This window comes from Clupea harengus, chromosome 4 (assembly GCF_900700415.2).
Source record: "Clupea harengus chromosome 4, Ch_v2.0.2, whole genome shotgun sequence".
Classification (NCBI taxonomy): domain Eukaryota; kingdom Metazoa; phylum Chordata; class Actinopteri; order Clupeiformes; family Clupeidae; genus Clupea; species Clupea harengus.
The window spans coordinates 18,907,205-19,131,577 of record NC_045155.1 but is presented as its reverse complement, the minus strand read 5'-3'; the positions used below and the strand labels follow the sequence as shown (position 1 = coordinate 19,131,577).

At 42.9% G+C, this 224,373-nt stretch overlaps 1 protein-coding gene across 4 annotated transcripts; it reads left to right on the top strand.

Moving 5' to 3' along the window:
• Positions 1 to 11,539: 11,539 nt before the first annotated feature.
• Positions 11,540 to 191,723, top strand: LOC105894203 (metabotropic glutamate receptor 4). 4 transcript variants are annotated; one of them, XM_031566581.2, is made up of 12 exons: positions 13,372 to 14,780; positions 58,482 to 59,603; positions 119,540 to 119,756; positions 147,836 to 147,971; positions 151,634 to 151,788; positions 152,006 to 152,146; positions 171,622 to 171,822; positions 180,269 to 180,405; positions 180,853 to 181,791; positions 187,094 to 187,340; positions 188,936 to 188,985; positions 190,945 to 191,723. In XM_031566581.2, exons 2-11 carry the CDS (start codon positions 59,040 to 59,042, stop codon positions 188,971 to 188,973), a joined length of 2,775 nt encoding a protein of 924 aa, XP_031422441.1. In that variant the 5' UTR covers positions 13,372 to 14,780; positions 58,482 to 59,039; the 3' UTR covers positions 188,974 to 188,985; positions 190,945 to 191,723. The 4 variants fall into 4 exon arrangements, with proteins under 4 accessions (XP_031422440.1, XP_031422441.1, XP_012676137.1 ...); XM_031566580.2 differs by lacking the exons at positions 13,372 to 14,780; positions 188,936 to 188,985 and adding an exon at positions 11,540 to 11,786; XM_012820683.3 differs by lacking the exon at positions 188,936 to 188,985.
• The last annotated feature ends 32,650 nt before the right edge of the window (positions 191,724 to 224,373 follow it).

Below are 224,373 nucleotides of genomic sequence, written 5' to 3'. Positions count from 1 at the left end.
GATGAAGTTGACTTTGAGAGCAGTAAGGTTAGCTGAGTCTGTGGGTGTAGGGAGATATATGAGTCACTGTGGTGTGGGTATGCCAGTTCAGTGTGATTAATGAATGATATGCATGTGTTGTGTGTGTGGGTGTTTGGGTGTTGTATGACTGTGGAAGAGATGGCTTGCACAGGTCGCATGAGTGATTGAGTTCTGATCACCGATTGTGGGTCAGTTGATGGGCAGGAACTTGTTGCGATTGGATAGCAGTGATGAGGATGTGCTGATGTGCTGCTGGTGGGATGGGAGTGGTTGTGTATTCCTGACACAGACAACGGGCCACTGATGGCTGCCATATTTTCAGTGAAGAAGACGCCCTCATCATCACTCGAGATAGATGTTGGACAGTGGCGGAAGGAGAGTGTGTTGAAGTGGCTGTTGAAAGTGGATAGTAATTGTCCGCATGTGTGCGGAGGCACTGATTTTGTCATGATAACAGTTGTGATGTGGAAGCAAAATATCATAGAAGAATATGGTACTCACGCTGGTCAGTGGGGTCTTTGGACTGCCTGCACTCTGCTCTGGTGTTCTCAGAGAGCGGGCTATTGACAAGCTAGAGGGTTAGAGGCAACAGTAGTGCAAGCCTGGGGGGTCAGAGGTCACTGGCTATTAAGACAAGGTCAGCATGGAGCAGCCGGGGTCTGAGGCATCATTAGCTCCCAATGAGGAGAATGAGCTGTGAGGGGGAAGAGCAGTGAGAGGGAGGAGAAGAGCAAATGTGGCAGATGTTAAGTGCAAAAGCACGGAGCAGACAGAATGTAAATCCAGGGTGTGTGTGTGTGTGTTTACTGTTTTTTTTTTTCAACTTGATTTTGCATGCAGCCTCTACTGCTTAGCATTCAGTGGGATTCACACGTTTTGCCTCTGCATGGTGTGTGTGTGTGTGTGTGTGTGTGTGTCTGTGTGTACTGTATGTGCATGTGTAAGTGTATGTGTGTGTGTGTGCATGTGTGTGTGTGTGAGTGTGTGTTTGCGTCTGTGTCTGTGCGAGGTGGGCTTTTTTGCTTCCCATTCCTGCTCCCATGGTAGTTGGTGAGGACGGTCACACAGCATGCGTGAGGAGTGCTGTGGCCGGGAGGCGTCACAGGAGAAGCACTGAATCTGAGTTTCTGGGTTGGGGTTTGTTTTCTGTGTGTGCAGAAGACAGCAAAAACTGAAGTGAACAAACGCACTGGTGAGCCCATTTCCACGCTGTTTGTGCGAATGGCCACTGTCCATGGCAGCGAGAGCAGTAGGAGCCGTCTGGACGTTTGAGGCGTTATGATGTTTCCCTCCAACAGTATAAAGACAGCTGCAGACTGACAGACTACTGTGAGCGAGGAGGGTTTCGCCATCGAATGATAAGCCAAAGAGAGGGACTGACTTGTACAAGTCACAGACTGAAAAACAGGACTGTCAGTAGCACAACAAAACATGTCCTTAAATAGGCAGCATTGGCACAAGCAGATTCAGTCTCCGACCGATCTGATTTAGCTATGGACCATACATAACCTTTTGGGTAATTTTCCGTGTGTCTGACAAGAAGCCATTCACCCAACCCAGTGACCGACAATCTTTTTGATTTTAAACCACATCAATCAAAAGCTTTTGCCCTGAGCCCTCCACATACGGAAGGGAAATACCAGGCTTTTTCCTCGTTCAAAAGCCTTGCGGTGTCCTTTTATGCACTTGCGATGCCATGATATTTCCTTATGAGATGTGACCCCAATTATGCATGTGTTGTTATGCACAGTGGTATCAGCATTTGTTGTGCAGGCGAATAATACCGCACATCACTCAGTGCTGTACTCAGCTTAACCACATACAGAGAATTCGGGGGTTTGGTCTTTTAACATGTCTGAAAAACAGTGAAAGCTGTAAATTGTGTCATGCCATGCAAGCCATTTCCCGAGCAAGGTGCAAATGTAATGTAATGTAATGTAATCAGATCCCATTTGAAATGAAGCACCCTGCAAGGCCCACTGAAGAGGGTGACGGAGCATTGCCACAACCACGAGAGCATAAATCACAAGAGCATCTGGGACACGGAGAAGATTCTGGAAGGATTGCATGGCAGGGTGGTCTTGTCTTGCTCTGGTGGTTAAATATGGTGATGGCTTTGCCAAGGTCACATGCCTCTTTTACACCTGACATTTGGAGGAGCCATCCCCTGTGCAAGGAGACATTTACCAGCCAGGCAAACTTCAGTTGTGGATTCGTATCTGGTGTTATAACATATAGGCGGCAGCACCACACACATTCGCTGTTATCTGCAGAAACATCTGATTATGCATTCTGTAGCGAATGGTTGGGTATAGACTTCAGACTCATTCACATTACTTAATGTGACACAATATTTCAGACAGAGCCAAAACCTGTTTCATTCCTTCATGATCCTCTCCAATGTGACCAGGCAATTATCAGGGACTGTTAAAACTATAACATCTGGCAAAAGAGGCTTGCACATGCAGAATCGGTGCTCAAAGAGCGAGAGAGAGAGAGGGAGAGTTAAAAACACTTTGTGCATCAATCTGTTAAAACCTTGCTAAAATGAGGAATTAATGAGAATTCTGCCCATTTTCACCTTCCTATGGATTTGGCACTTCACAGACCACAGATTTGATCACACAAGAGGCAAACACCGGTCCCAGAAATAGCTCTATCAGGTAACTGTCTCGCACAAATTTGACAAAAACATCTGCTGTGTTAAAATACAAAAGAAATTAGGTGTAACAATGACGTCTGTTGGAAGCACCATCCTTGAATTCAATCTGCCCATTATTCAAATTAGCCAGAATTGTAATGTAAGTACTCAGTCAAATATTATTATATTATGTCATACTATACTGTACTATACTATATTATATTATGTTAAGTAAAATAACAAATAAACTTGGATAATTACAATTAGAGAATGAGTTGGATATAACCTAGTTGGGTATTAGAGGTTTGAATATGGGAGTGCCCCATATTTCAGTGGTTTACTGCAGTCTGTCATTCATAAAACATGACTTAAACATGCTATGTGCTCTTTCATCTCACTAATTTCTCACTCCTTCCCCTCCATTACCGCGATGGCTGGTGCTGGGAGCGTAATTGAAAACTCGAGAGACCCTGGATGGTCTATTGAATTTGCAGCTGAGGGGTCTTCGTCTGGACCTGTTCTTATTGAATTGGCTAGCTTGAGGACCAGCAGGAGGGTCCTGGGTATTAGAGCTCATTGACTGTGGAATTGGGTGCAGAGTTCATTTTATTAAAAAACATTTGCCTTCATTTTTCCCTGTCACCGTGCCAAACGTGGAATGGATTAAAGAGAAGGTTGAGTGGGCTTCTGTTCTTGCATGTCCACATTAATGGATATCTGAGATCCTCTGGATCCTTGTGGGTTTCTGGTCCAATTTCTAAAACTATTAATATTGAATGCTTTTAGGTTTGCTGTTTTCTCCAAGTCCTCCTTGCCATTTCGGTAATCAAGATATTAGTGTAATTATTGCATTTCTGGAAATATGGACAGAGGGTCTCAGTTACTGCCACTCTACATTATATTAATGGTTGACACACACACACACACACACACACACACACACACACACACACACACACACACACACACAAACACCGGCCCATCATGAAAATGCAAAGGCTCACGTACATTTAGGAAAAAATACATGGCCTCAAATGGGTATAAAATGTAAATTGGAGGATCACTGGTTGCCTCCTCTTGGCCCATCAATTCAGGAGTGGGCTTCTGGGATCCGTGCCACCTGCATGCACTGAGAAATGCACTTGATGTTGCTAATAGTGGGGCTCTCAGACTCTCCCTCCACGGGACTGGCACAGCCATGGCCCAGTGACCAGGGCTCAATCCTGGCTCAGTGGAAGCAAGCTATTGAAACGGTGTAATCATGTCCATAGGCCCTGTCAGGGCTTCTGGGCTCTTCAGGCTCCCCTCTCTCTCTCTCTCTCTCTCTCTCTCTCTCTCTGTGAGTGTGTGTGAGGGAGGAGGGAGGGAGAGGCAGTATGCCACTGGGTGGAACCCACACATAGACTGAGTCAGAGTTAATTAAGTAGATATGCCAAATTAGGGAGATCATTTCCATTTCATTTTGGTACATTTCAAAGGACTTTGTTGGCTTGGATTTGTAAGGAAAGCAGACAGAGAGAGAGACAGAGAGAGAGAGAGAGAGAGAGGGAGACAGAGAGAGAGAGGGAGAAAGAGAGAAAGGGGAAGTTGCCAGTCAGTGGCAAGAAAAGTGAGAAGGATCACCTAACCTAAAATACATTTCTTTACAAATGCAGACATACGCGGTAACATGGACATGAAGTATGTTTAATCGTGGTAAGGCTCTGTCATTGATGTTCAAATCAGAAAAAGAAGGGCTTCACAACATGCTGTATTTGTTTGCTTTTGAAAATATGTTTTTACTTGTGAAAGTATCATGGCATTGAGTTATATCTTCCCACTGTTTTCACATGCCTTTTGTGTCCTTCCTTTCATTTTAGGAGATTAAATACTGGTATAGTATGTTAATCTGCAACACTTGAAATCAGGCTACGCCATAAATAGAGCACATACGTATTCCCAACACGCGGCAGTAATGTACTTTTTTTTCTTGTTGAAAAAGATATTACATATCATGAACCAAAATTAGCACAACAGACTATGATGTGGATAGAATTTCATTTATCTCTACCAAGCCATTAAAAAAAGTTGTTAATCTAGAGTGCTAACAAAATGTCAACTATTAAATAAGCTCTTTGGAAAAACTATGCTCCCAAAGCAGGCGCGCTCGCGAGACAGATAATGGTGAAAGCACCACTCTGCTGCCATTTTTCCAAATACAGTTCATTAAGGCTAAAAACCTGTCCATGCCTCTTTTGATGGTTGGCCTATTTTCCACATGTTAGGAGCCCAGAGGGAGTCTGAAAGAGATGATGCCTCTCTGGCAGGGACCCTCATGCTACAGGCTCTATGTGTACTCTCAGTGAAAAACACTGCATTCAGAAGGCATATCTGAAGACTATGAGGCCTTTATAATTTTTCGCTTCTTGTTCTCAAAATAAGTCAGTAGTTGATGTCCTGATCCATTCAAGAAAGAAAGAAGCTGATTTTTTTTTGTACACCTGCAAAGTGTTGGCTGAGGCTGTGCTGGCACATGTCTGGATAAAGACAAAGGCTTTGTAAAGGAAAGGAACGCTACCCTACCCAGTGTAAAGCCGTTTACCAGATGCAGCTACTCAAGAGGCAGGGGTGTTTCTTCACAATCTTGAGAGGCTTGTGCCGCACTGTTAATTCAACTCACCGCACACACCTGGTACTTGCACCAGAAATGAACACCTGTCTTTTCTGTGGATCACAACATGGACAGCAGGACCTGTCACAACAGATCACGTTCTACCCCTATATCTCTTTTAGGCTGACTACTGATGTACGTACATATTTGCCTATATGGCCAAGGTGAAGTCTGCTGGGGTAAAATAGGCATACTTCTCCAAAATGCGACATATTATTTGGGTTCTCACCATTTTCACTAAGGAATGCAGACAACCGACAACCCCTCTGTTCTCCCATGATTTTGGCTAGAAAAGATTGCCTCTCTTTTGGATCTGCCATGTCCCCCCTTCGTGTGGATTAAGGGAATCCATCTAAACTACACAAAATATCATCCATCGCCTCATTTATAACAGAAGACATTTTCTGGTCTCAATCTTCTAAACTAAAATTGGTTATTGACAATATTAGATGAATGAATTGCAAGCATGGAGAAATGAATGCAACACAGTAGGGGACTTGTAGTGGAACTGGGATGAACTTGCCAGGGAAGATATTTCTCAGGAGCCAGAAAGTGACACATAATCGAATGGAAGACATACGTAACTACACCTAAGTTAATTATATCAAATACACCCGAGTCAATGTTTATACGTCTCACATCTCACTGTGACGCCAGCCGGTCTATCTTGGCGTTCTTGCTAAACTGTACCATATATTGGATGCTGTTGCATTTATCCCTGTATTTGTGAGAAAAGGTTTTGTAGGAAATGCTCAAAATTGCTTTACCTAAGGTGCATATACTGAGACGTGAATTGGTTGAACAACTAGGAATACCTACACTTGTGAATGCCTTCACCCTTGGAACGAGCTGAGTTCCTTGATATTCCCGTGAACAGAGCCCTGGAAGCTGTGAGGTGTGCGTGTGGCATGGGGAACACACATGGGCAACACTGCGCTTAACAACTCAGAAGTTTCCTCCCACACCTTCCTGTGAACACGCCAGTAATCGCCACGGTTTGGCATCTGCTGTGGCAACACCTGTGTTTTCCGTAATGTCTGGCGGGTGAGAGCCAGCGTTTGTTTGTGGGGCTGGCGGTAAGTGCATCAAGCCGTGGAAGTCACGTTTGTGTCGTGACAGTGCGACCATCTGTTTCCCCTTATACAATGACACTTAATACCACTATTCACAGCTATGATCCTGTAAGAAGCATAACAAACCCCTTCATATCCTGAGAGAAGCATTGTATGATTGTGTATTTTTCCTGCAGCACAAATGGTAGGACATGCATACAACCATTATGTCATGGATATAATCAGAGAACATACTGTATATACTGGTAGAACGTGTGCTTGTGCAGTGAGTCACTTTGGATAATAACATCTTCCAAATGAATGAATGTGATTGGGCCTGTGATATGTCATAAATGGTATCAGCACAAGATAAAAACATGACCTTTTTTATCTGCACCATAGACAGTGGAAGAGAAATGCTGACACAATATACTCTAAAATACTTTGCGAGTGTTCACTGTCAGCTTAAACCTAACTTTAAAGAAGAACCTGACACATGGTTTAGACAGTGAAGCTTGCACCTACTGGTTTTTGTGCCTAGGTAAATTCACAGCAGAAAACCCATTTTCCCCCAACTGCTTTGGTCTTTGCTGACAGTGCCACGCTGTTTCGTGAAGCCAACACAATTCTAAAGGACGATGACTAGAGACTTAACAGGGAACACATTTTAAGTCTTTTTGAACAAACCATGAAATTTACTTGCAAGCGGATGTCAGTAAACACTACATGGGTATGGAATATTTACACCAGTGGTGGGAGCCAGTCATATTTTTTGCACTAGCCATGTGTTTATTTGTATAACACTGTTACTGTGGTGGTTATTGGAGCACCTGGGCTGCACCTGCATTCACTATGTCCATTGCTTGATGATAAACATTTGACTGCAATCAGTTAGTGCCAATCTGTTTCAATTGCCCCAAGTGAGTAGGGAGCAAAACAATTGATCATTTTCCAACCTGAAATATCCATTTCTCATACACACAGGGGGGAGTAAGTTACATCTGTATGAATTATTAATTTGCCCAGTGTGCAGGTCAATTCAATTATTAAAATGTGGTTTGTAAAAGAAAACCTTGGCCAGTTACGCTTGGAACGGACAGTGCCACATTGGTGGCCAGTGTCTAGTCTAAATGGCCCTTCAGTCAATCACTGTCCTCTCCCAACAGTGACTTTACTTGTTTGGGTCTGGATATTCTGTTATGCACTAGTAAATTAAGGACGAAGAATCTGATGAACAATATAATTTGTTACCAATCTGATAGATGAAACTATTCTTTAGAGGTGCATCCTATCCTGCAGACTTACATGTTGATTTGTTTTCATTTGTTTCTGTATCAACATTGTTTCAGTGTCATAGCGATACTTGTGAAGTAACTACAAAAAACATTGCCAACATCAAAAAACTAATTTCACGCATTTTCTGAGCAAACAATTAGCAATGACAAAATATTATTCCATAAAGGATCAGATTCAGTTAGGACACGGTTGTCTTAGTGGCAATGATGTTGTTAAGATACGCACTGCTAATGTTGATTGGAGGAACTCACCAGACAGCACAAGTGTACAGATGACCCTTTAACACAATCAAGTCATTTCATTCTTTACTGCACTTCTTGGTTTAATAGTCAGACTGCAGACATGTGAAGCTATTCTTTTAATGGTACAAAAATGAAATGTGAAGGCGAACTCCACAGAGATGCCGGGTGATTGTGCAGATCGGCTCCTGGAGGGAGGCCTCTGAAGAGCCATTTAATATGCCGTCTGGGCTCCCAGAATAAACAACATCAGTCATTCTCCATCCCCTGCCCCATCTCCCTAGGCATTTGGCAAGCATATTGATATAAGGTTTGCCCTTCACACTATGACAATTAAACACCCTCCCAGCAAGTTACCAGATTATCATTAATCACTTGTAAGTGAGCATTCGTTTTTTTTTTCTTCAAACTCAGAAATGGATGTCTCAAAGTTTCAAAGCCAACGCAAACAGCGGTGTCCAAGTCAACAATGACTGATGTCAGAAAACTGGTGAAGGTGCAACTGAATGATAAATTCTTCTGTCGCTTTAGATCCAACCAGCCGCCATGGGTGTGATGGCTGGTGCCTGGGTATTTGCAGCCAATTTGGTTTCTGTCTGTTTAGTCAGTTTTCCTGTCGCAGCATACTCTCCTTACCCTCCTCCTGGTGACCACCCATTGCCTCCAGACCAGAGATTCCACTGTGATTTATTCCATGTCATGGTTATGTAGTATACATGAAATGTCTATGTGATGTGTGCCAGTGGACCAGAAATATGTCATTATTAGAATGATATTTCATCTGCAATTACGGGTCTCTTTTTCAACATATAGACGCGACTAGAATATTGCCAGTGGCAGAGATACATTTTTATCTCAGCATCAAGTAACTCTCTCGTTAAACTCTCTGGGCCCTAATTTCATTGGCCAAGGACAACTGGCAACGAGCAAAGCAACAAGCAAAGAGCAAAGTCTGCTGTGCATGAACTAAAGCTTATTTAATAACTTGGCAAAATCATTTAGCTAATTCAATACCATGAGCAAGATTCTAAGTGCAATGGGTCAGTGCAATTCTTTCACAAGCCACACGATGGCTTTAGTCCATGCACGCCAGACATGCACGTTGCTGTATTTGTTGCCTATCAATGAAACTAGGGCCTATTGTGCATCCCCATCCTTTGGGATGGTGCAGATGGCTTCAACAACTGCCATGTCATTGCTTTGATAACAAGCTTGTTTGGTTGTAGGTCTGGGATGTCACTAGATATTTATGGTTTGGGGGGCTAATTCATCAACGGTGGGGTCTAACCCTCACCCCCAAGGAAAAGCTAATCATATTCATCATCTATTTTGGAGTAAAAAGCATTGCATATACAACTGGTCAAGCAAACAGCTACTTGGCCATGTTGGTGCACAGTAGATCTCAGCAATATTTGTAGTGAGCACGGATCTACTGACATAAATGCTATTCATCATCTTACAACAGGTGCTTTCTTAAATTGTTTTATCATGCAAATATGGGCCTATTTATGTTCTTCTTATTCGTATGCTTTTCTTTAGCCATAACCTAAAAAAGAACAACCACAAATGGTTGGAAACACTGAACATATCACCACAATATTTATTTTTTGGCAGGCATTTTACTTCAAGTACTTCATCTAATATTTCAACTGATGTTAAAAGGTTGTGATGACACAGAGGGTTGCAATTTGGTGATACTATCAGTTGTGAGCAGAGTAAACTATAGTGGCAGGAGCTCCCACTCATTACAGAGCATGTGCCGGCGCTGATTGTTGGGTATGAGTGAGCTTGCAGTTTGACAAGTGCTTTAGAAGGGTAACAGAGGATAAGACTTAAGATGAACCGTAGGCACTTAGCTTTTAAAACTCAGTGTTACTGCAACAAAGGGAAAAGTGAAAATAAAACTGAACTCTTTCCAAAATTCTCTGGGAGAAATCATGCTATTGCACCCCTAAGGTAGTGTTTCCATGCTGTTTCATATATCAGGACTGATGAATCACTGCTATTCAGCTGTCATGTCAAATGTACTTCAAGCTGATGAACTAGCTGTAGTGTTTAACCCACCTTCTCTCTGTTCACCAATAAGCAGTTGATGTGGTGTTCTTATCATGACCCATTCAACGTGTTTTGAGTTTGTCGTAGTACAGTTACAAAACTTTGACACATCTACTCATGAGGGAAAACTGAATGCTCACCAATAAGTGACTAATGACATTGGTAACTTGCTGGAAGGGTGTGTCATTGTCATGTGTCAAAATCCTGGATGGACTGGTAAGTGGTCCCAAGCTTAGATACAAAAAATAGCACATTTTCAACCCAAGAATGTCTATCAGATGTTTATGTTGACAGTTGATAATTACCTTTGAAAAAGTTAAACATAGATATAAAATTGTCATGATGATAATGGAGTTCACATTTAGATGAAACAAGGTCCTTGCGCACTGAAGTACTGCTTCTAATTGCTTCAAGGATCCTGAATAAGTATGCTAATCTGCCATCTCAGTGTCTTTTCACTGCTTCCGATGCGCACACATCTCCTCAGAGTTAATCATTTTCAAAATAAATGTTTCAACTGAGTGTTGAACGAAAACCTCAGGGATATAGACCATTCACATGTGACACCACAATACACACAGCAACATCTCATTAAATGCTTTATATATCCTATCCATTCTCATGGCAGATGAACATAATACTCTCACATTAACACTGGGAACCATTCAAACTGGTCATGCCTGGCCTGCCCGGGAGATACAGGGCCATTTGGAAGCCGGATTGCTGACAATGACTAGGTTCAGGCTCCTCTTTTTCAAACGCACTGTCATGAGGAGAATTGAGCTCCACATTATCCCCTTGTTCAGACACCTCATCCTGTCGAGCCAGTGTCTTGGAAAATGAGCTGCAAGGCCCTCGGAGGATGGCATCATTTTCTATATTTGATGGACCTTCCTGACATTGTGTGGGTGATTTTGGTAGAGGGTAGGCACCCACCGTCCAGGACTTAAAAAGGGTGATGTATGGCTCACTTTTGAGCCACCCTCAAAATACACAGTGCTGGAAAATAGATAGATAGTTAAGTCATTTTCCTGAGTCATTCTTCCACTTACTCACAGAGTTGGATATGGTGAATATAGCTTATGTTTTGGAGAAAGACAGAAAGGTCAGCAGGGTGGTTGGAACTGTCTTTGTGTGTGTGTGTGTGTCTGTCTGTGTGTGTGTGTGTGTGTGTGTGTGTGTGTGTGTGTGTGTGTTTGTGTGTGTGTGTGTGTGCGCGCGTGTGTGAGTGTGAATATACATGTAGGGGTACCCAATAGCACCACGGAACTTGGATATAAGTCCAGCCTATCAGTGACTGGAGAGTTGGTGCGCTGGCGAATGGAGAGAGTGGAGGGGGCGGGACAAGCGGCAGACGGAGAAGGACGAGACAGAAGATGGCGGCGCCCAGACAGCTCCCACGTTAGGACAAGAAGTTTAGTACGGTGTAGCGTGAGGCGGAATGTCCTCACTAGTTAGTTAAGTGTTGTAAATAGTTAGAAAACTTTATTAGCTCGTCGCCGAAGCTGAAGGATTCACCACGCCAGCGGCCCGGACAGCCAACCGTTTCGCCACTCTAGCCTTTGATGTGGCTGCAGCTAGCTTGCCCTCTCTCCCTCCCTCTCCCACGCCACTGACAGGTGGTGTGTGTGGTCGTGAGTATAACCCTGCCACATGTGACTCCACAACTGTGAAAGAGCAGCAAAGTAGCGTGGACTGCAATCTCCATTTTTCTGAAACGTTTAAGGACCGTGACACGAACATTTTGAATTGAACTGAACATTGAACTCAATGAGTGAAACGGCGAACTGTGTGCGAGCATCGAACTGCCTGAGAAAAACACTGAACTAACGGTGAAAGATGGTTATTGTTGAAACCACCTGTTGTTATGTGTCTGGTAATTGAATGCCTTTGTATATGAGTAATAGGTTATAGTGGTAAGGTTGATTTGAATTTATTGCATTCATTCAAATGTGTTTTCAGTGGATTCTGATATAAGTGAATGTTGGTAAGGGGCTTATGGGCTGTGTTATGACTGTCTTATAATTTCTCTGAGTGGGAAACTGTTACTCTGGTTAACGTGATTCTTTTTCAGTTAGGTAAAGAACACACAATAATACATTAAATATAACTTTTTCTGAATTACGTGTTATGGTTAGTTCCACCTGTTACATACACACACAGACCTTTAAGCTGATGAGACCTCACTCAATCCAGAAAATGATTCTTGAGAGATAACCTAACCCTGGGCAGGACTGTGTTGCTGGGGAGGAGTGGAGAGGAGAGGCGTGCTGGGATGTTCTCATTAAGGAGTGCATGCAGAGATGTGTTCTGTGAGAGTAAATAAGAGACAGATGTGAAGCGGGTGGGGATGAAATCCCATTTGTGAGAGAAAGCGACCATTGAAATGTTTCATATCACCCTGGTGCTCCTGGGTCGAAATGACCATAATGTCATGAATGTTATATGAAAACAGATGTTGTTTTCTTTTCCTATTTAACTCACAAATGAGCAAACCCAAAGAGTTACATGGTGAAACGTTCCACTTTACGATTTGTAATGGGTGCTTTTGGCTTGAACACAACACAAATGTTTGAAGTTGAAGTCATTTGAGTGTTCCTACTGATTAGGTATCAGGCAGCTTCCCACTAAGTACACGTGCGAATGTACTACAAAACAAGGCTTTAAAGAACCCCTACTCTCATTATATCTACAGTGATAACGACACATATCGCACACAAAAAAAACCCGAACATGCATGTACTCAAGTGCATTAGGGCACTAGTGGGCGCCTCAGACCATTGGAACCACACAAGCGTCGGTGATGCCGATGGTGCTTGAATGTGGGGGAAGGGACGGACGAGCGCTCTCATCAGTGCGCGCTCGCGGAATGCTTCAGGCAGCAGGACCACTCACTGTAGGGGTCCTGGAGTGGAGTGTGTTGTATGGTTCACCAAAATGTAAACGAATGTGAACATTTGTTTGAAATTCACTAGTAATGTGTTTCATACCAGCCCTCCAAGATGATGAACTACATTTCATGTGTCACGGTCCCCTTCTTGTACACTGTCTTGCGTGATGCTGGAATTAAGGGTTAGTCGAATCCATCCTGGTAGCTGTAGGCAGTTCAGCTGCAACTGCAATTTATTGTGGCATTGGCTATGCACTTTTAAGCAATCTTCAGAAGTTTGATGTGTATGCTGAGAATGGTGGCTCAAGCACCAACATTTTATGATTCAAGAAAACTCATCAGTTTATGTTAGTCCAGCGCACACAGTTGGTTTGCCTACGTCAATTACCTTCAGCTAGGGTTAGATATGGTACCCATTAGTCACGGTGAAGGTGAGGGTTATAGTAAAATGGGAAGAAAGTGGTCTAAATGATGTTAAAGGAAAAAGCAGACGGAACAAAGGCTCAATTAGTTGAAATTGTGGTAATGTTGCTTTCATGTAAGCAGGAGGCTACCACACCTGTTTAGCAGAACGTCTTTAGTTATTATCTTGGTGTTACAAAGTACGCTACATCCTAGTGCAAGCGCAGTGTTCCATTGTGTTTCATTAAGACCTAAAGGCTAAATGGAATTAATCTTCCTGGCTTTCTTCGTACTTTATTGATTTCGTACTGTTAGATCAATGGAGACAACATTAGACGCAGCAGAGCTTTTTTATTCAAGTGTCGTTATATGATTTTGTTCGGAGCTCTTGGGGCTGAAATGGCCCCGCGGCATCTCACATAAACCGCACCTGCATCACGTACGGTAATATTCTATTGGAGGTGGAGATTAACATTTGCAGTTACACAGCTATCATTCCATTGAACACTGGGACTCACTGCAAAACATGTTGATTAATCTGGCCGAAATGTATTAAGATACAGTTATCAATATTGTAAGTTTTAATTGATCTTGAAACTCAGTCCTGTAGTTCTCAGCATCGCTACTTCCAAAACGCAGAACACCATTTTGGAAACAATAGCTGTTCATAAAAAGGTTTTGCATCGGTATTAGATCGGCCTCTTTAATTCCTATAGACTTGGTGGTCACAGTTTTCGAGGACCAGTCAACATCTCAAAGGGGAAACATTCGGCTCAGGTTCAAACGCAATTCCAAAAGTGGTCGCAACCAGTACGACTTCCCAATTTGCCGTAAAAACACTAACATAATTGTGATCTGATTCGAAAGACGACGAAAATTAAATGTAATTCGCTTTTTGTTATAGCTGAATTAATTTCGTCTAAGAAAGGTAAGCTATCAATATTCTGAGCCTTCTGCTTTGCTGTGGAGCAGCCCCCTTCTTGGTCTGGGGAGTGCGCTATAAGAGTGCGCTATGCTAATAACAACTGGTCTCTGACAGTCAGTGTTTCACCATAAACACGGGGTCTTCCTATAGCATTTCTATCGGAACGCCGTAAAAGACTAATTTCCTGCGCTCTGACAGGGGGGTTTGGGGTGGTCGCGAAAAGTGAACGACAACCTCTCTAGAGTTCACTCACTCAAAGACCGCGGTTCATGAAGAGGAGTGGACGAGTTTTCTCACAACTGGATTTTGCATCAGTGATTGGAAATACAACTTGGTTAGAAAATATGGAAGTACAGTCATGTTTCCTCCGTCGCCAGAACGACCGGACCTTAATATTTGAATTTTAACATTATTTATTGTTCGGCTGGGGTTCAAACCCAACCCAGACCCGAGAGCATCAGTGATCAGAGAAGCAAGCAACACAGCCAACCTGTTTACAGACGGACAGACAAGTTCAGATTTTCACTTTAATGTGCAGACCTTCTTAACATCAGAGTGGAGCAGTTACTTTTTCTTTCATTGAAAAGTCGTATGCAGGCTCATTCAAAGGTATGCAAACACGTCTTCGTCTCGGTTTTTTCTTTGCCGGGAGATCACGCTACAATAATTGTGTAATTTAGCGATGTGTGGTGTCTGTCTGTGGCAATGTGGTTTTAGAACAAACATGTTTTATTTTTCTGGGACACGTGAGAATTATTCTATAGTAAAACTGTTGCTTTTACAACATTCTGCATGTGCATGAAACGTAGCGATAGTGTCAGCACATGCAGCATATGCCAGTAGGCAAGACAGGTGTTGATTTTGTCAGTCTTGGTCGTACTTTACTCCATAATGTTTGTTCATGCGGTGAGGACATGGAACAGTATTCACTGTAAAACCTAGGCTAGGTAGTCTACATGAGGGGAGTCATCGTAGTAATACAAGTAAGCTTGTGTAAGGTATAGGTACAGCCTCACAAAATTATCCTGGTCATGAGAATCAATTGGACTCTTTGTGCGAGTCGGGATTGATAGAGGCTGTTTTCTAATCGACAATACAGTCGTATTGAGGTTTTGGTAATTGTAATAACACAGTAAATGACCCAAAACGATTTACAGCTGATTTGAAAATAATGTTGCCAAATTCACGATATTTGATTGATTCTTTGGTTTGATGAATACACTGCTGTGTCCTTTCCTAGCTCTCCACGAAAATATAAATGTTGAATGAAGATGAAATGTTAAATAAGAACGGTCCTTTTTCTATTCCTCATTCCCTCTACAGTTATAGTAATTGTATAATACTCTTAACTACACAGAGTGGTGACATTTTATCTACTTTAAGTGTACCTACAATATGCCTAGGGGATTCAATGACTGCTAAGGGTTCCCTCAAAGGGGTTTTGGTGAATTAAATGATAATCTACATTTGAAAAAATGAAGGCTATCTTTATACACCCAGTTTTTTTTGTGCTTATTTTATTATTAATCACGTTATATAACCCCACTTGAGGAGAGGTGAATGTGATGTGATGACTTAAGACAGAGATCTGCTTTTGCTTGAAATTCCAAACACAATCTGGCCTTAATGGGTTTGAATGTGAAGGACTCAGAGATTGCGTGCTGGTAAGGAGGGCTGTTAACCTGTTAGCATCACCTGAAGAACAGGGTGCATCTGTGACGTATAGCTGACTGCAAACGCATTTACTGATTCAGAGGAGAAAATGAGTCCTCTATACAACAGATTAAACCACCACAGGGAATGAATGTATTCACATTCAATGTTGAACTCAGTGACAATTCAGATAAGAACATAGAGCTCATCTACGCACAGTCACACAGGCACACACACACACACACACTCACACACACACACACACGCCTTGATATAGGTACAGTGGTGAACAGATGAGGAAAGCACCTGAATGCCAACATATGGTTGGGATAGACACATTTTGGATGTGTTGTGAGAACCCTTTTTACTGGCTATGCAACAACACTCTCAAACCCATGCTACAGATGCAGTCATTGGAGCCTCCTTCGATTGGATTACTACATGACGGTGGTTGTAAGGTTGACTCCTGAGTGCAGCGCATACACTCTGATAGCAGAGATTTGTTTTAAGCCTTTATGCTTTTATGGATACACTCTCTTCTGTTCATACGTTTGAAGACAGCATCTCTTAATTCTGTCGTATCGCAGTCTGACTCAGCACCTTACGGAGGGAAGGCTGCCTGATATCCCACCCTGGTCCTTGGATGTTATTCTCAGCACAGCTGTTTTGTCTCTAAGTTGATTAAGCATCTGTTAGCGCAAGAGCTTATCTCACCACAGCCCCATTCCTCACCATATTTGCTGTAATGTAGCATTAATCATCTCCAAAAATGCCCAAACTAAGCAGCATATGTGCATGCGTGCTCTCCTCACGCTTCAAACTGTACAGGTCCCTGAAGGACATGCATCTTGAGTGTGCCGCTGCTGCTGTGAGAGGACTCTGCTTAATTCCTTTTGGCTGTTGTGGGGAAAGAGTCTGCCCTGCACTGAAGGCAGTCAGTGGCAGCCCATGCAGAGCTGTGTGTGCATGCTATCCGAGTCGTGCGTTTTGTACGGGGAAGCCGGTGTTTAAATCAAACTGCAGGAGACAAGGGTGAGCTACACCTTTTCTCTTCCCACCCCCAGCTCACTCACCATGACAGAGGCTGATTCTTTTGTTTGGTGTAGGAGGGAGACGGATGACATTTTGCGATCCGCATCTCGCCCCGTTCAAAGCACCTTCTAAACAAAATGAACAAAAGCATTCTGCATATCCCCCCCCCCCCCGACACACACACACATACACACACACACATATACATACATAGAGTGCTGTGCATGTCGCCTGCTACAGCGAAGGTCTGTCGTAGCTTGAGGCATTCGTGCAACATCAGGAATTGGGTAAATCCATTTATCTTTTCAACATGAAAGGGCAATGTGGATTTTCTTTTAAGTTGGAAGTTTACTTTCATAAACACAGACTCTCTCCTCAGTCTTCAGGTCAGAGTAAACATGCATGCGACATATTGGGTTGACAGATCGGGCAGAAATCCCTTCGGGCTTCACTTTTGAGGAGTTTCAGGAGGACGGGAATGGGGGGGGGGGGGGGGAGGAGGACTTTTCCCCTCTGCCCATCCTTCACTGGCCCCCGTCGCAGTTCACCTCTCGCATCCATCCTTCTGGCCAGAGCCATCTGCTCAGCCAGGGGTGAGAGCATACAGCTTTACCGTAGTCCATCACAGCTTGCCAAGCTCTCCCTCAAAGGCCCGACAAACAACCCCTAAACAAGATAAGAGAGCCCTGGGTGTAACCCCAGATTTATTTCAAGCAAAGCCGATTTGTTGTGATGCATAACACTTGCTCTGTGAAGGCAGATAGCAGCAGTGGCAGCAGTGGCAGTAGCAGCCTTCTCCTTCATCCATAGCATCTTTGCATATTGGTACTGCCTCCTGTTTCTGGCTGCGTTACGCCTCAGTGGAGGCCACTGATTTATAAGTTCATATAAGTCAGATCAGTGTGGTTTAGGACAGGACGTATGGGATAGCTGCATGGGATGTATTGGATTGGTGCAGTGCATTGTGTCCCTGTTGGGCTGAGCCGTGGCTCAGAATAAATAGCTGTGAAGGAAATGTGAAAACAAAGAGTGGGAAGTGTATCAGGTCCCGCGAGTATGAGAACATGGAGCGTAAAGTGGAGAGTGTGTTGTTCTTGTTTCTCGCTGTTGTTGTTGTTGCCGCTGCATTTGAGGTGTGTAATCGCACGAGAGCTGAAGTCTGTCCACTGTATCAGGCCACTTCATTAGGGGCCCGTTGACACTGAGCGGAGATGACATCTGCTCGCAACGCGGTTAATTTACGAGATTTACGATGCGCACACAAAACAATGGCCCGAGTGATCTGTCCATCCGCTTGTTTGTTCGTTAGTCCATTCGTTCGTTTGAACCGCAGTTTCTCTTGGATCTTGGCTGCCGCTACCTCCTTGCACGCGCACCGGGGCACCTGTCAATAAATGTGACGCGTGTGCGTTATTATTCTGGGATGCGTCGTAACGCCGCTCCGACAAAGCCTGCTTCCGAGTGCGGTGCTCATACCCGAGCACATTCCCCACTCACGCTTCACTCAACTGCACAAATGCAAGTGTCCATAAAAACAAGATTAGGCCCCATATCCATAAAAAAGCCAGAAGATACTCTGCCTCCAACAGGCTAAGAGGAAATGGTCTGGGGTGGGGGTGGGGTGGCTAGGTAACTGAGCACTTACTCATCCACAAACCACAGGAACGGATGAGAGAAACACGGGGCGTGCTGAACTTCAACCTCATGTTTTAATGGTTTGAGCTGCAGTAGTATCAGGTGATTTCTCATAAGCAGAATGTGATGTAATGACATTAGAGGCTCAGGCTTCTCTGTCTCTGGTGAGGGGCTGCAGCGATTAAGACCTCGTCAGCTTTCAGCAGGATTGTTACAGATGTGCAGCTGCCAGACCATGCCCTACCACAGAGTCTGCTCAGTTCTTTCGGCCCTTAACATATGCTCATAGACATTTGGGCACTAAAAGATACACGCATTGCATCAGATAAGCAAAACCTCCTTGGATGTCATTCCCCATATTTTTCTAACATAAAGCCCTGTAAAATAATGAAATGATGTACTCTGGATCTCGGATGTTCAGTTGTGTTGTTCTTGTCTCTGAACAGCACATACTTTACTGAGGAAGCACATGTGTAATGCAAATTTCAGCCAGTTTCAGCCAGTTGATAGAACAGCTTGTTTGCCAACCGGCACACAGAAAAATCAACACCTGCAATCTCTGACGTAGCGCATGTCTGTGGTGACAAGGTAGAGACATTTTCTGTCCTTCAGGCGACTCCAATACACAACAGCCTCTAGCCTGCTTCAGATAGAGAGAAAGAAAGAGAGAAAAATCGCCTTGCTGTCTTGCCTGTCAGAAATCAGATTTGCTTCCATATATCACGGCCATGACAGCAACTAATACTGTTCCAAAATGGATGAAATGAGCTGTGGATAATTTATTTTGTTTATGGGAGTGATTTACTCTGCACTTAAACACCCAGGAAAAACATAAGGCCTCATTTCGGACTCCGCTCTGTCAAAGGGGGTAATTTTCCATACAGTTGTTATTTCACTTCCAATCCTGGTTTGAAGTCGTTGCGGTAGACGTATGGGATGTGGTCTTTATTGTTTTGTCCCCCCCCCCCCCCCCAAAAAAAGAAAGAGCAAGCCTCCATTAAAGACTTACTTGTGTGCACCGACAACTTAAATGCTTATAGATCCGCCGTGCCGATCTGTTTCTCCATTAGCGGCTGCAAGCCCTATATAGAGATGGATGCTGGAGGCAATCCCGTGTAGGATTCTCTGACAGGGTTGCCTGGTAATGATTTATTGCATCACTATGCTTGCCTTGTCCCTGTCCCTGTCTATGAGCTGAACTGAGTGTGAACAATGCAAGTAGAGACGTTGTGCTAAAAAATGCCGTCATTGTTCTATATACAGATACTACAGCCCGTAGACCACCCCACTTTGTGATCAGCTGTGTGTGGAGCCTGTTAAAATCCTGAGACGACGACAGCAGGCACTTGGAGAGTGGAAGTGTGTGTGTGTGTGTGCGTTACCTCCTCACTCTGCAGTTATGAAGCTGATGTGTGTCTCACCAACTTCTGAGACTATGGCCCAAGTCCAGATTTCTCGTGACTCTCTCCTGTGAGATACTGTTCATGTCAGTGTTTCTACCTTATTTCATACATTTTTGAATATAGAAAAATTGTATTTGGAAAAATTGTTGGAGAAGAAGGAAAAGGGGCGAAGAAGCCTTCACACCCACCCCAGTGCTTTTAAGTGTGCAGAATCTCTCCTTAAAGCTTCATGCATCTGTGTCAAGCGTTTGTCAATGACTGTGAGTGCATTTGCAGGAGAACCCGAGGGGCGAAATGAGAGTACGGGGGGATAAAGTCTCTACTCTAAACCCTTTAGTCGAGGCTCTGTCATAATTTGTGAGGGTGTTGGGCGTTTGGGCCTCCCTAATGGTGTTTGCCGCCATGTATGGTGTTTATCTCTGAAAGCTCATTACACTGAAGTGTATGCCTCTCCTCAATTTCTCTCTCGTTCTCTCTCTCGTTCTCTCTCTGTCTCTCTGTCTTACTTTCTCTTTCCTTCTGTGCCTCTTCCTCTCTCTCTCTGTCTCTCTCGCTTCAATGTCTGTTTCTTTCTCTCTCTCACACACACACAGTCCCTCTTTCTTCCTCTCCTTCTCTGTTTCTCTCCCGTGCGTTCCCTTTCTCACTCTGACTTGATTGCTGTCTGCGCCTCTGTGTTCTCTCTCTCTCTCTCTCCCTCTTGCTCTCTCTCTGTCTGCCTCCTAGGTAAGAAGACATAATTATTTACACCATTTTAAACTCGCAATTAATAACGCATGGGACACAGGAGATGAGCAGTAGATGTTGTGCTGGGGAAGGTCCTTCTCCCCATGTGGAGAGGCAAACTGCAAAAGATGCTGCAGAGGAGGCCTAGGACTGAGTATAAGCATCTGACTGCCTCAACCCTCCACCCAGTCCATCAATAACCTTTTACAGTAGCACTGATTATTTTCAATCATGTTAGAATCATTGGAAGGGATCACGCTAACGCTAGGGAAGTTGTTTGCTAGGTAATGCAGGACAGGCCCTCTAGGATCTATTTCTAGTGAATGCACAGATGGGTGATGAATCTGTGAATGCTCAGTTTATTGTGTTTAATTCACCCCTTTGGCTAAAACACTCCTGTTTGTATGTATGTATATCTGGCATGTATGGCATTGTTGGTTCATGTGGATTCAATGTTTTGTCGGAACAAAATTGGTCCTTACATAGGCCACAAGGAAGCCACAAGATGAGAGGTTGAGTGTGTGTGTGTGTGTGTGTGTGTGTGTGTGTGTGTGTGTGTGTGTGTGTGTGTGTGTGCTGTACATTGCAAACATGTCAGAAGCTCACATATGCCTCGTGCAGCATGTGGTAGGGTGGAGGGGAGGAGGGGAATATTGCCTGGAGGAGTCCATAGGAGATTATGACTATAGCATGAGCTCCAGACTGGCGCTCTATTCCTGCAGTGTATGCACTCTTCTGGCTCCCTCTCCTCAGTGTGACGATCAGAGTGTCCTGGCACTAGCAGGTCGAAGGCTTTGGCATGGTAATGAAATTCTTTGTCTCTGCCGTCTCAGTGTATTTTTTTTGGTGTGATTTATTAAATCCCAGAGATGTTAAAGGCATACATCACATGTCAGTGGCTGCTGCAAGCCCACAGCATTGTGTCAGAGGTGATGTAGGAAACTGGACAGAAACAATAAGGGGTTGGAGGGGGGGGGGGGGGGGCAGTGAGTGTGAATGAGGGGGGGATGGAGAAGGGGTTTATTGCTTCACCGAGCTAACAGGAAAATCTACTACAACTATTACAGCTGAAAGAAGTGTATCCTGTTTATTGTCAAGAAAGAAGGTATACGCTTCCATTTATATAAATGACAAAGATCTAATGTGTAAATGAGTTGAAGGAGGTTCACAGTAAGCATTGAGAGTACCTTTGTGGTAGCACTTCTTATAAGTACTTCTTCATAATTCACAATAAGCATATCTGTAAGGGGGTCCACTCTGACGTGTGATGTATTTGGTTAGGCCTTCACTGGAGGTACGACAGTGAACATTTTAACTTCATAAAATACATGTATATGTCAGTGTTACTGGAAAGAGAACTAACACAGCAACAAAAAAAAAATGACCTCTCTAGTGCCATTATTAAAGAAACTACCGCTAATTAACTATAGGGATTAACAAGCCTGTTTTATAATGGATGTGAATGGGAGCAAGCGCAACCCATTTTGGGGCTTTTTTGACTACCGTAGATAAGCTTGCCAACTTAACATTTTCACAAATAACTTGCGCCTTCTCCCATGGCTTCTCCTCTGTCTAATGGCATTTGTTCTTATAGTTATGGTTAGAAAATATAAAAAAATTATATTCAGGTATTTCCAGAACATTTTCACAAGCTTGTCTGATATTCCAAGATGAGGCTTTAGACCAAACCCAATTACCAATATAGCCCAAAACTGTTAGCAGCTCCACATCAAAAGCGTGCATTGGGAGAAATACTGGCTATTACGAGAATGGCCAATTTTTTTTTAAAAAGAGGTCTCAGGTCATACCCATGCAATGTGGTTGCCGCTGAGCATCTTCACTAGTGTACCTTGAAATGGCCAGAGGAAATGCATGGTTTATATGTTGCTAGTTGGGTTGTTTTTGCATAGACTACCCTAGTTTTACTAAAGAAACAGCCTACACCCAAACAGGATTATTGTCAAAGCTATGGCACTACGAGGCAAGATGCATCTTTTCAATTATTTATTGGTCAACAGCAGTGAAACGTATGTGAACTGCCCCAGCGAAGTGAACTACTTACCCCGTTGACAGGGTGCTAGCATAGCATCAGCGTCACGTTACATAAACCAGAGTGAGATGACAAACTTAGGCCTGCAGTATGAGCTGAGAAGGCCTTGTTTGATTTCTGACAGATTACAACTGCCTCATAGAAGTAGAACAATTTGATTGGCTGATATTTGTCTGACAATTAAAATGAGATTGTCTATTAGATTGTCTGTCATTTACACTACTGTGGACACAGTCAAGGCTTTGGAGGGCCAAGCCCAGACTCAAGCTTTACAGAAAATGAAACATTCTCTCCTGTCCTCACGCTCTGTAATCGTGAACTTCAACGTAAGGAGAGAAGGAAGCAATTGGGAAAACAGGCAGACAAAGATAGATAATTAACAGTAAACTAAAATAATATTAATGAATGCATTACTGATTCTTCATTTAGCAGGCCCGGAAGGTCCACAATTGATTTGGATACAAGTAGGCCTGGTATCTCATACCACATGACAGGCCTCAGATGATCATCTTTATCAGAGCTTACTGTATTGTCATAAAGCAATATGGAGCATTGCATGCATTTCATTCCAAAAGAACTACCGGTATGCTACTTATCCTGTTTTACTGTAGGGAGCATGAGGCGCACAGCATCTGTCTCTGTCACACTGGGCTGAAAGACCTCGGTGCCACATCATGGCCGCCATCCACCCAACATGCACCCAGTTTTACAGCAGCCACAGAGATCTCACTCTGAAAGCTGTTTTCAGTCTCAGCATCTATTCATTTCCACCCGGAGAATGCATCTTTTCTTCCTTCCAATTCTGAGGGACATTTTATATATATATATATATATATATATATATATATATATATATATATATGTGTGTGTGTGTGTGTGTGTGTGTGTGTGTGTGTGTGTGTGTGAGTGGACAGAGAGGATCACAGCAAAAGGTAGCGGAGAGGACATTTTACCTCAGTGTGTGAGAGAGTGCTTGCTTTGAGCCAGTGCCATTGGGACTGGAAAAAAATCCATGTGCTCTGTGCGCACTTGAGAGCTTCTAATACATATAATCATGTCTTAATGGAAGCCCCCTTCCTCCATATCATTTCTATTCCAAACAAATATCTGCCTGGAATATCAAGGATAGTTAAGGAAGAATCACTCCTTTTTTACGTGAACGACTTGGGAATTGTATACGGCGGAGGCCCATTATGGCAGGCCACTTGAATGGAGGCCACATGTGAGAGTCACTGGGTTGAACACACATATGTCACAGAGTCTGGAGCTTCCTTCCAGAGAGTGAGTGTGAGAGGGAGGGAGACGGAGAGAGAGAGAGAGAGAGAGAGCAGCGAAGCTCTCACATAGTGCACTATATAAAGCATCAGCTAATTAAAACAGTGTGAATCTGTGAAGTTCTGAACAGCATCACAGATGTGACCGTCTCCAGATTGTAATTGCCCAACTGAGGAGAAAGACGAGGGGGCGAAAAGAAAAGTTCAGAGGAAAATTGTACTCCAATATAAAAAAGGATGAAAGTATATAGTATCAGACTTTCTTCCTCTTTACCTGTAGTCCTAAAGAACACACAGTTCTTCAGTTATTGTGTACACATGTTATGTATTATGCTAACTTAATCGTATCTATGGTGACCCTGAGCTCCGATATACTCTGAGCTAATATTCAGCAGTGTCGGAAAACATATCCATGTTCATTTTCATAATCCAGTTAGGCAATCAAATTAACACGAACAATCTATTGTCAGACAGTGTGGAGACTCTCCACTCTTTTGTGATGCTTAATTACGTTATGAAAGGCTGTTTTTGTCGGAGATGTTTTGGTTTGTTTGAGAAGAAGCTTTTCCTCTGAATTGTGCAAGAGGCGGTAAAAAAAAACGCGCTAATCTGTGGCATTTGCAGGAACATGGATGTCCCCTGGTAATGATCACTTTCAGCTGGAGAAAACAAATTACCCTGTTGAGCGTCTTCAGCAGAGTCAATATTTAAAGGAGACACGCTTTCGCTCCACTCCCTCCATTTTGAGAAGGAGAAAACATTGCGAGAGAGAGGGGCCTCGCAGGCCTGCTGAGGAGCAAACACACATGTCAGATCAATCGAGATTAAAATTTTACACTACGCCAGGCCATGTTGTGTCCCACCTGGGATATTTTCAACTCAACACCACTGAGTTATTCATGAATAAATCTTGCGCTTGTGTGGCGTAATGTACTGTTGATGGTTGCTCTGCACAGTCTCCCGCCAGCTTGCAGTTTGTTTAAAGGACACCTGGCTTTGTGTCTTCACTGAATAAACAAACATTTTAATGATTACAGACACATGCGCCTGCAGTTTTGAATTCGTCCTCTGGAAAAGTAAAGCCTCTGTGGTAAAGGCATTAGCAAATGAAAACAGCAGTGATTAGACTATCAAACACAAATGGGAATATGTTTGATATGAGCACAAGAACAGAGGATCTGGATGGAGAGAGGGGGGATGAAGACTGAGATGGATCTGCAATACCTTGGACTGCTTCTGCCATTGGCTCTCTGCCAACAGTGGTGAACCTTGCAGATGAGGTTGATTACTCAGCCAGCTGACCATGGAATAGGTGCCTAAAACCATCACTATTTCATTTTTATCTTATATAGCGCTTTTCTAAGTACTCAAAGTCGCTTTTTACAGAGTCCAGTAATCATTTAGACACAGTCATACCGGTGGTGGTAAGCTACATCTGTAACACTGACAGAAGCGTGGCTACCAATCAGCGCCTACGGCCCCTCCGACCACCACCAACATTTATTCATATTCATACGATGCATGTCTTTATGACTGAGTGATCTTGAGACCATCATTTTGAACACATACAGACATGCTCTCTCTCTCTCTCTCTCTCTCTCTCTCTCTCTCTCTCTCTCTCTCTCTCTCTTATAGTGGTTGCAGCACAACAACAATTTTAGGAATTGCAGCCTGAATCCTTTTTAAAGTTAAACTTTTTATCTGTCTAGAAAGGTTTCCTTTCATCAATTCAGGACCAATAGGAGAGGCCCAAATTAACGGCTTCACTGCTCACAGCATCTCTGAGTATAACCTGGAGACATTTTTTTGGAAACGCTTTTGTATTATCACTTTTGTTTAAAGACACTAAAACTGCACAATGAAAACTGTGGAGTTGAATTCAGGGACCTAATGCAGTTTTCTTTCTCTGCTGTTTGTACATTTTGTTTGTTTATTAAATATATATGGTAATAAATGCACAATTTATGGCTTTTCAAGAAGATACTGTAAAATGATCAAGTGTGAACTGACTCTCCCATTTCTCACACATCTTCTGAGATGTTCTGCGTTGAGCCCTCTCTTCTCTCATTTACATGCCCAAAGTAGAATCCTAAGCTTCAGCGATGACAAGCAAAGACACCTACGCCTTTTTTCTATGAATGTAACCTGTCACCACTTCAGCGACATTCTAGTGGCTTTTAAAGAGCAGAGAAGCTGTATGTAAGCCCTACCTTACCCAGATGCGGTGACTGAAATGGCTCTGATGGATTTTCGGGGCTAAGCACTGAGCCTACACACCCAGGCTTAAGATTACATTACCTTCCAAATGTACTAAATGACTCTCAATACTTTAATTGCATTACCATGTCTGGCAAGTCTCACTTTCTGTTAATTTGATCGTGATGCTCTTTGTTTTAGCTACAGAATTGAACTTCGACCGGGGAACCCAAACGGTGTTGATTGTACCGCATTAAAATGTTATGAGTGCTGAAACGAAGAGCATTCATCTGGTTTGGGACACCTCTGACGATTTGGGTTGAATTCGAACAGATAAAGGAGCAGCTAAGCGAAATCAAACAGTAGAAATAGTGATGCATTCAATGACGATGCTCTACCTTTCCCCTGTAAGAACGATCTGGATGAATCTAGTGCTGTGCTGGAAAAGACTGTTGGAGTGCATGCTCACTGTAGAGCTGTGATGTCTGCTTACTGCTACCAAGCAGTCAGCTATAATGAGCATTGCTCTTTTTTTGAACATCTGGTCACTTCTCAGATGTATAGCCACAAAACATTATGAGAGCATTTGTTTAGCCATAGAATATGATCTGTACGTACTGTAATTTAACCAGAACATGAAGAAAGTCGTCATTCAAACAGGCCCATAGTGGCTTCTCATATATCTTTATGAAGTTAGAGGCTTAATGGTCATCAGTGATAGGTCAATACGTATGATATACCTTGTACAATCAGAGTTAATGCACAGCTTGCACGTGGTGTTTGATACATAATACTTGGTTAAGTCTTAATAATATTTAATAATTTCCTGAGAGAATTCTTCACATTGGTGAAACATAGTGTTTTCTTATTGTCTGACAGATGTCCAGTAGTGCACAGAGAAATGATTTAGTACCATATGCAATGCAAAGAAGCAATTGTCAGAAATTGCAGGTGCATGATTTACAGAGCAATATGCTATTTTGATAATAATAATAAAACTTTATTTATATAGCACCTTTCATGCAAAAGAATGCAGCTCACCATTACGCTTTATGGTGGCACCACTATTGTGTTGCCCTTCCTCATTCTGCTCTCATAGTAAACTTTAATTTCTCTACCATTGTTGCCCTGCCACCAAGCCTTTCTCCGAATTGTGTTTGAAATTAACTTTTTCCTTTTTCTCCCAGTGAAGACTATGCCTTTCAACTTGTTCTGAGGTATACAGTCTTTTCACAAAATATCCAGTAAAATGTGAAATAGACCCTCGTTTGCTCTCCTTGGGCTGGGCTAAACTGAGCAGAGCCTCTCAGGATGTGTGTGTGTGTGGTCGTGAGCAAGGCTCTTTAAATCACAGTGCAAATGAATTTTTCCCAACATTTTTTTTCTTCTCTTTCCTCTTTTTACACTGTGGAATACATCTAATCACCTTGATAGGCTGGCACTACAAATGAGATTATGAGGCTGTCTGTGGATCCGTCTTCATTATACTCTCATTTGAAGAGGCTTTCCATTAGAATCCCCATCAAAATGAGGTGATGGGCTCGCAGGAAATTACTCGTGTCACAAGACAAAGAGGCAGTGGCCATGCAGCTCGGCTAAGCACAGAGCTCAGTGCATCTTGACAAAAACCTTAATCAATGAGAGCGACTTAGGTCGTCGGAAACTAGCTATCTCCAGCGCTGCCCGCATTAGTGATGCCACCATTATCGCCACTCTCTTGACACTTTCTTTCTGAAGTTCTGGAGCATGTTTGTAGGTCGTGGTGCTTGTGTGGAGATACAGGTTGCGGCTCTCTGTTATCAGTCTTGTTTAGACAGTGAGAGCATATTTGGAGTGCAAGTCTCTGGGAGGGAGGCCCGTTTTTCCAGAATTATAATTATAATTGCATTCTGGGGAGACAGAGGTTGGCGAATGACAAATGGGTTCATTTTTGCTTCAGGTGGAGATTCTAGGTGGTACAGCAATGATTCACAACACATTTATTCTGATGTTTTTTTCTTTTCTTTTTTCTCCCCCCCCCCCCGCTTCCCATCTGTTGATACTATTTTTAACAGGCAACCTGGCTCACTCACCTCAACTCTTTAAAAGTAATTTATAAAATTCTTTGTGAGCTCTCAGGCTAATTTACAGCTGGGCGGTTATCTGGTCCCCTCTCTCCTATGGGCAAATTCCGAGGTGCAATCAATTTGAATTAGTCATCCTTCATAATATTGGAGGCAAAAGCCCCTGGTCTGTTAGGAACACTGCCCATGCAATATGTTTTGCTTTTTGAATGCACTGGTTCATGACCGTCGCTAGAGACAGAAAAATGAACAAAGCTGGTGGAGTCTTTTGTTTTCCAAAGGCCAGCTGTGCTACTGAATGTGCATACGATTAAACGGATGTGTTGTATCATGTATGATATTCACTAAGACTTTATATAGCAATCTTTTACCAGCTATTTTTATTCTCTTTGAAGAATGAGAACATGACATTTGAAAGAAAAGTGTGGACTGGTTAATGCAGCTCCTCTGTGTGTATTTCTTAACACTTTAATGTGCAGAACCATTCATATATTATGAGCTGGACCACACTGGAGGAAGGGGGGGCAGGGGGACATCATCACATGTTTTCATATGTGAAATGAACCAAAACAGTTGTGCCAGCAGGTCTTTACAGGCTAATGTCAAAATCCTTCCAAACATCTAGTGTCTTTTTCATCCCCCACTTATTTCATTTTTTTCTCACAAATGTTGCCACCCTGCATCTGCTGGAAGACTCAAACTTTAGATTTGTTACTCTCTCTGGGCCACAGATCTGAATTAACCCTCATTAAAAAAATATGAACCTTGTTTGACACGAGAGAGCAAGCCATTTTTTCCGTACCCGTCGCTAACCAAAACAGCAGGTGGTGCATGCTGAGTGGCAGAGAGCAGCATCTCTGAGCGGCTAGCCTCATGGTCGCAGGCAAACACTGAGGCCAGCTGTTGATCCGTACCAGACTGGTGCCACTCTAAGTGCCAGGGTTATCCGCGGATACCATTGTGCCCCTGCCGAGTTCTGCGGCTCTTGCTTTCTGCACTTCCCAATAGGGGCATGAGCACGTAATTAACTTGATTAATTGCTTTGGCCTTCAGTCGGGGGCTGAGGTAATTAATAAATGAGTAGCTAAATATTTCTTGATATCAAAGGGACAGGCTGCTCATTGTTCAAACTGGCATCTTGTGTGGTAGATCGTAGTGTTTGTGTCAAGGTCGGCCTCTGGTAGAGACAGCCTGCTCACTCGGGACGCCTTATCTCCTCGTGCTGCGATACTTCAGTGACTAAACCTGCGAGGGCAGTCACCAGAGCTTCCTCTGTGAGATAGCAATCACACTGGTCACTGGAAGTGAGGAAAAACAGAATCAATCTCAGCTGATTGATGATAGGGGCCTCGAATGGCCTAAGCCATGACATGAGCTAACACGCGATAATTGCATCCCGCTGCTCCCGTCTCTTTTTTTTTCATACCTCAAGACGACTGATAACGTGTTAATAGATGGACAAAGACAAAGGTGTTGTGTGGCAGCTTTCTCCTGTCAGCAAAGCGGGCTGTATTTAAAAAACAAATCCAACATGATGTTAATTATATATTTTAGAACTGTCTAATCCGTGGCACATCAGAGAAACTCTAAAAAAGAACGACACACTCAGAGTGAAGAGTGTGAAAGAGAAGAGGTCTGACGTCAGTGTAAACTTCCAGAAAGTAATTTTTTTTCAACAACCACTCGTGGGCTGAATTATTGATCACGTTGGAAACAAGAACTATCACACCGACCATGGTTTAGTCGATTTTTTGGATTCAGACGTGACAAGGGTGGGATTGCTCATAAATAACATGCTGGGCGCCAGTAACAGTAGGAATATATGTCTGTTAAAGAAAATAATCAAAGGGAGGACTTATAAATGGATCTGGTCAGAAGGTGATTCCGGTGATTTCTTTAAGTACGTCAGTAACCGAGCAAAGTGAGGAATCGGAATACAATAACAGATAAACGTCTATGCGTTTGGTTGGTGTCAGACTTGTTTAGTTTCACAATTTCAAAAATATCCGATCAGAGATCTATGTATGTCCAAACTTAGATCTAGTCCTCAAAGCTGGCTGGCACAGTGACATCTAATGGTATGGTCAGTCAGGATAGTGGATTATTTGAATAGTGAGTAGTGGTCAGTGAATAATTTAGCTAATTTGGCTGCGGCAATCAGGCATGTTGTTAAATAGGCCTCTCAGTGACAATGCAATTAATGTCACATTTTTCCATTGGTATGTCGTTCCAATCATCATTTTCATGTTGTCACTTTTAGAAAACCACATAGACGAACACTCTCATATTCAGTGTTTAGTCATTTGTGGTGTCAACGATGATCTCACAACGAGAGGGTCCCACCACTGCCCCCTAAAGTTCGCTGAAGCCTAACTCTGTACCGTGTGCTCCGTGGTCCATGATGTTGGTGGTGATTCAGTGAAGCCTAACTCTGGTCCCATTCACCCCACTCCCCACCCTCCTCTCCCCCATAGCCCGAGGTTCACCCATTTTAAGTGTTTGCTCCCTGCATCTGGGAAGAGCGGGATGGTAGTAGGTCTCGGAGGGCAGAGATATATCCTTTGAAGCTCCGAGGGGCGTGCATAGTTCACCCAAGTGGCTGTTTAATGGATTGGGTCTTGCTTTTTTTCTTCCCCGTACACGCCACTGGGAGTGAGGCATTTGCTTTGGTGGGATGAAGAGTCACAAAAGTACCCAAGATCACTCACACATTTCGGAAGACTCCTCCAGGAATGAACTCTTTCTGTCTTTTTTGTCTTAATGGGAGGCCAAGAAGTTTCACATTGTACAAACAACTGCATAAAAATGCATACTGATTCAGCTGTGCTTTTACAGAATAATATCCGAAGCTGTCCAATCCATTAAATCTGGGTGGAGGCCATGAGAAGGAGATCATTTAGAGTGACCTGTGCTACCATTAGCTTCAGTCTATCTGTGGCCTTTTTTGCAGTTTAATAGACCGAAAGCTGTAATCCGCCATAACAGTGAAGCTCATTTGAACCTGTTGTGTGTGTGTGTGTGTGTGTCAGAGATGGGGATTCTGTGACTTGGACTCGAGTCACACTTAAGTCGAGCACACAGTGACTTGAGACTCGGACTCATGAAAAATCCTTATTTTGATTTTATTTATTTATGGTGCATTGACAATGTCTGACGAGCTGGACGTCATTCCCTCACTTATTATCACCCATAACCTTACGCATCTGGTGTGGGCGGCCACAAATGACAGTAAAATGCAGCGACTACACCATGGCAAGTACACCTGCAGCTGCTGTCCCATTTGTCATAACCTTTGGCTATAATAACATCACACATAGCCTAAACAAACGAATTGCAAAATGTAAGGTCTGCGGTATCAACATAAAGGATGCTGGATCGTCCAAATCAAACTTTAGCAGGCAATGTTAACTCCCATGGATGGTTAGCAAACATGTTTAGCTATCTAACATAAGCTATCTCAAGTTAGCTTGCTACTGGCTGTGTAGAGAGGGTAGGTTAACTTGATTAGATTGACATTTGCTTGGCTGTCACACTTGTTCAGCAACAGAAAAGTGAGCCCTTGGTAGCCTCTTTCTCAGTAGCTTTGGTACATCTCTCAAATCACCCTTAACCTTTTTAAAGCCATAAGTGCATTTCTCGAAACAATTCGTATAAACAGTATGACACAATGGATTATCTGCAAAGGCCTGTGACTCTCTCAAAATGCTTAGTTTATGCCTAAAAAAAGTAAATAACCACATCAATGAATATGCCAGGAATATGTCCTGGAAGTCTCTTTCACTCACAATAATGTATCACCATAGGCCAGATATCACCAGCTAACTGAATATTATTTTACACTCATGTTTTCCCTTTCAACAAATGTAATCAACCCTCATCAATCCATATCATTTTAGCTTTGAACCTATTTGCATGTCATGATTTGTCATGTAATGATTTACACAAAGAATATATACCTAGATGTTTTTGGGGGTAAGACTTAACAGCAGATGATTGTACCATAACATTTTGCATGAATGTGCAAAAGCATTTCCAAACATTTTCAAAAGTTGTTATGATGCTGTTATGATGTGCACAAGTGGATAGGTGAACAGTTTTGAGAATTTTAATCCTTATCTGAGAAATGTACCAAAGCAACTGAGAAAATATTCTGAATACTTGGTGTAGATACTGTACATGAGTGATGATTAAACAGTAGCTACATGCTTTGAATCCTTAGATATAGCTATGCAGACTGGATGGCATGCAGCACATTATAACCAAGAGACGTGAGACTTGACTTGGACTTGTGACCAAAAGACGTGAGACTTGACTTGGACTTGTGACCAAAGACTTGAGACTTGATTTGGACTCAAACTTAAAGACTTGAGACATGACTTGAAGTTACAAAAAAATACTTGCGATCATCTCTGGTATGTACTACTCTTTATGTGTGTATGCACTGGTGTATGTGTGTGTGTGTGTGTGTGTGTGTGTGTGCGTGCGTGTGTGAGCGACTGAAGAGGCACATCTGGCAAGACCAGTCCTATTAGCTTTTAACAGCTAAAAGGTCACTGGACGGACAGGCTGCTAAATTGAATTCAGCAGAAAAACACCACGCCTTCAGGCAATTAGCAGTGTGTGATTCCTTAACATTTCACTGGTAGACAAAAATGCCTCAGACTGTAAGGTGTTCTGGCGGGATCGGGACTAATGATTCACTCCCGTCTGTGTGCTAACAATCCCTCTCTCACTCTATTTTCTTTTAATTTCTGTGGCTCTACATTTCTCTCTTTATCAATCTCTCTCTCTGCCTCTCTCTCTAACACAAACACACACACACAGTCAAACAAATAGTAGAACAGACTATGCTGACAGAGACGTCTGTGTACAGTATGTGCTCATGGAGATAAACTAAGCTAAACTCCCTATTTTCCGTCCTTTGAGGCTTCAGCATTCATTTTTATTTAGTGCTACACCTGCTTAAGATATTCAGTGGTAATTCATTTGGAAGATTTTAGTGAATAGAAACATAAGAGATTTAATATAAGAATAGCCCAAAGTAACAGACTAATTCTAATTCACAGTGGCATTGAACGAACATCCAAAGCCACGTCAGCACTTGATCAAACATGTCTAGCCTTCGCACTCCAAGCCTTATGCGTCAGCTCAAAACCTCTTGTGACTTTTCTTGTGGCATCAATTTACACCTGATATGATTGACAGTGAGGAGAAGTGTCCTTCTTTTGCACCCCAACATCAGAGTTGCTTTAGGGTTATGTTTTTCCTTACTGCCCCCCCTCAAGAAATGTCATAATTAACACACGCACTCCGCCTCAGCCAGCCACTTCCAAAGGTCATAGCATGACTAGTGTTGGGGCACATGGTCATGTCTGACAAATACAATTCATTTTCTTATGCATGCTGTGCCTTTTTTATTTTTTATTTGTTTCCTTTGCTGAACCAGGACAAAAATGAGATGAGAGTTAGTGAGATTAAAAATCTCTCTTGTAGGAGGGCTCTGGCTTTTACGTACTGCACTTAAGCGTCCACAGACGGAGGTCCCAGGAAACAGGGGGAACAGGAGAACAGAGTCCTGTGATGGAGAGAGAAACAGATGTGGAGAGCCAGCGCTCGGTCTTAAGTGGTACGGAAGGGTGCTTCATGTGGAGAGAAGCTGAGCGATTGACATATCGAAACGTGAAGGACGTGCAAAATTTATGCGGACAGTCATCAATTAAAAATGACCAGTCAACCTTATTCAAATTGTCCACAATGGCATTATCTCCAAGAATAGCCCTACCAATTTGAACATTCATATGTATTATTAACCATAATAAAACATGTTATTTTTCAGAGTTGGGTTGAAGGAGTGGTGTTGGTGCTCACTGGCTTGTAGACCATCATCCTGATCATGTCAGCATAAATCATATAACCTCGATAGTCAACTTAGAAAGGCCAATGCCTGGTGAATGTTCACAGCGTGTGCTCGCACACAGCGTAAAATATATAAACAGATAAAAATCAGGTGGGAACGATGCAGCTCTCGCCATGTCCAATCTGAGTAAGAGGGACTCATGGACCCCTGGCTTCTCCCACTCCCAGCCAGCTGATGTGTTGAAATTGCTGCTGTGATATTTCAGCAGGAGCCTCTTATTTTAAGTGCAGGGCAATGAGTTATTCAAATTTTGTCGTAGTCAGGGCCTCTCTTCCCAGAGCATCTCTGGCCATCTGGCGCGGTTGCCATGATGAAAGATGGTTACACCTTTGCCAGTAGAGATACAGCAAATAGGCAAAATCTGCTTTTCCTTCTGCATGTTTAGGAGTGCCATGATATGAATGATTTGAATGAAAAGAACGCCACGATTTCATTTGGGCGTGTTATATTAGCCTATATTATCTATAAGCACATGTATTTATATATGTCTGGCTATATTTGTTACTTGTTTGCATTTGTTTACATGGCACAACAGACATAAGCTTGTGCAGAGCAATAATATGAACTTCATTCTGTTAATCTATTATTGTGTTATATGTTGTAACTCTGAATCTAGTAATCCTTATCATGAAGTTAAGTGGCGTGGTGCCTAATCATGATCTGCATCAGGAGGCTCCTGCATAAAATGTGGTTTTAATTGCTCCTGTTGCAAAATGATAATTGTAACATGCTGCACTTTGATTTTGAAGACCCCAGATTCTTCTGACTATACTCAGTATCCTTTTCAATTGGATATAAGTTTTTAACAGTTATCTGAAGTATAGAAAAATGAACTGATGAAAGTTCCTGTCCACTATTCTCATAGATGGATGAACAATTTTTTGTCTCCTTTGTCGAGTATTGATGAGTTTCAAAGCCAAATAGCAGATAAGCGATTCTGCTGATGGAGGGTGAACTGGAGGATGTTAGTTGTCTTTCTCAGGCTGACAGCATTCTTCAGCACAGATACTAAAATCCCATAGGTCTACATGCATGCCGTAGAAGAACACTGACAATTGGAGGTAATTTATTTAATTATTACCATTGTCTTCTGGATGTCAAATGATATCTAGGCTGAGGGAAATAACCACACAAATCCAATCAATCGTATCCAGTCAACTAATCTTTCAGTCCCATTGTCTCTGAATTAGATTTTGAAGAGACAGAGCAAAGAATTAATCTCAATGATGTGGGTGCAGTTTTATCTCCTAATTAAAATCACCAAACAGACCTTTTGATTACACCCAAAGTCTTCCTGGATTCCCTGTGCTTATTACTTTAGTAGTTTTTGGCATATTTTAATTTGAGATGTTGTGATCTCCAATAAAGTGAACTGAGCACTTCAAATGAAGCGATGGGAGCCTGGGGATTTGAAGATAAGATGGCGGGAACATTCTTTCATGTACAGTATTACAAGTCAAATAAGTTTGTACTCAGTAATTACCTTGAGTCCAAAGAACTTGTTTGTGTCTCTGCTGCAGTGTCTTATACATTATTGGTTTTAAGGCCAAGGTCAAACTCTTCAATACTCTTTTGAGGAAGGTTTGCACTATTTTATCTGGAATTCAACATTTATGTTAAACAACGATAAAAGAAGAACTTACACAAGGGGTGTAACCCCTGTTTTGAAGGGTTAGGGAGAACAAACCCTGTAATGATGAGAGCTGATGATGGTGCAAGTGGTTATGCTTCATGCAACAATCAGGGTCGCTCTTGCAGAAGTGTCATGTTAATTACCACTTTTGTGATGGTATTCTGAAAGGATAATTGCAATGGGTTAAAGCAATTGTTGTTTCAGGAATTCATTTGCTGGAGAAAAAAGGCTGAGATGTGTTATGTATAGATTGATGGTTAACTGAGATTGCCGTTGTGCAAATTATGTGCAAAATCCCCGTGGCCCTTTTGTCTGCACTGAAATAATTACATAACTATTTTTCATTACTCTGTATGAATATTAATACATGAATAACAGATGCAAAGAGCTTAGAAAACTTGTTATAGTTGTGGGAATGTGGTATAATTATATTATGTTATATATTGCACGTTTTTACAAGTTTTATTTTACTTTAGTTTCGCAAGGCTAGACCCTTCAGGATGTGAGCACACATCTGAAAATACTTTGCTGATTTGTATTGTGGAGAAATTCGCCACTGACAAGGCTAAGCCCACAGAATGTCCTTCTAAAACCTGCCCCAGAGGAAAAGATCCTTGCCTTCCTGAGGTACTGGATTGATTGAGTGCATCTTTGTCCTCACCCATGGCTGTCCAAAGCACCAAAGGTTGTCTCTAGATATTTGATGTCTAGCTTTGTAAGATGGCTGTAACATGTATTCTGTAATTAGATGAAGCATATCTGGTGAGGCAATTATAACTTAAATATCCTTGACAACGCTGTACCGTATTCATGTAGCATGTATGACATGGTAATATCTCTGTATTAGAAATAAAAGCCTTGTGCAAATTATGACATATCTGCACCACCCACAAGTAGAGCAAGCCTACTGTTAGGATTAGTTCCGAGTCAAAGAGCCACATTATCTACAATGAAGTTATTGAAGGAGACAAGTCCAAGTATCCAGAGAATACGTTAAAACTGTGCTAGAAGCAGTCCATGCCTGCAGTATTCTTAGCATGGAAGCTATTAATGGTTTTGTCATCCGCGACAGACTAATCGTTTAAGGTGACTATAACAGCAATGTCAGCAGTTCTTGCTAACTTCTGCAAGGCTTAACCATGGTAGCATGGTGCTCACATGCAAACTAACTGACAGGCAGGGATGCTCGTCTCTTCGTTAGTCTCCTAATAGGCGCCCTGTTGAATTCTTTTCAGTCACTCATTACAGTGCCCAGGAGAGCCTTAGAACCGTGTCTTATCTCCTCAATGTCTATTTCGGTGATAACCATACTGTTAGCAATTGGTGTGAAACCTACACTTTTTTTACTGGGATTTGTAAAGTGTATTATTGTAGAACTGCTTTGGAGTGCATTACTGTAAATCACAATTGCATTATGGGAAACTTTACATAATCTAAATAGTAGTCTTACTGTAGAAATGATGTCCTGCGTAGTACTGTGTACCCCACCATTGCACTGTGGGAGAATACAACCTTTTACTGTGAAAAGCTTGCTCTAGGGGTTCAGGCCACTGTAAAGGACAAGTTTTTATTATTATACTTTATATTAATTAATGCAATTCATTTGAATTGAAATTGAAAAACAGAAAATGAGAAAAAATAAGTCAGAACCTTTTCATTTCTCTGCTTTGACCCATGACCCATGTGCAAAGGTATAAGTAGCATAGCACTCAAAAATGTGACCATATAAACTGCTGCACAGTGATGAAGCTGTATGTCTGATTACGGTGCAGAACAGGTGTTTTGCCACATGTCTTTAGATAAGCTCATGTAGGCACAGCACATGAAGAGATGAAGCTGCTCAGTTGCTGGTGCTTTCATCCCAGAGAAGCTACAGTGCTTACATTTTGGTTTATGAACTTAGCAGTCTATTTTAAGTAGCATTCAACATCTCTCAGGAATCCAACCCATGATCTTGGTGCTGTCAATGTGTGGCTTCATCAACTACCTGTTCAGCTACAGAATGACTAGCTGATCGTAATATATTCTCCTGAATTTGAAATACAAAACAAGTTAAACAGTAGATCACTTCAAAACAACATTACAATAATTAACTGTCGAATATTTGTACAGTAAGATACTGCTGTTTGCTTTTTACAATAGGCTTATTCCTAATGTACAATCAAAAACAGTAAAGTACTGAAAAAAATACTACATACTTACTGTTGAATTTCTTCTGGTATTTTACTGGAGATGATGTAAAACTTTTTTTTACAGCAGGCTTCTTGTTACTGTGAATGCTATGCCAATAAAATACTAGAAAAGACAATAGCTACCAGTAACTCACTGTAGTTTTTAACAGGACATCTTTAACAGTGTATTAGAACATGAAAACAGCTAGCTGAAGGAGTCTTAAAAAGTATTACCTACAGCAGCTTGAAATGTGTTTCTGTTAAACCATTTTAAAGAGACTTTGGGATCTAAAGTATTAGCATTTTGACATCATGCAGTGTGTGATGAATTCCAGAAGGAGTGGGCAAACCTACTGCTGTTTACAATCATTTACATGCTGTGTGGGAATGTGCAACATGCATACCTAAAGCTAGCCCTGAGCCATACACCAGCACATGAGATAGTGCAGCAAATCACGGTGAAGACACCTACAGTCTGGAACATAGAGTGAACTAAAATGGCTTTGTTGTCTGAAAGGAGTATGTTATTCCAGATGGCCATAAAAAAATGAACTCTTTGTTAACCATGGGTGCAGCCTTGAGATTGTTGTTCTGAGATGAAATGGGTGTTTTGGTCAAGCACTGTAATTGCCCCCAGACTGCTATAATCCCCATCACACAGCCATGTCTCCGCTGTGATAATGAGCAAGTGTACCTTTCCTTCCTGTACTATTATTGCACTGGGTTCATCTAAGAGTTATAACACCGCATGGTTTTTCTTTTTCTTCTGTTTTGGTCAAATACTTAACGAAACAGACTGCCTTGTTTCTGTCTTGATGGAATACATTTGCATTTAAATGCAGGCCCAGGGGTTATTAGGAGGCCTACTTGATCACCGTTGCGACACCTACTTTTTCCTGAGCAGAAGTGGGTCAAATGGCCCAGGATAAAGTGCCTGACATTAGGTGTGTGTGTGTGTGTGTGTGTGCGTGTGTGTGTGTGTGTGTGTGTGTGTGTCTGTGTCTGAAGGGGCGGTGGATGCCGTTTGCAAAGGGATAATTTAAGAACCAATCAAACAGATACGCAATTAGCATTCATCTTGCTGCCACGTGTGGCAACTACTAATTTAGCTTAGCAGGTACTGGCCACCACTCCTGCTCTCCTGCTCTCCTGAGGATAGAGGCGCTGTGGCTCTCCTGCCAGAAATGCCCACGCTGAACAGAAAACCTGGGCTCATTAACAGTGCTCCTCTCACGTGTATCAATAATGCAGCACCCATGTGAAGAAGCAGCCACACTGGTCCACTTGCACCGTCCCCTTTAATGCAGCATTAATCATAAAGGTCAAGGGTCAAACAGGGAAGGGCAACATGGGGTCAGGTGTGCACAGCTACCTATAATCAGGTGCTAGGAGGGTGGAGGCAGGGGTTTTAAAGTAATCCCCGCTGAAATGACGTCACTGATCTTCGGCTTTCTTGGTCAGAAGAGTGGAGAATGCCTTTCTCTCCATGTTCGGTGGTTCACTCATCGATCGCACAAATGCTCCACAGGTGTTAAGACGACACTTGCGTGAACTTCAGAAGTCTTACAATTGTGGCTTACATTGTAATCTCTTGTGACACATTCAGTTTAAAGGGATTGTTCGTCGATGCTATTGGCCGGCTCAAACCAAACCTTTCATTAATTAACGAATTAAGTGGCCTGGCTCTGTCCACTTAATGCCTTTACCGCTCGCTCTGAAGTGTGTCCCTTTTTGTACAACAGTGCACATGCACTGCCGTTTCCACCAGATGCGTTCACCATCAAAATAGGGCCCATAGTCCGTTATTTATCAGTTTCAACAGTTTTCAACTTTATCAACACATTTAGATTGAATCTAAACTGAAGCAAAAGTCATAATGGGTCTGTGTTGTATCTGTAACAGTGGCTGACAGGGTTGATGAGAGTGCCCAGGGAGGTCTATGTAGCCACAAGCTTCACTCATTGCACCCCAAGGCTATAACTGCAGACAAACAGATGCCCATAATCATTCACTATGAAAAGCTACATCCAGTGTTTCATTCATTTCACGAGTCTACTAGCCTCAATCTTAAACAGACTGAAGGGGTCAAGAATGTCATCAGCTTTGGTTGCGCTTCCTGGATATCCAGAGCAAATGAAGCTCTGATTGGGCCTAATCTGTTCCAGAATGTTCTGGGTGTACAGGGCTTTTGTTCAGGATTCATCTTCTACCCCTAGAGGAGTGGGAAGGACGATGCAAAACGAAAGGAAATCTCTTTGTCTTTCTCAAACTTGGTGTGAGAAATCACGTTTACACGTTTGTGCGGTAGCCAACGGCTTTGCATACATCAAGGGAAGGTGAAATCAGATTACATTATGTAGTGGCTACAGGAGTGTTTGGTTATGCTCGCTTTTCTGTCACTGTTTGGATGTTCGGGCATAGGTGTCGAAGCATTTCATTAAAACGGTTATAAAAAGAGATGTGTTGATAATTGCCTAGACAAGGCGAAAGAAGAGGCAAAGGTCAGGTAGAAGACAGCATATGCAGGCTCCTCTCCTGTGGAAGGAATAACATTCATGTTTTATTTCCATACATGATGCATTGTGGGTGTTGGCTTGCTAGTTAGAAGGCATTCCTGTTACTTTTCTCACTCCCTGTCTTTCCATCTCTCTCTCTCTGCCTGTTTTCTCTTTCGCTCTCCCCCATCGTTCTCTCTGTCTGTCTTGTTATGCTTATTTTCGCTCTCTCTCTCTCTCTCTCTCTCTCTCCCTTCTTCTCCATCTTTCTCCCTCTGTCTGTCTTTCTGTCTTCATCCCTCCCCTTGACTTCTTCCTGAGCTTAAATCGATGCCTTGGCCCTTTCATCCTCCCCACGGAGCCACTCACCGGGAGCAGAGTCCATCAGGCTCCATGGGGCTGACATTTCCCCCTCCAGCTCACTGACCAAAGGAAGAGCCCCAGTCCCACGCTACCCCCAGGGGGGGATAATCTTGGGGTAAAAACCCTGAAATCCTATGATTCATGATATGCGACTCTAGACATGCACTGTGCATGGCCTGAGCAGTGGAAGAGAGAGAGAGAGAGAGTGGGAAAAATAGATTGCTGTGAAAGTTTGTGCTGTAACCTGCTGGTGGGGATATACAAGAGCATTTGTCCTACCTTGCAGTTGGCATGCAGAGCTTTTCTAGTGGTGGAGGTAGTGCAACGGAAGGGTTTGTTTGTGGTGAGGCTTGGAGAGTGTGGCATTCAAAAGGCATTGAGACCCCAAACTGAAGGTCTCCCACTGTTAATTGGTTTGCTCTTTGTGAGAACTGTTTGTAAGGTTGGCTCGGGGCCAGGGTTGGATTTTTCATTGAGACAGGCTCAGCGTCTCTACTTAAGACCACTTACATGTTCTGAGCTGTGTCTTTTTTGGTTGTTGTTGTTGCGGGAAGCTTTCGAAGACCAATCGTTTTTTTGTTCACCTCATCGTCTTGGCAGTGTGAGGAAAGAAATGCATAACTGCTGCTCCCCCCCCCCCCCCCCCCAAAGAAAAAGAAAAACTGAAAAGTTTTACCCTAACCCTAACCCGAGGCACTCACAGAGAAATAAAACTCCACGACAGACACAGCTGACAAGCAGAGTTACCGTTGTTAATGCAAGTCTGACAACATCAATATGAGATGAGGCCCTCAAGTTCACACAGACAATTGCAGGGACTTGAAGTGAGTGCCTTGGTGAAGCAAGGCTCCCGCTGAAAACACAATGAAGAGGCAGGAAAGGGCGACAGGTCACTGTCGAGTGTGTTTGTTTTGCGCCCAAAACCATCACCTTCCAATTTTCCCCATGAAGTGGTCCATTTACCCATGGGCATTGTCTCATTTCTGCACGCTGGCACCAATACTGAAACACTGTGTCGTTTGCTCACAAAAAATGGCCCAGACATAGTTGATTGTGTGCTAGGCTTGATCTGTTAAGACATGCAGTGTCAGACTGATTAGGATTTGTTTAATCATTCACTCTGGACTCACCAAAGGGGGTGGGGGGGGTGGTCTAAAAACGTACATGCCAAGCACTGATTCTGGAACAGTGGGCAGCTGACTCAGTTCTAGATCAGTTGTAGCAATTGTACTAACTGTGTGGGTAAAAGTTAATGACCTCCCCTCTCCTAGAACTTTAACAGTCTCCTGGCAAGAAGTCGGGGCCACTTTATCTCCAGAGTGAGCTGTCAGTTTGTGATGAATGCTGGCTGGAAAAGCGTGTATCAAAATCTTGCATACATTATTAGCTGCAGTTTCCCCGGCTGTATATTACACCGCTTTTTACACCGCCACCTACAATGTTATGGAGCAATTACCCCGACTTCAGGGGGAGTCATGTGACAAGCGTGTACAATTGCTATAATGCAGCAAATCCAGTCCCAGTTCGACTTCTTCATAACAAATGATATATAAGAAAGCCTTGTAACAGACAGGAATATGGTGGCAGACACACCTGAAAATGTTTTGATAAGACAGCGGTGGTCACCACTTTCTCGGCCATCTTTTCCAGATGGACATCTCGGGGCGGTGTCCTGTGAACGCCTGAGCTGTTTGTCCATGCTTGAGTGATTCATCCCATTGATTGCCTCAGATAAGACCTCGCTTGATAAATACTTGTGCAGACCAGAAGTAAAATGTCAAAGCAGATCAATAGCCGTGCCTGGGAGGGCTGGGGGACTGACTCTCAGCTGGCTGCTTTACATCTCAACTGCAATCGACCCGCCACGGTCCTCCAATTACAGAATGATTTTGTCACTTACCTTAATATGCCGTCATTCCAGAGACAATCCAGGGTAATCCTATTTGGTTTGCCTCTAAGAAGTACAAATAAACAAACACGGCTTTCTTCAACTTTTTTTTCTCTCTGCGTCCTCTCTCTGAGCTTTTCAGAAACAGGTGCAGGACCCACCGTTCTGCTCCGGCAGCTAATTAATGCAAGATAATTCCTACTTTGGGGGCACGGTCGGCCCCAAATCAGACTTGCTAACTGGTGATCACAGAGCCGAGTGGCCCATTCATGGTTTGCCTGGTCTCGTTTGATCATCTCTTCAGCAAGACATACGGGAAGAGAGCAATTACAGAGTCTCAGGCCCTACGTTTAAGAACCTGATGCCTAAATTAAACGGGCCGTTCTTCAAACCCCCCCCCCCCACTACAAAGTCAGACAGAAAAACTACAGAGCAAACCTGGAGATGCTGCAGAGAGGGGGATAAAAAGAGAGGCAGAGACAGAGCGAGAGAAGGAGAATGAAAGTCTATTGGTGGTACTTTGGTGTGCAGTCCAAATGTAATGGTAAACATAAGCAATGTGAGTAATTGTAATGTCTAATATCTAATGTCAGTTTAATAGTTGGGGTGGGAGAAGAGGCAAAAAGACTAAGAACTCCTAAATATCAAGTGGCAGGATGGCCAGTCCAGATATTACACTAACCCACCCCTATCCCTTCCTAAGCACCTACACACACAGACCCAGACACACACACAGACACAGACACAGACACAGACACACACATAGTCACACAGACACAGACCCAGACCCAGACACAGGCACACACACACACACACACACACACAGAGAGACACACACACAGACACACACACTGACACATTTCATGAAGACAGAAAGACTTGTCAGAAAATCAAAATGGTGTGAAGATTAGCTCGAAGGTCAGACATCAAGCCTCCTGCCATGACCCAGAGAGACTAAAAGCCTTTAGTGGAATCAAGCCTCGGAGGGCTCTGGGCATAAAACCCTTTTTACGGTTGTTTCTCGATACATACCAGGGGCATTTTAAAAGTGATTCCTTTACTTTAGAACTTGAGCACCCGTGCTTTTGTCAGTGTGTGAGATCTGGAGAGAGAAGGAAGGTGCTGACAGTACACACATACATTGTGAGTGCAACGCCTTTAAATATAGGGACTGCTGAAGGAGAGCGAGAGACTTCCCTCAACACGTTTTATAAATGGTTTGGATGTGCGACCCCCACAAAGCATTAACATGCGCTAGATGTCGAAAACTCTTCATTACTCTCCGCTGAAGGTCGTCAGCACAGTGGCATAGGGGCGGATAAGGTGATACGTTATGAGTGATTATTTATGACTGCTTGTCCATTACAGCCTGAACCAACACCCATTAGCGAGGTGTTGGAGCTCGACTCGGAGTCCAATTCTGACACGAAAATCTAACTGATTATGTGGCAGCTCCCTCCTGAAAACAATGTAATGATGTGTTTCATGGAGTTATTACAATCATCATTAGAAGTGATCCAGAGCTATTTGTTCAAAGTTCGTGTATCATTTCGCTCGTCCTTAGGGAGAGAGACAGAAAACTGTAAATTCTAAGCCTCTGCGTAGTGGCATCTCAGAGGTGCTTTGGAAACCTCTCTGCTTGTGTTTACTAGGCGATATGTATTAATGTACTGTCCTACGTGTTCCATTACCAGCATAGGGCTTCTAAACGTTAAACGTCTCTGCTGGAGAAGGGGCCAGGGCAGAGGTGTGTGCCATGAAGCACTGGGTGCCATTTTACCTCCAGATCACAGAAACAGCTCGAGGCTAACCTTCAGGTCAGTGGCACAGACTGACAAGCCAGCCGTGACGGCCAAATGACATGAGAGTGTGTGTGTGTGTTTGTGTATGTGTGTGTATGTGTGTGTGTGTGTTTGTGCGCACGTGTGTGTGTGTGTGTGTGTCTCTCAGTGTGTGTGTGTGTGTGTGTGTGTGTGTGTGTGTGTGTGTGTGTGTGTGTGAACCTGGCAATCATTCTGTCACTCTGTGGTTTGTGGTCTTCAAATTCCCTTGCTTCAAGCATTGATCCATAAGACTGGAACAATACTTCTCAATATCATAGTTTTAATGTTGGAAGAGGCTATCTCATTGTGTGATAGATCTTGAAAATCAATCCCCCCAGGTTTCATCATCTGAAGACTTTGAGTTACAAGATCATTTACTTGCCATTTCTTCAGTGACAGAATCACACTTGTTTTCATGTGACCTCTTAACCTCAAAAGACTCCAAAGAACAACAACACAGTATGAATAAGAAAAATGTCTACTCGGTATATTGTGTGATGTTTTACAGTAAAGTGTCCGGTTGTTACCATAAACTGCGGTTTGCATATAAATCCACTTTGCAAATTGTTAATAAATAGGATTTAAGTTTTATGGGAAATTTGCCTTGGCAATCTCAGAACAAGCCAATGATGTTGAATAGGGAAAGGTAGAGAATGCACTTTTACTGAATAGATTTTGTATTTTACTCAATATGTTCCAAGGTAAATATAAAAGTCATTTATTTAAAATCATTCAAACAGTTCAAGTAGCTATACCAAGCCATACCAAGATTATTTGTCATTGGAAGCCTTCTCCCCTAATAATCTCATCCTTGGCAGGAGCCTCAGTGTCCTAGAATACTGTGGATGGTTGATTAAGTCCAAGAATCAACAAAAGCTTGTTTTACATTCTTAGAAATCAGGTCTTTTTTCATTTTTTCCCCCGGGAGCTGATCACCACAGAATGGGTATCAACAGAAGAGCATATTTGAATCCTTGCCACCAACCACTGGTACAGATTAAAGCCTGAATGCAGTGTTAATGAGACCCGTTTGTGTTTTGCATGGCCCTCTCCTCCTCCTACTCTCCCTCTCTCTATCCCTCACTTTCTCCATCCCTCCATCGTCCCCTCTCCCTCTCTTGCTCTCTGCAGGTCACGCTTCATCAGGGCATTTCAGTCTCACTCGCCCAGTCGCACTTTACAGAAAATCTCACAGGCTGTTGCTGAGCAAAATCACACTCCACAGAGTCTTCAGATTGCAGCTTACAGTCTGTGTCGTGGCAGCGAAGGCGGCGAGGGCTCACTTTGAAGCTGAACGCTGATGGCTGTTCTAAGACGCAAAGAGACAGAGAGAGAGAGAGATAGAGAGAGAGAGAGGGAAGGAGAGAGAGAGAGAGGGCAGATGACAGATCCAAATATTGGCTGTATAAATGAGCTAGATATTCTCTGGGGGCTGATCCTCCACTCTCAACACTTTTAGTAGCGACGATGGTTAGAGAGCGACACATGCACATGAGATAACAGAGAAAAAAGGAAGGAGCATATAAAACAATGTGACAGGAGGATGTAGTGCATGTTGGATGTGAACTCCCCTTTTGTCTTTATCTTTTTCTTTCACTCCACAGCTGTCGCTGAAAAACCGCTGGTACTGACTCAAACTTGCAAAGGAACACGCAGACTGACATCTCTTAGTGTCAACGAACACATCCCCCCGCAAGAAGTGCAGCCGCACTAATTCGCTGCTACCATGCGGCTGCAACGCACGAAGTAGCTGTCATATCTCATAAGCCCCGAAAAAGAGGAGAGGAAGTAGACAGCTCTCCAAATAGGTGAATAATGCAGATAAGGGTTTCATAACTGAAGAATAATTTAAACATATCTGATCGTTTCCAAGATTCTTCAGTTTTCCATGTTTGATCTGCGGGGGCCAGCGCTGTACTGTAACCCCTCCCCCCCCTACTGTTGAACAGCTGAGGGGAGACGTATGATATAAATGTATCGCAGACAAATGGGAAGACTCCCTTGGCAAAGCACTCTCCTGTGATCACTCAGGCATGCATCTAAGCTAAAAACCCTGTACGGCCGAATTGCAAAAAGCGCGTCTGATACAATATTCATGACCTCAGTTTTTTCAGGACCATAAATAAAACCGCTGCTATATTTGGAGTTCTGGTACCGTGCAATCCCCAAGCCCCCCTGGATTCCACACAACACCATAAAATCCCATCCTCCATCTGCCTCCCCTCTCCCCGGGACGTGTGTAATGGTACATGTGGGGTGGAACCTCCTCCTGCAACAGCCCCCCCCCCACCCCTCCGGTGAGGCAGCGGCGCGTCCCCGGGCTGTTGATGTCACCTGGGAGCTGTGCCATCTTTTGAGATGAGCACTCAGAGATGTCAGGCAGCCCAGAGAGCCCACATCTGCATTACCTGCTGTTTATCAGAACAAAAACCAAAGAAGAAGATGTGGTTACACGTTCATAGAGAAATGAAAGAACCTATTTTTTTCCTTTTTGTGTGGAACACACATGTGTTGTCGTACAGGCTTACTGCTGCCTGCTCCAGATGTGACAACTGACTCCATCTTTGTAGAATGTGGAAGCAGCAGCAGCAGAGGGGCACCTTTCGCTCAGACTCAAAGCCTCTCTGTCTCTGATGGCATGGCCAAGTGTTTGCCTGCTATCACACAATCTTGGACAATTACGTCTACGTAGTAGATACGACAGTGCACACTGACGCACTTCTCGCTTTTTTTCTCTCACTTTCATTCAGTGTCTCTCTTTCTTTCTCCTTTTCTCCCTCTCTCCCTCCCTCTCTCCCTCTCTCTGTCTTTCTTGTTCTCTCCATCCGCTCCCAGGGCACTCTATGACGCCAGTGTATTGATCTGCAGGAGAGCTTGTGTGCCAGCAGGAACAGCAGTGTCTGTCTGGAGTATCAATTAGAATAATACTCCCCCTCGCCAGGAGCGCACACTCACAGAGCTGGCAGCCTCTCTCTCTCCCAGTGGAGAGCCACGCCGAGGTGTTTAGTGTCTGGAGTCGGCTCCGGTGGCAAGCGGCTACCTCTGTCCAACGCGTCGTCTCATCTCAAGCAACAGTGTTGGAAGGGAGAGAGAGAGACAGAGAGAGAGAGAGAGAGAGAGAGAGAGAGAGATAGAGAGACAGAGAGAGAGAAAACATGTCTCCTGGTTGCGTGCATCCATTGTGTTTCCAGTGTAATATTGTGAACAGTGAGAACATGCAACATATTGACGTGGAGTAACACGGGAAGCGAGCCGCTGCAAAATCATCAGAAATGTGTGATTCTATTGCTTTGGTCAGGTGTAATGTGAGCATATCTGCCATTAAGCACTGGCTGGGAATAAGCTGCTGCAGTGGTGTGCTGCATCTCAATCACGTGACACCAGCATCAGTGGTACATCATCATATATTTGAGTGCTTACTATAACACAATGTGCTCACCCTTCCGACAACCCAGTTGATTAAGGGCTGTGTGTGTGTGTGTGTGTGTGTGTGTGTGTGTGTGTGTGTGTGTGTGTCTGTGTTGTTGCTGTAAAGTGCTGTTGTGCGATAGGAAAATTTTTCTCGAGTCAGTGCAAAGTAGAACATGTACAAAATGCTTGGTTGCCAGCTCTCTATCTCTTTCTTTCTCTTTCCCTCATCCTCTGTGCCCCCATTCCCTCTTTCTATCCTCCTCACCCTCAAAGACATGGCAATAACAACAAAAAAGCTGCACAACAGCAACTGCAAGCACTGCTGAAACAGCTGAGATTTTAGTGAGTTTCACAAACATTGCCAACAAGTAATATATTCTGCCCTAAATAATTCAGAACATGCTGGGGAAAAGTCGGGGAATTGAACAGTTATTAAAATCCCAGTGAATGAGTGTTGCATACTCAGATCCGATTTAGAAAAGGTCTCTAATTAAGGCCTGACACAGGGTGCTCATCAAGTCCTGCATGGCATTAGTCTAGGAATAATGCATGTAGAACTTTGAGACACAATTCAGTGCCACTGTTTAGAGCCGTAGAGGAATGGAAAGTAGCACAGAGTTAGTGTTAGTGCAGACAGTTTTTAAAGCAAGGCGTGTTGTTCACTTAACTGTACACAGGAAAGTAGAAAAGAAACATCCAGATTGTGCAAAAGAAACTCAACATATCTCTTAGAATAGGACGAATGGGAACGTTTATATTTGTGTTCCAAGTTGCTGTGAATGTGGCCAACATCACAGAGCACGATATGGGGGCATGGGTAAATGCATGTAGATATAAAATATGTATTATGTTGACACACACACACACATACACATACACATACACATACACACACACATACACACACACACACACACATATACACACACATACACGTACACATACGCATACACACACGCCATGACCATGGCTTCTTTCCTCTGTGATGCAGCTCCATATGGTAGAAGGAGGAACCTGCAGAAGCCCATTTCATCATTCGCCTCATTAGCCCAAGGAAGCACACAGGACTTTGTTTGTTAATGAAAATTGCAGTTTTACATGAACAAACTACTAATGAGTGAATCAGCATTCTCTTTGCCCCTCACTCCTCTTTCCTAGTGTTTTCTTTTTTTTGTTTCTCATGGCTTTTTTCTCTCTCTCTCTCCCGCTCCCTCAGTCTCTAGGATGCAGAAAAGAGTGATGATACTCGAGGCCTGAGGGGTAGTGGAGGTTTTAGATGGAGTATGTGAAGTACTATGCTCCCGATGACTGGTGAAGTGCTTTTGTAAATGGCCAGATAAATGGAAGGAGCTTTATAGGCCATGAAACAATATCAGACCTCCAGCGACCCGCCAACACTCACTCTCCCTTGGGTTTTCCTGATGAATTCTGGTCCCGGTCGGGACTTGAGTGCTGTTCAGGGCAGTGGGAGCACATATGAGTCATCTGGCCATCAATCCGCACACAGGGTCAGTGAGTGAAAGAAAAGAGCGAGCAGGCAGGTGCGCCAACAGCGTTTACTCCCGGTGCCATCATTTAATAGATTCACACTGTGGGTCCTTACGCACATCAAAAAAGGGCATTGTGTAAAGCTATTTGGATTACTAGAGCACATTCATTTGGTTAGTTCATAACATGAGCACAGATGTAGGTGCCTTCGAGTGCGGACTTTCACCTCATTTAGGTGTGTCTGATCAAAAAGGTAGGTGTTTCATGTTACTTGTTTTGAGGAAGGCGTTCTGCCACTTCCTTCTTTGAAATGTAAACTGCGTCTTGGTTTTCATTGTTGAGCAGGCACATCTAATCTAATCTCTACACAGTTTGACAGCATTACATTGACCACTGCCTTACTAAGTTGTTTCTCATGGCCTCTCTCTCTCCTGTCTTCTGAGTTCTGAGTCTTCTGTGGTGAGTTCTGACTCTGTCTGGGACAGTATCGCCATTAAGCTGCGAGTATTTAGTTATTTAGCAATGGCCCCTGGTCATAAGCTAAGTAGGTCTAACTTTAAGACAGTAGCTGTACCTGGTCATTAAACCAAAAGAAGTGTAACATGTAGGCCTATCAGAGGCATTAAGTGTAATTGCTTGTAGGTCATTGCAAGGGTGTCATATGGTTTCTTCAACCATTAGGTTTTCCAAAAGGTTACAGTAGTTTCTGTATAATTAGCTACCTACCTTTTGAGGTGAAACTTTAGTCGAGGTTTGTTGACTTATTTTTCTTTAATGGTTGTCAAAGGGTAATTGTGTTGAGAGTCTTTTAGGTAGGCACAAAAAGGCATCAGGGAGACAAAAACTCCATAGTTTGTAATTTATTTGCCCTCCACCAGGTGCATAATCAAAGAAGATGAAAAAATAAACAAAAAGACTAATATAAATTGAAACAAAAGATATTTACAAACAACCGTATATGTACAGTCAATAGTATAGTGTAGTACAAATGTCCCTAAATTGAGACAGCACAAATATAACAACCTCACACTTCTGAGGAGGATAGAGAAGAACATCAGCTCACCAAACAAACTCTCACCGAACTACAACTATGCCAACCCTTTTATCAGGTAGCTGAACTCTCCCTAATTGGCCCATACCACCACAGCACAGGGGTGAAATCAAAGAAATACACATTACACAAAGTTAAAATGGTACCAATAATAATTAAAACAGGCCTTCAAAACAATGATAACAACAGTTATAAGTCACATTCACCTTTGAAAACCTTACAACATAATGAACTGAATTCGCGAGGGTGAAACCATGTTCCTCGCGAACCTGCCCAAACCATAAAGTCATCTCGGAACCCGCGCGCACTTCCTAAGACAAGAAAATATCCAATGGCGGCAAGAACTCATTCAGCTTTGTTTGTTAAACATGCTATGGTACAGTGTCATTCTTTTTCATATGCTACGTATATGTAAAGACAACTAAATAACAGTGATTTGACGGAACAATATTTGTACAATAAAGCGGAGATTTTGATCAACGGTAGATGAATGAACGTGAATTGAAATGTTTGGCATGGTGTTAGCGATAACTGTGCACCCCTGTGCTTCCACACACAAGCCAGCCAAGATAAACCAGTTCAGAGAGTTATTTGGGGATGTACAATAAGAAATGTAGAGGTCTCCGTTGGTGGTTTAAAGTATAACGAAAGTCCATTGCGTCCGCCATTAGAATGCGCCTAGGAAACGCCTAGGAACCCATGTTCATTTTTTAAATTTTTTTATGTAAATTGTTATTTTGTCATTTACTACCTGGTAAGCACAGTGCCGTTCTCCATAGCACCTGCTTACTGAGGCATGCTGTTTAGCTGCCGTTAAAAAGGTTACAGTTGTCATGTTTTCACATCTATAAATACTTGGACCTGGACACTCTAGTAAGTTCTGGTGGTGGATCAGATCCAGTCTAAGAACTGATGCTGTCTGTGCCTTTATACTTGTGAAGACCTGTTGGTGCAGCCACCCTCTAGATTAGAATGACAACCTGGGAAAGGTACAGTGGCAGTAATAGCTTGGATGATATATATTGGCCTTGTGACATGGACATTAAAACTCTCACCACAGACTTAAAGGCCAACCAAGTGGATTAATATTACCAAAGTGATTTGCTACTCAGTGAACTTCCAACCCCAACTGTGTTCCAACTTCCAACCAGCACTGACTTGTGGTACAAAAACGGACTTATCATGCAACACAAGAATGTAGGCAACATTATGAACTCACTATTGTTTGCAGAATGTCTTTTGGCTTTTCTGGCAGTCTACCCCTCCACCCCCAAACCCCAAAACAAAAGAGAGAGAAGACTTCAGTGTGAGGTCCTTCAGATCCAGCCTCTCCCTCCTCACTCTTTCATCTATAATAGATGATCTATTAGGTAACAGGCATCAGGCTGCGACTGCCAACTGCCAACCGCCTTCACGCTCTCTCATGTGCCCCAGGGGAAGGATGAGCGTTAAGTCTCTGGATCTGTTGGGACTCACTTTGACTGGGGACTTCAGCCTTTAACATGCTCTCTCTCTCCCTCTCTCTTAAGTGTAATGATGGCCTTTAAGAGAGCTCTCAGAGGATGTCAATATAGTAGTAAATGACCACAACATGGAACAGGAGATGAAGAATCTCTGTAAAAATGGCCAGTTGAGTCATTTAAACATACAATTGAACCAACCTGTTTGCGACACAAGAGACCAGTGTCTGGTTATTACCTGTTCAGAAATATTACTCTGAATAAGATTCGTGCCTCTTCTGTCACCCGGGCAGAAAATCAATACTAACTATGCTAGCTAGTTTCAACACCTGCAATAAAAGTCCCTGCCACAGAAGCTTCGTTCAGTCAGGGTAGAGGAGTTTTTTTTTGCGTTCCCATGGTTACCCGAGGCTCTGGCATTGATTTCTAGAAACGTGTGTGTGCATGTGCGTGCGCGTGAGAGAGAGCACACTATACGTGTGAGTGTGAAAGCACCTATCTGTATTTAAGATGGCAGCATGGGATGGAAAGAAGTCATTGTTCAAGAAACTGGAGTGAAAAAAAACAACAATTGTGTGATGGCATGAGAAGGATATACACTGCAGACGTATGTGTGATGGCATGAGAAGGATATACACTGCAGACGTATGTGGGATGGCATGAGAAGGATATACACCGCAGACGTATGTGTGATGGGGGGGGGGGGGGGGGGGGGGGGGGGTGAATTTGCATTCACACCAGAACACATAAGTTCAGTCCCCCCAATGAGATCCTTTCCTCTGTTTGTGTGTTGAGTGTAAAGCTGATGAGGCATAGAGGCCATATACCCGGCGTCCTGTCAGATTATAATATCACTGTCAGATGCATGGCTGCTCGGCGCTAGATTGAGGTGTGGGGGGAGGGAGGGGTCACATGTCATTAGGTGCTAGTCTCTGTATCCATTCATTTGAGTACAGCTGGAATTAGGCTGTCTCTCTCTTTCGTTTCCAAACTGCAGTTGCGAGGTGAAGGGCCATTTACTGCTGATGCAGTGGGCTCCCTTCTGCCTGTGTGTTCATTGTCAGGTAGCACGGTGGGTTGTTTTATCGGTTAAGAACAATAACATGTTGCCCCCTGTGCTGCCAGTTATCCTATAATCGAGACACAGAGCGTGAGTGTCTGAACAGTCGTGCTGGTGGAAGAGGACCCTGTGTAATAGAGATCACAGAGATGCTTGCTCGTGCATTTGAATTTATATCTTCATTTTGATTATTTTTTTCCCCCAAGGATAGACGAACCTCCGTGCAGTTATTTACATTTGAATTATTTAGGCTCTTGTACTCCCACATTCAAACTCTTTATACGTTAATATGTCTATGAAACATCAAGCTCTCTGAGGCAAGACTGCAGGTTCATCTGCAAAATAATAGCTCCTATCTCCTCTGTATGTTCTATGACAGAGAATCAGAGCTGAGACTAGATGCTGACCTTTTCCTTGAACATTACAAGATAATTACAAGTCCTATTGTTTGAGCTAAGGAGAAAAAAAATTCTCCCGGGACTGAGAATGTATGTGTGTATTATGTTTGCTCAACTGTCCTTCTCAGCCTGGGGCAGGAGGTTGTGGTTTGGCCTCAAAACCATCTCCTCTCTCAGTGTATATTGGGCCTCCATCTACCTTCAGCAGACACTATTTGTTTACGCCCTCCTTCTGGGGTTTGCGCCGCAAACATCTGGTGAAGTTGTCACCGCGCGTCGCATGCTGTGAAGCCGAAGTCTTTCAGCACGGAGCGTGACTAAAGCACATGGCTGTTGACATTGGCTGGGTGGGCGTCTGTGTGCTGGAGTGGGGGATTATTGGCGGAGGGAGGAGATGGGGGGGGGGGGGGGGGCACACTTGTCTGTGAAGACAAACACACACACACTCGCACAGACAGGCTGGATGTCCATCCAATAAAGTCTCACTTGCACTGACAAGTCGCGAATTTTCGTCTTCACCATGGCTAGTTCGCTATACATCACCCTGGCAGCAGCTAGCATCTATCAGTCTTGACGCATCATTCTGATGTGCATCTGCCACTTTCCCCCTACTTCACAAGGGAAGTCTTTTGAGAAAAGGAACAATTAATTTCCCCCTCGCCACCCACCCGGAAACAACAGCATCAGTGTTGTTCCTCTCCTGCCTTTCATGTCTATAATGAACGCTCGAGTGTTCGAGCTCGGGATTTTGAATTAACTGCAGATAACGCGGCACTGCCTGCTGCATCCTACCCATGTTACGACACACAGATAATAATCTCATAAAACTGTATCTGAGAAGGTGATTATCACGAGCCGGGGCGCCAAACAAAGACGGTCTAAAAATTAATACTCTATTTAAGGCCACCCAGATTGCTGTGGCTGAGGCTGTGAAGGCAGAAAATAGCACCGGAAATTCAATCAGGCTCATTATATTGGGTAGCAAAATGTTTACTGTGCGCTTCATACGTGCAGGGAGGAGGAGGAGGAGGAGGAGGAGGAGGATTACTTAGATACTTAGATGATGTTTATGGGACAAACGGACCTAGCTGGTTAGAGTCTACTGAGCCATGCGCATCCTCTGTGGATCCCTGGGCATCTGTCTCTTCGTTTTGGGTCCCATTTTACTCAAACAGGCAAGCCAGATGCACACACACACACAAACACACACACACACACACACACACACACACTCTCACTCACTCACTCACACACACACACACACACACACACACACAAACACTCTCTCACTCACTCTCTCTCTCTCTCTCTCTCTCTCTCTCACACACACACACACACACACACACCCTCCTCCTCCCCTCCTCTTTTCCTCTTCCACATAGGCACTGTGAAGGGTCCCAATTATCAGGCCTCCCCTCAAATGAGATATAGCTATTCAGCTGGGAAGTCTTCATCTATTATAGATGCTGTGTTTTAGGAGGACGATCTGAGCGTAGTGATATACATTTTGCCCTTCTCCCGATCCCAAAAGGGGGTAGGGGGAAGAGAGCCAGCACAAAGCAAGGGCCTCTGTAAAGTTAGTGGAGCACACTGGCCCTGTCTTTATTATTTGATTTGATTTCCAAAATATAAAAAAAGCCGCTGCTGCTGCTTGGCTGAGGATGTCCGCTCGAGTCTATTTAAATGCTGCCGTCGCAACTCACGCTGAGCGCGTGTCATAGCGGCCCACCGGACGAGCCGGGACGGCCAATTATCCACCTCAGTGCCTGCGCACCGCACAAAAATCAATGTCTGCGGAGGAATATTGTCAAAATATTAATGCAGAGGTCAGAAGTCCCTGGTGATGAGCTGGTGGACAGTTGATAGAAGAGACTGGACTTAGTTTTAGATGTTGAGATGAAGTGGCACTGACTATTGATTGATTCCTACTCGGGTGTTTTACACTTTTAAAACGTATGTTTTTATTTGAGTGTTTATTTCAGGGTGATATTTATTTTAGTACCGTCTTGGTTTGGCTGTTACTTGGCTCTAAATAAATCAGGAAATAAATCCTTTATGTGAGTCTGATGGCTAGCTCTGTGTAGCTCCATAAATGTAGAACCATGCTTGGCAGCAAGGATGGTGAGGCTTTGCCACATCCCCAAAACAATGTCTTTATCAACATTACAGTACAACATAAGATCATCCTATTACTGTTTTGCTGGTCACTGCTGTCATTGTGTACATCTCCATGTTCCTAACCAACGTATTCTCTCTATTTAACTGGGGTTTTGAACCTCTCCTATGGATACAGTAGACCCCCCCACAGCATTCATTCTACCCACAGGCGTGAGGGAATATAAAGCTCTAGTTAGGAGATACACTGTAAAAGGCCTCATCAACTTCCCATCAGCACACCTCCAAGCCTCCAGAGTGCTGCTTCCCCGTGACACGCGGCATGTACAGCCAGACGGGGCTTTGATGGCACTCCATCTCTTATTTAATATACCGGGTGCATCAATCTCCTGGGCATGGGAATAGACTGGGCTAGAGGGACGACGCTTGAAAGGCACAACGCTCCGATTTACAGCCACCAGGTGGGTGATTTTGAGAAGAGAGAGAGAGATGGAGAGAGAGAGAGAGAGTGTAGAAAAGGAGGATATAATCAGACTCGGATTTACTGGGTGGTATAACATGAGCTCTTGCCAAAGTGTACCTAGCCAGGTCCTGTACTTGGTTGAATTCAGAAATCCACAACTTTAACCCAATACTGTAGTTATAGCTTTACTAATACAGTGGACCATGTTGATATTGGAAGGAGGGTTTCTGGTCTAGGGACATCCTTCATCATACATTTATGGCACCTGTTTCCAGATTGACAGGTATGGTCATTGTGCTTCGTGGGAGTCAAACTCATGACCTTGGTGTCACCGAAACCTTGAGCTACTATTTGAGCTCTGGAGTACATACTGATAGACACATCAGCATTGACAGTGTATGGACTGAGACTAGAGCTTTTAATCCAAGTCAGAATAATTCACGTTTTGATACACAGATGATCAGCACTGTAGCACTCTTTCCATTTATTTTAAGTGATATTTTGTAATTCTTGCTGTAAAAAAAGCCCCCTTGAGGACCTCCACTTGAGGGGCGTGGGATGCAAATGAGAGGAAGCCTATGGATTCCTGCCAAGTAGCACTGAATCATTGATTCTGGGAGCCTGAACCATAATTCATCTCTGCAACACAATCACGAGAGGGCTTTTTTAATGTGGTGAACATAACTATTCTATGTGATTTCTTTGGAATCGGTTCACTTGATTGTGACTTTTTACAGTTTTTCCTGCTATTCTCTGAAACAATTTTCTCAAAACAACACTCACGTCAGTACAAACCCCTAACTACCAGGTCACAATCAAACTTTGCCCTCAGATGACGCACACAAGCAGTGAAAAACACACACTGTGTTACTGTGTCTTACACACACGCGCAGTGACAAACACACACTGTTTTGTGTTACTGTGTCTTACACACTACCGGGATTCTTTTAAAACACTTCTACCAAAAGGTTTGTCTCCCCTGGTAATTTCAAGGCAATCTACATTATTTTGACATACAGATCCCCCTTACAGAAACACAAACAATACTATAAAAAACTTAATGCAGCAATGCACCAAATTGACAGTAGAATAAAAATACACCATAGTATACACATATAAATGAAAGTACTCCGCATCATTCCCAATGCTATTACTACTCTCTGGTCTGCATCAGAACCACAGGATGGAGCTCCTCTCCGGACTGATTCAGAAAAACAACATGTTTGCCCTTGCCAAATACCTTGGAAAATACGTCCCGGTGCGCATACAGCTTACAGTACAATACACATATTGCAGTCACAGCAATGTAAATCACGTTGAAAATGGATGCAGTTTGTGAAATGGTCTTACTGTGTTTGGCTGCACTCATTGTCCAGCGTCATCATAGTCATCCCACATATGAGCACATGATGGATGATGATGAGGAATTTCATCTGAAGCTCCTTGTCTTTGATATTGTGGTCATTCTCTACCTTGTTCTTGTCATTGTCCTCTTTATTCTTGGCCTCTTGCACCACCCCTCTGGTGTCTTGCAATTTCTACATTGTAGGATCCATTGTTCCAAATTATTATGTCCCTTATTTATTGATTCGGCAATTCTGATTGATGTGTTAATAATTTTGTGGCATAGTGTTTCCACCATAAAAAAAGTGTTGTCATTGAGTTCAGATGGTGATGCCTTTAGTTTATTGTATTGATTGCATGTGTAGAGCATAACACATTGAAAAATGTTTGAACAGTGTTTGCAACTAGGTGAAAAGTGCATATCTTTAACAGGGACGTGCACAAGAGGGGGCTAAGGTTGCCCGGGCAACTGCCCGTTTGCCCTACTCGACTGAAGTTGCCCCTCCGAAGGAACATTTGTATTTATTTAAATAGTATAAAAAAATCGCAGAATATATGATTTTACAGTTTCAGGTGATTTGGCAGAATACGCGTGCAGGGGGAGGGGGCGTGGCGGTGGCGGTTAGGGATCGACTCTGACAATTTCACAGTTTGACAATCAAGTGATATAGGCAGAATATGCGCGCGTGGCGGCGACGGTTACAAAAATGAATGTGTTGCCCTTTCTCTCCAGGGCAGAGCAAAGGCCCTTCAAAATTCCTGTGCACGTCCCTGATATTTAGAGAACTGAGGCAGAGCTATAGGTTTTCTTGCCGAAGGAACAGGTGATAGTGCGTCAGCAATCAGGAAACACTGTATATGCATGTGATACCATGAGTGCAGCTTTAAATACAAAACGGGGAGAACAGTGGTTGTTCTTGCCAACTGTGGGTTGTTTATGAAAAGTGTCTCTGACATTCATTAGATTGGAAATCACTGTGTAGGAGTTAAGGGCTGTTCAAACTACATCCAGGCATTTCATGAAATCACAAGGGGATGTGCAACAGAGGATCCAAAGTGAATAAAAGATAGGGAAAAAAAGGAACATCATCATTCAGGCCATCTGTCAGAGCTGCAAAAAAAAAGATGGTATATATGTTCTTCTGACACATCTTCTCACTGTGCCCTTTATTCACTCTATCTCTCATTTATCTTGCAGGATTGTATTTGTACAGAGGCCTGTTGAGGACATGCCAGTGAAACTCAGAGTGGATTGATTAAAAAAAATCAGATTGAAAAAAAAACCCCCAGCAGCTCCCTTTTGCCCCCGTAGGGTAAGAACCGAGAGAAGAGTCCTCTCCCTGAGGAGGAAGGAAAAGAAGCTTACTCTCCACCTTTCTTCCTGATGCCTTCTGAGGGACTTCTCTATGGACAGGCTCACTCCTTGTGTCAGTCTGCTTAGCTCTCGGAGAAACCTCCCTTCACCCCCGGCCAAGAGAGAGAGCCAGATAGTGAGTGAAACACTCCAGTCAAAGAAGTAAAAAATTTCAAAGGAGATATCCCTGAAGTAATTAGTATTTTCTGTCGTGCTGCCAAAGCCACTGAGAGATACGAGAGCAGATTTTTGAAGATTTTTTGAGTTTTGCTCCAGAAGGGATATCGCAGTTAACCTATAACACTTCTCAGGGTTGTGTTTTTTCCAAATTTTTTTCCCTCTGGTTTTCATTTTGACTTCGAGGCAAACAGGCGTGTTTTTGATGAGAGTCTAGCCTTCACCATGTCTGTGCCTGGGGGCCGTTTGATAGACTTCATTACCTGGCGCCGGCGAGGCAGCAGCAGCGGCGGCTCTTGTCGGCTGCTGATTGTGGCGGCCTGGGTACTCCTACTCCTCGTGGCGGTCAGTCGGGCGGCAAAGCCCCGGGCGCCGGGCCACACGCACCTCAACTCCATCCGCATTGACGGCGACATCTCCTTGGGCGGCCTGTTCCCGGTGCACGCCCGTGGCCATGACGGCAAGGCCTGCGGTGAGCTGAAGAAGGAGAAGGGCATCCACCGGCTGGAGGCTATGCTCTTTGCGCTGGACCGCATCAACAACGACAACGAGCTGCTGCCCAACATCACGCTGGGTGCGCGCATCTTGGACACGTGCTCGCGCGACACCCACGCCCTGGAGCAGTCTCTCACCTTCGTGCAGGCCCTCATCGAGAAGGACAGCACAGATGTCAAGTGCCTGAGCGGCGGGCCGCCCATCATTACCAAGCCAGAGCGCGTGGTGGGCGTCATCGGAGCCTCGTCCAGCTCCGTGTCCATCATGGTGGCCAACATCCTGCGTCTCTTTAAGGTAGGCCGCCTCTATGCTTGTCTTTCCAATCAAGCCTTCGTGCGTCAAGTGTCATGTGTGCGAATCCTTGTGAGTGAATATTAGTGTGAAACTTTTTCTTGCTTTACATTTGTTGTGTCATGTTTGTTTGCCTATTTTGTCTGCACTCCGAGTGCTTTTCCCACTCTCAGTGATAGTAAATATCTCAGTGCTGGGACTAAATTACTTTCTGTGCTCGGGGTGACACTTGCACACCATCTCAATATGATTATTATCAGTAGAGGTGCCTTCAGTGGCAAAACATTTCAGCATTAATGCAAACATTACACTCCATGGGATTGCAGTATTGGCAGGTCGAAACTAATGTGATTGTTGGAATATTTATGAAGTGAAACGCAGCTCAACTGTGGTAAATTGCAAAAGAGCACTGTGTTTTCAGTGCCCCAAGATTCATGACTCATGTACTGACTCATTGAAGGATTAGTCAGAAGTTCAAGAGGAACACAAGGTGATTTTTAACAACTGTCTCGACTGAAGTGACAGGACTTAGGCTGAACAAGTCAGACTGTGTGGCACTGTGTGAAAGGCTGATCTTTCCCCCCACCAAAGCCGCTCCAAAATACCCGAGGTTAGGACTTAAAACTTTTGAGAGCCCTCCATCTGTCTCCACTGGTGGAATCCATCTTTAAATAACCCGACTGAGAGAATCCTCTCTGCCATATTTTCTTGCCTGTCCGTGGAGAGGTGTCTCATCGTGTCAGCCTTTCAGACTAATGACGTTCATTAGGGACAGGGCCTTTCTGATGTCTCATGTAATTAAATAGAGGAAATCATGCATGTGACCTTACTGGGAAGCCCCGATGAGTTGTTTGAGTTATTACATTTCAGAAATGAAAAATCTGAATTGTTTTAAGGATGCCGGCTTGCACAAAAGGCACAAAGAATGCACAGTACTTGTACCTCTGAAAATGAATAAGTTCCATGATGAATATAGTCGAATATGTCGAAATTGGCTCAAAGCTTTTCTGTTTAAAATGTATTCATTCTTTATAAAAAATTATTTTGAGAAAAACCATCAGTAGTCTGTAAATATACACACAGAAATATTTATGTCAAAAAAGTCAAATAAAACCAATATTAGTTCTTGATTTACTGTGACATTGACAGTCATTTAGTCATTTGTATATAAACGTTTAAGTATGTATTGGCTTTTTCCAGGCAATACTTCTCATTTGGAACACTCCATTCAGTTGTAATTCTCCAAGGCACAAAGCACCATCTTTGTAACCCCATTCAGTCGGGCGAGGGTCTGCCATTAAAGCAAGTTTCCAACTAGGGAGCTACTGTGTACCCCACCACAGCACCCGCTGCCCTAAGACTAATATGCTGTGATCAGGACCTTTTAAGCCCTTCTCAAACTCCATTCAAATTCAAAAAGCCAAGGAGTACAGACGCTCTGAATGCTTTGAAGGTGCAATGGCAGTCTGAGGAAACTACAAATGGGTCTCCTGCAGCTGCGGGTCCTGCTGTGTCACGTGGCGGGGAAGCTTTGAAGATGTTCAGAGATTCTGTTCCCCACTACAAGCGCCTTACTGTGAGATTGCCCGATCGCCCTCCTCGTTAGGGGCATGCAGAGTTCCCTTTTTGATTTTCGCTCAAATGGCGTCCTTCCCCTGGATGGTCCAGTATATTCTAATGATCACCGGAAACCCATTGTACTCTTGCTCATCCCCAGTGGAGTGATTTGCCATACTATGAAGAGAACGGGGAGGTCAGGTCAACATGTAAGTGCAGTATGTAATAGGGTTTAGGAACTGCAGCCGTAAGGGCTCGTATGTTGGATAATGTTCTGTTGCTTTAGAGAGGGTCAAGCATAAGCAGGAAGAGATGCTGGCTCTGATGCACACCGTTTCTTTTGATAAGCTTCTGGCTGGTTTAGTTACCTACCTATTTTTCAGTGCTAGCTTGTCTAAAAAAAAATTATACACATGGTGTTCCACTTTCTCTGTCTTTGTTTGTGAAGTTACAGTGTGTATGCATTCAGTATATATATATATATATATATATATATATGCAGGAAATATACCATGATATATGGTATATGGAATCGAAAAGAAAAGAAACTCACATTTGGTACCTATGGAGACTGTCACGTATTGTAACATGGCTGTTATCACAATCATTTTTATGACAGTGCAGCGTAGTTGAAGGGAAAGCTATTTCGAGGAGTTCTCCACCAACAGTTCCATTCTGAATAATGTATGTTGGGTCTTAAACAATGCATAATGCATGATGCGTCCTAATGCACAGCAGAGGGCAATCAGTAATACACATTGTGAAAAGGAATCACAAAAAATGAGCACAGTACTTTATAGTCGCATCACACACTGATAGGGTACTTTTTGATTATCTGCCTTTAATAAGCTGTCCATAGAGAATGCGTATTAACATCTTACCTACATAGGAGAGAAGTGCACAGAGCAGAAACTGATGTCATGGTGTAATGAGAAACTAATATGCATTAAATCTCTCAAAATAGCTATGCAGGAGAGTGACTGTGTACCCCACCACAGCACCCGCTGCCCCAAGACCAATATGCTGTGATAAAAACCTTTTAAGCCCTTCTCAAACACCATTCAAATTCAAAAAGCCAAGGAGTACAGACGCTCTGAATGCTTTGAAGGTGCAATGGCAGTCTGAGGTAACTACAAATGGGTCTCCTGCAGCTGCGGGTCACGTCACGTCACGTGGCGGGGAAACTCATATGCATTATATCTCTCAGAATAGCTATACTGATATCACTGATAACAGTCGATTTAGGAGTTCAGAACCTACGGTTAACAAGCTCGGGACCTATATAAGGTCTTTTGCTCTGCTATCTGTTCAGGGTGTTTACTGATGGGAGGCAGTTATTTATCACTTCCAGACAGACAGGATCATATCCCAAATGGTTTCGATTAATATTTGACTCCAGAAATGGCATATCAGCTCAGGGAACCGACTTGAACTCCTCCACCCCTTCCTTCCCTCCCACTCCTTTTGTCTCAGCTGTTTCTTCTCTCCCCCTCTTCCTCCAGTTGTCTGTCTGCCTGTAGAGAGACGTTCTCATCAACCGGCGCCACAACATTCCCTAAACAAGAGGCACACGCAAGCAGCCCGAAAAAGGCTAATTACGCCGGGGCTGGCTAGGACACGGTGCTTCTGCGATGGTGTTTAATCGCTCCCTTACGAGGATCAGGTTTTTAATTAAAGCGCTAGTGCTTTAGCGGCATGGCTGCTTTATTGGCAGCGCTCAATTTTTTGGGTTGCCCCTCGCTGCCTTTCCCATTCACCAGTGAGTTCAGCTCATAGGGTTTAGCTGCCATGGCGGTTGGATCTTGCCCATCAGCACACGTGAAATGTCACAGACAGATTAAGCGTTGAATGGTTGGGGAGCCGCGACTTACAGACTGGATGGAGGTGGTTCATAACTTCAGGAAGCTCAGAAGAAGTCCTCTGTAGATTGAATAATTCAGGAGTCCTGCCTACAAAATGTTCACTGTAATTTTATTATGTTTTGGACCATCCGCCTAAACAGGGATTAATATAGTCTTGGTATTTTGAAAATAGACGACTACGCTGAAACTTTAAATTGAAGAGAGGTCGTGCACCAGCTTTAATCCCTTTTTTGGGGGGAAAGACGCCCGTGGAGTTTACTGATTGCTCGTGAAATTCCTTTTTCAGTTGAGTTAAAAATGTATATTTCTTTCGCCTGCTTAAAATTGGCTGTGCCTCTTAAACTGTATCTGCGCTCCGGTATGGCGGTAATCTTTCTGAAAGAGATGGGAGTTTCCTACTCTGTTACACGGCCACAGTCATCACAGACCAATCCCTCCTTGGTAGCATACTTCAAATGAAATTCCAGGTAGTCTGACCTGCAGGCATTTTTCTGATAAGATTTAGGATAATCTGTATTTCACCTGCTCAGAGTGTCTTCAGGTTTAATCTGTAACCCATATCCTGGATATTGAGTGCAAGATAGAAAAAAGGGAAGCAAATATCCACAGGGGATCAGACTGAGATAAAATCCATTCTTCCTTTATCAGAATTGAATTACACAGATGGTCATCTGTGCATTGCTTAAAAACTTGTGCCTCCTCGATTTGCTCCCCGGCCTGCTTCATGAAGGCTTTGGTGAATTACCATTCGACAACTAGACCTCGAAGGTCTGCCCTGTCACCTTCACGGTTCCTCTACAGCGTGCCACTGTTGTAATTGAGGGGAGAGGCCCCAGTTTAGGATCGATTCCGAGCGACCCGCCTTTTGCCCTCGCCTCAGAGTAATTAGTCACAGTCACATAGCAGGCAGCCTTCACAAGCTGTAAATATGGGGACTCCAGACCTACCTCTCTTCAGTTTTACATATCTGTATTCATTCATGTTCGCTTTGGGCCTTGTCCATTGATTTACTAAGCATGCACTGAATGCATTGAGAAAATGGGGAGCCAAATGGAGTTAGATTTTTTTTTATCAAATGACATGAAAACATGAAAAGGTACATTAGGATAAAAACAGCTAATGGAGAAGGTCGATGGCTCTGGTTTTTGAGTGACTTTGATGCTTTGATGAAGATTTAGTATCATTGGGAAATGTAATGCATCCTTAGCACTTCACACAGCCGAGAAAGACTGAGAGGAATAAGAAGTTAAAGAAACTTGGAGGGTAGAGAAAAACCACACAACCTTCTAAACTTCTTCCATTTCAGTTTGACCCCCTGATTGATGAAAATGGCTCAAATTCTCACACACTAGTCATCATTTCATCATGTTTCACCACAGCCTGTTCTGTTCATATCGCCTTCGTGATGATATTTTTTACTTGTAGTGTTTCCTAGATTTCTATTAAGTGGAGCACACTCTCACTGTTCTACCTCAAGAACTGTGCGGTAATAAAAGCACATCAACATTGTTCTCATATGTGCTCTCAGACCACAATGAAACAATGAAAAACAAATACTTACACAGTATGTTCGTATTTGTAATTGTTTGTATTTATAGTTTATATTTATAGTTACTGTCTACCGACAGCCAATTGTCTCCTGCTAACGGTCTGCAGCACAACAGAGAGTGTGTTTGGTTCTGTTTATCATGACCTTCAGTAATTCCCAGTAGCCTGTACCGTGCTCTTCGCAGTACCTTCTCCTCTGCCTCCCTTCAGCCAATTCCCTGATTACAACCCTCCAGCAATTCTCTCCCTATTTTTTCTCTGAAAACAGATCGGTTTCTTATAGTTCTGCTGACTTCCACCTTAATGCAGCAATCTTGAGAGTTCAAGACCTGCTTCTCCAAACAGGCAGAGGAAAATTGTGAGAGAAAATTCATAGTCATTCAATATAATGACAATTGCAGCACCATGGCACTTTTGAAAAACAGAGACAGTATAGTTACGTGGAGGGAGAGTTTACACTATTTTAATGTTTACTCACCATTTCTTCTCTCCAAGTGTGTTGGACTATCATGTTCATTTGTCAAACTGCAAATAAAGGCAGTGCATTGCAGTGCTTTCCCACAATGCTGAATACGGGAATATGAGCCAAATTCATTTCGGGGAAATAGCTCTGACTGGCTCTGCAGGTTTGCAGGAACGATTGGCATGATTAAATTTGCATTGTCAGACATTTCCCCACAAGCATGGTGGGGGTAGTAGAGAGTAAATTGAATTCAGAGTTCAAGTGGTGCAGATTCCTTTAGCATTGTGATAGCCATACGTCTGTGCTTTCATAAAAATATTGTTCTCTATAAGGTCCTCTCACTCTTATCCCATGGAAAGAGCTGAAAGGAATCCAATATTATCTTAAGTAATTCTCTTCTTGTGTAAAGATTAGTGTTCTCACAGCTCTGAAGTGAAATCCTTACTTCAGCACTTTTCTGGGGATTATCCATGAACAAATATTTGGCCCCAGTGGGTCTACTTGAAATGCATCTCTTAAAATTAGATTTTGTTCTTAGTTCTGTTTATAATATTGCTGGTCCCGTCTGATGTTTAACTTTGCATCCTGCATGTTAATTCTAAAATTGTCAAACGGCACCTTAACAACTCAAACGAAAACTGTGGAGATGGAGAGAATAGACATCCGTTTCTGTTTGTTGTGTAGAGGTTCATTCCAATCAGGAGAATCTGGCTCTGACTTGAAAAGCCAACACATCCAACACATCCTCTTTGTTGTCATGTAGGTCTTTGAACCCACAACTTGAGTTATATTTGATGCCGGTCTGTGGTAAAGCACTGACAAAAAGAATGGCTCTTTCATTTATTATTCTTTAACATATGTATATATATATATATACTGTCACCGTCTCTGGTGTTTAACAACACAGTTTACATTTTTTTGTTCCTGCTTAGTAAACCGTGGGAGTTGTCCCTGACAGCTGTAGACAACAGATGTACCGTAGTCTGAACCTTTTAGAATGAGTCCTAGCACCAAAGGTAATTGGCATGGTCTTTGAACCCTCTTTGATAAAACACTCAGTATCCATTATGAAGATGGCAGGTGGTAACCCCATGAAGGGAAAAGAACCAGTTGAAACCAGGTAAGCAGAATCACTAAAGCATTGTGAAATGTGTGAGATTTCTGATATTGAATGTATGTTAAGTGAAACTAAAACAACTTTGTGGTAAAACATTCTATATTTATTCATCATATATTGAAATAAACAAATAATTACTCTTCCCTTCTCATCCATTTACCCCTCTCCTTGGCCAACCTCAGGCAGGAGCCAAGCGCCCATTTCCTTGGCCTGGTTCTGTTCAAAATGTCTTCCTGCTAAAAGCAAGAAGTTCCTTGTCACTGCTGCTGTGGGCTAGCTTCAGGGCCCTGAAGCTTGAGTTTCTGGAAAGTGACATGTGAAAATGCCCATTGTTGCCACGTGAGTGAATATAATTCAACTAAATTGAGTTGACAGAGCCCTGGTCTTCCATCAGTACTGCATCATTGTCACGGTATTGTTAAAAGATGCAAAGGTTTTTGTCAGTGTAAAACTGGCAACATATTGGGAGAGACATTCTGGGAACATAGACCACTTTTTTTTGTAGAATGATTACGTTACAAGGCTGCAGACGAGGGGTCCATATTCCAAAAAGGACACTGAGAACTAATATTTTATGACTTCATATTGATACATGCTGTGGGCCCATCTGCTATCAGTATCTCATCATCATACACTCTCTCAACAAGGCCCAGCACTGTTGCTTAATAAAGGCATACAAATCAATTTAGCAAACAAAATATAAGAAAATATTTAATTATTTGTATTTGAAGATAAGGCTGCTTAGAAATGGGAATAGTAACTGGATGTTGTAATTTGGGCTAAATTAGTATACACCACTCCATCTTGACTCGCATAGTGCTCTGTTGTTTTGTTCCACAGTACACCAAAATCTCAGAGATGATTACATTTGACTCCACTGAGGCAGGAAAGTTTTCGTTTTCTTGGCGTTGACTTTCCCTATTGTGTGTTTCTGTCTGGAAATAGTCAGTGAAGCTGTCCCACCAGTGCGTTCCCCAAATCCCACAAAATCGAGGTGTTCCAAATATCACTGCCACCGTGCCCCATAAATCTTTTAACAGTCACATCACAGTGGAGAGATCCTTTCGCAGAGCGCTTTGTCAGTTCCGCCAGGAAGGAGCGGGAGATTACAGCCCTCAAACTCCTTTGCAAACTCCACATATTTTTTCCCCTTTATCAGCCGTCAGAATGCATATTTAACATTTTCTCTGACAGAGGAAAATGACAGCCAGACAGGAATTTATGAAGTTGATGTGTTTGATCTAGAATAATCTATGCAGCCAGGGCAAGTATTGATGGGTAGCTGAATTGTGATCAATGATAAGTGACAGATGGTATATAACTGTGCATTGGGTGCCTGCAGTTGGATTTCTCCAAAGTGCAAAGTCAGTATATATGGCATAGATTACTAAATGAAGGTATAGGCCTATATGAGGAGATCCCAGTTTCGGGTCAGATTCTAAGGCATGTGAATGAAGTCACTTCCTATATACAGTAGATGCTGTTTGATGACCTCAAATGAAGAATCCAACTGTCATATTACTGAGCTTGAGATTAATAGCTTAGTTGATCCAATGTACAGAGTCCTCCTTCAGTTGTGGCTTTATTCTTAGATCCCATAAACACAGACTATGCCAACACCACTGTGCTGGGAAATGGGAAATGTTTTTCTTATTATCAGTCTGGTTGCAATGTGTTTTTTCCGTGCATTATGTGTCATGGTTGCTTTGATGTTCCCCTCCAACAAGACACCTTTAACTCTTCCTCCTCTGAAAATAAACTAGTTGCATGATTGTCTCTAATGTTAATGCACATCCCAAACATTTCCAAGAGACACCTGGTAAAACAAATCCTGTCTGCTGAAAGGAAATCAGTGGATGCTGCCATGGTCACCTCATTGTCCTGAGGTGGCTCACCCTTGGGCCTGGTCTCTGCACTCCCCCTGCTTCTCCCCGTCTCAATGTAATGCATCGCGACCCTGATCTGGTGGCCCTAGTAATCCGTCCTTCTTGACACGGGAGTCGTGACTAACCAACCGCAGTCTCCCCCGTCAGACGGTTAGCACTTCTCTGCCCCTGGCGGGCTCTTAAGATGGGGAGCGGCTCCACTCAAGCGTTGAGGTGATGCGCATGTCCTCGTCCTGAGCTGTGAAGCTGTAAACCGGTTCATCCTGGGCCAGCTCTCTCTCCCTCCAACCCTCCCACCTCCCCACCCACACACACCCCCCCCCCCTCTGGAGTGTAAACACAGGGCCACCTCAAGGGTAATCGATTTCAGCATACTTTATTATTCATCCCGCTGCCCTAAACCCCCCCCCCCCCCCCCCCCCGACTCCCAGGTACTCCAATGTACTCCAGGAGATGTCTGTAAGTACAGGTGGTGGTGGGAGAGGTAGTGGCAGTGGTGGTGGGGGGGGCTTTAAATGCAGTGTACTCGACTGCTACCCGCCAGAGATGGCAGTTTGGGGTTATCCGCAAGGACACTGTCGATCCTTCGGGCAAGCAGCTTTTAGTGAGCTGATGTTGGCAGTCCAGCGTGCTGCCCTGAGGGGCCTCTTCCTCCCTAACACACACACACACATCGTCTTCTTCCTCCCTAACACACACACACATCCTCTGCACAGCGAGAGAACATGCTGCAAGATCTTTGATGCACGCAGTAACAGCTGTAGATGGGTAGACGTGCCGAACACAAACAGTAACACAGAATGGGGTCAGCCTGTCTGCTACAACAGAGCTGAAATGGACTCCATTGCTGAAACCCATCTTGTCAATAGCTAACCGTTTTTAAGCATGCTTAAGCAGGCTGTGGCTTGTTAGCTGCTGGGCTGACGATAGATTTACACCCAGGTTGGCTTTTTTTAATTAGTCCGTAAAGCCTGCTGCACTCTGGATCAAGCCCAAAGCTTCCAGTGACCTCTGCCAGGATTTGGCTGTAAATCTACTCGCAGGGATCACAGAGTCAAGAGCATTGCTGACACCTTTGGGGGAAGGGGGTGTTGCATTTAATCCATGATTTACAAAGTCAAAGGCAATTTCAATGACACATTTAATAGGTGCATCTCTTTTGTAGTGAAGTTAGGGGAAGTTGGATAGTTTAAAATAGATCTTGACAAAAGATGTACCTTCAGTTCGACTTCCAGGTTCAGACATTCAGGCACAGGTTTCAGCAGACAAGTCAGTGAAATGTGGTAAAATGTATGCATCCCTCATTACAGGGAATCAAAACGTATTTGTGGTTCAATATGTAGTAGAATACAGTGCACACAACTCTGAGGTTCAGACGAAATGGGTGTGATTGACAGAGACAACTACTAGAGCCCAAAGACACTGTAGGTATTGTGAATACGTTTCCTTATGTTTCAATAGTTTCTTTTTTATCACTAGTTTTAGCTTCCCTTGGTCCGAAGGGAAATGTTGCCCTTATGACAACTAATCACTCTCCTTGCCGCATCTTAAAATGTGGGGTTTTGGGTACAAGGGTTAGCATTTTGGGATGTTCCTGAGTTTTCACTTTGGTACAGCAGCATATATCTATATATTTAGAAGTGTTAGCTTGCCTGCTGTCTGTCTGTCTGTCTGTCTGTTTGTGACTAATGCATTTTGGGACCCAATGCCTTGTTGATCACCCCCTGACTTAATCTGAATGAGCATGTCTTGTTAATTTAATGAGGCCCTGACAGAGGGCTGTTCACTTACTGCATAATGCAGCGCATCTGGAAAGTTAGAGGTGATGGGTATGAAGTGCTGACAAATGAAACAAGTGGCAACACACAGCACAAAGCCCTGCTGTCAAACTGTGTGCCACTGAGAGCGGTGGAGAGTGTGGAGGGAGTCGCTCCAAGTGAGCGCCACAGCAGGCCCTTGCAGACTGAGGAGAATATTCTGTAGTGTTGGTATTCTGAGAATATTTCAATAAGTTAATCAAAGCTCATTTTTCCCAAGAATGTTATATACACTTGTTACTGTATGAAAGAGTGTTAAAAACAGAAGGATGATGACTCATTCAGGAAAAGAACCTTTTTTTTTACTGGAAGGTCATAGACATAGTATTTTAAACGTTGCTTTTTGCTCACACAAAGAAATTACCAATGGCCTATTCAAAGATTTTGCATTGTTATACAGCACATTAGTTCTCTTAATGATCTGCAAATAGATATGCCGTTGAAAGAACAACGATAAGCCGCCCGGAGCTCATTGTGCTCAGGAAGTCCAGGGACCTGTGCTACTTAACCAAGTCACAACCTTTTTACCTTGACGGGTCAGCCGCTCTCCAGCGAGCACTATCTCTTAACGAGACAGATCTTAACAGCCACTCAACCCCACCGTTTGAGAACATTAGTCCGGGTCCCTTCTAAAACCAATTACAATCACCATTTGACTGTGTACAGGACGCCGGCGCTATTGACTCAGCGAATGCATTACCTGCCCCGGTACTGTTCTCACAGTTAATCAATTACCACGTCGCGATGGAAGAATCAGATGTTGACACCGATGCCTTCCGTGCCTCAGGCTACCGGGGGAGGGAGGAAAAAAAGAGAGAGAGAGAGAGAAAAAAAAGAGAAATGAATAAAACAAACACGGGGGGGAAAGTGTCTCTCCGTGTTCGCTGAGTGCTCGGGCTCTGACACATTATCATGGAGTTCAGAACGGGGGCCAGATCATTGGGAGGGGCGAGGGGGTGTCTGGTAACTAGGATCTGTGAGAAACACTGATGTGGAATATGATTACCGCTTCCCTGGGCCAAGGACGTGCTTCTAATTGGGTGGATGCTCTTACATGCTGTAAGGTGATGGAAGCACTATGTTACATTGATTGGAGGAGATGAATGTTAATATTCCCCTAGATGAACACAAATAGATACAGTTAGAACTTGAGCAACAAGAATGCTATGAGTACGCTATGCTATTAAGTAATATAGTTTTCAATTCATAGTAGCTAAATCATAGTAAACGCACACAATTCTAAATAATTAGCATCTTCAAGTTAGCAAGTTGCATGCAGGTTCAATAGCTAACTTGTTCTGGAATGCACTTTTATCATATAATTTCCCATAATTTGACAGTTGTTTTGTCATTACATCTTACTTCGGTGGTACGGCCATGACACAAACATAATGTGAAAAATATCCTGTATGAAGATTTGCTGTGAAGCAGCATTCCTTCGAGCTAACACGGGGTTCCAGCTGAGCATTGCAATGTTGTGATTTGACGATAGATTCAGTAATAACATGTCAGACAGTAGATCCCCATAAAAGGGCATTCAAGCATATTTCAGAACCCTGTTGTCAGTGCAATGAAAACATGTTTCACAGTCATAAACAAGATGCTTTTATGTGAAAACTATGTGCTGAGAACATATTACAGTAAATCCATGAGAAATAGATATTTCCCTTCCCTTCATGGGCTCCCCTCTGATTTCACCAGTTGTTTGTAGATGCTGATTTCACAGCGATAGTGCAGCTCGATACTGAAAGTGGAAAAAAAAACCATGTTATTTCGACAAGCAACAAGTTTTAAAACGGGATACACTGTGTCCCCCCGGAAGGGAGACACTTTTACAGGATGTGCTGGAGAAGGAGATATGATGATCGTTTGATTTTCCAGAGCCGCGGTTGCGCAGCTATGAATCAGTACAATTTCCCTGCTGCATTCCGACAGAGGAGCAGACTGGAAAGTTCCACCATCAGCACAGGTGGAAGTGGCTTAGATGTGTAAAAAAGGCAGAGGTGTCTGTGTTCATCAGTGTCAAGGAGGCGGAGAGGAGAAGGAGGAGAGAGGGAGAGAGGGAGAGAGGAGCATACTGGGCCAATTTGCCTGCCTGGCTTTGAAATGCCAGCAGGCTCAGAGTTGTGTAATTGTAAGAGTGAAGTCTGGGGGAACACTTCACAGACCTCTCTCTCTCTCTCTCTCACACTACCCCACCTTCACTTACTAACTCTCACTCTCTCTTCCACTCTCTCTCTCTCTCTCTCTCTCGCTATCTTTCTCCTTTAACTCTCTCAATCTCTTCTCTCTCTCTCACTCACTCACTTTCTCTCTCTCTCTCTTTCTCTTATCCTTTCACCCTGGAGCCTGCTGTTGCTGGCATCTCAAAGCAACTCATGGCTCTTTCTGCAAGTTAAGCTGAAAAGACCCAATGAAATATTTAAAGTACCTACCACAGGGTATTTCTGAGGCAGGCCAGGTTTCTTCTTTTTTTTTTTTGCGCCAACCACAGGCCTAATGTTTGGGCTGGCATGAGTCAGGCTGTAGCATGTCCAGGTGCAAAGAGGCATAAATGCGTTTGGATGTCACATGTCAGACTGGGAAGATGAAAGTCATGCTTGCTGCCCTGGATGAGCTGTTTGTTATCTGAGTCGTGACACAGAGTTTTTCTGTCACTTGTCTCTGTATAGCATTACTTTTTAATGTTGCTGTTTATTTCACTAATTTATAGTTGACTGTTTATTTATAAGCCACAAAGGTCACATTATAGCTTCGCCGTAAAAGTTCTTCATTAGAGTTTGTCATCTACAATGTATATATGTCGTGCTACATATACCGTTTACTGGGTACTTGGTAAAGAAGATTTCACATCTAATTTCTGTCACTTGACATAATTGTGACACAGTTAGTAATATTTGTGTGACTCCATGACATATTTTAGGTTGAATGGTCCTGAGTGTTCCTCTTAACTGGAACCACTCAGCCAGCACCCAGCGCCCACTCTCTGCTGGTGCGGATCATCGCACAATGTCAGATTTAACAACAGATAGGGAGCACGACCACACAAAGCCACTGTTTCCAATGGATTTCGCAAATTCAGACATTGCCGTAAACATGCATTCCCTTGCTTCTCCCGGCGCATGGCCACACTGGCGCATTGTCTGTGTGAAATTAGATTTTCTGCAGTTATCGTGGCTGCGCTGTCCATGTCAAAAACAACAGGTTATTATAGGTGGGAGGAAATGTGCCGAGATTCATTATTACCTTTCACTGGTGGAAACTGATGTGTTGATAGCCAGGCGAGAAGACCTCCAAATCAAAAGTGGGCTGAAGAGCAACAGACTAATGAAACCATTTATCACTTAACTCAAAAAGCAACACAGCTCAGAAAGACAGGCTTTTTGATGGAATCACAACAGCTGCATCCTTTTTATTATTCCATCATTTCAGCATTTGGTTTCAATTCATTTTAATTTGAAATAATCACTTGGGTTAATGTCTTTGATAGAGACACTCCTAGCAGTAAATAGGATTTGTATATCAAATATCCTGGCATGTTGCATTATGTCTCCTTTATAAGCAGTTTTATTGGATAAACAAATGCAGTACAATACGATACAGTAGGAATACAAATTTCTTTGGAATGTTTGCCATGTTTGATGCTGATGCTACCCCATGGTGACATCCTGATCGACTTCCCAGGATTCATTTTGCAACAATTGCTTGCTGACTGCACCTAATCTTTTGCGTATGATGCAGTGTGCAAATTAAGCAAGTAAGGTAGATAAGGTCCGTAAAAGTTGAAATGATACTTATCCTGTGTAAATGCTTATGTCTGTAATAGTTGTAAAAGTAATTTATAAGAATACATTCATCCATTGAACATTTGTAGCTCCTAACACAGTATGCAGAGTCGACTCTGAACAGCTCTATGTAGAGCTCTTGTTAAGGACCAAGTGGTGCCAGTGCTTCTAAAGGTATGTATCTGTATTTCAGAAGAGGGATGTGTTCAAAGCAAAACCAGCGAGCCGAATCATACCTTAAACAAAGTCTTAATACATGTCCAATGGACTATAAAGGCAAAACATAAAGGCCAACCTGCATTTCCTGTCTACAAATGTGATAATCTCTTTGGGGCGGGCTAGGACTATTTCACGGCAGGGCCAGCCTAAGTACCCAGATCAATAGCACCATCAAAGGCTTTTAAGGCAAAGCAGCTGAATGGGCAGGAAACAGCACTGAATAATATAATGTCTCCTTTACACCAACTCTGTCGCACAGAGAGAGAGTGTACCACACCAAGGAACAACAGAATAGTCGCACTCTATTTAGTCTCACTAAGTGAGTCTGAATAGCTAGTCCACTTTCTTGGCAAAACTTTCAAATGTATTTTTCATTGGATAATTACATGCATTTAATGGAATAATAACTTCCATTTGGATTTCGCCATGTTGTAATGTAAGGTCAGCACGCTGTCCATGTGAGTCATGTTAATAAATGCACGTGAGAGTTCAGGAGGGAAAAGGGTCAGTTTGGGAGCTGTGGACCGACGGTGACTCATGGTTAGTCTCTGAGCCTGACGCCTGGCTGACCGCTGACTGACAGAGATGATTGTGTGGCGCGGGCAGCAATCAGGTGTATGCCAGTCACACGCAGCTCAAATGAATAGGGGTAATTTGTGAACACTGCAAGACCCTCATTTTTGCACAAGCAGCGGCCTGCTTATTTCAAAGCATCGAGTTTTCACATACATCCTGCCTTTCTTGCTCGCCATTCTTTCTCTGATGGTACTGTGCACACTGCTCCTGTGACAGGACTGGAGTCTTCATTCCGTGGTCTTGACACCTTGAACGCTCAGGCACTGAAAGCTTTCATGGCACGGGCATAGTATTTCACCAAAACCAAGAGGGTATGTTTGAGTTAAAGGAACAGTAATATAATAAAGTGGACTACATTTTTCAAAGCCATCCTTTGATCTGCACGCATACTGTACTGCGGAAATACGCACATTATTGTCAAACTATGGTATATATAATATATACTATGGTATATATAATGGTATAGATTGAATATTCACTTTAATGTTCCACATTGTAGGACATTTGGCTCGGCCTTCAACCTATGCTGCATCCATAAGGAAAAACATACCACATATATAAAAGACTATGCAAGACAGCGGCAGGGAACAGGAAATATATCTAAGAACATAATAATTGAAACATACAGTAAAACAAACCAACAGACAGAGACAGAGAAAAACATACACTGATCTTAAACAGGTAAAAACTTTTGAGGAAAAAGTACAGAGAGGCTAGAACTAGAAAATGCTCAATCATCAATAAATAAGTAAAAATGAAGCACTGTTGGTTTCCATGTCGGTCCCATCCCTTTTTCATCTGTTGATTTAAATTTAAGTTACATTTCTTTAGTGAAATAGGGATAAAAGAGTTTTTAAATCCATTCAAACGACTGTGTGGTATTTTAAATCTTCTCTCTGACGACAGTAGCTGGTAGTCAAGTACGTAGCACATGAGATGAGTCAGTTAATATCTTAGCACAACCCGTTCATCGGTAGACTGCAGGGATGGATGCCATCTTACTCCTATTGTCTTCCATGCAGTCTGCGTGACTCGGACTAGTTTTGACTTCAATCGTGCAGAGAGATTACCTAATAAGGCTCTCCAAGACCGCCAGATAAAAGACTATCATACACTTCTGATCGACACCATGAGCTCTGAGGTGCTTAAAGAAGAACAGATGTTTTAGTAGTCTGCAGCAGAGACTACGCCAGGTCAGTGTCAATAATAATACCAAGGGATTTGTACGACGAGACCTGTGAAATGGTTTCATCATGCTCTGTCTTTTTAACATTGAGCACCAGGTAGTTATTATCACACCATGCTACAAATCTTTGTATTGGAAAAATAATACTGAAATGTCGCTGTAATTCTTCACTAAAGCTACGATGACGGTATGATCTGAGACTTTAATGATGTAGTCATTAGGGTTGCAGTAAAAGGTGTCCAAGGTTCGGGGTCAGAATACCATTATCACTATGAGTGGTACCATCTAATGGGTGGACATTCAGCTCCTTAACTAATAGATGTGGCTGTACAGTGCTGAACTCAAATCAACAAATAAAAGACTTACATAGGAAGCAGGATCCTCCAAGTGTTTAGATATAAAATGTACCATGGCTGTGACAGCCTCGTCTGTACCTCTATTACACCTTTAAGCAAACTGAAAAGGATCTTGTGAACAGTTCTATTTTCTATTAGGTTCAGTACTTCTATTTTCAAAAGGTTCAATACTTCTATTTTCAATAGGTTGATAATGATTTTCTTAAAACAGCAGAAGTCAAAGCAACTGGTCAATAGTCATTATTCTCCACACAGCATGCTTTTTTTTGTGTTGGGTAGTGGGGATTCAGCCTTAGATGTGTACACGTCTTTAATGTTGGCATAACATTTATCAAGAATTCTGTTTCACAGTTTTACATTACACATATTCCTTGAATCCAGATTGCGCGACTTCAAGCTTGCAATAGTTCAAATCCCCAACACTAAAACAGTGCACTTCTGGAGTGGGTGGCCACTGTCTGGGCACAGTCCACAGTTAAGGTGGCTACCTTTGCAGCGTTTCAACTAGGTGGGATTTAAACAGAACATAAGAAAATATCCAGAATTCATGGGGGAGATAAAAGGGTCTGAGACTAAGACATCTCAGTGTCAGGGTTACAGATGGACTCCCTCTGTAAAATAGTAGTACCACTTTTGGTTAGCAAATACAGAGAGAGAGAGAGAGAGAGAGAGAGAGAGAGAGAGAGAGAGAGAGAGAGAGAGAGAGAGAGAGAGAGAGAGAGAGAGAGAGAAGCCCTCCAGGGCAATTAGCCAGGATTCAGTGAAAATAAGCATGCACGAATCTCAATACTCATGTTGGTGATGACTTCCACTTCACTCTGGTGATGACTTCCAGTTCTTCCGCTTTTCTCTTCAGGGAACGGGCATTGCAGAGAGTCATGAACGGTAGAGGTGGCCTGTTTGCGCTTCAACGGAGTCGCTGTCTCACCCTTCCATGCTTTTCTTTTTTCCGTGGTTGTACCTGTAGTCGTACCTGTAGTCGTACCTGTGGTCGTACCTGTGGTCATACCTGTGGACGTACCTGTAGTCGTACCTGAGGTCTGAGCCCACAGTTCTCTTGGTAGTTGGGGAGCAGATGAGCGGTTGGGGCGGAGCAGGAGGAGTTGGTCTCGGGTGTAGTGTAGAAGCGCCCAAGAGGCTGGAGTCGAGTGGCACTGTGTTCCCAGACGATTCAACTCAGAAGCTGTACTTCCAAATAGAACCTCATCACGTCCTCAATCGATTAAACACGTCGAGTAGAAAGTGCACTACATTTAGCACAAACAAAACACTAATGGCATGGCAGCCCGGGAGCAGTGCCACCGTGTGAATGAGGTATATTTACACTGCAAGTAGAGTCTTGATGTTTTACATTGGTGAAATGAGTGTTATGAATAATGTTATAAGCACATCTCACTGTGAGACTTTTTACTCTAATTATGATCATTCATAGAGACATTCATCATTCATGTAGTCAAATATTGCAACACAAAGTAAATTACCATTACTACGTGCCTTAAATCATAACTGTTCTACTATGAATGCACTGTAGTCTTCTTCTTAGAAATGCCTCAGGCCTCCAAATGTGTTTTGCATCATTGTCTTATTCTTATCAGTTTGAAAAGTTTACACATTAGTACTCCCTCTTCTGCCACCTTATCTGGGTTGATTGAACCTCAGTCTGAGCTAAGATGACATAGTGCTATGCCCCACAGTGTGTTCTCCATTACCGCTGTCTTTTCCGCTCCCTCAGGGACACAGAGTGCTGAGAGAATCAGTTGAAATGGTTAACACGAGCTGAAAGAAGCTTAATGTAATTAGTTTTTACACTTTCTGCTTGTCATAACAATTCATCGTCCCATTTTTGCCTAGAACTGGCATTTTCCTTTAAAATTTCACCGTTTCACCGTCATCATTTGCTTTCTTCATTTTAGTCATTGTGTATAGTCACTCTTGACTGCTTAGAAAACGGATGGAATAAACAGCTTGGGAGAATGAGTGAACCTCGTATTGTATTCATTCTAGGCTAACTGACAAGATGTAAAAACTCTGAGAAATAAGGAGCTAGTACAGGAAGAAATGGGTGAGGTTTGAAATGACTTCTGTTACTTGGGTCAACTCAAAATCAGGAAAAGCTGCGGCATAGTGCCCTTAAATGGAATGAAAGAGGTTAAAACACATATTAATTAGCTTGTCCACTGCTTCAATGCTGCTGATGCCAAAGATCAGTTTCAAGAACAGGAAATTGGGAAGAGGATGACAATGATAAAGCTTGCACATACAAACAACCAAGAAACGAGACAAAAACGAACGAGAGAAAATCCGAGAATGTGGGCTGGGAGTGTTTGGACCCTTCCCTGTATGTGTGTGTTTATCAGCTCTGCACAGATCCTGTTCTGTCCATTCCTGCATGCTGCTGGAAGTAATGGATTAGACCAGCAGAATCAGCAGTGTCATGGCTGAGGAGGTGCTGTGATATTTTCAGGGTCTCTTTGTCCCCTTCCGCAAGCTGTATGATTCTCATGCCCGGCTCCAGCGTCTCCCGTATCCCCGGTGAGCGTGATGGTCAGTTGAAGCTGAATAGCATGTGGGCAGTGGAGCTTTACAAGCCAGTGTAATTGATATTGTGGGCAGAAGAGAGAAAGTGTAGGTTATATCATACTGGATGGAATTTATAGTAACTGTGTAGGACTAATTTGAAATGGAAAACCTACAAGGAAAATAAGATATGTTAGAAGAGAAACGTACCATATGTCATTACTTAAACAATCCTTATTACAGTAGGATAAATAAAAGAAAGGGTTGCTTTCATTGCATTCGAGTGTAGTAAATAAATCAAGTTTCAATAAATGTTCTGCGCAGATGTAACACTGCTGGTGCCTTTGGCCTTCAGGAGCTGAGTGTTTATTTCTCTCAAGTCAAGCGTGGAACCAATCTACGCCATGCCTGCAAATCTAATTTAACTACACTTACGTGGCACGCACATTCTGCCTATGGACTCTATACTGTGTGGCCAAGCAATAGGCCACTTAACCCGCTTTGTGTTTGTCCTGCAGGCAGGTTTGCTCTCTTTGTCTTGCCTGGTAGAGACGTGTGCAGCTCAGTGAACACCTTTACTTTGCTCACTTTTGCCACGGCAGAGTGAACTATCTGTCGTGTACCGAAGGCTCTGACAGGCTAGCTACGGAGGCCAGTTCCAACTCATCACCCAGCGAGCAGGGTCAGCGTTCGGTACCGGGACACGCATTGTTTGGCGTGTCTCAGAGTGTGAAACGTTTTTAGATGTGTTTGCGATTGACCCGGTTTGTTCGCTTCTCCTGCCGAAGATTCTGCGTGCGGCGGAGATAACGCTGTCAAAATGAGTGGAATGCGCCTCGAAGAAGCTCCTCCATAAAAATGTATGAACTCCTGGGCGGAGATCCTGCTTCGGGGGGCCACCTACCCCCCCCATCCCTACCACCCCTCCCCTCCCCTCCCCTCCACCCCCCTTCCTCCTGGATCCTTAACGGGAGTTTCATGACATGTGGTGAGCAGGGAGATATAAACAGAAGCTCTTCCCTTCATGAATATTGATCTGATGTAGCTGGATGGGGGGTGGGGTGTATGGGGGTTTCTGCCGCTGCTGAGAGGCAGGAGGGGGTGTTCTCACGCTCTGTGCAGGGAGGAGACTGCGCTTCCTCCACTCGCTTGTACGATACCAGAGTGGCTTCCTGATCGTGTTGTAGCTCTCTCGCTGCTGCTGAGGCTCCCTGTTAAACAGGCCATTTTGAATTCAAATGCGATTTACGCAAGCATCAAAACAAATGAGCACTGCATTTGCAGATGTGCAATGCCCAAGGTGTCTTCACATATTGAAGTCACTGCACTGTGATGTGTTTCCCCAAGCAAGTGTGGCACATCCACACATGTTTACTCATCTGAGCCCAACTCTTCACTCATGGTAGAGCACACTAAAATGTCCTATAATAAATCATAGATTCTTGTACAGCTTTGATACATATAAGGGAAGAGACTGGGTTGAAACTGCAATACTGCAATTCTTCTCTGGCATGTAGGAACTGACATTTTTTTGAGCATTATTATTATGTTTCAAGAACTGTGGGTAGTTTTTTTTACCCTTTCTTTCTTTCTTTCTTTCTTTCTTTCTTTCTTCTGTATTAAACACTGTAACTGTCAGTGAACACTCATCTCCTCCTGCTGAGTATTTTATCTGACAGCAAATGAGCAACTTGTAGCCCCTGTAGTTCCACAGAGAAGGTTCCTTTCCCATGGCAGCTGTGGATAATTTGTCTTTTATCATTAATTGTTATTTTGCAAGGGGATGTAAGGGATTGGGGGCATTCATGTTTGAGTAGTTTATTCACACATGGTTACCATAATGATGTTCAAATGTTATAACTATATAACTATCATTTTTTATCCATTGGCATTATTACAGTTATTGTTTTGTCAGTCGCTTTGGACAAAGGCTAAATACTGTAACTAACAACAACTATAATTTCACCAGTGTAAGCATTCAGACCGGTTACAGTCAAGGCAGGGCAAGTCACTCCAGCAGTTTCCAGCAATATTCTCAACCGGCTGAACCTCGGCTTCACAGCAGGATGCACTGCCATATGTTCTTTTTGTTGACTGTGTAGCGCACAGCAATACCACCAGAAGCAGAGTGGAAAAAAATGTTATTATTATTCATTACTTTGTGACAAATCCCTTCTTCATGTATGCTTCCCTGGTTAGAGGAACAATGACTGACATTGTGTGTCCAGGTTACGGGGGGGAAAGTGACCTGATTAATCCTCGCGTGCTCGTGATATAACTGCGGCAGAGTGTGCCGAGGCGTTCTGTGCCTCAGGATTCAACGTAAACACTGTTATCGTCGCAGGCTTAAGGTTTATTATTGAGACATTGAGGGGATTTTCCACCTTGCTTCGTGACTTAAGCTGGAGATAACCAAATCAGCCGCAGTTCACTCGTCTGTTTTTGCAGTCAATCAGGTACCATATGGTTGCTCTGACTCCCTGGCTGGAAGGAAGCAGTTAGCCGCCTCTCGTCATCTCAAGCGTTTAGACATGAATGGACTAGGAAGCAAATCCACACACCATTGTTAAACTTGGAGTGTTTTTTTCTTTACATTCTTTTTGCAGGAAGAACGACCACATACATTCCATTCTGGGCACACATTTGCATACATCTGTGAACAGGTCCTGCTTCTTCGACAGACTTTGGGGATTTTATTTAGACAATGTTTGGACCTTTTGGTTGAAAACATATTTCACTTCTTTTTCTGTTTTCGTTTCACTGCTTAAATGCAACCTCAACCAAATGAATGCACTTCTACCCTAAACAATGTCTGTCTCCCTCTCTTTTTCTGACTGTTCCTGGCAGTGCTATTGTGCTGACAGCTGTTAACACGAGGCACATCACAGTCTCTTGTTCTCTCAGCATTTCCAAAAACATTGGCAGCAGCAGGGACCACTATCCCCCAAATGCACAACCGTGATGTCACAACAAGCCCTGCTAAATTTAAACGATAGTCACCTTTTGGCCAGCCTGCCCTTTCCCTCGACTTCCTTAAGTACCAGCAAAGCCCAGAGATATTCCTTTTAGTGAGTCTGCAGGGAGAGAGAGAGAGCTAAGGGCTGGCTGTAAAAGAATTGGAAGTGCTTTTAGCATGTTAATTAGCATGACTGCTGAATAATGTGCCTTTTTTTCTTCTCTGGCATGTAGTAATGACAACCATGGCAAAAAGCACACTTTTTTATGTTTCAAGAACTGTGGGTAGTTCAGGTATAGACCTTTGAGATTGTTAGTTCTTTTTTACCCTTTCTTTCTTCTGTATTAAACACTGTAACTGTCAGTGAACACTCATCTCCTCCTGCTGAGTATTGTATCTGACAGCAAATTAGCAACTTGTAGCCCCTGTAGTTCCACAGAGAAGGTTCCTTTCCCATGGCAGCTGTGGATCATTTGCCCAGAGGGGCCCTTCTCACACCTGTGCTTGGGGCTGATACTGATCGTTTCTGCCTTGATGTTGTGTCAGCTTTTAGGCCGTCCATAAATACATGAGCCCGAAATGGATGCAGATGGAGGGTTTTGATTAGTCTGGAAAGGATCCCGGATCTTGATGACACATTGTCATGGAGGTGTTTACCCAGTCCCAAGAAGCACACTCTATTTACGGCCCGAGCTGAGAATTTTCTGGAAAGGCTTTATCCCACCCCCAAAGAAGTTAATGGATTCAAAGCTCGCCGGTGCTTACTGGACAGAAATACAGCTTTTGAAGTGTAAAATCCAGCCACATTCACTGGGGATGAAGGAAACTTTCCACTGAACCCCACCCCCCACTTCTCTTGTTTTGCTTTCCGCACAAAACAGTGCTGGATTTTTCAAAACAAGGTCAGAAGCACACAATGTTGTCAGGTCGCCCCAAATATCCTCTTAAGCATGGCGAAAAGTAATCACATAACTTCCTCTATAATCCTGGGCAATTCCAAGCGTGTAAGTCACTGCACAGGCTAGTGAGGGGTTGAATTGGTTGCCCCTCACAATGGATTAAGTGTCCTCAGGTATGTCAAATTAATTTAATTTAATGATGACTAAAACGCGTGTTGTATATTCGTAGATGTTGTTCCAAGATCTACTTCAGGTCAGGGTTGGGGGTCAGGATTGGATTTCGGGTTATAAGCATGTCATAGTTTGTTATGAGGTATGTTCATGAGAAGCAGATAGTATATTTATATCTGTTCACATATGGTAACACTTAATGATTTTCTGTTATCTGTAGGGGCGACAGTGGTACAGTAGGTAGAGAAGTCGTTTAGTAATCAGCAGGTTGCTAGTTCGATTCCCTGTCGAAGCGTCCTTGAGCAAGACACTGAACCCCTAATTGCTCCTGATGTGCAGTGTGCCATCAGTGTAAATGTAAAATGTGTATACATTGTAAGTCGCACATATGTAAGTCGCTTTGGATAAAAGCGTCTGCTAAATGACTAAATGACTAAATGTAAATGTAAATGTCTCTTAATGCCAAACAGCTGCATTCCTCCCCTGCCATTCTAGTCAATTTTAACACATTCTGATAACACTTTACTTGAGCCCTGGATCATAAGACTGGCCCACCCATATCCTTATCCTGTTATGGCATATGGCCTGCCCTGTCATTGGTCATCATGGCAGTTGATGTCCAGTCATTTTAACAATGTCATGTTACCATCGTCCGTCATTGTCATGACAGCTCTCAGAATCTTAGATGTCATAACAGGCTTATGCTATTGTAACATCATATCGTCAGGACGATTACCATGGTAACATGATGCTGTTACATCACTGGACATTGGACTCTCAAAATCAAAGATCTGTCATCTTTGAAAGGATATGATATCCGCCATGACATGTTAATGACATGGTTATGTTAGCTTTATGACGCAGTGTTTACGTGTTCCCAATTTTCTTGGATATGAAATACTGTGTGCACCCACGCATATGGACCCATGCCTACTCAAAATTTTACCAGTAAAAGAGGCAGGCCTTGTTGTCTGTCCATTAGTGTCTTTTCCATGGCTTATTGTTCGACTTGCTGCTTTCATTTCTGCTCACCGTGTCATTTGAATGGACAATGCCCAAGTAGATCCTCTGCCCGGTGCAAGACGAGGAAGAGGAGCATATTCACGGAGGCCCCTTGACATCCAGCCAGCCTATGTTTTATTCAAGTTTAGAAAAGCTATTTTATTATTCCAGAAAAGGCCAGCACAAATTGTCGTAGTTCTTTTTATGAGGGTAATTATTGCTAATTACAGTGTGCAGGAAGGAAATTTTTAGAGGGTTGAGGAAGCACTTAGATGATAATTGGCACTGCATTATTGTATGTTCTTTTCAGTTCAGTTGTTCAGTTCTCCTTCAGGCTATTTTGACAAGGCAGTCATTTGTCCACCAGCCTGACGGATAAAAAGCCTCTATTTATGAAGAGGCAGCGAGGTGGGGAGGGAGGGGGTTTGGGACGGAGGGATTCTAGGGGTGTGGGGGTGTGGAGGGAGGAAAGAAGGTCCCAGGCAGGAGATGCGGCACCAATACCTGCAGGTTGCTGAGGTCAAAGGCTTGATTTATGTCTCTTATGAAAGTTTGTTGAAAAATACCCTCTTTTTTTATACGTAAATTTCAACATAAGGAAATGGTTCTCAAGCACTAATGGGAAGTTCTCCTTTATTTATGAATGATGAATGTATTTTTTATTACCCATGAGTTGCAGTTTGTAGAAGACTATTATCATATTTCCAGTCTTATCTTTAGGAAATTGGTGGGTCCACATTTCAGAATAGAGAGCCAATGCTCTAATGACATATTCATTTATTGCTGACATATCATATATATAGGCTAATGTTTACTTTAGACTGAGGACCCTGTTTGGCTTGTGGGTGTAAAAGAAGACTGCAGGTCATTGTATGAGCCTCTGAGCTTTTCAGAGCAATTACTAGTTATAGCAGCAATCCTTTAAGTGCTGTTCCATTGGAAGTTACATATTTAGACATTTATGATGGTACACTTTAATCCATACAGTGTATCCTTGGTGACCAGTATATTTATCATCAAGGATAAAACAACAATAAATGATAAATGAAAAGAAATATTTGTAGTACATTAATATATAGTGACTTTAGCTGGCAGTGTTGTATCATACATCATATAGAGTAGATCTATATGAGTAGTTCTGAGAGAGAGAGCAATAGAGCCACATGAACACTGTATTGTCAAACACAGATCAGCTACTGGAAATAAGCCTCTTGCCATGCCTCATGCAATGGACCTAGACTGCCCTTCAGTTCAGATGAAGTGGCACTCTGTAGACAGCAAGCTGCACAGTACAGCTTGTTCATATTTGTCATTCTCCTATTCATTATCACAAAATAATTATCATCGATTTCCAGGGGCAACTAAACATGATAACAGTTGCTTTATGCTCTACTAAACAAATTAGCACCCTCTGTGAGGCCCCCATACCCTGCTTAGACAGAGGCAAGAGACAAAGCTGACTGTCTGCGGCCCTAATTTCTGAGCCATGTGATGTCACGTAGCCAATACTGGAGGACGCCAGGCTGATTTATGGTCTGAGAGCTATGGTGTTTACGGAAGTGTGTCGCGTGCGTCTTCCAACGCCATAAACATGAAGGGCAGGCCGTGGAAAAGTCCAAATGGATGGCTGACACACATCTTGTTTGGTGCCCAATGGAGCAGAAAAGGAGAGGAAAGATGAATGGGGTGCTGATGCTGGTATTTGTCAGCTGCGGGAGCCTCCGTGCTGATGACGTTTTTACAGGGCGGGGGGGGGGGGGCTAATAACTCCTGGGGTTCTATCAGGGTTTAGTGCTGGCCTCCTGCAGCACAAGATGACTTTTGAAGTGTTGTAATTACAGAGTTAACACTTTTGGGAGAGAATAAATGCTTTGGAATAGTTACCTCATTTAGTTTGATCTACCTGTCAATCCATCTATTTATTTGAGTGTAGCGCCCCATTATTTTCCTTTGTGTGTCTTGATGCTCACTAAGCTGTGCTTATTTCACAACAGTGATTTTCTGAGTTTTCTCTCATATGTAATTAGTTTTACCTCATTTCAGGTATTTTGTCTGCGATCAATTTCTATGAAGCCACCAGCTGAGATGGTTAAGGATGGATTAAACACAGATGTAGACAAATTACACCAGACTGAAACAAGTCTGAGGTAGGGTGCATCTCCAACATCTGCTTAGGACTGGAAGGAGGCCATTAATTACCATACGTCCTCCCTGTCATTGGAGAAGTTATGAAAATGCATGTGTGAAACCAGCATCTGGCCCTCTTGGAGGGGAACAATACTGACACTGTATGCCAACCGATTCGTCAAGAAATTTCCATAAGCTAATGTTTCTGTTTACATCTCTGATGAGGTTGTTGAGATACGTGGTGAATGTAAACAGTGCTAAATTGTGATTCTGATTGCACGCCCAGGCATGAATACCGGAGAGGGGATAATGCAGTCCTTCTCCTTCAGCTGAAATGTCAGCCATGCCCAGAGTTGTCTTGACCACTTCCTCTCCGCATCGGGACATTATGCGGTAGCAGCAAGGACAGTAAATCACTAAATCAATTAATCAGAAACTAGTATGAAGTTATGGATGAGAAATTCTAATCTAAACCCAATATGAGAGGAAAAATAAAGCTCAAAGGAGTTTGCAGGGATTAACAGAGTAACGTTTCAAAAAGCTTGTCTTGCACTGATGCGAGATGCGCATGATGTGAAAAAAAAGAAAAAAAGAACGCAAGCAGTGACAAATATGAAAATGATGTGTTTCACCCCCATTCCTTTGAAGTCATTTGAAGAGAAACGACGCTTTGAATGTAAACACAGGAGATTTTCCAAACCCAAGCCCAAGCCTGCGTGGTGTTGTACAATAAACATACTCACAAATGTCTACATTGTCTCCAATGCAAGCTATTTTTGCGGTGAGGGTATTCCAAGCAGATGGGTGTTAAATCTTTAAGTAATTATGTTCAGTCTGTGCATTGAATTATGAACACAGGAAACGTAATGTTGTAAGCTGAATGTTGCTTTCCAGGCTTGCACTGTAAATGCAATATCACACTAGAGGAAGTGGTTTTATGCTGAATATCAGCATGACTGATTTGGTCTCAGGCACAGGGCTGAGTGCTGAGGACAGTCACAACCACAGCCACTGCTTCTTCTCCTGACGATGATTTGACACCCTGGACCAACCGCTGTATAATCCACTACTCTGAACTTCTGGAAATGTTCGCACATCACTTATGAGAGATGAATTACGTCATTATACAGAAATAAGTCCATTCTGCATTTCATTTAGCCGTGTTTGTGTACTATAAAGAGTTGGTTTCATTTTGTTTATTTTTGTTTATTTTGTTGCCAGGCTACCTCAATAAACAACAGATAAAAGTATGGCCATAACTTTTTTGTTCCCAGCTCCAGGGATTTTCTCCTTCTAAAAAGAAGTGTGTTTGCCGTATTTAAAAACAGAATAGGCTGATGTGTTCAGCAACCTCGCCTAAGTCCATCAGGATTACAGAACTTCAGATAACAGCGGTGTGTCGTGCCACCAGAGTGAGAATGATGCCTCGGGCTGGCAGGCGTGCAGCAGGGCTTTAAATCACGCCAGGAAGCTAAGGGGCCTAAATCATCGTCGCAGTCCCGTGGCAGAAGGCAGGGGAGCAATCCCAGTGCCACTTCGGAAGGGGGTTTGCGGGCTCTCAAACGCTCAGTAGTCTGTCTGGGAGGTCCCATTAGCTCTGTTACTCTGTTGGATCCCAGGGCCCGGTCTGACACTGCCAGCCTCTCGACCCTCTGCACTACCCCACCCCCCACCCTCACACACCCCAAGGCCCTGGGGTTGTCAGGGAGACAGTCAGTGTGTTATCACTCCACCGCATGACGGCTGTGGGGAATGGGATGGGGGGGCTTGGAGGGGGGGTGTTTGTTGTGGGGAGTTGGGAAGGAGGTGAGACCGCTGAGAGATGGCTGGTCTACTGCCCCCGTGGCTTTAGTGCCGTCTCAACAGGGTGTAAAGAGACCGGAGGGAATGCCTCAGGCCCAAACAGATCAGTCACTCTCACTGCGGATGCAGTCTCTGCTCTCCAGCCGCCTCGTTCGTTTGCTTACAGGCCCGCTGTAATTAATGATGGCGTAATGACTGCTCTGGTGACTTATATGCTGCCAGTGCACTCATGTTGTGTGTCATTAATGGGAGAAATTGAGATTTATTTCTCTTGTGAGGCCGGTGCCATAAACTAGTTTGCAACTGCTGAGCCAGGAAACGCCATAATCGCGTGTCCTTAAGAGCTCACAGTAATACACTCGTTTAACAGGCCTTACCAAAGACAAGAATAAGGGTCGCTTGATTCCAGTTCGCTAATGGCAAAAAAAACGTGGGAGATTATTATGTATTTCCTCTGTCATCATGTAAAAAGTTCATCCAGCAGGGTTGTTGAACAACAAGATCTAGTGGGGCAAATGTAGCATAAATTAATTAGAGGATGAGAGGAAGGGGGAGACTTCATACAGCATGGAGTCAGGGAACTTCTAATAACTTCCCATGTTATTCTCCATATCTTAGCTGATAATGTATTCAGCTATTTAAGGAAACCAAAAATACCATCTTAATGATGGTTAGATTTTTACCCGTCTATTGTGGCTTGTTAGCATAGCGTAGCGAAAGCGCTGAGGACCACAGAACAAGGCAGCTGCAAAGCAGGTCGGATCAATCAGATATTGTACTTTTGGCTGACATACAAAGCTCTGCCTTTTTGCAGAGAGCTCGACTGATCCTAACACTTATTTCTGAAATACAGAGCACAGGAGCACGCAGTCTGCCGGCTGTTTCAAAGGCCCCTAATGAAAAGTTTACAGCCCTGTTGTTTATGTACCCCTAATCCTCCTCACATATGCTGATTTATTCGGCTGACATCAAACCAACAAAACCATCAATGTCAGAATGTATCCCTGCTCTGAGTTTGTGTTAGATTTCTTTGAAGAAGTTCTCACAGCCTGTATCGCTCAAGGCAAACACATTGGCAGGTAATAAAACACAATTTCCATCCAACAAAAATACTTTTAGAATAATTATTAAACTCAATAATAATTCATAAACTCATGACAGACTGACATTGTTTGAAATATAGACATTCTATTCCATCGTAAGCTTGACATGATTGACAGCTCATATTATTTGCCAATGCTGTCACTGGGTGCCATCCAGCATAGTGGTCCAGCACTTCCAAATGGGAACATTGGATTGAAAAGTCTTCACACGGCCATGTGTTCTGGACTGCCAGTATAATTCCTGCCCAACAGCAAGCCGGGGCTATAATTAACAATGGCGGGCTACATGCTGCCAGATAGATCTTGTCATGAAACAGGTCTGTGTAATCACACTCAGACTAATGGCCATCATTTCAGTGTGCTGGGTCAATCTTTGGAGCAGCCTTCACATTGATTAATCTTTATATTTTATTCTGCTTATTAATGAATGTGTACTGTTGCATGTTTATATGGTATCTATTTGTGATGCACTAAGATGTACTTGGTTCATTGTAGACTTCCAGAAATAGACATATACAGATTATGACAATGACCAATGCAATGGTAATGACAACAAATGACCAATTTGAATCATGAACCATTTAAATCATGTTGAATCAACAGTTGTGCAGAAAGTATATTAGTGTAGAATATTTGTACTAAATCAGACATGCAAGTGGCATGGTAGGTAAAAGCCAACAGCATTTGGAAATGGCCCTGCATATCATATTATGCCGTTGTCATGTAGAGTATGACAGTATGACAAAGCAGACTGTGTAAGCGCACATCAGATGTATTCATATGCCTCATGTTTCAGCCTGGTTCTTTAGGGTAATTTATCACCATCACAGAGCGATGACATTGTCAGGCCCACTTTTCCTTCTGATATTAAACATAATGTCATGATCGTGCAGTTGAAATGACCTTTAAGATGACACCCTAATCTATTTAGATAACAATATTGTGCCTAAAATGTGTAGCTGATGCATCACCCGAATGACATCTTCATCCCCTTGCTGCTGAGGTAGAGTAGAGTGGAGGAAGGTTAGTGCAACAAGAAACCAAATGAGGAAATGTTCCATTGTGTGTTAATGTCTCAATGTCTTGTTTGAAATGATGATTATAATCTACTTATTATTTTCAAATGAAATCCAACTCACCAATTCACGGAGCAGACAGTAACTGAAAGCCAAAAGGAGTGAACGTTTCACATTTGGTTGGACTGACACCCCCAGATAGGGTGAGAGGGAGTGATTGTGATAACCTCTGGAAAACGTCTTGTTTTATGATGTGACCTTGATGTCAAGGCAACTCCAGAACATCTTGCTTTATGATAGAAGAGAGAAAGTGTGGGTGGGACTCGAGCGACTCTCAGGAGCATGTCAGGCTTGATACCCTTCAGCCACCTTGTCTCAGACACCCCTATCTCTCTCTTTCTCAAGATCATTTTTTTCCCCCCTCGATTCAAGATGTGACAGAACTGGTCTTTTCTGGCCCTCATAAAAGCCAGATCCGGAGCGGAGGGAAGACAAATAGCAAAAGCAAACAGAGCTGGAAATACCTTCTCTGTTTCTCCCTGCATGGCAGAGCTAAGATTGACAGATTGAGAGTACACATGCTACGGCGGGTGATGCAATCAAAGGAAAGGCTCCTTCCTTGTCACACAGAGGCTCAAGAGAGCCATGTCAAATAATGTTGTAAACAGTGTGACAGGGGACAAAGTTCATGTTTTCCTTTTCTTTGCCTTTTTCGTCCATCGGTAATTTCTCTCTCCCTTTTTTTTCTCTTTCTCTCTCTCTTTTTCTCTCTCACTCTCTCTTTCTCTTTCTCTCTCTCTGTGCTCATATCGACATCCGACAACCAAAATGAGTGGCGCTTGGTATTTCCCTGCCATTTGTCAGTTGTTTCTCTGGCACATTTAGAGCCTGATGTGTTGTCAGTGCCTGACAAAGTATTGGATTTTTCCCACAAAAAATCATCATGGGTCATATATATGAGCCAGAGGGCCGGCTAACATCAGGACAATTCATGATTTAATGTGTGGCTTTGCATATTTTGTCCATCTATCTCAGCTTCAGACCTGAAACTGTGAGAGCTGCAATGTCCATTGAAATACTTGGAGAAGTTTGGGTAAGATGTGCAAAACCTTTTGGCCACCTTAAAAGTGTAGAGGCGTTGAAGTAGAAATACAAGCCGGTGATAAATAGCCTGTGGGAGTGGATATATTTGGGGAGGGAAAATCTAATTTGTTCCATACTGCTGTACCTGTGGGGAGCACTAAATCTGATCACACATAAACGCAATCAAACAAGTCATAGCTCTTTTTGGCTTCTTTGAAAGATGGCTGCCGCCATGTTGTCACGTCAAAGGAATAAATCTTTTGCGAAATCATTGGTCTTTCTGTGCAACTGTAATCTTGGCCCCTTTTCACTCTCTTGGAGCCTTGGCTTTGTTCCTGTTCCGTTAAGCAAAGCTGGCTGAATAATCAAATGAAAACTCACATTATCATCCTAACCTTTGTGTGTCAATTATTGTTGAACTTACACAATGAGAGTGGCAGGTAATACAATGCATACAATCCCAGCCAAGGATTACTTAGTATATATTAACAAGCACTGGCAAGAGATGCATGTCTTTGTCTGTCTGTCTGTGTGTACCTTTTTCTGTCTAGTATGCAAACGTAAGCCTTTTATCACTGATGTCTCTCCAGAAGTAGCAAGTAGTTCTGATGAAATATTTTGCACAAGAGTGAAGGTGTTGTGTGGGTGTCCAGGAACATTGCTCAGTCTTTGCATTCGGTGCCAGATAACCCTCTGCTTAGTGGCCACTATCTGAGGGTTTGGCAATTATAGCAATTATGTCAACACCACAATAAGACAATCCAATCCAAACTGTTGTTAAAAACAGACTGGCATAGCTCATTAGTCCACAGAAAGCCTTACTGGACTGGCTAATGGTCTGGTCATTTCCTTGGACTAAACCACCAACAGCCCACCAAAGAGCAAGCTGACCATTGAATAACATGTCCCAGTCCCATGCTCCATTCTTATCCCTCCTTGCTTTTGTCGCTTGTCCTTCTAATATCTATCTGTCAGTGCTCACACACACTATAGTTACAATGCAAGGTTTCATCAAGAAGCCTCGGGAAGAAAAACACTTTTTAAAACCTTGACTTGAGAGTCCAGTGTGGGTGGACCAGAGCAGCTCTGTGTTGAATGGACATTGCTTCTAAGTACCCCAGCTATGGCCTTGGGCTTTTGAGGTGATGTACACACATGGGATTGAACTATTGATCACTGTGGAATCAGTCATTAAATTTTCTTGTCACATTTATTTCTAATGGATATGAAATCAACATGGCAGCCTCTAATTTGATAACTTCCAGAGGTGCATTAATTGTAGATGAACTGCCTCGATATTAGTGCTAATTCCCACCTCTTTCCAGATCTGGTAATAGCTCCATGCCTGACGCCATGCTTTAGGCCCCAATTTCATAGGGCAACAGGCACCGTGAACTGACTTTGCGCATCAGTAACCGCAGAGTGAGAATAGGTAGGGATACCGATATTTGCTCATTTCTTTCACACAAAGCCGGGCGCAGTCAAGCATAAATGGGTTGAGTAATTAGTAAATGTGGTAAAAGTCATTCTTTATGAGACAATCACAATGATTGGACCATACCATATCAACATTCACACAGAGCTCAGTAATCTTTCTTCTAGTGCAAACTACACATTTCCAGTTGTGAATGGAGCGGATTACACCAGAGGAGGCGGATGTTCTTGTGTGAGTGGTCTGACATGACATGAAATAATTTAGAAGGTTCACGGATAAAGGTGTTGCTTTGAAGGAACCCATTTATACATGGAACTCCCTCGCCTGTGCACGGACACACTCCAGTATTGCACCAACCGACCGCATTGCGCTTAGAATCTTGCTCGCGTCATGAAATAAGTTAAAAGATCTGTCAGCTTCATTGCCCATCGATGAAATGTGGGCGCTTTGTGTACAAATGTGATTGTTATTTCTAGGCCTGTAACAGTCCAGTTCAAAATGTGGCAAGATGTAGAGGTGATGCAATGCCGCATAAGTCAGCCATGGGTGATTGTTGTATAGTACCCCACTCCTATGTGCTGGGCAGCCATGTGAGTTGTGTAGTTCCCCACTCCTATGTGCTGGGCAGCCATGTGAGTTGTGTAGTTCCCCACTCCTATGTGCTGGTCAGCCATGTGAGTTGTGTAGTTCCCCACTCCTATGTGCTGGTCAGCCATGTGAGTTGTGTAGTACCCCACTCCTATGTGCTGGGCAGCCATGGGTGTTTTGGACTGATGTCATTATCTTACATGCGCTCATTAGAAATAGCCCGTAGTCAGAAAGACACAGGGAGATAATGACTGTTTTTCAGTAATGATCAAAATTTATTCTTTTTTTTGCTTGTCATTTTAAAGCTAAATACTGACTGAAAAATAATAACGTCATTATAATACCAAATAATTACTTTTACAAGTACAATTTTGTACATACAGTATCACTAGATAGCCTTGGTGAAACTTCAATTCAGCCTCCGTAAATATTTATTCTTCTGTCAGATATCACAATGTGTGTATGTAGGTATCATTTATCCAAATAAACAGAACCCAACCTACATAAAGTAAATCTGTAAAATAATATAAAAAAGAGGCAATTTTCTACTATTTAAAACAATATGGCAAAAATCAGGCCCTAATTTAATAGATGCGCACCTCTGGTTCTTATGCGCAACACAGAAGGGCATCACGTAAATACATTGGGATTACTAGAGCACATTCATTTGGTAAGTTCATAACATGCGCACTTCAAGGGCGGACTTTCACTTTATTTGGGTGTGTTCGATCAAAAAGGTAGGCGTTTCATGTTAGTTGTTTTGAGGAAGGCGTTCTGCCACTTCCCTCTTTGAAATGTAAACTGCATCTTGGTTGTCAACGTTGAGCAGGCACATCTAATCTAATCTAATCTCTCCACAGTTTGACAGCATAACATTGACCACTGACTTACTAAACGAGTTGACTCATCATTCACCTCAACAAATAGCTGTCACCAAATGGCTATGTAGACTATGCACCCAGGCAAAACTAGCTGTATGCTGCACAGACAGTGAATATAATAATCCAGTATCATTCATCAGGGCCTTCGGTAATGTGCAAAAAAAAAAGCATAGTACATAGTAACAGCAAAGTACACGCATTGTTCTCCCATTTACCGTTCTAAAATAGCCTTATGTCTCCGACGTAACACCGACAACTGAAACTGACTTAAGTTAACGATTCATTGCGAGTCTATCCGTGTTCAGTAATGTTGCATGAATTAGTAGCACCAACCATATAAAGTTGTTTTTTTTTAATGGAAAATACAAATAGAGTTGTTGTAATAGTGGTAGTGTCATGTGGGAATCAATCACCATCATCATATTGGTAGACCCATAGTAATAATAATTCAATGTATACATAATGTAGAAGCATAGAAAGCCTAGTCAGATGCTTAGTATACATTTCCTTTAAGTCATCTCATAGTCACCTGTTATTCGCCTTTATGTCCGCTATAAAACGTTATTGCAAATTTAGAATGCAACCAAATTGTTACATAAAGATGGTAAATGATATATTTCCTTCCCTGTCATTCACTTTTCCCTGTCACACACCTCCTACCTCTGTCTTATGGCTTGCTGGTCACCAGGTTTGCGTAGAACTTGGAAGCACAAAAAGGGAATTTATCGACATCGAAACAACTCACCTTATAGTTTCCAAGGTTTCCTAATTTGAATCTTAGATTGGTTTAATCGTAGTTTCGGATTATTCACTTCGTTCTGGATATGGAATATTACCTGTGTTTCATGGATGTCTTTGCTGTTTCCTGAAAAGGAAGAGTCACCACACTTAAAGAATTGTCATTGTGTGTTCATTGTGTGTTGCTGGGACTGTTTTGCCATTAAACTGTGAGTATTTCATCATTTTGTGAGAAAAGAATACAATCTGTATATTTTTGGTGAATATAGTGCATATACCACATGTTCTCCACTGCATTAACTGGACTTTCTCCCCAAAAGATTACATAAATAATTTCTCTAATATATTAATGCTTTCACGTGTGATTATTAGGCTCATAGGCCTATATGTTAAATAAGGTGAAGACCACGCCAATGACTAACACACACATTGTTGGTTTGATCTGTGCTGGGCTTCTATCAACTCCACACAACATTTTTACTTTTACATATTTTCATAAAATGCACCGATGTCTGTTGGACTTGAAGAAAACAAATAATAAGTGGCCTGTCATCACAGTGCATGTCAGAATTCCTGTTGGTATGATTGGCTCAAAAGAAACAAATTCAACGACACAGCCGCTATTTCACCTGTACCACAAAGGCTTTGCACTACTCCAGCAACCTATGAATGCATAGATGCAAATAACAATTCTTCTTGACTCCTCCCTCTGATGTTGCACCATTTGCTCATTTTATCATGATGTCACAGGCGTAACTCACAGCTCGTTGCTCTTTCAAAATAGGGCCCATCATGTCATTTTGAATGACCTTGTCAGTGTACAAGAATGACAGAACTAGCCCAACTTCAATCTGCCCCCTACAATGTAAGATCCTCCTATCTTTATTAATAGCTTTAAAGCTTTTTAATTGGAGCTTGGAGCTCTGTTGGTGAAAAAGCAATAAGTGAAAGTCGATCCAGCCATTAAAAACCCCTTTCCAAAGGAAACTACTTTTGTATGAGTTACCCTTCAGGGAATCCATCTGAATAATGTATGAATCTGCTATACCATCAGATGGCATCAAAACTCATTTATACAAGTCATACTGGTCCTTAGCATGTATTGATATTTCAACAACTCGCTCTATCTCTCATGCGTTTAAATTAGCATCTGTTCATGTTTGTGTGTGTGTGTGTGTGCGTGTGTGTGCGTGTATGTGTGTGTGTGTGTGTGTGTGTGTGTGTGTGTGTGTGTGTGTGTGTGTGTGTGTGCATATGCATACATTTGTCTGCCGTGAATCACTTTCCATGGCTTTTTAATTTATTTCCCCATGTGTTAGCTTTTTCAGATTTTCTCAACTAATGAAATGAAGCAGCAAGTGTTATCAGACTTACTTGTTTTTGTCTCACAAGATGTTCTGCGGCGATACAAGGATTATGCTGTCTGGCATTTTCTTTGTGGTGTTCAAATCCACAATATTAGATTTTCTTCAAAAGGTATCACAGATATTGCAGATTTACTCCAAATGCCACTGTCCGTAAGTCTACGAGACTGATCTGCCTTAGGGTGACAATTAAAGACAGATGAAGGAGGAGAGACGTTTTCCAGATTGTTGATAATGCCACTACAAAGAAGACTTTTTGTGTGCAAAATGCAGAATAAATGGATTACTTCACAGTGGTCTAACAGCAGATATTATATTGATGCCAGTTTTCTTTTGATTGAGCGAATTGGTTTGGTAAACAAAGTGAGCGTGCGCCACTGGGTGTGATAGAGGCTTCATCCATTGGAGAAATACAAGAGGGGCATTGACTGATGAATAGATCTCTATCCTCCCTGGTGAGAAAACAAAGGTTACCACAGGGTCATGAGTAAATTAGCTCTCCCCTGGTCCTTGTTAAGGTTTCCAAGCCTTCCATATCAACCAGTTCACTCTTTCTAGGTACTCCCATTCCCCCAGACCATCCCCTTTTCATTACTTGAGTTTACTTGTGTCAGTCTCGTTTGGACTTACAATATTGTTGGGAGGGACAGTTGTTGGGGACATGTGTCAGAGATGGTGAAATCAGAGGTTGTTTTGAGGAATTCAAGTACTGTGCTGCTGTGATTTTGCTCATGGTAGGGCACCAGAGGATTTATTGGATTGGATTTTGTGCTGATGGGTCATATGAATAAGTGCAGGATAGTTGGAAGATCAATTGTGTTATTATATTAAAGGAGGAGATTTGGAAAGTCATATTACATTAATCTAAATTGATCTTTTGCTCATTTTCTTGTCTTTCTTACAGATTGAAATGTTTTTTTTTTTGCAATCAGTCCTGGAGTTCTGTCAAAAACAGAATGTGACCTGATTGCTTAATGTTTTTATTTGATCTTGAAAGTCAGACTAATGGCTGTATATATGCCATCAAAGCCCCAAATGTGTATGGGGTATGTGTATAGGGCTTATTCTATACTTATTGTGTTGGATGACAGAGGTGTGATGCAGCCAATTTTTGGAGCATATTTCCTTGCTAGTGTGCAATTCAGTATTGCATAATTTCAAGTTAACAAAATGACTCAAAGTCAAACCATGCTGTCACTTAACCACTGTGCCATTGCATGTCTGCCTTTCATGTGTCTCCCACACCTACCTCTCTCAAACGACTCAGGCTTTTCTTAATGCCTACAATTACTCACCCACCCTGCAGTTTGTTTGGAAAGGTACACAGTGACTGCGTTTGCGGCTAATTGTGCACTTATCACAATCATAACACATTGATGGTTGGATTCTTTGAGACAATTAGCCTTGAAACCATAGCCTCTAATCTGCTCAACTCTTAAGTGACTGATGCAAAGCTGTCTTGTTAACTCCAAGACTTTAAGGTGGGGAACGTGTCAATACTTAAGCCTCATTACATTGGGAATTCGGAGAAAGATGTGAGACATGCTCTGGCACAATGTTGCTTTGAGATGTTGTTTTTGAATTCCGCACATAATGGTTTGGCTTCTGTTGCCACGTGTGATTGGCTGAGGCAGTGACTGCATGAATTCATATTTAATGGCCAGCTAAATCAGACTACCCATAGCGCATTGCCCTCACTTCTCCTGCCAACATTTATGATGTCATCACTTGGTAGAACCTCAATGCCTGTTGTGTTCTCTGGCTAATCCTTTTCTTCGGTGCATCAATGCAGAACAAGAAGTTCCCCTTTTGTTCTGATCCGACCTCGGACTTGATAAGAAGCGCAGATCTCTTCTCCATACGTGGCTATTGTCGGTCCGCTCAGAACTCACAGAACATTTTGGTCCCCCTTTTAAAATTATTAATCCGCATCTCGAATGTTTTCCCGTGACTCTCTCGTCTCGGTGGTAGGAGGACTAAATCCTTTCATGTTTGTTTACCCTGTTTTGAAAATGTTCCCTATTCTTTTGGCTTTTGCTGCAGTGCAGCCCACGTAAGCAGGTTTCCCCAACACAGGAGCCTCAGGAACGGTACAGAGAGAAAGCGATAGAAAGAGACAGGGAGAGAGGGAGAGAGGGAGAGAGAGAGACATCCTGCATTTGGAACAAGATGAAAGATCTTTGATTGTGGCTCATCACAAAGGCTCACTTATCTTTCATCCTGCACAAGGACAGCTCCCATTTAGACTTTCAGACTCATTTCACTTGTGTTTTAGCATTACAAAGCACAGTTATTTATGAAATCCTTCTGAAGGACACAGTAGGAGCCATTCCAGAGTGCAGGTAATGGGAGTGGTGCAGGTGTGTGCACGTTATGAGGGGGCGGTGGGTGTGTATGGGAGGGTAGATTAGGACATTGAGTGTGCTTGTGTGTGTATATCTGTGTATGTGGGTTTCTGCATGCTTGTGTGTGTGTGTGGGCATGTGTGTGTGTTTGAATGTGCTTGTGCTTGTGTCCGTGTGTCCGTGTGTCCATGTGTCCGTGTGTGTGTGTGTGTGTGTATGTGTGTGTGTGTGTGTGTGTGTGTGTGTGTGTGTGTGTGTTGGCAGGGGGGGGAGCTGGGGGAATTGGGGGTTGGGGAGCACATTGGTCCATATCGCCTGTTTAGAAGCTTCAGAGGTTCAACGGTCTCTTGAAAATGGCCTACAGCACAACTTCCATCCCCCCTTTGTTAATATATAATGAATATGTAAAAACAGTGATTCTGCCCATTCCCCTGCATGATAGATCATGTTTACTGATGGTCGATTACCATATGTGAGGGTTCAATTGTAGCCTGCAGCATAGTCAGACTTTACAAATAGAAGCAAAACATGTATGAAAGTTCACTGAGAGGTGAAGTGATGTGATGACATGGCACATGACACAGTAGAAAAGGGCTGAATAATGTGTTTAGGGTGTGTTTTACGTCGTTGCTCATATGCAACCAAGACTAAGCAAAGGGACTCTTCATTTCTAGAGCCATTTTTTTTTTTTTGGGAAATCATGCAGTTTTTTAAATTCACTTTAAAATGGCGGGTTCACTATGTTATGCATCCCAGCTCTTCCATCTCTGTGCTGTCCGCACTACGTTTTCTAACAGGACATTCTGTCTCTTTAATAAAGCATTACATTTTTGCCATGTTGCAGTCAAACAAAAAACTTCTCAGTGAAATCAATTTCTAACTTTTTCTACTGACCCAACGCACAGTAGTCCTCCATTAGAAGTGTCCCGGGGGCAGCGGTGAGCTGTAATCCAGGAATCGGGGGCGGGGGGTTGAGTCCAGCCTTCTGGCTGCATGTCAGAGTGGTCTTAAGAGAGATACTGATCCCCCTGCTGCCCCTAATGGGCTGGGCCCTTGCCTTGTAAGGCAGTCTCAACTGTTGTTGAATAGATTTTAGGGCAGAATTGAAGAGTGCAATCTGTGCTGAATTCCTGAGTGCTATTTAGATGCAATCCATTGCATTATCCGGTTTCTGACTCTTTTAAAGTTAGAAAAGGTTTCATTGTTGTTTTGTTACTTTTAGAAATACTACTGCTTGGTAAGACATTATTTTTCACAGAATTGGCTGGTTTACCAAAAGGGGAATTACGCTGATATTATTCAGGTGTCTGATGTCAGATAATTTCTTACAGTTTCTCAATGGGATACATTATGGTTCACTAATTCGCCCATCTGGGTGACAGATTCAGCAAGCAAATAGGCATGCTTGGCTTGGTAACTGTCCATGGTCCTGAAATGCCAAGACTAAATGAAACACCTCTAATGAACGACTAGGAGAATGGAATGGGGAGGAGGTGGCATCTTGATCTAGCAGGAGATGAGAGACCAGTTTCAATCTCCTTGAGTGCAATAATGAGATGAGTGACAACTGTCAATCAACCTAAGAAGTCCTCCCAAAGTTTGTTGATAAAACATAATTTGAAGCCTCATTTGAAATGTCTGTTAGGTGTAATTGTCAGATAAGTTGAACCATTTAATGTAAATGGTGTCGTTCAGTAGACTACTGATTTAGTTCTATGTTCTGTACCATGATACCTCTCAGTTGTATTGCATCTTCAGTTCATCTGACCATGCCGATTATGGATTTATCCCTGATAATCATGCATGGCAAGCATGAAAGGACTCTTGCCACAATATTAATACTTACACAGGGTCATCAAAATATGAATGGACCTCTGGCTGTGACATACCCAATTATTAGCACTTAGTTCCAGCCACACTGTCTTATTAGTGGGAGACGGTTTTAGTCTCCTGACATCCATTCTTGTGTCATTCCACACATACTACCTGCATTTTGTCTTTGTAGTAAGACGCCTCTTGAGAGGAATTAACAGACTTATGCTGAAATAAAAACTTTAGGACACTGGAGATCTTGTGTTATGGCATCACAAAACAGAGTGATATTTTCAGTAACACACATCCTTAGATGTTGTTGTTTTTTATATTTGTGTTCAACAAAAAAACAGTTCCAGTGCAAACTTGAAAGTTTCTGTGTTTTATGATACTAAACCATGAAAGCATAGTCTCAGGAAAGGCTAGAGTGTTCTATCCCGAACCTCAAATGAGTATTTGCCTTGTCGTCACTGAAGAGCTACAACACAAACTTACCACCCATTAAAGATTCACTGTTCAGCAATTTTGTTCACAATTTCCTATCTTGAAGAATATTTTGTAGAATACCTTTTTTCATTCAAATAATTAATTCCGTGGAGATGGTACTCAGTAGGACCTTAAAACTTGTAAATGCCCCACATTAAACCTTATTCCATGGAGTGAGCAGCGTTTCTTTAATAGCTCTCTGGAATGAGGAGGCCAATATTAGATCTGTCAGGTGCAGCTTAAATATTAGTGTTTCACCGTCCTCTGTATTATCTCTACCAAGAGGTCAGCTCCCAAATACATCAATTTTATGCGATCACTCTAAAGTATTGATGATGTACCTTGTTTAGTCACTTATCAATAAAACAAGGCTATGACTTTGAGCTGATTGATTTTACTTTTAAGCAAAGGTTAGGTTTAATCTCTCACTGAGCTCAACTTTCTTGCTGGCTTTGATCTGGGCAGATGCGAGCAGATGGGAACAGTGATTAAGGTCTTCAGGTGGAATACTTCTCGTCTGGTGTCAAAAGGGCAGTCCCACAACAGAGCGATTGGGCCAGCAAGAAGCACAGTGTAGAGTTTATTATAAGGCTTGTGTCCTGCAAAACGTGGTAGATATTAATTGAAGGTGTGGAATGACGAAAGAGAGCCATATTAGTCTTCCTTAATGCACCGCAGGAATCTCAGACACAAACCTTTTTTATCTAGAGCAGCCATAATGGTTACTTAAACCCAGACCAACAAATCCCAGAATCAGCAGAAGAAAATACAGCATTTCCTCAGCAAGCTAAGCCCTCCATTAAGGATGAAGACAGGAGGTCCATTAAATATAAACCATTTTTCATGTCAGTGAATAAAACAGCAAATCTGTGCTCTCCAGTTTCTGGAGTTTCAGTGTATCTGCAGGTAAAATATCCAGCCCAAAACTCCTCCTTCTCTTTGCTTTCAAATAGATCATTACCTGAACATGCGCGTATAATTCTTGTTTGTTGACCTATGATGACATACTTTTGATATAGCATTAGCTGAAGAAAGCTAGATAGGCCATTGCATTGTTACCTGATGGGGTTGTCGTCTTATTGTTGTTGGATAAGCATTTCCCCCCATAGCCAGATGGTTAATTGGACTAAACATGCTGAGACTCATTCAGATGAATGGCCCCACTTGTGTTAATAGATAATAAAGCTGTCAGATGAGGAATAGTATGCCGTAGTCACACCTAACGCTTGAAAACACATTCAGCGTGAAGCAAAAGGAGCAAGTCAAGCACTGCATATGTTTTTAGGAAACACAGTTAGTTTGACACGGGCAAGATAAGATATCCTACTTCTCAAGGAAATACTCTTACTTATCGTAGGAACTCATAAAGTTGGGACAATGTGTATTTACATTTACATTACATTTAGTCATTTAGCAGACGCTTTTGTCCAAAGCGACGTACAAGGGAGAGAATATTCAAGCTACGAGCAATAGTACGAGCAATAGTATGCACAGGCATACTGCTAAAAGAACAATACATCAGCCTTCATGTACTTTCACTGTAAACCGTTGCAATAATTGAGCGTGGAATGACTTCCACATTTCTTTCTGTAACATTGCAATGTTGGCCGTTGGTCATTTTCTGCTCTGCATGCAAAGCACATCCAATGTCAGTGTGGTGCCTCAGTCTAGTGATGTTTAATGCAGCATTAGACCACATCTTAGTATTTAAATAGTGGATTGCTTATTATAATTGTTCATCTCACAAACATGTCGTCATAATCATAAAAGGCTTATTATTCAACACTACAGTTGCAGCATGTTTTTATGAAATGTAGTTGCACAAAGGGTTACAAGACACAGGACATTTGTCAACATTTAAAAGTCACTAAAATAAGGTACAGCTAGTCATCCAATGCACACTGCATAATAAGCATCATATTTAGCTTCATTCATGGACTAGTCACTGGTAGTAATACGTTTGTAATATCCATCTGTAAATCTCATACTCCAGCACTTCGCTGATATCTATATACAGTACATTATCTGAGATGTCATGTGGACAATAAAAAGTGAAGTGTTTTCAATGTCACAGAAAGACTGAGAGTAAAACAGTACCGAGTCCCATAACTCAGGTGGAGTAATATGATTCATACACACTATAGCTACAGAGATATAAAAAATAACTGTTTCTCTAACCTTGGCATCTATGCTCTTGGTCAGGGTCAAACAGCCTGTTTTTGTCTATGCATCATAAGCAGTCCTGTCTTTAACTATTCAGCAGGAAACACATTTCCAACAGAGGGAAACCAATGCAGAGCCATGCAGGGGGTCACATTAATTTATGCAGACGCTGAGTGATCACAGAACAATTATGGCATTAGTGTAAGTAATGATTAGTGGAAATTGGGAACTGGAGTAGCAGTGCACCTTAAGGTTGAATCTTTTCAGTGCTTTCAAAGGAGAATTAAAAGATTAAGTAAGCCAGTTGGTTGAATATGGTTGCAGGTGCACTGGTGATGTGCAGCATGTTTGCTCTTAGAGCCCATTTCCATATATTCTTATATACAACAACCAACTTGTGAGGGAAATTATAAAACTGTAAAGATGACATTTTAGAAAATATGTTATGAAATGCATTAAACAACCTTTGCGGCTGTACAGCAGCACAGGGATACCTTAGTGTCGGGTGCAAATAGAGTTTTACAATATGTCTGGCTAGTTTTCAATCACCAAACGTCCGCGTAACTCACCCACTCTCCATCATCCCACGGCTCTATTTATGTCTCTCCCCTCACGGCCTCCCGTCTCTCTGGGGGGGTAATTAATTTGCCTGACGGTCAGTGATTTCCCCATAAAAGCACTTCCAAAAACAGCAGTCTTGGTTGGTGTTGTGATGCCAGATCTGGTCCTCAGAATGTGCCGTACATGCTAATTCCCCACAGTTCATTCCAGTTAGCTGACCACCTGGTCCTGCCCCCACTGTCTGCCACTAAGCTAGAACAGACTGTTCTATCAGGTCATCTGTATTAATGCAAACCTCAGTACAGCCAGTGGATACGGAAGGCTTCCACTCAATGATACATACACACATACATACATACACACACACATACACACATACACACATACATACATACACACACACACACACACACACACACACACATACATACATACATACATACATACATACATACATACACACACATACACACATACATACATACATACATACACACACACACACATACACACACACACACACACACATACACACACACATACACACATGTGGGATGTAGCCTGGTAGAATGGGGTTGCAGGCAGGAACACACGACGCAGGAGACAGTGGCTTCCATAAAAATAGCTATATTTATTTACAACAGGGTTTTTGTAAAACCCCAAAACATACAAACACAAACTGAACACACTAAAGCCTATACTAGACAAGGTACACCTCTGAGCATTCAGGTTTCGTCTAGTACCTTGTCCAAGCTCCATCCAGCATGTTCAGTCTGTCCTTCCCCTCCATGAAACAATGAGGTGCACCTTAAGTAAGGCCACCTGGGTCCAATTAAAAGGTAATTGGACCCCTCCAAAGGGGTGGGGGAATCCAGACCCAACCATTTAGGTAGGGGAGTCCAGTCCTTCTTCCCTCCTGGACCACAGTGAGAAGGGGGAGGACAAATGGTGTCAGAAGTGGGATGCCCTGCTGTGAGGTCATCGGAAGCGCATCCGTGAACATTGTGTGAGGGACCCCCAGGAATGTTCACCCCGTGTGAAGGACCCCATGGTTGGGTGAAGCACTGTGTGAAGGACCCCATGGTTGGGTGAAGCACTTGCGTGTGGGGTGCTCTGGATGGGAGAAGCATGATTAGTGTATGCGTGAGGGATGTCTGTGTACGTGAAGCGCATGGGTGCGCTTCCCAAAGGTGAGGGCAGTGTGACAATGTGATCGTCCCTACGGTTGAATATGCTCTCTGGCTGCCATGCCATTGAGCCGGGCTCTTTGGTGTGGCGGTCAGAGAGCATGTTTGGCACCCTTTAGACCCGGGTTCGAGTCCGGGTGGGGTGACCACGCTCTCTCCTTCGCTACAAACGCTACACACACACATACATACATACACACACACATACATACATACAGACCCAGAACTAAGCAAAAAATGTTTATTGTTATTAATAAAATATTATATTAATATAAATTACACATTACACAAAAACTTCCACATTTACTAGTCTTAGTGTTGGTCCTATTTGGGGTTTGGGCAAAGTGTTTCTTATGTTCTGAGATGAAGGACACTTTTTGAACAAGCCCAGAGTAAGGCCTATGTTTCCTCATGTATTGCCAGTGCAGTGCTGTTTGTGGTCAGCTTTCCTGTTGCAGCATTTATCATTATTTGAACCTTGACCCCTAAGGGACTACAGTCTCATATCGGTCCATAGAGTTCAAGGCAGTCTCAGAGAATATTGCCAAGTCCACAAGCACCCAGTTTTTTACATTTCTGTTTACTTCTTTAGTAGATGCTTTCATAGAAGTTGACTTACACCACAGGAAAATACATACATTTTTTATGAGTGTAAGTAGCCCATGGGAATAAAAGGCGTGACCTTGGCATTGCTAGCACCTTCCAGCAGCCGCTGAGCTTAAGAAACGCTTTCTTTATTATTAGTTATTATTATTCATCTTGAAATTCATAGGAGAATGATTTACCTTTACTCTTGAGCAAGAATGACCAGTTGGCAGACAATACTTTATGAACAGAGAGAGATAATCCAGAATGTATTAAGAGTTATAAATACCTTTGTCATCAAGGGGACTGCTTCCCTGTCAATAGTGTTGCCAGCTGATATTTTATGTAGTCTTAGTCTTAGTGTCAAATGTCCTTGTTAAGTATTTTAACCACATACTTGCCTTGCAAACACCAACCAGACTATTAGCATGGCTTTGAGACTGTCACACAAACAAAAGCATGTACTGAAAACGATCTGCATAACTTGGGTTTAAAGGTACAGTGTGTAGGATTTAGTGGCATCTAGTGGTGAGGTTTAGCCTGGATGCCAGACGAACTTAGCCCCGCCCACAACATTTTAGGTTGGGAAGTTCGGTCTGGTGTCGCTCCGTTGGGGAGAAACAAATAAAAATCTGTGAGGAGATAGATAGACCAATCAAATTGTCAGGGCGGGCTTTATACGATGATGGACAGATGATCAACCGTAACGTAATCAACCACGTCACCAAAGAGCTTTTGGGGTGAATTTGTTTTCAACAAACATGGCTGCCGTTGGAGAGCTGAAATGTGGAGATTCGAGTCTGTTTTAGAAGACATTGACAGCACATTCATTTTGAAAGAGGAACAGAGAAACGCGATCAAGGCATTTGTCGATCGAAAAGATGTTTTTTGCCGTCCTTCCTACGGGATCCGGTAAAAGTTTAATGTATCAGCTGGCCCCATCGTCTACGTTATGGTCATACTACGTTGCTCTGATTGGTTCTAGATATATCCAATTGAGCGAAGAGGCATTTTTTTTCCTGGTTCGGTTGAAACACGCCCCATAATCACAGCCCAACGGAGCGGTATCAGACTCATATTCTGACTAGAATTATGAGTATGACATCGTCAGGCTAGGTGAGGTTGCTAAAATGTCACAAAACCGCAAAGGGCCCTCTCTAGAAACATCCTCTTTTGTAGAAACATGGCGGACTCCGGAAGGAGACCCGCTCCCTATGTAAACATGAGGGACTCATTCTAAGCTAACGAAAACACAATGATTCATAGTATCAGGTGGTTATACACTAATGAAAGCATAATTATGAAAACTATATTCCATTTCTGCTAATACATCCCCCTAAATACTGTACCTTTAAGCAAAAGCTGGGACTCTACTCCTCTCTCAGTCGAAAAACCATCTAATGTAAGCAATGCCCTATTGTTGAGAGATGCTAGCCCATCTAACGTTATGTCTATATAATCCTACTACCTTTGCCGCTCATTTTTTTAGCTCCTTCACAATAATTAGCTTAGTGAGTTCATTTTGGCTATAAAACACAGCATACATAACAAAAGTTGAGATTTTGGTAAGATTTTTGTTTTTTTAAACTACATTTTGTTCTCGTCTCGTCACAGTCAGTGTTTATTGATGTTGGTGCTGTCTCGACTTAATGAAAAAGATTCTCAATTAACATATTTCATCATTCAGGTTTTGGTCAACTTTTAATACATCAGTAGAGAGAAAGACGGTGAAAGTGTAATCACAGTCAGAAACATGTTCACCTCACAACTCTCTAAACCATTGACAAACACTCTCTTGTAGGCTCTCGAACTGGGTGCATTCAGCACATCGCTACTGAGCATGAATGAAAATGTTCCTATTTAGTTAACACTTTGAAGGGAAAGACTCATTGTATTGTGTTAATGTCCCAGTCACATTCACAGTCAGTGAAAGCTGCTTGATGTGCTATGAAGTCTTGCAAGGCTTTTCAGGTTCCTAGCCAGTGTCCTTACCTAGCATGCATTTTACTCACACATTTAAGGCACATTTGGAACTCAAACTCGTAAAGCTGTTTTATCAAGTAACCAGAGAACTGTTGTCCATGACCATTCAGCATGTCCCAAAGGTACAACAACGTATGCAGTAAAGCTAAGCTTCAGCAGTTGAATAACATGAAGTGAAGTGAAATGCCTCTTTCCATTACTCTGTGCTTTGAGACCAAGGTCTAGAAGAAGACATAGACACACCATCATGCATCCAGTCACACAAGCCTGCCGGCTTGGATCAGCGATTGAGTTTAATTATTTGTATCTTTTTAATTACATTTGCCAATGCGTGTGAGCTCTACTACTACTACTACTACTACTACTACTACTACTACTACTACTACTACTACTACTTCTACTACTACTACTACTACTACTACTACTACTACTTCTACTACTACTACTACTACTACTACTACTTCAGATTAATAACCTCTCTCTTAACATCAGCAAAACAAAAGAGATGATTGTGGACTATAGGAGACGGCAGGAGGAAGAGCATGCACCCCTATACATCAACAGATCCGTAGTGGAAAAGGTCAGTTGCTTCAGGTTCCTCGGGGTGAACATCAGCAGTGATCTCACCTGGTCTGTTCACACGGACAAGGTGGTGAAAGCGGCCCGGAAACGCCTCTTCTTCCTGAGGAGACTGAAGAAGTTTGGTATGGAATCAGTCATCCTCACTAACTTTTACAGGTGTACTATAGAGAGCATCCTGACTGGTTGCATCACAGTATGGTACGGGAGCTGCACAGCCAAGGACCGTAAGGTCTTACGTAGTGTGGTCAGGTCTGCGGAATTCATCATAGGCAGGGAGCTCCCAGCCCTGCAGGACATCTTCCACACACGATGCATCAGAAAAGCTGGCAGGATCCTTAAAGACTGCTACCATCCATCCTTTAGACTTTTTTCCCCTTTGCCTTCTGGTAGGCGTTACCGAAGTATTGGATCTCGCACCCGTAGATTGGAGAGCAGTTTCTTTGCAAGGGCCATCAGGCTTTTAAATGGACAGTGATACAGTCTCGCCACTTTACACTTTACATGTTACAGTTTTGTACTGTTTGCACTATCAGTAATAACGGTGGCTAACGGTGGCTTGTCCTAAGAATTTCAGTGCCCAGTCTGACTCTGTTTTTCTGTGCATCTGACAAATAAATACTTGAACTTCTACTACTACTACTTAGCCTGACGATGTCATACTCATAATTCTAGTCAGAATATGAGTCTGATACCGCTCCAGTGGGCTGTGATTATGGGGCGTGTTTCAACCGAACCAGGAAAAAAAATGCCTCTTCGCTCAATTGGATACATCCAGAACCAATCAGAGCAACGTAGTATGACCATAACGTAGACCATGGGGCCAGCTGATACATTAAACTTTTACCGGATCCCGTAGGAAGGACGGCAAAAACATCTTTTCGATCGACAAATGCCTTGATCGCGTTTCTCTGTTCCTCTTTCAAAATGAATGTGCTGTCAATGTCTTCTAAAACAGACTCGAATCACCACATTTCAGCTCTCCAACGGCAGCCATGTTTGTTGAAAACGAATTCACCCCAAAAGCTCTTTGGTGACGTGGTTGATTACGTTACGGTTGATCATCTGTCCATCATCGTATAAAGCCCGCCTTGACAATTTCATTGGTACGGCAATGTCTGTACCGCAGATAATTTCTCCTCAATGGAGTAATGCCAGACCGAACTTCCCAACCAAAAAATGTGTGGGCGGGGCTAAGTTCGGTCTGGTATCCAGGCTAACTACTACTACTACTTCTACTACTATTACTACTGCTACTACTACTACTACTACTGCTGCTGTTGCTACTACTACTACTACTACTGCTGCTGCTACTACTACTACTACTATAAACTCTATACTACTATTACTACTTCTACTACTATCACTACTACTACTACCATAAACTCTACTACTACTACTACTACTATAAACTCTACTACTACTACTACTATAAACTCTACTACTTGTACTACTACTACTACTATAAACTCTACTACTACTATAAATTCTACTGCTACCACTACAAATATAAACTCTACTACTACTACTTCTACTATAAACTCTACTACTACTATTACTACTATAAACTCTACTACTACTACTACTATTACTACTACTCGCTCTGGACAAAAATCAAATCTGCTCAGTACCATAACTGTATAACTGTAACTATCACCTAGAAATGAATGGTGAGACCCTGCTCTACCTTATTCAAACGGCACCCCGTTTAACCATCCTCAGCTACATTCTGGTCATACCCAAAGCCCTCTCATTGCATTAAAGTTTTGGAAGTGCCTGAAATCCATCAAGTTCGGAATTCATTACCTTTGCCTTGCTGTTTAATAAGAATTACCTTGAAGCAGGTGGCGGCACAACATGCATCTCCAACCATCCCCTGTAATTGCTACTCTCTTGTCATGGCCCCCTTCTGCTTGATAATTATGAGAATGTTTTCGGAACAATGATTACATTTTTCACAATAGGCCGTGAAGAAAGTTTGAGGTCTGCATTTTATTCCCATTTTGCTTATATGGATAATTCTTTCTGAAACCATAGTTACAACGAGGGATGAAGCCATTTACATATACATTGTCCTCAGATCAAAGTGTCGACTTGGAATAAACAGAAGTGTGGATGTCTGTCTGTAAGCCTAGTTGTGATACGCTTATGTGCAAACACTGGCTCGTGGTTATTAGACAGACACTGTAATGTTTATCAATGTCAGAGTCTGTAGCCGCAGGGGAGAAGTCGGCAGTGTTGACTGGATATGACCGCCGCTGTAATTTCTTTTTCTTGGCCCCCGCACAAGCATCTAACACTGTGCCGAGTGCTTACCAATGATAAAGATGGCCGCTGCCACTCTGAGAACAAATGAGTCAAGTCTTTTATTAGCACTACCAGATGCTTGCGCAGAATGCTGTCGCTTGCAGTATGCAGGCCTGTGATATTAAAGCAAGCCCTTGTTCCATGATAATTATGCTATTATATGCAAGGTGATACTCACTGAACAAAAAGTAACAGCACATTAGTACTTTTACTAGGATTAGAGTTGGATATAATTACAATATATTAAGGCCTGTGTAAAAGGTCTTCCTGTAAACTAAGCGAGATATGCACAGTCATGTGTTTTGTGCATGTAGATTACTATCAAAGAGAGGAAGATTTTACAGATTGTAGAAGTGGTCATATGTTTCTATTTATCTGTTTGTCTTTGTCAGTGTGGTTTTAAACCCTTTTGCTTTGGCTTGGAAAATGTCGCTGATATTTCCATCTGTTGTAATGACCTCTAGTTATTAAACTAATGATGCAAGGTGAGAAGGGAAGTGTTATCATGCAATGCTTGCTATAACAGTTCAATGCCCCAAACAAACAAGACATCCATAGATTTCTAATAGATGGGAACCCATCTTTGACCGGTGCTGGGAGAAATAATTGGATTTGAATGTTGATAGCTGAAGAGATTACTGATAGATTGATTCAACTAAACACCATCTGACCATGGTAAGGTGTGCCCCACTATTTGATCTCAAAGGTTGAACTTTCTGGTATGCCATGTAAGAAGAGCTTGTAGTAAATAGTGTGTTGGTTACTGAGGTAAAATATTAAAGCACATTGTTCTCCTCTTTGCCTTACTCTCCCAAGAAGCGTAACTAATATGCTAATTTTCACACTTTGCTAATTGTCCTCTTCTGATATTGTTTCATTTATGGCATCATCTGTCAACATTATGATACCAGGCAGCATTACAGTTAGGGGCACTTCACGTGTACACGATTCATTCATACTTTAACTTCCTCAAAGTCAAAGCGATGAGTCCTGTCTCATTTCCAGTCAAGCCCCAAGCATATTTCATCTCGCCTGTGTTTCGTGCTTTCACTTTGCATCCCACCTTCTCGCCTTTCAGCACATGACTCACACACACGTCCTTCTTGTCACCCTTCCCATTACAACACCCTGGCTGTACACGCGCCAGTCAGGACCTTGGGGCAGGCGCCGTGGCATGAAAAACAAACCCCTCCACTTGAAGCTTTTCAAGCCATAAATTCCCAGCATAGAGACACGCACAGTACATTCAAATGCAAGTCCATGTGAGATCCACACAATATGGATGCAGGAAATCATTAGAAAACCTCAGAAGTTTCATTCTGTTTTTGGTGCTTTTTTTGTTTAACAGAAAGAATGACTGCATATTTTTGTAAAAGACCACCAAGACCTAATTTGTAAACACAGTTTTTGTCGCCATTTGCATAAAAAACTTTTTTCTGTAGTGGCCAAATACGGTATTTAATATTCTGTTTCTAGAGACTGCAATGTTCAGCTTTTCTATTTAGAGTAATTTGTTTTTTGTTTACATTCAAAGAGGGGAAGAGAGAAACTGTGGATACTAGGCTGTTCATTCTGTTAATTCTGAGCTGTCACAGCCCCAGCGACAATGTTTGGAATGGAAACCTCTGTCAGGAGTGGAATCGATCCCCTGCACATATTTTGGTCTGTACAGAACTAAAGGCCTATTAGAGGACAAGTGAAGCCAGGAAAAAGTCACTTAGAGATAATAATGAGTAGTGTGACTGGGGGAACACTGCAGGAAGACTGCAGTGCAATGGGCAAATTACAGATCTTTCACCAATTCTACAAACCCTTTATTAAATGGCTGTTAAGGCATTGAGAAGACACACATTTTAGGGACTCTCGTTAAATCCCACACAAAATAGCACTGGTCAATGCCAATGCCTTTATATAATACCTGAGAACTTTAAATATAAAGGACCATTTCAGATCAAAATGAAAATCACTACATTCCCTTAACAGTCAATTTTGGTGGCCTTGATGGTTTATTGGAAGTCTGTAGTTCACAGGAGAGAATCTGTGTTCAAAGTTGAAAAGATGCTATTAAACAATAGCGTTTGAATTTAAATATACTTCCTTCATGTTGAGTTAAGCGTAAAATCTATTATAACAAGCTTCAGTCTTCAGAGGAATCCGCAAATTGTGCCATTAATTTTTTTTCAATTTTTGTATTCGATTGACATCACTCGTATGGCAAGATGGTATCTATGAAGAATGACTGTGGACTTTGCCTTCTCACTGTGTGTGTAGTTGTTTTTTCAGTTTGTAATAAATCAGCACACCATCCCTTGCCATATGTACATTCATTTGTCATCTGATAATTCCCTGCAAATGTATTGTGTGTGTGTGTGTGTGTGTGTGTGTGTGTGTGTGTGTGTGTGTGTGTGTGTGTGTGTGTGTGTGTGTGAGAGTGTGAGATATGTAAACTTGTAGGCTATACATTTGTGTCTGGTGATAGATGGTGGCCCCATTTTTTGGCTCACTAAAAAAATACACATAATCCACAATTTCGAGGCGTGAGTACTCATTACTAAGCAATCACATGATGATAGCACCACTTCTTAGCCCTGCCGAAGAATATACATGGGAGGTTGGATGATTGCACCTATGATTGTAGCACAACTGGAGGAGTGCTCAAAAACAGTAGCAATATTAAAAGGGAATTCTATAAATTCTCCATAAAAGCTGTCAGAATAGAAATCTGAACCTTACCAAAAAATTGATAAAAGTGAAAAGAAGTAAAGCCCTTCTTCCACCTTAGTCAGGAATTTTTTTATCATTTTGCTGGGTGTGTTTTTTCGGCTTTTGTCTCACTGAGTTCCCCCTGTCCCTCTGGGGCTTCTCAGGAAGAGAGAAGGATGACTGAAGATGTGGCAGTGAGACGGAGGGAGGGAGGGAGGGAGGCGAGGGGTAGTGAAGTGTGGTGCTGTATTGAACTGATGCAGGGGAAGAGGGAAGCTAACACTCTCGTTCAGCGCTGAAGTGGACCAGTGGGACCCGTCCTTAGGGAGAATTGAGGTACACTGCTCCTGCAAACTTTTGTTTTAAAGTCCATTAAACTGGTCCTGTGAAGAGAAGATAGGACAAAAGAGAAGAGAAGACAAGACAAGAGAAGAGAAGTAAGCGGGAAAACTAACCCTAAGCAGGAAATCTAAGGAGGGACTCATCTTTTTCACCAGACTGAGCCCCAGACTATGGACCTATGAACAAGTTTTCCTCATGAATGCTGCTTAAGCACGTATCCTAATCCCTTATCTACATTTGGTCAAAGTACAGCTCAGACATGCCTCTCTAGCAAAGAAGCTCTGGGAAGGGTTTCCAACCTCCTGGGAAAAGATGTGTTATCATTCAATGCAAGTATGTTTTCCTTTGCTCCTGGCTATTACAATAGGGAACATCTTTCCAATTTGCTTTGTGGAGCTCTTCATACCCACTCTTATGGTCCCATCAGCAGCAGGGGCAATGCACAGATCAATTTACATACCAACAGTACCAATTTGCATTGCACAGGGATTCATCTGCCTACTGATGAAATACTACTTGGAGGAGGCATAAGATGCTCATGGTTATGAATTCAGCATATAATGGCTAAACACAGAATGTGTGTGTGTGTGTGTGTGTGTATGTATGTGTGTGTGTGTGTGTGTTTGGGGGGGGTTAGTGGATCAGAAAGTGTTATGTTCTTTATCAGTAGGTTGTTGAACATTCAATACATGTATATATAACTAGTGATTGTGAATACATTTCATCTGCACTCGGTTGGGTTGAAATTAAGTTTGTGTGTGTGTGTGTGTGTGTGTGTGCGCGAGGGGAGGGGGACATTTTCGCAGCAAGATGATTTCTGTGTGTACAAAGAATGCAGCTCAAAGCACTTTACATCACAACAAAAAAATGTAAATAGTACCAACTGTAATCCAGTAATAGACAAAGATAAATCACCCAATCCAAGGGACATGGCACAGGGAAGATCATAGAAGTTACAGAAGAAAACATTTTAAAAATGTCCACTGATCCCACCTCTGTAATAGCCTACTTTTTGATAGGGTGTTCCACAGTTTAGGTGTGTAAATTTGAGGGTTAAGGGATAATCTTGAGAATTTAAGGACACCCCTCCCACCCACGGATGAGACAAGCCAGCTGGATGTCCTTGGGCATGATGGTGACTCCAGGCATGGATGGCGCACAGATTGGTGTCCTCGAGCAGACCAACGAGGTAGGTCTGGATCTGTCTGACCAGACGCTGGAAGGGCATCTTGTGGATCAGCAGCTCAGTGAATGTCTGGTAGTGACGGATCTCTCTCAGAGCTACGGTACCAGGCCTGGCTTTCCACTAGTGGCTGGGATGCATTTGCAGGCAGCCGGAATAGCTTGCTGCTTCCTCTGGGCTTTGCCACTAGTTTGCTTCTTGGTATTTGTCATTATTTAATATTCTTCCTTGGGAATCTTCAGAAGTATCAAAAAACAGGCAGTAGCCTAGATAAGGTCTTCAACCCAGTGGAATAATAGCTACAGACTGGTCTCAGGTAGTGCCTGCAGAACTAACGATACAGGCTACCTGGAGAGAAAAAAAGATCTAAAAAACAATGGCTATGTATAGCGATTAAACTAATCTAAACTAAACTATCAAATACAAAAATAGAACAAAAAAAATCAAACGAAAACATGCTAGACAGAACGGCATGAGGCTCACCAGTAGCTCACTCATAACTAGGCAACCTAATGAATTAATGAAAGGAGTGTATGTGGGGTAATATGAAATCAGTTTCTAGTGTGTGATTCATAAACACGCTAAGTGCTTACTAAATGTTTGGCCACAGATGTTGTGCTGCTTGCTGTACATGAGTGGAAAACTGAGTGGATATTGGTGCATTTAATTCATAAAGTAAATGCCCTGACTAATCACTTTGAAAGGGCCACTTCAAACACATGATCCAATCCGCTGCTGCTCAGTCATCTCACTTCACAAATACAGTCACTTCTTCTCTTTCCCTGCCTAAAATATGTTGTAATAAAACCAACTGAAATATATTCCAGTTCAAATAATCTCCTTCTCTCTCTCTCCCTGTCTCTCTCTGCTAGCCAAGAGTTTGTTGCCAGAATACACAACAGATGTATAGTATTTCTGTATACTTCTAATGAGCATCATTAATTCTCCATTGATGTTATGCCAAATGAACTTATTGCATTTTTAAAAAGCCACAGTTATTTAAAGCAAATTATTTGAACATTAGAAATGCATCAGAAGTCTGCAAGAAAATTCCATAGCAGTAATTAAGCATATCTCCCAAACCCATTTAAATCCAAATGGATGGGCTTGGGAGGGATGGATCATTTAAAGGGTTTCAGCAGAAGCCTTTGAATGTGGGACACTGTATCTATTCCCATTCATCTTTATCCCATCCATTTTCCAGGACAAGGAGGAGATGTCATGGAAAGTAAACAAACAGACAAATAGGAGGATGCTTATAAGCAAACAAACAAACATTCACACACACACACACACACACACACACACACACACACACACACACACACACACACACACACACACAAAATACATATAAAATAGGCATATATATATATATACATACATATCTACATGTACACATGCAGATATTCAAACATACTGCATGTAAATGACTACATTATTGTGTTTGAGCAACTCCATGTTTGCCTGCTTGGGGTTCTTTCAAAGCCACAAAAACCACAGTGAGCAAAACAAACATCCGCAATGGTTAGATCCAAGCTGTTGACATTTTAAGATGTGAGATATGGTCCTCGGATACGACAGAACATATTTCCCTCACCTGGTTCTGTCCCCCTTTTCAGTTTTCAGTGAGCGTAGGATCAGCACAGGCCTTATCTACCCTGCAGAAAGCCGGGGCTTTTCTGTGCCGCTGCCTTCTTGGCTCTCGCTGGTCCGGGGGAGGGTGAGCTCCGACTCCCCTGTCAGAGCGGAAAAAGTGTATGTGTACCATTACTGCGAACACCACAGTTCAGCACTATCGCTCTCCCCAGAGGCCAGATCTCACAAACAGAAATCTTAGATAAGCTTGTCAGCCTGGCTCTTTCAAATTGAATGGGTGCTGAAATACTGTAGGGATAATGATGTTGGGCTGGGATGCTGTGTGTGTGTGTGTGTGTGTGTGTGTGTGTGTGTGTGTGTGTGTGTGTGTGTGTGTGTGTGTGTGTGTGTGTGTGTGTGTGTGTGTGTGTGTGTGTGTGTGTGTGTGTGTGTGTGTGTGTGTGTGTCAGCGATGGTGGGGGGAGAGGAGGATCTGTAGAATGAAAAATGTCTTGTCTCCTTTTTTCATGGTCCTCTACCCACAAGTTTGATATTTTAGCATTTTTTTTGTAATCCCTCATAAACGTCTAGAACTGTTGGCTGCCGCATTTTTTCCCCACTGGTTGGGGATATTTTTTTCCCCCTCACTCATCAGTTGTCTCATCCAGATTACAAAGAGAGAGAGAGGGGGATAAGAGAAAGAGCCTCTTTAGGAGTGCATCATGAGGATTCTGGTTCCTTTCTTAAATGCCTGGAGGTAATGCTGTGCACAAAATGATGGGCAGAACCTCTGCAACGCACACCTCAAAGGCTCGAGTCAGAGAGTCAGAAACCTACCCAACATGCTCCTCACTTTGACCTTATAGCACAAGGATGGACCGGAGATAGGCCACACTTTCTTCAGAAGAATATTTTTCGCCTTTTCTTCTTGGCAAAAAAAAGGTGCCATTCACTGTAATGGACTCGGCAGCAGTACCCAGGAACTGCCATTTTCAGGCAGCAAATGTTCTCTGTGTCGCAGAGTAGAGTGGCGAGGTGTCAGAAGAAAGGGGTGGGGGTGGGGTGGGGAGGTGGCAGAGCGAGCAGGTACAGCCATGCGCTTGTGCGCTAGCTAGCAGCGGGTGATCCTGTGCCATGTGAAATCTGTGTTTAGACAAGCCCCCCCTGGGAGGAGAGGCTGATTGATCAGTCTGTGTGGCACCAAAAAAGATGGGCAGTGACAGCGCCTCACTGTTAAGAGAGAGAGAGAGAGAGAGAGAGAGAGAGAGAGAGAGAGAGAGAGAAAGTAAAGCAGACTAAAACTGACAGATATTTTAAAAAGAGACGGTGAAAAGAAGATCTACATGGAAAAAGTCAACAACAATGGATCAAAGTCGGGGAAAACGGAATAGAATATGTGGCGTGTCAAAAAGATTTTTTTTTGTGTAAAGTAGTTAAAAGAGGAAGGTGAGTGTGCTTTGGCAAGCGTTCGGGAGAAAAAAAACCGAAAATGAATATGCAAATCTTCAGAAGTGGTTCACCCTGCATCTCTGAAGGAAGACATTGTTTGTAGAGCTTTAATGCCGACGAGCAGCACTTTAATTACCTTCAGTTAAGAGGCTGCAAACAAACAAAGCCCTCCCTCATAACTTCAAAGCACCCGGATCCAGAGACCCCCCATTCCCATCTTCAGATCTCAGAAGTGAGCCTATTTTTCAATGTAAACAAAAATGCGGCAGACATGAATTGATTATGTACCTGCGGCTCCGATGAGCATGCCCCCTTCTCTTTACTCCCATGATTTATGTCCCATGAATAATCAATTGTGTTTGTCCCAACGCACAGCATGCCGACACAACAGAAAGAACAAGCATATACTTTCTTTACCATGCAGACTCACAGCTCCATGTCTGTAGGCAACGAACGCAACCTGTTCAATACTGTATGCCAAGCAAAGCTATGAGGCTTTATTTCTGTGTTTGGATGGTAATGACAGCTGCACTGTATGTACAGACAAACAGACAGAAGGGAAACTTTTCAAATGATCTGTCTAATGTAATGATATAAACTTCCAACAGCACCGCACATGAAGGGACATGGCTGATATGTCTTTTAGCATTTCACGTTTGTAAAAGCATGGCAATGTGTGACATCGATAAGCAACAGGTGGCGATGATGAAAGCGCAGACCGCTAAGAGGCTGATTCCGTTGCAGCCATTTCCTCATGTTTTTCAGAAGGACTCAAAAAAGACACCAGTCTGACCTTTTCTGGAATCTATCATTAAGCAGGAGAATGGCATTCACGTGGCTAACACTGAGTTTCATATAGAGGCCCCTGCTGCAAATTAGAAGGGCTCCAGTTGCAAATTTGCATAATTATACCCACACATGCAGGCAAAGTTGAGGGGGGCGGTCAAGAGAGAAAGAGTAAGAGAGAGAGAGAGTGGGTGGGGGGACGAGAGAGAAAGAGAGGTGAGAGAGAGAGAGAAAGAGATAAAGAGGGATAGAAGGAGCGAGAAAAAAAGAGGGAGTGAAAAAGAAGGTAGGGAGAGCATGAAAGGAAGAGAAGCTGAAAGAAAGACACAGGGAATGAGAGAGAGGAGGGGAGAGATGAAGCAAGAGAGAGAGAGGAAGAGAGAGAAAGAGAGATGGAGAGGAGCAGGCTGTTGTAGTGGTGGTGATTTCTGTGGGTGCTGGGCTCAGGCCTATCTCTCCTCTGAGCACCGCAGGGGCAAACATCAAAGCCCCGTGTAGCTGGAGATGGTGGGGGTGGAGACTCACTCCACGGGGGATCCAGCACACAGCAGACAGCCCCGCACTGCCACGGATCACATGCACTTTCCCACATAGCTCTCCACACAACTGCCACTGGGTCATTCGAAAGAGATTCGAATGTATGGACACACAAATATTTACTCATTTTTTGGTCATTATGTGTGGTAAATAGGATTAAACAACTGGTCATAATAATAAGAATAGTAATAATATATCTAAAAAATGGTTTGCCAGTTGGTTGTTTTCGACTAAATGAGGAGAATGCCACATAGATGCAGCAGCCGTATGCTCTGGAATGAAGAGATATTACATTCTGACACACTAACCCTGTGTTCACTGGCTTTATCTGGCTTTGAGTACTGTGCTTTAAAAGTATTTATTTTGGTTCATTATTTTCCCCCCTAAAGCCTTTTTCCCTTCACAATTGAAAAAAAAAAAAAAACTAAACTTTTTAATTATATTTACAGAGAATGGTTGGCCTGACGGTGAAAGATTATATCAGTTATTTAAAAAATAATATGTAAGAATGCATTCAGAATTACTCAATGTTGTTTCTTGTTCCAAAGGCAAATGAAAATGGCTATTATAATGATGTTTAATATGCACACGCTCACTGCAGGACATAGTGCTCAAATCTAATTTAATGCTGTCTGAATTTATAACGAGTAGACATAAAATCAGTGTGAAAATACTTGACAAACACCATTGAAAATAGACTTCTCTCTGGAGTCCCACTGCCTTTACATTTATTCAAGATGAGGCCAATAACATGGCCGACTCAAACATACTGTCAGATAATGTTTGCTCAGAAGGAAGGAAGGGAAACATATAGAAATAGCTGAAGTTCTTCTCTTTTAACCACATGTCTTAACACTAGGCTTACAATTATGAGAGGAAATAAGTGTTGTGTGCTGTGTATTGTGTTTATTTTACGCTACCACATTTAGTGGACTGTGGGTTCTCTTTGAAAGTTTTTTTTCAAAGAAAAAATATTCAGTACTCATTTTTCCATTCCTTATCTACCTTATTTTCTGCACTCACCTTGTATTAAAGTGTGAAGCAGTTTTTTTGCCTGTGTTTTAATAATTTACTTGTCTTATTTGGTAGGTTGCCCAGTTCCAGGAAGAGAAACAAGGAGTGGGCTTAGACTTCTTTTGCCTACAGAAAGCCAAAGCACTTGATGTTTGTAGTTAAACAAGACCTCACTGTTGGCCAACCCACGGGAGTGCCAAATCAGAATGAATAGTTTGCGTCAGCTGTCTAGCGTGTCTCTCTTGCTTACGCTTGCTCACTCTTGCTCGGTCTTGTTTTTGCAGATTCCCCAGGTGAGCTACGCCTCCACGGCTCCCGAGCTGAGTGACAACACTCGCTACGACTTCTTCTCGCGCGTGGTGCCCCCAGACACCTATCAGGCGCAGACCATGGTGGACATCGTCAGGTTCATGCGCTGGAACTACGTCTCCACCGTGGCCTCGGAGGGCAGCTACGGGGAAAGCGGCGTTGACGCCTTCATACAGAAGGCAAGAGAAAATGGTGAGTCTCACGACTTCTTCATAGCCCTGCCGTATCAGCACATGTTATTTGAAGAAAATTGCCAAACTCAGTAACACATATACATATATATATTTATATATTATAAGCCTTACATAATCATATCATGGCAGATGTCATATGCTTTCATAAGTAGTTATGGTACTAAGTGTCCACGGATGTATGAGTGCCATAGCACCATAATCGGTAATTGTCATGACAGTATAATGATATGACTGCTCATTACCATATGGCATAAGCTGTCACGACAGCTAACATTCTGAAAAGCTGACAGCCAAAATTAAGAGCTGTCATGACAATTACTGCTAGTGGTAACATGCCACTCTCACATCACTGGCTATCATCATGATGACTTATGACAGGGCAGAACATCTGCGTTTATAACTGTGTTTATGACACAGTTATATCAGTCTTATGAAGCAGGGTTCAAGGAAAATTTTACCAAGTCTTCTAACAGGATCCATGAAAAATACGGTTATGAACATTTGCTCAGTCCCATGTTTGAAAAACACTTCAGCCACACTGAAATAAATCACCTAGCTCTACCTACACAGTCACTCAGATACTTGATGACTGACTCAAAAAATAACAAATAAAAACCAGAACCCATAGACACTCACAGATCATAAGAGGCCCTTAAACTCATGATCCAGACTGGAGAGGTCCTGACCTGGCACTCCGTGAAAAGCACCCTTGAAGCAGTGAGCAGCGCAGGTGCAGGTGCACTCAGTGGAAATATGCTGGTGGCAACTGAGAGCTCTTCAGTTCCATACGTTTCAGCCCTGAAGGCACACTATGGTCATTTGATTTTACACTATAGGCCCGAATTTCATTGATGGGCAACACTGCTGGCAACACGCAATGTCCGCAATGCATGACCTAAAGCTAATATAATAACCAATTGTTTAGAGAAAGATTCTACGCACGAACAGGGGTGGGTCAGCGCAATGCTGGGGTTTGTCCGTGAATAGACGTGGGAGATCCACATTTAAATGAGTTCCTTTAAAAGCAACACCTTTTTCCTTGAAACTTCTAAATGATGTAATGTCTGGCAGACCTCCCACACACGAACCCCTGCCTCCTCTGTGTAAACTGCTCCATTTGCAACTGGAAATTTTGTGTTTGCTTCTTTGTAGAATAATTACTAAACTCTGTGTGAACTTTATTAAGGTATGGTCGAATCATTGTGATGGGCTGATGAAGGATGACTTCATTGCCACATCCACTAACTATTCAACCCATTTAAGCTGCTTTGTGTCAATAAAATGAGCAAATACAGGTATCCCTGCCTATTCTCACTGCGCGGTTGCTGATGTATGAAACTTGTCTGCCTGTCTTTGCCCTATGAAATAGTCTCCATTTAGAGCCTGAAGTTGGAAATGAGGAAACACTGAATGTGAAGTGAACTGGTGAGGGAAATAGACTCTCATGGTACATGTCCACTCTTATGGGACGGTTTTGCCTGCAGACGTTTCACCTTTCCTCGTTTTGCCTCCCCTCATTTTGCAGCTCGTGGGTGTTTCATTATCTACTTGGCTAAAGTATTCTCTGGTGCTGCATATGAAATACATGATTACATTAGCCAGGTATTTAACACATAAGCATATAATAATGGTCAAAACCTACTATTGCAAGTCATTTTGACAGCTTTTTCTAATTAAAATTACCCAATGCTATCTTAAAAACCCACCAGAATAGGGTCGGACTTTGAACAAAATTCAGCCCTGGCAATTCTGTCTGGACTGGCCCAGCACACACACTGTAATATCAGGCTATTTATAACATAGGCTACGCAATCGATATTAGGTTGGCAGCAGTTGGTTCAGAACCATGGACAATGCCATTCTTGAATTGAAACGCTTTCTTTACAAGTGTGTTTCTTGTGTTCTGGTTTGGATGGTATTTAAAGAACAAATCAAACTCGTTAGCTCTCTAGCTCTCAAACTCTAGCTCTGTTAAAACTGTCACTAGTACTGGATGCAGTGTCACCTGAGAGGTTGTCATTGAGCTCGTCGTCGGCAGCTGCCTTCTCTACCTGCTGCCCCTGCTGTCCACTGGAATCAGCCTGCCACCAAGTTTTCCTCTTCATTTGGTGCTGGTGCGCTTCATTTTGACTGACTATAAATCTTTTTGCAGCATCAGCCTTGAGATTTCTTTTTCTTTTCACTATGACCTCTTCCGCTCCACCTTTTCTCTTTGGGATCTTTTATCCATTTGTATTCTCGATTGCTATCTTCATAATTGCCTCTTTCTGTCTTGATTTGATTATTTCCCACCTGACCTTTGACATTACATGGATGGACAGATCCACTCAAGGTGTGGGGGGAGTTGATGACAGTAGCAAATCCTGCACCTGTAACACCCAGTGAGATGGACTGTTCCAACATCAAGTGGGCCGCAAGCGGCAGGTTGCATTTTTCTTCCCTCAATTTTTCTTCCCACATTGCTGGTGGCATTGCAGCCTACTAGGTGGGCTGGCCCATCTGGCATTTGCCAGATTGCCAGTCTGAGCCTGCACCAAAGACACCAACAATCACCAACATCTTCCTCCTAAGCACTGTTTTGTTGGTTTGTGTCTCCTGGAGGCTCGTGGAAGAGACCGCCAAAATAAATTTGTCTTGGATGTTTGTACAGAAAGTTTAATTAACAGAACAAATGTATCACAGACAACAATAGTATTACAACAAAGGACCCATGACCGTCTCTCCTAGACCTTCCCCAGTATGAAAGATTACGCTTACATTGGATAAATGTTTGCCAGATTCATTTGCATAAAATTGAGCTTGGCCCAATTTCTAGACGAGCCGCAACTAGACGAGCCACACCGCTTCCCAAGATGCTATGCACAACCGTCAACGACTCCTTGCTGCTATCCATAGAAAATTAATTGTATCTGAGGCAGGTGTGCTGGAACAGTGGATATCAACTGTCGGAGCGCAACAGTATGGCATCACTAAAACCACAGGTATTGTGAGACGTGATCAGGCAAGAGTTCTCCCCAATCCAGTGCATAAAAGCTGGGGGTAGACAGTAGACAGTAGTCTACCCTGTTATGTCAGTAGTCTGCTCTACATTTCAATGCAAGTAGCAAGGAAAAAAGTACATCAAAAGACATAAAGTAAAACTGTTCTCTGGTTCATGGCTGTGTTTAGATCACAAGCCTCAAGGCCACATTTTTCAAATGTTTTTCGCCCCTCAGATCCAATATTTCAGTCATGACGGTTCAGCTTTGTTTACATAAGCGACCCGCATTTGTCCTGATCTGCCTTGAAAGTCTCTGAATTCATACATTTAAAGTCACATGCATTAACCACATGTGTCATGCACAACAACAAACAAACTTAAGAACTCGAAATTCAACTCTGGAGGATGACGCACACATGCTGTGAAGTGTGAAAAAAAATCAGAAAAGAAAAATCTTTCTGATCTGACTGAGCATTTTCTGATCTGAGTTGCCTGCCTGCAGATTGCTCGTCCAGTGTCAGGCTACATGAAAACACAGACAGAACTTGGCAGAAAACTAGACAGACCAAAACTGGGTAACATGTGGCAACAAAAGTGACCACGTTCAACCTGCACTGCGAATGGAACCCATAAACCTCTCCAGCTGGCAGCCGAGAGCTTCCTCTCCATCTTCAGCAGCTAAAATGAAAACTTGTTCATTTCTGAGGGCCCAAATACTTTCCCCAAGGAGGCCTGGTATATATTGTGCTCACGTACTGAGACGTTATGACTTTTATTGCTCAGAACCCTCTTGTGTTGGAAACCCATTGCTGAGCTGATGAGATCGAGTGTGATTTTAGTTTTTGGCAAACCCTCCCAGGCCATTTATCTCTTTCTCCCCATGCTCAATTTTGGTCTTGATTGATGACCGTTTGGCAGCCAGAACACACAGGTACTGGTGGATAATGTAAAACCAATACAGAATGAATATGTTGATGAGTGGAATAGGTCACTGCTGAATCACTTATGTGGGTTTATGGATGAGCGTGTTAATGAAATATGTCAATGGCCTTAGAATGCCTTACTATCTTGATTTTTTTTTACACTACTTGGAAACTCATTAAATTTCAGATTGAACAGAAAAGTGTAGGCGAATTGTTCTGCGTGGGAGGTAGACCTCTTCGTGTCTTCATGACGATGTAGCAAACACTTGCCTCTTAAAGCACTTTGCTCAATTCGCTAAAATCTTATTTAAAAGAATGTAATTGGATGCTGCCCAATATGGATCTAGTCATATGAATATAGTGCCTCGATCCACCACTGCAGCACTTTTGGGAAAGCCACTATCTGAATTACAATTATCATTAATTGTTTGTATTAGCATAATTGTTATTTCACAACTCACCATGATCTTATTTATTAAAACTAATATTTCAGTTGTCAAATGCTGTAACATTGGTGTGTGAGCTGGATGTTAAGAAATGTCTACCTCTTGCTGTTCAGACTATAAACCAAAGCGTCATTGTCTGAAATATCAAGATGAGCCACATGTGGACTCCCATCTTCAGATTCCTGCTGTTGCTCTCCAGCATGGTCCCCTTAATGACACAGCCAAACAGACAGCCAAATATGCCTGTCCTACTTTCCCCATCTGTATAGCATCTGTCATGGCAAACGTGTTAGTTTGGGGACTAGCCCTACCTATGCCTGCCTATGTATGACTGCCAGCCGCCAAGTGGACGTCTTATGAAGGTCTTTTGAAGTCTGAAGAGGAAACACTGCAGAACAACAGCGGGGGGGTCTGGGTACAAAAACTATTTAGTTCTCAGGGGGTGCGCGCCCACGGTAGCTCAATCAGAAGCAATTAGAGGACGTGGTCCGAACTCATTATAACTAGAAATGAGTGGAAATGAAACTTGCACCGTAATCTTTATTGGGTTGCACAGGAACATTTAGCAAAAGTGCTGTTTCACTCCTTTCTTCCTTCAAGAACAAATTATATGCTGACTTATTACTTGATCATTTGTTGTGTTGTGTGTATATATATTTATATATAGTATGACATAATCATTACGTTATTGTCTTGAACTTTATATACACCTTTCATGGGATTTTGCAGTGGCATTTATGTCATAGTGTGTTCAGATCTAAAAGAAAAGGTGGAAGAATACGGGGGCTGCAGTTATATTCTAAGATCATTGGTTCTTCTGCACCAGATGTATTTGCTGAAGGAAAAGGGAACTAAATGAAGAGCAGGAAAGTATGTCAAGCACAGAGGTCATTGCACTAAGGCCATCCGTGGACCGCAGTCTCCTCCCAGCTGACTGGCTCTCCATTCCTGTGTCTGGTTGATGACCTCCAGCCAAGTTCGGGTCTTGACCTCCCAAGTTTGGAATCAGATGAGCAGCTGGTCTTGTTCCTCCCTCCAGAAACCCCCGGGAGTGGGATTGGGGCTGTTGTGGTCTGCCATTAGGGGTGGCAGCCAAGGGGAAAATAACAGAATTCAGCGTAAGGGTCTAGCATAAGTGATGCTTAATGTAGCAAGAAGTTGCATATTGATTAGATGTTATGAGGCTTTATGTTTGGAGAAAAAAAAGGAAAATAGTGGATACAAATATTTACTCCAGTGTTTTTCTCCTAATGTATAAATTTACAAATTGTATTTGTTGACATTTACGCAATGTGAACAAGAGAGCCAAAAGCAAAGATGATATGTGGGGCAGAAACAAAATAAAGAGAGACCAAAAGAGAGAGAGAGGGGGAGAGAGAGAGGGGGGAGTGAGAGGGGGAGCAGGAGTAGGAGTGATAAATGGAGAGCAAGTGAAAGAGTCCAAGAGAGAGATGGAGAGAGTTAAAAAGATAGAGGCTGAAAGAGAGAGCGAGAGACAGTGAAGTAGACAGAGTGTGCATGAGGGAGCGAGAGGGAGAGATAGTGTGTATGTAAAAACAGGCTGGGCGCAGAAGGAGTGGGCGAGAGAGCTACTGTTAGGCGTCTGGGGATCCACACGCTCCAGCTGGGGGCCCAGCCAGCACACTCTGAGGGTGACCCCTGACCTCCGGGTGGGATGAGTGGAATCTCTACTGACACGCCTTCCTCTTTCTCTCTCTCACTCTCTCTCTCTCTCTCTCTCTCTCTCTCTCTATCTCTCTCTCTCTCTGTGGATCCCCAGTGCCCTCTCTCTCTCTCTCTCTCTCTCTCTGTGGATCCCCAGTGCCCTCTCTCTCTCTTTCTATCTCTCTCTCTCTCTGTGGATCCCCAGCGCACTCTCTCTCCCAACTCTTTGCCTCACTTCCAGTCCTCGGCTCCCTTTCACACCCCCTGGCACAGTGCAGCAGGGCCTCTCAGACGAGGCGATGAGGAGTACAGGCCACCTGGGGAGGGCTTTAGAGGATAAGTCACATCGGTTACAGCCCAGGTCGCCATGTGGCACCAGCATGTGTGTGCACAGCGGTTTGATGTCTGAGGTTTTGTCTGCTTATTGCGAATAAGAGAGAAGGGGGCGTCGTGTTTAGGTTTGCCAGATCAAAGGACCTGTCTGTCTGGTCAGATACGCCTCAAGTGATGACCAAACAACAAACCAGCTGGGTTCACTTCAGGCGGTGAGCCCCGACACCGTGTTTCCAGCGGTAAAGAGCACGGAGCAGTGGCATTTCTTTTTAAAGACCACCGACATGGGCAAGCCCTTATTAGGGCCTCACCATCCTTCTCCGCACAGTTGGGGGAAGCAATTCAACACTCCCATGAATACCCAATAAGCCATGGCATGTCCAATTAGTATCCCACTGGACCAGCCTATTGTGCTGACTTATCCATTCATGTACTTTACTTCCGCGCCACTTCAAAAGGACTTTGCTCTAAGGTTGCTGAGGGTTGAAGCCTCATACACAGGATTGCAATACTAAACAGTAAGAAGTAAACAGTTTCTTTTTTTGAGAAAGACTAACTTTTTTTCTAATGTTATTCTTATATACTGTATATAAAAATATGATGATATATACATTCTGTCTGGTTGTAAAACTAGCTTGACATATAGTCGGTACACATGGAGACATAATCTTTTGGAGAGGACATTGAAGGGGTCACACACTGCACTACTGACTACCTGAACTTCTGTATGGACATTGTCGCTCCCACTAAAACGGTGCGCTGCTTCCCTAACAACAAGCCCTGGATTACCTCTAAGGTAAAGCATCTCCTCAACAGGAAAAAGAGGGCTTTCAAAGAGGGGGACCAGGAAGAGCGGAAGCGCGTACAGGGAGAGCTGAAGAACATGCTGAGAGAGGCAAAGGACTCATACAGAAGGAAGGTGGAGCAGAAGCTGCAGGAGAACAACATGAGAGAGGTGTGGGATGGCATGAAAACCATCACAGGCTGCAAGAAGAGCAGCAGCACTGTAGAGGGGGATGTGGTGAGAGCAAACCAGTTTAACCAGTTTTACAACAGGTTTGACAACCCAGCTCCAGGTGTTAGTGACTGTCTAACACCTATTCCTGAATCCCCCCCATCAGCTGCTGCTAACTGCTCACCTCACACCACAACCACCCCACCCCTCCCCCTGCTCTGACCACAGCCAGTGTTGCCCCACTCCCTCCAGCTTCAAGCCCTGTGCCATGCTCCACACAGCTGCACCCCCCCCCCCCCCAGGCGACCACACAGAGTCCCCCCCCCCCCCCCCCACCATCACGGCGGTTCAGGTCACAGGAGAGCTGAGGAGACTGCGCCCCAGAAAAGCAGCCGGCCCTGATGGAGTCTGTCCAAGACTCCTCAAGGCATGCGCGGTGGAACTGGGTGAGCCTCTGCAGCATCTCTTCAACGTGAGCCTCCAACTGGGGAAGGTGCCTGCTCTGTGGAAAACGTCCTGCCTCATCCCCATCCCGAAGAAGCCGCACCCCAGTGAGCTGAATGACTTCAGGCCAGTCGCTCTTACATCACACATATCCAAGACCATGGAACGACTGCTGCTTCACAACCTCAGACCTCAGGTACGCCATGCACTTGACCCGCTGCAGTTTGCCTACCAGGAGAAGGTGGGCGTGGAAGATGCCATCGTCTACCTTATGCACAGGGCTCACTCTTTTCTGGACAAGGGGAAAGGTGCTGTGAGAATCATGTTCTTTGATTTCTCCAGTGCCTTTAACACCATCCAGCCCCTCCGACTGAGTGACAAGCTTGTGCAGATGGGTGTGAACGTCCACCTGGTATCCTGGATCACCGACTACCTGACGGAGAGGCCACAGTTTGTCAGGCTGAAAGACTGCGTATCTGAGACTGTGTTGTGCAGCACCGGCGCTCCACAGGGGACTGTGCTCTCACCTGTCCTGTTCACCCTGTACACATCAGACTTCACCTACAACACGGAGTCATGCCACATCCAGAAGTTCTCTGATGACTCTGCTGTTGTGGGATGTATCAGGGATGGACAGGAGGGTGAGTACAGGAGCCTGGTGGACAACTTTGTGCAGTGGTGCAGACACAACCACCTGCAGCTGAACACCTCTAAGACCAAGGAGATGGTGGTGGACTTTAGGAGGTCTCAGCCTCCTCTGCTACCAGTCTCCATCGAGGGGGTCAGTGTGGAGGTGGTCAACACTTACAAATACCTAGGAGTGCATCTGGACAATAAACTGGACTGGTCAGCCAACATTGATGCAATCTACAAGAAGGGTCAGAGCCGGCTCTACTTCCTGAGGAGGTTGAGGTCCTTCAATGTCTGCAACAAACTCCTGCGCATGTTTTACCAGTCTGTGGTTGCCAGCGTCCTCTTTTATGCTGTGGTGTGCTGGGGAGGCAGCATTAAGAAGAGGGATGCGGGGCGACTGGACAGGCTGGTGAGGAGGGCGGGAGCTGTTGTGGGCACCGAACTGGACTGCCTCACAAAGGTGGCAGAGAGAAGGACCCTGAGTAGGTTGCTGACTATCTTGGACAATGTCCACCACCCACTACACCAGACCTGGGCAAAGTGCGGCACAAGGGCAATTTGCGGCCCGTTGGCTGTCCCTGTGCTGCCCGCGGAGGACAATTGTAAATTAGGAATCAAACGTAAATACCTGTATTTATTATACGGCTCTTCAGAATGTTCCAAAAAGTTCTGTTGATTTGAATGGGCCATCCCAACGTTTGCAGTTTCTTTATATTCACTGCTGCGAAAAATGTATGACTGCTGTCATTGGCAACGGGTTTTGTGTGTTCTAATTCACATCTTTCATATCATTCCGCAACGCAAGTAGTCCGGTCATTTAACGTAACTGAAAGTCATTGAAACTTGAAGTCAGAAGGTGGGTTGCTTCGCATTTGCGTGAAGAACTAAACGGCAACAAAATCATCAAAAAGAGGTATTTTGGAGAAATGTCTTCTATTGTTTTGGCAAGTAACCGTATGTTTGCGGGATATTTTTTTATTTCCGTAGGCCTACATTCGTGCGTGTGGGCGTGCCTGCGACCATTTGCGCTGATAAAAAATGATATTACTATTATTTGTATACTTATACTATTGCATTACAAGCTTGCTCTCGTGTGTGTGTGTGCCATGTGTATTGGTCGTCTGGGAACACCTTTAATACTGCAAAAACATGCTCATTTTCAAAATCGTTTTGGTGAATGTTGATTACATGTTGATTAAATAATGTTGGCATTTTTACTATGCCTGCACCACATTTTTTTGATAGCCTAAATGCAACATCTACTCTTACTTATAGCAGTTAATCAAAACCATACAATGTAATGTTTTTTTATAAAGAGATGCAACTTATATTGAGCAGAATTGAGTCCAGCCTATTGGTCCGGCCCTCCACAACACTCCCACTATCTCATGTGGCCCCTTGGGGAAATGAATTGCCCACCCCTGCACTACACAGTACTGTCAACAGACAGAAGAGCATATTCAGTGGCAGACTCCTGTCACTGTCATGCTCATCGGACAGGCTGAGGAAGTCCTTTGTCCCCAGGGCCATTCAGCTTTTCAACGCCGCACAGAAGGGGAGGGGGAGGGAGATGGACTTCTCTGCATGAGTCTACCTCAGTCTGCCCTCCACTGCTCATCTCATCTCATCTCAGCCCCATGCACAGAATTTACCACCTACATATTCTGCACTATCACTTTGCTCTTTGCACTTTCTAAACACACACACACACACAAGCACAATACCACTATCTTGCACTACCCATCCTCACAAGCACAAGAACATTATATATTCTTTTGCACTCTCCACACCAGCAGCACAACATCACTTTTCACTTTTCACTTTCCTGCTGGACACCGACACTGTCAAAATCATTGCACTCTGTACAATAGGGTCAGACCCTTTCCTGTACCTGGAAACACTCTGTGTGAATATGTTCTCCCTATGTGTATGTATATGTGATTTATGTATGTATGTCGGTGAGGTGTATAAGTGTATAAGTGTATTTGTGTATGTGTATAAGCTACTGGATGACCTAAATTTCCCTTGGGATTAATAAAGTATCCATCTATCTATCTATCTATCTATCTATCTATCTATCTATCTAATCTGGTTTTAAAATCATGGGCGTGTTTTTTAAATGAGTTGGGGTTAACTCTTTGCCGGTTAATTATGGGGACAGTAGAATTTCTTTTGTGTGAGAGGGACAGAAAATAGGACACCAGACACGAACAACAGTACTGGCAAATGGGGTAATGGGGAATTGGAGATTGCTGGCTGATCTCGGAAGGCAACTTCAAGTTCCACAGTGTATTGTTGTGACTGCTATGAGACCTGACATGGGGTTGTATGCTGAGTGTGAGCGCATTGTTTACTTTGTTGAGTCAATCGATTCCCTTTGAAGTTGTTATTGAGGAAGCCTTTGAAAGGAACAAATATGTGAAACTGGTTGCGGAGGAGCAAGGGAGCAAGGTTGTCAAGCACACACAAGACCAGTGGAGATAGGTGCTAGAGGCCTTGTAGCTTAATCAATCACTTCTGTTGGAGTTTGGTTTTCGAGGACGGTCACTCAAAGGAGCTTTAAAAAAGCTGAAGCTGCTGAAAAAGCTAGCCAATGGTTGCAAGCCTCAGGCGCTCACAGATTACTTGGGGGCGTGAATTAACCTGTATTACGTGAAGAAGCCTGGTGTCACAAGATGTTCTAGAAATTGCCATGCAAGCATACATTGACACCATGCAAGATCTTCTGGATTTTGGCACACCTAGAGCCTGCATCAACGGGGGATGGACAATATTGAAGAGGCCATACTTAGAGGCACCTCAATCTATGGGGCATAGGTATGGCTGAAGACGGCATACTTAGAGGCACCTCAATCTATGGGGCATAGGTATGGCTGAAGAGGCCATACTTAGAGCCACCTCAATCTATGGGGCATGGGGATGGCTGAAGATGGCATACTTAGAGTCACCAGCAAACAGTTTAACTGAAGAACCCGAGATGTATTTGTTGTTTGCTCTGGTATTGACATATGTGTCCTAAGCCATCATGAGCATGGAGGGAGGTGGGTTTGGGATATCAGACACCACTGTTGAGTAGGGATGGGTATCGTTTGGTTTTTATCCGATACCGGTACATAACCGATACTTTTAAAACGATACCGGTGCCTAAACGGTGCCGGAACCGATACTTTTATAAAAAATAAAAAAATGTTTACGATTGACGACATTTAAGAAAGGCTTTATTGCCAAATATATGAACTGTTTAAAGTAGATTATATATATACATAAATACAAAACACCTTTTAACTTAAAACTTAAATAATATATGAACTGTTAACAAAAGTTTAGACTATACTTAAATAAATACAAATAAATACAAAACACACACACACACACACACACACACACACACTCTGTACACACACTACAGCTTCAATACTTCAAGCAATTCTTTTGTTCAATTCAATTTTTTTTCTTCAAATTGAACAATATATTAACTGTTTAAAGTATATTATAAATATAAATACATACAAAACACTTGGCTTCAAACTTTTTAACTTCAAACTATGAACATTATATTAACTGTAAACAACAGTTTATAGTATACTTAAATAAATATAAATAAATACAAAAAACAGCTTCAAACTTCTTTTGCAAAAATATGAGCATATTTGCCTTTGGAGTCAAAAATGTATTATTTTGTTTGCATTTATTTCATGAAATTTTACCATTTTATGATTTGTTTATACCTATCTTTTCTATCTTGTTTATAGTTAATCTTGTTACTTGAACACACTGAGTACGAGAAAATGTGTACTGCCCCTTTAAGAGACTACCGTAGGTTAAGTATAGCTGTCATCTCCGTTTATTTTTTAGTCTTCGGTTGCTGATCTGCCGTTGACTCTTTGCCTTCTCTCCACTCTTTTCACGCAATTGTTTTGTTGCATTTGCTGCACGTCGCGATGTTTGAATATTTTGGTGCGAAATACAGCCACACTTTTGACCGTTTACCTTTCGGTATTTTCTCTGTTAAAAGGTTGATGGCTAGTTCTGTTTGTGCTTGCTCTGTGAAATGCTGCATGCTCTTCACTGTCATAAGACTGTTGCTATGAAAACACCAATGAGCGTGAGCGACACAGGACAAAGTTTACATTGGGAGCTGGGGCAGTTTTACATGTGCCCCGCGGAATCTGCCTAGCAACCGTTTTCAATTGGCTCAGGCACCGAAATGAAGCACCGAAATCTGCGTTGCATTTCGGTCCGGGTAGGTACCGGTTGTATTGGAACCGGTTCCATATTGGTACCGGTTCTCGGTACCCAACCCTACTGTTGAGCCCTCTGGAGGTGTTATTGGCCTAAGTCAATGAAACACTGACAAAGGAAGGTGACCACTTGACAAACCGCAGTTAAATGATCATGAAGACATGTTTGCTGTTGTTGTTGTTAAGGATCGTTAGGTATCAAAATGATGGTTGTAGTGCACCCTGTTTTTATAATACTTAGGCTAGGTTGTTGTGTATGAGTACTTGCATGTGACAGTGAGAAGATTGGCCGCTGTGGGAAGTCCCCAACCAATAACAGAAGGAATCTAACAACTTTTCCTCTGTATAACTAAAAAAAATAAAAGTATGATGCATAGTCAGTGTATGAACTACTTTTTCAATACCCTGGTAACCAAACCATGACACGGACATAATTAAACAACTAGGCCACGTTCTGAATTCAATTTTATAGTGTTTTTCTGAACCTGCACATTGGATTTTTGGAACATCTTCGAAAGCAGTCTTTGGTACCCAGCCACAGTATATCAGGTTTAATAAAGGCTTATTTTCAGCACACAGCATACAGAAAGTGCAAACACTGATTTCCTATTCAGACAAGCTGTGTTAAGAGTCTGAGTCAGGCTTAACCACTGAACTGTAGTACAAGATAAAAGTGAGTGTTGTGCTTACTGAATATTCGACTTCCACACACTGGCAATCACACTTGAAACTTGGTCTTGAGGATAACCTTTGCTGTAATGTATTGTGCACCACCCTGCTACCATTTCTAGGGCAACCCACAGTATCTAATGATGCAGTAAGTACTGAATGGTTCCATTAAATTGATGAGTGGTCTACCAAGTTATGTTATAATGTAAGTATTTTAAAACAAAACATATCTTCATTTTGTCATTTAGACTGACAAACCCCTATAAGTCCCCTATATAATGAAAACACAGTCGGCTATTGATGAACTAAAAGCACTATGAAGCCTATAGCACTATGTGTTGTTATTTCTAGCACTCCCTGGGAACTAAAGCCATGTGATGCTGCTGGAGACATCCTAGATCCTAAATTTGTTAAACTACTGGGACACTTCAGCACCTGTTCTGGGAGCTGTGCTGAACATGGTCTCTCAGCTCTGTTAAACTACTGGGACACTTCAGCACCTGTTCTGGGAGCTGTGCTGAACATGGTCTCTCAGCTCTGTTAAACTACTGGGACACTTCAGCACCTGTTCTGGGAGCTGTGCTGAATATTGTCTCTCAGCTCTGTCCCTGGTTGCTCCCCCAGCTCGGATGCAACCTCTCTGCATTTCCCTGAGATCCAGATGAGACTCTTTTAATTCAGTGATTTCAGTTGGTTGTAGACTTGACTTGTTCAGGCACTACTCAATCGTCGCGGTTGTTGCTGTTGTTTTATGTTGTTGTTGTTCCAAATTTTCATCAGTAGCTCCTTGGACGAGTACCCTCTATATTGCTGCAGCTCTGTCTTAATGAATTAATCAATTTCCTCTCTCGCTCACACAAGCTGCGGTGTCCCTAATGTCTCAGCCTAAATGACAAAGCATATTGTTTTCCCATCAACACTCCCAATCATACTGTGTCCCAGGGGACTGGGTGAGGATATTGGTGAGGCTGACGGAGGATTTTCACCAAGAGACCGGGAGCTTATTTTCTCCTTCTGAGGAGAGTAGATCCTTGATCTGGAACCATAAACCATCAAAAATAAATCCCCCTCTTCCTTTGGAGCAAAAGATAAAAAAAAGTCTGAAAAACTCATATTTGGGGGAAAGAATCACGAGAACAATACGAGTAAGAGGACAGAACAGTTGTTTGACACTGCTAAGACAAAATGAACAGGTGGTTCTACTTCTACTATTAAGTCTTTCATTCATAACCCTGTCCATAAGCCAATTGTAAGCTTTAGCCCAATTATTGACATACAGTTTTATAGGGTTTACCTCATACTTACTAACACACACACACACACACACACACACACACACACACACACACACACACACACACACATAATGTCACAATGATAAAATAGTACAGCCTTTGTAGTGCCTCAGCATCTGTGTGGCTAGTGCCTCTGTGTGATGAATGGATTTGAAAGCCGGCTTAATTGACACATCAGACAGTGAAGCATTCTGCATATGCTGATTGATTGGACATGCTAATTGAAACGTGGAGTTAAACATATTAACAAGGCCTCCTGATGGCTCTTCTGATTAATACCATATTTCATGCCATGTTACCACAAATTCCATACCAGTTGTGTAATGCTTGATAGGCGTTTCTGTTCAAATTAATTTGCACATAACCCTCCCAGATGTGCATAGATTTAAGGTAGGAATATATGGGGAATAGTCTGGTCATTTTTTTCTGTTCATTGTTTGATGATAATTGTGGATTCATGAAAATATATTGAAACTGGAGATTTGGAAAGCCATGGATAATGGCCATCTGGTTTTGGTAATGGATTTGTCACTGTTCTTTTCCATTTTTAAGTGTTTGCATTGGTTCATTGTGTACGTGATTACGCATTCACATGCAGAGGCCATACATACTCCTGTGTGTAGCCTCACACTTTCTGCATGTTTTCTTTTTTTCAGTTCTCTTGTACCATTTCACTGATGCTAACATGTCATTTTTCCAAAGCATTTACCATTAAATGTGACTTATTAGCTGGATAGCGTGGTCCTATAGATAGCACTCATTCAAACTGATCATAATATTCAATCATAGTCAATAACTGTTTTTAGATGAGATTGCAGTATTCCTTTGGGTACTACTCAGCTGATGAGTGGGTCAAACTCTGTCACTGACCTTTTGAAAGCTGATGAGAAAAGTTGCCTATGTGCCGCAATACTGCTCAGTAATTATTATCCTTGTGTAGATTATTTCCTATGAAGTGGTCTGTTATTTATGAGTACCCAATGAAAAAAATACATTATGGGCCCTAGTTCAACAGTGAAAACGGCTGGCGGAAATGGCCTATTCTGCGGGTTCAATCCACTGAAAGACTCAAGTGTTTGGGAAGTGCTAATCTAATTTGTTCAATTTGAATGAAATGCTCAGTCAGCAGGAAATTAATGTCATCCATGCTGTACATACACAATAATGACATATGTTGTTTTTTATTTTCACATGCTGTAGTCTAATTAGACCGAGGCAGAAGAAGAAATGCTGTGCCACACCAGTGCACCATGCCCTTCCTGCCAGCCATGTTCACTCTCAAACTAGGGCCCATAGAATTAAATAATTCTTCGATATGCCTGCCCTTTGGTGCAAACCCAAACAATGGTTGCTTATCAATAGATCGACACGCTTTAGCAAGCAATCACTAGGAGCCCCTACAGGTTCATCTTCCACTGACACATAACACATTGTGTTTGTCTGTATCAGTGAGAGGACACCCTGTACTACTTCATCTTAGAATTCTATTATTTAAATATAAAAGACACTGGCCTGTATAATGCATCTTGTAGTGGCCAGCAATTTAATTTCTCTATGGTCCTGGGTGAGAATACCCAAGCATTCAATACAGGTCATGATAGAGTATGCAGTGACTAAGGCAGCCTAGTCTGGGATATTCTAACAGTAGAGGCTGGAGAGACGATCCCCAGACACTTCACCCATGGCCACCATTCACCACTACTAGTCCATGTTGGGACTGAATAGTATTGACTCACATAGAGGGGAGAACAATCATTTCTACCACCGTTTAGGGAATAAATGGCTTTTGAGGGTACAGGAAAAGTTGGACTGTTCAATCAATATGTTCTGAATGGGTGTGTATTGTCCAGCGTTATTATGGAAGGTCTGTGTGATTTCATGATTAACTTCAACCTCCTTTATCACTAAGATGATGTGTATTGAGTTGAATTGTTTCTCAACACAATATAGTAATTGAACTGAGATCAAGGGAACCGTCCTGAATAAAGCAAAATGACTCCATAGATGTATCATGTGTATGTTCAACATACAGACTTCTGATTAAGGCTCTGGTTGGCAAGATGAAAATAAATGGTCAATCTATAATACCCATCTGATTGATGTGCATTAATAATTGAGCAATCATTTAGGAACCCTTTGTCCATAGGCCTCATTGTAATTGCCTGAAAGGCTGCATTGTGGGGCAGACTACCCCAAGAAGGCAAAGAGGTAATTTTGTGCGGTAGTTTAATCAGGACCTCTTCCGAAAAGCAGAATCAATGACTATCTATTTAAAACAGTGAAAAGCCAGTCACATAAGACCAATGCGCTGTGTCCATGCATCTCGCCTAACATTGTAGAGTCATGTCATTCAACATGACCTGAGGGCTCTACATTCATACTCAATGCCTATGATGGAATGTTAAATGGTGTGAACTGAAACCATTAGGGAACAACAAAATGAAAGAAAAAAAATCAATATCCATATAACAATGTTAGTCAATCTTTTTTTTTTGCTAATATTGATTCCCGATTGACAATTCTGAGATGAAGCCAGAGATTCCCTAGTGTCAGTGAGATGAAGCCCACCACCACTGCTGATTCTCAAAGTCAATCCAGGACTGACCTAAGAGCTCTGCCTTTTCTTCCTACTGCAAACAGGCGAGATTGCTTGAACATTTTTTCAGCTGTTTGCCAATAGCAAACATACCTCCCCGAAAACATATGAGAGAACACAGATTTCAAAGGCTCCCCGGCAGTCTTTTAAGCCCGCTCTGAGAAGATGCTTTTAGATGCTGGTTGACAGTATACGAGGGCAGTATTTCTTGCCTGAAGGTGTCATTTTCTATTCTATCTATTTCTATATCTAGGAGGTATGTTAAAATATTTTCTCGAAATATTATCTCGAAGCAACTCTGCAAAGCAATATGCATGATGGCGCACAAAGGAATGATGGAGAGATGCCACAAAGCTCTACAGACAAAAATGCTTGATGATTGACAGGTGGTCCTTGTTGGCAGCAGGTTTTTAGTATCATGAATAAATATGTAATTGATGAGGTTTTGTGGCTGTAAGTATTGGCTTCACCTTGCTGAGAGGATCTTATGACTGCAAGTTACTCCAAGTGATGCAGCATGGCTACATTAACATCACCCCAGCCGTTTGGCATGAGACGCATGCTTTTGCAGGCCAGTTTAGGTAATGTGATGTAGCCATGCTGCAGTCCTATCCATTAATAGCATCGCATAGCAACATTTCAAATGGAGAACTCGAGATGAGTTGGTCTTTATGCGCAGGCATTTTGTGTTTTTGGATAGAAAGTCAGGATTAACACTATTAGCGCGACTGTAAAAAGGCTCTGCAGCAGCCTGCAGTGAGACAATGACGTTAAGAGGGTTTAGAGCAACATTGCACTTCTCACATTAGAGAGGGGAGGGTTTCAAGGGAGCCAAGGTCCCCTGCTGATGGCAAACGCCTTCCAACACCCAAACACAGACACACACACACACATTCTAACACACACAGGCGGACACACACACACACATACACACACACCAAACACACACACAAAAACAAATTCCCCATCCCACACCATAACACAAACATACACGCACACACTCATTCTCTCTCTCTCACACACACACACAAACATACCCACACACACTCACACACACACACACACACACTCTCTCTCTCTCTCTCTCTCACACACAAACACACAAAAACAAACTCCCCGCCCCACACCATAACGCAAACACACACGTACACACTCATTCTCTCTCTCTCTCTCTCTCACACACACATATTCACACTCTCTCTCTCTCTCACACACACACACACTCTCAAAACACACAGACACACTTTCTCCCCCTCTCCCCATCCCATACTCCCCTGCCTTTGTGGTGCGCTGAAAAACAGCAGAAATCACTCAATGCCACACACCTGTGAAGTGGTTGCCGCTACAGTGTATGTTCTGGTCAGGCTTCATTTTTCACAAGTGATGGCTCCGTCAGATCGCAGGGGCCCAAAGAGGCCCCTGGAGGAAATGAGTCAGCCCGTTCGGGGGTTTTTAGTGCCCTGCCTGCCGCTGCCGCCCTGCATAATTCATGAGCAAGTCTGGAGCTGTAGCCTCAAGGCTCCAGGCTGCAGGTGGAGCTCAGAGATCTGTGGGATAGTTCACGGGTTACTGTAAAAACAGGCTACTCACAAAATGCCTGACCACCCTCTCGGATGATGAAAATGATATTTGAGGATGCACAGACAGTGGGCCATGTTCAGTGCGCTGCTTATTAGTGGAGTGTTATGGTGTTTGACAGTAAAGTGGTTGGTATTTGCAAACAAACTCTGACGAAGCAGAGCTGTATCATGACCTCCTAAACACACTGGAATAAAACAATACCATATCTGGTAAGAAAACTGAATGTGGAAAAAAAACAGACGTAAATCCTCACTCCAGATGAGACATTTCTTGACAGGATCATGACAGATCATGTATATATATATATACACACACCAAAACACCTTTACTGAATCATAACAGAACAACTAGAGGGAGAAAAAAAATATGCATGGTGACCTTTTTCTAATGCATCAAAGTTTATAATTGTTACTAAAACTGTCATGAGTTGTATTGATGAGTATAAACTTAACCCAACATTGTCTTTCACACACTGTCAGACATACCTAGTGAACATTCGGTATAAACCAGAGAGACATAACTCCTGTCGGTGGGGCTCACTCCTTCAGTGACTGGCACAGTCAAACACACTGTCTTTGTGTGGCTGGATGAGTTCAATCAACAGGCTATTCTGCAGTATTGAGTAAATAATTACAAGGAATGCAATTTCAGATGTTCAAGACAAAGCATCGAGGCGATTTCCTGTCAAATAGCGCTACCCGTTGCGGATCGATGCAACAGCCATTATCATTTTCCAGCTTTATTAATGAGTCAGCTCAAAGCTACTGGAGAGAATAATAGTCCTTAATTTAGACAACACCTCTGCTCAGATGGGGCAGAGTTTTATTGATCATTTGGGAGAGGGCCATTTTCATGTTGCATCACAATGGATGTTAAACAAATAAGTTAAATACTGAACTACAAGATCATTTTTGTTGTAGACCTTCACTGGTCACGTGCATATTATAGTATTTACACCATGGTGGGGTATGCACATTTGAATAAAGGCACGTCTACAAATATATTCTGACATCTGTGGTTAATTAATCTTTTCCTTTAGAAACCCCTTTCACTTCAGAACTCCAGTTCCAGACTGCCTCACTCAATCTGAATCTGCTCTATTTACCCCCATCTAATTTAATGCAGGAAAGTGTAGGCAGTTGGTAGAGTTTAAAAATAAATAAATCAAAATGCAAATGTGTTTGTTCTTGAGACAGCTTGAACACTTTTTTGGGGGAAGTTTTAGATGTTTTGGCAGCACAATCTCGGATCTACAGTTTGCATTGCATGAATAACCAGAGCAAGATAATTAGTCTCAAAGGACAGGCATAATCTTGATTGATTTGTCAACTCTGTCTAATGTGAATTTGCAGAGGTCTCCTTATGCACAAGACCGTGAAACAGATTGTGTGTGTATATATATGTATATATTTATATTCAATCAACCGGCTATTCTATATTTATATATACATATATATACACAAAACCGTGAAGCAGATTGTTATATAAGATGTGAAAGAAGTTTCAAAGCTGTAGACAAGGTTCTTCAATACCAGGACATTTAGGAGCTATGTTCCTCAAAGTCCTCAAAGTACCTCTTTGCCTCCCTCTGCACTCAGCAGATTCAAACCTATTTATGTTCACCAGCACATAGATTTTAGCCAGCATTGTGTTGAAGGGTGTGTGCCATAATACGTACTTTATCCACCCCGTCAGGTGCCTATGGCTGTAATGGCCAAAAAGAATGGCTACTCATGTGGCGGTTCTCTCTTGGATGAGTAATATACTCCTGTCAGAGCAGCCTTACTTCTCTCAGAGGTGGAGACACACAACTTTGTATTGCTTAGCCTGTCCTTGTTTCCAATGGCTTTTTCTGTTCTTATCGTACATTGGTGTAATAACTGTCCTTGTGGAGTTTTGTTTGTTTAAAGAAAAAGGTTGCGTTGTGCAATCAAAGCAAAGGTGCAACGCAAAGATGTCAGAGGAGAGATAAATGGGGGTAAATATTGTGCTCTGTCACCTGCCTCATCTCTTTGCCACGTATAGTGGGCAAGGTAGGTTTTCCTTGGGGAGTTGAAAACCTCTTATGGTCAAATTATCAGTGGGGTTGCTGATGTTGCTGTGGGACTGGCGGCCAATTGAGAGCGCCGGGGGGAAGCGGACATGTCAACACAGACATGTGGTTTATCCATCATTTCTATGGTGTGTTTAACACAGTAAACCCACTTGGCCACTGGGCAGGGGGTTTCAGTTTTGCTAGTAATCAGAAAATATTGCCCAGATCCCAGCAGCAATTTGAAGCGATTTGTTGTAATTGGACTTACTGTGCCGTTGCATACGTTGCTGCTCAGCTAAATGTCATAACTGCAGTCACTGTACATTTATAAACACCTTTGCCAAATCTTTGCTAAGATTCACGTGTAGGTTTTCCCAAGATCTTTACTCATATATACACACACACACACACATATATATAATTGCATATGAAGATGTGTAGCATATGTGAATAATAGATTTGACAGAGTGCAAGTCTTTTCTACCGTCCTGTGGTCCTATAATTCGATGTTTGAAAACTATTGTTAGTGGTGGACAAGGGTGGTGGCATGATGGGACTACCATGGAAATTGCCAGACTACTCTGCTGAACAACCATGAAATGAGAGAGTTTAGCAAGGTTTCCTCTTTTGTATTAAATAGGTGTCATTGCTGCAGGCTAACTTGATGCTTCCAAGCACAGGTACAAGTTCTGCATCAGTGATGTCTTCAGCCTTTTCTGAGCCAGTTGTAGAACAGGAGCACGGTGTTGTTTTTACCTGATCCTTTTGTTCTTGCTTTGTTCTGGGCACCGGAGTGTGCCTGTGCAATCGACAAGGCTTCACCTAAATTTGGATCAACTGAAATGAAATGATCGATGATCAACACTGCAGAGAAGGGCTGGTGTATGATCAACACTGCAGAGAAGGGCTGGTGTATGATCAACACTGCAGTGAAGGGCTGGTGTATGATCAACACTGCAGAGAAGGGCTGGTGAATGATCAACACTGCAGAGAAGGGCTGGTGAATGATCAACACTGCAGAGAAGGGCTGGTGAATGATCAACACTGCAGAGAAGGGCTGGTGAATGAGCAATACAGCAGAGCAGCAATACGGTGCAGGCCCTTTTTTCATCACCACAGGGGGGTTGCTGTGCATTAAAAGTTACTCTCCATCAAGAATGCAACTGTGGAACTGGAGAGGCAATGGCTTCGTGTCTGGGGAGGTGGTATTTCTGGCGGTGCTCTGCCATGGTGACAGCCCTCGGAGCTGTGAGCTCACGTGCCCATGTTCCATCACACACACATTATCTCAGTGCTGCCCGTGGAGCACGCACCCCCGCTGATTCATGCAGATTAGCCAGGTATCTGGAATCACAGCCCTCTGCACGGAGATGTGAGACAGAGAGCGTTCGGATGTTCTTCTCACACTTATCTCCGGGTGCGTGCCTGTGATGTTGTCTTGGCGTAAACACAGCAAGGAGCATGTGCACCTCTCGGGACAGATAGATAGCACACATATCAGTTCACTGGAATTTACAGATTTTATAGTGTTTATAGATTTGACTGTATGATCAGGCTTATACAGCTGAGAGACATATGTGGTATTAGCCCATAAAAATATCAATGTTTCTATTAAAAGATAAAGATTTTTTTGTTTTGCTTCCTTCCAATATCTTCAGCTATTTAAATATCACTTCTGGGTATTTCAGAGGTAAATAAATCATACAGTTGGGAGCACATTGTGTGTATAAAGACACAACAAGAAATGATATTAGATGGTAAGATCTCACATATGTTCCCTGTGCCCATCCCAGAAGATCAAAAAAAGCAATCAGCCCCCGTGAGTGGGCTGTATTTAATTTTTATGGCGTGAATGTTTCCCCCATGGGTCGTTAATTGCTGTGCAGATTGTTGCTCAGCTTCTCTGCAAGCAGATCGTGAGTGGTGCAGGCCCTCCCAGCTGTTACTGAATATAGGGGGGGGGGGGGGGGGGGGGGTTCTCTGCCAGGGTTGGAAATAGAGAATGATCATGAGTAGCATGAGAATTAGATTTGGTCATAGTTTGTAAATCAGATGTATTTCATTATGCGTAAAATGGTTAAACTTTCTCCATGGCCTAGGGACAGTTTCTTCTTAACTCTGACAAATATGACAGGAAATTGATTAAAAGTATAATAGAATTGCCCAAAAAAGGAGAAGCATATATTCACTTTTCAGTGAATAGTAGCCATGGATATCATGGGGAAAAATTATCATAACGATGATGATGGTAATTAGAATTCATCTTTTATAAAAATATGTGAATCGAAAAGGTAGATTTCCTCCAAAACTGCATAGAGCAGAAGGAATCATTAGCTCACATGCCTATCTCCAATTTATTATTTCTAACTGACTGACACATTGTTATTACCTATGAATGGAAAGTCAACCTGGTCGATCGGCAAAGATAGTGAATCACAATGATGGGAGATTTGCTCAAGCTGTGCTGTCTAATTAAAACTAGACCTGCAGCTAACTGAAATCTAGGATTGCCTTTTTTGAGCTAAAAAAGCGCCAGTTTCCGGAAGGCACTCATTACTGACAGATTATTACCTCACATAAATGAAACACTGCAGGAAATGCATAATGAGGCAGAATCATAATTAGATCGCTAAAAACAAATTGCATTATTAACAACGAAGTGCACTTGCCAAGCCATCAAAAAGAACAACTCACCTTCATGGATCGAGCCACCACTTAGACACTGTATGCACCAGCAGCGGTGTGGGCTGGGGGACATTCTGGGGTAGATCTGGGCTACATTTCTGCACTGGACTCCATAGCATACAGCATCAGGGCACCGGAGGCTGCCACGCTAGCAAAGAAGCTTAAACCAAAGGGTGCTTGCATCAGTTGTTAGCCCGTCTCTTTAGGCGTCTGGGGAATGAGCTTTGCACACTGTACAGCTCTGTACCTGCTGGCCTTTGTTACGTGAGCAATCCAAATAGGAGGGGAAAAAAACCCTGGCAATGACGCATTTTCATTGTGAAAATGTCTCAAACATCCCATGTCTTTGACCTCAAAATCGAGTGCGCTCAGTAGGTCACACATGCAGGAGGCACAAGGACTCAGTCTTTAGAGTCTCCTGAGCGAGCTGTCTGCGTCACTGACGCAGGTAGTCTCCCAGCATCTGTTTCTAGGGACTCTCAGAGCCCTGTGGGTGCAGAAGAACGCTCCCTCCATGGAAGTGTGCGATGACGCAGGTCTGAAATGTGTGAAATTAAAGAACTTTGAATGAAGGACCAGATTAGCTTCATATTTTATTTACCTTGGCAGGTGGATACACATACAGTATATAAAATGACAGACAAAGAAGTCTAGAGGTATTCTATTAGTCTTGTTTTTACATGTACTTCTTAATGGTTGATCAATGTCAGTAGTGCACCTAATTGCCATTCCAGGACAGTGAGAATGAGTGAAAATGTCTTTTAACTGGCAGAATGGGTCTGTCACTACTTTTGACTGCTCATTGGATACAGAGGGTATTGAAACCAATGCATTAAGCAGCTTAATATTAAGGAGCAGTATTGGCATTTAGTTGATAAATGGCTTGATTAGCTACCACAGGGCGCTCACTTGGGTTCAATCAGTCTAAATAAGACATTAGGTGGGAAGACCACAAGCCTTAATAAAAGCAATCTCTCAGTGTACGCTCCTGTTGTTGTTACAAGGTTAGTTAATGGCCTAGTGAAAACAAAAGAACCTCCCTGAATGTTGAATCTAAGCTGTTAATGATATTCCTCTTTAAGAATGGCCCAATTGCCTTTTTCAGATAAATGAACACGAAGAAATGAATTGCCTATGTAAACAATTGTTATTCTTGTGAAGGTTATGTATTCATTGGGATAGCTTTCTCTGAACCAAAAAAGCTTGATAATTCGCTTTATGTAAGGGGACAACTCACCTGGCTAGGCTATATTTTGCCAAGCAAGATCAGCATGAGATCATATTGTTTGTCAGGACTGTTGACAGTGTGATGATATCATTTTATCTCCAAAACCTTTTTGTACAGCATAACCCTAGAAAAAACAGTAGTGGTAGAATAATTTAAAGGAAAAATTGCAAATAGAGGTCAGACAACAACCTTCAAACTGCAGTGATCCTTGAACAAATCTCATGGTGAGTGAAGCCTTTTCTTTCTGCAGGAAGACTGCAGTCCTCTGCATTGAAAGTGTTCTCTCATATTCTGTCCATTGCAGTAAACATTGTTGCTCCATAAGTGCCCAGAGCATTTGAGATTCAATCCAAAATATTGCATTGGTGTTCTCGGGGGACTTCTACTGTTTATCTGGCAGCCATGTCAAAATGGCCAAAAATCCCCCCCTACCAATAAACAATAAACAGATCCTCTCCTCTGCAGTGATATCGGATGAGCTCTTAAGGAGCTATCTAGCCCTCTGTAAACAGAGGAAAGTTCCATCTACAACAGCCAGTAGGCTTTCAGCTGCATTTCAGAATCAATCAATATTCCTGAATGACACCAGGCTATTTCAGTTTCTGATTTCTGTTCAGTGACACACTTGGGAGATTCTATGATACACTTCCCTGAAAGTGATGCAAACATAAGTTATCCACACCAAACCTTACATTTCCTTACACAACCTTACACAATCTGCCGTCAAAAGAAAAAAAAATTGTATTCTTACAATAATGTTAACGTTGTTTGTTGAAAGTGCCATGTGACTTCTTTTTGACAGCGCTCAAAATACTGCCTTGTCTCCTGGTATGTGTAAAACAGCTTTAGCGTATGGAGTGACTTTGAAATCATGGTCTATGTCCGCAAGGCAGTTTCGTCCATTCCCTCCACACTTCCCACAATCAATGGCTCCCCGTGAGAAGAGAAAGCTGTCGTTATGATAAAGCACTCAAGTGTGCATGATTAGAAATGAAATGCTGATTAGGTCCTCTGCAGGCTGTTCTTGGAAGTTTCACTCACTGGTGGGTATACTGTGAACCCACCGTGAAAAATGAGAGAGAAAGAGAGAGAGAGAGGGACAGATAGAGACAGAGAGAAAGGGAGTGATAGAGAGGGGTGTAGAAAAGGAGAGAGAGAGAGAGAGGGAGAGAACTTTTGTTGTCCTCAAAGTAAACAGAGAGTCACTCCACTTCTCTATTAATTCACGAAACAAAGTACAGCATAAAGAGGAAACGTGGTCAGCGAAAGACAAGGAAAGCATCTCATTACCTCACCAGTGCAAACACAAATTAGTTTTTAATTTTCCGTCGTTGGAATACACATACATACTCACACACATACTACACACACACACACACACACACACACACACACACACACACAAAGAGCTATTGTTCACTCAGTAAAATATAAAAACTAGGTTGAGGGGTTGGGTCAGAGTACTGCACTCCCGAGTCAACCCGCTATGACCACTGACCAGGCCGCTCTCTCTAAATCATTTGTTACCTTGCTGGGCTTTCACCCCCCCCTTCCCCCTCCCCACTCCCCACTCTCCTCTCCTCTCCCCTCCTCCCTTTCCCCCTGTCCAGCCTATTACTTTCAGGACTCTATTGGCACTTTGTTTTGTGATCCACCGCGTTGCCCCCGGCAGCCATGGAGCAAACCAGAGGGTATTATTTGGACATTGATTGCTCGGCGGCTCGCCTTTGTGCAGGAGCTGGGGAGACAGGCCTTCATTAGCATGCATTTTGCTCCGTGGCATTTTGGCAGGAAGACAAAACAATTCTCTTGAAATGTTTCAGAGGGGATTAGAAAGCTTCGCCACGTTCATTTTTTTCTTCCATATCAGATGCCTCGGCCGTGGCCACTGCTTCTCCAGCCAATGACCTAAAGGCTGAATATTCAGTGTGGGAATGATGGCTGAATATGTTTTCGTTGCTGTTATGGGCTCATTATACGTGCTGTATATATGGGTTTCAAAATCTATCCAGGCTGGTAATTGGGTCTGTTTGTGGTCATCTATGAGTAGTGAAGTTGTGTATTATAGTTTGATCATGTTTTCAGTGTTCTCTCAGCATGGTACCTTATTTGTGACAAGCCACTTCAGCACCACATGGACACAAACTGACCTTGTGAACTGACGCTCTATTAGACTGTGATGTAACAGTGTGAAAAGCTATCAGATTAACAGCACTAAAAGCAAAGGAAAGTGAATAGACATATACCGGCCATTAGGATCTGACATGGTGGCCAAGAGAGATAACCACTGAAAACGACCTCTTTAGGTATCTCTGCTGTTTGTGGGCTTGTCTTTGTGTTCCTCCCCCCTAATCCTGCCCCACGCCCCATCCCCAACTCTTTCAGGCCTGATGCGAAACTAATGTGAAACCCCACTACAAGCGTAACCCCTCTCAATGCAGTCATCCTTAATACGGCTCAGAGGACCACAACTCTGGCTTTTTTGTTAAATGCTGGGACCCACTCCGAATGCACAGTGAGTGCCGCAAGACTTCATCTGGTGTAGAGGGGCCTCAGGAATGCACAGCATTTTTCCCTTCTGCTTCATGGGGCAAAAAATGGCCAAAGAGTGAACTATACCTACCCATCCCAACCCACTCACAGACACACACACACACACACACACACACACACACACACACACAGACACACACACCCACACAGAGATACACACACACACACACAGAAACACACACACACAGACACACACACACAGACACACACGTTGGATTTCTTTTAGTTTCAATTCATCTCAGTTTCACTGGTGGAAGTTGTTGCATGGCTTCGGCTGTCTTATTGGCAGTGCCATAAATTGTCCAGACACTCATGCATCGAAAATCTGCCCTCATGTGCCTTCTCAAAGGATTTTCGTAATACCAGGCATTCCTCATGCTGTGAATTATTACACCTGCACAATTTTTATCTTCCGGCCAGACATCCATAAAATGTAGGGGAAGATATAGTGGTGTGGGATTAGACTGGGTTTAAAGAAAATCACCTTCCTTGCTAAATGGTCAAATTTCGCTGGACCTGACCCTGAGAGAGAGGCTGTTGAGCTGCGACATCAGGATCGAAAATTAGGTCTTAGTCCGACATCAATGAAATGAAATGAAAATATCCCATCTATTAACTTTGTTGTTATTTTTCATTCAGCAATGGGGAATTAAAGTCAATGTTCTGTAAAGTTTGACCAAAAGCTAAATGAAAGAAATGGCTGGATGTAAGGGGGAAAAAACTGCAATGTATTTATAATTCATGCTTGAGTCTAAAATCCAATTTCTGTTACTTGCTGGCTTGGTAACTCCATTGCTCTGTCTGGTGTACTGCAGGAGGAGTGTGCATCGCCCAGTCAGTGAAGATTCCTCGAGAGCCCAAACCAGGAGAGTTTGATAAAATCATAACCAGACTCCGGGACAACCCCAATGCTCGTGTGGTCGTTTTATTCGCAAGTGAAGATGATATCAGGTAAGAGAAGTCTTTTTGCTTTTGAATTGTATTATGATAACAGTGGTAGCTCATTCGTATTGCAGTCTAGAGTTTTGTGTGCCATTTTGTTTGTGGAACTGCTAAACTTCACCATAGAGGGATACAAGTTTTTTAAATAAATAGATAGATAGATAGATGGATACTTTATTAATCCCGAGGGAAATTTAGGTCATCCAGTAGCTTATACACTTAACTTAACTCACAAACATACATACACAAATCACAGTAGAAAAACAATACACATAGGGAGAACATGTTCACAGGGAGTGGGGTGTATACAGATACAGGATAGGTCTGGCCCTATATTACAATGTGCATTGATTGTGTCAGTGTTGATGTCCACGAGGAAAGTAGTGCAAAGAGTGCAGAGAGATAGTGTTCATGTGCTTGTGTGTGTGAGGATAGTGCAAAGTGTTATAAATAGTACAATGGGCTAGTATAGCCAGTAAAAAGATGGACAGTGGGATGGAATATAATGAGATGAGAAGAGGAGGGGAGACTGAGGTAGACTCATGCAGAGAAGTCCATCTCCCTCCCCCTCCCCTTCTGCGTGGCGTTGTAAAGCTGTATGGCCCTGGGGACAAAGGACTTCCTTAGCCTGTCCGATGAGCATGACAGTGACAGGAGTCTGCCACTGAATATGCTCCTCTGTCCGTTAAGAGTACTATGTAGTGGGTGGTAGTCATTGTCCAAGATGGTCAGCAGCCTACTCAGGGTAAATATAATTTCAAGAAGAATGTCCACAGCATTAAAGAATTCATCTTGTTGTTTTAGCAACCTGTTGTTTTTGTACTCAATATTTACAAAGGTTCAGCTATCTTGGGGCATCTCAAAACTGATGGATGAAATATTTAACCAGCATTTGCTAAACTATTAAAGGCAGAGTCTGCCATTTCAGTTTGGTTGTTGAGGTTGAGGTTGTTGTTATTTCCCTCTCCTCCGGGCCATTATGCCTGTTTTTCAGTGTACAGAGCCAGGACTATGTGTGTTTAATGCAAACACTGGATGGACAGCTGGAGGGCTGTGAGGAGCAATTTACTGAATTTTACACCTTTAAATCAGCTAATCAGATTAATCTGAACTTTTGGTCCCACTTTGTTTTGATAGCCCATGTTAGAGTAGGATAAGGTGCCAATTAGGATTAGTGCTGGAGTTGGGGGATGTGTGAGATGATGGTCATGGTTGGTGTCAAGTTATAATTAGGGTTTGTTGACAGTCTCATGGCAGATAATTGAGAGTCCAGGCAACTTTCTGGCAGATTTTTGAATACATTTGCATTTTGGCAACGTTTCTCTTGTTTAACTTTCCTCCCGGCTCAACGCTTATTCAGGCAAGCCTAAAAAATCAGTAGTCTCGAGTGCCAGCTGTTGTTTTCAGTGCAAACAGTATGTGCCAGCATTTCATTTTATAACATGCATTAAATCACCATATTGCTCTTATGGCGATGTTGAGAAACACATGGAAGGCGTTCTGCGAGACGTAGGATTTAGGCTGACTCATCTCCCAAGTGTTACAGCACATTCAGCATCCAAACCAGGCTCACTTGGGCACTTGGAGGGGGGGGGGGGGGGGGGGGGGGGTGTATGAGGTGTCAATTGACGTTGCTGAGGCATGGCCAGTGTTGTTGCAACAAGCCAACAAGCCTGATGGCACACACGCGAGGAAGTGCAGAAAATATATGCTTTCATCCAGTTCCCTCTGGAGAATGTTGTACCTAGATACAGTCATACTGGCAGTTAGCCTAATGGGCATTCATCACCATCACAGCAGACCAAGGGCCTTGGCATCATTAGCACAGCTAATATTCCCTGTGAACATGTATGACATGTACACCAGAACACCTTCAACACTGCTTGATCATAGTATAAATATCCCAGCACCCTGTAAATTCAAATGGTAAACATGATTTATGCAGATATGAGCCAAATGAGTTACAATAATGACCTGAGCTGTAGAATATAGTTCCAGCATATACATGCTCACAGTTATTCAACCACGTACAAGCAGGTACAACAGTAACATGGATATACTTGACAACAGAAGACACATTATATTAGGTAAACCTCCTCATAGTGTAACAAGATAGGGAGTAAGATTAGTATCAGGATTATATCCAAGGTCCTGTTGCTCACTGATGATAAATGAGTCACATTGTGCTATATGGTAGTGGTACACAGTAACAGGTATTTCCTGTGATAGGTAACAAATATACCTACCTTCTAGCAAAAATGGGCTCTGTATTGAAAATTTATTTTTTGAAAATGTAGAATGCAAATTGAAAATGTATTTTTGCATTCTACTTTACTTGTGTCATCTTCATTACAAATGTATGAACTGATAATAAAACTAAATGAAACTCTGCAGAGCTCTTTATAAAATGGAATTAATTCCAACAGATGGCCACAACCTCACCACTAAGAGGGAGCAACAGTTCAACCCTAAATGATAAGAATGTATTCAATTATTTTTGCCAAAGACGTAATGCGTGGCTTTAAAAGAAGGGAAAGAATTTACAAGACAATTACCCTCCGAACAAAATAGTTTGTCAGGGCAGGGAAAGGAGCTGGGCAGCATGGTAAACCAAGAGGCCAGGGTTTACCCCACAACAGACAAAAGCAAGCTTGTGATCAGCTAGGTACTGATAGGACTGAGCAGCGCCCCTCATGTGTTTGAGAGGACGGGTAAATAAGAGTTGGTGAGGTAGCGAGGCATCCATCTGGCCAGTGGACCCCGGGGGCAACGCTCCAGTCAGGTCCACTGAAGGGGTGTGTGTGTGTGTGTGTGTGTGTGTGTGTGTGTGTGTGTGTGTGTGTGTGTGTGTGTGTGTGTGTGTGTGTGTGTGCGTGTGCGTGTGTGTGTGTGTGTTCTTTTTTTCTGTCTGCTGGTCAGTGTGTGAGGGAGCAGGAGGGGTAATTAGATACGGGAACTCTTGGAACAGCAGGGGACTTTGCTCAGTTATCATCTGTCTCTCTCGGACCGCTGCTGCTGATGCCTCTTCATTAGTACTTCTGTCCACACACACACTCACACTCTCTCTCTCTCACACACACACACACACACACACACACACACACACACACACACACACATCTCCCCCTCACATACACACACCCTCACTTACTCTCTCCCTCACACAGACACACACACACACACACAGACAGACACACGGACAGACACACACAGACACACGGACAGACACACAGACACACACACACCCACAGACACACCCACACACACACGGACAGACACACACACACCCACACACACAGACACACACACACAGACACACAGACACACAGACACACACAAAGGCCTCGGGGCAGCCAGCACCTGTTGAAGCCCTAGCAGTGAGGCGTCACAGTCCAGCGCAGATGGCCGGTGTCAAAGCCTGCTTAGAGGAAATCCTGCCGCGCTCGCTGGAATGTCGGCTTCCCAGAAGGGAATCGATTTTGTTGTGATGCCTCAAAAGCCGAGATTTTGCACAATGAAAAATGTCTGACCTTGTGAACTGTGAAATTCACTTCACACAGAAAGGTGTGTGGAGCCTCTCTCTGTCCTTGAACAAAAAGGTGAATGGACCACCTGGACAATAGAGGCATTAAATGAGTTTTCCCTTTTCTTTTTTCTCTTTCTCTCCACAGGCAACTTCTACAGGCTGCTAAGAATGCCAGTGGACCAGGTCACTTCATTTGGATAGGATCTGACAGCTGGGGGGCAAAGATATCCCCAGTGTTGCACCAGGAAGGGATGGCAGAAGGAGCCATCACCATCCTACCCAGGCGTCAGTCCATCAAAGGTAGTCATCATGCATTGATCTCCTGCTCTGAAAATATGTGAATATGTGATGGATGATACAAACAAGTATAAGCCAGTTTACAAAAAGTTCAAAGAAAGTCTTTAAGAATTGCAACTTCTGTCTCAAGACAATATGTGAGTATTTATCAATCAATAGTGTCATAAAGCAACTGGAACAAAGTGCAGCGCTGTAACTGTATTGTAATGATTTCTCCTAGGGTTTGATCGCTATTTCATCAGCCGGACCCTGGACAACAACAGGAGAAATATTTGGTTTGCCGAGTTCTGGGAGGATAACTTCCAGTGCAAACTCAGCCGGCATGCCCTGAAGAAAGGATCAGGCATCAAAAAATGCACAAGTAGGTGCCTTTGGACACTCCAAACCCATTGTTGTGTGTCATCACTATCATGGGGTTTTAATGAGGGCAATCAAGGAATTTGTTCATTGCCTGGAGATATTCATTAGAGTATTTAGCAGCTAATTGCAAAGGTTGTAATACGGTTATAACACAATTGCCTCGCTGTACATTATGGCTGAAATTGAATTCCACCATACCACTAAATTGCCATTACCTTTTTAAAGGAAAGGATGCTATACAAATCAAATGAGTTCAGAGTTACAGATTACAGCAGTGCTGATTGCTTTGAGCATGGGAATTGAGCATTGCATTTTGTTTGGGTGAAATATCTATTTATATGTCAACATTACTCATCGCTATTGGTTCCATAGACAAATTCAATATCTGTCAGGACAATATCTGCCGTACTGTTTCTAAGTTTATCTTAATTTGCTTTCGTGTGAACATCGTTATCTAACTTCGCTTGACCGTGACATGTTGTGGAAGCACGGCCCTTACGACCCCACTCACACCAGCTCAAAGTACACTGCATTTAAGTTTTTCGATGATAGACTTTGAACTCGTCATTTTTGGACACGCCCGGATACACAGCCTTCACTGGGAGTCTATGAGAAGGCTCTGAATGTGTTTTGTAGAGGTGAAAATATCTCAAGAATGATTTCAAAGTAGTTTTTGTCATACCTGGTGTAGGTGAAACCGGGGTTATTACATTAAGTTAATTAAATCAGTCTCATAAAATGTAATAATCATTAAATTTAGTATTTAATATTTTATAATTAAATTACTAAACAATGGAAAGTTCTAGTTGTATCACTATGCTACAATCTATGTATGGTATCACAATACTAAAGTACTACAATATCACTACACAGTCTATAACACTTTATGAAACAACTAGAAAAGTGAAGGCATTTGAAGTACTTGATTGGCGGAAAATGGCTTTCAGTGTAATATTGGAACAATAACAGGCAAGACAATTGTTTAAGTATAATATAAACAATTTATTAAATGTAATAAACGGTGATTAACAGTAATATAAAATCAGGTATAATCACAATACACTGGAGTAACAAAATCGAGCAAGGCACAAAGTGGAGTTGTGAAACGAGGTGCTCTGTTTCAGCAAGGCAGAGGAGGGTGCGTTAGCTTCCTCGTCTCTGTCTGTGTGTGTGTGTGTGTGTGTCAGCGGATGCGTGCGTGTGTGAGCGGGTGCGTGTGTGGGTATGCGCAGTTGCGAGTAAACGCGCGCGCGCTCAATGGAGAGAGGGGGGAAGTGAGAGGAAGGCTATGCGCAAGCGCACAGGTGAGGGATGCTCTGTGCGCGAAGTCAATCGTGTCTCCGGCTCCAACTACAGTTAGGATAGTCACCGGATGCGGCTGCGGGTCCGAGACAGGAAACTTTAGTTTGCTTAGGCGCAACTTTAGTTGGGGGGAGGTGCACGAGTATGGAATGCCTAGAACAAAGGATTTTGCCTTAAGGACAAATCCTGGCTGGGCCTTAATTCAAATACTAAGATCTTCGACAACACTGAGATTGCAATGTGTGCGTGTATATGTTCGTGTGGTGATGCAAAAGGGAGTTAGAGAGAGAGAGAAAGAGATAGAGAGATAGTGCATGCACAATCCTATCTAATTAACTAGCAAAAGAACTAAGCAAGATTATCAACGGTCAAAGACCGGGTAGATTGTGAAATTACAGTTTGCATTTAGATCTTAAACGAAATCAAATAACAAAACTTATCACACAGATTAAAACATACATGTAAAACTAAATTCTGCCCAGATATCAGCCTTACTTCGATCGCTCTTGCGTGGCGACCAAGATGTTTTCTGCGGGTTTCCTTGGAGCAGCGTGGAACGCAGGCGCCTGGAAATGCCGGGTTTCTTCCTTCTTTAAAGCAGTTCGTCAACTGGACTCTGGTGCGGCCTGGTGAGGGTCGTGGTGAGTCGTGAAAGGGATGAAGAATTCTTTTCGTCGACTTGAATAGCAGGGAGGAGGGATCCGGTCGCCTTCTCCTATTCAATTAAACTGCGGGGCTGCAGTGTATTATATCGATATACTCAGGGTTTAACTAGCGATTTCAAATAGATTAGAACTTTGATCAGAAGTCCTATGAGCTATGAGTCGTCGCGTCGTCCTTTGTCCTGATGAGGGGTCATCTGCAGGGAGGGTATCTCTATGTGATGAATGGACTTCACAGCGAAAACCAAACGAGAGAGAGCGAGTTTTGGGTTTGCCGCGGTGATAAAGGGCTAAACGCGTCACCAGTTTTATGATCTTGTTGCGGCCAATACCGAGTCAGTCCGAATCAGATAAGGGATACAGGAGAAAAGGGGACTCTGGGTAATGTAGTCTATGGTAGGACCACCTACACTGGATAAGGGGCATCTCTGAATGCTGATTGGAAGATTTCACAAAGGGGCTGGATCGCGGCAGGTTTTAGCTGTTAAAGGGACTTTTCAACATGGGCTTTAGTTTTAGATCTTTTTGGGTCCAAATTCGTACTAGGGACAACTAATGATCGAAATTAGTCCAGTATTGAGTTAGAACACTAAAACTGGAAACCGCAAAACATCTGTACAATGGAATTCTATGGAGCAAGCATGCCTGTCAAAGTAAAGCACTTGTTTAAGCCACTGACTCATCAATGTAATTATAAGGGTCTGCCAACATGGAAAGGACCCCAACAGAGATACCCCTCCATCTGTTTAGTTGGTTATCGAAGGGAGGCCTCTCCTTTGAACGCCCACTCCAGCACCACATGGTAGGCAAATCGACTACAGGCACTGAATGGGGTGCTACATCAGAGACTGGAACAAGAGAGGTAAAACACTGACTGTACAAACAGTCATTTTCTACAGTTTCTTTACAATTATGGAGTAAAAAAGACACAGGTGTATTTCTGTAGGGATCCTTACGATGTTGTCAGACCCTAGGTCTCAATTCTTATCTGGACGCATGATCTGGTGATGATGATAATTACCTCAGATTTAGAACTCAGGGTTATCGAGTTGCCTGTTATTGATGTTCTTCCAATCTCTTCAAAGAAAGTGCGGAGGATTCAAACTTTGTGCCCAGTGAGGGCTCTGTGTCATTTCACTAATCTTACTCTCTGTAGTCGCAAGACTGAGCAGTTGTTTGTATGCTTTGGAGCACAGGCCCTGGGCCGAGCTCCATCGCAGCAGAGATTAACACACTGGATTGTTGAAGCGATGTCTGACATATGAGGCAGCGGATACAGCTCCTCCGGCTGGGTTGCATGCACACTCCACTAGGAGTATGGCAGCATCGTGGGCCATATGGAAAGTGTTCATGATGTGTGCCGGGCAGCTAGCTGGGCTTCAGGGAATACCTTTGCCCATTTCTATTATTTGGACATAATGAGTACACCTGTAACCCATTCTGTAATGTCTGTCTCTTGGCAGGACAGTCCTAATTGTTAATGCTGAGTCACCCACAGTCTAATTACGAACCGGGTTGCCACTTGTATAAATCCACGGTAGTGTCCATATCCCATAAGGCAGGGGTTATCAAACTTTGGCAAGCTGGGCCCCCCCAAAGCTGGTTAGGGGTAGTTGGGGCCCCCCCATCCGCCCCGCCCCCCCCCCCCCCCCCGCCGCCGCCACCGCCCTCACCTACACCACCATATATAGATGGATAGATAGATAGATAGGATATTGTTATTGATAGGCCTGACATGTCAAGGTTAGGCTATTGTTATTGTTAGGCCCATACAGACAATTATTATAACTATTTATTATTATTATTATTATTATTGTTATTATTATTATCAGTAATAGTAGGCCTATTAGTAGGCTATTCATTATTATCACCATCATTATGTTATTATTATTATAATTAATGATTATCGACCAATTATTATTATTGTATTATTATTATTATCATACTAATAATAAGTGTTATTATTGCTATCATTAGGATACTGTTATTATTATTATGGGCCTCTTGTGATCTTTACAAAAAAAATCCTACAGGTCTGTCAATGTGAGACATGAGCCTGCTTTGCACTGCAAAGGTCCTCAAATCTTGGGGCAATGTTTGACAAACATATCCTCAGGTCATCCTCGATCTGTGCGCGGTTGCGGTATTCAGAGGAGGCTCTTCCATTGAGGAAACGGAGGAAGGACCTCCCCAAACTTTTTGAGAATTTATTTTTTTAATTGAACTGACTAAACTCCTTTAAAAATGCAGTTTGATATCAGTATTTAATACTATGCACATCACAATTCGTTTCCCTGAGTTAAAATAACATTAGCACCCCCTATCGTAACCAGAAATGATTGCACGGAGTGCCGTCCTCCCTTTTGCCCCTATTGAGATTAATGTATTCGGTCTCTGATACTGGCGGCTCGTGGGGCTCATTCACTTACATTACCCAGGGGAGGAAAGTCCTCCCTAGCGTCTGAGTCGGCGCCAACATCGCTTAACCAATAAACAACGGATTTGGCTTTGGAGGGAGGGGATTACACGAAAGAAGTTACCCGGCTCGACTCTGCTGTAGGATATCGATAGAACTTCAACCTTGGATTGTTGATTATCGGACGCGATCCATATTTATTACCTTCAACTTTATTTTGTCCCTTAAAGCCTGCCCCAACTGTCTTTTCCCAACGTATACATTTATCTTGTACACAATCCATCCCCATACACCGGAGATAGCCTAAGGGCTTTCAAGATTACAGATGCATATCAATATGCAGTTGCAGGATGGGTGAACTACAAGATATGGCATCTGGAGACAAAAAAATATGTATGTCATCACAGGACATCCTAGTAATTCAAACAGCCATTATCAACCGATTTATTTTAGTTGTGGTTAAGAGTGCCAATGTGGGCTAGTTAGGTGTAGCTAAAGCCTTTAGTGAAGAGCTAAACAGCTCGCTAACTATTAGCACTCTAGCTTGCTCAGGAGAGTTAAGCTCTGATAAGACACAGCAATTATTCACGATTGTATCAACGTGCTGCATCTCACATAACACGTCAGTCATTCCCAGGCTCAGAACACAAAATCAACATGTCCGTGGATAGTGGTGCAGGAAGATACAAAGTGTTGACTGCACAATCTGAAGTTAGATGTTGGCTGCCAGTTGTCTCTTCTAATTTGCAGCCAACCATTTATTCCGCCGATCTAAATATTTTGGTATACAATTAAATTGTTTCTTTGGGTAATTTTCGCGACTATTGTCGCATCTATCAGCACAACATAAGCAGGGAATTTTAACTTTCTGTGGGTTGTGACCGACTATTGTCTGTGTTGTGACCGACGCTCCGCTAGACTTTCGGACACAAAGATGGCGGCGCTCAAACGCAGTGACGTCACATGGTATCCATGAATTGATGCAACTGCCTATCTAGGCATGCAAGAATTGTTCTTGTTCAGCTGACATTCTGAATGGAAATTGTTAATGAATGTTTCAGAACGCGATGTGTTTCGTATCTATTCTAATTAGCCTACGTTGTCACTTGGGCATTGGCCTCATATTAGGCTACTTAGTGAATGATTCAGAGCATGATGCATTTTAAGTGGCTTCACTTTTGGTCTTGTGTCTTCATTTTTCTTAAAACAATTGCAGCTGAAAATAAAATTAGTCAAATAATAACCAATAGCTTCAGTAATTGAGGGGGGAAATAGGCCCAGAATTTTGTATTTAGTTTTTCAAATCAAGAGTAGGCCTGATTTGACTAATTGGCTTTGCATCCTTTCCTTCTGGCCTTGTCTAGTCCAGACATGCTGTCCACCAGCTTTCAAAGTACAATGGTGCCACACTGGTGGCTTTGTATCAATTTTATCCCTGCCTGCTATTTTGTACTGTAGTTCACAAAAACACCCTGAAACAACTTGTATCTCACATACTTATGCCACCAACAGAATAAGCAGGCCAATGGTAACCAAGCGCGCAGTCCTTCCTCCCTCACTTTAAAAACCACCAGCCGCCACTGGCGGTATTTAGTTTTGAGCGCAGTCAGTCTTGAAAAGCCTGCCTCGCACAAATATGTCGACGCAAAAAGGAGGAGCATTTTTGAGGCTATGTCGCAAAGCTGATCATTGCTACCCAGAATGACGAAAGAGGGGAGATGCTTAAGTCTACTGTCACTCTTCAGCTGCTCTTTCATGTCTATTGACAGCTCATCTGCTGAGCAGAGAAATGGATCCCGAACTCAGGCAAATGAACGGTAGTCCTCTTTGAAACCCAAACTGATTTCTGATATTCGGCGTGTCATTTGACATAGGTATTGCGCTGAATTTAGCTCCTACACGTCTTGCGTGGCCGGCAAAATCTGTGTGTCGGCAATTGTATGGGGTTTGCTAAGCTTAGCAATTCTATGAGCAACTACATAAGATGCCTCCAGACACTGCTTGGAGACAGTGCTATGCTTGGGCATGGTGGTTCGTTGTTGCTGGAGGCCATCACGTTTAGGTTTAAAGAAGTCCACAGGCTTCTCTTTCTGACTTTTACGAATCAGAAACTTGTCCATGTTGTGTTTGTTTGCTGATACAGTGTGTGTGAAGTTAATAAAGTTCTAATTTCAACGTCGTGTTCTTGTATGGTTGTGAACGACTTGCACACGAATAATGGATAAGGCTGTGCTAGGCAATGATTCCTAACAAAACGAACTGTACACAATGTAGACAGGGACAGCACAAAATAGTATTCAAGTGCTAGTGTTTTATTTGTTGCAACACGGTGGATGTTCAAAAAATGTAAAGGTAGGTGTTACGGAGAAAAGGGCTAGCTGTAGTTGGAAGAAGGTAGCTAGCTAGGCTAACTCTCTGGGCTACGAGCTTTTTTTAAAGATTGTGGAGCAAATTACTCCTTACTCTACGTTTCCATTCAGGCGAATTATCGGCAGCCGGTATTTCGTCTAGGGGGCATTGTCAGAAAAATCAAGTTTCTCTGTTAAGTAGCAAGTTCGGTTGCAGTGCAGCGCTAATATAGCAGATTAGCTTGTGAAGTCATGAAAATATGATAGATGTTGCACTGTCACTCGTGCTCTGATTCATTTACTTATCCATTAAATGTATTCCTTTATACATTTGTGTTCTCTGATTCATTTATAGCAGCCAGTTAAATCACGATATCACACATACCAGAGGCAAAACGCACCGATGAGGCTACAGGTTACAAACCAGCTAGCTTCTACATTGATCTTCAATTAAAGTGTTAGCAGCAAGCTAACAATAATGTTCGAGAGCTTCAGATAAGACCTACAATATTCTGTTTGCCCTGACAGTGTTCGTGTAGTATATAAACAACAAACCGAGTCGATGTAGACATATAAAAGTCGTGTGAACACCTGTATTCACCTTTATTCACATAAAATATTTCCCAGTAACAGAATCCCCAGACTCCGCCATCTTGCTTTGATTTTTTTGATAACTCCCGCCCATCTCCACAACTTCAGCTGCCAATTCTCACACACGTCAAACTGATTGGTTACCGCCTGGTCTGCATTTGCATAGGGTTAAAGGTTCGTCAACTTTGGAAGGGAGGCGGACACGGTTCGTTGCGCGTCGGACGGGACTTCGTCTCCATTCATTCCCAATGAGAGCGGCACGAATAACGTCCTAATGGAAACGTAGCATTAGAATAGGCTACGAATAGACCTACTGCAAGTGCAGTAAGGTATTACTAAGGAAGGAATGAGTCTTTAAAAATACTGTTTATAAAGCAATGAATATCTGAATGATAGAGGAAACAAGAGAAATTGAACAAACTCTGCAGAGTGCCATCTCAGGGTGAGAGCTTACCATGCCTGCGTTTTTATTTATACTCGGAAAATTAGGTGCAACTCGCGTTCAAATGATAAGACTCCGTTTTGATTGGTGGATCAGGAGCAAAACAGTATTTGGTTTGTTTGGGTCAGTCCAGCCCCTTGCATTTCGCCACTGAGTGAGCTTTCACTAACCAGTGACAGGTCGGCGGTCGTTTTTTTTTTTCTCCGTCTGTGACATCGCGCCCCCCCTGGAGAGTGCCCCCCACTTTGAGAACCACTGCCATAAGGTGACGTTGAAGTGCTTTGACTGAAAGAGAACGTTGGGTTACATAAGTAACCTCTGTTCTCTGAAGGAGAACACGAGACGTCACCTTCCTTTCCCTCACCGTCTGCTCGGATCTGCTTCAGGTCGGTGAGAGGAAGAGTGTGTGCTGCGTATGGCGTTATGTATGACAGACTCAGCCATTCGGGCGTGAATGCTACGCTTGTTTTGCAAGTTAACTGTAGGGTTGGGTACCGAGAACCGGTACCAATATGGAACCGGTTCCAATACAACCGGTACCTACCCGGACCGAAATGCAACGCAGATTTCGGTGCTTCATTTCGGTGCCTGAGCCAATTGAACACGGTCGCTAGGCAGATTCTGTGGGGCACATGTAAAACTGCCCCAGCTGCCAATGTCGCTCACGCTCATTGGTGTTTTCATAGCAACAGTCTTATGACAGTGAAGAGCAGGCAAGCACAAACAGAGTTAGCCGTCAACCTTTTAACAGAGAAAATACCGAAAGGTAAACGGTCAAAAGTGTGGCTGTATTTCGCACAAAAAGATTCAAACATCGCGACGTGCAGCAAATGCAACAAAATAATTGCGTGAAAAGAGGGGAGAGAAGGCAAGAGTCAACGGCAGATCAGCAACCAAAGACTGAAAAATAAACGGAGGAGATGACAGCTAAACTACCAACGGTAGTCTCTTAAAGGGGCAGTACATATTTTCTCGTACTCAGTGTGTTCAAGTAACAAGATTAACTATAAACAAGATAGAAAAGATAGGTATAAACAAATCATAAAATGGTGAAATTTCATGAAATAAATACATTTTTGACTCCAAAGGCAAATATGCTCATGTTTTTTGTATTTATTTATATTTATTTATTTATTTATTTAAGTATACTATAAACTGTTGTTTACAGTTAATATAATGTTCATAGTTTGAAGTTAAAAAGTTTGAAGCTGTAGTTGGAAGCCAAGTGTTTTGTATGTATTTATATTTATAATATACTTTAAACAGTTAATATATTGTTCAATTTGAAGAAAAAAAATTGCCTTGGCAATAAAAAAAGCCTTTCTTTAATGTCGTCAATCGTCGCTTTGTGCTTTAAAAAAAAAAAGTATCGGTTCAGGCACCGTTTAGGCACCGGTATCATTTTAAAAGTATCGGTTATGTACCGGTATCGGATAAAAACCAAACGATACCCATCCCTAGTTAACTGTTAGGTGTGATAGCGTTTACTGGCTAGCTGGCTACCTAGCTCAGGCTACATTATGAGCATGCAATGCTAAGCTAGCTAATGCAATCTAGGTAGGCATAACTTTAGAGCATAATGCTAATTTTGGCTGCCAGCACAGACAAAATCAGTTTTATACCTTTTTGTTGTTAGAAAATCATCTTATACACCAGCTGTCACTGGATTACAGGATATATGTATGATTTTATATGTATGATATGATCTTTCTAAATGTTCCTTCCAGTGGCACATACAAGAAAGACATTACAATATAAAACCAATATATGGTTTTGAACACATTTGCGCTCTGTCCAATGTATTTTTCATGAGTGTGTGTGCGTGCGTGTGTTTGTGTCTGTGCGCGTGTGTGTGCGCAGGCCCTTACTGTTGTGAGCAAAGATTCCCACATGCAGGCTTTGTACTCTTTGTGCTCATTCTGGTTCAATCTACAGCAGCACAATTGCAATCAAACGCTGCAAGCCATTACAGCTCTTGAGAACTTAATCAACAGTGAATCTAATCAGCACACCCAATCCCAGAGACCCCTCAATCAATGGACCCTCGCATGCGGGTTGTCTTTCTCTAATCGCAAGGAGTTCTGGACAACCTGATTGATCACATCTACTTAGTTCTAGGGGATGTAGTTGTGACCATTCAGTGTTTGTCAAATTATTTTAATGAAGCATATTCAAGTATTAAGGAGGTTGGGAGATTTTGTGTGAAAAAGGAGGTTCACCCCTCGCTTTTCTGACCAAGGACCTTGGGCATGAGAGGTGTGTGTGCTGGCCTCAAGGCTGAAAGCCTAAGGCAGTAGACCTGTGACCAGCAGCTTTACACAGCACAGCGATGTCCCATCTCATTCACATCGCACCCACTTGTAAATTCTTTACATTTGGTTGATAACCTACAACGTGACATGGTTTGCTGTTCCTTAATGAGTAGATGTATTTATTCACATAACCTGCTTAATTCTTAATCTGCACAAATCAGCCAAGACAGGAAATACATACACACACACATACACTCACATACACATACTGTATGTATTTCCGATCTATCATCGAGTCCCAATGGAGCACATCAATGCATAGATGAGAGATGTTATGTGTGAATTAAATCAAGATATCCTTAAGTTCCAAGACAAGATGTCCTTTATTGTTTGCACGCAGGGAAATTAAATACTCCAGTCTTCTCCAGTCTTTTGCATCGATAACTCCAATTTGATTGATATTCCAGCCTCAATGTTTCCTAGAGTGGTTTATAAATTAATAAAGCAGCCTTCAATTATATGTGTTGGAACTGATTAGTTAACAACTTAAAGAGGACCTATTATGCTTTTCTGTTATTTCCCTTTCCTTTAATGTATTATATAACTTTTAGTGCATGTAGACGATCTGCAAAATTACAAAGCCCAAAATACAAACCAGAGGGAGTAACTCTCTCCCACAAAAACAGCTTTTTTCAGCTGCCTTTTCTCTTGTTTGAAGATGACGCAATCTCGTGACACAATCCTTATTGCCCTCCTAGCTGACCAGTCAGATCGCACTGGACTCATCGGGCCCGGGGCTTTAAAAAGGAGCTCTAAGAGAGTGTAAATCTATTCTAGGAGACCCCAAAAAATATAATTATGAACACTGAAAATGAGCATAATAGGTCGTCTTTAAGATATTTGCACAAATAATAACACAAATGGGTCTTTATTCTCTTATTGTACCTTTTATGCTGAAAATCCATTTTTTTTATGTTCATAGTAAAACATCGTAAATAAAAAGCAAGACAATCAACCATCACTGAGTAGATCCAACGAATGTCTGAGTAAAGAACAAAAAATACGTTTATTTAAGAAAGAGTTTTTTTTCAAGGGAAGTGTTGTCTTAAGAGCAAGGGAGGGATTAAATCCTATTCTCTTGACAGAAATTGACACTCTGTCACAAAACTTCCTAAAAGGAGACTTTAGCTTGTGTATGTGACTACACTAAATGCAATAGCATACCAGAGATGCCTGATTCTTACCATTGTGTTTATGCTGCCAACTAGTGAGCCAAACACCGTCTTAATCCTCTGGTCACCGCTCAGTTATTTATCTCTGTCTATGCTGAAACTTTAAAGGATCCAGTCAATGTTTCGGTAGACAAGTCCAAAACCCACTAAGCTTATTTAAAGCCTAGAATTCTTGGAGACAAGAGCTGAATTATTCAACCCATCCCCTTGTGACTGTGAAACATACACACTGGACTCATTACAATAGGTTTCCAAACTGCTGTTTGATCAGTAATTTGATTAAAACTTCATAGACAACAGAATTTCAGAACTGCTTCAGAATGGAAGCAGTAATAGGAATTCATGGTGTCTAATAGTCACACTGTCATATTATTTGTTTAACTGAATAAATAAAGCAATAAGCAAGCACAACCCTGGGGCTGATTACTGGCAATGTATGATGGTCATGGTGCCTAATATTATTTCCCCTTGGTGCGTTAAAATTATTATTATTTATATTATTTTATTCTGACACTGAAGGTGGTAAGCTTTATAGTAGCATAAACAAGAAAGGGTGGAAACAGTCACGACTAGGGTCAACAGTCACAACTTGCTTAACATGGGAAAAAATAAATGTTTAGCTGAATGTAAGGCAGAATAACCCTGCTGTTTGTTTTGTTCACCCGCATTTCCTGTTAGGAATGCTGAACAAAGGACATAATCATGGTCCTAATCAACATGGATGGATAAACAAGCTTGTATGTTGTGTGCTGTCAATGCACATCTACATGACCCGATCAACCAATTGGACCACAAATGTAACTGTATCTGTTCTCTGTGGACGTTTGCATCCTGCTGTGTGCTTTGAGTTTCTGATTACCACCATTATGGTGTGTCAGTGGTCCAAGGGCTTTGGCTTGCACACGCTCCAGCAGTAGTAAGCCAAGCATTCACAGCACAAACAGAGCAACTCAGGGAAGACGCATGCATGTTGATGCATGTTATGTGACTCTCCAATGCTGTGGATCACAGTGCACATAGCCATAACTGTCACACTCTCCGGAAGAAATATGACAATTCTGAAGCCTTCTGGATTTACTGGATGTGCTTATTTGTCCATTTTAAATTTGACAAGGTTTTAGCTGATGCACATGGATTCATCAGGACTAAAGTGTAAAGCTTTGCATTCGAGTCAGAACTACAGGACAATGGTCCAAGGATGAACACATCCTCCCCACAGCTGCTCTTAAGCATAAAATTGACTGGATTGAGTTGAATTGAAAAAGACTTTTATGTTGAGGGCAGTGTACGGGGGATGAGGCAACAGAGGGGGTGGGGGGCTGGCGAAGCTGATAATGCAAGCTCTGATGTCAGTTCATGAGGTGTTTCAATGAGGCTTGAAGGAAATCTGACTGACTCACACACACACACAGGGCCCTTTGGAGTGTGAGTCATCAGGAAAGACAATGTGCTGAGAGGTGGGTGGTAGCAGCACACTGGCTGTGGCGAGGCATTGACGACATCTTCACAGATCTATAGAACAACAACAACAACAACAAAAAATATTGGCAGTATGTGGATATGCAATGCATGTAGGTGTCTGTAAGTATTCAAAAAGATAACTGTTGCTATTGACACACCTAAAGGTGCAGGTGGTATTTGGATTATGAAAACTGAGATTGGTTTGTTCGTGTTCTTTTTTTCAGTCAAATAAGGCCATATCTTAATTTGCCATGGAGACAGGAAGCAATCTCAGAGATCAAAGCCAATTGGGACAGGCTGTGTTACCCCTCCAATGTACTTCACTGTGAGGCCCTTTCATGTTAGATTGGGACTTTTATACTAAGCCCACTTGAGGGAATGGACAAAGCTAGGAAGCCTTTCATGCAATGTGAACACCACCACAAATATCAATCTACTATCTACTACAATTTCATTCTACAAATTGAAGCACAATAATATATGGCTATTAGTTTACATATTTCTCTTAGTTGCACGCCAGTAAAACCATGGGGTGGCATTTTGCTTAGAAACTTCTAGCGGATTTCTCAGACTCTTCAAGTAATTCCAAAAGGTTATCAAATAGCACAGGTTCAGTGTAAGTACAGATGTAATCTAACACTGTATAACAAAAATATATAGAGACATGTTGTGACCTCTTTATGTTGTATACTTTAATCAGATGTTAGACAGGTGATAGTACTATAGAGACATGTTGTGACCTCTTTATGTTGTATACTTTAATCAGATGTTAGACAGGTGATAGTACTATAGAGACATGTTTAAATTACGAAAACACCCAGTAAATGACTTCCAAAGGCAGACCTGGATGTTTTATGATGGCACAGTTACTGATGTGCAAATGTGACAAGGTAGTTCCTGTTATGTTTACATATGCTTTCATCATCGAAGCCCCTTCCCCAAGATGCCCTTAGGTAGAAATCTCTCTAAACATGGAAATGAGCTGATTGCACTGAACCACATTGTATATTTAAGTCCAAGCCTGTAAGGTAATTCCATGAATGGTCTTGTTAGTAGACAGCTGTATAGATGTCTATAGATGCAATATTTAGAATGATATGTGTATACACACAGTAGCATTGAACGATTTGAAATGGCATGTTATTAAATTAAAATTACCTTGCCATAAGGTGTCTGGGTAGAGTAAACTGTGTATTATATTGTGTATGTTGGTCTATGTGTGTATACATGGTGTTATTAACTGTTTACTTATAGTTTTATGGATGATTTGAGTGTGTTTGTCAGAATTATAATTATGTTTTCCTCTCTAGTAATTCAAAAGCTATGTCTGGCATTTCCAACAATCAAATAATAGCATGTTCAAAATGAATCACCATTCAGGTTGCACTGCAGGGGACTCGTTTTCCTAAAAGCCAAAAATGAGTAGGTCTATTCACCCTTGGAAACCACCAGATTAAATACCACACTGGTTCTGAGTCATCTTTTCAACTGCAACTTTCCCCAGCTTGCTTGCACCTCTTTGAATCAATGAGGGTTTTTGCCATCATCTATATCTGCTTCTCTACAGCACAACAGGATGCACATAATTGCTTTCTTCTCTATCTTTATTACTCTTATCTTTCTTCTCTATCTCCATTACTCTCCGCAAAAGCTGTGATTGTATTTATATTTAACAACATCCCATAATTTAATGTCTGTCTCTTTGTGGGCAGACTTTTGCCATCTTTTACGTGACAAAGTGAACAGGAAACAGGCTTTTACTTACCATTTGTCACACCTGAACAGAATTAGAAAGGAAAGATATTCAATTAAATTAAATTTAAATAGCGCCAAAACAACAACATTGTCTCAAGGCGATTGATATGAATGTTTCAGAGTGGTCATGATAGAATGATGGTAATCCAGTTGAGGATGCATCACTGTTTTGGTTATGTTAGTTATGTAAACACGCTACGCTGCAATTCCAGTCAAAGATGCAATAATGTGTTGATTACGTTAGTATTGCAAAATGGCGACACCGTTTGAGTCATGATACTAATCCCGTTTTGTCAAAACTGATGTATGCTGCTCAACGCAAACATGGATTCACAACATGTGTGTGTGTCGTAAAACTGGTTGTATTGGATGAAGTCCTGTCATCAGCCAGTCTATGCGCCATAAACATCTATCACAAACAGGGATGTGCACAGGAGGGGGCTAAGGTTGCTCGGGCAACTGCCCGTTTGCCCTCCTCGACTGAAGTTGCCCCTTTGAAGGAAATATATATATATTTTTAAATAGTATTACGGCTGCAGAACTTCATGTAATCGCGGAATATGTGCGCGGGGGGAGGGGGCGTGGCGGCGGCGTTTAGTGATCGACCCTGACAATTTCAGAGTTTCAAGTGATATAGGCAGAATATGTGTCCAGGGGGAGGGGGCGTGGCGGCGGCGGTTACAAAAATTGCCCCTTTTTTCCAGGGTAGAGCAATGGCCCTTCAAAATTCCTGTGCACGTCCCTGATCACAAACAACAGGTAATGGTAGTTCTGCTAGCGTTAGTTTCTTAGGCTGCAACATTGTTGATGTGACAGAAAATCGCCCTAGCCACATTGAGCACATCTAGCATAGAATGGTCTCCCAGCATGTGTTATTGGGTTACTTTTTTATGAAGGTGTTTGCATGAATGCAATTTGTTTGGCTGACGCATGCGTTGCCTCTCGAAAAGTTGAACTTTTCTTAACTTTCGGCGCAAGCAACACACCGCAGCAGAACGCAACAAACCACAATTCAGATCGGCAACGGATGACATCACCCCATTTAAAGTGAATTGGGATCCGTCAACGTTGACGGATCCAACGACCCCGTCTGAGCCAGGCGTTACAGCGGATATCTCCATCATGGGCAAATGTTGTGTAGATAGAGAGGTAAAGATGCAATGTTATAGATATAGTTATAGTATATCCACAAAAATAGTTACAGTGATATATGTTGAGCTGAATGTCTGTCCTGTCACTATACAGGATGATTATGATAATATTATTTTAAATTTATGTCACTGTGTGTTTACAAACTGTGAAAGAAATATGCTATATAATTATTATCATGATGTGTTTGTAGTTTGATATTAGTCTCAGAGGTTCCTTTGTTCTGATGAGAGGAATTCTATCTGTGAGAACAGAGATGTTAAACTCAGACCTGTCATTTGATGTTTAGAGTAGGACTGAATTAGGAGACCATGTGTTTATGTGAACTCATTCTGGACTGTTGTGTTAAAGTCTGGGTTTGGGGGTCTTAGGTAAACATTCTTATCTCTTGGAACCAGAGGACGGGATGGTACAAGATGGGAGTGTCATGTCTTTGTTCTGTGATATTGTCTCTGCATAAAGTCTGTTACATGGTACCAGGGAAGTTAGTGATGGTTTGAACAGCGTTCTGAAACCACTGCGCTCCTATTGTGTGAGTGTATGTTGATGAGCGGTCGAGAGCCATTCACTCCTCTTTGCCAGAGTAAAAGTCAATTATTTATTATATTCTTGGTTGTGTGTCTTAATTCTGAGGTTAATTAACAGTCCTTAAAAGGGTGAAATAAATCCCTAACACAAACAACACAATTTATTCGAAACGTTGACCAACCAAACATTGCTGTAATAGGCTGTTATGCTCCTCAATTTCATGACGATGCAGAAAACTGGCAGCGGTGTCAAAGTTGTAGCATTTTGGCAATAGTCCAGTGCTTTTGTAAGCAAAAAGCTTCTTAATCATCACTGTCACACATATGATTGTTGTAATTACATGGGCCTATAAGGTTGTTTGTTGGACAGCCCGGAAAATCCAGAGGCTTGTGTTCACCTATTTGCCTTCTAATCCGGCAATACAAGAAAGCTGTCTTTCACAGAATTACACTGCAGTTCTCTCTCTCTCTCTCTCTCTCTTTCTCTCTCTCTCACTCGCTCTCTCTTTCTCTCTCTCTTGCTTTTTCTTTCTCTCTTTCTCTCTCTGTGTGAGTGTGGGTGTTTGTATGAGTTTTCGTGAGTGAGTGTGTTCCAAATACATAACTGTAATGTCTGTGTGTCCAGAATGACGCTGTAATTGGATTGCCTATGGCACAAAATTATAGTCACAACACATTTCATACTCAATCTATCACTGCTTTCTCTGTGAAGTGAAATTCACAGTTTTAACAGATCCTAATTTGATAGAAACTCTAATAACCACCAAGAAAAACATACACTATTATTTCACATTTAACTGTGCTGATGAGACCAGAAAATGCTTCATTATCTTTACATAAAGGCAAAGAGTATTTATTCAGCTTTCTGTTCACCTATAACTATCCACCTCAAGTGCCACCTTCAGCATTACTGACTAATAATACTGTACTATATGATAGTAATAGTGTATAATAATATTTCTTCTGACGAATATTGTACACATACAATATCCTTAGAGTAGGGCTGGTATACAGGATGCAGTGGTCAGCTGACAGCTTTGCTCAACTTCTGTTGCTCTTGTACCACTGTTACCTGTGGGGTCCATCAAGGGTCTGTCTTGGGGCGCATCATTTCTATGCATACACTGATCCTATGGGTGAAGAAAATCTCTTTTTTGCTTAAGTTATTATACACAACTCTACCTCCTTTTGTGCTCCCCTACCAGTCTCAAAAGCTGAATGCCAATTACATTTCTCCAACTAAATCAAAAAGCAAATCTGCTGTCATTTTATTCAGTGGACCCGAGTCCCTGACAGGAGCACTTTTAAGGTTTTACCATTTACTTTTAATGCACTCTGACATATCCGTTGGCTAGGTCCATTTCAGCTCACTTCACTGATCTAATCTGATCTCACTTCATCACCAGGTCATAGAAGTCTTCCAGTTCCACAGTTGGAATGGATTTAAAATTCAACTGCCATAATGTTTGAACAACTTTAATGTATTGAATGTCTATGTGTGTAATGCTTTTTGCATTTCCCATTTATACATTTACTTATGTAAGCTTACTAATGGTTATTTTTATTCATTCGGTAGAGACCTTTATCCAAAGTGAATGATTACGAACGTAATTATTATTATCTGATAAATGTCTGTCTCTTTGTATGTGTGTGTATGATGATGAGATAACAAGATATTGACATTTCTGTGCAATATGTAGGATACTTTTCATTATTTGTTTGTGTGGCAACTCTTTTTACTTATGAAACCAAATACAGAATATTATGTAGATATATCAGGGAGAATTTTAGTCAAAATATGTGTTCACTTTGCTTCATTTTGCCATCAATATATTCAGCACATTTTAAAAATCCACCTGCTGCAATATGAATTAACTCCTGTGTATGATACAAAGACACTGGACTTTTCACAGTCTTCCAACACAGCAGCGTTAAAAGCCATTCATATTCAATGTGTAAATCAGCTTTAATCTGTGTTGCTTTCCCATCAGTCTGTTGCCAGTGGCCATTGCAACCTACTTAGAATTCTAAGCTTTGTATTCACCACAGAATATCAAGGTTCTTTGCCTCTGAGAAGAAGATCCGAAGTCTTCCTGCTTTTGTGATTGCACAAATTAAGTCACAAATAAGCTATTCTCATGTGGTTTGAGTTCACGTTGGTCAGTTCATTGTGAAGGTACACATTTGTGGATGAAATTAACCTCTCCACATGAAGATGTCTATGTCTCCAGTCTAGCCAAATGTATGATAAACACTACTTCGCAACAGCAATTCAAGTCTGTTTAATGGTATTTTTTAAATTACATTTTTGATTCACCTTGTCGTCAACACTGTGTGCCATTATGCAACAACAGGGATTTGCAGCAAATATATTATTCACAATGTTCTTTGGAAATGTGTCCAATTTCAGTCCAATGTTACATTTTGAACAATTAAAGCACGCTTTTCACAAACTGTCATCTGTACTCGTTAACATTAACAGCTTGTACACCCGCTCTGCTGGTCAGTTGTGTTTACTGCTGACTGTCACACCATCACGCCGCCTCAAATAATGAAGGCTACTGCCATGCTCTGAAGCTCTGAACCAGGACATACTTTGATTTGTATGTGCCTGCTATGACACCACAGAACAAGCAGTACTGTCTCTTTTCATTTCCCTCTCCTTCAAAAGACCATTTTATGGTGTCAGCTGTCCTTGATTAACACGAATAATTGTATGTGGTCAAGGTCTCAGAACTGAAGGTTGTATCCTTCGATTCATTTTCCCCCGTCAGTCTATCCCCAGCTCCAGTGTAATTGCTGTATTTATGCATGCACTGATATGCTCCATCAAGGCACGGTGACAGACAATATAAAGTCCTGCTGAATTACACTCCACAGCTACCAATCATGGATTGAGCAGCACAGCCGTGAAAGCCACAAAGAGCCAGGTTATGAATTCCAATAATAATCTCTATCATGTCTGAAGAGGACTAATTAGGAATGACCAATAATTGGCACTAGACAGAGTTTTTGAAAACTTTAAAATGAATTAAGTTCGTATGGAGGAGAGGATGGATTGGATGAAAATGGAGTAATCACTGCCAGGCCAAATGCTATTATTTGCTTTATTTTCATCATTTTCAAATGTGCTCATCCATATGCATATGTTTAGATTGATATGTGAGAATTAATGTACATGACAAATTGAATTGAGGCTCTAACGTACATGGAAAATGAAACTGAGGTTGTAACCGAAAGACTATGGCACTGCAAATTGAAATTTTAATTGACTGTGTGTCCTTGTTGGTGTGTGTGTGTGTGTGTGTGTGTGTGTGTGTGTGTGTGTGCTTGTTTCAGATCATGAACGGATCGGGAAAGACTCTAATTACGAGCAAGAGGGCAAGGTGCAGTTTGTGATCGATGCCGTCTACGCCACAGCTCATGCCCTGCACAACATGCACAAGGAGCTGTGCCCAGGACGAGTCGGCCTCTGCCCAGCCATGGAAACCATCAACGGCACCGCGCTTCTTAAATACATCCGCAAGGTCAACTTCACAGGTAGGAAGCGGTGGAGATTCTGAGGGAATTTTTTTCCCTCCTTTCTTTCTAGGGAGGGCAGTGTGGGAAAAAAAAGCTCTTCACTCATAAATCCCCTTAGAGAGCGTTAAAGGGAAGGCAGAACACATATCTTGTAAACAAACAGTTATCACCAGCATGCTGGTCTTCATTCTACAGAACTCATCTGCATTTAAATAGGGGGTTCACATTGTCAGAGGAGCTTTTGAACTGGAAAAAGAAAACAAAAAAGGCAGCATCCAGAATGTTGTGTTTAACTGAATAAGCTACGCTATATTTTTCATACAGTGGCATGGAGGGTGTGCTAGAATATATTTTAGATTGATTTGTGCTGAAGGAATTGGCTGCTAATGTAATTTCAGACTTGAGATTTCCCTGTGGATGGATGTGTTTTTTAATCTACATATACATACTATACATATAACTAGTGACGGAGGAAGAAGAAATTGCAGCAGTCGAATGAGAAAAAAAAAATCAACATTTCTGAGATAATATTTTCGGTCACGTCACACGCTTTTAGTAACTTGACTTAAAATGGCTTATTCTGCCAGGGTGGATAGTCTAAACTCTGGCGATAAATTAAACTCTCTGCCAAGGCATAGATTTTGAATATCGGTGTGGCAACACATTCTTCTCTGCCAGGGAATGCGCCAATCACAAACCATCACTGCCCCAGTCTGATTTATCTATCTGGCAAAAATATCATGATCCCTTTATTGGAAAAGTGGTGCATTACACAGAATGGACATGAGATGGGTTATATTGATCTAGACAAAAAAATAACATTAGCTTGTCATAGCATATAAGTGAGCAAAATGTTTTTCTTTTTTCACAGGCTATTGGTTGGCTTTAACCAAACCTTTCAATAATTCACTTTGACCAGGCTCTATCCACTTAATGCCTTTACCGCTCGCTCTGAAGTGTGTCCCTTTTTGTACAGCAGAGCACATGCACCGCCGTTTTCCGCCAGCTACTTTTCGCCGTCAAAATAGGGCTTCATTTTGAAACAATTTTTATGAGAGAGTGTGACTTTCAAACTAGTCCCCTTAGATTCCTATATAGATGCCCATAGAGTCGCATTTAAGTGTCTTGACAACCTCACTCCATTTCATGCTTCAAAGCAGAGAGAAGTAATAGTGCCTAAAGCAACGAGAGACCCCCCCTCCTCCCCGTTGGTCTAAAGATCATTCTATGTGTACTTCACCCATATGCTTAAAACACAATGATGTTTGGGCCACATTAGAGGCTACCATAAGCTTCGCAACAGATTGCAATTCAATGCCCCATTACTCCTCCCAGTGCTTTCTTTGACACTATGGAAGACACAAACACTGATCCAGTTATTCTGAAATACTGCTGTCCTGCTGTTCTTACTTACCTGCTCACTGCAGGTAGAATTTAATCAGAGTGTTTCAGTTGTGCTGTGGGAGTATTACTTGAGTAGATTTCAAACTATGTCTGGAATAGAAGGCAGGCCATTCTTCCAAATAAATTTGGTTAGGACGGCAATGGGCCATAAAATATTCTGTTTGGACCCAGCCAGCATCCAGTGCAACCTCATGAGGTATTACATTTATGTCTAATCAAAGGGAAGCCCTGCGTTTTTCAAATACCTCAAAACTCTATGACCCCCATACCACCACCCCCGCTAGTCCCTTTAGTAGCAATCTCCATTTCATTTGCAGGTGAAAACAGGCAATGTGATTGTGTGGTCTTTAAATATTCATTCCTCCCGTCCTTCCTGCTGTTGGGGCGGAACAGCAATGATTCATGTATGTTTATGCCATAGCTGTGTCATCAGTTATTAATACGCTAAGCAATGCTGTTATGAAATGCTAAAGCATGAGAGGGAGAGAGAAAGAGAGACAGAGAAAAAGAAAGACAAACAGAGAGAGAAAGATGTGATTGCTCAGCAGTAGTAAAGGGTCATTAACACTAACCACATGGATCAAACATGGGAATAAATGCAGAGCACAGGATATTGTGACATAATTGTGTTGAGCACACTATAAACAAACACACCTACACTCAGTTGCCAGTTTATGAGGTATACCTACGGAAAACTAACGCAGTCTATTACAACAGTCCTGAAATAAGTCCCCCTTCATGATTACACTTGTTGTGGTTCTGGTCAGAGTTGACTGGCCTAAATGCATAAGACATGAATTAGATTATGCATAAAACTATGCATTTGATTGACATTTGAACATTTTATTTTGTGTATTTAACAATGTAGTTAACAACTAACAACACACATTTAAAATATGCATAATCAAATATGTGATTTTACAACATATTAACACCTGTTGATGTATGAAGAAAATGCACACTATGAAATGCATCACACATGGGATGTTGCTGGCTCCCCACGGTGGTAGCACCCCTCTGTAGACTGCCCCGCCGCTCTCCGTGGTCCTGGCCACAGTCGCTGTGGGAGTGTAGCGGTGAGTTGTCCGGTCACTTCCTCCCCCCCACTTTCCCTTGGGTCGGGCCTGCCGTCCCCGTTTCTTCATGCCAGGGGACCGCATGACGTGCTCCACTCACTCTGCCTCGGTGCGTCTGCTGGCCGTGCCGACACCGCAGTGCTTTGTCTTCCAGAACGAGATCAACCTGGACGCCGGGAACGCCGGCTCTATTGGGGACATGGCCGTGCCCCCCCTCCCGCCCCAGCTGGTCGATGAGCTCTTCGATTTCTTTGTAGAATTGTCATCTTTGCCATTTCTGACACCAATGTAGCGTCAGTGGGTTATTCAAAGACAACTTGTAGTCATCTTTGAGCAGCAAGCCTTTCATTTTCAAAGTGACAGGAAAGAAAACACTGATACACACTGAATGAGACAAGTCAGGTCTATGTTTATACACTCGAGAAGCTGACAGCTCAAAAGTTTATCAGTTATTCCTCCTCCAGCCCGAGGAACTATGATTTCCCGAGCGCTCAGCCTCAACACATGGCAGCCTAAAAGGTCTAAATTACATTGACAATTTGAATCTATTCTGGGGGCACAGATCATTTAAATTGCTTGCGGGCGTATACATAAAATCACATTTTGGTTAAAAATGTTTTGGGTGTTATTTGTGTCATAACCCAAGAACACACAAACACACGAACACACTCAACTATATGCCTGTTTCCTTAAGTCTTCTTCATTTATTCTTTTATTCTTTTATTTTATTTATTATTATTTTTTCATGTGCTTATGATTGATTTTGGTATGGTTGAGCAGAGATTAACACACAGTTGGGGCTACCTCCACTATGTTTTCATTCTACTTCATGGACTATATTATATTATACGTTCTTTTAAAAACATTTGTACTCTATTTGATGATCTTTGTACTTTTCTTTCAATTAATTATTTCTCTTAAGCACTTTCTCTGAAATGTGCTAAATAAGCTTGCCTTTGAAATAACAAAGACGCTGACAGTGCACAGATATGCTAACTAACACAGGGTCTTACACACACAGACATTAAATGTTATATGACACAGTCCACACAGCTAACATTCAAACACACTGTAACATTGGACACAAAGGGGAGGCATGAAACACACAGTTTTAATCTGGAACACGTTCAGTTCCCTAACAACCCTTCTACCGCATGCTGGGATCACTCAGAGTCTCTCACAACAGCCATGCAGAAGCTTTACTAACCCCCTGCACGTTACAATCCATTAGAAACAATTTCAACAAAAATGAAATACTAAAGTAATAGTAATTACTGGCACTTAATTAATGGCTAGTGGAATCATTAAGCCTGCTACACTAGCATACACCTTCTTTGACTGCCTCCTCATACACAACCTGTGTTAGCACTAATGAAAATAAACCCACACAGTACTGTCCTTGGTCTCGTGGTTCATGCACATGGTTTTGTCAGCAAGGATACTGACAAAAGTTATCTCTATGGGATATTAAGAGGGCTCCATACTTTGCATATTCAATATTTTAGAGCATTTATGAAAATCCAGCTCAAAGAAATGCAAGTCTCTATCCACTGTATAATGTGAATTAAAAATGGACACTCTCGTGATCAAGGGAGGAGTTTTGAACAGCTATGGGTTGAAATGTAAGGTTGTCAGGACAACTTAAATGTGATCAAATCCCAACCTCATTCTCAGAACAGCTTGTTCAGACTACCTCTATCCCCTGCATTCCCACCTGTACTGATTGTGCCACAGTGTGTCCAATTTGCAAATGTGCAGATTGCACCAGCCATTGCTGCCAGCTGTCACGAAGCCCTGTGTGTATAAGACTGTGTAGGAAGGCAGAAACAGTGTTTCTATAGGTTAATCTGCTTTTTTGAAGGCAGAAACTCAGTCTTTCTATAGGTTAATCTGCTTTTTTGAAGACAGAAACACAGTGTTTCTCTGCTTTTTTTTTAAGCTGGAATTTGCATCATATCCTGAAGAAAATCCTCTCCCCTACACAAATCATTGTTATGGACGCCTCAAAAAACATTGAAAAGAGGCACTTTTTAAGATGGTGATCTGGGGAGCTGGATGGGAACCATGGCTCTCTAGGCTTATATGGAATGTAATGGTTTAAGGAGTTGAGTTTGTGAGTGTGTTCCAGATGGAATATCTCCCTCTCCCATCCAGGTTGTGATGGAAATGTTCTGTTCAGCTTCAGCTTTGCAGTGCTTCAAACATTGAGCCCTAATTTCATAGTGCAACCAGCACCGCAAATGGGCTTTGTGTAGTGAGATCAGGCGGAGATACCTATTCCATACCTTATTAACATTCACATGATGCTCAGGGATTGTTCTACACTGGAGCAAACATCACATTTTGAACATTCTTATGCAGGTCTATGACCGACATAAAATCATTTTTGGGATGCTAGAAGAAACTAATTTAAAACCTGTCTATGTAGTAAATGTGTGGTTTGTGTTTTTTTTTTACCATACATATAGGAATGAACAATTGATCAAAATATACTTAAATAAAAGAAACAACTAATCTGTTAACTGCTTCCACCTTGCAGAGATGGGTAGTAACGTGCTAAATGTAATGGTACAAGCCTAGTCTACGGGGCAAAAAGCTAACGCTAGCCAGCATTTAAATTTGTGAGTGTGTGATTTATTTGAGTTTGATTACCACATAGGCCTACCATTCGTTGAAAGGCTAGCCTATACATAGCCTGTGTCCTGTCTCAGATACAACTTTAGCATCTCATCTGATCTGTCATTCCTCAGACTATAGCATGACTTGTAGTGCTCCTTAACTCAACAAAAACACAGCTCAATTTAATTTTAGTGCAAATATACAGAGCAAAAATAGTCCTCCCAGTCATCATCTTCAAAATAAGAGAACATAGCTTAAATATCTTAAACACATAATCAAACAGCATCAAGTTGGCAAGCTTTCTTAAAAAGATTTATTTTAAAGATATACAGTAAGCAAAGAGTCTAAGGTGAGCAAAATCTGAATAAAGAAGATAATATCTGTGTAGCCTGTAAGCTATAGGCCTTTTATTTGCTTGTGTAAACATTTGTGTCACTTGTTTTTGTGTTATTGTTTACATTTGAATTATGCTTTAGTTAATTGATTGTGTTCCAATAATGTGTCCTCTGAAATGTTTTGCTATCCACGATAAAACACAACATGCAACAAAGAAGCCACTGACTTCCAGAGGACTGTATTGTAATGTGCCACTTGACCTGTCAAGTGCCATTTACCATTTGCCACCTGCCGCTTGAAACGCGCCCTTAACAGGCCAAATACTCGCTCAATCACAGACCTGGCGCTAAACAACTCAATATTCAGCTGCCATAGCTGCGGAGTCATGTGTAGAGCCAGGATAGTTAGCAAACACTTGCCATTAGCATCACAGATCACTTAAACATCATTGGAATGAAAGCCTTTGTGATATGCCCATACAATTAAATGTGTGTACAGTCTATTACACCAAAGACCCCCAGGAACCCATGGGCATCCTAAAACTTACTCTTGACTCTGACCATGGGGGCCAGGGGATGCTGGAAGGAGACCAGCACTGTTGTCTCTTTGATAGCAATGGGAAGGGGACTCGCACATCTGTGCTGTTTCTCCAGGTGGGGACCAATTAGATGGCAGATGTGATTAACAGTGGAAATATCTCCAGCAGTCCTGCTTGGCGAGATCCAGGAACGAACGGCGCACACTGCCCCTTTACCCTCTCATGTTCCTTGCAAAAATGTGTCGATTGACCGATGGACATTCAGATCATTAATACCCCACATGGAAAAAAAATATAAATTCAACAGTTGTAGTGCTTTATACCAGCGGAACATGAGGTTGACTTTATATGACAGTTGGTCATCTGTGGTTTTTAGAAGTTTCACTGTGGCATTGCTTTGAAGGAACTCATTTATACATGTAACTCCCACGCCTGTGCACGGACCAACCCCAGGATTGCACTGACCCAGCCATGTTTTCGTTATGTTAGGATTTTGCTTGTTATGTTGGATTTTGTTATAAAATTAGCAAAGTGATTTCAAGTTATTAAATTAGCTTCAGGCCATGCATGGCAGACATTGCATCAATGAAATTAGGGCCTATGATGTTGTCCATACAAATACTCCTGAGCATGCCTTCCTAAGTAAGTAGTTTGTTTTAAGTGGTCGTCAATTCATTATTCTTAACAGCTGGAGCGATCCACTCTTAATTCAAACCCCCATATCTGTTCAATTTCCTGCATAAGACTTAATCAAAACAGTTTGAAAGTGGCTCATTTTCCATCAATGTCCCCATTTTTTATTCATGAAGAATATACTTTGATGGCTGCGGGGTGCCCGCATATCTCAATATAGATAACATAACATGACGTACTGTATTAGGAATCTCAGAGGAAGTGATTGAGTTTGAGCTGTAGACTTTCCTATGATATAGTTTTTATATCTTCATATCTCTGCTATGAACTGCGATGATGACAGAATGTAATTTTTCCATTACATTCTGCTAAAACAGAGAGAGGGAAATACATCTTACTTAGATTGATCAATTTAGCTCTCTTAAATGCGTTTATGTTGTGTGTCTGTTGTGTATTACATTGTGTAATACCCATAATTAACTTTGTGTATACATGCATAGCAGGAGTCCCTCGATTGGGATGATGAAAAACGCATCAGAAAGTGCAGTTGGAGGTTAAACAAACTGAAATATCTCTGTGACAGCTTCTCTGCAAACGTTTTCCTCCCTGTCATGTGCACAATACTGCCACCGAAATACATCAGAGAGCCAACCGGTACATACGCTTCCTTTGAAGTGCTAGAGTGTAGGTTGCCAAGTGCCAGGCACAGGAGCCACAACACAACCACATTTAAAGAGTGTTTGCTAGAACCACCGTCAAAGTGTTGGAGAGAGAGAGAGAAGGAGACGGGAGGGATGAGAGACTCTTTCTGTGAGTCTCAGAGTGTGAGTCATGCCTATCTGTATCTGCAGTATTCCAGCTGTTTGCTTGGCTGCCTAGTCTTCCTAATACTCAAATGCATTCTGGGATAGTATGGCACATTGAATGCATTGGTCTTAAACAGAGAGAGAGAGGGTTTTAAGGGGCAGGGGAAGAGAATGAGCACAAGTTCAAGGTTGTTTCACTGAACCGGTGCTTTGTAGTCTATGAACATGTAGCCTTTAGTTCCAATATGCGCTCACTCAATGTCAAAGCCTTCTACCAAATTGCTTTACTGGCAAGTCGCTGATAACATATTAACAAAAATAGTTCCAATGTGGCCAACCCAGAATTTTGCTGATATTTTCATCTATTCAATTAACCTACCAAATAATTCAATTTAATGATTCGATTCTCTTATGGTCTTCTTTTATGGTAAACGTTTTCTCCATGACAAAGCACTGATAAAATAGTAATGAAGCAGAAATAAAACACCAAAAAAAAAAACGTGTTTAAGCCCAATATCTTATTTTCCAATCCATACTTCAGTTAAGCAACAACTGGAGCTGGCTCTTGTGTGTCTCCCAAAAGGTAGTAAATGTAAAACTCTCTTCTCTAGTCAACAGTTTAGTAAGACCCATCTCCAGGTCCCAGGGTACTCATTTTGCATATTAGCAGCAAGGAAGAGAGTCCAAGTCCTTATCAAAGGGAAAGAATTTCCGCAACCGAAATGTATCCGTGATTAATTATTTACCATCGTGCTGGATATGGAAAATATGATTCTACATCAGATACCAGAATTCTGTTGCTATATGAACCACATAAATGTGTCCTGTAGAATGATGCAAAAGAAAAGATGATGTTTCAGATGTCATGTTTGCTTTCATTATCAAGATATTGCTTTGGCTTCACCCCTCCAGGTGTGAAATGTGCCCTGAGAAAGTCGTTATTGTGAACAGCACTCTGGAAACAAATGATTGAATCATGTTCATGTAATTCAGTGGTCCAATCAGGAATATTCCTTTAAATTGATAACGTTCTTTTTCCCTCGTTTTTCTAGGTATTGCTGGTATTCCTGTTGTCTTCAATGTGAATGGAGACGCCCCTGGTCGCTATGAGATCTTCCAGTATCAGATAAAGAACCAAACTAAAGAATACAAATTCATTGGACATTGGACCGACCAACTTCATTTAAATGTAAGTTGGACACGCACAGGAAAGATGTGTTCTCAAGCAAAGATATTCAGTTGTTATTCAGTTATACAGCAAAGAGCCTGATTGTTGACAGAATTCCACTGTTTTTGACTGAACATCCTCAACAAATAATATGAAATATATATTTGTTAACAGTTGGTTACAAAATGCATATAGTGTTGCACTGGGTTTGTGTATTTGGAGAGTGCCCTGCAGCCTACTGAGTTGTGATTAAAGTGGAACGACTTTGATGTTAAAGTACTGACCTTCAGCTTTTATTAGAGGGTTTGAATATGCATATTAGATGAACAGAACTGTAGCTCTTTGTATGCAGAAAAGAAACATATGTCTGTCTAAATACTTGTGGATTGCACTGTAAATGCATAAATCAGATTCCATAGCACTGTATTTTGAAGCACGTTTAGGAACAATTTATTTGTTCTTGTCCAGGTCAAAGATATACGGTGGCCCGGAGGCTCACGCGAGACGCCCACCTCTATCTGTAGCCAGCCCTGCCGCGCAGGCGAGCGCAAGAAGTCGGTGAAGGGCATGCCGTGCTGCTGGCACTGCGAGCGCTGTGACGGCTACCAGTACCTGGCCGACACGCACGTCTGCAAGATGTGCCGCTTCGACCTGCGGCCCAACGAGAACCACACGGCGTGCCAGCCCATCCCCATCATCAAGCTGGAGTGGGGCTCCCCGTGGGCCGTCATCCCCGTGCTCATCGCCATCGTGGGCATCATGGCCACCTTCTTCGTGGTGATCACCTTCATGCGCTATAACGACACGCCCATCGTGAAGGCGTCGGGCCGCGAGCTCAGCTACGTGCTGCTGACGGGGATCTTTCTGTGCTACGCCACCACCTTCCTGATGATCTCCACCCCAGAAGTGGGCATCTGCTCCCTCCGACGGATCTTCCTCGGCCTGGGCATGAGCATCAGCTACTCGGCGCTGCTGACCAAGACCAACCGCATCTACCGCATCTTCGAGCAGGGCAAGAAGTCGGTGAGCGCGCCTCACTTCATCAGCCCCGCGTCTCAGCTCGTCATCACCTTTAGCCTGATCGGCGTGCAGCTGCTCGGCGTGTGCGTCTGGTTCGGCATGGACCCGTCCCCCCTGGCCATCATCGACTACGAGGACCAGCGCACGGCCAACCCGGACCTGGCGCGGGGCGTGCTCAAGTGCGACATCTCGGACCTGTCGCTCATCTGCCTGCTCGGCTACAGCATGCTCCTCATGGTCACGTGCACGGTGTACGCCATCAAGACGAGAGGGGTGCCCGAGACTTTCAACGAGGCCAAGCCCATTGGCTTCACAATGTACACAACGTGTATTATCTGGCTTGCTTTCATACCCATCTTTTTTGGAACCTCGCAATCAGCGGAAAAGGTAGGCTGCATAGCAAATCACAAAACATGTACCTCAGGTTTAGGGAGTATAGATTACAGCTTCAGGAACACTTTCAGTTTCATTTCTCTAATTAAGCAAGACAACAGCATTGAAGTGTGAAATTCTGAGACGCACTCATGATAGATAACAGATCTGTCATTCTGCCTTTGAGCCATAAATTATTTTCCAATTCATGTACACATCTGTCCAAGGCGGCCGACTAAACTCTGCGAAATGGTCATGCAAACAAGCCAATTAAACACTCCTCGGAACACAATTCACTGTCAGTCCCTCCATTTGAATTCATGTATGCACCGTGGTCCATTGAAATGAAAATGGCTGGGTTAAATTGCCGTTGTTGTATCACTTGTGCTTGTGATTCATCATTCAAGGAGATGCGCCCGCGGCTCTATGTCTGGAAACACGCAGCCAGTGATGAATTCTTGTACGCAATTTATTTTCTGCTCAAGTTTGTTTTGCTCATTTCCTTAACTGTGTCTGGCTGTGTACTTTTTTGATTTTTGTTTCACTGAAAGACAGTTTGAAATGAATGAGCATGAATGAGCAACTTTGGAAGCTCAGCAAAAAAGAAAAAAACGAAAGGCGATTACCGCAATTGAGATGCCACCCAAATTACAGTGGGTTGTGTTACGGAGTGCAAGGACAGAAGCATCTGTTAAACAGAGATAGGAATTACCACTTGTCTTTCTGTCTAACTCAACTCCACAGAAGCAGGTGGTGCCATACTCTGGGATAGTCATGATCATTTATTTAAGACATAATGTTGTATTATAGCTTATTATATCTGGGAATACTTTCTTTTAAGCTGTCGGTAGACAATTACATGACACCTGCACACTCGTGGCAACTGATACACATCCATACATACATAACTGATGCGTACATTAGCATTCATGAAGGCTAGCACTGGCTGACAAGTGATGTCTTAAGCGCATTCATACTGCAAGCCTTAGGGGCCTGATTGTCCACTTTGATGTTGAGCTGACATAACATCTATGTGACAAAGTTTTGTTTAGATTTGATGCATGTTTTGTTGCTTATCATATGTTTGTCATGTCAGATTGACATGATGCTGATAATGGTAAAAACATTAAAGCCTTTACAGGCTACTGATTGGTGTTATTTCTCTAGGCAGCATTGTGTCAGCATAACATACTCACACCCAGGGTCGCCCCTCATTTCTTTACCAATCAGTTCACAATTCAAATACTGAATGGGTTAAAAAAGTGTGTGTGTGTGTGTGTGTGTGTGTGTGTGTGTGTGTGCGCAGGAAGGGGGGAGCGGGCACTGACAATAACTTCAAACTCTGCACGTGTAAACCTGGCAACCCGTCGCCTGATGTGAGGACTCAGTTTAGTGGAGAGCAGACAGTGAGTGTGGCGACAGCAGACTGGCAGGTAGTGATAACACACTAATTGTACCATTGTCCCCCTCATGAAAGGCAAAGTGGTGAGGAACCAGGCGCTTTGTGTGTTTCATGAAGGGGGGACCGGAGCCCATTCACCAGTGGAGTTGCTGGGTGAGGGTTTGTCAAGCATGACTATGCGCTCGGCAGTTTTTGATATCTAACTTCAGCATATGGAGGGGAATGGGCATGTCCCGCTTCAGCCTTGTCTTTGTAATTTTGTAATTGTGTGTGCTATAGGGCATTTAAAATATTAATTTCAATTTTATCATGTCAAACAGTTAATGGGCAAAGGAAAATATGTGCTGCAGATTATCTGTGGGGTATTACATCACCCAAGCACACAATGCACAAATTAATCATTTCTCATGTCAGATATGAAAAAATACTGTTGAAATAAACATTGACATCAAGACAGAAAAGTTTGAAGAGTCTAAATATATGATTAGCTACTTGACCTTTACAGCCCATGAGAGTAAATACTGCAGCAAATGTGAAAGTTATAATATACTGAACTGGCTAAACATTTTATTAGTGAGATAAAACAATACACCAATAATTCCAACAATAATTTGTTAGGCGCGTTAGCTTTTTTGGCTACTTCCCAAGTCTGGTTGGAAACATTAGGTCGTCATCATTATGGGGTCCTTATGTCAACTACAGAGGATATTAAAATAGACTTGAATTCGATTCCATGGAATTTTTTATTTAAAAGAACATGCGGACATCCAATGTTTATTATCGTTGCAGACATAACCATTAAACCCACTCAAAAAGGCAATGGCTCAACTTTTCTTCTTCCATAGCATGTTCCAGTAGTAATGGCAGTCCTTTTGTAGAACCAGAAACCAGCATTTTACAACGTCCTTCTCGAAGTCTTGGGTGACGTCCTCTAAAAAGTGCCACATTTGGTCGTTATGACCCAGCAGACGTTATTATACAATCATGAATGTTTTCACAGATAGATCTATACTGCATGGTACAGACAGGCTGAGTCTCATAATGAATAGTGCATATATGGGAAGCAGAATCAAAATTAGTTAGTTTATTAATTAGTTAATTAGTTCAAACGTGAACAGTTGTAGCATTGTGATTAGGTTCAGCTATCATTTTGGTCTTCATTAAGAACAAGTTTCTTTTTGTAGACATCTTCCCAGCACAGTCCTTCCATTCATTACCCAATCAACTGTCATTAACACTTAACAAGTAAATGCATGCAAGAAGATGTATTAGTAGATATAAGGTTTGCGGTTTTCTAAAAGATACGTTTTGAAGAGGGCATTTCCAAGGAATAAATTGTATACTGTCAGTGTACAATAAGCAATATCCTGTTCTTAACAATTAATGCTAACTTAATAACTTCATGCTAGTACTAAACTATCTCTTTTATTTACAACCGGAGTTCAGTCTGGAAAAATAACCTGCTACTTTCTGACGCTGGTTCTCCTATGACACACCTTTTGAGAACCAATTACCTTAATTCCCCCAACAACCCCTTCACTAATTTCTTGAATTCTCAGTTAGTCTGCCGTTAACCATAGTTCCGTACAGCACAGTGAGATTTCCCTCACCTCATTCACCAGCAACTCCTGTCGAGATCTGAGCACGGGGGATTCTTGTCTAGTTTCTCTACTTGCTCTTGATCGGAACTTGTTTGTTTTGTTTTGTTTGATACAGCAACGGCAGCTGCAAGAGCAACAACAGAAGCAGAAGCAATGTTTCAAAGCAGATTACTTCCACCAAGGCAAAAACGTACCGCCGCGATGGAGAAATATAATCAAATCATATCAACATGTTCTGGGACTTTTCTGACTGAAATACAGCGAAGACTGAAATATAGAAAGACTGAAAGGGCTCTCCCCTCACCCCCTCCACACTAGTAATATCACCAACCACGAAAAAAATCCACCAACACATAGAAATGTCAGTGTGCCTTTTAGAAAGTCTGGAGTGAATGGTGCGTAATTGATTTGGCAGGCAGAAAAGCTTGGAGGTGTTGACACATGTGGAGGACTTTAGGTCACAGTGACAGTGTCGCGGTAATGATGCCTTCGCTATGTACGGTGACACAGTGGCAGGGAAGACAAGAGGGGGTGTAATGGACCATTGGCCATTGCTGCCTCAAATTCAGTACTTCTCCACATCGTGGGTGGAGCCTTGATCCGACTGCCAAATGCCACTGGGTTTTTTTATTTCATTTTTTAAAAGGAATAAGTTCCCTCCCCAAAACAACGACTGCGAATAAAACATATCTCAACTCTGGCATTACACTACTGTTTTGTAAGGCCTTGCATGAAGTGTTCTTTGAGATAACTGCGTTCAATGAAAATGCGTGTGTAAAGAGGTAAAGGTACAAAAAAAAACTATGCGAATCAACAAAGTAATTTCGGAGAAAAAGGAAACTTTCTATCTTTCTAATTTCTTTACCTCCCTAAGCACTGCAGTCATTACATGCTGGCAAAGACAGGCTTCCTGGGGAAAAATAAAGAGAAAAAAGAGGATGAAAAATAAAGAGAAAAAGAGAAAAAGGTGGCCAGCGGTGCGAGATTAAACTCCTGCGATGAGTGGGGAGCACGTCCCTGCCCCCTTTATGCAACTCCTGAATGGTCTCAGCGGCAAGAATTTCTCAAAGCGTTCCTTTCAGCTTCGCAGATGAGCGAGATCAGAGATCGTATCTGCGCGCTGAAGAGAATTAATCTGTCCACGGGCTGACACACATGCAAGACGTGAAGGGGGGAGGTGAGGGGTCATTCAACCTGCTCGCTACGCGACTCACAGCGGAGATAGAGCCAATATTCTGCTTAGGTGCGGAAGGCCACGCGTAATCTTCTCCAAGGATTACACCACCACTCCCTCCCTCACTTATTCACTCACTCACTCGCTCCCACCCCCGTCCACTGCATCACTCTCAATGCAGCCACACTCCTTCACGAGCCTGGCACAAACAGAGCACTCCTACATTTATACATCAGTGTGTCTGTAAGGGGTGAGTGGGAAGGTTTGTGTGTATATGTATGTGTATGTTTGCTTGTGGGTTTGTTGTTTGTGTGTGTGTGTGTGTGTGTGTGTTTTGTGTGTGTGTGTGTGTGTGTGTGTGTGTGTGGGGGGGGGGGGGGTCTAAGCGTATTTGGATCCCAAGGCATACATACACACATGATGTGAGCAACATTCTAAAACCTAAAAGCCATTTTTTTTCTTTGCTTTGCCTCACAACGCGATGCCTCTCTCTCGCTCTCTCTCTCAGTGTGTGTGTGTGTGCGCGCAGACTGCAGACGTTTTGAGAGCACACACTAAATATTAATGTTCCCTGATGTCCTCCTCCTCCTCCTCCTCCTCCTCCTCCGCGTGCTTTAGCCCTCAGCGGTGCTTGCGTGTGCAGTTGTGAATCTCAGCTGTCTTCATGCCATCTTCCCCAAACCTTGAGTCCAGTAGACCACAACATACAGTTGTTTTGGCACCCTCGGGGTACAGCCATCTGTAACACTTTCACCCGTTGGGAGCATCGTCCTATTAGTCACACATCATAAACAAACGCACAAACAAAGCAGCTACTGGTAGGATTTGTGTTTCCCAGGGAAAGAGGGCCGAGTCCATAAGCCTATTTATCTATTTCCTGTTGTTGTTTATGGTACCTTTTTTCGGTTGTTGTGGTTGTTTATTTATCACATGCCTTAGTTTGCTTGAGCATCTAACATGTGACTGAACCTTTAGGAGAGCTGTAGAGAGGATTGTGCAGACTGATGAGGTCCATATAAACACTGACCTGCACACTTGGGCCTACAGACCTGCATAGTAGAGAGGTCATAAAATAATCATCACCTCTCTCTCTCTCTCTCTCTCTCTCTCTCTCTCTCTCTCTCTCTTTCTCTCCTGCAGTTGTACATTCAGACGACCACGCTGACCATATCAGTGAGCCTGAGTGCCTCTGTGTCCCTGGGGCTGCTCTACATGCCCAAAGTGTACGTGGTGCTCTTGCACCCGGAGCAGAATGTGCCCAAGCGCAAGCGCAGCCTCAAGGCTGTGGTCACCGCCGCCACCATGTCCAACAAGTTCACCCCCAAGGGGGGCCTGAGACCCAACGGGGAGGCCAAGTCGGAGCTGTGTGAGAGCTTGGAAACACAAGGTGAGTCCTATGGTGGAGTGTGTGCGTGTGTGTGTGTGTGTGTGTGTGTGTGTGTGTGTGTGTGTGTGTGTGTGTGGTTTTTATTGGTTGATGCAATTTTTGGGAATGGGGAGAGGAATCCGTTTCCACAGACAGTTTTCAGAGTTGTGATGTAAAAAAAAAATGTTCCAGCCTTTGTTACTGTTTGTAAGTGTAGATAACAAATAAACAAGTGTGGCAATGCCTGTCACCGATGCCAAGCTGATAATAGAAGATAAATCCAGCATTGCATGAGCAGTTCCCTATCTGTATAAAGGACAGTTAGAAAGAAAAAGTTAAAATATTTGTTGTGTTTGTTTGTTTAATAAGCATAAAGAAGGCTATTTTCAAGGCTTGTCACAGATGTCAAGAGGAATTTCTCCTAAAGATAAACACATTTTTATCAGAGGAGACCATCCATCTCTAAATCCTTGTGTGTAATCCATCGGTTAAACCAAATAAATACCGCTGAAGGAGTCCTGAGGATGATTTGTTTTTCGGAGACCAGCTGGGTGCTTCTGCTACACATGCAGGCCTACAGTATGATTAGATGAACGCAGTGGCAATGGAGGACATGTATAGCTTAACATACCTGTGGGAAACAGGGGAGTGAGGATGGGGGAGTCAGATGGAAAAAATAAACCTGTACTTATCATCCAGATCATCTTCCCCGATTAGCAGTGCTGGTCTAGGGCATGTGAGTCCAATCTCACATCTGTAGCTCGCTCTAATTAGCCTTCTGTATTTAGCTCCAGCACTAATCTAATGCACCTGTCTCTGATACCCAGGCACTTCTTCAGGGCTCAACTGAGCAGCTGAATCAGGTGTATTATTATTATAGAGCGCTAACTAAACTCATTAGGGTAGCGTTTCTCAAAACCACCCACATGGAGCATCCATGGAGGCAGGAAGAGAGAGTTCCACATTATGTCCTTTGTCATTTACAGATGGTTGTTGCACATCAACTGTTTTGGGAAAACACACTTCAGGACTGTATCTTTACTTAACGTTGTTCTGTACACTTCTGCTTACTCGATAGGGTCAAACACAGCACACACGTCAGGCCGATTGCTCAATACTTTGACGCGGTCGGATCTTCGCTACAACATAAACCCTGATTGTTTCATTTCTGATCAATACAACTTAATAACAATGAGGATTTCTTTGGGCTGACTCACTGTAGAGATAGGAGTATTCCGTACTTCGTGGTTGAAGATGGTAACAATAATCTATTGCCGCGCAAAATTCTTCCCCTGTCTCCGAATCTTAAAGATCTATGGGTGTTTCTCGAGACTTGTTCAAATATTTGCAAATAAATGGGCATGGCTCTCACAGTGATTGACTAGATACAGTTTGCTATGGCCTTTACACTTTTTATTTACCCAAAATATAATTCATGTAAAATTTGATTGAAAGGGTTAAGTGCACGGAACACTGTTAAGTTATAGTATGTATATATCTGAGTGTTGACTGTTTCTAGATCTTATTTATGGGAAGTATTTATTTCTATGCCCTCTCTGAGCCTCTGTAGTCATCATAGGTCCTGGACTAACCGCAGCTCTCTACTTATGTGTCAGATTATAGCGAGGGTGGGGAGCCCGGTGAGGGACTGTAGACAGACGCCCAGGTAACGGTTTGGTTTGGTTTGGTTTGGTTTGGTTTGGTTTGGTTTGGTTTGGCTCGCCAGCACTCACCACACTGAGTCTACCCCACTTAATCTTTTTCTGAGTCCTGTGCCTGCTTGGGTTATGTCACATTTGCCTGCTTGCTTCCACTATTGAGGAATATGACTGTCCACCTTGTGCAATGGCTCTGAGTAAACAACACCTTAATACACCACCCCACTCCACTCTCCCCCACCCAACCCCCTAGCACCCTTTGCTGGATTGCTGCTGGTTATAATGGTGTTCCATGCTACTCCGTATTTAATGCAGGGCCAAGCGATAGCCACATATGCCAGTAATTTGTTTTGCACACTGGCAAACTGAGGAATTAGCCGTAATGGGAGAAACACAACTGGTAAGAGAGTGAGAGGGGGGCTAAGACAGATGGAACTGCCAACTTCAATTTTTTCTGGACCATCTATTTTTTATCTAGGCCTTGCTCTGTGTAAATATTTAAATAAGGTTCATTTGTCAATGCATGGCGGGGACGGACAGAGACAGGATAGAGAGAGCACCTTACTCTGGCTCGCACGTCTTGGTGAGCTGTCAGACGGTGCCCGCTCAGATTTATCCACTTCGACTTAACCAATCACCAGAGCCCATCTGGCCGAGATTGGCAGATTTGTGTGCTGATTGCACAGCAGAATGGCTGCGCCAAGCTGATGATGGTTTTATATTGGAGGACATAGTGAAACACACAGACACACACAGACACACACAGACACACACAGACACACACACACAATGCAAACACATATACAGACACACATATTTTATATCCTTTAACTGGCAGCTTTACCCTCAAACTGTGTACACAGGTAAATGAGGCTGCACCATTTCAGCAAAGATGACAATACTAAATGTAATTTTTTATGGACGAAAGTAAACAATTGCAGACATTATTAAGCAATCTTCTTTTTGTTTGCCATTTTTTACAGTTACCTCAGAGTTGTTTTCGATGTGCACATGGAAAGACACATTTATGCATTCCCCCATATTCTCAGTAAATTGAGGTATTTTAGACTCACAAGTCAGTCTTAAACACTGACTTAATGTTAATCCCAAATTGAAATGAAAACATCCCTAATTAAATGTTGTGATTCATTCCTTAGATTTACGTTGTTTATTAGTGATCATTTTAGTTTGCAAAACATGAGTCTGTCCAACAGAGGGAGCTGTGCACAAATATTGTTTCCCTCTGTCTTCAATAGTTTGGCACAGTGTTGGAGTGTGCTTAAAAGCTCCTAATGTTCAGGGGCTTCTCCAAAACACAAATGCCAGTTTTGTATGTTGTTGATTCTTTTAAGTATTTTAAATGCATTGACTTTGCCCATTCAACTGCCTCACATGGAATATGTTTTCTGCTATCTCTCTGGCATGTCTCAACAGGACGAACTGCCTATGCCACCTATCACTGCATGCACTGCCTGGTGCACAGAATATGCACACATGGTTTGATATATCTGCATGTGACTGAGATGTGTTTTAATGGTGGCTCATCAGAGTACCACGAGTGGTGTTCTGACATGCTCAGCTTATGTGGCCCAGGACCAAAGCTGTAGAAAGTGGATCCATCCCACTTTAAATAAGTGTGCTATATAAACACAACCTGCACAATATACATGCATTGATACTAATTGATACTGATAATTGATGCTATTACGCTATTTCACACCTTGGCATTTTCTTCTGAATGCGTACATACCTAAATCTGACAGTATCAGTGAATGATGACATCTATGTATACTTGTGTCCTGTATATTTATATACTGTGTAGTATTATCTGTGTTACGTCCATAATAATTGCAGTGCAAATTAAATGTGCTCTTATAAGAGGTCCTATATAAGTGTAGCATTTTTTTCAGCTAGTTCATGAACTGTGCCCTTCAGACCCAATAATGTATCCCTTCATGTGCTTCCAGCTTTGTCTTCAAAGCAGACGTACATCAGCTACAGCAACCATGCCATCTAAGAGCGACAGAGGACCCCTGTCACTCCTCTGTGTGGCCTGTCTTTCAGCTGAAGACTAGAAATGATATCAAGAGGCAGCAAAGGATGATGGGCAGCAGCAAAAAAATAAATGATACAAGGAAGAATCAAAGAATATTTTGGATCCTTTCTTTTCCATTTCAACTCATACAGGCAATGTAAGAGGGGGACCTGCCACAGAAATGACAGTGAAATCTCCCTTCCCTCAGCCCATCCATCGGGTTTCCAAGGTAACAGTGAAGACAGTGTTTTCCTTCTGGAGTTTATATTGTGTCTTCGTCATGATGGTTTTGTTCAAGCTTGACTTATGTGAAGTTATTTTTTTTATATATTTTTAATGTTCGTGAACAATTTTTTGCTATTGTGTCTGCAGTGGAGAATTTCTGTGTTCAGCTTTATTTTGAAGGAAGGGCTGCAAAGATTCACAACCTCTTTGGCACCAAGAAAATATCCATGAAGCTCTTTCTTTTGAAGTTCACACACATTGTATTGGTGGCTGATTGCAAATTGTCCTGTCCATTATGTCTGGAGAGCTAATTTAGTGTCAGTGCCGTAGTAACAGCTATTTCACATCACAAAGGATGATGACTCTGCTCGTTGTGGATTCACAAGCAAAACAAGAGGCAAAGATTATATGCAATGTCCAAATAGTCACTGACACACACACACACATATACACACAAACAAACAAACAAACAAACATACGCACACACTCACTCTCACTACCTCTCTCTCTCTCTCTCTCTCTCTCTCTCACTCACTCACTCACTCACACACACACACACACACACACACACACACACACAAACACACTGCACTCTCTTTCATCAACACATGGGCAACCACTGTAGTTTCTTTTCTCATTTATATCCTCCAGGTCCCCATTAATCTGTGATAATGACAACTGGGCTTGCACAATGGATCCATTATTTACACTTCCAGCATGTGAGGGGCACTGCCAGTGGTGCTTATTTCGCCCTGGCTTGTGTTGTAGAATTTGTTGAAAATGCAACGTGTATATTCACGAGCCGTGATTAAACCTTTCTGGCGATAGCGATGAGGTCAGGTCTGCTCATCTTATTCATGATAAACGAGTTTCCACGGAGACCAGAGTAGGGGACAAGAGGAGTAATTATGGGCTGTCAACAAAATCCTACCCCAGAGTTTCAGATGTTGAGGTAGAAGTCTGACCAGGTCAGTTTAAGTCAAATTGTTTATCAAATTATATTTATGAAATGCAATTATAATGATTGCATTTGGAGAGCATGTTGGGGTAGTGATCAACAAGGTGCATAAAATGACTTTATTTCATTTTCCATTTCATTTTCAAGAGTACCTCATATATGTTTTGACAGTTTTGCTAAACTAACAACACATCTCTACAAGTCACATGGAAACATGAATGCCATAGTTTTGCATATGGAACAGAAGGCACAACGACATCTTGTATGCTCAAAATAAAAATAAAAGGCAGACTCTATCTCTTTTCCAGTTACATAAACAGACACAATATGTCAGCATAGGCACAGCGGAAATATATCTGCAAACAAATCTGTTTCATGCAGTCATTGTACACCACAAGTATACGCATAGATAGAAGTGTCACTTAGTCCCTCTGAGGTGTGAAATATGTCTCAGAGAATAAAATCAGTCCTTCTTTACTTTGATAGTAAAATATGCATGATTTTGTGATTAACATTTTGCTACCCCATGTGTTTCTGCTGTGTGTCCATTCATTTTTTAAGCCAATTGTCAGGTCTACGGCAAGGCCTGTGTAAGTTGGGCATACTGCAAAGTGATGTCATATCCCTCCCCCCACCCCCCCCCCCCCCCCCCCTCCCCTTAAAACACACTCAGGGCTCTCACCGTTTGGCCCGATCAATTATGCATGACGTGTAACCATAAAGTCCCATCTCTGCCACACACGGACGAGTCTGCTGCTTCTCACAGTGGCCTGGGAGCTCAGTTCTCTTGAGCTCTCCATACCTTCCCAAGGTCTATATGGAATATGAAAAATGCAACACCTACTTCATAGTCTACACAGAGCTAAAATTTGCTATACATATAAGATGGGCTATTTCCAGTTATTTAGGTTATCTATGCCAGTTAGTCTTTCATGGTAATATTTCTAAAAGTGCTGAAAATTCCATGGTAAATAGTGTACATAATAATAATATGTTATTATGTGGTAAGTGTTACTAATGTGCATTCAGGGGTTATTTGGAACTATGACAGTATGTGAAAGGTGAAAAACAAAAGAATCACTAATAGTATTTGTTCGTTGATGATTTAAGCCATATTAGGTGTCACGTATGCAAGGTAATTTTTGGACTGCTTGATAAAATAAATATTCTGGACAGACGGACAGCTGGTGATTGCAGCTGGAAGCCCTGACTAGTAACAAATGGATGAAAACCACATCAGACATTTAATATCCTATCATAAAATCCATTACCACACTATTTGCTTTTCACAAATACAAGAATTAGGGTTGGGAAAGTCAAGGTTCTCCAAAATATCATGCTTATGGTGAACTTAACAACAATTAAAACCTTAAATCAGCTTAGTTATTATTGCAGCCATTACCAAAGAAATACTTTCAGAATACACATTAATCTAAAAGTAAATTATTTGTTACAGTTAAGAAATCTTATTGAATAGGATACATTCTATGAGTGCTGAAATTCACTATAACAGCACTGCTTACATCACTCTGAAATCAGAAGGTGTTGTGTGACAAAATTATCTAATAACCATTTGTTACCTAAGCATTATCATACTTGATGTTGTTCTGTCATAGTGACTATTTCCGATTATCTGGTTATCTCTGGCCAAGTGTCTGCTACATAGCAAAGCTTATATTTACTATAACAGCCTTTTACCTTGTGACTTGAAAACCCATATCTTTATATTTTATTTTATATATTTTTATATTTTTAGTCATACTACAATTTGAAATATATGCATTAAATCTCATCATGAGCACAGCTGTTTTGAAGCATTGGTATATCCAAAAACAGTATTCATGGGCATAGAAAAAACATTTTACAATGTAATCATATTGCAATCATAGTGTTTATGTTTAGCCCTCCACTGCCCTCCAAAAGTTTTTCTTCAGTGGTAGAGGGTACACGTGGTGATACATCACCTATACCAACAGCACCTAAATAAAGCAAGCCAATGATGCTTGGACCCCTTTTTAGACCCCTGTGGTAAATGATGTAGTTGTGCATTTTTCTGTGGTGTCTAGCCATCATGGTCTCTCACACAAAAACTTCACAAATATCCCACCCCCAAATTTTACATCTTTCCCAATAATTAAAAATGGGTAATTTCTAAACTAAATGTTTTGGCTCAATGACATGCCCAGGTAGAGACAATGTGGTAACACTTTACTTAAACCCAGTATTCACAAAGTATTACAAACACATTCATAAAGGGTTAAAACATCATAACGCTCTATGACTGCAGACTTATGTCAGTCGCTAAAATGCATTTGGAATACTTTTTAAACATTTATGTTTGGTTGATTTGGATTCTGGGTTTAAGTACAGTTTTACTGGAAATGTTTCTGTTGTTCAAGGGTCCTGACATGAACATACTCCTGATAGTATCTAAGCCACAACTCACTTGGAGATAAAGATGGTTTAGTCGGTATGATGTTACAGCACACTACACTACATTTAGAAGCATACAGTATGTTACACAAGACTTTGGACCAATGCTTGTCTGCTTGTATGACCTCCAGAAGGAAAACAGATAAATAGATATCAAAAAGTCATGTGTTTTTTTCTTCAATTTGTGGTTATCAACTCTAGGCTTCGATAAAATGAAAAAAAAAAAAGAGAACAAGAGTTAATATTTTTGGAATCTTGAGATGAAGTATTGTGGTATTGTTTGTAACTGTGAAAAATGATTTGCTTCCTTTTTGCTTTCCTGTCTGTTTGATTTGATTTCCAATGCTCCTACTGTATGTGTTGTAATTCAGAGTAGAGTGTGTGCTGACCAAACTAAATGGTGAGTTCATTTAAATTAACAAAAATAATTGACCATGTTTGCTATGTGTATTGACAAATTTAAAAACAAAGTGAAAAAGTAAATATATATATATAATTGCAGTGCCTGGATATTTATGAATTATGTATAGAAACCTCTGAAAATGTGTAGAGCATGTTAATTTTTTGTACAACATATTTCTAATAAAACGTTTTGCAATTAATATCGTCTCTTTACAGCCCAGTTGGCATTTACATTAGCATCAGTAGCATGTGCTAATCACAATAATCAGTATTAAACAGCAGAAACATGTCTTAAACTATAGCTGTACTGAAGGCTAAACAGCTGGTTGCAAAACTTGACTTGATTGACAAGCAAGTTCAATCAGCTTTGATACCTAAGACAAGGAGAAACAATATTTGCAATAAGTCAGCCGAAGAAGGATATAACGACACATGGGACCCTAGTTTGATGGTGATTGATTGTGATGATTAATCTATCTCGGAGTTAATCCATATCCTGGCAGACTTTTACAAAAGAATACAATGTTTGTTTTAAACAAGGTGGCTGTGGGTCAAGTGAAAATAGGTCATGTTGGCTAAATGAAGATTTGGCCGAATCCCAGAATGTGTACGGACGACAAAAAGAAACGGGGAAACGTCCTATTTTTTGGTTCTTTTTTCCTTTTACTCATTATGAAATGTATTCTGCTAAGAAGCTTCCCTCAGACTGTCTGTTCAGCCAAGTTCAACCTTGGCTTGGTAGAACAACCGTGCCTCAAAATTTCATGAATCAGAAAAGCCGTAGTTGGCAGTGAAATACAGTTGTGAAAGAGTTTGAAAGAGTGAAAGTGTCTGTACAGTCCGCTTTTTTAACAACTGAAGGCGGAGATGCTCATCCATAAGGCTGTCATTGCATTGTCATTGCAGTTTGTCATGGAATCCAGGCAAGCAAAACACTTAATTTTTTTTACTGACTCAAAATCACATACCCTGATTAACAATATAACAGTCAGTTCGAAGTGATGTGGCAAAAACCTGGCTCAGACTATTGCGTTGCAATGCCTTGATCCGTTAACGTTAACGGATCCCCATTCACTTTGATTGGGGTGACATCATCCGTTGCTGAACTGAATTGTGGCTCCGTTGCATTCCGTTGCTTGCGTTGCTTGCGGCGAAAGTTGAAAAATGTTCAACTTCGCGAGAGGCAACGCATGCGTATTTTCAGTAATGGGGAAAAAAGTAGCTCCTATTACTAGTCCTTTTGTGGGTATACAACTTGCTAGAGAATACAACTTGCTAGAGTACGTCAAAGAACGTGTCGCGTTTGTGACGTGTCGACTCCTCATTTGTCTACGGAGCAATACGTAAACAGTTAATTACGACTATCGAGTAATACATTACCTATCGCAAACTGTACAATAGCTACTTAGTATATTATTAGCTAAGTGATTTCCCTCCCGGTGCTGCCGGTTTCATTCATTTTTTTGTAATCAACGACATACGATATAAACCGATCATCCATAGCAATACAAAAATTAAGTTTTAGCTGATTCACCTGATGCTAGCTAGCGACTGTGCAAGACTTATCAATACCTTTAACCAAACCTGCGATATGATTTAAATACAGCTGTTGCTGATATTCACTCGATATCGGTAGATTAAGAAAATGTTACTGACGTGTTTTTACGTGAATCCGAATATAACTATATTACTATAACTATATAACTATTAGCTTCAGCTCCCAGGTATGTGATGGTGAACCTAGCCCAAACTTCCTCCGAGCTTCTCTTCATCAGGCACCGTGGACAAAGTTACACAGGTAAACTAACGCTTGCTATGAAAATGAGCGGAGTCCCAGGCCTCGTTGTTTCCAACGTCTGTTGTAAATATACAACTTTGCTAAACTTCTCCTTAACAGGCAGAAGACTACCCATTACTGCCTCCTACAAATCCAACTTGCCGGAATAAAAAAAGAAACTACTGAAAAAAAATGAATTCCAGCGGGAAACATATATTGTTACTAAACAAGGGAAAAGGGCATCATGGTAACTGTAGTTATTTCAAGCACACATAGCACACAGTTTGAACTCCAACCACATATCATTATCAATAAAAGAAAAAAAATTCTTAAAGGGCCTTACATGAAGTAGCATGACACATCTTGGATAACATCTGGAGTCCCAGTTAATAATACCATTTAGTCAGTCCAATGTAGCCCAATGCACCAACTGAACCTTGAATTACCTCGAGAATACATCTTGCTGCTCATCCCAAGGACAAGAAGTGCTACATCCAACATCCTCAGGATAAAGAGGTAAGGCAGTTTGTACCAATTCAAATCATTTAAATTTGATGTGTATAGCACCAAAACAATAACATTGTCTCAAGGCGCTTTACAGAGTCCAGTGCCTGAACCCCCCTTAGAGCAAGCACAATGCTGATAGGGGCAAGAAAAAACGTCCTATTTATCAGGAAGAGACCTTAAGCAGAACATGGCACTTAAGGGGTGACCCATCTGCTTGAGGCCGGCCAACCAGATAGAAAGGGGGAGGGGGTAATAGTGTGGCAGAAGGGGAGGGGAAACAACAAGTGGTAAATGTACGCAGCATACACGGGGTAAATGTACACAGCATACATGGGGTAGATGTGCATAATACATAAAAACATCATATGGTGTATACATGATACATACAAAACAGCTTAGTGGGTACAGTGTGCTCATAGGGTTGCTGTTACAAGGGTAAGTAGAGTAGGAACAGAAAAACATGTCGATGGTGGCAATTATATACATTGCAGGAAAATGCTAGCATAAAGATGTGGTAGAATAAGTGTATGACAGTGTGGTGGGGATGGGTACATGGGTACATAGGCCGAGGGTTTCTACAAGTAGATTGGGTGGAGAGACTACAGCAGCATCCCACGAACAGACTAACAAGACATCTCAGAATTACACTAAAATGCCTGCTATGTGAATTGCCTGATTGCAGACTTGTTTCTAGCAATGAAACAAATGGACTGGCTCTTCACTGACTGAACAGATGCATGTTTTTATGTTGTCAGCCATCCCCACTATCAGTGTTTGTTAATGCATATTTCCATCATGAAAACTAATTCACAGTCCTGTCCTGTTTTCTTTAACTTTGTGTGCATTTATACAATACATGCAGGTACCATTAGGTCCCTTGCTGGACGACAGCTTTTGAGTTCTACCATGGAAAATCAAAGTGTGTGGAAGTGGTTTCCTAAAAGTGTTTTGCAAGATGGACAACATCTAGTAAACAATTTAGAAAGTTTCCTGGAATTTAACAGAAATAGGAATTGTCAAGAAGTTACCTCACTCTAGCAGACATGTCTCACCTTTGAGATGAGCAGGCAAATATTCTGCAGCGACCATATGGCCCAGGAAGATAGAAAATATCTCCTTTTTAAGCTGGATACTCAACAATCATTTGTCTCCCCATGTGTGAAGGGGACATATTTTCTCAATTCTATTTTTGAGAATGATAAGGGTTTATATGTCCGTTGAAAGATGCCTGAACACAGCAACTGGGTTGAGCTGGGCCGCTGTCTGGTTTGAATGCAGGACAGGGGCTTCAGTGGATTGCTGACTGGCCTGACAGCAGGAAGAGGGTTTCTCTGGATCGCTGACTGTTTTTAACTTCAGGACGACAGCTTCTTTGGCTTGCTGACTTGAGTGCAAGAGGATAGCTTAACTGGGCTGCTTATGGTGACTGGAGGGAGGAAGAGTTTCAACCTGGCTTATTTTTCTGCAGTAAGAGAGTGTCACTGACTTGAATGTGAGTGGAGGGTTTTACTGGGCTGTCAACAGCAGGGCTTCAGTGGCCTGAGCTTACAGCATAAGTTAGACTTACAAATACACAGTGACACAGTACTGTCGCTGCAGAGGCTGAAAATATTGGAATCTTGGTGGACACAGAGGAGCGACTAGTTGGGACTGGCAAAGCCAGCAAGCAGTTTAAACAAGAGGACAGTGACCAAAGAAAAACCTTTTGTATCTTCTAAAGAAAGGGGTCAGAGAAAACCACCACAAAAACAGCTGCCAAGATCATGGAAAACCCCCAAAATAACTGCTCAAGAATACCCTCTGCCCCATTATTTCAATGTAGGTATGGTGAAAAAAAGGAAGATGTGGAATTAAAAAAACATCACATACATGTCACTAGGTCACAAGGTGACAAACTTTGACACTCCCGGGCCTAAGATGGATAATATCACCCCGTTGACCTTGATCCAAGGAACCAGAAAACTATTGATCTGTACAAACAGCACAACGTTGTGTTCTTAGAACCCATTAGGGCACCAGTGACTGAGCCTTAGGTTATCCTCAGGTGTGTGCCATTCGTGTACCTATCAGTCTGTTGAGAGCACATAGAGTGATGATAGAAGGACAGGTGCAATTTCCAGGAGACGAAATTCATCATATTAACATCACACCCAACATGGCTGTGGGGAGGATTTTCTCAGTGAAGAGAAGCCGACTCAACCCCCTGTCCAGTTTGAAAAAAATGGGATTTTTTTTTTTCTTTTTTTTTTTTTTAAAGACCTGCTTCAGGCTATTAAAGCTAAGTCCAAAAAGTCCTAGTGTAAAACCACCAAAGTCATACTGTAATACCTAAACTAGTTGTAGCACACTACTATTCTAAGCAGTTTTCTTCTGTTTTTTAAATACTGAAATCTCAGGGCTCATTATGAGAATGGGAATGGAAGTCTAGCCCAGCTCTAAAAACAGCACCTCCCATCTCTCCCATTCGCTGAATTTAGTCATGATTGGACGTGTAAAGAAATGTTTGTTTGAGAGACTTCCACTGGTTCCTCACAAAGCGTGAGGACATCGCAGCCATACTCCTGCCAGCTGTGTCGGACATGCCCTGTTACTCCACCTCTGGGGAGAGCTTTACAGGCAGTCTGCCTCAGTCAGAGGCCAGCATCTCGGTGCTTCTTGAATCTGGGGGAACAGTGGAGGAACAGAGAAGGCAGTGAGGTGGTGAGTGCAGGAAGCTGTTAGCCCAGCACTGCTAAATCCCATCTGAAAAAAGAGCTGAGGAATAGGCTGACAGCACCTGGCTAGCGAATTGAGTTTACCTCTCAATAATGGCTGCCAGATAGCTAGAAGTGAACTGCAAAAAAAAAAAAAAACCATATATATTTGAATGTTGACAGAGTACTGTTTATTGAAACAAAAACTCTAGGCTTACTAAATGTATGTTAGTTAAAAATGACAAGAACATAAATGGAAAAACTCAATTTCAAATCTTGATTGACTGCTGCTAGTTGTCAAAATATTAATTTGATTATCAATTAATTACATTTTCATCATTTAATTAAAGAAACCCAAATCTTTGAAAAAATATCTCTCATATCATGTAGGTGAGCAATGCCAGTCTAAGCTAAATGTCTTTTTCTGAACTTTGTAAAGATGCTGTTTTATTAGTACTTATTTAACGCCATCAATAGAACTGCACATTTCAGGTTTTAAGCGTTTTGAGTGACAGGGGTGTGTTGGCAAGGGCAAAGAAGGGGATTTCCTCACAGAGGTTGGCATGAACCCTTAGATGTTGGCTTAACATCAAACCACATCACACATATTACTCTGTCAAGCCTGATGGACTGCTGTTCGTTCTCACAGAACTGTCACATAAAAAGCAGTTTTATCTCACTTGGCTACACATTCTACAAAGCCTGAACATGTCATTATGTTTAGCAGCAGTAACGCATGTGGACAAGCTGATCATAATGTCAGATCCATCCCTAATATGGATAAAAGAGTCCGAAATACTCAAAAAGTTTTTGATGTGACTTGTTTACTATTCTTATATTCCGTTTTGCCATTTTTTGGAAGGTATTTATCTCTGTTTAGATACAGAGAGTCAGCAAACAAACACGTACACGGCTCTCTCATATTTGTTTAATCTGAAAGAAAACACCTGGGGTCCAGTGATATTGATGACACGTCTGAAAGAGACATGATAAATCAGTATGCCAGACATGTTAGCCCCATCCATCTTCCCCTCAGCTGCTATGTGAATGCCCTTGCCATGGTGATTAAGCGTCAAGCATGTGAGCAGGGGGCTTCCTCCTAGCAGCATCTCCCCTCGCCGTCCCCATTCCAGGGCATTCCACACTTTCCATCCCCACTCTCGGTTTGTTTCCAAAGGGGACTGCCCATATGTCTGTGGCGAAACTCTCCTGAATAATTCATCTCCAGAGACATTCCAACAAAAACCCTATTTATATTAATGAGCCGCCTCGGAGCGCTTTGCTTCTGTGTGAAGGGGGCACCCGACCCCTTCATCTATGTGAGCATTAAAAAACACATCGCCCGGGGAGGCTCCTGTGTTTTCAGGTAATGAAGAACGAGCCGAAGGTGGGAAGGGATCCTGCAGGACATGTTTTTTGTGTGCCTCCACATCCGGAGCGGCGGACAGCTTAATGGAGTCCCTAGCAGGGATTCGCCCAGGAGGGAGGGGGCACGACTGCTGTGTGTGGCCGAGGTGATGTGTTTATTCTCTGGAGGGGAATCAACTGGTATACAGTGTTGTTGTACAGTACAGGGATGCCAACAGGAGGATCTTCAGAACAAAAGTTGCTCCTTGTTAGTAGAAGTGAAGAAATGCTGCCAAAGTCACAGAACAATGTCAATTCAGGTTGGATTTTAGTTGATGCATTGTTTAGATCATATCTCTGATTGATATCAGGATAATTCCATTCCTGATTTTAAAACCACTTTGTATTTGTAAACTTCTTTCAGGTGCAGGCCTTTGGTAATACATGCCATTTTTTCTGATGTGCTCTGATATTGTTCTGTTGAGAGTGTCTTGTATAGTGCACTATGAACACAATGGGCCTCATTCTCGAACGCAGTTAAGAAGAATTTAAGAAGGAATTTCTTCTGAATTGGATTTAGGAAAACATTTGTTAACTGCGATAAGGTTACTTACGTGACCTCGGTTCCTTAAGCAGGAACCAGATATAACAGAATGGTACATGACGTCAGTCATGGACCCAAATCGAAGCATTTATCCATTCACCCCTGAAAGGCTGCGATTCGTCTGCGCTTTCTCCTGAGCCCGCCCCCTCAGGAGTCTATAAATTCACCAGCGCAACACGAATATATCCTTGGAAAGAAAACTGAGCAAGAAGTATCAAACCAAGGCAACACTGTACACGCTAAACTTGTTATATCTGGTTCCTGCTTAAGGAACCGAGGTTACGTAAGTAACCGAGACGTTCCTTATCGCAGTTCACTGCGATATAACAGAATGGGACCCTATACATTCCCGCGTGATAGTACAGTGGCAGCCAATCACACACACCAACTTTATTCAAGCCTTTGCCCTCCTAGAGGTTCATACGGCAGCTGGCGGTGAACATTTTACAGGGCAACCTTTAACCTAGACGGCAGGGATCAGTGATCCCACGCCCGTAGGAAACCACCCTGGGATGTTTCATGTGCAACATAACATGTAGACACTAATGAACACACTCATCATTATATCGTTCTCAGGCCAGGGGATTCAGAGATCGCCCGCCTGTAGAACCCCATGTAGAAAACTAGGTTCAGCCACATCTAACATATAGAATCTAATGAAAGTGTGGCGAGAACTCCAGCTTGCAGCTTTGCAAATATCTTCCACTGAGACTTCCTTTAGTAAGGCCCAGGAAGACGAGACCCCCCGCGTAGAGTGCGCATGCAACTTCTCCGGGGGATCTAAAGACAAGCTCTTATAAGACAACACGATAGCCTCTACTATCCAACGGGAGAGGCTCAGTTTTGATAGAGGTCTGCCTGCACGTGCACCAAAGCACACAAATAGCTGATCTGATTGTCTGAAAGCTCCAGTGCGCTCTACGTAACAGCGGAGAGCGCACACTGGACAGAGCTTATTCAAACGTTCCTCCTCTGCTGACGCAAAAGGAGGAGGCGAGAAAACTGCTAATTCAATCACCTGATTGCGGAATGGGGTTGCCACCACTTTAGGTGTGTAAGCAGCATTAGGTTGCATAACCACTCTGTCACCAGCGATCGAGAACTGAAGGCATGATGGGCTGACTGACAGGGCTTGCATGTCACCAACGCGCTTTGCTGACGTTAATGCCAGTAGCAGCACGGTCTTTAAAGAGACAAACTTTATGTCCACCGTCTCCAGGGGCTCGAATGGAGGCCCTGTGAGAGCACGTAACACAACCAGCAGATCCCAAGAGGGTATGAGGTGCCTCTCTGGCACCCTGAGCCGTCTCACCCCCGCCATAAAGCGTGATGCTAGCGGGTGACTGCCAGGAGAACTGCCATTAATGCCTGCGTGGCAGGCTGAAATGGCTGCCAGGTACACCTTGAGAGTGGAAGCCGCCTTCCCCTCATCAAACAACTGCTGTAGGAATTGTAGTATAACGCCCAGCGCGCAGTTAATGGGGTCATGCTGACGCGCAGCGCACCATCGTTCAAAACTGCGCCACTTCAGCGTATACAGAGCCCGTGTCGACACCGCTCGGGCACTCTGTATTGTAGCCACCACCGCATCCGACAAGCCTGACGCTATGAGCCTGCACCTTTTAGGTGCCAGGCCCTGAGACGCCACCGCTCCGGATGGGGGTGCCACACTGTCCTGTGCGCCTGCGTTAGGAGGTCTCTCCGTAGAGGCAGCTCCCAGGGCTGTTGCACTGACATATTGAATAGATCCGCTGCCCATGGCTGATTGGGCCAGTGGGGGGCTATCAATAACAATTCCCTGCCCTCGTCCGCTACCCTGCACAGCACCTGCTGGAGGAGCGGGATCGGGGGAAAAGCATATAGGCGTAGATCTGGCCACTGGTGGCCCAGCGCGTCTATGCCCAGTGGGGGGGGGTCTCGAATTGCAGCACGTACCCCTTTGTGATCGTTCTCACTGTGTGCATCGCGGGGGGAGTCGCACAAGCATGTCTGGGCACTGCGCCTACTGGGGCAGGTGTTGGGACGTATGAGTGTGGTGCTTGTGAGAACCTGCTTACCGTGCTGGACATGATTTTTGCATGTGAGCAACGGGCGGATGTCTGTGGAGGCGGTGTGGGCTCCACCGCTCCCCCCTGTGTGGTCACCGGGTAGCTGTCACCATCAGGTGGCCGGAGGCTTGCCCTTGCCCTTACACGCTGCCGCGGGGCGTGGGCTGCGCCCTGGGCCGGGCACGCAGCTGGCTGCTGCTGGGCTGCAGGCTGAGCTGGAGGGCGGAAGGGGTGTCTCTGCCAGCCTCGTCTGGTGGGCACCTTTGCCGGAGGGGCTGGCGAACGGAACCCGCTTCGTTTCTGGCCCTGTGTGGGCGTAATGTGTCCCGATGAGGACTGCTCGCCCGACCCGCTAGTGCGAGGCATCCACGCCTGGAATGCCTCCCTGCTCTTTTGCTGCTCCTCGAATTTGGCAGCCATTGTGTCGACTGCCTTACCGAAGACGCCCTGGACACAGACCGGGGCATCGAGGAGCGGTGCCTTTTCTCTGTCAGAGAGCTTGGCCAGTGACAGCCACAGGGACCTCTGTGTAGCCACCGCCGTACCCATCACCCTCCCCAGGGCCTGAGAGGTGCACCTGTCGCCCGACGGAGCTCCACCACCGACGGATGATCCTCCCCCAGCGACGAGGCTAGCTCTGTCAGGAGCTTGGCCTGGTAGCGCTGTAGCAGCGCCGCTGTGTTGGTTGTGCAGGCAGCCTGCCCTGCAGCCAAGTAGGCTTTCTCAGCCAGCGCTGCCTGGTGCCTGGCCACTTGCGTGGGCAGGAGGGGCTTCTGGCCGAGGCGCATCGTGGGGGAGGCGGGCGAGAGGTGGCCCGCTACTGCATCCTCGACCTGAGGGAAGGAGAGGTAGCCGCGCTCACTAGCCCTGTCGAGGTGCATATATGGGGCAAACCCCGGCACTGGGGCACGGCCCGAGTAGGGGGTCGCCCACGTCGCCTGCAGCTCCTCATGGACCTCCGCAAAGAAGGGGAGGGCACTAGGAGCTGGTGTGGCGGGGCCAGCGTAAAACTCCCCGTCCAGCAGCGAGGACCGCACGCTGGGAGGGGGAGCGAGAGGGAGCCCGAGGCAGCTGGCTGCTCTCAGCGCAACCTCGTGGAGTTGCTGGCCCAGAGTCCGTGACGTGGCCGGGGGTGAGGCTACCCGCGGCCGAACATCTTGACTCCTCTGCATGGCTTCTGCGTCCGAGCTATGCCCGTCGGAGTAGTCCAGCAGACTGTCATCATCCAGTCCGAAGTCCAGTTCGGGCAGGACTTCGGCTGGTGGTGGCTCCACCGCCTCGCGGCCCGCGGCCCTTGGGCTGGCAGGTGGCGGCGACGGGGAGAGGCTAACGGGTGAAGCTGCGGCAGTAAAGCGGCCGCTTACACTCGCGTTGTCCAAAGATGAGAGCACACTCGGTCCTTCGAGGGTAATAACCCCGGATGGAGCCGGTGCAGCCCTCTCAGCGTCCACACGCTCCCATAGCATGAGGCGCTTTGTAGCCTTGGCTAGCGTCAGGCTAGCACAGATGCCACAGGCAGGGTCGACGCCCGAGAGCGCCGCCTCCGCGTGGGTCCTGCCGAGGCAGGCCACGCACCGACGGTGGCGGTCACCCTTGACACGCACATGCCCACAGTAGAAAGTAGAAGAAAGTAGAAATACACAAGCACACTATTAGCAACGAACACGGCTAGTCAGAAACTTAGCCAGCTAGGCAGCTAGGATAGTGGCTACTACTTCCAAAATTTAGTTGAGTCAACGAATTTTGCAGCGCCCTGAGCTAGTGAGGGTAAAGAACCCGAATAACTCACCAACCAGTAGAGCAAAAGCACACAAAACTCTTTGACTTTGGTAGCGTAGAGGATTTACTCGGAGCTGGGGCTTCGTCTTGCGAAGTTTTCAAAGAGGATATATTCGTGTTGCGCTGGTGAATTTATAAACTCCTGAGGGGGCGGGCTCAGGAGGAAGCACAGACAAATCGCAGCCTTTCAGGCGTGAATGGATAAATGCTTCGATTTGGGTCCATGACTGACGTCATGTACCATTCTGTTATATCGCAGTGAACTGCGATAAGGAACTCTCCGTTTTAGAAGTGTTAATGAATTTGTGAGAAATCGTTGGTGATTGCGTTCACATCAACTCTACAGACATCCTCGGATTAAAGTAATCATAATAATAATAATTACGAGAGTATTTGTATCATTAACAATTACGTTTCACATGTATAGTCATGATTCTACGAGGCACCGTGATGTCATAAAATAAATAAAAGGACTACACCAGAATGCTGCGCTCGTCTAGTGAGCGTCGTTTGGCACTGCCGTCTGTGCAAGTACGGCAATCCAGAATTTTCACTTGTAGTTCCACGTTGGTGGAACGAACTGCCTAGCACTACCAGAGCAGGGGCATCCCTCTACCTTTAAGAAGCTTTTGAAGACCCAACTCTTCAGAGAGCACCTCCCTTCCTAACTGGCACTTCGACTAGTGCTTAACTTGCACTTACAGCAGGTACATTCCTGCACTTTGTTTTTATTTTCTATTTCGTTTTTCTATTTCTTATGTAAAGTAGTATTTATTGTTACACTAGGTCTCTATTGCTCGTAGCTTGACTGTTCTCTCCCTTGTACGTCGCTTTGGACAAAGGCGTCTGCTAAATTACTAAATGTAAATGTGAATGTACACGAACACTGCAAATGTAAGTGAATAAATAAATAAGCACTAAACTCAATCACGTTGATATAGAATGGACACATCTACATCCTGCAACGGTCCACCTCGTTGAAGTTAGATCTGCGTTTACTCGACGCCGGTGCTCGCTTTCCACTTTGACATGACTCGTTTACGAGTTGTTTTCGTGTAGATTCGGTCGATTCCGACTGCACACGTCACTACGGTTGCGTGCCCTTATAAGGAGCTGGCGGGGCGTGTATGTATGCAAATTCAGGAGCACGAGAACGCGCTTTCAATTTAAGAAAACTCTTCTGGTGGAGCACAGCGCAGAATACTTCTGCTGCGTAGGAACACATTTTCAAGCGTTCATGAATTTGTCGGATGTCTTTTCCTTACGTTGTTTTTCCGAAGCCCGTAACAAACATTTCAGAAGAAACTTCAGAAAATGTTTGAGAATGAGGCCCAATGACTTTAAAGTAACAATGTGCAGTGTTTTTTCTGCCAATGGTGTACCATGTTTTGCGACCAGACTCCCTGAATGTGTTCATAAAGTGTTTAACATATTAGACAACCCTTAAACATCCGTTTACCCCAGATTAATTAATTCTGGCACCATCCAGTGGTTTCAGGGGTTAAAAGTATTTTTTCTCTCTAGATCAAGATAAAACAAAATTGAGGTCACGCTCAAATCCATTTACCACTCCTTTAAAATTAACCATATTTAAGTTAAATCTAATGTCTTGCATTTAGAAGATCATGGATAAACTCTGACACGATGCAACAGTATTTCAGCAATTTTGGCATGAGAGCATGGCTATTGAATAACCATATGTTATAGAACTGAAGACAAATGTGTTTTTAGAGCAATCTCATCACCATTTGTTTATGGGACTGGCGTTTGTCATGTTCACCGCAGCACGGAGTAATGCGATTCTCTTTTCTGACAAACCTTTTGGATTTGTCTTTCATCACGTGCAGACTTGGTGACAAAGAAAGACACAGAGATATGCTCAGATGTGGTTTGTCCATGTTTATGTACATGTGCGGTAGATTTACAGGGCTCCTGTTGTGTTTGCCTTGAGGTGGTATTATTTGTCAGGCAAGCCCATGATCCTCTGACTTTACCTCCATTTACCTGGAGAAAAGATGATCACGGTCTCCATGGTGTTTGTGGCCAAAAGAAAGACTGGTGAGTACAGGTACTTAAGAGAGAATTGTCTTTTGAAGAAAACTTTACATGAAAAAAAGAATAATATTTTATTTGGATCTGTTATGGATAATACCATCAGAAGCTACTTAAAAGAAGCTTCACTATGTTCAGCCTACTAGTCAACTGATCTGAAGTATGAACTAGATAGGTCTCTTGTCATGTCATATCAAGTTTAAATATTCAGTTGAAGAGAGGAACGTGGTACCCTCAAATATGTCCTGTGGGGTGAGGCCAATGTTGCTGGTGGCAGGACCAGGTGCTCAAAACCATGTCAGATATCATCTTCAGTAACATCACCATGGGCTGCTGGTCCAAACCCACCAGAATAACCATAAACGTCCAGAGATCTAGGAACAATCCAATCACATCACGGTGTCAAAAGCCACATCAGGCTTCCTCAACAGGGTACAGGATCAGCAGCTGGTGGTGGACTTTGGCAGGCCAGTCAAGCTGGCCTCAATATGTTTCCAAGGACACCCTCACACTTGACATCATTCAGATGTCAGACACAACCGAACTTTATGCTAGGGCTCATTGAGCCATGTGAAGAATCCAAGGAGGCCTTCCAGCATTCGAGGGGGAGTCATCATTGACTGCCACGGGCAAGGCTGCATGCCCCAGCTGGGGTGCATGCCTGTGGAGGTAGGGGTGCACATGCTTTGCTTGACTCTCAGCCTGCAGGGCTTACTCTGTAAACTGCATCACAGGATGGCAGAGTGGAGGAGGAGGAGAGAGAGGAGGAAGAGGAGGAAAGTTCTCTACAATAGCACCGAGGCAGCAGAGAAGGCTTCCAGGCGGTTCCGGATCAGTAGAGCTGGATCTGTTGGATATGGGAGCCTCGAGGGGCACAACGTAAGGCTTGATCAGGCTCAGCTGGATCAGTGAGGTGATGATGTCTGACGATGAAGGACCTAAAATGCCAGAGGACTGGAGGCTAGATCCCTGATGATATGCCCTGACAGGTTTCAATAGAGGGGCTTTTAACACAAAGGCTTTTGAGAGGCATTGCAATCCCATGTGTTAGATTATAGGATAACGACAGAAGCTTTAGGATAACGAATAGCTGTAGATGTCATTTATGGCCCTGCTGATAATTGCTTGAGGTGCTGGTCAATATTTAGGATTTCAATCCTCATGATTGTTGTTGTCCTATGGTTGCAGGGCAAAGGTCAATGAGTTCATTTTGACCAATGCATGGGTGAACAATGCTTAATCAATTTCCCTCCATTGGTGTTACCGTCACTATTCAGGAGTATGTATACTGTACACAAATCAGCATGCATAATAATTTAGATCATTTGTATATACAATATATGTTTTTTTTGTCAGTTAATATTGTTTATATTTATTTGATGTTGGACAGTTTGTAGTGTTTTAATTCAACAATTTACATATGAAAAACAACAATTCCACCTTTCCTGACCCGTTACACATGAAAGACCAGGAACTTTCACTCAAATTTTTAGTGAAACTGAGCTATGGAAGAAACTGAAAGGACCATTCCAGTGTATATATACCGGTAATAAATATTTAGTATGCCTACCAATATCAGAATTTCTTTTACTTTGGCTGAAGATTATAGAAACAGTCAATACGTTAATAGTTAGTGACCCTTTTCCCATTCCTTGATAATTATATACTGTATGTGTCACTTGTAACGTGTACCAATATAAATGAAGGCCAAGCCAGTAAGAGAATCGTAAATGACAATGAGGTGACAACAGAAAACCCTATAATTTTCTTCCCAACAGGAACTATGCGCTTAAAACATAATTACTAACTCTCATCTCCCTGAACAGTCCCCCGAGGGTCTGCCATTTGCCTCTCCAACCAATGCGGGGACTGTTGTTTCATGAAATGAAAGCTTTAAAAGGTGTTTCTTTACGAGCTGCCGACCCTTCCCTCTCATTATTACAGAGGAGTGAAAGGCTATAATTATTAGTGCGGTCATTTGGTGGCATCATTTGCAAGCACCGGCCAACTTGTGACAGGGGCCATAAAGGAAAGACCTACGGCCCCTAAAAGGAAAGATATATGGAGGGTGAGCCACCACATGACAAAGTACTAGGGCCACACTTATTTATGACTACTTAAAAGCGTCAGGGAGAGATGATAGAGAGTGGCCTCTTGATTGGGCCGCCGGTGGAGACAGCCAGACACCAAGGGAAGAATCTGGAAATGAGCCCCGGCACACTGATGGTGGGGAGCTGCTAAAAACAGAGTGATACAGTGATTTTCAACCACCTTCACTCACACACACACAAACACACACACACACACACACACACACACACACACACACACACACACACACACCCTCTGACTCACCACTCATACACCTTTTTTTTACATTCAGTTTATTGTTTGGTACCTTGGGGTACATAAACCCTATAGCTATAACATCCTTCGCTAAAATGAATGACTATATTGATGTATTTGTGCACTTACATGGTTGTATAGGGGTTTCTCTTGTATAAAGTGATTAATGTTGAATTGGAAAAGCAGTCAGAATCTGTTTGATTGATTCAGCATTACCATCCAGACCGTATGAATTCAATGCAGGACCGTAAACTAGATATCATGAGGTAGGTATACATGGCTGCCATGAATGAATACATACGCAGCCAGAGGTACCGTGATTTGCACAGGTAAAGAAAGATGTGGTGGTTTTCAAGAAACTTATGTATGTGAGATGTTTTCTCTGACTAGACAACTGAACTGCCAACATACAGCACGGTAACAGCAACCAAATCTCACGACTGTGGTAGCACAGTATGACCTAACTGTGAGATTGTATGTGCAACAGCCAGACACAATTCCCTGGTATCAAAGCATGAGCGTTCTGGAATTTGCTATCCCAATTCAAATTGTAGCAGAGGCTCCATCTTCCACTCGGAAGATCATTGTACTCAGAGGCAGGATTTGTATTGAAGTGTAAGGTATCATCCCATCCTCACAGCAAGCAATGGTGATCACTGTAAAGACCTCTTTGTGTCACACCTTTCTTTTCAGACAAAAGCTACAGCCCACACAGGCACTCCTGTGCAGAGTTCTTTTGATAGATCCAAATGACAGCTACTTGAAAAGTACACTCAGCAGAAGCCAGTATGTGCCACTGATGCCGGATAATTTACAAAATAGGCTTCACACAGAAAAGAAACAGCTGCTGATCCCACATCAGTAAGAAAGAATACTCAGACAAACCTAATAGAGGCTACTCTACTCCATGAGCACTAAGATGTTTTCAGTATAATTTCATCATCTTTTGTTTTGGTTATTGTAAGGGGTAACCAAATGTGTTACTTGCGTTATACATCTTATACATGTTATATGTTATTATATATTATAATAGTTTTTGTAGAAGCTTTCTTTATTAGCGTTTATTAGTTTATTACTGAATAATGCCACTGATTCCAAATCAGATACAAAATACACAGAAAAAAACTTGCAAACAAAGACATGTGAGACAAAATGATTGACAAACATGTGAGACAACATGTGAGACAATAACGACTACCTGTATGTCTGAGCACAAATGTACTCATCTGTGGGCTACACAGTTATGTGGTAGGAGGCTACCTCAACAAGCGCTAAAAACTGTCATTACGACCTGGAGGTTTAGACAGGGCTACAGACAGAGACAGCTGCCATTCCACAGAGAGTGAGAACACATTGGTCATATTTGAGTGTTATCATGTTGAATGTTGCAAGTTTTATTTTACAGATTTTCTGCACAATTTAGATGTGTGTACATTTTTAAATACATTGTTAAATACACAAAATACTATTAATCCTGAAATTTAGATTTGTACTAGTTGCTGTATGTTGTAGTTATGTATGTTAAAATATTTAGTGGATTTCCTTTATTTTGTATAAAACCAAGCAGTACATCTTTAAAAGGAATCTTCAAACTGAGATGATATGGAATTGTTAAAAAAAACTGCCATGAAGCTGCTTCCTGAGAATTTGTTGAAATAAAAAAAAAAGATCAAAATCAAATGTTTACAAAAAGCATAATTAACATTTATGTCAGGCTGGTAAATTCTGACCGGCACCACAACAAGTGTAACCTTGTTGCAAACACAACATGAGGGTTAATGAGCTATGATGACAGAATGTGAGACACAAATCAGGTTGTTGGTCTGTGTGTGTCTGTGTGTGTGTGTGTGTGTGTGTGTGTGTGTGTGTGTGTGTGTGCATAGAAGCACGTAACCTCCCGGGAAATCAATTTTTACAGATTTGGATTGTGAAGGGAAAGCAGTAAGAGCAGAAACTTTGTGCCATCTTGTGGCCACACTGACAACTGCACCATCTACAGACAAGCAATATTACTCATACAGTTACAAAAAAATCACTAATTTTCCTTCCACAGATTTTACTGTCTTAAACAGTTATACTCAATGTCTGACAAATATTTACTATTTGCTCTGTTCATGAAACTGGTGATTGTTCCCACTTCATAATAATAATAATAATAATAATATAAGATCTCTTTATGTCAGATAATAGGCATTGATATGTAACAGGCAGCTGGTTGGACCAGCAAAGTGGACGAGGTAGCAATAAATCTGTATAATTAAAAATAATAAATCTGTACAAATGTAAGGTGTCAATTTTGTTGTTATTAGTTTTGAAGATTGCTGATTGAAGTCGGTGACTTCTCTCTATAGCTGGACTGCCTATAGCTGTGTTGTAAATGGAAGTCTACAAAGTGAACCCCAAACTACCCATATTCCTTTTAAAGGATGTGTGGTTGTCATTTTACCTCCACATGTAACCTTGCAAAATGCTTTCTTTTTTAAGTTTTAGAGTGCTTTTACCCTTTTTTCAGTTAATTTCTGCATGAAACCTCACTACTTGTCAAACGACAAATGGGTGTTTGACATTAAAGTGCACGGCATGATGTTTCTGGTGCCTGGAGTGATTTTGGAGGAAGTAGTATGGCAAATTGTGAAATTACTGTTGAGACTTGAAAGTAACCACATATTTCAGCAAATAACAGCTGTGTTTTCAGCTAATATGAAGCCGATAATTTCCACAAGCAGGTCATTTCTAGTCGTGCACACTCTCCTTGTAAGTGTTCTATTTGCCAAAATTCCTGCTGCAAGAGGAAAAACAAGTGTTGAAAAACATTTTAAGGTCATGGCCTTCATCAACAATCATAATAGCATTGTCCCATCGCCCTCAGAGTTGCAATATACGGGACAGCTGTTGTCTCTAAATACCAGGGTGCTTTAAGGAGAATGCTGTGAACAGAGTAGTCCTCTGTACTCTGACTGACCCAAGTCAAATTAATGTCAGTCCATAAAATGTTCGAAACCAAAATAACAAGGCTGTAAAGGTTATCATGGTGAGGCCAATTTGATCAGCTCTTTCACAAAGAGTTGAGACCAGAAATGTAGCAACCTCACCTAGCGTAACGTAACAATAATTTGACATTCTATTTTGTCATTGTTTTCTAAATGTTTAGTACTTTTTTACATAGTATTTTGTGACAACTCCTCACACCTTTTGATGAACTCTATTAAGTGTTGTGTTCTGTGCGTGGAATGTGTAATGCTATATGACACCTTATTTCTGACACACATAAAAACCATGTGGTAGTGGATAGTATGCTTGGCACATTGTAGCATGGCAGTTTTAAAGAGCTCATCATTATGTCACAGCCTGCTATTTTTGACTGCCGGTGCACTGCAGGGCGGTCATATAGTGATTGTCAAAGGTTGTTTTTTTTCACCACTTTTTGGTCGACGGTATCTTATACTTTGACTTCACTAATCCACATCAAACTTGGCATGATTATAGCTCCACACGGCGAAAACGGAATAAAAGGTATGTGTTCCCAGGTGGGCTCGACAACCGTTTCACCAAAAATTACGAAAATGTTATGGCAAGCTGGCCTCTAGGAGACGCATGACCCTAGCTCATTACAACTCATTTCTTGAGTAGTGTTGCCAACTTTTCTGTAAGGAAAGTAGCTGTTAGTTCTCCCAAAAGTCGCCAGAAGTTGCTAGATGACGTAATCAACTAATTTGCATAATATGCAAATAAGATGCGCATGCGCACATTATGCAATTCTGCGAGAGGTACGATTGTCGGGCGAATACAAAGTTCTTATATTTTGCCCATGAATACAAAGCTGTAATATTTTGCTGCTATCTAGTCAGACTAGCCGCGCAGGGGCTGTGTGAGTGGAGAGGAGACGATGACAGCCCTTGCTGTACTCAGCTCTCGTGAGATCGGTTGTAACGTGAACTGCAGAACGGGATATGTGAGATGCTTTTTTAGTGCTTTGTCAACACAATAATCCACCAAATGACAGAAAAAAGTCGCTAGATTTGTCGCTAGTCGCTTTTTGCTAATAAAGGGGGTCTGGAAAGTCGCCAGATATAGCGACAAAGTCGCTAAGTTGGCAACACTGAGTAGCGCCACCTGAATAATGTTCAATGCCCAAATCTACCGCTGCACTAGCCAATATATTGTGATGTAAAGGTTCAAAGTTCACGAAAAATGACACGCTGCATCATTACCACCTTTTTGGACGCATGTCATTGGTGTGCGGCAACTGACTCATTGCAACATAACATGTAGACACCAATGAACACACTTATCATATACATCGTTATCAGGCCAGGGGATTCAGAGATCGCTTGCCCGCAGAACGCTATGAAGAAAACTAGGTTCAGCCACATCTAACATATAGAATCTAATGAAAGTGCAGCTTTGCAAATCTCTTCCACTGAGACGCCCTTTAGTAAGGCCCAGGAAGACGAGACCCCCCGCGTAGAGTGCGCATGCAACTTCTCCGGGGGATCTAAAGACAAGCTCTTATAAGACAACACGATACCCTCTACTATCCAACGGGAGAGGCTCGGTCTCGATAGAGGTCTGCCTTTTGCACGTGCACCAAAGCACACAAATAGCTGATCTGACTGTCTGAAAGCTCTAGTGCGCTCTGCGTAACAGCGGAGAGTGCGGACTGGACAGAGCTTATTTAAACGTTCCTCCTCTGCTGACGCAAAAGGAGGAGGCGAGAAAACTGCTAATTCAATCACCTGATTGCGGTATGGGGTTACCACCACTTTAGGTGTGTAAGCAGCATTAGGTCGCATAACCACTCTGTCACCAGCGATCGAGAACTGAAGGCACGATGGGCTGACTGACAGGGCTTGCATGTCACCAACGCGCTTTGCTGACATTAACGCCAGCAGCAGCGCAGTCTTTAAAGAGACAAACTTTATGTCCACTGTCTCCAGGGGCTCGAACGGAGGCCCTGTGAGAGCACGTAACACCACTAGCAGATCCCAAGAGGGTATGAGGTGTCTCTCTTGCACCCTGAGCCGTCTCACCCCCACCATAAAGCGTGACGCTAGCGGGTGACTGCCAGGAGAACTGCCATTAATGCCTGCATGTACACTTTGAGAGTGGAAGCCGCCTTCCCCTCATCAAACAACTGCTGTAGGAATTCAAGAATAACGCCCAGCACGCAGTTAATGGGGTCATGCTGACGCGCAGCACACCACCGCTCAAAACTGTGCCACTTCAGCGTATACAGCGCCTGTGTCGACACAGCTCGGGCACTCTGTATTGTAGCCACCACTGCATCCGACAAGCCTGACGCTATGAGCCTGCACCTCTCAGGTGCCAGGCTCTGAGACGCCACCACTCCGGATGGGGGTGCCACACTGTCCTGTGCGCCTGCGTTAGGAGGTCTCTCCGCAGAGGCAGCTCCCAAGGCTGCTGCACTGACATATTGACTAGATCTGCCGCCCACGGCTGATTGGGCCAGTGGGGGGCTATCAATATCAATTCTCTGCCCTCGTCCGCTACCCTGCACAGCACTTGCTGGAGGAGCGGGATTGGGGGAAAAGCATATAGGCGTAGAGCTGGCCACTGGTGGCCCAGCGCGTCTATGCCTAGTGGGGGGTTGTCGCCCCCTAGCGAGAACCAGAGTGGGCAGCAGGTGTTCTGCCTGTTTGCGAACAGGTCCACCTGCGCCCTGAAAAAACGCACCCAGATCTGTTCTATCACTTGTGGGTGAAGACACCAGTCTGCTGCTCGAGGATTGGCCCTCGATAACAGGTCCGCACCATAGTTGAGGTGACCTGGTATATGAACTGCCATGAGGGAAAGGACGTGCCTCGCTGCCCACAGGAGCAGGCGAGTCGCCCAATGGTGTAGTGACTGGGAGCGCACTCCGCCTTGACGGTTTATATACGCCAAGGCCGCAGTGTTGTCCGTCCTCACTAACACATGCTGACCACTCAGTCTGGGCAGAAAGTGTCGTAGAGCCAGGTCTACTGTCCGCAGCTCTAACACATTTATATGAGACGCGGCCTCTGTCACAGACCAGAGACCGTTCACGCCTCTTCCTTCGCAGACTGCCCCCCACCCCATGGTGGAGGCGTCTGTGGTCACCACTACGCAACGCGACACTATGCCCATAGTGCCCGACGCGGCGAGAAACCAGGGGGCTCTGCAGATCGCCAGGGCTTTCCTGCATCTGGAGGACACCACTACTCTGCGGTGCCTGTCTGTGACTGCGTTGAGCCTCATAGACAGGTACCATATTTGGAATGGCCGCATACGCAACATCCCCAGCGGGAGTGCGATGGCGGCTGACGCCATCATTCCTAACAGGCGTTGGCAGCACAGCGACGAGACTGACTGTCTCAGTCGGAACTGGCGCACGCATGTTTTGATGGCATTTATTCGTTCTTGAGACAGCCTGAGGTGGAGGTGGAGTCTAGAACCATGCCTAGAAAATGCGTAATTTGCTTTGGGCACAGAACGCTTTTTTCCCTGTTTATCACAAAACCCAGTCGATACAGGTGCGCCACCACTAGATGGCCGTCCTGCACCGCTGCAGCCTCTGAATGAGCAGCTATTAACCAGTCGTCCAGATAATTGTATACGCGCAAGCCGCGTAGACGCAATGGGGCGATGGCTGCTTCTACGCACTCTGTGAATACCCTCGGCGCTAGAGCTAGGCAGAATGGGAGTGCGTTGAATTGGTACGCTATTCCTCCGAATGCAAACCTCAGATATCTCCGATGTCTGTGGTGGATCGGAACGTGGAAATATGCGTCTTTTAAGTCTATCGTGATAAACCAATCGTTTGGCCTTATAAACTGCACAAGCCGGCGTGGGGTCAACATTCTGAACCGTAGCGGCATGAGTGCTTTGTTTAACACACGTAGATCTAATATTGGCCGATAATTCCCGTCCTTTTTTGGGACCAGGAAGTAATGGCTGTAGAAGCCTGAAGCTACCTCCTCGGGAGGAACTATGCTTATCGCTTCTTTTCTGAGCAGGGAGACTATCTCTTCCCGTAGGAAGTGAGACTGTTCTCGCTGCACCACAGATTGGATCACTCCGCTGAATGGCGGAGGGGGACGGGCGAATTGCAGCACGTAACCCTTTGTGATCGTTCTCAGCACCCATGGTGAAACTGCGCATGCTCGCCAACTCGCCGCACGACCAGCCAGGTTGTGCTTTGAGTTGAATTTGTCGGGAACTAACCCGCTCATGGTCAATGAGTCTAAACCTAGATCTACACCCACTCCGCCTAGGGAGGGGCACGAGATCTGGGGTTGCCCCCTCATGTTTTTGAAAAAAATTGGGGGGTGCGATTGCACTGTGTGCATCGCGGGGGAGTCGCACAAGCATGTCTGGGCACTGCGCCATCTGGGACAGGAGTTAGGACATATGAGTGTGGTGCTTGTGAGAACCTGCTTACCGTGCTGGACATGATTTTCACATGTGAGCGACGGGCTGATTTCTGTGGAGGCGGTGTGGGCTCCACTGCTCCCCCCTGTGTGACCATTGGCTGACTGTCACCATCAGGAAGCCTGAGGCTTACCTCTGCCCCGCCCGCGGCGAGCGGAGTGCTGTCGCGGGGCCTGGGCTGCGCCCTGGGCAGGGCGCGCAGCTGGCTGCTGCTGTGCTGCAGGCTGAGCTGGAGGGCGGAAGGGGTGTCTCTGCCAGCCTCGCCTGGTGGGCACCTTCGCTGGAGGAGCTGGCGAGCGGAACCCGCTTCGCTTCAGGCTCAGTGTGGGTGTGGTGTGTCCTGAGGAGGACGTCTCGCCCAGGCCGCCAGAGCGAGGCATCCAAGCCTGGAATACCTCTCCGCTCTTTTGCTGCTCCTCGAACCTGGCAGCCATTGTGACCACTGCTTCACCGAAGACGCCCTGGACAGAGACCGGGGCGTCGAGGAGTGGTGCTTTCTCTCTGTCTGAGAGCTTAGCCAGTGATAGCCACAGAGACCTCTGGGTAGCCACCACGGCACCCATCACCCTCCCCAGTGCCTGTGAGGTGCACCGAGTCAGTCTGAGTGACAGATCCGTCGCGCGACGGAGCTCTGCCACAGACGGGTGATCTTCCCCCAGCGATAAGGCAAGCTCAGTCAGGAGCTTTGCCTGATAGCGCTGTAGCAGCGCAGCCGTGTTGGTTGTGCAGGCAGCCTGCCCTGCAGCCAAGTAGGCTTTCTCTGCCAGCTGAGCCTGGTGCCTGGCCACCCGCGTAGGCAGGAGAGGCTTCTGGCCGAGGCGCATCGTGGGGGAGGCGGGCGAGAGGTAGCCCGCTACTGCATCCTCCACCTGAGGGAAGGAGAGGTAGCCCCTCTCACTAGCGCTGTGGAGCTGCATGTAGGGCGCGAACCCCGGCACCGGGGCCCGGCCCGAGTAGGGGGTCGCCCATGTCGCCTGCAGTTCCTCGTGCACCTCCTCGAAGAAGGGGATGCAGCTGGGAACTGGCGCGGCGGGGCCAGCATAAAACTCCCCGTCCAGCAGCGAGGACCGCACACTGGGAGGGGGAGGGAGAGGGAGCCCGAGGCAGCTGGCTGCTCTCAGCGCAACCTAGTGGAGTTGCTGGCCCAGAATCCGTGATGAAGTAGGGGGTGTCTCCAGCCGCATCTTAACGTCCTGGCTTGTCTGCATTGCCTCTGCGATTGAGCTGTGCTCACCGGAGTAGTCCAGCAGACTATCATCATCATCCAGGCTGATGTCCAGCTCGGGTTCGAGCAGTGAGTGAGTGCAAGGCGGCTGCTCTCACTCACAGAGCCCACGGCTGGAGGCGCACTCGGTCCTACAGGGGCGTTAGCCCCGGATGGAGCCGGTGCAGCCCCCTCGGCGTCCTTGCGCTTCCAGAGCGCAAGGCGCCTGGTAGCCTTAGCTAGCGTGAGGCTAGCACAGATGGCACAGACAGGGTCATCGCCGGAGAGCGCGACCACTGCGTGGTCCCTGCCGAGGCAGGTCACGCACCGACGGTGGCGGTCACTCTTGATACGGGTGTGCCCGCAGTCGGGGCAGTGTCTGGACATCTTTTTTTTTTTTTTTTTTTTTTAAGATTTGTTTTTGGGCTTTTATGCCTTTAATTGATAGATTAGTGAAGAGTGGGACAGGAAATGAGAGGGAGAAGAGGTGGGGAGTGGACAGGAGAAATGACATCGGGCCGGATTCGAACCCGTGTCCTCCATGGGCGTCAAGCCCGAATGTGGTCGGGGCTACTGTTTGCGCCACAGTGCCCCCCTTGGACATCTTTTTTAATCTGAAAGTAGAGAAGAGTATTAAACACAAGCACACTATCAGCAACGAACACGTTGTTAGCAAGCTAGCAGGCTAGTCAGAAACTTAGCCAGCTAGGCAGCCAGGATAGCAGCTACTACTTCCAAAATTAAGTTGAGCCAACGAATTTTGCAGCGCCCTGAGCTAGTGAGGGTTCAAGAACCCGGATAACTCACCAACCCGTAGAGAGCAAAAGCACACAAAACTCTTTGACTTTGGTAGCGTAGAGGATATACTCGGAGCTGGCACTTCGGTCTTGCAAAGTTTTCAAAGAGACTGATTTGTGGGGCCCGACTCAAGATAGGGACTCCTGAGGAGGCGGGCTCAGGAGTGCGCGCTGACAGATCTCGCGGCGTTTCAGGGGTGAATGGATAAATGCTTCGATTTAGGCTCATGACTAGTGTCATGTACCATACTGTTGTCGCAGTGAACTGCGAAAAGGAACCATCCGATGTAGAAGTAAGCTATATGACCTGCTCTGTCTCATTAAGTGTGTTATAAACTAGTCATCCCTTTCCCTCATTGTCATAAATAGTTGTTAGAATGTTAATTTCAAGAAATCTACCAATACATTGTTTCCATGTCCATGTCTTTCAATGGTGCATCAAAACCACAGCTTCTCCCTTCCACACACTCACACACACATTTTTGACTCTTTTAAAGATATTGTAATTGTCACAAAAGTTTTAATAGTTTCTCCAGTATGTGGTATCTTGTGCTACTAAAGATGTTTGGATGTACAGTATGTTTGACTCATTTTCCCAGAATGCATGTAACATGTCACTTCCTGTTGATAGTTGGATGAATGACTGGATGCCCGCATGAGGTCAAGTTTAGCTAGTATTAAGCTACTAGGTAAAGACGACACAAGCTGAAATATTTTCTCATGCTCTCTAAAGAACTGCAAGCTGTATATCCCTCTTAGTCCACAAGCAGGCAAAAGTGGTATACTCAAATATAGACCTTTGCATTAGGAATTAGCATTAGCACGCTGGTGATACCACTAGTTCTCTTATACCCATCTTTATTATTAGCTTTTTTATTAGCATATGAAGTTCTTGCGATTGCATTTCTATTTATGAGAGTGGAGGACCACTTCATTACTCATCTGTTTGACAGTTTAGAGATAGCACGAGGATATAAGTGGATGCTCTAATGCATTGCATTGGCCTACCTGAGAAGAGAGTGGTGGACAAATAGCTGACTTTGCTGGTAATGCAGAGACAGGCTAAAACAAACTATTGTGATGTAGCAGTTCTAGCCTAGCATCACAACATTTGACACTTTCCAGGTTCAGGTTAGGCTCTATTTACCTACAATGGGCATATCCACATAAATGCACAACCCATTGTTGATTATTCCTTACATAATCTATTTTATCTGATGTAAAAATATAAAATCTATATTCCTCCAGAAAACCCTCAGCCCCCTTTCTCAACCTCTTGTAAAAACTTGTTAAAAACTTCTGTATAATTTCAATGAACCTTCACTACCCTGCTTATCCATATCTAAGTGTATGTTACAGACTCACCCTGTCTTAATTTAAATATGGTCATATATTGTGTCATTAGTGTTCATGGAGGTTTCACCGTTATGTTTTATGCTCTAACCATTTCATAAATATCATAATCTAAACTTTCTAAAGCAATATTGGTGATTTTGGGGGGACTGAGTCATTGTTTTACCTATGTTCACTACATTTTTCACTCATTTGCAAGGCATGTGGCCTTCTAGGGGTGCTAGAGAGAGACAAAATCAGGTGACTTTGTAAACACCAATTTGGCTGAATTCTACTGTGCCAAATTGTGAAATATAAATAAATACAAATAAATAAATACAAATTGAATCCTAGGTCAAATTTCTTTGTACAATGCACTGTGCTGTACTGTACTGTCTGTTCAGATAGAAACTCATTAACCAATCTAAATATGACCATACCCGACTGGCCTTCAAAATGCCTAGTCTTACTCATGTTCAGTAATTAGCCTGATTAGGTTGACTTAAGTTTGAACCTACACAACTTATTTTATGCATAACATTTTGAAGATGGCAGACAATGAAACGCCATTCAACTCTGAGCAGTGGCAGGATGCCATCTGGAGCAATTTGTTTTTCGTCCAAATTTGAAATACTTTGTTCAGAAAGGTGCCGGCAGGTCAGAGGAGCAGGTGGAGTTAAGTGCACTGATACCTGCCTGGAGACTGTCTGTGAAGCAAGATGGAAGCTCAATCAGTCTGGAACTGTCTGGTCTGAGGCTACATTTCTTCCAGTCATAGAAGTCCTGGTCAAAATCAATAGAGTGATGAATGCAGAGAGATATAACCAAATTTCGATTCATCGTGCCTAGCCTTAGAGATGTTTGCTAATGGGCAAAACTTTCATTTATCAAGCCATCAATGGCCCAAAACACAACGCAAATAAAATCAATTCCTGCCACTCCAGAGGTCTTCAGAGCACTTATGGTCTTAAAATGGCCACCTCAAAGGCCTTACCTCAGCATAATTCCCCCTGCATGGCACCACTCAGACAAGGGAAGGAAAAAAAAAATGAACTAACAAACAAAAACACGAACTAAACAAACAAGTAATGACAAACCCTTAATGAAGCTGGAAAGAAATGACTAGAGGACCGACTGAGGAACTGTCACAACACATTGTCATCTTTGTCTTACTTCAGCTTTGCATTCAAAGAATACACAAACTTATTTAAAAAAACCCAGAGGTTCTGTAGAGGCCAAAGACCTTGACATTCTATATAAGTGTATCCTAGCACCCGCTAGAATTTTTAAGTGGAAGTTTTTTAAGTGGAAGGCATTTTCTGAAAGCAGGAGCATTTCTCTCTGTGTCAGTCATCTAGTGTTGGCTCAGCTGATTTATGGCACGTCGATGATGTCAGAGTTGTATGTTTGTGTGCCTCACTTTACTGTACATTGAATTAGCTCAGTCTCAATGAGTATGTTGAACAGGTGGAGAGACCAAATAGATCATCAAGAAGCATGATACTGCTCCAGATTTATATGAACTTACTATTGAAATTCGTTAGGAATGCGTACATGATAAATACATACCACAACAATTTAGTTTCTACAAAATGAAGTAAGGGTACAAAATTGTTCCATGGTATTTTGTGATGATACGGCTTGCCTCATATAAAATGTTACCCATTGCCAATCATCTGTGAAGCATGCTTTAGCAGCTGATTTGTATTTCAGTCTTGAGGTCAGTCCTCAACAAATTGTTTGGACATACCTAACCTTACTGGTGATAAATCAGTTCTCTGGGAGTGTGACCTCTCACATAGGATGTCATCTAAAGTACATTATGAGTTCTAGCGTGTCCAACCTTTAAGTGTGTCTTCTTATATCTGAAACCACTGTTCAGAGATACACCTTGCCCTAGTCAGGGATTTTGTTGGGAAAAAAGGTGTATCACAGCAATGAACATAACATGTGAGGTGGACAATGATTATATTGTGCTTTGACTACCACCAAGACACGTGACATGATTTAAGGATGCACCTGCGACTCTCGTCTCTTTCCCTGACAAGACTGTGCTCTCTTGGCACACGGGTCTGATTCCTGGAGGGCCACACAGAGACACTAACAGGACTTTCTCCTGCTGTTACAAACTGTCGGGCTATTTTTGTAGTGCCTGACATTAGTCCCCAATGTGATGTGCACTTCATGTATGCCACAAGACACTGACCCTGACATGCACAGACACATACAAACAAAAGTAAAAGCTGTTTACTGAGTTGGTTTTTACAGTGTTTCTTCTAGTTGTGATTGTAGAGTTAATCACTTGGGCAATAACTGAGATTAATAGTATTGCAAATATTTATTTAGATTTAATTTTTTTAAGAAATTGTATCCGGATCCACAAACCCTGAAGTTGAAGCTGGTACCTGGACATCTCAGGAATTCTCTTGTTATTAGTGATTACGTTTTATGAGCAGTCTATAGAAATCTACCAAAATCTTCAATAACTGCAAAATATTTGACCAAAACCAGATTCAACAGTACACATGGTACATGTAAACAACCAGAACATGGTTTTGTTTACTAGAGAAAGTACAATGTGCACTGCATTCTCTTTAGGCCTCAAACCATGGAGGGGGCAGGAAAGGCCTATATGCAAATGCTGGTGCACGCTGGACACACTTGTTATGGACTGGTGATAGACAGATGGTGTCTGACCTGGGATGCAAGCTCTCACCTTTGAGTGGTTTGGAGGTGTCTTGGACTTAATTCAAAGAAACCACAGGGAATGATAGCCCTTCAAATAGCCCCTGTACAATACAAAACAAATGTATTTCTAGAGGTTGTAGCAGTGTATGTTGCAAACAAGGGACAGTATTTGGTTCTGGGATTGGACACAACAGGATACTTGGACACATATAAGAGATAAACAAAGCATGTACTACCACAAACTAGTGCATGTTGATACTCAAGGTATCATGTGATACTCATTTCTGTTGCCATCATCAATGTGATATCTGAAATCTCTGATGTTGATTAGAGATTCAATAGTAATGTCCCAAAAACAACCTTTATTCCGTTAAAAGCACAAGCAGTTTACTCTACTTTTGCCTTTTTTAAAGATCATCACAATAAAACTACAGTATTTGTCTGCTTGTAATGCTCCCTGACATCGTACTTTGCTCGCCGGCAAGCTACATTCCTTATTTGGCCTCTGAATGTCATGAGATGCCTGATGTCACCCTTGAGTAAGGCCACGTGTTCCCTGTGAGGCGGGATGGCTGTCTAGTTAGCGCTCTCTCTGGTTTGCCAGTGTCAGGAATGATCACTATGCGGTGTGACATTTAATGAAAATGGAAAACGATAGGCAAGAGGGTTTGATCTCTTAATCCTGAAGGGATATGTTGGCTGATAGGCCTTGCGACCCCTGCCAGGCTCTCAAAGAAGGATGGTGTGCAAAGGAAGACA

Bases quoted from the DNA above. Each gene is read 5' to 3' on its own strand.
- LOC105894203 (XM_031566580.2), top strand. From the start codon at position 59,040: ATGTCTGTGCCTGGGGGCCGTTTGATAGACTTCATTACCTGGCGCCGG. The intron at 119,757-147,835 runs GTGAGTCTCACG...GGTGTACTGCAG, and splicing joins ACAGAAGGCAAGAGAAAATG to GAGGAGTGTGCATCGCCCAG. The intron at 147,972-151,633 runs GTAAGAGAAGTC...TTCTCTCCACAG, and splicing joins GCAAGTGAAGATGATATCAG to GCAACTTCTACAGGCTGCTA.